A 288,358-nucleotide genomic window follows, 5' to 3' on the forward strand; every position below is an offset into this window, starting at 1 on the left:
TGACATCTCCCTCATTCTCCCCAGTATCAGTCACTGGGTTCACAGCCATTGGCCAAGATGTGAGGAACTTGTAGTTGTGAATTCATAATCAGGTGTGTTTAACACAAAAATAATTTAAAAAAGGATAGATGTGAGTGCTCCAGAGCTTTATTTTTTGCGGGTGGTGTTAAGATTACCTGACATGCTGTATAGACTGTATGTTTCTCTCTCCTTTAAATCTTAATCATTGCTACTGAGTATTACTGTGTGGTTCTGAGCATATCTGGTTTTGACAACAATTTCTAAACAAACTACTTTGGTAAGGAAAAAGTACAACCAGTATCTCTCTGTCTAATAGAAAGAATGTTTTAACTAACAGTAAGAAATTTACCAACAGAATTCCTCAAATCCTGAATTGCTAACCTGCAAACAGACAAGTACTGAGAATTGTGCAGAGGAACTTTAGAATTCTGCATCAGAACCCATGTTTTTTTATAAAAAGAAGAGACAAGAAGGAATGCCTGATACTGAATACTTAATACAGAATGCTTGATCCACAGTGAGCTTTTTCTGGAAAACTTACAAGACACCTCTCTATGCAGTAAGGCAATATATGCTACAGTACTGTATAAGCTGGGATATCAGTCACCAAGATTATAGGCCCTTAATCAGATGTTTCCATCCACCAAACCTTTACATTTAAACAAACCATTTACAGTATAACCAATAAAAAACAGAACCAAAAATACATTATAGAAACTAAAAGATGATTAATTGACCACTTTGTGGAACATGAACTAAACATTCAAATTAGAATCACAGCATTTACAGTTACTTGACTCTACAATAGCAACTCTTCTGATGACATCAACATCTGCCGAATGAGTCACTGTTGTGGAACAAATTCTTCCCGGCACACAAAAAGAACAAGAATTGATCTTTTTTACTGGGGGCTTTGGAACATCAAAGAATGAACAGTCTATTCCGACAACATGGTGGCAACACCCACAGACGTTTTGAATAACAAGTTTACTGCAATGCGGTTATATTTCTTTCTTAACAACTGCAGGGCTTTTGTTCCAAGAGTCCTGAAGCTGATGATTTTGTTAGCATAAGAAATTGTCCACTTCATACACTGTAGTTCAACTTATTGTATAAAATATCTGAATTAATGAGCTATGTACAGTACATTTCACAGCATTAGAAAGCATTAGAAAGCTGGGCCATATGTAATAGTCTTTTCATTGTCTATTCATGTCTCCAGACACATTAAAGGTCAGGAGCTGCCTGGCAGTTCTGCATAACTACAGGTCTTAATGTAGAGAATGCAACCTGGCTTCTCCGGGCACCTGTTCATTTGTGTCAGATGAAAACTAGACTTGTCACTCTGCCAGCGTGACAACTTATCACTCTGCGGGGTATGAGGCCACTGAAGACACTATGTTGCTTATTCACAGCAAATTGATTGAACCCACCGTTTTCATCAAAACAACCAGACTTGTTTTTCCGTTTACTTATATTTTGCTATGCTAAAAGAAATGTAGAAATCTATGAATGAATGAGAAATCTTTGGGGTTTTTTCTGTGATGTCTGTTTTACAGCTGGAATGCAAGATGAAATCACAAAACAGAATGATCCATCACGCACCCAGCAAAAAACCCCGGTCAGTTCACTATGACAAATGAAAGAAATAAACAATCACAAAATATGACCATTTCTATTTTGAAGAAGTACGTCTCTGCGTGGTGTTAGTACAGTTTTTTTAGACATCTAGGGCCATATTATACAGTATATGGCATATACAGTACTTTGTACCACCATCCATGCTCTCCTCTGTGTAGTGTAATCGTGTTTTATCTTGTGTATTCTTTTTATTTATTGTTGTTGTCATTCTGTAAAGCACTTTGAGAAGCCACCTTTAAAGGTGCTTTATAAAATAAAGTTTATTATTATATTGAATAAACATCCATGCTAGGTAAAAAAGGGGAAGATATTTTTGACACAACTAAGAACAAAGCATTTAGAACAGTAGTCCTGAATGAAAATCTTTTAAGTCTTGAACGCATGAGTCTCCTTAGTTAGAACTTAGTTAGAGGTATTTATTGAGAACGAAATGAATTCTGGTGTTGTATTCAGTTGGCTGTGTACTCTTGGCATCTGAGCTAGGGTTCATAAAAGCTTTGACAAAACAGCAAGAAATCCCCTTTCAGGCACCAGACAGGCACCAGACTGAAGCAGAGGAAACTGTTTCATCATATGAAAACAAAGATGATATTCATCAATAAGGAAACTAAGTAATAAAAAATGCACTTCTTTTTTCTTGATTCAAGCATGCCGACAAAAGCTCTTATATTCCTGTAGTAGTTGAATAGGCGTTTGCTGGTTATGTTCAATGTTTAAAACGGACAACAAAATGAATTTGTGAAGTAACTCATATGCTTTATGCAATGTAATTCTAAAATTAAACTTATCAATAACTATTTTTATAGTTTTATAATGTGTGGGTGAAATACCTTGATTTTCATAGACTTTTGTCAGCTTTTTCTTAAAATGCTTTTGAAAAAGGTTGCAGGCTTTTTGTATACATGGCTAAAGTTTCTGGGACATTAGAAATGACACAACAGAGCCCTTTTTTATAGAAATAAATAGAAACTGGCCATGGCTCACTGAACAAAGTATATTCCTTACATATAATTAAGACTATTTTTGGAAAATATGTACTTAAACGCTTTGATTAAAGGTGTTACAAAATTCTCTCCATGGGTATATCTTCCACAGAGCCCCCACATTTTAGATATCTTCAACTCTTTAACCAATATCAAAAGGACATATAAAACCATCAGAAGATAGAGGACTGCACAAAACAACATTACAAAGAAAATCGAATCCAGCCTTTTTAAAATCCCTTCATGAAATGTAGACATCCCAAAACCAGATTCAACTCAATTATATTGGGGAAAAATGGGATTTGTTAACTTCACAGGGAGTAACACGAGGGGCCAGTACAAACTTCGTTTGTCGACACGACACAAAAATGAAAGGAAAAGCTGCAATGAAAAGAATTTTAATGAGATTTTGATCATTGCTTCAAATGTAAAGTCCAGACCAAATAATGAAAGGCAAATACTGAAATAAAGAAGGATTATGCCAGTGACAAGGCATGCTTTGAGGGAATAAAAGAGTTCTTTTATTTTATTTTCAGAGATTTCAACCTTCAGGTGTACCAGGCCTTTTCCAGCTTTCATCTGCCTTGTTTTTTTTTTCCACCTTGAAGATTAAATCATTTTCTTCCTTAACCAGAAGTCATGGTGACAGCAACAGCTTGTATACTTTATTCCAGTACATTCCCACTTGTTTATCGCAACTGTGTGGGTTTAACCATAATTCCTGGTCAAAGCAGTGCAGCACCATACAAAACCTGATGTAAATAGATGACTAAAACACATTTTTGTAGCTGATTATCATTCAGACTCCTCAGACACATGGAGCTGTGGGTTTGTTTTCTCCTTCTCTAGTACTGTACTTTCCTCTTTGGGGATATTTCTCCATGTAATTCATTTATCTCTGAGCGGGCTTTTTCCCACAGCGAAAATAAAGACCTTTGGTGTACTTTACCAACACTATTTAGGGGATTGAAGCTAGGGCAACCTCTTTAATCTCAGTAGGTCACTATGGATACCAAGTAAGGTGAGGCATGTGTATTTAACCCAAAGGCCAAAAGCAAAGCTTTGCTTGGCACTAATTTGAGATTGCCACCTCTGGCACTAAGCACTGCAGCTGATCTTAATTGAGGAATGAAAGCAGATCTTGAGCAGTTTGTCACGTACATTTGTGTCTGCTACCTAGCAGTGGAGCTGACAGGATCTACAACCTGTTTTGTTGCTTTTTAATGAACAACTAACTCCCATGAGAGATCACACATGTTCCAAAAAACAACTTTCAAGTTTCAGCAGCTTTCTTTTTCATTTAGAAATTCGTGACAGGTGGCATTGGGGCATATCGAGCTGATGATGGGACTGAATTATTCAGACAGTGGCCTTGTGGGTAAAGTTTAATTCTACAAGTAGTTTTCTTTCACGGGCCAACACGTACCTGTAACCCATAAGGAAGTGACCTTGGTCTTCCAGTTAGGTATGAGAACACAACATCCTATTAATTAACAACAACATAGAAATATTGATGAACAAATTAATAATTAGTTAAATGAGTAAGTGTTTCCCATGCTATCTCTTCACAGTGAGCTTTATTTTTGTCATAAATTAAAACTGTTTTTGTTTTTCATTTAAACATTCATGTTTTTGGCAAAAACCTGGGATTTTGTAGAAAAAAAGCTGTTGAAAGGATTTAGTTATGAGGTTTAATGTTGCTTTTTTATTTTGCTTTTTTGTTTTTTTTTTCAAATTTGATGGCTGGTCAGAGTAAACACATTTGACTTTTGTTGTTCTAGATCTGTATGTCACTAGAAATACACTTCCCTTGCAGAAATTCTGTTTAGAAAGCTATTTTTATAAGGGCTACAGATGAGGATAAAATAAAATACAGCACTAAACTGTATTGCATATTAAATTGTTCATATACAGTAACTGTTTCTCATGAAAAATGCTTGAAAAATGAATTACTATAAAATATATTAAGTTTATATTTACTTTATATGTAAACAAGTAGTACCAGCATCCAAATTTAATAATTTTGCCTAGGTTTATCCTTGACATCCCTTGTCATCTTCTCTCCCCAAAAATATTTAGTTCTGTACACATAATAAAGACAGGGAAATAAAAGATAGCTTTTGAACCTTTTAAAGTAAGGAGACTCCTCATGTTTGAACTCGCAGCAATGTTCTCAACAATTATGGCAAAGAGTAAGGAGTGAAATTAACAGTATATGGTGAAAATGTGTAAAAATTCCTTACCTGGGGCAAAAGAGAAGACAAATGTTGGAGGCTGTATGTTAAATGGGCCTGCTATAAAGCAGTTTATTGTGTGAGGTGGCCATTTGAGAGCTCTAGTTTTGATTTTGCTTAAAGAGCTGCAGACCTCACTTCACTTGGGAAAGTGACTCTGCCTCACGCTTATCAAGAATTCGTTTTGTAGATTTTTGGTTCACCGATTCCATGATCGCCTGCCAGGGACAAACCCACTGGACACAATTCATGTGTAAGTGCAACGTACCGGATCCTTTTATCTTGAATAAGTTGTTTCATGTGACGCTTGTTTGACGCTTGGTCAAAACTGCCCAACACATCATCGGCAGTGCCTTACCATCCATCCAGGAAATATAAAACACCAGGAGTCTGAAAAAAGCCACCAAAATGATGTCTGACCCCACTCACCCCGGTCATAACTTGTTTGTTCCCCTACCATCTGGCAGAAGGTTCCGGTCACTCCAGTCGCACACAACTAGACTCCAAAATAGCTTCTTCCCCAGAGCTGTCAAGTTGGTGACGCCCCCACTCCCTTCCACCTTATTATGATCTCTCCTAACATCCTCCTGTACCCACAACCACTGTACTCCTACACCACCACACACACATGTAAGCCAAAATTGTACTGTCCCCTCGATAGCCCAGTAAAATTGTAACAGGCATAATAATATTTAATATTAATTAACCATACTACTTTTAACCACACTATTTTTTTGCACTGTTCCAAGAATTACCTTGCACTGTTTTTGTCCTGTTACATTTTCTCTGTTTGCGGAATTTTGCACAGTTTTCGATTACTTGATTACATGTTATTTATGTTATGTTATTACATGTTGTTACTATAATTGCTATTGTGTAACTGTCTATTGTCTCATCTTCTGTCCTATTTATATACTGCACCTGAGTGACTAATGAGAAACACTTTTCATTATACTATGCACCTGTGTAAGTTTAATGACAATAAAGTTGAATTGAATTGAATTGAATTGAATTGTTTCAATTCTACGCCGTTTTCCAAGAAATTGAGTTAAACCAGTGCCTCTTGGAAACTGTTGTGAAAAAAAAATGGGTCACTTGATTAGGGAAATTTGGCTAGTCCTCATAATACATCAATAACTTTTTCTTGTCTGTGTTTTGGGAAATTGGAGTAATAGCTAGTGTAGGCCTCAGCATGGATCAGAAGCAATTTGTGTTTTCCATAGACAGTGTATCAATAAAGATATTTTAATCCATGTGAAAGTAGGGCAAGCTTACGTGTTTGTGTTAGACACAAAGGAAAAGAAATGACCTAGTTCAGTATCTGGGTCACCAGGTGTACTCTTGTTACAGACGGATCCCTTTTTTTCGTCATCTTTTCCTTCTTCCTTTCTTTTCAGTGATTTGGCTCTATGCACTCTGCACGGTTGCCTTTATCTGATCAGGCCAATCTGCCCTCTTTTTCAGGACATCTGTGGAGGTAAAGATCAAAGGCTTTTCCTTTGACTTAATAAGCCTATATGCGGTTTATCCAGGATTACAACGTATATGGGTTAGCCGTGTTCAAATTTATTAGCAGAGTATTTTGGGGGGAAAATGTGGCAGTGTGTTTCTGAACAAAGGTAAGAAATTGCTGTCGCTCCTTGTAAATACAGGCAAGCTCCAATTCTTACTTGCTAACGAAGATCCTGCAAATTTAAGTATTAGTAAGCCTTTTTATGTATAGGTTTTTCATCTTCACTGCCTATTTCACAAAGAAACCACATTCCAGGACAAGCTCTATTCGTCTCATGTGTGTCCATACAGCAGAAATCCCCAGACCTTGTTCATATGGAAGATAATTTTTTGTTGTATACATTCGTCTCAAACAAAATTTGTACATTTTAACTTCTACAATACTATGTAGCCCTGGTAGAAATCACTTTGAAAACCATTTAAGAAGGCAGAATTAAGGTGTGGTTTTAACACCATCTGCACCAATATGCACAGTTTACATTTCGATAAAAAATTGTGGAAATGCTGTACTTAAATGTGCATGTACTTGTGGGTAGTAGATTGTGTAGGATAGATTTAATTACAGTGGAACACACCTGTTTTTGTTTCCTGTTCTCTGGATTTGTATTAGGACTTCCTTATTGTTGTAGCCGATTGAGTAAAAGCATTCCGTGAAACATAATTTTGAAACAAAACTTCTTTCACATTAACTTCCTTGTATACTGTGGTTTATGCAAACTCTTATCTATAGTACAGTAAATGTTTAAATCAGATTATTTCAATGCTATTCTACTAACACGCAATCAAGATACGGAGAAAACACAAACCAGGATATCCTTAAATACAGCAATCTGAAGAAAGCAGTAAAGTTGTCTTCTCACGTTTTAATTTAAACACAGATTTGAAAAATCAAGACTTCAATCTGTAACCCTGACTTGACAGTATGTAGTATATACTGTACACACACATTTATTTTGATAGCCTGGAAAACCTCCCGCTGATACTCTTTATTACGAACTATATTTGACTCCCTTCTTAAAATTAGTTTTTTTGAAATATAACAACATGTAGCACACTCACACAGTGGAAAGAAATCCATTGTAATATTTGCTGTTACAAACATTAAGATATTAACTATAGTTTTCCTAGCACAAACACTTCTGTGTCAAATTTTCTAAGTAATATCTGTGTTCTATTTTAGTTAGCTAGTTTTCCAGGGAAAATGGATCCTCTCATCCCATTTCAATAAGACCCTTTGACTCATTCAGCCTTTTCAATATTAATTTGAAATGTCTCCATGCAAACTTCAGGAGTGTTAACCAGAAGCATTTAGTCTTACCCAGGTGTTTTGTGGGATTTGCTCATACCAATTTTAAAAGTTATACATTTGTCAGATCTACAGTAGAATGTATATTGTTCTCTACTAAGAATCTTGGAAGTTGTCACTGCTATAACCTCGAGTATGTCACACGTTTTGAGATCTAACACAATGTAGCATTGTAGAACGAACACCTTTTATTTTCACTGTGACCTTGCTCCATTAAAAACACAAAAGACAGCTGCTAAATTTTACCAACTTTTATTCATATGTACCAGTAGTTCTTGGTACAAGAGAAGGACTGCAGAGTGTTAAAACGTTACAGTGTCTTAATGCTTTAAAAATACATGAAGCTGTGATACATGGAGAAAAAAAAAGAGCCTGGACATGAGTTGATGTTAAGCACTAGCAGATATCAAATTGCTTAGGCCACTGAAGTAGGATTTTTCTCTCTCACTCATCAACTCAAAATGTATTGGTCTCCTGCAGAAGTTGCACTCAGCGGAAGAGTGAGGTTTTATCTCCAAGCCAACCTCCTTCCAAGTTTTCACAAGTTTTTCTGATAGGAAAGAAAAAAAAGAACAAATCAGTTTTTGGCTTCTACACATGTATATACTAATCATGAAAACCATTTCACATGCATTTAATAAATCTGGAATCCCTTATGATCACTTCAAGAGTGGACACTTAAATGAACATACTGTGGTAAGTTATCTTCAAATAAATATTGAATAGATTTCTTTTCCCATTTGAAACATCTTACCAAGAAAGTAATTCATCATCTGGGGGGTGTGGTGAGGTGTAGGGGCAATTCGAAGGAGTTCTTCCCCGCGGGCAACAGTAGGGTAATTAATGGCCTGCACGTAGATGTTGTATCTGCTCATCATTATATCACAGACTTCGGTGTTCTTTGCCGCATCTGCCACCTGAAAAATATAAGAAAGAAAACAGGAAGAGAAAGAAATTATTTTTTATTTATTAGAAATATTTACTCTGTTTCATATACAACAGGCATACAATGGTTTTTCCAATGTGTCAAACGTTCTATAAATTATGCATTTTCTGATTTATTACCTTTAGGTTTCAACTCAACATCTGTTTTCACGGGGAAAACAATTATGATCAGTAACTGAAACAAGAAGTAGTGCATCCCATTTCCCGTCAGTCAGCGTACAATTAGTAACATGAAAGAGGTCTAATACAGAAACCCAGCAGCAAGTCATCATGTACCACAAGGCTGTATAAGGAAGAAAAGCACTTTCCAGGACTCACCCTGATCGGAATGATGTGACTTGGGCAATGAACCACAGGCAGACCAGCATCCATCAGCATCTGCCGGAGGAGCTTGACGTTTCTCTGGTGCCTCCGTCTCAAAGCCCTTCCTTCCTCGCTCTTCAGCACCTGAATGGATTCCTTGGCGCCAGCCAGCAGCATAGGGGGCAGGGATGTGGTGAAGATGAAGCCGGCGGCGTAGGAGCGCACAGTGTCCACCAGGGTTGCAGTGCTGGCTATGTAACCGCCCACACAGCCAAATGCTTTGCCTAAAAAATAAATAAAATCCTAAATAAATCCCTGCTTTAGAATTGACTTAGTTATGCCACATAAATGCCATAGCAGTTGACTCACAAAAGAACACATCTACAAGGGAAAAAGAAAAAGGTCTCCTTCTCCATTGAAAGTCAAACAAATCTAGAAACAACTTTCGAATAGGGTTTGCAAAGTATTCCAGATGTGAAAAACAAGACATCAGTTTAGAAAACCCCTATTCTGTCCAAAGCCTGAAAGATATTCCTAGCCCTAGAGCGGAATATTTGAAAAAACAATACTAATTAACATCCTAATATATTGTTTATAGATGGTTAGAACTAAATAATCCTTCCTTTGAAGACACTTCCAGATGCAACTGAAAGTCTATTATTACTTTTCCCACCATATGATGTCAGCAGCAAAATATCAAGTGTCTTTTCCATGTGTTCAATCATGGCACTAAATCTGAAACTGGTGACTCAGCCATTGACTATCGCTCTTCTTAGAAATGCTTTCTTAGCTGCACAGGAAACACATGCTAGAGCTACACTACCAGAAAGATGAATGGCATAACTGCAAACATAATTCTATTCTATGATGAGGAAGACTGAAACCAAAAATAATGCAAAAAAAGAAGAAATAGCATACTCAAATAAATATCTGTCTTTCCTTTTGAATTACGGTTAAAAAGATGGAGAAAGATCCACAGCACAGACAGCTTTGTTTTTTTTGCAATTCACAGTAAAATACGATTACAAATAGAACTTAATGAGAGAGTTAGTCTAATTAGAGACTGTTTGGAACTAAACACCAAATAACTACACTAACCTTTTTAACTGAGTGTTAGCAGGATACACAGAAAGAAATTTTAGAACGAATAATTTTCAGGTGATTATTTTGCATTATACAACAATTTGATATTAGAACAGTTATGTCTATTTCTAATCAATAAAAATAAAATGTACAACTGAAGTCTTTGGGAAAATTGGGTGTATGGGTTTCATATTTCTTTAATAGCAATATCTGCCTAAGAATTTCTCATCAATCTGTAATTACTAACATCCTAAACAAAACACAAACTGGTAAAAAGATTCTTTTACTTGCAAATGCAGAGTAATAAAATAGATATGGTCAGATAATCTTAACTCTTACATTAAGTCTGCCTATGTACATAATATTGTTAATCCAATGCATTAGCATGCATGTAGCTCCGTCTCCTAACTAGAGGATAGGTCTCTAGGGGCTGAAATAAAAACAGATTAGGACTGGGTTTCCTAGCAACAGGTTCGAAGCCTTTGTTGTCTTATAGTGTTACTGGCAAATTAGGAACCTAATATGGGCCCAGACCCACCTGTTTTTGAAAACAGATTTCTCATTCAATTACGCTATTCCTCTTTCTTCATTTAGTAATTTTTCCCCCCTAGAGGAAATTACAAAAAGTATATACTCAAAAACTGTGAATCTTTGCAGTTTTGGCGTTTTGTACAGCTAAGTGCTTACCAAGTGTTCCAGAGATGATGTCCATCTTATGCATGATCCCATCTCGGTCTCCTATTCCTCCACCTCGAGCTCCGTACAGCCCAACTGCATGTACCTCGTCAACAAATGTGATGGCCCCAAATTCATGGGCAACATCGCACATTTCCTCCAGTGGACACACAGCACCTGTAACATAAGATGAATTAAACTTTCATTTCCTTTTCTTCCACAACTATAATTACATTTCTAAACCTTAAGTGCTGTTAAAATGATAACATCTCTCAACTGGACTTACAATCCCCATTTAATTTTGCACAGAAACAAACTTCACCAAGTAAATCCTGCTCTGCACTTACGTTCTGAGCAACTGAACACAAGTGAATACTTGAAAGAAAAATGTTTCTGCTCACCATCCATTGAGTGGACCGTTTCAAAAGCCACAATCTTTGGAGTGGAGGGATCGGACTTCTTCAGCAGTTCTCGAAGATGATTAACGTCATTATGACGAAAGATAAATTTGGGAACTCCACTGTTTCTGATTCCCTGGATCATTGAAGCATGATTCCCAGCATCTGAGTAAATCTCACAGCCTGAAGACAAAAAAAAAAGGTTTAAGAACATCATATGTTTTATCAACCAGAAATTATTTATATTCGTTAAGCCCCAGATCATCATTGCACTGACATTACATTGCATACCTGGCAGCATTTTGGCCAATGTAAAAAGCGTTGAATCATTAGCCACAAAGCAAGAGGAGAAAAGCAGCGCTGCATCTTTGCCATGCAAATCTGCCAACTCATGCTCCAAATCTACATGAAATTTGCTCGTTCCAGAGATGTTACGGGTTCCTCCCGCTCCAGCGCCATGCTGCCGTAAAGTATCCCTGTGGATAAAAATATCCTTATTAGTGCTTTGCACTTTCATGTTTATCAGCAAATCTTAAGGACATGCATTCATCTTTCCTGACAAGATCTAGGAGCACTCACATGATGGAGCGAACAACACGGGGGTGCCGGCTCATGCCCAAGTAATCATTGCTGCACCACACAGAGACCTCTTTCTTCGAGGCCTGCAAACCGGAGTAATCATCCGCCATCGGAAAAGTCTCCGCTCTCCTATTCACCGTTTTGAACACCCGGTAAGTGTGATCGTTCTTCTTGGCCTCGATTTTCTTTTCAAAGAACTTGTCATAATGGAAAGCAGAAACTGCTGCGGGGGGGGGGGGGGGGACAGAAGAAAATGTTGTTAGGAAATGACTATCATGCACCTTTTGCAACATCTAACTTTTTAAAAGCAATATTTCAAAAGTTCTCTATATTTAACATCTGCAACAGCTGTTGAGTAACAATTAATGACAAAATTTCAGGGATGATCATGAAAGTCAAGAAGACAGATCAGACATATTGTGTGCCAAACAAGTATTACATTACGATCAACGATTCACTATCGGATAGTTTTGCTTACATTTGGGCATGTTATCCTGCAGGAGGTGGGAGACCCTGGTGGGACGTTGCTTCAGTAAATTCTTCAGGAGACTGCTCTGGTCCTCCCCATCCGCCTTGGTGATGTTGACCACAGTTGGGTTTACAGGGGATTCAGCCAACTCTGCACAGAAAAAAATACTTGTACGATTAAAATTAAAAACCCCAGTTGTCAGCACCAGGTACGTAGAACCGAAGCCAAAATACCGCCAAACAAAGGTCAGGCAAGTTATACTGCATTAGGCAGTCAATCAAGCAGATCTTTATTTAATTTCTGACTGCATTAAATACGCTGAGTATAAGTTAATAGAACAATACAAATCAGTGATGCGACTTGAACCCTCACCTTTCCGGACAGCATGCATCTCCTGCACATCCTCCTGCAGCTCCACGCTGGCCTGCCGGAACACACTGCTGTTCCCCTGCCCCATCTCGGCAGCAAGGAAAGGGCACTTGGAAGCAGCTGCCTGGCACGCTGGGGGCACAGGGTGGCCTGGAGGCAGACTGGGTTGCTTGGGAGGCTGCCCGGAGGCTAAATTTAAACACATGCAAATCTCACGTAAACAGCGCCGCAAAAAGCTTACATTCTAGATTTTACACTTACACGGTCCCCCGCTGGTTTACCACAGACATTCACATTTCCACTAAACAAACGCTGATAATCTAGTTATGTGAATGATCACTCACTTGTCAATTTCACTACATGTCATTTTCTATTTTTTTTCACCCCTTCACAACTGAGGTGTAACCAACTGGAATGCGTCACAGAATGATTTGTTTCAGCTTCAGCTTGCAAAAGAAACTGCCCTATGACCTTCAAATGCAATATAAATAACTTAAATGTGTTAATGTACACTGTAGTTTCACACACAAACACACTGCCACCAACATCAACTGCTCACCCGAATCTGTTGGAGTGGTTTCCTTGATCTCCTGGCATTTCGCAGCAGAAGTGGAAAGGGCACGAGCAAAAGGCCTAGATGCCAGATCCATCATCACAGGGCATTTCTGGGCATAGAAAACCAGGGACTTGCCAGCTTTCTGGAGGAACGTCTGCGGGACCCGCGACAGGAAGGGACAGCGGCGAATGATGGTGTCCATCTTGGATGCTCTCAATCTGAAATACCAAAAAAATAATTAACCACGGCCATCTCAGTCTAATTCGAGACCAGCAAAACAGAAAACTGCTACAGAACACGCAAGTAACCAGAGGTCAAACATTCCCCGCCACTGTGACCAGAACAGAGTCACACACTCTTCTATTAAACTTAGAGAAACTAATTCCCAAACCACACTGTAACATGTTCTACTAGCCTTCAAGAACCATAAACAACATCACTTCAGCTGCTGATCACAAGAACGGGATTTACGAAGCTTAACTGCTCCTTTTATAATTCCAGAAAGACAGTACATTTGTGTGTCAAATGCTAATGTAGATACTTCACATTTTATAAGAAACCTAAAATCGCATACATAATTAACATTTTCATTGCAAGTACAATTACTAGTCTTTAAAACACAGGATGCTTGACTCGAGCATTTAAGTCTGAAATTAATCATTTGTAAGACACATCAGTCAACCCATGCATCAAAATGTTCTTGATCTTCTGTAGGACCGCTGGACACCAGACATCTTTACTGTGCTCCACATACATCCATACATCCAAAAAGTAAGAAAAAAATCTTTTGACAGAGATCTACTAATTTTAAATAAAATATGCTGTAACAACAAAACGGCAAACTTTTAACAGATTAAATTATTGTGTCAGATAAAAGAAATATTCCAGAAACAGGATTTTGTCTTCCAAGAGATAGGCTTTCTGCATCGCTGTTCTACCTGAAGGTTTCCCATTCGTTTTTTAGAGAGCCCAACACAAACAGAGTACGGAACATGGCAATATCCAGGCTTCTGTCACAAATACAGAAAAACTGCAAAAGCAGTTAAATGGATGCAGTCCACCCTTGTATCAGCTGCTACTGACATTCCCATAACAACCACTGGACCTGACAGCTCGGAGGGACACCAGGATAGAGTATCTTAAAAACCCCAAAGGCTAAAATACAAAAAACAGATGCTTCAGGAAAAATCATACTACGTAATTTAAATTTTACATACCTGGGAAGGAACATTTTAATACTGCTGATGGCTTTTTGCTATTTTGCTAAAATATGTAAATGGTGCCACATCAGTCTGTTACTCAAGCTTTTAAACCCCCTAGGCAAAACTATGACAAAGCTCCACCTACTTAACTCTACGTAAGAAGCTTCTTGAGAAATCAACTGTTTCGACATACCTGAGATCAGAAAGTTTCTGGGAGGGACTATGAAAGCACGAAAGTACACCAAAAAGTATCAGATACAAAAACAATTACATAGTTGGACTACAACCACAATCCAGGACTACTTTAACAATATTTACATGATGTGACAAACTGTTTAAAAGAGAAAAAACAGGAAAGAACTTCTTAATTTAAAGGTAGAAAAAAATCTCAAGGAACGATTTTCCTATAAAAACTGCCTAAAACTCACTGCTAAAGGGGAAATTTAAGAAAACACCAACAATAACCATAGCTAGTTCACAGGCATTATTAAATATAAAACATATAAACTGATAGAGATTTTTAAGTCATATAGGTATACAACTATAGCAAATTTCACATCATCCAACAGGAAAAAGTATATGAAAAAAAAGACTTAACCTTTCTTTAATGAAAAAAGGATGTTCATGATAAGGAAGTGAAATTTTGGTTTATACCGAGCAAGGAAGTGCTCTGCTCCTTGTTGTGTACACCTTACATCCGTAGTGAAACCACAAACAAAAACAGTGTAATTTGCCACAGATTTTCACAAAAGTAATAGGCACTGTAATTACAGTATGGTGTATGGGTCTCTTGTGTGAGGGATATGGGTAAATTAAGGGCTTTATTATAATACCCAGGTATACCACACACTTATATCTGCACCTACATGAGCTGAAAACCACTGTTGCCACTGAGAGGGCACAAACTTCAAGATGCGCTCTCAGTCCTGCATATTCTAGTTCAATAAAGCGCAGTCTCTTTTTTAAAAACATAAATAAAGTAGGCTTGCGTATGGAAGGATCACCGTCATCTGACACCTCTGATCACAGAAAAAAAAGGGTCACGCACAACCATGTCCCTGGAGGTACGCCAAATTAATTCCTGGGGTACCTGAAAAACTGGACTGGGCAGGGCATGTCAGACCAATGACCATTACAGCAGTGGATTAGACACTGCTAACAAGCCACTCCTACACAGGTGTGAAGCTGAGAGAACAGTTGGTTAAAGAAATTCCTTTAATAACCTACATCTACAAATTCGAATGCGTTACGGGACAAGTTCACATAAGTAAAAAAGTGATAAATATATCCAAGTGGTATCTTTTAGATCTTTCAGATTATTCCAAAACTCCCTGTGTGCATCAGTCATGTCCAGTGACCAAGGGGGTCCCAGGTTCAAATCCGAGGTAGGAATGTACTGTTGTATGACTTGCCATACAAAGGACTAAATATAAACATTAAAAAACAAGACACACTGAACACCGAATATTCATACCTCTGGTGCTAAAAAAAACTATTTATGATGCCAGTGACCCCCTGTGATTTAACAAAACAGCATGCCGAATGGATACAACTGATGGATTTAATGATAAAATATTTACCCCCAAAAAAAACTATTTACAAACTAAGTACTCTTTAAAGAATAATTTAAGTAACCACATGTAAATAGTCTTGCAGCACATACGGACTATTAGCAAAATCCTTTTATTTTCTTAAATATTAATTCATTAATATTAAAAAGTCATAAACTACACATTTAAGACAAGCTACCAACGCGTTACATATATATATATATGAATAAATTACGAAGCAGGAAACAGAAGTTCATAATGGCCTTCAAGTCGGAAAAGAATACAGTACAGTACAGTACAGTACAGTAACTCCACATTAAATCTCACAAATCAAAACGCCTACCTTTCTTACCTCTGAGATCTTCAGGCTAAACTGTATGTCTTTTCCCGTGTGTCTATGACAATGAAAAACTTTTTTTTAAGGGTAGGAGGCTTGTTATTTTTAAGAGGCTGCACCGCCGGAAAAGATGATATCTGTTGCCCTGCACTGAGGACGAACGTAAGGGCACCGCTACGCATCCGGCTTTAAGGGATCTGCGCGATCGTCACTCTCGCGAGAGCGGCGAGCTCAGCTGCCGGCCCCCGCCTTGACCCACATTTCTGCGTCACTACGCAACCGCCTTCTCGAGCCGTGGGGCGAAGGGGGGTCTTTTTCAGTTCGGTTCGGAAAGACTACGTTTGTACCGTTAATATTGACAGCCGGTGTCTTAAACTCTCGCCTGTTCCGTCACAGCACGGTTGAAAGTAAAAGATAAATCCGTATAGAAAATTGTTGCCAGGGGTGGGGGGGGCTGGAGGCTTGTCGAGAAGACAGTGGCGTTTAATACCGACGGAAACTTCCTTTGAAACATTAATTTTAGGCAAAGATCGCCCTCTGGTGGTTGCAATGAAAATTTCCTACCAAATACGCTGTACGGTTTATTAAATTATATCTGCTATTTAGAATACGCTCATAAGAAAGTCTTAAAATACCTCGTTTGGTTGACTTATTGTACAGTTCTGTATTACTGGATTTACAGCCTGATGGTTAAGTTTCAAACTCATGTTCAGTGTTGTGAAGGTGTTTTTTTCCGTCTTTGTAACATCATGCTTAACATCCATATACACAGTTGTCCCAGTCTGTTGCAGGAAATCAAGTCTTATTTTGTTTTTCCAAGCTTTATTGGAATTCGGCGTTTGCTGGTGTATCCAAAAAAAAAAGTTTTTACAAGTTACAACATGTTAAGAACTCAGCTGCTCAGATTTTAACCAAAACTGTATTGCCCATTTTAGTTTCTGTCCAGTGACCCACTGTGAATTTCAGAATAAGATCAGAAATATTGCTGCTTGCTCTTTACTCCCTCTACACCTAGAGAGAGCAAGACACTCTTTATTATCCACAAAGGGCAATTAGTTTTACATAAAACACACACAAATGATGCACATAAATATGAGCAAGAGAATCATGAGCAAGGTTATGGTGGCAGGTCTAAATGAGAAACCTGAACCTGTTTGCTTTTTAAAATTGGGAAATCTGTATCTGCATTCTAAGGGGAGTAGTTATAATTCATTTTAAAAAATGGTGTGAAGGGTCTTCTAGGATAGAATTTGGTTTTCTCAAGTGTTGTAGTAACAGACGTGGGATAGGGCCGAAAGATCAACATCAATGACTTTCTGACATAGGTCTGAAAATACTCCCCAGTTTGTCCTTACTCCTCAGCAGATCATGGCAAATGTTAAAGCAGATTCAATAAAAGACTGATAATACATTATTAACAATGAATTATTAACCTTAAAATGTTTAAGTGTTCTCAAGGAAAAATAAACACGGTTACCCTTTTTTGAAAATATAATTGTTGTTTGTCTCAAAATTTAACCTGCAGTCTAGAACGGTTCCTAAAGAGTTATATTTATCCCCCATATCCACTGATTCACCCCTGATGCAGGTTTGAGTGGGGTCTGAGGGTTCTTCCTGAAATCAATAGCCATGTCTTTGTTTTCTACTGCAAATAGCTTTGTTCACACCAAGTGGCAAACTCATGTACAACTGGCCCATGGCCCCACTCATCTAGTTGCAACAAACTAACGGTAACAGAGTTATCTGCAAATGTAATTGCGTGTCTTGAGTGGTGGTAACTCATCCAATCACTTATATAGCGCTTTTTTGGTAATGGGGACTCCCCTCCACCACCACCAATGTGCAGCATCCACCTGGATGCTGCGACGGCAGCCATAGTGCGCCAGAACACTCACCACACATCAGCTCTCAGTGGGGAGGAGAGCAGAGTAATGAAGCCAATTCATAGAGGGGGAGTATTAGAAGGCCATGATTGGTAGGGGCTAATGGGAAATTTGGCCAGGATGCCAGGGTTACACCCGTACTCTTTTTGAGGAACGCACTGGGATTTTTAATAACCACAGAGAGTCAGGACCTTGGTTTTACGTCTCATCCAAAGGACAGTGCCTTTTTACAATATAGTGTCCCCATCGCTATATTGGGACATTAGGACCCACATAAACCGCAGGGTGAGTGCCCCCTACTGGCCCCACTAACACCTCTTCCAGCAGCAACCTTAGTTTTACCCAGGAGGTCTCCCATCCAGGTACTGACCAGGCTCACCTGATCAGGCTCACCTGACCTGCTTGGAGCTCATACCTGATCAGGCTCACACCTGCACATCCTTGGCGTGAGCCAGTGGAAAAATGTAGCTTTTGAGAAAAGGCATTACTGATTCTTACTCACTAAGTTCTTTCTGTAAAGAAATCAACAACTCAGATGGCAAGATTAAGATTAAGATCATAATGCTGAAAGTTAAAAAATGCTACAAATAGCAACCTAACAAGACCTCCAGTTCATCCTGTTGTTACTTAAATTATGTAAATGTAACAAAAAAGGGGAGCTGTGGGGCTTTTAGAGACAGACTTGGAAATATGTATTTCAGAATGATGGGTAAAGTCAACCTGAAAGCCAAGATTTCTTCCAAATGAAAACAGGAAATAATTTAGACAAGAATATGACATTTATAATGATACCATTCATGCAATAGGGGGCAGTGTGAAACAGCTACTTAAAAATAGACACAGCTACTTCGTTTTAGGAGCGCTTATTCTTAGGTTTCATAGAATTCCTACCTAGGAGGAAGGAGTTGGTTGTCTGTTGCGTCCACAAAGCACAGATAAAAATGTAAATATTAAGATTTTCCTCCCTGTAAAATGAAAAGTAAACTAGTCACAGACGTCTATCTCAATCTCGGGGTTCTTGTTATTTATTCCGAATCAGGACAATTATGCTGCATTCTACAGTACTTGTGTCTAGTTTTAGAATTTTGGATGAATATATTTTGATGTGTTTTTATATTTTATTTAACACCGAATAGACTAACAATAAAGCTGACGAAAGTTACAAAATCTCTTTGAAAAGTACAATGATTTCGGAGGTTGTGGTTATAACCAGCAGCTATATCACCCTGAAACAGCTATATCACAACTGGCCACCTACTGAAGCTCAGCAGGTGTGAGCCTGGTCAGTACCTGGACCTCCTGGGAAAGCTAAGGATGCTGGGGCCAGTAGGGGGCGCTCACCCTGCAGTCTGTGTAGGTCCTAATGCCCCAGTATAGTGGTGGGGACTATAGTGTTAAAAGTTGCTGGATGAGATGTAAAACTGAGGTCCTGTCTCTCTGTGGTCATTAGAAATCCCAGGGTGTTTCTCAAGAGGAAGTAGGGGTGTTACCCTGGAGTCCTGGCCTCCACCACTCAAGGAAGAGGCTTCATCACCCTGCTCTCCACTGAGAGCTGGTGTGTGGGGAGTGTGCTGGTGCACTATTGCTGCTGTCGTATCCAGGTGGGGCTGCACTTTGGTGGTGGTGGAGGGGAGTCTCCATTATCTGAAAAGCGCTATATAAGCCTAGATATAGGAGATAAGATCACTTTATTGGCCATATTAGAAATTTGTCTTTTTCATATACCCCAACTTGCTCTCCATGAGACACACAGACAGGGAGAGAAGCTTGGGGTCAGAGCGCAGGGTCAGACATTTATACGATGCCCTTGGAGCAGTTGGGGTTAAGGGTCTTGCTCGGGGGCCCAACGGAGTAGGATTCCTCTGCCGGCCGCAGGATACGAACCGGCAACCTTCCAGCCACAGGTCCTTACCCACAGACCCACTGCACCGCCCCTGTGAGGTTAATATTAACTTTGAAATGGTTAAAAAATAGAAATAGTAAAATAGCTAAATAATAAAAATAGTATACATACATTAATTAAACTATTTATATGGTTTGAGGTAACAACGAACAACGTTGCAATAAGGACTTAGTCGGATGGAGAATTGCTCTTCGACTGGGTACCTCCAGTTAAGCAGATGTCATTAGTTAACCAAATCATCACTTCTTTCTACACCAAAGACCCGCGTCAGTTTAACTGGGATCATGTTAGCTGGTGATTTGCTAGACTATGTAATTTAGAGCTTCGGACAAATAAAGAAAACGGAATGATCTAGTTCCTTTAAGTGAATAAATTACGCAGTGATTGATTAATGGCTTCAAAGGGTTCCTAAACCTTAAAGGTGTTTTAGGCCGATCCATATGACGACCATGATCTGCAGAATCATGGCTAGTAATCTCAGGGTATACAGTATACAGAACACACAGGAAGAAGCGGGCCAGTTCAGAAAAGGCGTGGGATTCCCCTTTAATAAAAAGGGAGGGCGTAGAAAATATCCTGTTACCATCGGACAGCAGTGCTTTAAGTAGGAATCTCGACAATGAGAAGAGACATGGCGGGGACTTCTTTAATTATTTTTATCACACTTGCTGTTTTTGTTCCTGGTGGTAAGTTTGAACAATCGCTGTGTCCTTTATCTCTCTCTTTTTTTTAAGATAATGCTGAAGAATCTACAGTTCTCCACCCCTTTCGGTCGATTCTGGCAGATAAGAAATCGTCTATGCGGTTTTGAATAGAAAAAAAAAAGTGTTGGAACCTTCACAGGCTTTCTACTGAGACACCCTGGTATTGACTGAGAACAAACGCGTTTTAATTAACATATAAAGAGATCCTTTTTTTCTTTGAATTTGTCCCTCAAGTCTTCCAAGGAAGTGAAAGTGAATCATGTGTTTCTAAAAGCCATCACGGCGGTCTTTAATTTGTCCACATAATATTTTTTGTGTGATTAGAATATTAAACTCTAGAACTTAACTGAGTTGTTTTTTAAGCTTTGCATTTCCTTGGATTCTCGTTTGGCTGCTATATTATATGTACATGTATATTATTTAAATGTGTACATGTGAGTGAATGGCAGCGTACTGAACGTATGGTCGGTGTGCAATACGGAATTAGAGCACATTAAATGCGTACAGTATGTGGTCAGTAAATATTTAAGTTACATTTGTATCTTCTTTTCATGAATACTATATTCAAACAATCTGTACCTCCCGTACGTAAATTTAGTACATGTATAGTAACCCAATTACTTTTTGATGTGCTTTTTTTTTTTACAAAGCGCCCTTCCAACCTATTCAGGGGGGCAGCGCTATTCTTGCCTCAATAACAAACGTAAGCAAGTTATATAGGCTGATATACAGCAATTCACAAACAGAAAACCACTATCATACCCATTACTGGGAATCTTTTGAGGGAAAAAAAGTCAGCAACTGTAACTGTTTACACCTTGAACATATGAATATGCCAATTTTGCTTTGGCTTATTTTATATTTTCGAAATCACTCTGAATAAAATAATGATGAGAGCAGTATTTGACAGCTGTATTGCAGAGTCCTATGATACTTCCCAGTCATTTTTAACGGTATTTTGTTTTAAAGGTGAGACGCTGAAACAATAGGTGTTTCCCACACCTAACAGTACTGTTAAATTGCTCTTTAAGTATTGTAAGCAAAGCCATAACACGAAAGCCTGGAGGGGTATAGGTAATTATATAACATTATAATATTTAAAGCTGAGGCTGTTTGAAACGTGTCAGATGTCCCTAATTGAACTGAGAGTCATATACGGTATATTGTTGTTAGCATAATCTCACTCCATACTGGCACCCTTGCGTAAACTATTGCGTTCAGATTGCTTCCGTAAAATGCTCAGCTGTAAAAATGGGTACTCATTGTTCTGCAGGAAAATAAAATAACACTAAATAATTTGACTTTAGAGATTCATCAGCATTAAATGTGTTGCATTCTCTGAACTTGTTTGCTTTCTTCTAACTGCCTAAAGAAGTTGCAGGGTATTCTTGCACAAAAATGTAATTTTAATAAATCAGATTTGAAGTGGAATATTCACGGTCTTCTCCCAGAATGACACTTCTTACCGAGATGATTGCTTGTTGGTCTTCGAAGTGTTTCCCAGACAAGTCATTTTTAACAGCACTCATATTTTGGAATGCTAGGAGTCTGCTTCCACAAGAATATAAAGCATGTCAAAATCTGCAACTGTGGTCCCTCAGCACACAAAAAGACATGGTTGGAAAGCTAAAAACATTGTTCAGCGCTTGACAAGGTCATCCTGAATATACTTGTGACTTAGAAGTGACCATTTTATAGTCTGGGGTTTGAGAAAAGATTAGATGCACAAGGTCTTATTTTTCTAAAAGACAACAAACTGCCTTAACCAAACCTTCAGGAAATAAACTGTGATTCCAAATGTTTTATCAATGGGCTCACAACACTCCCAGGTGAATACCCCTCTTCTGTGCTGCATATTAAGTTTAATGCCTAAGATTTATGTTTGTTTACTAGCATCCCAACCAGTCTGCCCTTTTGTGATATGTGTTGGTGCTAATGCTTATGTGTTTGTTTTCAGCCTTATCTGATGACTGTGAAAGTTACATTGACTCTTTGGGAAAGTTTCACGGAGAACAAAAATGTTCCTTCCTTCAATTCTGTTGTGGAAGTTGTGAAAATAGATATTGTTGTGGGAGGTTTACTGACAGACTGGATGAAGATGAGCAGAAATCATGCTTTATTAGGAGGTAAGCATTTTATGTACTCTTAATATTTTTCCGCCTTTTTGCATACTACTAGAACTATTTTTGATGTGATAATAAATTGATATGAGTAGGGACAAAATACATTGAAGAAACATTACAAAAACCCACTTGTGTGAAAGCTCAGTGGGGTTGTTAAATGTTTTCAAAAAGAGGCTGGATGAGATTCTGGGATCGCAGATAACTACCACATTGGCTAAATGGACTGAAGAGTCTCCTCTCGTTTGCCACTTTTGTTTTGTCTTTAGGAGGTGGGATGAAATGGGAAAATCTGGAGAAATTGAATATAGTGCCTGGGAGAGCATGCCAACTTCACACGCAAGGTGACCCAGTTTAGAATCAAACCTAGGAGCGTGAGTTGTACCCATCCAGATAATTCCATATATGTGATTTATGTTGCATAGGCAGATGACGCAGAGCTAAGATTTGCTGGATGAAATGGCTGATGACTTTCTCACAGAATAAATTTAAGTTTTTGCAGTACAGCCAGACACTGTAACTCGGCATGGACAGGATTCATGGTGAGCAGGCAAGATACATGCCTTGTGATCTAACATATCTACGAAGAACGGAAAGGCCTTTAATTACGTCTTGCATGTTTGGTTAGTAGTATCTTAGAAATTCATTCAGCCACTCCACGAAAGACTTTAAATAACACGGCATAGCAGTTAGTTCCCAATACCCACAACTGTGCAATGTACCTTTTGTTTGATGTTCAATCTAAATAGTCTTAAGTTTTTTCAGCTTTGAGTTTGATGCGTTTTTGTGTGGTGACTTGGTCAGTTCTGGTCTTGATTTTGAAAATGTGTCATTTGTTTTATCCTGACTTTCGACATTCCTTCTAGTCTGGGAATTATTCCAGTTCTCTTCTCAGAATTCCTGTTCTATCTTCTTTTTGTAAAATGGTGGCCAATTCTACATGATCTTACTCATGCATTGAATACTTTCAGTATTGCTCCTTTTAGCTCTGCAATTTCGGTGTGCGTCTTTGTATTGTTATGGAGGTTTCAGATATTAACTAATGTTGTCTAGATGAGAACCATCAGAAATTGTACTAAAGATCGTAGAAAGATTGCTTTCTTAGTAATGTTTCTTGCCAGGAAAGATTTTGTTTTTGTTCTTGTCATGCTAGCGTAATTTCCTGTGTGAAATGTGTATTGCAGGATGGTTGAATTGAATGTCAGCTGAAACACTGGAATATCAGACCTGCTGTAATAATGAAGCATGAATATTTCAGTGACGGAACATGAAAATTGTATTAGCTGTAACAAAACAAGCCAGTATTGCATATTTAAATTGACAAAGAGGCTTTCAAAAAGCACACAGCACTTATGTGGTGAAATGATCCAAAGGGCAGTTCTAGAAGATTTTGTTTCCTTTCTTGTGCCTGACTTGAGAACGCACCCTCTTGTAAAGGTATTTCTGAGTTACATTTTCCTTCCAAATAATTTTAACTTAAAAATCACATGTGAGGAATATCTATAATTTGGCTTCAGACAGGAAAAACAAAGCAGTATCAATTTGAAGTGTCATTGTGTTAGATTCCCCTTTAATACTGGTTTATCCAAAGCCTGACTTTAATATTGTCTTTCTGAATTCACTGAGCTAAATCAGGTGACTGGTCCATTGGATACAACGAATTGTATCTATAGACCATTTTTTCGTTTTGTTCCTGATGATCATCTGCTTGAAGTGAGTTTCCAGCCTAAGGTATCTATATACCTTCTTTTGTGGGGTTTTATAGGTTTGTAGGTTAAAGAGAATGTCTTGAATTTGAATGTGTTTGATACACCTTACAGAATGGAACTTTTTTTTTTTCCCAAGAAGCAGATTAAACTGCTGTGGCTCAAAGTGAGAAATGACTGCTAGGTATCAGTGTTTTTACTTTCTGGCTTGCAAAAGAAACCACAGGAAATATTGTATCTCTTCGAATCTGTAACATATGCTGTAACACGTTTTGTGACCAAAACATTTTAATAAGACAAAACAGTGAAATCACTCCCACCAATTTCAGTTCAGATTATTGGGCATGTTTTACTGCAATTTAGCTAAAATCACAATGGTAATTCTGTGATGCTAAATGAAGCAATGGAAGATTAGTGGCACACACTGTGCATCCACCAAATGACAGGCAGAAGCCAAAGTCGTTTTGAAATAAAGACTTCCTCATTTCAATACATCACAGTAGTTAGTTTGTTGGCCCACAGTGAAACTGATATTTACAGAGATCTGAAGTGAGAAAAAAAGCTTGATTCATGTTTACACAAGACCTTTGGTACCATGCAGGGACAAGGCTCAGCCTCCACTCTGATTTTGTCAAGTGCTTCAACAGTTTCGAATGATAAATATACTGTATATTGTTTCTACACGATATCAAAAAAAGTTTCGATTCAAGTCCGGCTGAGGAGTTGGATGATGATATTGCAGATTATTCGCTCCCAACAGTGAATGTGAATGTGAATGTGAATGTTGCGGCTTTGCGATTTATTTTTGGAGGTGGCCTGGTAATGGGGGGTGTTGCTTCCACAGTCCTGGGGAGGTTTCTGATCTCGAGCACCTGTCTCTGTGTAGAGTCTGTGTGGGTTTTCTATGGGGGCTCCGATTCATTCCCTCCTTCCGAAGGCACGTGGGCCAGGTTTGAGTCGCTGTTCGGAATTGTTCCTTTCTCTGATTGGAAACCCATCCGGGGAAAGAGCAGGCACGTGCTCGAGCCTTGGCGTGGTGCCCTATACTTTCTGGGATAGGCTCCAGCTTGCCTGCAACCTTCACCAGGATAAGCAGCTTTCTGATAATAGATGGATAACTTTTACTGATCACCTAGTTTGTGCTCAAAAAATTAATATTTGAAAACTGCAGCATCTTAATAAAACGCTTGCCGTGTGTGTGTGTGTGTGTTAGCAGCTTCATTGAAAAGAAAGTAGTTGCTTAGAGGGGAACTGCAACGCTATTTTTATATTTCGGGGTTAGAAAGAATCAGCATCGATGTGGTTTGAAAAGTACTCAATGAAAGTAAAATCTAGCCAGCAGCCATATCACCCTGCAACTCACATCTGGTAATCCACTGAAGCTCAGCAGGTGTGAGCCTGGTCAGTACCTGGATGGGAGACCTCCTGGGGAAAAACTAAGGTTGCTGCTGGAAGAGGTGTTAGTGGGTCCAGTAGGAGGCGCTCATCCTGTGGTCTCTGTGGGTCCTAATGTCCCAGTATAGTGACAGGGACACTATACTGTAAACAGGCGCTGTCCTTCGGATGAGACATAAAACTGAGGTCCTGACTCTCTGTGGTCATTAAAAATCCCAGGGCGTTTCTCAAAAAGAGTAGGGGTGTAACCCCAGCGTCCTGGCCACATTTCCCATTGGCCCTTACCAATCATGGCCTCCTAATAATCCCCCTCTATGAATTGGCTTCATTACTGTGCTCTCCTCCCCACTGATAGCTGGTGTGTGGTGAGCGTTCTGGCGCACTATGGTTGCCTTTACATCATCCAGGTGGGGGCTGCACATTGGTGGTGGTGGTGGTGGAGGGGATCCCCATTACCTGTAAAGCACTTTGAGTGGAGTGCTATATAAGTGTAAGCAATTAATATTACACAGTAACTTGAAAAAGCTGAAATTTACATCACAAAATAGATTACATTTCCAGGAAGGCACAGTGCTGTATTCTGTGATTCAAAACAAAATTGTAAACAGCATTGTTTACAATGCTCAAAACATTGAGCATTGTAAACAATAAGAATTATGAATTCATCTCTTTTAATCCAATAGAAATATTGCTCTCGATTTCGAGATGGTTTTGCTGACAAATACTGTACTACTTTTTAACTCTGCGTGCAAATCAGGTTGGAAGATTTCTGTGGTGAAATGTCTGCTTTCACAACCTGTACTTATTCACTCATACGTCACATTACATTAGTCATTACAGTAACTAGTGGGCAGGAAGGGCTGCATCACATGGTAACTCACACAGACTCTCGACAACATGGCGACTGTGCAGTACATTCTCAAAGTTCACGATTTTGTGCTTAATTTGAAATTAGAAAATTAGAAAAAATTAGTTTTCTGTAATGTCAATGAATTTATTTTGTTTACAAGATTTAATAACCAGTCTGAGAAATTGGGACTGCAGTTCCTCTTTGAGCCACACAAACATATCCATCTTTCTGCAAATGTTGATGATGCTAATAACAACAATGGTTTAAACACTTTTTTTGGTGGGGAAATGCACCAGTCTCATTAATTAACCTTTCTAGTGCGTCTTGGTCTTCTAGCAGCATTAAAAGCCTCTGTTCACTTCATTTCATGTTCATGCATATCTGACTTGGAGGCTGAATGAAGGACTGAAATAACTTCAAGCAAATATACAAATGAATTTATTTAGATAAAGTATAGCCTAAAAAAGAAATGTGATTACAAACTGGGTATAAACGTGCTTACTCAATTCAATAGCTATTATTTACTTACATTTAAAAGTAAATGTAAAACAGTGTAAAATATAAAACTCTCAGCTACTGTAAACACCTAAAAACAAAGTGCACATTATAAAGTAAAAAGTGATGTCAAAGTTGAAAGTGCATACCTAGAAATCAGTATTTAATGAATGTGACTAGTTTTAAATGGATATTCATAAATGATGGCTGCACCAGTTTTTACACTTTTGCATCAGCAAGCCTCTAAACCAGACTGACATTTATTTTCCATTTTTGTATAAAACAAGAACACTGGTTAATTTTTTTTGTTTTTGTATGATAATCATGTGTAGGAATGAGTGTGGTGTTGAAATTAAAAATGCAGTACTTGTATCAAAAAGCTGTTTTAATGGCTCTGCTTGTTTACGTTAGGTTCTGAACAGGAAATCAGCAAGGGGTGGAAACGTCACTGTTTATATGATAAACCAGTCTGAAGTCTGAACACTTTTATTATTAGCACCGTGTCTGTGGAGATATAAGAACAGTGCTGCTTCTCTATACTTATTAAGCTTACTAAAGAGAAGTAATGAATATTTTCTTAGTTTGTTTCGGCATTGTATGCTGAATGTTCCAGGTTTAGCTCTGAGTTTCATTTCCTGATTATTACAGACCTTAAAGCTCCTTGAGGCTGTAGACACACCCAAAGCTGAATTCCTCTTTCTCTGTCGATGTTTATTACTGGATGTTGTAACACTCAGTACTGTAACCTGTATTGAGAGAGAGAGCAAGCTTGATTTTGCTACATTTTTGTCAAATTATATGATTTGCCTTGGCTCATAAGGTTAGTAGAGTTCTGGTTTTTGCTCTTCCGGATGTCGGGCTGAATTGCTTTACCACTTTCATCCATCCATTTTCTAACTACGTTATCCGATACAGTGGGGGAGAAGGCTATCTTGGATGAGTCAACAGTTCAATGTAGGGCACGGGCAGACGCACACACACACACACACACACTCCCACCAGGGCCGGTGTTTCCACAAGCCAGTTAATCTACCAGTATGTCTTCGGTCTGTGGGAGGAAACAGGAGCACCTGGTGGAAATATGTGTGAACATAGGGAGCACATACAAAACCCCAGGAACTGAACTCGGGGTCTCAGCGCTGTGAGCCAGCAATGTTAACCACTGCGCCACCAATCCGCTCCCACCATTTTCAACAGAACCTCATTTTACAGAGCTACAAAAAATGGCTAATTTCATTTTTTTTTCTCAGAGTTAAAAAAAAAACATGTATTACATGAGCATCATCAGAATTTTTCATTGTGCCCCTTTATTATACTGCATTATACTGACAAACATCCATATGAAGACTCTTCAGATGTTCACAGTCAATTCACTGCAGGTCAAGTGCAGATGTTGGTTTGTGGATGATAAGAGGCTGTTTTTTTTTAACATAGTTAAGCATAGTTGTAAATTTGCTTATTAAGATTGAGTCTGTAATGTGTGGTATTTTATCTAATACCTTTCATCTCGGATAAGCATTACCTTCAAGTCACTAAGGTATGAAGATGATACAGTTGTCAATATTGCAACATATTTTGTGTACCTTCAATGCGGTACATGTCAGCAGTGAGTCTTACTGTACATTCTTGAGCTAGATATTTGGATGGTATTATTGACAACATACAAAACGGGACAAGCGGCTTTCGTGAAGAGTGAGGTAATTCTGATAGAGGCTTTTTTTTTCAGGAATAAGGCCTCAGAATCTTCCCTATGTTTGTATAATGCCTTGCTGGTGTCTTTTCTTACTGTGGAAAGAAAACTTAAGTTGGAAAGGCTTTGTGTTTGTCCGAAGAAAAGGTTTACAATTCAGTTACATTCTCGAGCCTGTCGTCATAGCCCTGTGTGATCAATTAAAGTGTGTGGGTCACTGCCTTTGTAACATAGAATCGATATTGTTTTTCACCTGCCATGCCTGTCGGGTTTCACAACTTTGGGTAGCGTGAGTTTAGGAGGGGATTTTCAGTCGTTTTCTCTGTAGTTAATTCACACTCGCTGTAATTGCCATGACGTTTTGAAACCGTAATAGAAACGGCGCGCGTATGTCATTGGAAACAGTCTTTGTAACTTCAATGTTTATACTCAATAGGATTTTCCATTTTTTTAAAAGATTTTGTCAATATGCACATGAAAAATGATCAAACAAAGGTGCTCCATCCAGATCTGGTCCCTGACTCTCATGTCTGTACACGAAATGGGGTGATGTAAATGGCTGGTACTCATTACCAAGCCCTCCTCCTGCCTCCCTCCCTCCACATGCTGCTACCTGAAGAGACTGCTCTGCCTAAACAAAGCTTTAGCTGCCAGACTGTTTCCTCTCTGCGGGTGCAGTGAAGCAGGAAGTAAGGCTTCTGTGGCAGCAGCTTTCTGCATAACGAACGCCTCAGGCCTCAAACGTGCGACTGTATTTTATACTGACAAAACACAGTCATTTCTAACACTAGAGAACGGTGTTCGGGTAAGTGAACCATATCTTTCTCCTCTAACTGCTGTCAGTTCCATCCGTAGTGTGTTTGCTGCTTAGTATTTTTTTACTGTGACAGAAAATTATTCTGAAATAGAAATGTAAAATTACTGTCTATTTATTAAGGTGGCAAAGAATTGTACACGACATTTCAACCACTGATCTGAGATGGACTGTGCGCACAATGTTATCTCGTGATCGCCTGGATTGGAGGTTTATTTGTGGAAATGGGGTTGAGACTGGTGTTCCATCCAGGCTGTACTCTGCCTTTGGCCTGTTGCTTGACGGGACTCTGATTTGAAAGACACAGAAAATGAATGGAAGGAAAAGGGGTTGAAGTGTTTTTCCATTCTTCCCCATAAAAAAAAAGCTTTGACTTATTTCTTCATATCAAAGTGATGCATTCTATTGAGTCTCAGTGTAACAGTGTAAAATACCAGATGAACCTGTTTAAATTACCAACAAATCCATTTTGTGCTCTTAAGGTCACTTACAACTGGGGTTTTGTATGCTAAATGGAGTTTATCAAAAATGTTTCAGAAGACGCTTAGATCTTAATCTCACTTATTTCCGCTCTTCTAGGTATGTAGACACTTCCCTTCATACACGCGTCTAGGTGTATAGACACGTTTATCTCCCACCACCCCATCCATACCATTGCAGCAGCTCCCTGGCTCATTCCTGACAAAAGTAAAGGGGGGTTCAGTCAACTTCATCCTAACTGTCGGGCTGCCAATTTCTCCTCTCTCCTGCTCGATCAAGAAAACACATGATGATCATTTCATTTGAAGAACGGTGAAAGTGGAGCACCATACTATACTGCTTGTGCTGAAAAACTGAAAGATGTTCTTTCTAGATGGCAAATTGCACTGGACTGAAGATGTATTTGCATGATGACATCCGTTTAGTGTTCTGCCATTGAGCACATTCTATTGGTCTGTGGTCATTTACCTCACCAAGAAATGACAAACGAACAAGCCTGTGGCTTAATAACTGTGAGAGGCTGGATGTTTTAGATGGGTTTATTCTGTTGTGGGTTATGTGGAAATATGAATACAAAAGCCCTTAAATTGTCACAGAGAGGATTTGAAATTAGAACAAAAAAGCCCTTTATTAAGGTCTCATCATGCGTACATTTTTCTGTCTTTTTAAAAAATAAATACATAAAAATGTATTTACAGGGTTGAGATTACTGACAACTGTTCTGTTATGGGGGGGTTAGTAGCAGCTGATGAAGGACCAGTAATTTTGGAAGGTGCTGTGGAATAGTGGTTAGGGTGCTGGGCTGTGAAGGAGTTCTGTGATGGGTTCAAATCAAGGTGATCTGAAGGTGCTGTACCTTTGTGCAAGATAGTTAAATACTTAGTGTTTCACTTAATAGCCTGCTATATAAATATAAATGGATACTATCTACATTAATGTTGCAATTTATTTTGTTTTCAGTTCATTTATCTGGTTAAATGAAAGATTAGATAAATATTAAGCATTGCAAGATGTGACTGATATAAAGCAAAAATCCATGTACTATACAGTGGGTGGATTCTATTTTTTTGTGGAAAAGGTACTCGACATAAAATCTCTGCCTTCTGCTGTTATGCAGATCAGGGTGCAAAGAGAAACGGAAGTTAACTTGTGGCTCTGTTTTCTAAAGCAGATTTACCTCATTAAATTTAATGAAATGATCAGTTGAGTGTTCAACTGAGGTTAATGCAGGCTTTAGGTCTTTTGTAAAGGTTGTACTAAAAATACAGTGGATGACCTGACTGGCATTATTATCCAAATTATCATGGAATTGTACACCCAGATAATTAACATGAATAATATTTCTCCATTTTCATCAATCTTCCTAATCTGGCCTAACACAAGGTTGCCCTACATCTTGGACAGCATGTCAATTTGGAAAGCTCATTCAAGAATATAATAAATATAAAATAAAAGGTTCTGATTCTTGTTTGAAAGATGGAACTTTTTAACAATCCCTATAGACATATCCACATACAGTAGCATATGGGATTCTAACCACAAGGATGTTACAGGAAGTCAGTCTGACGTTTCAAAAAACAGGATTTTTGTTATCCAAAGTGGAATGAAGACGGTTCCAAAACCTGCATTTAACTGTACTGTGGGCAGAGGAAGGCAAAGAGCTCTCTGGGAAGAGAAAAACCAGAACGTTCTTGTCACAGTATAGGCTTATCATTAAGTGCTGTAAATAAAACCCAAGTCCGTCTGTGATTTTGTAATCTAAGGTTATGTAATACCCATAGTACTCATGGACAACGTCTCAAAGTCCTTACCAATATGACTATAAAAAACGTTAAAAGGTCATTTTAAAAATGAATATAAATGATATACAACCCTAATAAAATCACACGGCAGAAGCCACGATATAAATGTTTGTTAATTTGCTTTCAAAGTACTGACAGCACTGCATTTTAAAATGCTGTCCCCTTTGAAGGTCTAACACCTACACTGTTTGGTTTTGTGGTGTGAAAGGCTGCATTTAGGAGGCTACAGTGAAAGTACCTCACAGCCCAGTGACTTAAATGTTTGGATAAGATTACGCTATCCACTCTGATAGGACTAAGACTAGAGTGAAGTGTTCATGAAATTTAGTTTGAGAGAAAACGGAGGTTATTAATCTCTGAACACATTACAGTTTAAGGGCAGATTTCGAAATTGCAGCTGGCAAAACATTTCAATAGTAACTTCTGGTTTATCCAGTTCTTACCATCACTCAAGTGCAGCAATAAAAAGCGAAACTGCTAAATTAAGGAGTAGTGGGCATTTACATTTTGTGAACTTTACAAAGTACATTGAGGTGAAGTACATTTGGGTTCACATTGATAGTTATACGATCTGGAAAAGGGGATCAAGCACAAATCCTTGATACATACTGCATGGTGGAATACATATTAAGTTAAATATTTTTTTAACCCAATTCTCTGAATGTTCAATTTTACATTGTTTGAAGATGCAGAACTTTCAATTGAGTAAACACAATGAGGTTTGAACCATTTCTGTAAAAATGAATTTTAATAATCTTATCTTGTAATCAGAGCAAAAGTACAGTAGAGTCGCGATTATCCAACCTAAACGGGGCCGATAGCATGTCGGATAATGCAGAAACTGAGTATACAAATCATAGATTAATGGAAGCGCAGTATAAGTATGAAATCTGGTTTATTAATCTACTGTAATACTAAAATAACAGAGTACGGAACTATTGTTAGTTATAATTTTAAAAAATGAGCGATTGGAATGAATGCTTCTTCTCTTAGTCTCGTCAGCGTCTTGGCAACATGACATCGTTAGCTGTTGCCTCCTCTTTGTTTTTCAACGTAAGCCAGTGCGCCTCCGCTGTGACTGATTCTTTCAGATCTGTCTAGTCCCAGTGCAGACCCAGCTTCATCATCCTCATCTTCACGGTCATAAAATCATATTAATCATATTTCCTTGAAAGTAACGCCTGGATGTTTAGAATGTTAATGTTGAGTCTGAGTGGTGCTCGAAAAATGTAAACAGATATTTTATATACACTGTGTGATACAGGAATATACAGTCAAATATAGGAAGTCTTTTTTTTAACTTATGATCTAAATGAGCAAGACGGGGCTGAAGGCCTAAGCCTCTATAGACCTAACCTTTTTCTGTACCATGTTCCAGTTCTTTTTTGACCTGTTTTTAAGCCTGAATTCAACCCAGGCAAATTGCAGGACACATGCCTTAAAATATTGTTGTGTGCTTTTCTTTTATACGGTGCGTAACATCAGGCTTTGTCACATCAATCCTATTTTTTTGCATGTTAATTTCACTTATCTTCAGTGCCAAAACAATATCTGTAAGGATGAAATTCCCTGAACTGGGAGTGTATTTATTTCATCTTAATTTTCAGCTCTCTTATAGTAACAGCACCAGTGTTTAAATGTCAGAAATATGGACAGGGATCCAATGAATGTAAATCAGAACATGGAGAATTAAGGATATGGTTATAGATGTAAGCCAGGGATACAAATGGAATTTAATTCTAGCATTCTTTCACACTTAGTATATATTGGGTTAAGTTTTCATATACAATCTGGGATGTCTTTAGTCTTTCAGACTAAAAGAAAACCTTTTCCTGTGTCTTGAACTTCAGCCTTCTTGGAACAAACATTTCCTTTCTGCAAAAATAAAACTTTGATTTGTCCAAATGGTATTCTGAATTGTGGGTTTATGGATTGCATCAGTTAATGCTAAACTTAAAAGCAATGCAGAGCTTCATAGGTAAATATTGCTTGAATGATTTTTGTAATAAAATGGATGGGATGTGGACATTTCCTCTTTCAGAGATATCCAAGGGAAATTTAAGCGTTTTGAGTATTTCTGAGATGCTGATCCCTTTTTTTAATTTTTGTCCTTATTTTTATGTTGTACAGTGGAATGGGAATATCAATTGCTATTGGAGTGACCATATTTATCATCTTCATCATTATCATAATTTCCTGCTGCACATGTTCCTGCTGCTGCCTGTACAAAATGTGCAGAAAACCCCCAAGACGTAAGTTGAGCTGTGCTTATATTGCTTTTATTTGGAAATAAAAAGACCGTCGTTTATAATGTGGCACCACCACACACGCTCACATTCCAGTTTTGGAATCTGATAGTGCAGTTTGGCTGGGATATACAGTAGGAGGGCTGTGGACTGCATGCTGAGTGTGAGTCTTGCAGTACCTTCAATGAGAGGTCACTCTGGCTGGATGAAAGATCCAGCTCTCCCTCACAATAGCAGATGCTAGAAAATCATCTTAGAGGTCACAGTTGTCCTGCAGGCTAAAAAAACTTGCACAGGCCTGTTGGCTCTTGGCCAGTCGTGCACCATAACTTGGGAGATCTGTCACAAGTCAGCTAATGTCACTAAAGCCGTTGACATTTGGATTGTAGTGCCCAGCATGTGCTCTGAATGAGCATATTTACTGTTTTGAGTCCCTCAGTCTCCCGTTTGGTTTTTATTATATTCTATTGCAAGTTTGCTGTACAGCTGCCTAATAAAATACACATAATTGCATTTCAGGTGGCTGAACTATGTAAATTAGCAACACATGCTTTGTGTCATTGCTACACCAGGGGAAGTGAGTGTGTGTGCTGTTGTAATATCAGCTATGTCATAACATATTATTTCTTGCCACTTTTACGCCAACTGTTTACATAGTCAGCAGTACAGTTTACTTCAAAGCAAGCACCCTCATATTCCCCGAACATGAAACAATATGAAGAAGACAAGAAACTGTAAAATGTAATATTTTACATTGAATTGCCACATTTAGTGCAATCAGAAATATTTTTTTAATCCAGGTGAAAGTGAAAAATGTATGATGTTCAATCTCTGCTTACCAGAGGCAGATAACAATGAATTGTGTTTAGAGAAAACCATATTGAGAGAATGTTTTATTCCATTTTCTTACTGAACGTGTTCCGTGAAAGTCCTTTCCATTTTCTAGGTCTGTAAGAGTTAAATGGGTGGCAGGATTTTAGAGTGAACCTGCTGAGAAATGTACACGGTGCCCCGAGTGCTGTGTAACTTGTTGGGGGCAGCACGCCAATGGAAATTATTTTAAATGCAAAGCAGATCAAGGGTTTCCACCCTGTCTGACTCACATTTTCCAAGGCAACCCACAAGGCTGAGCCCACGTCCACAGACACATCAGGAAAAGACAAAATGTGTTCATACTGTATCAGTCTGAAGCTACTGGATACCCCATTCAACTTTGATGCTGTACCATACAGAATTTAGAATTTTCTTGTGTGAACATGATGAAACAAGAGTGGAAAACCCCTTTTTTGGTTTTCAGGAATTAGACTTCTATGTGCCAAGCCTTAGACTTGTTCGTAATCATGGCAATTAAAATATCTCCTGGAGGAATATAGAAAACAGAAGGAATTCAGAAAATTCCAAACAAGGAATTTCTTATAAGGATTGCAACTAGAATGCCATTGTATACTGTAATGATTTCTTTTTGAAGAGGCCCAATCTCTAATGTACTGAAAAGATTGCTTGCTGAAAATGCTGCTTGAAATTTCACTTCTGTTTTATTTCTAAACACAACAGAAACTTTCTATATCACCCTGCAACTCACAACTGGCCCCCCACTGTAGCTAAGCAGGTGTGAGCTTGGTCAGTACCTGGATGGGAGATCTCCTGGGAAAGCTAAGGTTGCTGCTGGAAGTAAAATGATGGGGACACTATACTGTAAAAAGGCGCCGTCCTTAGGATGAGATGTAAAACTGAGGTCCTGACTCCATGAGGTCATTAAAAATCCCAGGGCGCCTCTCGAAAAGAGTAGGGGTGTTACCCTGGTGTCCTTTCCCCCTGGCCTTTATCAATCATGGCCTCCTAATAATCCCCATCTATGAATTGGCGTCATTACTCTATTCTCCTCCCCACTGATAGCTGATGTGTGGGCAGTGTACTGGAGCACTATGGCTGCCGTCGCGTCATCCAGGTGGGGCTGCACATTGGTGGAGGGTAGTCTCCATTACCTGTAAAGCGCTTTGAATGGAGTGTCCAGAAAAGCACTATGGAAGTGTATAAATATTATTTATTAAATCTCTGATTGCTGAATTAGAGATTTGGTTAGATGAAGCACAGAATTATTGAAACATTTCTTGATTTAAATCAAAATTGAAGAAATGCAAAATGGGAGTAGTTCTTAAAATGAAGAAAAACAAACGACAGTTTACAATGCCCTTCATACAGCTGGAACAGCCTACATGTCATCCATAATACAATGCTAGAGAATCAACTTATGAACAAAAAACTACTCGGCAACACTCAGAACTAATTTGGCCATATTTAACTGTATTATTTGACTTTTTCACGATCCAACATTCACTCCCATTACAGCAACCGTACAACCTGTCAGAACAATACCAGCAACAGGGGCTCCTTTGATAAGATATTGGGCTCTGTTTTCACAGCAATAGTGACGACCACTGCCACCACCACAGTCATGCAGATCCCCTACCCACAGCAGCCAGTGGCCCCTCAGACCTACCCTGGTCCACAGTACCCAGGCTACCAGCCTGTGCCTGTCCAGCCTGGATATGGGAGCCAGCCTTTGCCAACAGCTCCCTACCCAGGGCAGCAGTATGCGCCAACGTACCCGGCCTCCGGACCCCCCCCGCCTTACCAAGAGGCCGTGCCAGGTGAGTGCATCACGAGGACCTGAAGGACCAGCACCACTGCTGGCTACAGCAGAGGAATGTTGCTCTGTCGGTGTAAATCATTATTCACAGAGAGGTCTTTCCCCCAGACAAGAGCCTCGTGAAGCAGGAGCAACTACACTTGTGTTGTCGTCTTGCGGATGAATTTCTGATGTATGCATACGTTATGCGTGATGTGAACATATGTCTGCACAAACATGTCTACGACTTAGCAATTTCTGAGTTTCATTTAAAAACCCTGCATAACACTACTCTCTAATTAAGCCACAGTCCATAGCGATGTGAAATCCAATCCTTAAAATCACTGGGGCATGTTAAGACCTTTTCTTTCCGTTTCAAATTTTTGTCAGTATTGATTTTTGTTTGTTTTTTTTTCTTGTGCAGGACCGGCACCTTACCCTGCACAACCTGCTTATAGCCCCGCACACCCTCCAGTGTCTTATGACTGTGGCCAGCCTGCCTACCCTGCCCAGCCAGGGTACCCTGCCCAGCCAGACTACAACTCCAGCCAGCCAGCTTACAATCCTGCCTACATGGATCAACAAAAAACTGCATACTGAATGGGACACAGCTGGCAAGATCACAAAACATATTATACCTTTTCCACATTGACCTATCTGTCCTTGAATACACTGGGTCAATCGTCCGATTACACATGGTTACAAAATGTGGTAATGTTTTTTTAATCCGAAGCGTCAACTTTTTAAATGTGTTTCTCACTGCATCTCAGTTCTCCACTCTTGCAGGGTTCAGTTATTTCCAAAGGGAAATACTCAATGTCTCACCATACGCACGGGGAAAATGTGTAATAGGTTTAATTTCTACTTTTTTGTAAATATAATTCTGAGTCTGTTTCGATGATTAGAGTTCAAGTGGTTTTTGCTCTTATGTCAAAATTGATAAATCTCGAGGTTGATGTGTACCTAACTCTGAGTCTTCAAAATTATACTATTTTATTTTTATATTTTAGGTTTAGTTCAGTGTTGCAAGGTATGGCTGTCACAGCAGTCTTAAAGTAGTAAAACTGAAATGCCTTAGCAGTTACTTGAAGACTTGCTGGCGTTCTACTGTTCTGCAGAATGTGTTTTTTGTGCTACCATAGTGCTCCATGATGGTCAAGAAGAGAAGTGCAGTGCTTTTGAATTTAATGGCCTTTTACAGGCACCTTTCTTTGTATAGTCTCCTCAGGTTCTCAGCAATAAACCGAAGAATGTTAACCTTTACTTTACAAAGAAGTTATTTATATTTAAAGTTTTAAGTAAATGCAGGAAAAGCCATTTCCACAGTGTCCATTGAGAAAGGAAAAAAGAAACCGGGGATACCAGACCTCATTTCATCCTCTGTATGGGTTGTAAAAATATGCACATTCCACTTGGAGTTGTGCACTTCTTTTGCCTTTTCACAACAGTTATTCAAATATTCCATATGTTCTATACCTAAAATGCCTTTATTGTACATGAATGTGTTTTTTTCCAGTGTCTTGTATTTTTTCTAAAAAAAAAAATGCAGTTAGATGAGTTTGCTTCCTTTCTGAAGAGTTAACAATACACCTCACCCTGTTTTAGTAGTATCTTGTGAGAAGTATTTAAGGTGTTAGACAAAATACAAAGTACTAGATATGCATATGTTTTTGTGTGGAATAAACATCATTGTGATGATACCACTAACATTCCTTTGTGCACATCTGTTTTCAGCATTACACAAATAGTATTTACTTGGATTTCCACCTGTCAGGTAATGAATGATGTGAAACAGTGGGATTTTTATAGTGTCTTGTCATACTGCTTTGGAGAAGAAAAGTTTCCTATTGCAGTGCAATTTTATCAATTTCAGAATTGCAGGCTCCAAGTAATTATATTAACCATATTCATGAAAAGGGAACCTCTTAAATTGTAATTTAACTCAGCATCTGGCTGTGCAGAATTAATCAGAATAGCAATTAAACTGTCAATAATCATAGTAATTTCATTGGATATTAATCTGCATATAAACTTTTCATTGTAACCTTTGTGAAACTGCAAGGCTGTAAACTAATCTAGTATTTTCCAGAGCAAGTTTGACTTTGAATAACTTCGGCAAGATGCCTTGGGCCTACATTCTCAAGATAACGTATCATTTGGGTAACATATCTACTAGTTCAGAGTGTTTGCACTTTGCAATTGATAGATTAAACCACAGAGGTAGGACTTCTAAGTCCTTGTAAGTTCTAAAATGGAGTTTGTCCTGGTTCAAAATTAAGGTATAAGGATGTGTTATAAAGCACTGCTATTCTGCTCATTGTCACCTGAAATGAAATTGAGATTGTGTAACATTTCATTTCATGGTTTTAAAATATAATGGACTAGAACCTCTAAATCATGCATTTTTCCTCGTATTTAATATTCATGCAAGTGTTTAACAGAACTCCCAAGTCCATTTTCCAGGCAAAATTGCTAATTTTATTTAAGAATTAATAACATAATTCTCTAATTAAAAGGAGTATGAGTATACACAATAGATACATTTTTTAGACAGTGGGAACATAATCATGAAATGAAAGTGGCTTTAAATTTCACAGAAATTAATAGAAGAAATGCAATAGTTCTTAATCGGCAACAAATAAAAAGCTTGACAGGAATCAATAGGAAATGGTGCTTGTGTAAATGTTCAGAAAAAAAGTGTTGTCCTTTCTTTCATGAGAGATAAAATGCCATAGTAAATGCATCAGAGGGCTGATTTTCCAATAGGGAAAATTAGGCCTTTAATTTGTTACTTGAGGCAGTTTTTTTAAATCAAACTGTTAAATAAAATAAAAAAAACACGATATTTAGTCTTTGTCACTGAAAAGGAGTCAGTATTATGCCTTTAAAAAGTGAATTACAGTGTAAAAGGCTAATGAAGACAAACACGTATGCCCAAGACTGTGCATTTTATGTAACTTACACTCCTGCAAGCAAACAGCAAACTTGAAAACACCTATGAGTAGTAATGGTCGATATCCATATCTTCCACATCTGCCTCCGGACGACAGATTTCTTCTAAAGCCAATTCTATATGCCAAAAAAACAGGTATTAGAGAAATACAAACACTTAGAAAGAACATGTTTACTTGCTGGGGCACAGACATTTCTCAGGCTTGCCTAACTTTCTTCATCACTTAAGCATGGTTGTTGGGCCATAGTGGGGGTGTGAAAAACAGATTTAATTTCAGCAAAGATCAAAGACGAAAACACGTGACACATGCTTTTATTTTGTAAATTCGCAATAGATCATAATATCGCTGCTTCACATAAGAGAAATGTAGAAAAATGCTTAAAAGAGTACAATCCCGGAAATAACGAGCATCAGTATTCTTGCATATGAGAAGACCAGAACGAAGTACATTTTTCTATGCGTCACTGAACTGAGTTTAAATACGAAAGGGGCTTCCATTCTCTTGTTATTGCACAGATTTTTAAACACTGATCACTGAAAGCTGAAATCCAAAGCAGACAGCGCAGGACATTTCGGGACTCACCTTCGCTCCCCCACAGGCACGGGATCTTGCGGAAGGCATCCCGGACGGCTGGGATCACCTGGCCGTACATGTGCAGCACGTCCAGGCAGTGCTCGGCGAAGCCGGGGTCGTGCTGGGACAGCCAGTGCAGCAGCTGCAGGGCCTCCCTCAGCAGCGGGAGGGGCCCGGGCTGGGGCCACACACCCTGCTCCTCCCCGCACTCCTGCGCCCTCACCTGCAGCCACTGCCTGTGCAGGATCACCACTAGGGTGCGCACTATCTGCACAAACGCAGAAAAAGCTGTGCGTTGGCAATCTGAATTGATACACAGTAAGCCCGTAAATAAAAGCTTGAAAAGCCTTTTCCCTTGAGCTCAATTCAACTCTTCTGAGAGATGCTCTGCTCCCAATAACTTTCTACGGAGAAAGGTCAACCTTAAATATCTCAAATTCCACAACAGACCAAGTCATTCTCTAATTGCACTTCCAAGTGAAATTTAATCCATGGACGCTGCTCTTTCTTACCTCTTTATTGCACTGACACGACGATTTAAAAAGAGTAGCACTTGAGGAAGAACTCTGGGTGCACAGCTTTGTTAAGAGCCGGACAACCTGTGAAGAGAACCAAGCAATTTTCTGGAATTAGTTCTTACAATACTATGAAGAACATGCATTACTTTTTCTGAAGCTGAGAAAATATTCACACATTCACACAAAAAATCAATTCCTACACTACAAGTACTATACTGGAATCCTCCATGATCAAAATAGAAACAATATTATTCACAGTCATGTTTCTTCTACAATGCAGACGAGGGGCAGGTTACATCACCTCCAAATCCAGCTGAGTTCCACAATTGTCAGTCACCAGTCTATCAGGTCTGGGAGTTATATATGTGTATAATCTGAAGAAAGGACATTCATCTATAAAGAAAAAAGTTACTTCAACTTTCATTTTTTGTATAGTCTTAATTTTATTTACCTGCATTCATAATTGTCCATCAACAAGGAAAGAATGCATTTTTGGGATCACTCATAATGCTGTAATAATTAATAATTGAATCACACTTATAAAAATATTATATGCAAGTATTGTATAGCTACAAAATACAATGACATGATGTTTCTTAACTGCATTGTTTTCATTAAAATTATTTTTGACCTATTGCGAGAATGCCACGAAACAGATCTTTGATAATATACGTACATAACTTGCCTCCGACAAGGACAAAGAATAAAAATCACTCAGATCACTCATTTCACCTGTTTTCATTCTTTTACAACAGTTTCTACACGGCTCAAGGTTTAAACAAAAATAAATTTGGTCAAATCCTCATGCAATCTCAGTGTATGTTAAAAATGTCTGCTGTTTACTGTTTTTAAACAGGCTGCCGCCAACATCATGCAATTAAAGACAGAGGATGCTGATCTGAGAAATGTGAAGAATGAATATTTCTGAAGGAGACTGAACAGGAGAAATATCCTGCAAATGAGATAATGCTAGCAATCACAAGGAAAATGGACAAAAAAACAATAAAGCCATCGAACACAGTTATAAAAATAATGTGAAAAGGCATGACACTGGACCAGTAGCTTCTGATGTAAGATCTAAATTACTATGGAAAATCTTCTTAAAACAAGGCATCTCACCTAAGTGTGAACAGAGCAGAGCAGCCATATCCTGATTGCTAGCAGTACGAGCCAGTAGACTGACAGTCAGGCAAACGATTTGATATGAGGTTTCTCGCGATAGGCAACCCATCAAATACTGGCTGCTGAGGAAACACTTGAACCTGTGTTAGAAAAAGATTAACTATAGATTTCCAATTCTGCTCTAAAACTGAAGCAAATGCTTAGAGAACAAACAGAAAGAACATTAAGGTACTGAAAAACTTCATCAATAAAAATCATCCTTTCATTTGTATTGAGCTACTGAACTACTGACGAGGTTAAACGAACAAAGCCAGGACTATCATTTTCATTCAGATTTCACTAATTCTACAAATAATCAGTATCAGCACAAGTATCACACATCATTATCCCATACACACACCAATCTTCCACCAAATTTCGCAAAATCACAAAAGTTCTCCAATTCTCACCTTATCAGTAGTGATTCAGGAGCCCTTTCAGCCAGCATATTCAAGGTTGTCAAACTGCTGATTAACACAGTCTCTCTCTGACAGGCAGCCTTTGTGAAAACAGGGTCAGCCAGAAGGAGCAGCCTGCTGAACAAAGGGTGAGGTTCTTCCACTGCGTCTATGACATGAGGCGCTGCTTCGTCAACTTTTGAAGGTCCTGGATTGTTTTGGTCAAGAACAAACGCAGCTGGTTTCGATTTATCGGCTTCCAAATCACTTTCTTTCGTCCACATCTTATTCTGATGTGAAAGCAAAGTCTGAATCACTTCCCTGCTCTGGGACACTAAATGGTACAGAGCTTTCAGGGCAGCAAGAGCAAAGTCTTCAAGGTTCACTAGGGACTCTTCTGTACCAGAGCTCATACTGCCTTTGGGAGAGGATCCACTTCGAGGGCTCTTCCCAGACTTTTCCACATTCTTCAGTGCCTGGCAAAACATGCCAATGTGATAGTCCAATAGCGGTAAAAGGTGCCCTGCGCCAGAGTTTCTTCTGTCTGTGTCTAGCTGCCAGACACCATCAGAGTTGTGGTCAAGAGCTAGCATATGAAGTCCAGAAATGGCAAGGCTCTGCGCTTTACTAAAGCTGTTGTGAGGTCTGCGGATGGCTTTAGTCTCTGCTGAAGGATCACAGGACTTGGGAGATGATGCTCTAGAAAAATGAGGGGAAAAGGCTATAATGAACTTGGCTCCATGTCAATATGTACAAACAGCTAAAAGGTGTAGAGGTGGAAAGAGAGAACAACGTTCAATGCATCGGACAAAGACACTTACGAACTGAAGAATTTGTGCTGAAATAGCGAGTCGGGGCTGATGCACAGCAGATGACAGAGTCCTAGAGTGCTGGGACAAAGAGGGCACTGTAGCAGGAGGTTCAGCAGGATGGATCCTTCACAACAAAAAAAATATTATTTTAAACCTGACACTGTAGATGTCTTCAATCCACACGGTCTTGAATTCACTTTATCAAGAGTCAAGAAAAAATAATAATAATCATGGCTTGAAAATAAATAACCTCAGATATATAATGACACTCCCAAAATCTATTACAGACACACCACATAAAAAAACACTGCTGTGTTATTTATTGTCACTTCCAGCTCAATTTACCTTGAAATTGAACGGGCTCAGATAGACAGGAAGTGTGTTGATGTACATCATCCTTGATGCTTCTTTTCATGTCAGTGCAAAGTGCTTTTTCATCTGCATGGGAGATACAGCAAAGAGAACTGAGACTTTGGAATAACAGTCAGATTTAGGTAAGTCATTGATACAAGAAGTCTTGATACAACTACAAAGACTAATCCTCTTTTCTTTAGAGTAAACCATTCAAATCAAAGTCATTCAGCTTCCTGGAATATATAGTGGATAAAAGATAGAAGAAATAAAAGGGCTTCAATTACTTTCTTGTTTTACCAAGTATGTGTTAAAAAAAGCAAATAGAATAATACCTTCCTTGAAAGAAGAACCTTGGCTGACCTTCTGGACTTTAACAGGCGAGTGCTTTACAGGCAGTTCAGCAGAGAAGACCTCCTTTGAGAGGAAAGAATTCCGGCCGATTACAGGAGAGGCAGTTCTTTCCTGCTGCAGAATTCCAGAAGAACATCGTCGGGGGCTGTAAACATCCCACTAGTTAATAATCAGACCTGTCAAATGCTGCACGTACAGTACCTTTAAGCAAACGAGTAATCTACAAAGTCACTTCCCCCCCAAAAAGTAACAGGACTTCTCACTGTCTTCAGGATTGAAGGTTTAGAGCACTGTTACACCAATGTCTGCTTCGTCATTAGCCCATTTGTCCACCGTAGTGACTTTGAACATGGCTGCCTTGCGCAAATGTGATCAAACCAGAGGTGTACAGCATCAAAGGGGCACAGCAGGGGCAGAAATCCACTGTCAAGTCACAGAGGTTTAAGAACCCCATGCCATGAGACAGATACCGGAGTGAGTGTAGTGAAACGTCTTCAATAACCATAATACAAGCAACCGGGGTGTGCAAATACTTTCCTGCACTGAATCATTCCTATCTCAGAAGTATGAAATTTGCTAACACAGAATAAAATCTCACCACTAAAGGCATTCCACCCGTTTCCATGGGTGCCTGACACAACATGGTCCATAGGCAGATGGGTCCCACAAAATGTGCACCCTCAGCGCACTGAAGCAGCTCACAGACATTCAGAGATTTACAAAGACAGGGTTCTCCTGGCTGCATCTGACATGATACCAGACAGAGGTTCAGGCTGCACATTCTTGTTGTACCTAGAAATTTGCACAGCATTGCAAGTTGGAGGTGCTAGATTACACACTTCACTGACTTGCCTGGCACCCAGTGATTTCCCACCTATCTAGATCAGAACCTGTCCAATTGACAACAGGAAAGAGTAACACTAAAGACATAGCCAGGAACTGAAATTTGACTCTAGGAACCTCAATTCAAATGGACACAAATGGGTGGCACATAGGATGCATGCAAGAACAGGTCTGAAGTCCATGTGGGAGACTTTTGTGCACAATGGCCCTAGTGTTGGTCTAGCTTATAATTACAGTACGTAAAGTACTAATAAATGAGCCCTGGTACATTATTTACTGAAATAACTCCGTGTATGTTTAATGAATTTGTTGGAGGAAAAAAAAGAGAAAATGCTTTTTTTTCTGATAGAACTCAAACAAAAATAAGATTTATCTTATTTTCAAATCTCATTTCTGGGTCTTCTATACGTGATAATTAAGACTGAAAAACGACCTATATTTGTTACAGATCAAAGAATAAATTCTGAAACAAAACATACCTAAGTTTAGAAACAGATGGAAAAGTGAGTTTATTCCCCCGGTCACAGCTCTGCAGTTTGATTTTCATTTCATTCATCTCTGCTTCTTTAAAGTGTAGTTCTGACTGCAAGGACTGCACCTGTTCGACGAGAAAGAAAAACTGTCAAGATCCCACCAGGAAAGTATGTAACTGATGTGCTTTCAGATGTGACTGTACCCCTAAACCAATAGACCAGAAGAAGCCTCTCATTTACAAAGACAACATGGAGAGTACCCAGTAATAGAGTGTGGTGTTTTCCTCCAGCAATTTATAAAAGCACCCTGCTCACTGTTTCAAAAGTACCATCTCATCAGGCATATGAGCCATACATACAGATTCCCAGTTACAAGTCCAGAGCTTTAGGCACTACTCCACTCCTCTGCTGGACACATCCCAAAGATTCTCAGTGTTTCGAAGGGAGGAGAGTAAACCCCAGCTTAGGTACAGTAAATGGCCTTCTCTCGCAGTGCTAATGTAGTTACTGCTAGCCTACAGATGCCCAGCAAGTTGCAAGCATTGCTGCTGTCCAGAGAGGGCCCTGGCAAATGAACACCCAACTTACTCCTATCAACTGAGTGGATTTTCCCAAGCACCTGTGAACAACGGACAGTGGTGCTGCTTGCAGAATCCCACCCACGGCCAATTAGCGAAAGGAGGAAGATTCCAATTAGTCATCTAATTAATCTCAGTTAATGAGACTGAGATGAATGAGAGGAATTAATCTCAACACGTAGTCTGCCTGAGCGCTTTTACTCTTTGAGCCACATGGAAACCCTACCCTTTGAGCATTTTAGCTTTAAAAGATCCAACAGTGTCCAAGAATAACCAGCTGAGACTTAGAAAACAGACAATATGTGGAAAATGAACTGGCAACGTGCAACTCAACACTACATAAAAATGGCAGAGAACCTGCCTTTCAGACCCCACTTTGCTCAAGTCTCACAGTGATTCTAACCAATGTGATTGCAGAAGAATAATAATAATTCCTTACACTTATACAGTGTTTTTCTGGACACTCCACTCAAAGCACTTTACAGGTAATGGGGAACCCCACTATCACCACCAATGTGCAGCATCCACCTGGATGACGTGATGGCACCCATGGTGCGCCAGAATGCTCCCCACATACCAGCTCTCAGTGGGGAGGAGAACAGATGCAAAATGTATAGAGCTGACCTTCTTTGCCAGCTCCTTCTCCTTTTCACTCTGGATGTTGGCTCTTTCTTTCTCCAAGAGGAGCTGGGCTTTTTTCTGCTTGTCCCGCTCCTGCTCTGTGTGCTGCAGAGAGTCCCGCAGCACTCGGATCTCCCCGTTCTTCATCAGCAGCTGAGACTCAGCTTCCTTCAGCTGACAGGGAGGGGAGGGAGGAAGAAAAGAGATATCGCTCGTTAGACCTTTTTCCGAGTTAACCACACGACTTTGGTAAGTCAAGCTGAGATTTCTTTATTGCAATAAAGAAAGGAGGACAGACTTAACAGATTAACCTTGTGTCTCACTCACTTTCGTACAACTCAACACGTGCAGACATTTAGTAAATATAAAATACCAAAAGAACAAAAACAATACATGTAAACGAGTATTTCTACAACACATTGTAATATTTATAACATTGATAGATATCATTTGAAATCATGAACATCCAAAGTTACATTTCAAACAGTCAATGGGTGCAGAGAACTAGTAGTGCAGAAACGTATGAGTACTATAAACACGAAAAAGGGTAATACAATAATTTAACATGAAACCAACATAACCAATGAGTCATGAAATATCAAAAGGGCATTATTTTAATAAAGGTTCATGAAACGCACATTTGTAACCATGTGAGAAGTGCAAAACAGATGACACTGAAAATTGATTCATTTACTATCCATGCAGTTTGTGGGAAATATGGACTTCAACAGCCAAACTGACCAAAATTCTCCATGACACTAGACAGAATCCCTATCCCAACTCAAGGAGTGGGTAACGATATCTAATAGAATACTTGTAACTTGTAACTAAGGTGTTTCATAATACTGAAGCTAATTTGTAAATTAATTTGAGATTTTTTTTAATTGAGCATAAAGTGCCAAAACTATCACAGCTGTACTAAGAAGAAGGCTTTAAGACATTCTAATTTTTCAAAAACCATTTTATTAATTTAGTGCAAGCTCACCTTTTTCTTAAGCTCTTCATGTTGAGCTTCAAATGCCTCGTAGAATGCTTCTCTGCCTCTCCTGAATTGTTCTCCATTTCCTGTCAGGAAATCCCAAACCCACAGTCTTTTTTATAATTAAATGAGCGAGCAGCAGGAGTGGTTCTTTTGCAAAGAGTCACTGGTTTACACTTACTAAATGAAACAGGGGAGTTAATGTCACAATCGTATACATTGCACAATAAAGAATTATGTTCAAAACACAGCTAGAAATGCTGCTTATAGTTTTCCACTTTCTTGCATTACAAGTCATTTTATACAAGATGACATGTATGCACTCTAATGTGTTATGAACAACATTTTAAAAGCATACCGCAGGTTTCCTTGGTTGTGGATCTGTCAGAGGTGCCCAGCTTGCTCAGCCCAGCATTGCTGCCCACATGATAACTGTTGCCAATAGCAAAGGTAGTTCTGACCTCTGCTGTTGGCCTGCTTTGCGTGGCCACGCAAGAATCCACATCCACTTCAGGTTTGTTCGCTTCTACAGGCTCAGTAAATGCCTGGGATACAATAGTATCAATCTCATCCAGATCATCTTGTGTAAAGTCATCTTCCTCTCCGAAGCAATCGGCCACGTTCTCATCTGCTCCCTTATGGCGCTTCAGAGGAGGGCACTCCATGCCATGGTCTCCGGGTGAACGTCGTCCAGTGACGGCAGAAAGCCCCGCTACCGAAGCACCCAATTTGTCTTGAGCAACACTGATATTTCTCCTGTTGGCATAAATATTGTAGGCAGACATCCTGACAATCAGTACTCTGGAAGATCAGAAAAGAATAAAGAAAATATTAAAACTAAATAACAGACCTCACAATAAGTAAAGATCTTCTTCTCCGATTAAACCTGCACTAGAGCTTTTAACCCTGGTGTTTACTGTATGCCCACTGTATATGTGGATCCGGACCGTAATGTATGAATGGCGGAAAGAAGAAAAAACATATTTTCTGGTCGGGTAAGGACCGAATACCTTCGAATATTAATAAAACCGAAAGCACTTAAGGCAAAAGCATGTTTAGAAAAAAAAAGTTTGTAAAACTCGAAATATTAATTTCCGTGACAAACCGGGGAGGTTACACCGAAAACCGAAAGCAAATGAGATGTTTAAAATCCTCTTAAGAAAAGAAGGGTGAACACATCGGGTTTATCTTAACGTTTAACAAGATGCTTATCATTCGTAAATGGACAATTATAAAAAATAAAAAGTAAAGCTATATATTAAATATTTAATATATTATATTAAATATATATATTAAAAAGTGGGAATGACTGAACTACTGATCACACATTTTTAACTCAAGCAAAACTTCGCTAACTTTATGGGAGAAACAGAAAATAAAGTCTCTGAAATAAAACTGAATACGTCCTGAAAACAAACCTGATATTAAATCACACAATTCCATTGCGTAGTGCCACTTAAATTATACAATTCTCATATTCAGACTGCAAAAGCAGACCCGAACTAACACATCCTCCTCTCATTCTACATACTTTACAATATTGATTTCTGCACTCTAGACGTCTCATGTACCACAGCCAATCATATCGCAGGTTCTAACAATAACTGTGAAATAAGACGCGATTGTATTGGAGAATAAGGCAGTTGCTGTCTACGGAAAGCGAATAGGACAAACTTTGTTTCCGCCGTTGGAGCGGAAGTTCTCTTCAACAAAACAGAACAGGGCATAGTAGGATAGCTACAGAGCGTATTTTGTGTGTGTTTTTATTGAAGTCTTTGCAATCACACATTTTGCCCTTACAGTTGTGGAGACCAGGTGTTAAATATTTCCCTAATGTTTTCCTTCCAGTTTTAACTGACCTCGGTAGTTGTTCTTGAATAATTAAACGTGTTTCCTTTATGTTAAATATTAAAGAACAGTAGTCTTCTGTAGCTTTGGTATTCTTGTGCTTGTGCACTTTAGCAAAATTATTTTGCCTCGGTCACTCGCATGCCAAGCTAGGAAGGATACATGCTTTATTTTCTATTTCGTTGTCCGTGAAACTCCACGTGGTTTCTCCCCCTTTTTTTAGAAAGGGACTCGGTTCGTAGAAAACCTTTTGTTAAAATCACCATGAATAATTACCAGTAGCCACATCAATACGCCTAGTTTGGGCAGCTTTAATAATATAGTACTCTATTTTTTTAAATTATCTTAAAGTAGTGCTGTTGTACATACTACAAAACAATGAAAGAATAACAAGTGAATTCCAAAAAACGGGGGCAAGTTATTAGTTTAACTGTAACTTCCCTCTGCTAAAAAAAAAAATATTTAAAATGTTCTCTGATTACTCTGGTATTCATTTGAAGGAGTTAGAAAGGCTGGGTATAAGGGTCAAGAAGAGGTTTATTCTATGCTGAAAGCAAAAACTAGAAAAAAAAATTCCGCCGTGGAAAAGGCTTTTTTTTTTCAAGGTTACGTGTTTAGACTTTCTGCTTTTTAATGCAGTTAACCACTGCTTATTTGCGTTAGTTGTTTGGCTTTCATTTGAATAACGTCTGCTCTCTGATCTTCCGTTTTATTCACTTGCTAAAATGGTTACAGGTCTCCCCGACCTGCGACGTCCAGCTACTGCCTTCTTTGTGCGAGCCTTCGGGCTTGTTTGTGTACGTGCAGGAGCCGAGCTGGGCTTTGTGACGTCACCCCCAACCTCACAATGCAATTGGCTGCAACGGAGCTGTGACGCGCAACAATGTTTACCAGCTGAGTAAGTGGGCAGTTTTGCTGGTAGAGGAGAGATTAACTTGGTTAGCGGGGGTGGAAGAGACTGTGTTAAATTAGAACAAAAAAAAATCGATAAGTAGGCAGTTGTTTCAAATTAAAATACCTTATATTTCATCTATATACTTACACTTGACGAACGGACACGTTTAAACGATTTTTGACCGGAGTTTTTTCCCCTTTTTTGTACAAAGGGAAAGTATTGCTTAGCGTCAGACAGGCCCAGCCTTATTGTTCAGTTTGCTTTCCGTCTTCCCAAAATAATCGCTTAAAATTCCGACTTTTTTTCGGTGGATTGATCACTATTCGGTCACTAAAGCCTTCTCTCGCATTGTAACAAAGCGATTTTTGTCTGCTGGGAGGTGCAAACACGGGTTGTTTTTCTGGTTTTCGACGGCTCATGAGAAAATTACCCACTCGATAAAATGAAAACTGAGATCTCCACAGCTGCGAAGTTTATCACCAGGTTGCTGAGGACAACTGGTTTCCTGTCCGAAGACCAACTCCAACGTTTTAGTCAGTCTCTGGAAGAAGCCTTAGGAGGTGAGCACAGCTTTATAAACTCTTTAACTTTTTAAAAAATATTTGAATCTTTCGGTTTTAACGCCGCCTTTTGATTATATCTTCTCCATCGTTGTCTCCTAAGACCTGATTTATGGCTTGTCGGGACTTGAAAGTCCCGTCATTAGAAAGGGTCTATGAACTGTGAATCTGGGCTACAAATGATCAGTGGCGAGGACGTTAGTCTGCATTAAGTGGACACCGACTAGACTTCGTTTCTCAAAGAGACAGATGTGAATACAACCATACTATTATGTGAGCATTTCTTACTTTTGTCACAGAAAAAACCGACCCAGAAAGTGTAAAAGGAATTCGACGTCGGTATATTTCTCTTTTTTTTATGTACGCGGTGGTTTGTTTTTAAATGCTAGTTTGAAAGTTCAACCGTTTTTTTTTCTTCTGTTGCTCCCGCAGAACATTACAAACAACACTGGTTCCCACAGGCTCCCTGCAGGGGCTCGGGGTACCGGTGCATCCGGATCAACCACAAGATGGATCCTTTGATAGGAAAAGCCGCCAGCACCATCGGACTCAGCCGGGAGCAGCTCTTCACGCTGTTGCCCAGTGAACTGACACTGTGGGTCGACCCGTACGAGGTTTCCTATCGTATAGGAGAGGATGGGTCCATTTGTGTCCTGTACGAGTCCACGCCACCCGCCATTGTGAATCCCAGTGTGGTGGACAGGAACAGTTGTAAGGAAGAACTCAGGTTTGGAAGGTCTAGCCCTTCCAAGTCGTACAATATGATGACCGTTTCAAGCTAAGCTTTACATACGAAGCTGTTTTTGTACAGTCCTGTATGTATTTTGCCGTCATTTGATAATGTAATTGTTGTTCCTCTTCTTTCTTTAGACATTAAAGTTAAGTATAACTGCCAAAACTATTTGTTTATTGTGGCCAAGGGCTATTGTACAAAATGAGCTGCATTGTAATGTTCCTGGATTGTATGATGTAAATTACATGTACAGTCATGTGGCGGTGTTTTACAGATTTATATTTTAAAACAAATCCTTGGGTATTTGTAATAAAACTCCCATATTTGAGCAGTGCTCTGGATTGGCAGCCTTTTCATTTTTTTGTGCTTTGTTACCAGTGGATGATTTAGGGCTTTAGTAGAGAAAAGGCTTCAAGGTTTTGTACAATGACACAGGGGAACACACTAATCATGTCTTAAGCACACATGTTTTTTTTTTAAACATTGATTCCATCTTTTCAAGCAATTATTTTTGGACCATTCACTATAAAGGGCAGGTTTTGTATAAAAGATTAGTTAAAATTAATTGGAATGCAGTTTCCTATGCAAACTTATAATTAACCTGGCTTTTTGGCTTCCGAAAAACACAGAACACAAGACTTAGAAGGTCAGAAGTGGCAGTGGCTACTTGTGTAATTTCTCTTTCTACATTAGTTTCCTGCGAATAACTTTACACTAATAAAGATGAAAATTCATGTGGAAGTCATAGAAATTGTACACACAGAATGTTAAGGGCAATTTCTTCCCATGTAAATTCCTGTCCATGCAGTACTACTGTTTTCTGTTCCACCTGGTTAGGGAAGTGTGACTGGAAGTATTTGTGATTATGAGGCAGACTGCTACTTGGAATTACATTTCTCAAGTCTTAAATTAAATATAAAAGGTTTTGATTAAACCTGAAATGGTCTTTTCAGTTTGGAAGTACAGTAAGATGGTATTACTATATTTGGACTCATGGGATGAGATGGTACATTTTTTACTTTGAATTCCACTGTTTTCAAGCACGTTTCAAGCAACATGAGATCTATATAGGCTGAAAATCTTATCAGATAGTGTGCTGCTTATATTAGTATATGACACAAGATGCCAGCTGGGAGAAACTCAAGATAATGGGATCAGGTGGTGTACGTTTTATCCTTTTCCTGAGATTTTAAAAAGAAATCAGCAGGTTCGGAGGCCTCTTAAGAAAAAAGAAGCCCCCAAAATGAATGTTTACTTTCATCCAACATCCTTACTTTGATCTATACAAGAGCCCCTTTATATAGGCTCCTTGTTAAGAAAATTAACCAGTTAAACCAACCTAGATGATCCAAGAAAAAAGCATTGATTAAATGATGAACGATCATGATACTTGAAAGTGACATTTTATAATCCATTTTTATCAAAGCAAAAATGATTAAATCAACAGGAAAAGGAACTGTTGGAGTAATAATAACAAACTTTATTTTATATAGCGCCTTTAAATGTGGCTTCTCAAAGCACTTTACAGGATGACAACAATAAATAAGAAGAATACACAAGATAAAACTCAATTACAACATATAAAGGAGACCGTGGATGGTGGTACTAAGAAAAGCAGAGGGGTGAAGAATGGAACCAGTTAAGTAAAGGCTTTTCTGAAGAAGAGGGTTTTGAGTCTGGTTTTGCTCAGATATATAACTCTGTTTTTATTTTTGTAATTTTCTCAGAGTAAGAGTAAGATAACACAAATATCACACAATACTGGGGATTACTGGACAGTCCCACTGGGTAGTTTTAAGGGCCATAGGTCATGTCTTGTTTTAGATCATTCACAAAAAAGTTTTTCCAGATTCACACATTTGTACTTTGTACATTACATGAAAAACAACTGCATTCTTTTCTATCTTCAAAAAAGACCTGCCTGAATGACTTTCTAACTAGAACTCAGTTGATATCTGTCTTATACAAAATGTACATAAGAAAAACTATCGTGTACACAAATGGTCTGCCGTCTGTGCTGCCACCAATGTAACCACACGATTTGGTAGTCAAAATTATGTTGTTGTTTCTTACAAAAGGAAGGAATGCATTCAATATCATAAGAGGATGTCAGGTCTTAAAAGCTTGCTGAACAGACTTAAAGGACTTCAACAACTGCAGATTCATTTGAATTGTGAATGAATAGCGCAAGAATAAGACGTATTTATCTGAGCTGGAATTTCCCAGTCGTGGTTCTCATTGCATCATTTCATAAGCTTTTCTGGATCCTATGTTTGTAAAATCCAGTAGGCTGTACTACCTAGAAGCAGCTAGTTTGTTAGCTTATTTGTTCAATCAAGAGGACATCCAATGCGTTTGAGATCACATGCTAAGCTCATTGTGCTCTAAATAAAAAAGAGACATGAGAAAAATTGATTTAAATCGCTAGAGCATGAACAAAAACATCTAACGTCGTTGCAACAGTACAGTGAAAAACAAAAAAGGCAAAAATGGCCGGACACATTTACAACCAGAAAGGGGTCATCGCAGCAGCACAGAAATTCTGAAACAAAAGAAAGACACCTGTTAGACGAAGAAGGTAGCAAGAGTTCACGTTAAATTACAGCAATAAAATACAAAGGAGTTCTCCTCAAACTCAGACGAAACAAAAGAAAAAAAAAGCAAGCTCTTCTGTCGAGGCATTTCAAGATATCTTAAAATTGCTTAGAGAGGTCTCTAGATGATGATTCGGCTTGCCATATTAAAACATCCTTTCATTCTCTGATATCACTGATTTTACTCCTGGAGAAGGACTGTGTCTTCCGATGAGCCTTTTTCGGAAGCGACGGGTGAAAGGCGGGACTGCACTCTGGGCTGGCCAGCCCGTCGATCTGTCCTACACGCAGGAGCAATTCAGAGACTTTAATTACCCTTAAGCCAGCATGGCTTTGGAACATGGAGAAATCAGAACCCCAGGAGAAAAAAAAAACGTGGACAGGAGGAGAACATGCAGGCTTCACACATACAGCGGAGCCATGTCAAACGTTACGTTTTTAAATGGTTAATGTCCATTCTGATGAATGTGGATAAACGGAATATAATATAACAAAAGTCGAACCTGAATATTGCGCAGATCAGTCTTTCTTATAACTCCCCGTTTGCTGTGTTGTTACAAAAATATGTTTTTTTTTTATTTTTTTGGTTTATTTATGCATAATAGAATAACAAAAAATCCAATAAAAACAAGAGTGCATGTAACATTTCAAGACAAAAAGATCGTCAGGGGTACATATTACAACATCAATTCAAGTTTAAAAAAGATTAAACAAATTCAATAAAAACAATGTCCGCACCGCTTTCATATTTTTGCACTTCGAAATAGTCTGCAAATACTCCCTTACATCCATTTTAAAATGCTCAAACAAAGGGTTCTTCCCAGACCACTTCATTTTATGTATATAATAACGTGTCATTATATATATTTTTTTATTAAACATATAGAATTTACAGATACAAATACAACAAGAGGATCAGAATCATGTACAATAGAAAAAAACGCAGCAGAAAAAAGCATTTAACTACCAGAGGTAATTAAGTAATTATGTGGTCAAATTGTATATTTTACACGTATCATATTTTCCTTGCTTTAATATTTCTCAATTATTTATAAAATGTAGTTTCAACATGCATGCATTTCCTGTAAAAAATAAAACAGCACACAGTTTTTTACAACATTTCGAGTACCTCTGGCATTCATGAAAAAGACATACACAAAAGCAAATAACTAACTCTAAGACTTTCTAAACTATTGAGTTTTTCGAAGAACCAGAACTATAACAGTCCTTAATACTTAACTGCACCATTCCAAACTAACACTAAATAAACACTAGTATATACTGCTATAACAAATAAAACCAAACATAATTATTAACTGAGCAGTCACTGGGAGCGAATCTCCTTCCCATCTACAAAGGCCCTCGCTTCCAGAAAGTAGGCTCTCCTCCCCTCTCTTCTGGCAGCTTCAACCTGGGGCCAATAACGTGCCATTATAAATGTTACAAAAATATGTCACTCGCAGCCCAACTCTGGCACCTCCCCCTGGTCAGGTGAATATAACAAATTTATGACGTCAATCCATTCATTTTGGCCTGACACATTAAGGCAGGATTTCCTGGATCAAGAGTCGGTTCACCGTTAGATTGACTGGAGGGACGACCAATAAGAACCAAGCAGCGTGAAGTTCCTAGGCTATTATCTTTGATCAGCCAATCAGATGCATGTTTACAAGTCCGTCGACGAATAGGAAGAGAGAGGGTGGGATATCCTTGACTAAAGCGGTAGTGCTCGTAGCGGTTAGTCGGTGTGTGTCACAGTGAAAGAAATCGTTTCTCCTCCATCTGTGTGGATGGTGTGTTGAACTGGATTTGCGAAGCAATCTAATTAGACCAATTCTGGTAACACGTTCAGGGAAGGTTGTTATGGAAGTTGATAAAATGGACGAGAATGAATGGAAATACCACGGTGAGGGAAACAAGAGCTTGGTCATTTCCCATGTTCAGGTGAGTGGTGTGTTGCACGCCATTCTTTAAGGGAAACTTTTTGTTTTGGGAGAATTCAGAAATAAATCAAAGCTCATTTTTCACCAGCAGCTTTAAAAACCAGACGTTTTAGCATCTTGGTCTGTTATATTGCGTGTACTCTGAAAAACACTTTAATGTTGTTTTTTTTTTAAATGAAATCGCGTTTCTGGAGCATGTCACTAATTCTGAAGGAAATAAAGAGAAGTTCAAGCCACGAAGTTCGTGACTATTTTCGAAACGTCCTTGCTAGATATGAAACATCCAGCTTACAGTCAAGCAGAGCCAGGGTCAGATCTTGCTTTGCCTTTGTTATTTTTTAGTTGCTGTTTATTTCTGTTCCCATCTGGATAGACAGTAGACCAGGCAGTGCCCCGCAGCCTGACTCGGGGGGAGGAGCGGTACGAACCTTCGCGTTAAAATGGGCGAAAGTGATCTTTTCATCAGATCCCGGCCTTTCTGAACAAAAGGACGGCTTTTGAAAGTCATCTTTAAAAAAAAACAACAACAGACCTTTTACTTTTCTGCAATCGGTTTGTAGTTTATAGTCGGGTGTGCAGTAGATGCGATCTTAAAAAGAAAAAGTTTATCGGATGTATTCCGTTTAGTCGGCCTAAGCAGAGTACTGATACTCATTACTTGCATACTCGCTATATTAAAGCTTTTAGTTCCCCCTAAACGTATCTGATGCGTTTAAGACCTGTTTTTCTAAGCCAGACTTTTTTTTCCCTGAATGGAATTTCCAAGGATGTTGGCGTTGCCTCCTTCAGACTCAGTAGTACTAAAGGGATCCTGGCTCCGCAGGCACTTGGGTTTTTTTTTCCTTCTTATTTATTTGCTTAGCAGGTACTTTTATCCGTGGTGACACAAGCACTGCAGTGCGTGGATAAACAAAATATCCTAATGTCGTAAAGAAACTACAGCGAATTGCAAATCGAAATGATCAGAAAGATGACCTTGCAGGTCGGACAGGTGCGTTGCAGTGGAGAAAGTGCCAGGTGAGAGGAGAGAGAAGAGCGATCATTTCGACATTGCAGAGTAAAGTGCACTGCCTGTACTGGACAGAAGTGTAGTGTGAAGACACCGTGTGTAGGCTAATTTTTTCCTTTGTGTTTAAGAAGCAGGCTACCTGTTGTGTAGCAGTGAAGTAGGAGTCTGAGAAATCTATGACGGCTCACGGTTTTTGAGGTTTGCATTTTTAGTAATCAAGCTATGTAATAATTTAAATATTGTCCTTCCAAATATGCTGTTTTCTAACAAATTGTTTTATTCTTTATAAGGAATCAAAGGGGATTGGTTGTTCCTTGCAGAGGTATATAAAGAGGAAGCCATTTGTGTGAACTTCAGAGCTGAGCTTTGAGAACAAAACTTTCTCCCTGCTCTGCTCTCTTAATGAACTTATTTCAAACAAAAGATTTTGACTAAGGTGTGGCTGTGACCTTTACTTGCCAGCATTCCTTGACTCAGTTAAATAATGGTCAACTCATGCTACAACCCAAAGCTCCTCCAATGATATCAGAAAGTCACCTTCCCTGAGTGCTTTCAAATCCAGACTCAAAACCTTGTTCTTCAGAAGGGCTTTCATGTAATTTGCATCTTACACTGCACTCAAAACCTTTTTCTTTTTTATTGCACTAACCTATCTAACTTATCTGATTGTACTCTAACTTATCGAGATTTATCTCCTTTCATGTTTATTTCTTACTGTAAAGCCCTTTGAGAAGCTACTTTTAAAGGCGCTGTATAGAATATAGCAGTAATAAGAAGAAGAGCCAACGAGAAATGGAAAATGTCAACAGATTTGGTAGCTAAAAGAAAGCCTTTATTTTGTATTCCTCTTTTCTTTAATCTTTCTTGTGCTTTCATGCAGAAAATTCTGCACCTGCAAAATCATCTGTTCCTGGGTTTTACTGTCTGTTGTGATCATACCAAGCTCAGCAGGCTTCACAATTAGCCATGGGCATAAGATAGTCGTAAAAAAGAGAGGATACAGGAATATTTCATTTGTCTTGTGACAAGATGAGTGGACCATAATTTTGTCACATGGCCGAGGAGAATGTGAGAAGTGGATCAGATGGTAAAGTTGTTTGCACAGGTTTGGCCTGTGTGGTGCACGTTCTGGCCTGGGCCATGTCAAGTAGCCAGCTGTGAGCAGAATTGTACCTGAAGTAAGGTCATGCCACGCCCTTCTGGATCCTGATAAGACAGTGACTTCTTCTGGGATTTCGAAGATAAGCTCGCCCATACCCCTTACCCTGCTGGGTCTTTCCCTTCCTCGTTGCAGTTTCTTTCAAACTGCGAGCTTGAGTGCGAGTTCTCCCACCACTGCCAGCTCTTGAACAGCGGTGTGCAGTGTGCCACATGGTGAGGGCTGAGTTGCTCTGATGGGCAGGCTGGGCAGAGGAGACTGCGTGCTCTTTCTCCTCCTCCCCAGGTGGGCACAGCTGCCCGACTGCTACAGACAGCTCTGAAGTGGGTTTGTATATATTGTGAAAAGAGGGTGCAAGCGTTTGTAGGGAATAGAAGTCTTAAAAAAAAAAATCCACTGTTTATACAGTAATGAGATGTGCATATGAATGCAATGCCTTTTAACATGCAGCAGCTCACGAAAAAAAGAATGTTGATTATTCAGATATATTGATCATTTTATTTGGTTGCTACCAATTTATTGTTCTGTCATGCTTCTTCTGGTGTGTAACACCAGACATCATGTTCGTTACCTTGAATACAGGTATCTGTTGGACACAGTAAGTCAGTAGCTGAATAATATACACAGTTACCATCTCCACCCAGGGATCAGCTGACCCCTTTTTTCAGTTCTGAGAAAAGAGCTTGTGATGCTGATAAAATACTGTGGGAGGTACACGTTCCCGTCTAACTGCTCAAAAAATCACTGTGGTTCCTAGTTGTTTATGTCCACATTTGAGATAAAACTGTGTTTTTGGAAGCCCACACCCACCCAAAAATGCGGTTCTGGTGAGACATGCTTATTGCTTAACTTTTTTCTGAATCTAAAATTTCCAAATGTGGTAGAAAGTCATTATATTCCTCCTGTGAGAATAGTTTCCTTTCCTTTTTTCTTTCTTTTATGTAGCCTAGAAAGTAAAACATTCACGTTTTCCAGAATAAAAGGACTTATAGTTTTAAAAGTATGTAAAATCAAGTTTTGTTAATAGGTTCAATTTAGTTACATAAGCCAGTAAGAAAATGGAAGAAGTGGACAAAGGGTTTATTAGAAGCATCTTCCCAACAATGCAGCCTAAATTTACAATTAGTATAAAAATGCAAGTAATAGTTACAGTAAGAAGCAGAACTTTAGTTTTTAAGTTTTGGGGAAAATGTTTGGTCATCCATGTTTGTAAACTTCCTGATCATTGACCTGTTCAATTTGAAGATTGTTGCACGTGTAAACTCAAGAGATTTTCAGAAAAAAGTAAACGGTTTAGTCTCGCATGCTTTCAAGTGGTATAGCAATATCATAATAGGATCTGCAGTTTTCAGCCTATAGGACACGATGTATATCTAATCAAAGAGTAGCACAACTTCAGGTCTCTGACATTGCTATGTCTGTCTGCTGCAGAATTGAAGTTTCTGTAATCTTTAACATTTTAAAGTGACAGCTACTGTTGTCTTTAATCTGTAGCTTAAGCAATTACAAAATATAATGTAAACATAAAAAGGCGTTCTACAATTCTACAAACTTGGGAATCTTTATTTATTTATTTATGTATTAATTATATATATATATTAGTCGTTAGTCTGAATTAGTAATACCTTGGCCAGAGCAGACGTGAGCTTTGTGCCTCCTGCTGATCTTCAGCTCTGATCTTTTAAAGTCTTTCGGATCGAACAAAAAGGGGAAATGCAAAAGGAAACATCTGGTTGCAAAAACGTAAGTAAGGTTGCTCAGAAGGGAGGCCTTTTGATCCATGCAGCCTGATTGGTAACTCGCAGCTACCTGATCCGACGAGCTCATCCATCTGTGTTGTGGAACGAACCAGGGTATCATCTTGAAAAGCTTGGGCTTGTGTTCTGTACTTTGGGCAAAGTCCCTCTCGTTCTAGGGTTAGAAATACAATGACCCTTCTGCAGGTTTACGTACAGAAACCTTCTGAGTTTTACTTTCTGGATTTAGTCAAGTTTGCCTGTGTTCCTGGTGCTCTGGGGGGGCCGATCTGAAGACCTCACTAAGCCCTCCAGTTGATAGCAGAGGTGGGTGGTGTCTACAAAGGGCAGGCTGACGATTGGGTGTGCAGGTAGATTCTCCCAGGGTTATGAACAGCTCTATAAACAGTAACACAGAAGTAGTTTATACAGAGACTTTATAAAAGCCCATATAGGTACACCAATCTGGAAAAAAGGCACCAACATGTTTATAAAACTACAAATGTCTTACTCTTAGCATCTTCGCCATGCTTGTGTTGAATATATATTATTCAGAAAGAAGGATTCTTCAAAAAGCAATATTTTAACTTTAAGGCAGTTTGCATGCTGTTCTGGAAATGCCCACAATGTGACCTATGTGATCTGAAGCACTTCTGATATGCCTTGCGTTGTGCCCACCTCATCCCTGTTGTATAGCAATACTATAAAACCGAATTAACCAAAGGAGGCAGAAAGTCCAAACTCTTTGTACAACAGACTGCTTTCCCATCTAGGCAAGAGAATATGTATGCATTGAAGACTATACATGCAACACATCAATGTGTGCATAAAGGTGTATAAGTGTATAAATAAATGGCCAGTTTTTGTCCTTGAGTGAAACAAAGCTCTAGTAATATTTCCATTGTTTAGGTTAACTTTTAAAAGTTTTTTTTTTTACTAGAATTAAGCAATGTTGTATAAACCAAGGAATAGTAATGTCCATCCCAGAGACAGCCATTTCCTTCTCGGAAAACATCAGAGCAGACCTTGCTGAACTGCACTCATTTGTTTATGGTAAAAGCAGTAGCCCCTATTGTATAACTGTCATGCTTAAGTGTTCTTAAAGGATTCTTAAGTTTTGTTAATCGGATTACTCTTGAACTTTAATTTTTTAATAAAGAAACTTATTGTTTATTGCATTTTGTATGGAATGCACCTGGTATGGAAGAGTTTTAATATACCATTTTTTTTCCACATTTTATTTGTTTTAAGTGGAAAACGTCATAGATCGGAACGTTTTGAAAATCTGTAAAGCGTAGTTTAGGGTTAATGTATAACCTTGTGTGGTATATGACTGTCAAGTCCATGACATCCCGTCCCAAAAACCTGATTCCCTTATAAAAGGTGATATGCAATTTTGTAGATTTTAAATAATGTAAATCTTGATCTTCTTTTTCAGCACTCTCAGGTTCTACGTTTTTTAAAGTATCCTGCCGAAGAAATTGAAAACCCGCGCCAGGTATGAATCATTTGGATGAGAAAATGCAAATGTGTGGGAGTTGTCTTTTGGTATCCTCTTAATGAGATATTAAATTAAGGTCCTGACGACTTGGTCGTTAAAGAAGCAATGACATTGTTGGTAAGGGTAGGTGTCCCGGCTAAATTCAGGTTTGGGTTTGTGCAGTCTGGCCTTCTTAATTTCCCCCTTTTTTTCCGTTAGTTCCGTTAAGTTAATTTCCTCTGCTGGTGTACATTGGGTGCCACGCGTTGCACAGATGAATTCTGCATTGCAGTGGCAGAGGATATGGGTCACTTTTTATATGTGAAACCCTTTGCAAATCTCACAAACTTTGATAAATAAACAGTTGGCAGTTACAAATTATGTGGGTATTACATGAATAAATCAAAACTTTTTAAAAAGATGAAGTTTCCGATGCATATGTACGTGACATTTTAACAAACCTTTCACCTTCATTTGCAGCTAGCAAGTCAAAGAACAGGCTTGTTATCGTTGACACAGCTGCGGCCCACATTTCCATTTTCAAATATTGTTTATGCAGGAAAATAAGAGAGAATGACCAGTAGATTTCTCTTATGTTTTTTTTTTGTTTGATGTGAAACTTGCTAATAATAAAACAAAAGCAACATGTTGCTCTGCTGCCAGACTGCTAGGCCCACCTGTGTTGAATCACATGATTTTTACATGGAAGGATTTCTCATATCTGACTATCGTAAATGTCGGCTCTGACAGACTCTTGCCTTAACACCACTTAAGCATAATGTTGGCACTTGGCTTTGGCACAGGAAGTCCAGAAAAACAGGTTAAATGCCATTGCATTTTCATTGCTGTGTTTACAATGTATACATGAATAAGCGTACTTCATTTGTTTATAGCCCCGGAGAATTTCTATAATTTATTTACAGTCAACTAAAAAAACAACTTCAGTAGTGTTTACGTTTTTTTCCCCTAAAACCTTCAAGCCTGCTGCAACTTAAAATTTGTGATTACTGCAAACTTAGGTCCATCTCATGTCTTGAGAGCTGAAAAATGGGGTGATGGGGTGTTCAGTTTTTTGCTATGTAAAAACCCTCAATTTCAAGCAAGAGAAGATGTCCATGGGCATATTTTCTTTTGGCAAACTGATGCATCTGACACCTGTTAACAGAGAGGCATAAGGGTGAGAAAATTAGAACCTTAACAATAGTATTCTTAAGTAGAATATTTAAATATATTGAATCTTGAGTGTTGCATTTCTGAAGTGCGTCAGTATATTACCCTCTGAAGATTTCAACAAAAATATTTAGGTTACAGTCAGGCAAACTGGAACAACATGTTTTTTTAAAAAGTGAGATGTTAGGCTTGGAAATGTCCCTGTTATTTTCTTGGAAGCAAATTTCTGTGTTATAATTTTTTGCTTTTTTTGCTCTCTTGACATTTTCCTTTGAGCTATTCTGAACAGTCATGAATGCTCATTGTCATTGGCACGCTGGCACAAAATAATAGGCTCAAATTTCTTTGTGGTCTTTCAGAAAATGGTAAGCTAATTTTGATTTAGTTAGAAGCTCTAGTAATTAGTGGATCTACAAGAGCTATAAAATACGCTGAAGTCGGGAAAAGTGAACAGACTTTCATTTTACTGACTTCAGAACAATTTTAGCAGACTTTGTGGTAAAACATCTTAGTAAGGATCAGGGGGAGAAAGCACAGGCGGCGAGCTATTTTGGGGGTCCTCGATCTTTTGTCTTATGTTAATCATTACATCTGTGTTAACAGGAAAACAACTTAACACATGAGTGATTATCCATTCTGAATTCAGCCTAGTTAAAATGGCGTCTGAGACAACCAAAAATGATGTAGCCTCCTGGCTTCTTACACAAGTTAAAGAACACACTCCTATTAGAAGTGCATTTGTTCTTTTTCAGACATCAGAAGAAGCTTTTCAGCAAATACAGAACATTGTGGACTTTAGTAAAAATGTTATGAAGCCCTTCCTTGGAGAAAAATATGTTCACCATGGAGTAAGATGTCTTTTTTTTCTTTTATTAAATTGCTGTTCTCATGTTTTTTAAGTGTGGAACAGGGCTAGATTGATTTCCATTCTAGCTGTTTGTTCTCCAGTATTTTCTTAATCTCGCTAACAATTCTTAAGCGGATTTCCTAGACAGCTGGGGAGGGGCAGATCCAGTCCTAAAGCTGAAAAAAGCATTAAAAGTTACAATGTTTGTTTTGCAGGAAGCTGTTAAACTACCTTTGGACTTTGTTAGGCAGCTTTCTTCAAAGGTTCAACAGAAAAGACCAGGTAAGTTCTGAACATTTATTGGGAAACATTGTTGCTTTCATATTTAATAAAGTTCTTAACTGAAGTTCTGGAGGCATAACGACAGCTAAGTCAGTCTTTTTTCCAGCTGGTCTAAATTTAATTATTCCCGACCATCATTTTTCTCTAAAAGTTATGTATCATAAGCAAACCCCTTTTTTCTTGTTTTGCCTGATGTATCCCCCCTCCACCCATCTCCACCTTTACTGTTACCCCTTAGTTAACTCCTCACTCTGCAAGTGGGTCCTGTCTCCGTTGCCCTATAGCCAGGGGGCTGGTCCTCAGTCAAGCAGGTGAATCTAAATCTCACTACACATAAATATGCACATGTGTCTGATTCTTGTGGGTCATTATCGTTCCTTTAGTATGTTGAAACCTCTTTCATTGCAGATTCAGTTCATGGGTTTTGACTCATTGTGTGGGTGTAGCAGTCTTGGTGACACTTTGTGTAGTGCGACATGCACATTATAAGACAGCTGCCTGCCCAGGAGTCAGAAGACTTTCAATTTGTAACTTTCAACTGCTGAATGGATGTTAATTGGTAGTTAATTTGTTTCAATTAAGATTGTCAAGAATAGAAATATCTCCATGAACACCTAGCATCAACTAACATGGTATGTTAATTTCATGTAAATAAAAGTCGAGTAAAATAAGAATAGAAAATGGCACTATAATGTGCTATATTATTATGTATGTACCAAAGCACAGATGATGCATAATTTCCAATTTCTTACAGAATCCCGCTGTGACAAGATGATGGACACATTTAGTGGATATGCTTTGTGCCTACCAAATCTAACTAAACTGCCTGATTGCCACTTCAGTGAAAACAGGTCTCCACTTTGTATAGAAATAAAGGTAAGATTGTCACATTTATTTTGTGTTCATTCAAGGATGTAGATAATTTGTTACTTGTTCAAGTTAATGAGCAATTTAGAAACTGAGCTGTTTGGGGCATTTTCTATGCTTAGTTTCCAACACTACCAAGGACTAAAATACAGGTTAAACGTGCTCTGGGATTAGAGATCAGCCTGACCTAAAAACTCGGCCTGAGGGACTGGTGAGGCAAACCACTCAGCAGCCCTGATGTCAAACTGAAAAGGTTGCTTTGTTTTTTTAATGAGCAGTTTAGCAGTGGTAATTAGCACTGATAAGCTGATAAGTTTAAAAGAATGTTACATGATTAAAAATACACACTAAAACTGGTAATTCCAAGCTTTGCCTAACGATAATAAAGTGTCAAAAGATACCAAAACCACCTGCAGATTTAGAAGGCCACATGATCGCAGCAGGGCTCACTGTGGGTGAAAGGGTTTGTTCTACTTTCAAAAGTCAGACATTTAAACTGAAATTTGGAGCAAATGCATTTCAACTAAAAAGCTAAAAGGGATTAAAACATTGTAAGAAAATCATTTATATAGACTACCTCTATCATATGGACTACCTAAACCAAAAAAAATGACATGTTTTAAATGGTTTAAATTTGAAACTGAAGGATGATGGAATTCTCCGTTGAAGGATCCTTAAAATAAAAAGCAAATTTAGCAACCTCTGCTAAATTGGTAATGGGTTAATGGGTAACTGAAGCAAGCAATGATATGGAATGTGCTGTCGATAACTGCATTGTTTTCATTTGCAGCCCAAATGTGGATTTCTGCCATTTTCAAGGCATGTCACTAAGGAGATCAAACACAAGGTGTGTCGGTTCTGTATGCATCAGCACTTGAAGGTAATTAAACTTGTTTGGAAATTGTCCCAAAAAATTGAAAGCCTCTTTCTGGTATATATATAATGTGCACGATGAAACCAAGTAAAACTGCAGGCGTCTTCTCAGTTACAAAGCTATGGAGACCCTACAGGGAAATGACAGTCTTGGGACATCTAAAAATATAATCTTTGTCTTTTCTTCCTCTTCTGTTTGTGTTCTGAATCACTTGGGAACTTTTTCAGCTACTGGAGCTCAGGTTTCAATTATTAGAAGTCTGTAACGATGTGACTTTGTTAAATTGTTTAGCCAAAAACGCAGACACCTCGCATCCACACTCACATCGCAGCTAGATTCTTCTAACTGTGAGACTGAAATTAATTTTTTTCTCTTGTGACATTCAGTTTTTATTTGTAAGCTTACAAACAAAACACCGGAAAACGATACCGTTCAAGGAATTAAAGAAAAGAGAAGTAGCCACTTAATATTTTTCAGGTGACCAATCTGCTAAGACATTTAGGGCAGCAGTCTTTGTCTAAACTTGGACATAAGCTGGAACAGATTTGAAATCTGTCTCATCTTAAAACATAAACTTTACACTTTGGTAACAAAAAAGTACATCTTAACCTACATTTTAAATTTAATAAATCTGTGTGTTACATCACGTACAACAGCAGGTCATACCTCTGCTTTTTGCAACAAAACACTACTGTGCATGTTTTTAGCAAGCCTTTTCTAGTGTCAGAATTAAACAAAAAAAACTTTCACTCACTGTCGTACAATTCTGAATTGTTAGTGGCTTTTGCAGTTTCTCTGTTTGCTGTGGTATTAGTGATAAGTTAAAAATATTGATGTTTTTAATTCTTATTAAATGATGGATATCGACCTGCGACGTCGTTGTCAAAACCCACCACAATAAATGACATTGAATTCAGAATGGGGAAGACAGGAGAAAGGTGCACAGTATTGATGCACAAACCAAATGAATGAGGTCATGGCAATACTAGAGAACTTGGCTGCAGACTGAAAGTGTTTGTGCAGTGTCATGTGTTTGTGGGTGCTGATCACTGTTTGCTTGACGCCTTAGGGCATGGATCTGTCTCATGCTTTCAACACTTAATATAAACTTGACTGCTGTGTTATTTAAGTTGGTTTTCTTTTGCACAGCTAGCCAATGGAAAATGGAAGCGGCTAAGCAAATACTGTCCTCTTGATCTGTTCTCAGGGTGAGTATCGATGGACTCCTAACATCTTCACCCTTTGTCATGAGAGCAAAAGCCTCCTGGAGTGTTTAAAAAGAGTATCTTGATGGGGATTTGATGCGACAGCTATGCAATTCCAAGTTCAAAGCCCTAACTGTTGTACCACACATCACTGTGTCACAACTTCACCTGGAAACCCTGGCAAATGAGGTTTTAGAGAAAATATGTCAGTATGTAGAATGTGTAAAGTGCAGGTTCTTATTTGTGTGAATGTTTTTGTAAATTTTTCTAATTATACAGACTTCCAACCTTATCATTTGGCTTTAGGAATAGCTGTTTTTAATTGAGCTCAAAATTTAGTCTTTTTTTCTTGTTCATTAAAAAAAAAGTTGAGTACGGGTTGTTGTACTGACAAATTGTGACTTGATGCTGTCTGGTGCATCAGTGAGCGAGGAGACTAGTGGGCCTGTCTAGATTGTTTTTTTTTTTTCTTTAATTGCTATTGATCCGATCTCATGTTATTACTTTAAAAGAAGCCAGGGTATTATCTTCAACTGCACAACATTTTCCACTCTCCCATTACCCTTTGTGTGGAGGTGTTCCCTGTAGTCGTAGGTTTACCTGGACTTTCTCCATGGCTTGCACGTGTTGATCTGTGTCTGGCCAGTTAACGTGTCAGAATGTATACACTGTATACATTATATGCACACTAACATAAAATATCGCTTGATACTTATGGAGGTGTAACACTTAGTGTCACACAGTTTATAGTACAGTTATACCCGGAAACATGTTTTTGAATCATTTCAACCACAGAACCCTATTTATCAGTGATGCTTTTTTAGGAACAAACAGCGAATGTACTTTGCAATAAAACATTTGCTGGAAGAGGCACAGAACAACCTAAAGATCTTCAAGGTATGTAAGCTTTATAATATGTCTAATCAATCATTGTCACTTGCTTTAAAAATTGACAAGATTCAGGAAAGCTCTAATGTTTCCTATTGTCCCCTAATCTTATGAAGATAGGCATTTGTATTTGACACACAAGTTTGTTTTGTACATTATTTCATATGTAAGTCACCGTGCAACATTATCTAACCTTGCCTCTGTGAATTGATTAGCGATTTTGTACAATTATGGTGAAAACTGAAGCAGACCACATTGCTCTTCACCTTGACCTTTAGAACCACAATACAGTTATGTTCTCAATTTCTGCAGAATAGGGGGTGATTATTTGGGTGACCGGAAGAAGAGATTTTTAAATTAATCTGGATCTTACAAAACCAGGTTTTATGTTGATGGCTTATTTTAAAATGGTATTACAAACATTTGGCTTTCAAAGTAACTTTGACCACAGGATTTTTATTAATTTATTATAAGATTCTTTTATTGTAGTTTCTGACCAAGGTGCTCTGCAGCACTTTTGCTTTTAGAAACATTTCTTAATCTATAGTCTCATAGGGTGGGACGAATAATTCTGAAGTGCAGGTCGTTGAATTCCCTTATTTCTTTTTTGCTCTCGGCATGTCGTGCGTGGTGCAGAATGGAGAGCTCATATATAGCTGTAAGGATGACAAGGATCATCTCCAGGATTTGAATGAACTCGCCCAGCACTTGAAACCCTACTTCTATCCTGCCAATGGTCTCATCAATGGCCATCAGTCCACGAAGGCGATTGTCAGTGAGCTCATACAGGTCATCACAGCGGTGCTGCTGAGTAGCTCAGACTCCTGCCGGACAGGAGACAACAGGAAGGTGCATTCTTCAGAGGGAAGGGGTTGCTGTGAGGCCAGCCTTCTGCACAGAGACATGCACAGAAAAGGTAATTAAAGCTTCATAATCAGATCACTGGACTCTAAAGGATCAGTGCTTAGTCCCAAGTCTATATGTATCAGCCGCACCCTGGATTTATTTTAACTCTAGTTCTGCATGGTGATGAGACAGTTATGGCTCTGCCATTAATACTCCAGCTTTTTTAAAATATATTTGCCATCTAATGAATTGAAAGCTGAATTTCAGGATTGCATGGAGTTTGTTTTTTTCTAAAAATGTAACCGTTTGCATCGTAGGCAATACTTGCTTACCTAAGGACTGCGTTCTTTCAAAAATACTGCAAGCTCAAATGTTGGACAACCTGGACATTGAAGGACTTTACCCCTTGTACAAACGGGTGGAACAGTACTTGGAGGAATTTCCTAAGGAAAGGTATTCTTCAGGAAAAAATGGAATGATTCAGGTTTTATGACAGTTGTCATAATAAAAATCTAAAAATCTGGTTAGAAGTTGAAAATCTTTTGTGTTCATGTGACGGCGATGAGCCATATTAGCCACAAGGTGGGGTAAAAGCACAATTGAATCATTGAATTCCATGTATTTCAAGGAACTTTAAAACAATCGTATCCCCTTTTTAAAAGGTGAATATTACAATTCTAGTTGTTATAGAGCATTTAATATCTTGAATTTAGAGTAAAAATGTGTAATTGTGTAACTAAAAATGTATATTGATCTGGATTATGTATGAACCAATTAAATTATATTTAAAGTATTTTTGTATTTAAAAACGTTTTAAAAACGGCTTCTTTCTCTTCAGGAGCAGATTACAGATTGATGGGCCCTATGATGAAAGTTTCCTTGAAAAGGTCAGGAATTGTCCTTCTGAAGATGATGGAACAGTTGAATATGCAGTTGGAAAGGTAAGACTCAACACTTCTCTTTGTTTCATTCCGAGTGTGTCTCCACTTTTTGACTATGCCTGGCATGTTCAGGAAAGGAATTCTGCATACTTTTTCTGATCTTATACTTACAGCTATCATAGTATTGGTTAAAAGAAAAACTGTAGTTCTCCAGAATCAGAATCTTTACAGCTTCTTTTACAGTTTCTGGACTCCAACATCCTGTGCATCAGGAACCATATGTAAAATAATTGCATTTACAAGTGCCCCCTCTTCAGGTCTTCATATTGTACCTTTCACTTTAAAAAGCTTTGACAATCAGTACTACCTGCTGTACTCTTTCTTTACATGGCAGTTTGGCTGTAGTGTATGTAAGCTCTGACAGGCACTTTACAAAGTAGTTCATTTAGAACCGACTTAATTAGCAGAATAGTAGAATCCACCCATTTCCTTTCTTCTGCAGGTCCATCAGTACAGAGTAGCAATGACTGCCAAAGATTGCTCTATCATGATAGCACTTGCACCTTGTGGAGAAGATGAACTGTAAGTTAAGAGGTTAACATATTTCTGTTGTATTCTGTATTTATACCTCAATGTTAGAAAAGTTAATAGTTTACAATCCTAAACGTGAAGGGGTAAATTGACAGAACGTTTTTTTTTTATTTAATATAAAATTCATTAATATACAAATAATACAGTCTCCCTAAAATTCAAATCATAAGAATAAGAATGTTGGCAAAATTATTTATCCTTTCAGTACTGTGGTAGGTTTCTTAACTAATCTAAGTTTGTAACTGGCACCGCCATTATAACTATTTTTTATCTTTCGTTTATATTTCTAACTTCCCCTTCAGACTGGAGCCCAGCCTGGAGATTCAGCCGTCAAAGACCAGGTTTGCTTATGCGGTATCCATCCTGGATTTGGACCCTAAACCTTACGAGAACATCCCACAACAATATAAGCTCGACACAAAAATAGTCAACTACTATCTAAAGAGTACACAGGCCAGAGAAGACCCGTCAGCACAGAATCTCCTTCTGGACAGCGAGGCCTGCACGCTCCTGTTTCACCCAGTGTGAATGCCATCAAGTGTTTCTGCACTTCCTATCCAAGCACTATATGAAGTGAGCAAGGGTTGCAAAGGTGTACCTTTTTTTTGGATGCTGTGTGCCATAGTAGAATGCTGTTGGCATTGGGTTGTAAATGGCGCGGCTGCGGTGAGTTGCCTGTAGTTAATGTGAGTCCTACAGGGTACCCGAGAGCCCTGGACCGAGAGTATGGGTGTGTAATTGTGCCATCTGGTTACTGAACTGTGCTGAATATTTTATAGCGTGCATTTGTATCAAGGCTTGTACAGACTGAAGGTTTTTGGCGCTTAGTGTCACCACTAAAGAAGTTAAAGCAAAATCGAAAGTCCATAACGGTAACAAAAATGAGAAAAGCACAGTAGGCAGTATAAAAAAAATCATTGTAGGGAAATAAGAGTGTAGTTATGAGAGGTTCTAAATTACTATCTCTCCACTACCATTTTTAACAGCAATAATAGAATGTGCTGAGAATTCCAATATACTTGGACATCATTCAGTGTTTTTACGGTTGTACAATGACCAATTGAAGCCACTGTTAAGAGTATTCAAATGACTGGAAGGAGAAAGATGGGCATTCCAAATGTGTGATGAAGTGCAAAATGTACTACATAAGATGAATGCATAATTTACATTGACAGTTCAGTCCCTTGCCAGAAAAGTCGTCTTTTGGTGCCTAATAATTCTATTCTTCAGAGCATTCTTGAGTTCACCTCCCAGTTTATCTGTAAATTGAGACAAATGTATTTTACAAATTCATATATAAAATATTGCAGTGTTTAAATGATTTTAAAACTGCTGAAGTATAACAGACAATCCTGCAGTCTGTTATAGCAGTATAGAATTGGGTGGAAAGAAAATCAACATCAGTATTAGTACAGTCAGTACACACCGTCCCATTTCAAATTTGAGTTATTTTTCCAGATTGACTAGCTGGAAATCGATATTCATATATATCCATTGATCCAAAAGTACAAAGACTGTTTGATTTCCTTTGCTTTAACAATCATATTTCAAAAAATTAATTTCTTCGATTGATCAAAGAAACAGAGAGAGATGGTAAACTGACTTCTAACAGCAAGTTTCCTCTGCTGAAGTTGTACCTAAACTCCTATAGAGCCTATAACTTAATAAAGAATAACCTACATTTATTCTTAGTGGTGAAAAAATAACCAGTAGGCTCAGAAAGATGCATGGGACCTTTTTAAGTCTGCAAATAATCAACCTCAGGGCCTTGATACGATTGCCATTAAGCTGTGCTTATTTTAGCACTTTTTTTTTTCTAGTGGCAAAAACATTTTAAAAAAATCCTCAAGTTGTGCTGCTAATTTTAGTATCTGCCTCCACTTCATTGTGCCACTATGGATAGTGTCTTGTCAGCTGAAAGAAACCTAGTTATTTATTTGTGATATAATTAAAAGCAGTTAAAACAGAATGGTCATTCAGCTAATTTAATACTCACAGGTTTGTAGCCCTATTGTTTGAGAGCTACATCACTGTAAAAAGTGATTTGAATGGTTTAGTAGAAGTAGTTATCTCAATACCAGTGTTAAGTGAAGTGTGTCTACATTACACCAACGTTGACTGTTTACAACACATGCTTGGACATCAGATTTGGAATTTGAGGTCAGCTCCTGAGCTGTTTAAATTTGCGGGGACATCATTATTTTGCCAAGTTCACTGAGTTTCTCCTTTGCAAGGTGTCAAAGCGTTATTCTGCTTTGCAGAGTTCAGACTAGATGCATGTGAATCAAAAGGATTTAACATGGGGCTGAGCGGTGTCTCATGTGAATGAGCCCTCATGAGGGGTTGAGGTTGAATCCTGTACAGTCCAAAGAGAGTAGGTGAGAATGGTAGCTTCAAAGTGTTTTACAACAATATTGTTATAGTAAAACCACATTTACAGTTGGCAAATCCAACTCTACTGTGAGGGAGGTGTATAAAAAGAAATGATTGGTGATTCCATATTTAAAAAGAAACATTTTACTTAAGCAGCAATATGTTACATTAAAAACACAATTCAGTACATTTGCCTATAAAATCTTATAGATGGGAATTTACTGTACAAAAAAGTGTATAGGTTCTCTTTTTAAACCCGTCCTTAATATTTAAAGGGTAACATCATTCTTCATTTTGTTTCTGCTAGACCAAGACCTGCATTTAAAACAAAGTCAAACTAAAAGTAAAAATGGATAATTGCTTTGTGAGAATTATTTTTTAAATGTTACCTAATATTTAAACCAAAGTTCTTTTAGTAGGTGGTCCAGTATGTTAATAACAATGGCTACAACAATTAATTTCTTACCAAAGGACAAGTTATGCAGATTTAGTTTAAATCTTCTAAGACCATTAGTCTCGTGGTACTGAATCCAGCTGACTTACACAGTTACACAGTTGCAGACAACAGTGTTGACGCCCTTCATTTGAAACTGTTATCCCAATTATTTAGAAATGTAAAAGTAAAGGCTTATTAAAATTGTACATGTTAATTTTAATGCAGCTTTTGCAAAGTTTGACTACAGATTTATCCACTTGAGTGTTGATAAAAATTACAGGTGAAGTAACTCGTTTTCAGACAGGGGGTGCCAATACACAAGTCTGCAACTCCACTGATCTCTGTTCAGACTAAAGGCATTAAACAGAACATTGTTTGGAATACTATTGGGTGCCAATACTATTGTGTATAAGCATGTAGAACTAAACCCATTGAGAAAACATTTATAGACGTAATTATATCTGTGTCAGCTGGTATCCAACAATTTTAAATGTCTGGAAGCTAATGGTAACAGAGTTCTACTGTATTTTTCTAGGGAGCTGTGAAAAAAGAAAACTGCTTGTTTTCTGTTAACTTGAATTATCGCTTTTGAAGCAGGAATATAACACTCATTCTTTTCCGAAAGAACACAAATAGAACCACTCTGGTACCTTTAATACAAAAAAAAAAAAACAGTGAGGTGTAAAAGATAATTCAGAGTTGTGGTCTTTACGTTAATGATTTTTGGCATTTTATATTTAAATACTATTTATTTTTCAGGGCATATATACCATGGAGGCATATGTACATAAGGCATTACATTTGACAAATATTTCTTGATGGGGATTGTACAGAGGTGTTTATATTGAATAAAATAATAAAATGAGAGCATGTGCTGTTACTTAACTAGAAATATATTTTGACCTTATGACCCATTTTTTTTAGAGCTGCCATGAAATCCTAGTCTGTACACATTGATTTTATTAAACCTTCAATTGCAGCTTCGACTCCAAGTAAGCACAGCAGGCTTTGAAAACTGTGGGGTGCATTTTCTGCTACCTTCTCCTTGTCCAGTTTCAGAGCTGAGAAGAAGGAAAAATGAGTTTTCATTAATAAATACCAGATAACTTCATTATTGTTGTTCACTATATTTATTACATTGCAAATTAAATTACACCCATTGCTGTTTTAACCTGTTAGAAATGACATTTTTCTAACTATATTTAAGATAAGCATTCACCACTTTTTAATTAAAAAGTTATTGGTAAAGCTAAGAATTGCACATAATTTGTAATACTAAGTACATAACGAAGTTAGAAACCCATAAAATGATTTGATGTAATGCCACTTCAATCATGTAAAAGAAAATGCGCAAATAGACCTTACCTTGTTCTGGTATTTTGGTCAAAAGATTTATCTTGGGAGTAACAACTCCTTCTTCATTCACTTCAACAGTCCAAACAATATTTAACCTGCATCTGTTAAATAAGAGTCCTCAACAGGTCAGTTGAGGAAATAAACCTTTCCACTGATATTCAGGGCTGTCAAAATGTATTTTAAGCTATCCACACATACAAAGTACTTGGAATAATTTAGGAATTTCATTTCTGGAACTAAAACTAATTGATAAGAACATGATTCAATTCACCAAGGTTAATCCATATTAACTGTAGGATAGATTCTTGTATGGCATGCCTCTGGTAATTTAGCTCAAGGTTTTAATGCAGTACATTAAACCTTAGACTTGAGAAATGTTATAAACAGATGAAGTTCAGTACATGTTTTGTGCTAGTACAGCCAGGATCTGTAATTCAAAAATGATCTTGATAAACTAGAAGAATGGCCTTTGCCATCACACATTTAGAATAACACTGTAACGGGAAAAAAGCTGACTGAAAATAACACAAAAACTGGCATCGCACCTGCCTTTGGCAGAGTTTAAGAGAGAATGGCCATTCTTACCCTGGTAGTTTTGGATTCTCAATCGCCATTAGCTTGGATCTGCAGCCTTCAGGAAGACTGACCATACTGGGGTATTTATCCTGTCATTTAAAAGCAAGAAAATGCATTTACAAGTTTGTTTAGAAGAAAAAAGGTCCAACTGTTTTCTGTTTCAGGAATTAGTCAAAGGTTGTCTTTGTTTGAAAGCATCCTCCCAGTGTACGTGCGGTGTAAGACCATTTCCATGGTAAAGGAGTCTAGTCTGGCCTTGACTGTGTAACTGTGCTCTGGCAGGGGTGTCGAGGGCCAGAGTGCAAGAGAGTGATTTAAACTGCTGAAATGGTGCGCAAGAAAGGTGACTCTATCCGATTTTATAAACGGCAATATACCTGTAAACCACATCAGCGTATTAGTAAAATTATAAATAATACAATTACTAATTAGCAGGGATTATGGAGATTTGTGTGTCACTTCTGCAAAAGGATAACATAACTTCTAGTTCACATAATGGCAGAAGAAAATAATGCCAACATTAAAAGAGGAAGTCCTAGAAACACTAACAGGCTCTCTGTAAATTCTTTAGTTAAATGTCATTAGCATGAGCAAGCTTGCCTTGAATACTTCTGCATAAACGTTCTCCTAGTTTTATAAGAGAATATCCAAGTCCCCTGTAGAAAACGATTCCTGTATCAGAAAGCTACACAAACACAGCGTTCAAGACAGCGGTTATTCATGTTTATAATTGTGTCTGTTCTACTGATTATAAGGTTAACACAAGTCAAGCACCAGAGTTCGACCACATTTTTGTTAGATGAAATTCTGCTTTCCTACTTGGAAAAAGAAATGTTTATATATTTAAATGTTTTTACACTGAATTCCAGTTTAAGAGCGCCTATTTCTTACCCTTCCAAGTTTAGAAAACATAAATGAATGGGAACAGCTTCTGCAGAAATGCAGAATTATTTTAGAACTGCTCATAGGAAGAGCTCAAGAACAGTTTACAAAAACATGCTGTACACATCATAAGACCTACCATTTAACAATGATAATACAGACTAATTAATTGGTCTTAGGACAAGGGGTTATGGTGCAAATTAGATATACTTTATGCAGTTAGCATTGGGATAAAAAAGTGGTTCATCAGTGGAAGCTTGAAATCTTAACAAATCTTCACAAAATAGTTAAATCAGAAATTCTGTAAAGATTTAGTGAATACAGCTTGCCAGGAGGAATGTATCCATCCATTTTCTGACTGCTTCTTCCAATGCAGGGCTGTGGGAGAGTCAAATCTATCCCAACAGGTAGTGAGCGCAAGGCAGGGTACATGGGACGCCAGTCCATCACAGGACAGACACAAACACAGACAGGAAAACACTCACACCAGGGCCAGTATTCCTAGAAACCAGTTAACCTCCCGGTGTGTCTTTGGAGCGTGGGAGGAAACCCGTATGAACACAGGGAGAACATACAAACTCCACACAGATAGCAGGTCTGGAACTGAACCCAGGGCCCCAGTGCTGCGAGGCACCAATGCTGACCACTGTGCCGCCCCACCAGGAGGGATCCGGGGAAGGTTTCTATGTCAGGGTAAAGCTTGCATGTAGACACACACCAACACTATGTGCATTACTTAAAACCACACACAAAAGTACAGTAAGGTGTGATTCAAATGCTCAGTGATGTCATTTTATGTATAAACGTTACACTCCTTAATGAATTGGAGAAAAGGATCTCAGTGTCCTACAAATCCTTATAATCCTCTCTCCAAACTGCCTAGTCAGCAAGCAAGCTTGAAAAGGATGTAAAACCACAGTGTGTCAAAATCAAAATCAGAAGGATAAAAAAAGATGTTACACATAAAAGCCAAAAATGATGTTTAACAGCATCCAACAAGTTTGTCACTTTTTAAAAAACATTCGCTCATCAGGGCTTCCTTCATCTCCTTTTATCCACTTGTTGGTTTATCAGAGATTTATAATTTTCTTTCTTTTCTGCTGATTATTTCTTTGCAATGTGTTAGGGTCTGTGGGCAAATCAAGAATACTGGCGCCATGATGGTCACCCCAGGAACATGTAGTGTGGGGAGACACAGACTGCCAAATGTCTCCCAGAAGTTTAAAACTTCCATTCTGACTTCCTGGCCAAGAACCATAAATTAAACTTGTGGGAAGATTGTTGGTGGATTAGCTGGAATGCTCCAGAAAGCACTGAAACCAGTAACTAGGCAATATAAAATTAATTAAAATAATCCATCAGCCATGAGCTCCCATGTAAATTCTATCAGTGCTGGAGAGAACAATTCGGTCATCATTGCAAATGAATAACACTTAAGAGCTTTTGTTGTACACTACATCTACTAACCGTGCTCATTAACATAAACCATCAAATTAACAGGAGTAATGGGAGATGGAAAAGACATGAGGGCTGGATTATTTTTCGATTTTACAATAAATTCTACAAATGCTGAGACCAGAACTCCCTACAGAAATTGCAAAGAAATCATCTATCTCGCCTTCACCTTGCTGTCTGGTAATTTGTATCGCTGGGATTTTTCTGTGCCATTTCAAAATTGAGCTTTACTGATGTAAGGATTGATTATATCAATTCCTGCACTAGCTGCAAGGGCTGTTACATATCAGCAATCTTAACCTGACTACTAAGACTTTCATTCAACTTCTGTGTAAAATTACAGCCTTACTGGGAGAAAGCTTTTTGTATTTTGACAATCAGTCTGTAAGCACAAAAAGGTGTTATTGGTATGAATGGAAAAATACATGAACATATGATATCTGTATTTAACAGGGTTCGACTGAAGTGGATATTTTTTTTCAGAAAAGGACTGGGGGGTGGAAATACCAAATACCACTTCTGAAGTTCCTTCCCACCCCTCGTTTAACACCTTGATCAATTACATCTAACAATTACTGGACAACATCGTTTACATTTTTTGTTCACTAAACTAAAAAAAAAAGGCTGCTACAAATTCTGCTTACTTTACAGAAACACATCCAATGTGGTTTGCTGTGTAAAATGGAAGTTTGTTGCCCAGAACATTTTTTCCCCCTCAAAGGTTTTTGATCTCCATTTTATTTGCGGTTTCTGGAGTCTACCAAGTTCATTTTCTTTTAAAGTCTCATAAAAAACCCAGTCAAATAGAACTGATACTGTACCTAGCACTGCACACCTAACAGTGAGTACTTGTGACTGGAACGTTAACAGTGTCTGGAAACGCAGTTAATAGGCACTGAGGCCTGCGTAGCGCTTCTTTCAACCCAAAGCCTGACAACAAAGTGATGCTTTTAATCAGCTGCAAAAATTACAGAGCACACCTGAGACCAGTGAAAAAAAACACAACTTCAGTTTTCTTTTTTCTCATCAGTTTGTTTTTTTTTTTGCACAGCAACCCAGCCTAGAATCACAACCAGGGTCTTTCTGTCTTGACTCTGTATTCACATGGGGAAAATAAGGACATGGCAAGACTGCAGGAACTGGCGAGGGCTGCTGTCCCATCAGGAATTCAAAAGCACTTCAGCCAGTTGCAATCCCATTCTCCAGCAAATCCTGAACCATTCCTTGGGGAATCGCAGTTATGGTCTGCTAGTGATGTAACTCATTGTCTGGATCACAGAGTGATCACCTTTCCCGAGTGAATCATTCAATAAGAATCCCCATGTCTGAAGGCTTTTTTTGTTACAGTTTTTATCCTGAGGAGAGAGGATACTTGGGAGAACTGTAAAAGACAGCACTCTAGGTCTTTACAGGAGGTTTGTGTTAGAGTTCCCAAGTGGAGGAAATCCCTAAAGAACCCCTGACAGATTGATGGACCTTTTTATTTCATGAAACCACTGACCTTTAAGGTCTTTCTCCGTTCATGCTCACCTTGTTTCCTTTACGATACAGAAGAGCAACACAAGCTTTCTTAGTTCCAGATGTGATAAGGAAGCTTCCTGCTGAAAAATCTAAGATGACTAGGTTTTACTTTCCTCAGAATCAAAGGAAAATCCTCACTCACACAGGCTTGAAAACTCCTCCAGAATAAAGAACATCAGCCCTTTGATTTAACCGTTCAGAAAAATACAGCCCTTCAGGTCTAGGTTGTGGCAGAGTTCATTAGAACACCTGCTACCAGACCAAAATTATAGTCAGAGATTCCTAGTATTGAAGAAGGATCAAAAACAGCGCCAGGGTGTGTGACGCTATGCTAGCAGTTGAATCTCTCAGCCACTGTGTATTCAGGAATTGTTACAGGAGTGTACTTGGGCAACAAAGGTAAGGAGTTCAGCTACCATAGCAGGAGATGGTTGCAAGTTAAGGAATCCAAATACCACAGCAGGATTCAAAATGATTTCACTTTAGTGCACTGTTTCGAAGCCCATGTCTGTACACCTGTCATGTAACAGTGCTGCAGCCCCAAGCCTGCAGCTGTGGAGGAGAGCAGACACCTGCGTCTCATTGTTCTTACTGGTTTGCCAGCCAAGGACAATAAGCCACAGGTGTGCCAGCCCTCCTCTACAGCTGCAGCCCCTGGCAGCCACAGTCGGCCTTCGACTCTAATTGCACAGCCCTGCCTGAACCTACCAAACACAGGATATTCAGGTGCAGTTTGAAAGCATTTCTTTACACAATATCTGAAGGAATTCTTCAAGACCAGATGTACAGAAATGATGCTGAATGGAAAACCACTAACATTTGGTTTTACAAATCACACAGTTCATCTCCAAACCTGGCCAGAGCCTTTCTTTTCAAGCATTATTATTTCAGAAAACTACAATCTATTCATGGAAGATGAAGCATGTTCTAAGAAAGTATTAATCAATACTCTCAGGTGGCTTTATCCTTAGCAAATAATCAAGGTGACATATGCGTCAGAAATATCTGCTGTGTGGTTGTTTACAAAATAGTTTTTTTTTTTTACTTCTCATTTAAAGAAGTAGAGCAGCAGGTAGATCTGTAACTTGCCTGGAGTCATGCACAGGGAGTCAGTACCAAAGCTGGAAACGTCTTTGTACTTTCCTACTGACCTTTACACAATACTGCAGGTTTTTTTATTAAAGTTCCCTGTACATCATATGCAAAGCTGAAGGCTGTATTGTCTTTGTATAATGGATGTTCATATTAAGTCACTAAAGGCATTTTTTATTTCCATCACGTCATGGGACACACATACAGATGACTCTGCTCTTAATTTACCCTGCCATTCAGACTATTGCCATAAGCTGTTGTACCATTTTAAGTTAAAGCTGAGTTGTTTAAAATGAGTTTTTCAATGCTCATACCAGTGCAAGTTAACAATACTATTTTTCTATTTTTTGCCTAAGCCGCATAGAAGAAAACCAGATCTCACATTATCCAGTAGAAATAAATTTAGCACATTTTTCCACAGTCAATGTATTTCTTGGCAGAAGCAGGCTGTGGCTCGCAAGCCTATTTCCTAAATGAGATTCCACTGACAGAATGTACCTGACCCCGGTTCTCACTTCATAATGGAAGCATAAAGTCTGCTTCAGAATTAGTCTGTAAATCCACAGATTATACACTAAAAATAGAACTACACAGAACCAAATGTCTTTTCAACACCACTCAAAGGTAGAAATAACTTAAACCTTGCACGATGTGATATTTTGTTATTTTGCATTGTTAAAGCTTGTATGTGAAAGGATGTGCTAATTTCCCTTTGAAGGATAAGCAAACGCAAAAGCCCATAATGTAATGCTGAAGTTACATTCACCTAATACTTTAAAAACTTGTGCCTAATGACTGTAGTTTTCAACGAACAATCATCTTCCTTTCCCTGAATACGTGTGCCTTAGTTTCTGCTTTGTCCCAGCCTTTGGAATGGTGATCCTGTGTGGAAATGAAACATCACCTAGTCTCAGCTGTCCAAGTCAAATCTTGGATGGCAGCTTTCTGTCTCCCTAAAATCCTTTAAAATACTGAACAAAACTGTTCTTTCAGTAAACGTGGTAAATCTGATAGAGGTAAATGTGCCATCAGTAAAATAAAACAACCTGTGAAGCACTAATACATATATTTACTCTGATGTACTAAAAACCTAACAGCTTTTCCTGATATTTTGAAAAAAAAGTTTCTAAGGGAGAAGAAATTACGGCTACAAACTTCTATTGTCAAACTTTTCCGTTTTGAAAAAGCATTACAATGCTTCATTAATTTCAATGAGGAAACAAAAAAAAACATTCTCAGGCGAGAATGTCTTTAAAACCCTGACATCTGGAGTAATTTGCTTTTTTGGTAAAAGCTTATTAAAATAAACAAGAAGTATCACGTTGAGTTCTGGATCGGAATCTGATTTTCAAGCTACAAAGTGAGCCCAGCATAAGGTTACATCCAAAATGGAAAATTACTCTCATGAAGATGGTATTCCATTCAGTGCACTGTGATAAAGCATGAGCACGAAAAGAGGGGAAACCACTAGGTTTTGGATCAAAACAATGGAATAATATACACTTAAGCCATAAATCATGTATAAATATACCTAATGTGTAAATATATGAGGGTAAGTGGGTATGTAATGTGATTTATCCACCAGACATGCCACACAATTGTGGGATGAATGTTTTACTTTTCAGCTCTGTCTCCCTGAGCGTTCACACGGTTGTGTCATGGATTGACAAGGCTTTGGATGCCCTGGTAATAAGACGATGCTGGTTGGTTGCTGAGACATTCCTGCACTGCCACTTGAACCTTAATTCCGTCACCAAGCCAGCGCAATGAGAATCTGAGAGAGCTCCTCGATCGACTGCAGCAAGGCCCTCGCTGGGTATGGGAGCACTTGGCTGTCTGTTGCCTCCAAGATATAAAAAGATTACAAACGAGAGGTCACAGGGCTCACAATCAGTGTGCAATAAGAAACACCACTGATTCACACTGATGGGTGTTTTTTTGCACACTGCTTGTGCTGAGTTTTATCTAAGATGGGTTGTATTTAACCTTGTTGCCATTATTGTGTGTCTAAGTTGTTGCTTCCTTAATGCCTTTGAATTGGAGCACACAGTACATGCAAATAAGCATTATATTGCTCTTGTGTGTATGACAAATAAACTGAACTCTGAACTCTGCTTGCTAGTAGTTAATTGATCCAACAGTCTCATCCAGCTGTTTCTTCAAAGAGGCTTGGACGTCAGCCTTGAAAAATAGCTGATTCCAGAGTTTCCTTCTTCCTTGTGGTAGCAGCCATGTGGATGCGAAGGAAGCTCTCAGATGCAGGAATCTGACTGGTGACAGTGAGGCTTGGCAATCGGCTCACTTCGTTTTACAACAGGCGACACTGATAACCTTGAGGTGCTTGTGGATGCGCAAGGGGACAATCCTGCAGAATTACAATCTTCCCCACCACTGAACTCCATTTAAGGGATGATTCTCCAATTCATTTGACTGTGGCAACTGTGCATGCATATGTAAAGGTATTATACATGAACATATTGAAGGACCTTATACTGCATGTGTGTTATTGTTACCTCCCAATGGGAAGATAAGGCAGAACTGCAGTAATAGGACATGTTACCACTGCACGTAAAATTTCACTTTACCACTGACTAAAGGGTATCCATTAGAGATTTAGAGGACAGTACTTCCTCTTCTATTACTACTGCCAAAACATATAGCACCACCACTATAAAAGGTTCTGTAATATAAACTAAATAATTTCCCTAAAAATATTACAAACTCAACAGATGTTCGACTCCTCAATGTAAGAGTGCAAGTATTTGACCTGTGGAAAATTTAATTGTTCAACTTTAAAAAAACAACAACCATTGGCCAAGTACAATTCATGTTAAAAAGTCAAAATGACTTCGCTCTGACTTTTTTTCTGGGTGAGGGAGAAATGTTTTGTCCCAAGACTTAAACTGGAACCATGTGATGCTCAAGAAATCACAGCTTCAAACAAATAAAAATGACTGGTGAAATAAATCACATCACAGCTGCTGCTGTGAATGGTGCGCACGTATCATGTTCTAATAATATAATACTGAAACTAACACTATAATCAAGAAAGGCTTGTAATTTGTAACATACCTTATTTTGGAAATGTACTATTTATATTACAATGGGAGTATACACTATATTTGCCTACCAGTGCATTCATTATTCATAGAATACTTCATCCAAGATGTCTTTAGATGTATAAGCAAAATGAATAATAATGCACTGGGCCTACTAATTTAAAACTGCTATATACAATCAAATGTGTTTCCTGTTCCTTTATTTTATAAACATGTGTCTTCATTCAAAACGCTTGGCAAGAGAATAGATTTTTCCCATACATACAAAACTAATAATAGGGGAATTTACAAGTTCTTTGTCTTTTATGCAATTTTGAAAGCAATAAAAGAAGGTACAGTTTTCATTCAATGCTTTGACAGTGACCTGTTACTCGTTACTCGAAACTGAACAAAGGAAGTGAACAGAGCTTTATATATATATAGCTCACATGCCATTAAGAATTGACTTGGTGGCAGTTTTTGCTCAGTGACGTTTCATTAAACAAGTCAGAAGTAACATTGCCTCAGTTTTGATATTCTTATTAATGAAGGATTAAAGCTGAGTGGGTACTTTGACGTAATGGACACTCTTGTCATGCTACTGCAGAGTTATAGGCTCATAAATATGTGAACGGTTGAAATAATACTCTGAGGTGTCATAATATCTTGATGTCTGGAAACATTTTTTTTATGAGCACATATTTAAGCCTGGGCAAAAGATGAGGAGAAAACCGAAAATACACAAGAATCCCTCAAATCCAAACAGACATAATAAATAAAATCACATATTTGTACAACATACAAGACAATGATATCATAGATTTGAACTGCAATGTAATCCTATCCGTTCCCTTGACTAAACCATGCAGATTATTAGAGTGGCACTGGTAATTCATTAAAAAAAACACTACACTAAAACTAAAGGATAGGATACAGAAAGGGTGTTTTGCTCTTCATGGAATGATGAAAAAAGACTTCAATTCTACATTGATCTTAGATGTTTCTGATTTAGTTTGAAAGAAAGCCTGAAATGTATTCAATTTACATGTTGTATTGTGATAGCTTCATTCAGTGCAAGGGCCTCTTTCAAACAAACATTATACTAAGACTTAAAAGTACAGGATTAAAAAATGCACGTCACTCCCTAAGATACAAAACTTAAAACTATCTTGTTTTGGTTTATTTTTCTAGCAATTTATGCTTTCAAAAGCCATGTATTTATGATTTGAAGGCGAAATTTAATCCCATTATACCACATTTTTGTTGTGGTCAAACTATTTTCCTCTTGATCTGCACAGCAGTCTTTGCTGTAAGATGGTTTTCATCTTCACTGGCTCACTTCTAAATTCTATGTGACACTTAATAAGGCTCATAACTGACATAAACTAATTGTGAAATTTGTGAAAAAAACAACAATGCTGCAATAAACTGTTAATTTAAAAAAGGCATAACCAATTTAGTCTGTTTACTGTATGCTCATTAATCTTTAGGAAACATCTGTGTAGTGTTAACTATGCTTTATATTCTGAGACTTCTGATACAAATTCCTTATTATTTCTGTGCACAATACATAATTTGTTGCATAACGTCTCTCAGGTTTTCAATAAATGTTTAAAATGTTTACCACATCTTGTAGTTGGTAACAGTCTCACTGATTAAAAGATATCTTACATATCTAAGGTCCACCAGAAAGCAACAGGCCAAGCGACAGCACTTTTATTTTTTTCTAGCACAGAGTACTTTTTCTCAGTTAACAGACACCATATAGCTGTTAAAGTACACAGAAAATAAAGCATGAAATGTTACCAAATAGTGAAGAGTTAGATATTTGTTAAATTAATATATAAATTTACAGTGAAGCCTAAGGTATATCCAAAGTAATTTAGGACAAAAATAAGGTTTGGGATTTTTTAGATTAAACTATAATCTGTGTGTCTGCAGTAAATGCCAGATACTGTACCTGACCATTATTTACCACTATACTTCAAATGTCTAGGACATGAACAATAGGTCTCTGCATGACACAGCTTTCCTTTAAAGTGGTTATCAAGGTAGCAGACTATGTAGTTTGAGTTAAAGAACTATTTATCATTTTGTTCTAACTGCTGCTTTTTGTCTTCTGTGAGAGTTTACAATGTTGGGGGCATTGTCAAAGGCCTCAGCTGCACACATTTTTTTCTTTCAGTGTGAAATATTCTTATTTCAAACCACAAACTGGTTTAACACAGATTATCTTATTTGATGGACATCCAGCATTTTATTAGTGCCTTTTGAATGAGGCCAGAAGAATCATAGCCAAGGTCAGTGGTAATCTATTAAGCAAAATGAGATCAAATGGCATAATTTTACTTGCTGGTGAATAGGTATTCCTTACCCTTTATGGATTTAAACTGGTTTGACAAAAATAACTTTGACATATGTTTTAACAGGTTACAGGTATGCAAGACTCCCTACAGTTTTGAATAATAGTATTCACTCACCTCAATGTTACATAACCAACCAAGAAGGATATGGAAAGAAAACAGAATGACTGCTCATATTATTTTAGCCAGGGTGAGTGCTTGAAACCTGTCAGATATATATAAATACTGTGATATGATGTTTTGCTTGCAGGAAAATTACCCGAAGCAAGGATCTACCTGACTTTTTATTTATAATTAATAGTTCAGTAGATACTATATTCATGTACAGATATTTCCCCCCTGAGGATGAATAAAGTACTTTGAATTGAATTAAATTGAACTGAATATTCAATATGGGCAATAAAGTTTGAATGACTTCTCATTTTTTCTATATATCCATACATACTATGTTTGTATTGGAACTATTGATATATTAGGACTTATTTGCTGACACAAAATACTACAAACCAAAGAGGTAAAATATATGGCTGGAAACATACCAAGGAAAGATCTGAACATATAACCTGCGTGATCATGCATGCTACATGCATATACAGCATAATCAGTATGGTATTCTATGTACAGTACAATTTCAACTTTCTAAAAACAGGGGAACAGCAATCTTCTGTTAATGAAATCTAGACAGTTGCCTCTCTTTTGAGTATAAACAATAACTTCTTTGGAAGAACGCACACTGCATGCCACGAAGCAGTTGTTCACGGGAACCTATCAGTGAAAGAAAAAATACACTAAATATTTTGTCTTTTCAAATCTGTTACTCTCAGTAACACAACAGAACACCGATCAGTCTTCACATTTAAAATCACCGTTATGATAGTGGTATGAGTGTGCTGGGAAATAAATACATTCTGATTGGCAAGAATTCTAAATTGTGTCTTTCTGTATAAGCCTCACATTTTACAAATATATATAAAAGAAAAAAAAACAGATCAAAAGAGTCTTAATTTTAAAAAGTCATATTTTTACAAGAGAAACTGATCCATAGTTTTTATATGCCTGGGCTAGCTATCCCTTTGACTGTGACTTCATTCTAAGACCAGACAGACCACTTGACAATATCTTCATTTGACAAGAGGGACTTTTTATGCGTGCAGTTCTTATAATGAAAAATGAAAAGGTTGCCAAGACCTCTCCTGCCTACAGTTTCATGGCATTGTTCAAGGCTCACCTCAAAGCTGCACATTTCAGCTGTTTTCTTCAAAACAGAGAACAGCTGCTGAAGTCAACAAAGATCACCTCCACTTTTAACATTGTCACACATTAAGTTAGCATTATTTTTATAGATCATTATTTTTTAATCCATTGCAGCAACAGATGCAAGGATATCCCATAAAAATCTATCTTAAAGAACTCAGGCCAGCTGTGCAGCTTCCAAAGCAGACTTAATTTATAAAAAGGTTTAACAACACACCAGCTCATCATACACCTGATTAAAGGCTACATTCATCACAGAAATCAATTCTATAGTAATTTACTGGCTAGATTGTGTATTTAAGCAAGAGCAATTAAGCCTTTAACTATTGGCCATTGTCATAGACAATACACAAAGATATACAGATTGACAAACTGTTTACCTCTTTGCTCTACCAATACAATGAACTAGTTTTTCAATAATTTTAATTACTAATATTTTGCATGCCAGCATGTCTTATATTTAGGTCTAAAGCAACAAGCAGCTGTGAATTCCAGGTTAATGAGTCATGTGAGCCAAAGTCAAAGCCCTTTACTAGATAAGTGATCAAAGTCTGTATTGTGCCTAAGGCAAGTCATTGCACACTGTATAGGAAGAGAACAATGATTTTAGTTACACCTATTCATTATAATCACCAGTCTGGAATTCCGTAATGCTGATTTTAATTACTTGCTTTGATTATATTGAGCTGTTTTGCTTAAAACTACTGAGGGTATTATTTCTAAAATCTCCTCTTAGGCAACAGCGTCAAGTCACCTTTTCTCAAAAGATAAATCGTTTTATTGCCTTGGTAAACATTCTCAGTCGTAGCTTAAACCAGCATGTGCTTGTTTATTTCGTATTTTGTTTTGATGACAATGTCTTCTGAATAACCCATTCAGAAACATTCCAGATTATCTGGGGCTGGGTTCCAGAGTCTTCATTCAAAGAATGGCCAGGAATCAGGTGCAGAAATAACTTTTAATAAGGTGACATGATGGCATCTAAGAGCAAATTGTGAGCTAAAGGAGGATACTGAAATGGATCAATGCAAAGGTCAACATTGCACCACTTTTCATGTCCAGATATGCTGCTGTCTAAATAAAATATTTAAAGATGAGACAGGAAAAAGAAAAATATTTATTTTGCGCTAATGGCATTCTTCGTGACTTGTAATTAACCTCCTGCATGACTGGACAACAGAATTCTCGTTTTAATACTCAGCAGCAGTCAACAATATATTGCTCAAAATTAGTAAATTATCAAAATTAAAACGACATATTCACAATAATCCACACCGTGCAGCAGAGATAATCCAAAGAAATTCCGCTGAAATTGTTTTTTTTTCTCATTTTCACTACTGTGTAACAAAAAATCATTTTCTTTTCATTCCCGCATGTTATCAGAGTAGATACTCAACATTTAAAAATTCAAACTGCTGCTTTCGTACTGTATATAAACACCCCAATATAAAAGAAGAGAGGTGACTTCTGTTAACATTACTCTTAGAAACAGGTTGAAGAATGTTTTTAGAAAATCACATACTTAGCCCTCATTGTTTAAAGCATTTCCATGAGGCACACTACGTTATTTTACAATCACGGGGGCGAAACATGAACAGTGAGGAGTTAAAGATCATGACTGGAACACGAAAGAGGAACAAGTTCAGACATACAGCCTGTGCACAAAGTCTGTCTAGAGTTTTGAAATCTGGCACTCACATTGTTCTTAATACACAAGCCTTACTTTACCAAAGACCTCGTTTCTTAAAGAGACTGAAATTTAATGTAAAGGGAGCCATTAACTCAGAAATTTTAAGTTTCCTATTGCAATATATCACAGTTTTTTTCATACAACAATATGTATGAAACGATTTTGAAGAATCAACTGATTATTATTAGTATTTTTTGCTGAATCCAGCAAATGTTTTTACACATTAAAAATATATCCAATGAGATTTGAACTTACAATCTTAGTGTCAAATATTATTATTAGTAATATCAGAAGTTTGAGTTTCATGTTATGTTATGGTAGTTTCAGATTTACAATTTGTATTATATCAGATGCTGAAATCAGCAAATTCTTCTGGAAATACTATCTCCTACAAAGACACAACTGTTGGGTGTATTCCAAAATAATGTCATTAACAGCATTTTATAAGTAATCCTGCTGCGTTTTGCTTCCTTCAGGCAACATGCGTTTTCAATTAATTAAGTTTCATCAGTCCAACTGAGGCCACATTTACAGAGCTTAAATGCCATAAAAGGAGAAATTTATATCCTATATTTTTTATAACTTCATTCCTTCACTGGTTGAAAACCTTATTAGTGGTACTTTGCTTAACTCTTTTATTTTGCTTGTGCATTCACTGCTATTCACTGCTAAATAACACTGTTATTTGACATGTAAAATACAATAGAGTGGCAAACACCAGTCAAAACATTTTCTGAAAAGACTTGTCTTCAGGAAGTATACAGGGGAAGATAATTATTGTTGCACAATGTCTGAACATATATATATATTGTACTTGGTGCTACAATACGTGTCCAGGCATATGCATTGTCAAAATATTTCCTTTTGTTTGCTTTGACAGTTTTTTCAGAAACTTCATTTGCAGAATCAACCTAAGCAAACAAAAGAAAAAAATACATGGTCTAGCAGAACAACTCTGTATAAGAGCTATGAAAAGAAATGACAGGATAATGTAGCATATATAATGTAGGTCTTTAACCATAACACTGACATTTATTCCTCTATACACATTTCTGAATTGAAGACTATGTCTCTCTTCCTGATAACTGTTTATGAAAGCCCTCATGTTATTTCCTGTGCATGAATAAGACGCGCAGCAGAAAGAGAAATTGTTCCCTGCTGCCTTTGTATTTCAAAAGACTGCTGCTTGTCAAGGCACATCTTATATTTTTAACCATAAAGCCTGATTCTATTAATTGACAATAACTGCCTTTGCAGACACCACACTATCTCAGCCCATTTTCAGCACAATGAAGAACACTCAAACCTTTAATCAAAAGATGAAAGCAGAATAACAGTTCCTGCTTGCAAATCTTTCGAAATTCTGTCATGGGTTTTTCCCTGTCACAGAGCAATCAGATGTACTGTAAACCACATGTGTTGAGGTCTTCTGGTGATCAATTTGCAATGAAGAAAATTTTTTGGACCCTTCCTGATCTGTCTGAATACCTCTGGAATACAGCTGTGAGAAAATGAAACATCTGTCAGGATAATTTAGACGTCATAAGGTCAAAAATATGTCTACATGATTACCTTGTTCAGATATCCTAGCAAATTTCTCCTTCAGAATATAAGACCCATGGAAATTGTACAAGTTTGGGTGAATGCTATCAGTTGCACTATGCTTGTTCTTATTAGTTACCTGTTCATCTCTTCATGGCTTTTAATGAGTAATCCTTACAACTCAAGTTTTACAGTATTAAGTAGAAGATGATGATTATAATAGAGAACTACACTCTTTGGCTACAAGGCCTCGTACAGAAACAGATGCCCATCAATGCATTTAACTGCTTTCAAAGACAAGCACAATAAGCGTATGATCAGTACTTTACTGCTCCTTTCTATGACAGTCCTGTAAGATGTGATATTAACAGCTGTACAGTGAACACTAGAATCCACACTTGTGGTCTTAGATGTGTCTGGAAGATATAAAAAGTGTCTAGGAATGCCTACCGATGACAATGATTAAGTAGCCTGAGAATGAATTTACAACAGTCCTGCCCTCAATATGTCAACAGTCTGTTAATGACTGTTTTTCGATTGTGGAGAAAAGCAGGTGCATTACAGGCAAAGAAAATGGAAAGCTAAAAATTATACACATTACTTAAATCTCACAATGCAACATTTCTTTCAATAACCAATATAGCTCTCAGTTTTAACCTAATACATGTGAAAGCTATCTGGTAAAAACTAGGCATTATCTAAACTAAAAACACAGACTTCATGAATAAATGTATTACTTGAACTAATTTTTCCAAAAGGTTAGGCACACTTAGATTCAGTACTTAGCTTGGAAAAAAACAAAAGAGTTGTTAAGTTTATAAACACAAACTGGGTGGTATTTTAATGAAACCTGGATGTCAGTCAAAAAGACTGTTTGCGTACTATACATAAAAAAGCAGAGAAATGCTGACAAGGCAGGGAGGACGTCAATTCTGAAACTCAATAAATTTGAACTGTTTACTTCTGTTGATACTCCCAGTTACTAACAACAGTTTTGTCATAAAATGTGCTTAAAATGTCCATCAAAGCCAAAACTATGAGGAAGGAAGCGTGGAAAGAAATGTTAACAGATTTTTAAAGAGTACAATACTGATTATTAGAAAAAGTTTATTTTTCTTCCTTTTTATTTCTGCTGGACAGTCATAAGCCAAATTGATCTGCATATAATAGAAGAATATGGGGACACAATTCCAACTAAAAAGGAAGTGTATTCAGACCCATGAACAGAAGGATCTATTTTTTATACTTTTATTTCATCTAGGAAAGTGAACGGAGATAGACTGCTCGATTACAATGACGACCAGGTGATACATTCATGAATCAGGGCATTCACTGGTGTAGTCTGTATCTTGGTCAAGAGTTTAACAGCAGCCTCTCACCTAGATAGAGCCCTAACTACTACTTTTAAAGTGTGGCGAGTATCTGGATACTCACGTTGTTGAAGCTGATTACCGAGGAATGTTCAAGACAGGCCTGGATAAGATCCTCTGAACATTTAATTACTCAAATACACAGGCAGGATGAGTCAGAATGACCTTCAGTCATCTATGACCTTCTTATGATCCTATGAGCAATTTCCAGCTGAAGATTCTTTTTAAATCAAATGTGAATCGATTCACTAAGTGTCACTCTGATACCCTCGACACTTTAAAAGTAGTGGCTAGAGGCGTAGTAGTGGCTCCAGACCAAGGGGACCATGGGCTCATATCCCAGGTGAGAGGATGCTACAGTACTGAATTTGTATTCAAACACAAGTGACAAACAGTTTCTTCAGAAAATAATGAGTGTTATAGCGAAATTTTAAAAAAATAAAAGTCTTAATAAAGTGAGATGCATTACATTCTGATAAACTGACTGTGGTGTGCTTTAAACATTGTATTTAAATTTAGTTAAAGTACACCATCTAATATGGTATTGTCATTCCAGAAAACCCATATCTAATAACCACGTTTACAGTGTGCAGGAACAGGAGCCCATGTAACACAGTGAGGACTGTGATAGCCCAGTACCTATGTACTGATGTAAACAGATTAAAATTCTGTTCTCATGATTGAGCAGCCTTGAAAAACAGAAAGAGTACTTAATGGGATACATACAGTAAACTGTTTCCATATTTCCAACATTACCAAACAGTAAATTCTCCCGAGAATGTATGAGTGTGGCAAGTTGCTGGAACAAAAATAAAAAAAATAATAACCCAGAAACAATTTGAAGTAAAAACTCTGAAGGCTTAAATTAATAGCATGAACACGTTTCAGTTCATTGAAACGCAAAGACTGCATGAGATGATCTAAGACTTCAAAAAGAAAGAAATGAAAAGCTGTCTAATAATAATTACAGAAATAATTTTCCACACTAGTATAACTAATCTAAAACTGCAATTTTGCCAGCATGTGGAAATTTAAAAAATATGGTACTGAGTACATAAATGTGGCACTGAGACAGACTTCTCCACTCTACCATAAGCGGTTAGTTCCATGTTAAAAAGTAAAAAATAGACAAAACTCAATGTTCTGACTGTGGAGATTTCTTCAAGTGAGGGAAGAAGACTGCAAAGCTGATTTTTCTTCCTCTTCTTTTCTACTTATCAGCGTGGACATCACCTCTCAGCTCACATGCAGACTCAGCTCCCTTCTCTGACCTGTTCTTCCTCGTGCCTAACACCTGGCCGAACAGTAGTCTAAAGAAAATCACAAAGGCTGAAAAGGGTGTTCGACCCATACTGCTCATTTGATAGCTTAGTAGTTAAGTGAATTTAAAATTTTATCCATCCATCTGTTAAAACACCCCCATGTTCTTTTATAAGAACATAAGTGTAAGAACACATTTCTGTTGGGAGAGCAGAAATGTTTCTCATCTGGAAATGTTAGTCTTACTCATACAATAGTCTTCTGCAGGGCTGAATGATTTGAGAAAGGGAAATCTCTTGTTTGTGTGGTCGATCTCACACACACACAAGCCAGTAATACAAGCCAGTTTTAAACCATCTTCAAAATTTGAAAAGAATTACTCTGTGGATATTTCCCCCACACAACAGAACAACAAAAGGGTATTGTAAAAAGCTCATTATATTTAGACATGGTTTTGTCTCAAAGATTTGTAAAGTTTCTTCAGTTGTAAAAAAAAACCCACAAATGGTTCATGCAATTTTTCTGTGATATATCATTAGATGAAATGACTCTCTCAAGCGAAAAACAACCTTAATCTAAAACATGAAAATCTGAAGGAAACCACAAATATCTATTAATGATTAAGCATTAGTTAAAAACATGGAATTGGTTGGGCATTTGAGAAAAAGGCAATTCAAAATCTGGCTTTTTATTCTTTTTATTTTCAATAAACACTCCAAATTTGATCTGGCTTGCTTTGGTTTATTTTTTTCCTTGAAGGCTGTGAACATTGATGATGTGAAATGGTACAAGTTGAAAAGTGAATCACACCAATGGCCCTTCAGTGATCTCTCATGTTTATAATTAGTGTTTGTGTTTATGAAAACAACATGCAGGAGTGCTCAAGGACATTTGTTAATTAGTCAGATGGCTGGAAAACATCAGGCTACTTGATTTCTTTGCACCACAAAACTATGCAGTATCTAAATGTTCACTGAAAACAATACTGTACCCTCCCACTAAAATTAGAGAGTAGGCAGGGCTTTGATAATGCTCGAGTAGCCTACAGGCATAATTGAGCTCTGTGTTTTTAAGCAATGTGTTCCACATATGATCTCCCGTCCTATAGAACTACAGTAGTACGTCCCAAGGACAAAAATACTTTGCTGTTAAACTCCCTGGTCCTTTCTCAAAATCTGGAGTTTCAAATTCATGCCCTTCAGCCTGTTAAGAAGACTAAAGGTGGCACTTCTTAAGCTGGTTGCTGCACCCAGCACATGTGCTGCCTTGTAATTATGGCACAGAAAATCACAAACTGCACATTCTTATATATCCCACAACATTATCCCACAGTTGACCTCCTAAGATTGTGCTGGGTTTTGCGCAGAAACTTCAAAGTTTTGTACGGGAAAGCCTGTGCTCATAGACTGCAGTCCCATCTGCTTTACACATTTATCACCACTGAAGCAGAGCAGACGTGCGCTTTTTTCAAGCGGCTGGCAATCCCAGGAAGCTCGGGGAGAAAAGAAACATTTGGCCTTACAAACTGACTGCGAACCTCTGGTAACGTACTCTGTCCTTTTTTTTCTCGTAACAAAAATCCTTAATTTTCATTTGCTTAACTTTGATCCGGCTGCAAAAGAAGCTGTACGTCGGTGTCACATTTCAGGGTATAATTATCCTTTTCGTGAAATTTTGCTTTATGTGCTGTTTTTTCCATCTGCATTTACTAAAGTGTGGTCACATTAAGTTCTTTGTATATGAAAAAAAGATAACCAAACAGAATGAGGCACTTTATAGAATATAAAGGCTGTGTAACAGCTCTTTTTTTTTTGCAGAAACTGAATCGGTTTTTGGATTTGGTAAACAAGCCCGCAGTGCACTGTTACTGGTGAAGTCTGATTCTCTGTTCGTGAGGCTTTTGTTTTGACAGATTTAGTCCCATGAGGAGGAACGATGGGGGGGGGGGGGGCGGGGGGGGCGACAGATTCAGCACACCTGGATTTCATCTCTCCACCCCCCAAAAAACACTCGTGGAGAAAGGAAAAGCCAACAAAGTCTAATGTTTCTCAGGTCACATACTGTAGGAACTGTTTTCACTCCTTTGTCAGTATGATCTTTTTTCCATTACATTTTTCCACTTGAACCTTGTCATCCTAAGGACCAGCTGAATTGAAATTCTTGCCTTTCTTTTTTTTTTCCCCTTTCCTTTTAGAGTGTGTGCTTTTCTCAGTTTTCTTGGTTGCGGTCCCTGAGCTGATTTTTTGTCAACTGCAAGGTTCATACCCCCCCCAGGCCCAGGAGTATTCCGTAGACATCAGTGAGGAGTCATCTAACTTGTCTGAACGTCCCTTCTCGCTGCTCTCAAAGATAAACATGTCAGAGTGATACTGTACTACTGTACTTGTGGAAGCATTTCAAGGCACCAAGCTGCTTCAACAATTAGATTGCATTTCAAGGTAATTTGGGATTATTTGCTGTTTAAACTATATTGCTAACATTCTGCATGTCTTTTTATGGTGGGGGTGTGTTTGTGTGTGTGTGAGAGAGAGATCAAGTTCCACAAACATTTAATGTGTGACTGTAGGAACTGCATTAGATAAACTACAAGTTTTGGCACATAGCAGAAAATGCTTGCTTTGGCTGAGACCACAGAGAAACAATTCACGGTTCTGAGAAATGAAAAAGGCGTTTCCATGTATAGATTTTCTTCTGTTAAAGCTTATAATTAGCAATATTGTAATTAGGCCATTTAGAGCTTTCTGAGTTATTTTGATCTTTATTCTCCAATGCACAAAGGGGTTTCAAAGAGGACAGAAAGTTGGGGGTAAAATCATTTATATGGTCAAGATAATTACAGTGCACATGATAGGTGTCAGGTTTGACACATTTTTCGAGCACAAACATTGAAGAAACTGTAAGTAACTAAAGAAGACCAAAAGGGAATGACATAATAATCAGAGAAAGGGCAAACCAAAGAGAAATAGAAATGGTAAGAACTGTCAAGATGCAAGTGCTTTTAAATAAGTCACCGTTCTGTTCTTCACAGCGCCTTTACTACACAAATAGTAACAAAGTAGCTGAAAGGGCTGAAAAAATATTCTAGGGATGGAGTAAATTAATCACCATAATTACATCTCAGGGACAAACACAGCACAAAAAAGAACTGAAAATTACAGGCAAGGCTAATTTCGGCCATTATACTTTGTTACTTAATGTATCATAAAGGGAGAAGATCAGTATGAAACATCTTCCCCTGTCACCCATAAAACCTTTCATCACATGTACCACAAACTGAATAAGTAAACTAGGTAAGTAATGTTCTATATAGTAGAAAAATCATTTAGGGGAACCTTTTCTTCACATCAAAACATGGCTAACTTTATTAATAACTCCAGTAAAAGAAAAAATACAAATACTTTTAATATTACATGAGTTACCAAGTTATGAGACATTTTGCTTTATATCAGGGAGAAGAAAAACATGCACCATGTTTCTGTTCACCATAAGCAGGGTGATGTATTAAGTGGAGTACTGCAGGAATGTGTATTAGGACCACTTGTGTTCTTAATTTATATCAATGACCTAGACTCAGCAGAGAGTCAGTAAACTAGTCAAGTTTGCCGGTGATACCATACTAGGAGGATTAGCTAACACTGTAGAAGCAACAAATAAAATTTAAAAGCATTTTGGTAAAACTCATGACTGTGCAAATGCAGCACCTGACAGACAATGTACAGTATAATGAAAACAAGTGCAGGGTATTGCACGCAGGTACTGTAGTAAAACCATACATTTTAAATAGAAAGTAGGAATAGTTAAGTTCCTTGTGGCTACCTATGAAAAAGATTTTTATGTTGACACATCATTTACATATTCTAGACAACACATAGAAGCAATTAATAAGGAAAAATGCTAGGATATTTAGTTAAAATTGTATAATTGAAATAATGCATCAATAAGACCGCATTTAGAATACTGTGTACAATTTTGGTCACAACATTATAGAAAAGATATTGTTGGTCTTGAATCTGTTCAGAGAAGTGTAATTAGATACATTCTGGGCCTTAGGGGAACTTATTACACTGACAGACCAAAGGAACTGAACCTTTTCAGACTTGATAAGGAAAGACAATGAGGGGACCTGATATAAGCATTCAAAGACCTCAAAAGCTTTCACAGAGTCAACTCAGCAGATCCCTTCACAATGAACAATGTGACACAAGCCAGCACATGGTGGAAGCATGTTTAAAAATCAGAAAAAGGAGGCACTTCTTTACTCGCAGTGTTGTGGGAGTTTGGAACAAGCTGCCCAGCCATGCTGTTTGCAGACAATGCCCTAGAAAACAAGGTTTCTTTCAGGAGACCTCTGGATGAGATCCTCTGATCCATTAACTAGTAACTACAGGACAGTCTAGATGGCCTCCTCTCAATTGTAGCTTTTCTTATGTTCTAAAACTGACACAGCCTGCTCCATAATGGATGGGATATTATGTTGTTGTACGTATGGTGGGGAACCAATCTGTGCACTCGGCATACTCCCAAGCCTTGAATCCTCGCCTTCCCAGTGTAAAACTCGCAGACAAAAGATTAGTGAGGTACCGAGGGGAGCTGGAACGCCTTTAATGCTCAAGGGGGTTATATCACTGTAAAAAGGCCTGATACATATGTTGTCATTTCTCTTACAATAGCTTAATATTATAATTAACTCTGTAGGAATTCAATAAACAGTATGAATATGGGCAGACAGGGATATCCATTCAAACTCTCTTGTTCACACAATATAATAAAATCCCAAACTAAGCATTACTGGTTATTTAGGTTGCTCACAGTCTCACCTACCCTGTATTTATGACAAACCTTTGTAAAAGGAATGCATGAGCCGTAATAGCGTGAAAGCAGTTTTCATGCCGTTTTTTAGAAATCCCAGGGTTGAAATGTAGTGTTACTGGGGACTATGATCAGGGTCATTCATTGTTCAGGCAAGTATTCTGAAGTATGACTGGAAATGTGCAGTGGACATTAAGACAGAGAAACAGCTTCAAATTACTTTTTAAAGAAGATTGCCAATTTCATTTTTATTTGGTCAGTTTTCATGCATTCACTCTTCACTGCAAAAAGACAAAAACACTTCAGCTATAAAGAGGATGAGGTGTAAAGCTAGCTGGATGTATTAAAAATGCCGGCATCTTAAAAACATATTAAGTTTCTTCTGCAACTGCTGAAACTCTTGGATTTCTATAAAAGTACGTACATGTGGGTACACCAAAGCAAGTGGAACTGGGGTGTTCAAGTGCTTCAGATAACACACACCAGACAGAGTGAACTAAACTGTATCTGGTGTGACTAATCACACACAAATAAGCAGAATGAAAGAAGGGTAAGCAAGTTAGTGTGGGTGCTGACTTTGACTTTATACGTGCAAAAAGGTGGAATGAGAATTCATAAGACTGTTCCATCTCCTGCAGAAATGTGTAGCGATTGGATGGAGAGCTAATTAATATTCGTTCCTGATTGCAACAGTTGGTTTTAACTCTTACCCTAATCTAAATGGTGATGATTCTAAGATGTATATACCGTGTATGACTTTATATTTATCAGTGCTATCTGTATCATTGCAGTCCTCAATGTTTTACAGTCATTTTTTTATTAAAAAAAACATTTGAACAGTGAAACAATCACTGTTTTAGAACTATTTTTAGACACGAGTGCCTTCCAGTTACCATGTAAGTCACATGAAAAGGGATGCACTCTGATGGTGAACCATGGAATAAACTTAAATGATCAGTGTAGCTTTATTTAGTTCTTACTGGCACCATGAACAAGCCCCTTTCAAGTTGCAGAATCATCACACAGTATAAAACAAAACCAAGTGAGTACTTATACTTCTTCTCTTTCCTAATACAGCAGAGACAAAATGGTACAATGAGAGAATACTGTGAGCCAAAACAAATAATTACTTTAAAGAATGTGGTGTCTTTAAAATAAATTTTGTTATACAGACAAAGGAAGCATTTTAAGATAATGCAGTGAGCTGTCAAACTCTATTACAAGCCTGTAGGGGATTAAGATCAATGTAGAGACATGGTGGCAACACTTTACCTTGCTATTTAATTTCTGAGACTTGTTATTAAGGAACGTTTTGTAGTAACTGCGCATTAAGACAGGAGTATATCTAGGATTTTGCACAGAAGAAAACCCTTTTTCTCCTCGGTCTTTCTAGAGTTTGCAGGCTCTACGTAACATCACCCCCGATATGCAGCCTAAGACAATCCTTACACTGATGCTGCTCTTCATCCTGAGCCTCAGTCTTGCTCAGGAAGCAGGCAGCCCTCTGAGGAAAGAAAAAAAGAGGAGAGGAGGCCAACGACAAGGCAGGAACAAGCAGCTAAGGCAAAAGACCTCTGATGCGCCTGTCCGGCTGGGAAATGTTCCTGTGACCAATGCAGATGACAGCTCACCAATATTCATTCAGTCTTACAAGAGTGTTGATGAATTTGAGTCAAACTACAACATCTTACCAGGTTAGTAAATGCATTTGATATGTGCAAAACCTTTGTATTTATTACATATACATGTGGTTAATTTACTTCATTTCTGTTATATTCTTGTTCATATTTACTGAAAGAAAATGTGTATATGTACCAAATATGCTAAAAGTACAACAGGTATGACATTATAGAAATCTGAGATTTTTGCCAAGAAATCTTTTCAATTATTTTCCCCTAGGACAACAATGAACTAGTCTTCATTAGAGAAATGTAACATTCTTTCACTACATCATGAGGCCACACACTAAGATCTAAGCTTTCTCATGAAACTGTCATTACTGAAAAAATGTATTACAAAAAGTAACCTAAAAGTAAACATTTCTCACCCTTTATGCCTTAGCTCATCCTACATCCTACACCGTGATCAAGTGAAAAATCTATCTCCAGACACGTTTAATGTGATTACATTTCTCAAGTCACATTCTTCAACTATAATTTCAACAAAGTTTTTCAGCAGAGAGACATGCAATGGTGACAGTAATAAAGTAAAAGGAAATACTCAAAGCTCAAAACTGTGGGGTAACATTTTAATGTGGAAGATGTGTCAAAGGATTCATTCTTGCAGATAAGAGAAATATATAAATCAGTATCCGATGAGGGAAGAGGTAGTTAGTCTATAAGCTTTTACCATGTTGGATTTGTGGTAAGCAGCACAGGCTAGCACACCTACCACAGACACCATGTTTGCAAACAGCCACAATTCAGCCGCTAAAGCTTCTTCTCCGCTGACAAAGTAACATTACATAAGAACTGGCACCACATCTTAAGTGGAATTTAGGAAGTTAGTCAACTTTCCTGATACAGAAACATTTTATTTTATAACAAGCGGTACAAGACGAACTGCTGCAAAGCTACTTTGGTTGTGTAACAAGATATGTTTCAGAATACTTTCATATAAATTCTTTTGGTTTCCTGAAACATAATTTAATCTATTTGTTGTAGAGTTATGGAAAATGCTGGTCTTATAAAAGGAAGGTTAAAGACAAACCAGAAAAGGCAAAAGAGTTTTTCACGCAAAAGCGCAGAGAACTGCTGCAGAATTCAGCTGACTCTGTGCTTGTTCATGGCCAGCACATTGTATAGTTAGTTAAAGGTTGCTTTATGAGTGCCATAATCATTAAGCCATCTTTTGTGGGATTTGTTTCTGCTGTTTACCACTATTATTACAACCATGTGTGGAGGCAGACGGGGAGCTAAATACAAACTTTTCCTTCAGTTAATCAACACCTCCCTTGCTTTTCAGCAATAGTCTTGGCCAGTAGGATAAAAAATAAAACGTTATGTACAAATCAAATGTTTTACTGACAGATCACAGTTAAAAACATTACTGTGTAAATGTTATTAGTTTTATATGAAAAAAACAGGACAAAAAAACTACTGAAAGAAATATCTTGATTCCTACTACTTGGTTACTACTATGCATAGTAGTTACATTAGTAAATTGCAGGGAGAAGTTAAATCCAAACAGTGCTTTTGATATACAGTACTAGTGGGCAGATCGCTAAAAATAAGAATTGAAGAGGGGCGCCTGGTATTCCTTGGTTTCACTCCAAGCTTAAATCTCACTAATAGTTCAGACGTTGTATTCTGTTAGGTAACAGATACTCTACAGTCTGAATAATCATTGAGCCCATGTGCTATTAAAGCACACACCTCCAACATTAAGGAGATCAACAAGAATGTAGAAATTACTCAAGGAGTTTGTATCTAAAGCTCACTGTAAATACACATACTGCAGCTGATGTTTTAAGTAACTATGTAAGTGCTATCTACTCAAATTGGTAATAGCTGTTAATTGAAGATTCACTACAATTGAATAACTTTTAAGGAAAACTATTTGCTGAATAATTCCAAAGAATATACTTTATCCTTCCAATTAAGTATATTTGTGTGTATTTAAGATCTAAACCTGTGATTTCAAGAATATTACATAATGCTATACTAAAGCAATGTATTTAAGGTAAACCAAATTATTCGAAAGTAAGAATCTTTCGATAAATGCTTTAAAGATGGAGCAGCATGGTGGTACAGTGGTGAGCATTGCTGCATCATAGTGCTGGGCCCTGGGCTCAAGTCCAGGCTTGGGGTGCTATCTGCGTGATGTATGTTCGCCCCGAGTTCACATGGGTTTCCTCCCACAGTCCCAAAACATACTGGTAGGTTACACAGGCTTCTGGGGAAACTGGCCCTAGTGTGTTCGTGTCTGTATGTGTTCCGTGATGGACTGGGGGTCTGTCCAGGGTGTACCCTGCCTTGCGCCTGTTACTTGCTGTTGCTCCAGCTCCACCGTGACACTGAATTGGAAGAAGCAGTTAGTAAATGAATGGATGGATGCTTGAAATGTTCATGAATAAAAATTCATGATTATTACAAACTAGGGAAACTCTGGGCTTCTTATTTTCTGCTAAGTAACCTAATTATCAGATGACAGTTTTATATTTCCATTTCCATCCTATTTTACTTAAAGCTGCATGTTTCTTTCCAGTCCCTTGCCTGATATAATTCTGTCAAGACCGTGTATCTGTGCATTGGCCGTCCTTCAGCCTGTACTCATTCCTGCTTTGACAAGTAACACGTTCTGTCTGGTTTTCCACAGGAAAGAAAGGACAATGCACGTACCATGGCATCACCATGTTTGAAAATGCCGTCTGGTCTCCCAAGCCCTGCATCACCTGCATGTGTTCAAATGGGAACATTGCCTGTGATGAAGTGAAGTGCACGCCCCTCTCCTGCCCCATCACTGTGAAGCCCACAGGAGAATGCTGCCCTGTCTGCACTGACATTGGTATCTGCCCTCACCGCCTTCACCCCCCACTGCTGAGCAGTTCAGACAGACTTTCATCCACTGCAGACAGGAAAAAACAGAAACTGGAAAAATTCGGAAAGCCTTTTCCCACTATCTCTAGCAATAAGTCAGTCGCAGACTGTTTAGCAGAAGTGTTTGACAGAAATAGGAGTAGATGAAGTTTCTGGTTTCCTCATCATCTGTGATATCTTGTAGTCTGGACCTCATAGTTTAATAATTTTTAATGGCTGTGGTAAAAAATACTTAAGAGAAGACTACATCACCACCAGAGAATGTTATAAAGTCTATGTTACAGATGCCTGACACTGTTAAAGTTTAACGCGCAATACCTTGCTAACCTTGCCGAGTTTAATCCTTAGAGATCACAATTCAAATTAAATTCAAATTTTCCTGGTACAAAAGGAATTTTTAATTTTGAGAAGTAATTGACTTGACCCATCTTTGGTTAATCCATATACTGTACAGCCTTATTAGCCTGTAAGAGAATGCATTCTTATACTGTACCATCAGGACCTGAATCAAAGATTTTCAGCTCTTGATCTAGACAAGATTCTCTCCTGGGTGAAAGCATTTCTAAAGTAAAAGCACTTACACTGCCTGATAAACAATGTTACATCTCATTACAGCATAAAACAAGAATTGTTTTCACCCAGATCTTAATATAAAAAATGTGTATGTGAAATTAAAAACACCCTTAGTAAGGCATGATATATTAAGCTTTTGGGAACATCAAACATAAATATGTTTTTCATGTTCCTGGAGCATGCTTTATGCTTAAGACTAAAAATATCTGCTTCAATGAAAATATCTACTTCCACATTCTCCTGTTTTTTCACATGTAAATCTACCTATAGAGAAAACACCATGAAGATAAGCATCAATCTTCTGCTAATGGATCAAGAATAATGGGACACTGTAGTATCCCACTGTTTTCCTCTAGGTTACGTTTACCACAGGCTTGTAAAATGACCTGGCTGCGACATTTTCAAAGCACAAACTATAAAAGATTCTCTGTACTTGTCATTACTTTCCTCTCCTATATCCAAAAGTAGATCTCATGCAAACCTGTGATTTATTTAAAAATAAAAATCCGATTTCTTCATACGATACAAGGATATTCCCCATAAATCAAACACAAGACCCGCTGCACAGGTTACATCATCTGCAACATGTGGAAAACTGCAAAGATACACCTCTTAATACCACATCCTGCTCCATACAGCTTCTGCTTATTGTTCTGGCTGGCTTAAAGACCCTATTCTAGTGTTAGCTTCAGATTAAAAAAAAGGACCAGTTTTTGAGACCTAGTAGTGGTTGCGACTTAAGGAAGACTTCAGCTGATTTTGGCTGCAGCCGTCGGGTTTGAGCTCCAGTTCCTTGCTGGGGTTTCCTAAAACCACATGTTATTACTATCTTGTAATGGTAAGCTGTCAAATCTACATTGTAGTCCTCCAGAAAATTCAAAACAGGGAGTTAGTGTTTCAAGCTTTTCAATTCTGACTGCGATTCACAGAAAATACCTGCATCGCATGCTTCTCGCACTCATTCATTTACTGAGTCCCTAATTCGCTAACCCTTCATCCACCCATCCATCATCAGAAAGAGGTTCACTCCTGCTAGTGGTTTTGACAACCATGATTCTACCCTAGAAGCATACAGCACGCCCATTACAACTAAACAGTCTATCTTTGGAAAGTGGGTGTATAGCACGCCGGGATATTTAATAACATTGCCCTACTAACACTATCTGACATCTCAGATTACCAAAGACTCTCATTCAACCCAAGATTTTAGTTTCATTTGCTTCAGTTTCGGTTAATCGGCTCATATAGTCTGTATAAGCTGCGAAACTGGTATCAAGCAAATAGCATCTGCAGGATTATAATAAGATAATAATAAGACCATTACACAGAACGTTTTAAGTATTGTCTTAACATTTTGGGGGGAAAAAGCATTTTAAATAAGCACATTTTTCCATTTACCAATTTAATTTTTTGAAAAACTGATTATCTGTCTAACAGACACCCTTATTTCCCATTTTTTAGAAGGAAGTCCCAATAACAGAAAGTTAAAGATAGTTAAAAAGATTTTATTTTGTAAAGTCTAGGAAAGGCAAGGCACACAAATAGGTGCTTTGGTCCAAAGCACCAAAAACCCTTAGAAAATTATTGCTTAATTCCCCATTTTAGATTCATTGTGTGTGAATCCGTAGACAACAGCTATGCTCAAGCTTCCATTAGTGCTACACAGCTAAAACAGCACTAACAGATTATTTTTTAAGAACCAAAGGATATCTATATAAGAAGCAGTGGAATTGATAGTCCATCAATGATGGTGCTGACTGCAGCCCTTTCTTCAAAACCATAGCATCATGTTCCTAAAGCTGTAATTTAAGATCAGTACTGCTCTATCAGTACTGTACAAATAATATAATATAGATAGAAAAGAAAATTGAAAAGGTATACAATATATAATTTAGTAATACTATCTGCTAATGTTTAGGGAAGATTTGAATACAATCCCACCCTTGAGAGCATCATCAAACTAACTCATTTATCTGCACATTAACCTCTTGTTGTTTTCCTGTGGTAAAGGTGTGTATTTAACTCAGTTTCAACCAAAGCACTGTTTCCTTTAAGGCACTGTTATGAAGAACTAATCGGGGTTACAATTGGCTGAACTCAAAAGTAAAAAAAAAGTAAAAGTAAGCTGACGTCTTCAGAATTTTGCAGAAATTTCCAAACACAAGTCGTTTGGGATTTTTTTTTTATTATCCATGTATCATCTTGGATAACAAATAGTGGGAATCGTTGAACAACTGTTTCCCAATCTAAAGCCCTCGTTTGCTTAAACGGAACACTGCTACTGTCTGGTTTTTGTCTCTCACTGTATGGGCCACCTCTCTCATTGTCTTTGTCTCTCCCTTGGTCCCCATGTGTTCCATCTCATCCTCTCACACCTCATTCTCCATCACGGTCACCCTAACATTATGTGTTGAACGCTGCCACAGTCCCTGACACCCCTGAACTTTCTGGCGATTCCTCAGAACCCAATGACCCCAGCGAACTGGGGCCAGGGCCGCCTCACGCCCACGCCGACATCGAGGAGCGGCGCAAGGAGGAGGATGAGGAGCAGCTGAAGGAGGAGGAAGAGGAGCGACGGGAGGAGGAGGAGCGGCTGCGCAAGAAGGACGAGGAGCGGAAGAAGAGGAGGAAGCAGAAGAAGCTGGAGGAGGAGAGGCAGCGGCAGCTCTTCGAGGAGCGCCGCCGCGAGGAAGAGGAGCTGCGGGAGAAGGTGGAAGAGGAGGAGGGGGAGAGGCGCAGAGAGAGGGTGGAGGAAGAGCAGCAGCGGCGGCAGGAGGAAGAGGACAGGCGGAGGCAAGAGCAGGAGGAGGAGAGGGAAAGGTATCGGAGGCTTCAGGAGGAGAGGAGGCAGGAGGAGGAGAGGAGGAGGAGGATCGAGGAAGATTGGAGGGAGCTGGAAGAAGACAGGGAGGACTCCCGAGAGGAAGAGGAGGAAGACGAAGACGATTTAAGAGGCGACGTCTTCAGAATGCTGCCCCGCGTTCCTAAGCCGGAGGGCGTCCCACCCCTTCGACCTCCAGCCCCAGAGAACATCCCCCCTTACAGTACTCTGCCAGTGGGCTGCATGATCTCTGACGTAACACTGAGCTGCAACAACGCCAAGCTCACTGGCATACCACCCCTGTCTGTCAGGGGCCTCAAGAGCCTGAATCTCGAAGGTAAGGCAACATAGAAACCCTTTCTCTTAGAAATGCATGAAAACACCGAATGATTCACTACATTCCCTTGAAACGTTCTTGTAATCACTATGAACAATGCACAATTTCTTACCTAAAATTCAAAACCCTGCACACAGGGTTTACAGCATTATTTCTGAAAAGTCAAGCTTATTAATATTCTGATCTTTCATTAATCTGCACAGTATAAGCATTCAATAATCCCCCAAACATGTATAAGACAGAGGATTCGTTTTTTTAAATTTTAAGCTAAAAGAAAAAGTAGTCATAAAGATATATCCAAAGTACAGAAATCCAAATGGAAAATAACGTCTTGAAAAAATTAAAGGAAGCAATGACAGTGATAATAAGAAGTAGGAAAATACATATAAATACATAAGATACTAGGAAGCGTACTGTATATCATAAATATATTTCCACCCGTTATTTATTCCTTAGCACTGACATCGATGTACTTCTCTTCAAACATGCCCCTAAGCTGAAAGATCTAAAAATCAGTTTATGAAAGAAACATGCAGTTACTGTATGTCGCCATTGAAAGGTCTAGCATGTCTTTTGACTGTAATCCTATATAAAAAGTCCCATCACGTCTACCACTGAGAGCGAATCCAACGGAAAGTACATGAGTTTAACACTACCCTGTAATGCTTCTTTATACAACGAAGGTGTTTGGACTGGAAACATTTTACTGTGCACATAATTTCCATGGAAAAGTATGCATAACTACAGTAGTCATAATAAGTGTGTTACCAATGTATTTTAATTGAGAAAATCAGGCAGTTAAATGCATCCTGACCGCAGGACAGAATTCATAAAACATATTTTATTCCTAAGTACAGTTCCACATTCACATTACAGAATGGTTGTTGGTCTAGTGTTAAGCATTTTTCCCCAAACCGCCCTCTCCCACCTGCGAAAATTCTAGGTCCCATGTCCTAAATTACATTTTACATATTGTCACTCTTCAATTTAGTGTCTTAAATCACAAGGACAAAAGCGAGTAAACAGAACAACCACTAAACAGATTTTAAGTTTTCTTTTGTCTCAATTTTGTTTTGAGCAAAATGAAAAGATTGTAATTACACAACAATAATACCAGGATCGCAGTTCGACACAATGAGTGAACAGTGGATCTCACAAGAAGATCAGCAAGAAACAAATGTAAGAAAGAAACAAAAATCAGTTTTTAAAGCAAAAAGGTCTCTGCACAAGCTGAGGCACTTCTTGATACTCTACAATGTAACTTCGCAGTTCACCTCTCTGCAAGAATAATATCTACAAGTGAATGCAATCATGTGAGATTTTGAGGGCTCAATCTCTACCCTGCCTTTCAACATTGATTTCTTTGGCTGCAGTATGACCTGCCCACAAAAGATGTCCAACTTTAAAGCTAGCAGTGATCAGTTAACATCACAGAGCAGTCTGGGGCTCACTGGTGTGGTCACAACAGTTAGATCACAGAGTATACCATAGATATCCCCAGTATATACTGTAGGTAAGTAAGTGTCAGTGAGTCAGGACACATCTGTGACAGAGAAGGCTAGGAGTAATCCCCATGAGGAACTGTCTATATGGTGTTGTGCACTTTTGAGCTGGTGTGTTCAATTTTACTAAGAAACAAACACGGTCTGAGTCTATAATCTTTACGTAAGTATAACCACTACAGTATTTATACATATGTAAGAATAAAGTTATACAGTCCAGATCTCTTGAAGAATATTAAGAAACAATCAGGTTAACCAGTGGGTGAGAAGACAGGACAGAACAGTGACAGTGACAAAACAGCTTTGTTGTCAGCTAAATACAAACTCATAATGAAACTGAGCAGTCATGACTTTATACATTGTTAGGGCATTACATCCTCTTTAAATCAATACCAAACCTTTTTTTTAAATTGCAGTATGTCTTATGTAACAGAGTGCAGAGGACATCCAGCCATTATATAAAGTTTAAATATTTTTACTTGTAAATTACAGCTTCTGTAATCTATGCTTTTTGAACGTCTTATAATTTTGAAGCTCGGTTTCGGAGGATCTTAATAAGAAAATACCCATGTCCATGCCAGAGCACTGCCAAATGGCTTGCAGCACAAACCACATTACTGGTACCTCGATGACTGCAACCTCCAGCCCTCTGACTGGTGTGGGACTCCATGGGAGGGGAACATGTATCAGAAATAACCACTGCCTGCAAGAGTCAAAGGGCTGGAGTCCAGAGTCAGAGAAGCACATGGGCTTGTGCTGTCGTTTTCTAGAATGGCAGTGGGCCAAGACCTCTTAATTTTTTACAGATATACTTAATCGGTTAAAAATGTTTGTTCTGCAGATTTCAAATCTGCATATCACTGAACATATGAAGGGTCCACATCAGCACAATACAAATGTGGAGTAACAAGAAAACATCGCCAGCTTGAGTTTTTGTCATACAATAATTATAAAAACATTGTAATCTTAATTTTCATAATCTACTGTATTCTACCGTATGGCATTACTTTACCTTCTGAATAACTAGCTTGAATGGGTCTTATCTTTTGTCTGCAGGGAATGCTATCACTACGATTCCAGCAGAGGCATTTAATGGAATTCCCAACTTGGAATGGATTGATCTTAGCAAAAACAAAATCACAACTGCTGGCATTCATCCCCAAGCTTTTAAAGTAAGGAATGCAGGGTACTGTCTGCTTCTGTACATGTTGACTTATTAGGTACAAAAAAACGTCTTAATAGTAATAGCCATTAATAGCAGTGAGTTAATAGAAAACATGCACACTTCCACGAAATTTTTTTTTTTAACTAGATCAAGAAAGCCTGCAAGCCTGCAAGAAAGTGCCAGAAATGATTTTTTAAACTACTCTAAATAAATGTTACACACTACTGTTTCCAAATGAAGTGATTTAGTCTGAATTTAACTGTAAAAGTGGCTCAATCAGTTTCAGCAGTATTGTTATCTAATATTCCTTTGCAGCCTCCACATGTTGACGCAGCAACCAACTGGAACTTGTTTTTCAATAGCTGCATAACATATTATTATACATCTATACTAATATATTTTTTCCCGTAAACCCTTTTGTTGTAAGAATATATATTATTTTAACTGCATGAACAGGAGTTGCACATTTGGGGTTTGTTGTTGTATCCTAAAATAAGGGAGGGATCTAAACCTACCTTTAAGTTGTATTCTTATCTCTTTGCAAAAGTTTTTGAGAGGCAAGAGCAGTCTATTTAAATAAAAGAAATATTGTTTTTTTTCTATAGAAGGGTTGGCAATGGAGAAAAAACTAAGAATGGGCCAAGCCAACTCTCAGCAGTCCTGCTCTTCTATGTTTGAAATTTTACTCCAAAATTGCTTTTATGTTCCTCATAAATAAAGAGTAATCTTTTTTCGAACTTGTCTGAAGACCACACTGATGCGTTTGTCACATTCCGTATTTTACTTCTTGGCTCCTACCATTTTATGTCACAACCCATTCATTTGAAAATGAATTTCGTAAAATTAATTTAATTGGACTGAGTTGACAAGTATCTGAAAGAACAGAATAGCACAAAATAACGAAGCTCAAATTTAGAAGTTACTTATTACTTGGTCAAATTTCCAGAAACTGCATGTGTGTGCTCTCTTAAAATAAGGAAAACTTCAAATGGAAGTTAAGAAGACTATATTAAACAGAAGGCATTCACATGAGTGTGACATGATTTTGCCAGATATTTTCAGACATAATCCTTTCTTTGAAAACTCTGGAGTCGAGGCGTGGTGAGTCCTTTTGTTTTGATCGGCATTCAGAATCTGTCTGGAATTAAGTTATGCAACAAAACTTGTGCATTTTTACAAAACGTCTTTCTGTTTTAAACTTGAGAACAATGTAATTCTTTCAAACGTGTAAGCCCGAAACCTGTGGAAATGTAAAAAAAAAACCCAACAAAATAAATTTCATGAGAATCATTCAACTAAAATATCAATACTATTTAAAAAATGTTCAGCTTTTATTTTCAGTTCATTTCTTGATAGACCACATTTTAAAATGAAACAGAGAATTCTCTTGTGTTGTGAAGACACATTTTATGAATTATCCTATAGACTCAGCTTAAAAAAAAGATAAGTTTTGTGTTTTTGAGAGCATATTATGAACTCTCTTTTATGTCCTCTAAATGTTTCCATATCTACAACAAGGATGAACAAATCCAGCTTTTGAAGGCAGGGCCTCTGCAGGGTTCACAGGTATTTTCAATTGGTAAATGACTGAGACTTAAGAAGATGGGTGATTAATAACAGAATTTAAAATGAAAACCATGAGAAATGGAGCTGGTCAAACATGAAATCAAAGCACTAAGGTTACCAGTTACTATGACACAAAAAATCTGTTTCATATATGACTGTGGACCTGCTTTATTTAACAGTATTTTTTAATAAAATGTTTTTTTCTATATTGTTTTTTTTAAAAAGAACCTAAAAAATTTAAAGCGGCTCAACATGGATGGAAACCTTCTTGATCAAATCCCCTCTGATCTTCCGTCCACTTTGGAAGAGTTCAAAATCAATGAGAATAACCTTCAAAGTATGGATGAAGACAGTCTTCAAGGTAATTTCCAAAGAAACACGGTCATTGCATAACTGAATTATTCAGTAGAGCTATAACATTGTAAAGATAAAGCAATAACATTCTATAAAAAAAGAATTTCAGCTGCTAATTAGGAATTACAACAATCAATATAAAAATTCTTAAAACGTGGACAGCAGATGAATAATGTATTTATAATTAAAGGATTTAGACTTTTAAATAAAGTACATACTTTATATGAGACTATGTCGTTACTTGTAAATCAAGGGCCCCCTTCATTAAATGCTTCTTTACTTTCCTGCTAATAGAATAAACATTCATTTTCTGACAGATCTAAGCAACTTGATCACCTTGGAGCTGGAAGGAAATATGCTTAGTGAAGGAAATGTCAGTCCCTTGGCCTTCAAACCTCTAAAACGACTCTCTTACTTGAGGCTTGGTAGAAACCATTTCCGTACAGTTCCTCAGGGCCTCCCTGCATCTATAGAGGTGAGATTTGCCAAAGATAACACAGCTTTTGAGTGACGAGCCGAAGATGAAAGATTCCACTGAACGACTATCAATAAACCAGAGTTGTCGCTGAATAGAAACTAAACTGAAAAAAAAAGATCTAAAGAAAATATCATAGATAAAGCAAAAGGGGGTTAAAATAACAATCCAGAGTCCATTCAAAAAGAGATATTATATCTGGACCCTACACAAAGACATTTACAAATGGCCAGCAGCCATTTCACCCTGCAACTCACAACTAGCAGCCCACTGAAGCTAAGCAGGTGTGAGCCCGGTCAGTACCTGGATGGGAGACCTCCTGGGAAAAACTAAGGTTGCTGCTGGAAGAGGTGTTAGTGGGGCCAGCAGGGGGTGCTCACCCTGCGGTCCATGTGGGTCCTAATGCCCCAGTATAGTGATGGGGACACTATACTGTAAACAGGCGCCGTCCTTCGGATGAGACGTAAAACCGAGGTCCTGACTCTCTGTGGTCATTAAAAATCCCAGGGCGTTTCTCGAAAAGAGTAGGGGTGTAACCCCGGCGTCCTAGCCAAATTTCCCATTGGCCCTTACCAATCATGGCCTCCTAATTATCCCCATCTATGAATTGGCTTCATTGCTCTGCTCTCCTCCCCGCTGATAGCTGATGTGTGGTGAGCGTTCTGGTGCACTATGGCTGCCGTCGCATCATCCAGGTGGATGCTGCACATTGGTGGTGGTGGAGGGGAGTCCCCATTACCTGTAAAGCGCTTTGAGTGGAGTGTCCAGAAAAGCGCTATATAAGTGTAAGCAAGTATTATTATAATTTATTTAAAATGCTGAAGAAAATAAGAATGGAGTTGTTGCTGTTTTTTATTGGCAATGAAATTTACCTGTGGGAAGCAACTCAAACCATAGTGTGCCTTGGTTATAATTATGGTTGACCACACTGCTCATAATCTTCCAACACACAGTGCTTTAAAATACACCATATGACAGAGTACTGGATTTTTGTTTGGAACAAAGGCTCTAACATGTGAATGTTTTTTAGGAACTTTACATTGAAAACAATCTAATTGAAGAAATATCGGAAACAGCTTTCAATCACACCAAAAACCTTAATATTGTTGTGTTAAGACACAACAAAATAGACGAGTCAAGGATAGCACGTCTTGCCTGGATTAACCTTGAGTAAGTACCTCTGGCTTCAAAACATTTTTTCTTATTCTTCATAACACTCCAACAGAACTGCACTTTCTTGTTCCATGATATAAACCACAGTTTTCAACTTTAATGGAGTTTTGAGGTAAATGTGATTTGGCCCCTGTAGTGACAGAGATTTTGCAGAGCTCTCTTTTATTTTTTGGTGTGGTAATTCATACAATGTGCTTCTTCCATCCAGTACTTTAAATGTCTACATTCTTTTGTAAGACTGTATTTTGCCAAGCTTTAACTTAAAAAAACCTCAGTATGAGCTTTATCCACTGGGAAATACACTGTCTTCTTTAAGTTTAAAGACTTTCATATTTGATAGATTTTTAAGTTTTGACTGTTTTTTTTTTCATTTATAGTACACAAAAATCAAGATCTTTAACAGTATTACTATACAGTTTGACTTACCGTATACGTTTTACAAGCCAACCTTACAGTATATCAAAAGTATATTAACTGCTGAGACTCTAATGTCCCATTTTCTCTTTTCTAAAAAGGAACCTGGAATCCATAGACCTGTCCCATAACAAGCTTTACCATGTTCCATCGTTCCTACCAAAATCTCTGATACACCTGGTTCTGGTGGGCAATCAGATTGAGAGAATTCCTGGATATGTGTTTGCTCACATGAAGCCTGGTCTTGAGTACTTATATCTCTCTTTCAACAAGCTTGATAACGAAGGGATTGACCCAGTGTCCTTTTTCGGGGCCTACCACTCACTGGTAGAACTGTTTTTGGATCACAATCAGATGACAGCTGTGCCACCCGGAATAAATGAGATGAGATCGCTGCTTTCTCTAAGGCTGAACGACAACAAAATAAGGTAAAAGCGACAGTTTTACAACTTTGCATGAGGTCCAAAAGAAAACAAGTCAGATATTTTTAGAATACCTTTCTCTCCATATGCAGAAAAAATAGCTTTGCCTTACAAAAACATTTTTTTGGCCCAAGCAAGAGCTACAAAGTCTTTATTTGTGTTCAGGCATTTATAAAAGAATCCTGATGTGACTGTGGATGGGATTCTCAAGCAGCATACATGCCAGGCCAGGGTACAGAAAAACAATATTTGAAGAATACCAAATACGTTCTAAAATGTTATCAAAAGAATACGTTTACATTAAGTAAATTTTTATAGATTACAAAGAAAAAGGAAGAGATTTTTTAATTACAAGGTCTGTAGTCTTGTCTCTAATGATGGAACTGTGAAATTTGATCTTTCTTAAATTCTACAGGCATTTTGAACCTGAAGCCATCTGTGACCCTCTGAACATTGAAGACTTGAATATTGTGACTCTGCGCATGGACAACAATCTTATTGACACCAGAAACATTTCGCCTACTGCTTTTTCTTGCATCAGGTCTTATTCCAGTGTTGTTCTGAAACCGCAGAAGATTAAGTAACACGTTCTTTTAGTGTTATGATAGTACAGTCTAAAGAAGGCAAAAGAAGTTCAACTGATTTACCAGACAACTACAACTTGCAGCAAAAACTAAGAAACACAGATGGTAATCGGTTCATTCCTGTCTTGCTTTCTGGATATCAAGTAGTGCTCTGGGTCCACTGGTGATTTTTTTTTGAAGCAATTGTGAATGACACAATATTATCAAGAAGAAATTAAGTAGGCTTTTTTTTTTACTGAAAGTAAAAGTAAAGTGGCAGTAGTACAGGTCATAACAGCTGCTGATAGTTGACTCTCAATACAACCTTTCATTGTCATTGTCCTGAAAGCAGAGATAGCTCAATGTCCAAAAGTTATAATAATACAACCCCAAAGAAGTGGTTTTGATTAATTTATTAAAAGAAGATACCGTGGCTCGAAGAAGTAATGGATTTGGTCACCACCTATATATTAAAGCTCCAAATGCTTAATGATGCAGAAATTCCGCAATTAGAAAATAGTTTTAGGAATTAAATGTCTGATGTAACTTTAACTCTGAAATCGGAAGGACATTTGTGAAAATCAAATGAAAGAGGATAACAGAAGTGTTTAGTCAAAATCAACAAATCCCAGATAAACATAAAGAAATGTGTGTTGAAAAAATAAATGTAAAAACACACCTATAGAAGAGGCATACCACAATATTCAACATGTGAAGATAATAACTTACTGTATTAAACATAGTTACATGGTGTTTACTTCAAAAGGAACTATGTGCCAATATTAGAGAGAAGTGTATGAAAAAAAAATCAACAGAATAGTTCACTGCGAAGAAGAAAGATGTCAATGCTCATCATAATACAAAGTGTTACTATAAATGGAAACAATAATGACAGAATAAGAAACTCATTCATAGGGTGTTCATGAAAGCAAAACCAGCTATGAAGTATGAAGTATACATAAAATTGCTGTGGCCAATCTACGAATTTAGACATTCTAAAAAATGTCTAATTGGGTTTTATGTATATTACTTCTGTCAAGGTATAACTATACCACAATGATGAGTGCAAACATTGTCGAGTTTTCTACGGTCACTTTCCTTGACTCAATTTATGTGAAAAGTGTGATTAAAAGTTTCATTGACAGTTCTGTTTCCAACATTGTGGAGCCATCATAGTAATGTAATTTGCACCTTTCCTATAATTTATATCAGTACTGTACATACAGTACATATATCAGTAACAGAAATTAAATAAGGAAGGAAGCACCCAAACAACAAGACATGATTAGACTTTGCCAACATGTACTGTATAGTAATATGCCCACAGTCTGTTGCCATTAAAGGTCCATTCACTCATTTGGCTCAAAATTATTCATGCAAATTATTTTCTCAGATGGAAAATTTAAGATTGCATGCTCTGTTCTAACCCCTAAAAATGTCTAGGCTGTAAGACAACATTTTGGAGATTGTAGACATAATCTAGAGCTGTTGGTCAAACATATTTTTAGATCAAACGTATGACATTCTGGGTGAAACAGGATATGTTGGAGTTGAATGTTATCCCAGTCAGCTGGAAAGTTGTGAAGGAGTTTCTTTATGCAGTGAGATTAGAAGCTTCTGAATAACCATTCCACTCACCTGATCCAAACCCAACAGTGGCTAAAAGCCAAACACACAGCAAAAAACAAACAAGGATCGAAAAAACGTATTGAGAAAGTGTCTGATAGTGTTTTCTGCCCTCCTCAGTACAGGACGTACAATGAGATAATGTGAAATAAAGACCTGTAATAAAACTCTAAACATGCCAGTGAACCATTTAATACATCTGACATCCTCATTTCATAATGTGTTTTTTTTTATCAGAATTGAAAAAAATGATGATTATACAATTATATTTTAAAATAAAACTGGGTGCAATCCACTTTCACGTTTCTTGAAACTGTAGCTCACTCTCACCAGCAAACATTATTTTATTAAACTTCACAGAAATACACTATTATTTTTATCATTGCTTTTTATTAAAGCCATGTATGTTTTTGGTGTTACAGGCTATTTTATTACGTTCTTATCGCTAATATGTAAACTTATGTGTATTTGTTTTTATCACCTGTCCTATGCTTGTCCTAGGGTTCTAAAATTATAGGGGGTGAGGGTCAATTTTTAATATAAAATGTCTAATTAAATTGCACATTTTAAAAACTATATTAAAAATCATTTATGACTTTAATCAAAGTTTGTCTCATTTAAGCCATGTATTTTGACAGGATGCCATTCTAACAGACTCCACACTAGAATGAAAAATCTTCCAACACTGAGGTAATGGGTTTTTAGAGCATTTCTGTGTACAGAGTAGTTCTGGAACAGTAGATGTGTAGAGATCGAATCTATGACAATTACAGTATTTATTATTTTACTTTAAAACAATTAATTTTATTTTCATTTCCAAGCAAATGGGGCTTGACCATACCTTGACCAGAGAGAAAAATGTAACAGTGGCTCTCCCGTCAACAGAAGGCTTAAAGCTCCATTGGTCTACATACTGTACAGCGCATTATAATGTACTTACAGCATTCAATGTACCATGCTATGACATTTTTAATGATTTCCTCAAATTCCACAAGACTATATTTCATCCTCACCAAAAAACTGCAGATTGCTACCAAGGAATGCCTTTGAGGTAACACTGAAAGACCACAAGCACCAACTTCTTATTGTAAAGATGAAGCCTTTTACCATAGCATAAAGCAGATGGTTTCCAAGTTTAAGGTTGGCTCACAAAACATAAATTTAAGGTCAGTCATAAGACTACAAATAATGAAGGAGGAATGAAAATTAAACCAAAATTATGGTTGAGTCATCACAGATTTTTCCTACATCATAAAATGCAATGTTAACATTTACTGTTTTCTACATAAAACCTTTCTCAAATTACTGTAGATTGATAATCTTGATGACTATGACTATAGGATATCTGTATTTTGTTTACTGCAGACTTGACTTGCTGCTGAACAGTTGACTGTTGATCTTAAGATTTTTCCTAAAATTCAAATATTTGGTTTTCTATGGTCTAGAAAACCACTTTCAGCTGAAATAACCATGATACTCATTTAAAGAAGTACTGTGAGCTAAGGAAAAAAAGATCAAATGAAATTCACACTGTCATCCTCAAAAGTGAAATAAATTATTATGGTGGAAACATAATATATCCCCCCTACTAAAGAAGGTAAACACGGCAGCTAGTTTCAGTATTAGACATGTTTTTTTTAATATTTTCCAGACATAGCAAGTTATTATAAAGTTAATACGGCACTCTGAAATGAACGTCCAGCATTAGACACACATTTATTGGTTCAAGGTATGTTTCTTTTAAGTCAGCTCCAAAAATAATCTTAAGAAAGTGTTTGAAACACGCTGGCAAAAATCACATGTAGTATGCAGAAAATTTAATGTCCTGAGAATTAATCAAAGTTCTAAACATTTGACTTCAGACAGACTAAATAAGAAACAAAATCAGAGGCACGCATGAAAGAAAATAGTTTGTTTATACAAGACAAGCTAACTTATGGAAAGCGGGGACACGCATTTATAGAGAACAGGAGGCACTTCTTAACACAAAGGGTTGTTGGAGTCTGGCACAACCTGATGTGTAGTCAAAGCTGACAAAATCTTTCCTTTCAAAAGCAGCTAAATGAAATTTTTGTATCAATTAACTACTCCAAACCTAACAAGCTAAATTAGTCCAATAGCCTTTTCTTTTCAAACCATACTGTATGTTCTTACATTCTTAAGCAGTACCTCTGAAAACATCATTAATAGTGGCATGCAGTATTGTGAATTTTAACATGAGTACCAAAGGAACAAAAAATCACAGTTTTATTTCATATTACAGCCTATATAGTAGCTCTTTTACAAAAAGGAGTTTGGACAACAAAGGAAATGAGAATCCTGTTCTTGTGATTTATTAAGTTTGGAAAAGGAAATGCAGATTAAAGAAACAATGGATGTAAATTTCAGTTTTGCGATCAACAACATGAACAACATGGAAAATTAAATACAGAAATTAATACAGAACTGAGGTGATATTTAGCTAATCTGAGAAGCAACGGCAGACAAACAGAAACAATGCAGCTAAGAACTACCCCCATGAAAATTACTCCACAATGTTGAGATAGTTATAATACCTGTGAGCTGCTGTAGATTTAACAAGCAAATAGAAGGAAGTTGTACTGCTGCAGGCAGAGCGTCCTAAACAAAACGTCTGCCACAATAAAAAATCAAACCACATGGAAGAAGACTATTTTTCAAAATCAAGGAGGAAAAACATAACTTGGAGTACTTGCTATGAATTCCATATCAATTTGCCATGGGATTGTTTAAAGGTCATTACACAACAGTTTGCAATGTAAAATATACAGTAGATGTACTTCAAATGTATAACTAGGATGCATCTATTATTTCCTGCAGCAAGAGCAACCTCCAACCTAGATTACTAAATTACTCCCATTCTCTCTATTCCCATTTTATACTTACTATACAGTAACAATATTGCTTACATTTTGGGATATCACTGAACATTTCATTTCCAATACCAAGAAATGGTATTCTCTATCGTGATTGTAGGACATGAAGCAGCGCATATTTCAGAGCATTACTTATTATACCTGCAAAGCACAGGAAAAAAAAGTATATACTGTATTTCAACTTTTTTTTTAATTTGCTTTGTTTAGATATTGCATCTACTCACTGTATAGTCCAGCTTTTTACACAGAACAGTCCATTAAATGTATTTAAAGGAAAATATTATGCCAGATGAATAAAATAACTTAAGAAAATGGTCTTCATTTCTGGAACGTATACCCAAACCTAATAATTTCTGGAACACTGACCTAGGCCATAATTACAGCGCAAAACTTTTATTAAAACAATATTTCTTGCCTTAGCTAGTATCTCACAGAATCAAATGTAAATGAATAGTCATAAAAAATAACACCACATGATGGGAATTTGAGCTTGTTTGGTACACAGTCAAAGCATCCTCAGGACTACTGGTGCTAAATAATGACATACACATTTTTCCATTTTAGCAAGGAGTGCTTTAGTTGAAATGCCTATAGAACAACAATGACAACAGAGTTACAGGTATGCTTATTGAGCATTATTACAATAGTGTTTACCTTTGGCAATGGCTTTTTAACACCTGGAAAATCCAGATGGCATAGCAGACATTATACCCATGGCACAAGCTCTTTCACTTAGCAAACTGTCGGATACTAAAAGCCCCCATCAGACTTACCAAGCTCTTGTGCTCCAGCTGGGCACCAACATTAGTTTTCCATGTGATGCTGAAACTATGGAAAACTTTCAGTGTAACTTTAGCTTAAGACAAGATCAAATGTTCTTGTCAGAATCAATCTCATACCACCTGAAACAGCTCTTGGCTAACATAACATACAGCATGAAGTCTTTCAAGAATACCAATTTAGTAAGCATTCCAATTTCACAGAAAAGAAACACGTTAACATTTATTCAGAATGAAGTGCAGCTACTGTACATTTTGCAAATGGGAAGAAATACTCTCACTTTATTATAATCACTGAATAATGAACAGGATTTTGTGACAAAAGAAACTTTCTATTTCACAATTGTGTACACTAAGCGTATTGAAAGTAATTTAAATGTCTCTTAATGAAAAATCAGCCATTGTTTTGTAGTGGATCAATCATTTTTTAATGACGGTTTTACCACATTTGCCCATTTACTTTAATTCAAATGCCAATATTTATCATACAATATACAGTAACATGTAAATAATGCTGCAGCACATACATTTGAAGCAGCTACGCCTAGATATCTATGGGTTTAGTTCCTTCGTGGCTCTAAAATTAATAGAACCTATTTTTAAAAGAATCTGTAAATATCTTTCAATGTCATCTCTGTAATAGTATCTGAGGAGCCGGGGGAGGAAATCCCATACAAGATAAAATAAACCTTTAAGACATCTAGTGACACACCACACTTAGCTATTTCCACCTCTGATCGAAGTGCAAATGATTATCAAGTCACTGGAGCTAATGTCGAACAAGGTAGGTCACAGATTTTCTCAGAGAAAGGCACATGAATGAATAGAAGAAAAGGATTTCATCGAGGACAGTTTTGATGGATTCAACATAATGAAAGAAAGATTTGAAAATAACCATTTCTCAACAGATTAAGTTTAAATGGGTTTATTGTCTGGAAATATAAATGCTTGTTGTGATTCATCACGCAGGATAGAAAAAACAAGTGCTGGGACTGAGAGGGGTGTTTCACAGCTGTAGACTTATAGTTCAAGTCTGAACAGCAGGAGTGACTAAAGTTCAGTTTTCCTAGCCTGACACTAACATACTCAAAGAACTGTTAAATAGATTAACAGTTTAGTAAGCATCGCTTACAGCAGTGACAAACATCAGCCAGCATGAAAAATGTACTGTTCTGTAATAGCAGCCGTGAAATGCAGTGATTGGTGTCTAAAAATGTACTCGGCATGCAATAAAGCTCTTTGAAAACAGGTAAAAAGTTTTAGAAGTCTAATGAGAGGAAATTGCACATGGGGAGATGCTATTGGATATGCTGAATAAAATTAAATCACCATGCATGTGATTTTTTTTAATGGCTTTGTGCAGCTGGTCACTGTTAAATACAAAAATATGTATTTTCTTGCTGTACAGCTCCAGTAGTCAAGTCAGCCTAATTTTCTAAAATGTTTGAAGTCGTGCTGGAAAGGATTTAAAACATCTTAATCTGTTGGTCTTTTTTTAAAAAAAAACAAACTTAGTGGCATTATGTAACTCAATTTCTAAACCTCTTTAAAATTGTGTTCACATCCAGGTAGAACCTTTAGAAATGGCAGAAAGGCACTGATTTATCACACTGTGTGAGCCTTTAGATCATGTAAAACCTCAGGAGGCGTTATCCAAGATATAAGCTAACAACTCTGGCCTTGGTTCAAGAAATGATGAAAAACATATGACCGGTAACAAAGCGTCTTCAATATTTGTGTTGAATACTAAGATGTGATGATCTGTGAGAGCTCTTTATTTAAGCATAACTCCCAGTGCCAGGAGGAGCTTTTTCTTTCATTCTGGGATTTTGTTTTCATGTATTACCTTTTTTGAAAAAAAAAAACACAACATCAACTTTAATCCTGATTGGACCTATTATGAAGTAAATCTGGGTTTTCATATTTCTCCCTCAAGATTTTTGGGAATTACTGGGCAAAAACAAGGATTGATCAGAATTTTCTAAGGTATGTTATTTTGTCTATTTCTGTAAGAGAGGAATAATTTAACAGGTGATGTGCATTTAGCAGTGTAATACAAAGTTTTTAATCCCAAACTGGCTAATTTTAACAATCAATATCATCATTAAATGCACAGGTAACAGCTTGAATGTCTTGCATTTCTAAAGCTGGTTTAAAGAAGAAATGTATTTGCTTTGATAGTGAAGTTCAATCATTTCATTTCAGTTCAATGCATTTAAATTATGTGTTTTTACAACATTTAACTGCAGTTGTTTAAGTGGAAATAACTTCTAAAGTAGAACTGCTGAACATCTCTTGTCGACACATAAAAACCAATGTGCTCATTAAGGGAAACTGCAATTTGTCCACAGCAACTGTACAAACCAGGTAATTTCACAAGCGATGATTTGTTTTCTAGGTACAATTATTCCCACTGACAGTACAAAACAGAATTTATTATTGTAAGGCTTTTTTTTCTGAACTACTACTTTCTGTTTCTTTGGGACCCTATTTGTTTATAGAAATCATTCAATGTTCTTCAGTCAAAATGTCTTTAGGGTTCGCAGAGCAAAACCTGAAAACAATGATCTTGGATGAATAGGGGGTTTATTTTGCAATATTTAACAATGGGTGCTTGCATAATTAAATTACATGTTGCATTTGCACATAATACATAGACTATATACTATGATGCTGCTGACAAACCTCAGAAGATTTCACATGTAATGATTCATATGATTTCTATTTGCAATCACAACCAATAATGTGTTCATAAAACCTATGAATGCACCTCATGTTCAGATAAGTATGTTAAAACCAATTCTTTGTCTTGGATAATACAATGAATACATTTATTAAATATTATATACAATATATAAATAAAGAATATGTATATACATACAGTTATTACACATGCACACATGTATGTGCTGTATATATATGAAGTAAAAGAGCATGTACAATTAATCCATTAATTAAATTTAATGGAGGAAATACCATATTTTTAAATTAATGTTGCAGCATATTTCCATAAAAGATTAATGTACTGTGATTAATATTAAATCCAAAAAATCTTACCTGCTGATGGCGAATAAAACCAGAAAATAATATGTTATAGCTTAGCTTTAATGCTACAGGAATGTGAGAACATGGACAAAATGAAACCACAGGGAAGTGTCCCATGAACGATGAAATGATTCCAACAGGTCATGTTTCAGTTACACAGGACATTTTTGTGTTTCACTATCAGTAAAAGTGTTATGTGGTCTTCTTTTTTTTTCCATTGCAGAGACCTGCTGCAGTTTAAGGGATCTGCTTCTCACCATGAGGGGCTTGCTACTGCTCTCCCTCCTGGCACTGTGCTTTGCCACACCCTATAGACCCCTAAATCTGAAGAAATTCTTGAAGGCACCCGAGCTCATGCTGGATTATGAAGAGGATGGTAACAACAGCCTGCCAATTTTTAACAGAAGGAACAGAGCAGTGACCCCCTCAGGATTTCCCTACTCAATCTGCCCCTTCGGATGCCAGTGCACACTCAGGGTGGTCCAGTGCTCTGATCTGGGTAAAAGCACACTCTCCCCCTCGTTAATATCTATAACAGGTTCCAATGCAATGTAAGCCTATGGTTTTAACTGCTGGGAAATGGAACAACTACAGTATATAGTGTGATCACTCGTGTCTTACTAAAGGAGAAATTGATTGTGTACACCATAGGGCGTATGCAGATCTGATATGCTTCTATGAAAATGAACATTGGTTTAAAAAAATATTTATCTGTTCACTGCTTCTTTCTGTCTTTAATACCTTAAAGAGTAGTTTAGGCAACCTGCATAAGACTATATTTACATACATCTTCCATATTGAAGTATGCAAAAGACATCTGTTTAATATTAGAATGCACAAAAACAGGACTGATTTCAATTGCTTCAATGTGAGTCAGATGAGTACTTCGATGCAAGTTAGCATGAAAAATTGCTATTTTATTCTATTCACCCACTTTGGGATCACCAACTGGGCTTGTACGTCTCAGCTCAAAACACTGACCCCTGTGCCTATAGGAAAGGAAAAGGAAATTTAGACAGGCTCTTCAGACCCACCTGCCCATCAACTCATTTATCTTTTGACACAGCGAGACGTACAGGAGGGTCAGTACTGGTTGGAAGAGAGGTGCGTTCTTCACTGATGCCATCATCAGGCAGCTGTTTGCCCCCAAAAGTAGGACAACTAATCCTGACCCTATCCCCAGTCAGACAGCGAGCCGACTCTGAGCTGCTGTTTGAGGAATCTTGGTCACAGTCAGCTAGTGACATGTCCTGTCCTGAGTGAGTGAGAGACCTTACCGTTAAGCCAAGCTGGATGAGTTAATTGTGTTTGAAACTTTGCAGTGAAATGGAAATTTAGATTATAGAGTAATCAACTACTTGAGAAAAATGCATGGGATACATAATTACAATCATCTAGCTAATGTGTTGGAGTCCTTGGACTTGAGATCAAAAACATGCAAGCCTGAAAAACAAATACAGCTGTTAGCAAACAAATCTAAGTAATTGTTTCAGTCTGCTATGTTTTAAATAAATTGAACATCACTGTTCTAGTCCATTATATATTTGTAGAAAGGAATTTAAATTAATAAGAAATGTTTCCGATGCTCAGCCTCCATAAACCTATACTTCTGCGACCAACAAAAGCGCTGGATGAATTAAATGTTATAATGGAAATATTACATATTCTGCATATCTTTCTCCTGACTCTAGACAACCATTTTAATGTCATCTAAACTGCAAGAGACAAAAGGGGGATCAAATCTACACGATTTTGAATTTACCAAGGTCTGCAGTGAAAAAATACCAACGTCCTTTTTTTTTAACCAACAGGTTTGCAATCAGTACCGAATGACATCTCCACAGATACACTGATGATTGATCTTCAGAACAACAAAATAACTGAAATCAAGGAGAATGACTTCAAGGGAATGAATAAGTTATACGTAAGATTAATTATTCTACATTTCTAGTAAACTTGGTACATTTTCCACTCGACACTAAACTGTGCAAACAAAGGATGATATTTTGATGGCATCATCTCGCTGCAATGACACTAAGATTCCAATTTAAGACAAGGTCTAGGCTACATGAACCAACTTGCTTTCTGAAAGTCTGGATGACACTCCTTTCTCTTGGGTTACATACAATGTACTTGACTCATTTGCAGGTTTTGACACATATTGCTATCTCACCTTACAATGTTTTTTTTTTAAAAAGGAAACATGGTGACAAGTTTTGTATCCTGGAAACAAAGGTGTTTTTTTGGCACATAGTTTAAGAATGTGCACAAAAGTGTCATAGCCTGAATCTAATAACAGTGTTAATCCTCTTCCTTCCGCATTGTGTGTTGTTATCAAGGTGCGTGGCTACTAGCTTTCTGTGACGAATATCTAAAGCACATATTGTAGTGCACCCAAATGTGCTGATGGAAATGGATATTACTCTTCAGAAAATGTGCTAAAACCCTCTAGTTCTAATACATAAAGGTTTAAATCCCTTTTCTCAGAGTCCAACACTGGCCAGAAATGTGTGTGTAATTTTCCAGCTGTTATTTGTTCAGAAAGAAAATATATCTAACTCTATTTTCATATTGCAATTAAATGTTTTTATTTGGCAGCTACGTCTGAAGCAGGCTCCAAATGAGCAAGACACATACTCTCACTCTCTATGCAGTCCTAGATTCCCCCTCAATAAACAATTTTATCCAGAAAACAATAGTTGTCATAACAAGAAAATTCTTAAAAACCACTTAAATGGGTTTTGCAAAGGGCTGTACTGGTTACATTGTGGTTAAATTAATTACAAACAAATAGTAAGCATCAGAAACAAAGCCTGTATGCATGGAGCACAGATGCTTGTTTTCCATCTATTTGGCTTAAACACTGCAAAATTAAATACTTACAACAAACAGTGATTTGTACTTGAGGCAAGGGAATGGGAAAAAAATTGTCATAAGGTTTTCTATTGGCCAGATGTTAGAGGGGTCAAATGCTGCCCTTAACAACGCCAGTTTCTGTTTCATCATCAGCCTGCTTCAGCTGGTAACACAGTAGTTTTTTGTCACCAGCTTGCATCTGAAGGGAAATTTTTGATCATGTTTTCAGACGATACAGTAGATTATAAAAGATGCTGTTTTTCCATGTCTAAGCACCTCCAGCACCAATGGCTACTTTCATTAATTTGACCTCTAGTTTTGCAGCTGTTGAGTCATGGGGTATAAGAATTTCTGAAATAAATATTCTGAAATGAATAAAGCATACTTTAATTATGCAGGGTATGAGCAGATGCTTTTACAAATGGTAAGCAACTATCGGGTTGCAGAACCAGCCAAACATAAATAACTATCAATGGGAGAAAGCAGTGGTTCTGTTGTTTAACACAATAAATCTGAACAAAATAACCTGGTAATGTGAACTCACTTGGTTCAATTTATGACTTATAATCTGTGATGTAATTTCTGAAGTATGTCTGCAAAAGTAATTTTGCGTTAAAGTGTAGATGATATTCAACAACAAAGAGCACTGCCATCAAAACACAGATTTGCTATATGAGTCTTAAAATAACAGCTGTCATATATAATAAACGACAGACTTCTGAAAACCATATGTGCTACTGTGTAGCGCACGCCAGCTATGATAGAGTGAATACCTCAGCTTTAAAAAAAAAGGAAAGGGTTTTTTCTGATTAAATGATTGAACCTGTAATTACATTTCCACAGCCTAAACCTGGCCTTTTTTTGTAACAATGCAGGTCTTTTACTACTTTAATGACAATTACACTGTATTTTGATTGTAAGGACATGCAGCAGAGCCACACTAAACTGTAAATCAAAGCTAAATTCCCTTGACTTCACTTTAAGTTCTGTGCATTAAAGAAAAGGGGAACTTAAAGCTGTTATCAACCATATACGTTGTAGTTCTTCAAAATGTGCATTAAAGCTTGGCCCATGAACAGATGCAACTTACATTTAGTTTTGAGCATGAGCCATAACTAAACATACACAGGAGTGGGTGGAGGGCTGAGATCTCACAGTATTTATATCACAGCTTATAAAACAAGAAGCCTCTTTCATTCACAGTCCTATCATTGAATTGTAATTGACTTTAAGAACATCCAGTAGTTGCCCTTATGTTATAAGCATTGCTTCTTATCACATAAATCAAAATGAGTCTTCAGTATTTAGATGGAGAATTCCTTAATGCATCTACTATGCATAACTATGCAACATAAAATGGAAGACATGTCTATATTTAACTTAGAATCAAGGACATTTAGGATGGAAAATGCCCCTTTCAAACCAAACTATTTTTTTTAATTTCCCAACTAGTATCTTTTTGTTGTTTTACATCATGCATTCCCCAGTTTTATGTTATTAGTTACCACTTGTCCCAGTATCAATTACTGAAACTCTTAGTCTTGTTTACATGCAGACTTTTTATTTTTCATTCTAGGCACTATTTCTGCTCAACAACAAAATAACAAAGATTCATCCGAAGGCCTTCCGCAGCATGACAAACTTACAGCTGCTGTACCTCTCCCATAACCTGTTGCCGCAAGTTCCTGCCAACTTGCCCAAAAATATTCTGGAACTGAGAATCCACGATAACAAGATCAGGAAAGTCCAAAGAGATGCATTCAAAGGGATGAGGTCCTTGCATGTTTTAGGTATGTCTTTCAAAAACAGATATAAGCTTGAACATACATTAAAAACCATCAAAAATGTTTATATAGTGTAAACCTTCATAACCCAGTGAACTGTGTGTCTTATGCATTCAACAAGAAGTACAGAACATCAGGATTCTGTACTATTACCATTAAGTCTGGAAATAACAATATCTTGCAAATAATTTGCTCAAGTTCAGTATTTGCAACAAATCAAAATGCCACCTTAACCATTCTTGTGGTGCATAATTCACTATGTTAAAAAAAAAGCTTTTTAATTTTCTTTGTTCTCTCTCATCTAACTTTTAGAAATGAGTGCAAACCCACTTGAAAACAGCGGAATTGAAATAGGAGCGTTTGAAGGCATGTCTGTACTTTTTTTAAGAATTGCGGAAGCGAGGCTCACCGCAGTTCCGAAAGGTAAGGTCAACAAACAATACACTCCAGTTCAAAAACAAACAAATCCACATCCTGTTAATATTGTGTTGTTTCAGGCTCACAGGGGGATTGTGGAGTTCATACTCATTCTGACTCAGTTTTGCAGTACAACGCCACTGTTAGGAACTATACTGTTCGCCTACTCATTTGACTCAGCAATCCTGTGGCCAAATTCATTCCTCTTTCTCATAATGATTAGGCTTTTCAGTAGCAAAAGTCAGATACAAATTCCAGATACTACACACAGATCATCAGATTATAATCATTACTAAACTCCCTTATGCTGGAGATACACAAGTGCTTTGTACTTGTCACTTTTACCTACCAACAAAGAATGCATTTTTAAGCAATTGTAAGATATGCACTAAGCAACTGCTGAGTCATTAGCAAAATTATTAAAATGTTAAGGTCAACAATGACTCAACAATGAGTCAGTGAGCTGGAGGCAAGCTGTTGAAGCTAACAGCCTGGTATCCTCAAAGACGTGGCAGAGCAGTTTGCTGTCAGTCAGTAAGCCAGCAGAAATCAAGTGAGCATGATCTGCCTCATGCATGGACCAGAGAGCATCCAGAGACCAGAATAAGGTACAGTGCTTATCACAGCTGGTTTCTGAGCTTCATTGTCACATTCGCTGGTGATTTCTATTACATTTATTTCAGTTCTTTCAATTTGCAAAATAGCTGGTCCTTTTAATTTATTTATCCATAATAAATTCCTAATTTTGGAAAGAAAAAGAATTCTCTAAAAAGACTGCCTTTTAATAGCTGCCTTATTTAATGAAACACAACAATTAAGAAGTGCAACATCATTGGATGAACACACTGCCATTTGAACTAGTATATGTAGAGTAGGTACTGTATATATTCTAAAAACATCAGACTGTTAGCTAATCAGACAAAGTCAGTTTTGACCTCAATCAGAGATGCCAAGCTAATGTGGCAGAAAATACTGTTTGTGTACACTACCTCTGATCTTATGTAGAGATCTACAAGACAACTTTAACTTTAAAGTCAAGTGTGGAGTTCATGTGTGGCTCCACCTGTCAAGACACTCGCTGTCACTCGGGATCCTGTGACACACAACTAAATGAGGGACAGTCAGAGTGGATTGGCTGGAGAGCTGATGAATCCTCAAATTGCCCTGGGGTTGTCGCTTGCTAGGCAATGAGAGCCACATCACTCCTGCAGTCCGTGCACATTCTGCTGTTGGTGCTCTGGGGCTCACAATATCAGAGTAAGGTGTATGGTCCTTTACCTAACTCAGGTGAGGCCAAGAGTTACAGAGGTATCACTGAGTTAATTAGGCATCACATCATCATTGTACAGGCATTAACAGGGTAGGGATAAGAAAGTCAAGACTTTCTCAGCTCCCAGCAAAACTGTGACTCTTGCTATTTTCAGTGACGTAGGTGATAGAAGTACCACTCCACTCTTAGGAGCGCGTCTGCTCTTCCTCACTCTCCCCATGCAGTACCAGGGTTGCTGCTGCGAGACAAGACATAAACTACATAAGATTATGTTTTAAAAAACCAACTTGTGATTGACTAAATGCAAACGCTCATGTATATGGTAAAAAAAAGCAGTCAGGTATTAGGGCGTAATCCTGACGTCACACGTCACACAGCAGGACCTTTGCGATTTAAAGTTATCCGTTCACATATTACGATTTGCAAAGGAATTACTGAAAATGAAATGTGTTGCTGTTTCGGTCGGATTTGTTTAAATCTTTTCTAAATGTTTTTTTTCAAGATCTCCCTTCTTCGCTCTCTGAGCTTCACTTAGATTACAACAAGATTGGGAAAGTGGAAGTGGAAGATTTTATTCGGTACAAAAATCTGCAAAGGTACAATAATATACAGTATTTACCTAATATACTCTACATGCCTACACTGGGATGTTTAAGCTATTACAAACTTAATTCTGCCAAACAGGCTTTTACAGCCCTTACCCTAGAGGACACCTTTATTTTCATTTCAACTGAGCTCTTGGAAAAAAGTAAAAAAACCCTGCTATGGAAAACTGGTAGTCCCTCCAGGACCAGGTTATTGCTGATTAAAGCTAAATGTATTCTTTAAAGGAAATAAATGGTTTAAAATTATTTATATGACATATGTGTTGTATGATAAAGATTGAAACTGAACTGCTCTGCATTACAGGCTGGGACTTGGATATAACCAAATTAAAACCATAGAAAACGGAAGTTTAGCCAGTCTTCCCAATATTAGAGAACTTCACCTGGATAACAACAAACTCAAGAAGGTTCCTCCAGGTTTGGCATCACTGAAGTATTTACAGGTAAGTATAAGCAAAAAAGAACTTCTATAAACATGGAAAGTTGTCTTCATCTGATAAACCAAAAATTGTATTTTTAACTATAGATAGGGGAGTTAGTAAGTTAAGTCATTAGGACAATAAGGATTCCTTCTGTCTTATCTCTCCTGTTTATTTCTATAAACAAGCCATTTTTCCATTATACTGGAGCTCAGCTTTGAATGTTGTTCAAATATCCAAATCTGCTCAAGATGTACAATGTCAAGTAGCCTTTTAATGATCTGATCAGTCTGGGTCCCAGAAGTCTTTTTACCTAAATGAAGACAAAGTTGCCCAAAGTAGTCGCCACAAAGCACAAAGAATATTCTCCTTCTACGACGACTGTTATTAATAGATATTATTAGTATTTGCTGAAAGTGGCATTTTTAAGCAAATTAATTACAACAGCGCTGCTCTAGCTCAGTTTGAAAGTAACTGAACTTTAAAGGTTCCTGAAAACAGATTGCTGTTCACAATAACATGTAAATAATGAATTTCCCAAGTCAGGGGTAATAAAGGTCTTCTAATCTAAATCCTACTTTTCTTTTTTCCCCCACACAGGTGGTATATCTACATGCCAACAATATAACCAGCGTGAGCGTCAATGACTTCTGTCCCTCAGGAAGTAATGTGAAGAAGACTCCATACTCTGGGATCAGCCTCTTTGCCAATCCCGTGAAATACTGGGAGGTGCAGCCGGCCACTTTCCGCTGCATGTCCAGTCGAATGGGAGTTCACCTCGGAAATTTCAGGAGAAGGAAGTGAAGTCCTGCTTCCATGAATGCCTAACCTTTAAAACCGGAAAATGGAATTGAAGCTGAAGAGGTCTCATTACTTGAAGTTCAACCGAACTAAACAAGCTGGAGTCTGCAGTGCAGACAGACGTACATCACCCAGAAAGAAATTGTGTTTCTGTTCAAGGAGAAATGCGGGTGCCGTTTGTTTTGATACCCCAGTTTTTCATTGCTGGCAAAACACAATTTACAATAAGTAAGAGGAACAGATAAGAAAGGTAAAGACCTTTCAAGAATAATCACTTCTATAGTCTAAGAAATCAGAAATGTAGATTCTCTAAAAATCCTTTTTTGTTGTAAATGCAAGCACTTTTCAACATAAAAAGAGATCAGACGTTGGACAAGAGTTAAAATTTGAATGTCCTATTTACTAAACTCTTCTTAATACAGTGCCACTTTGTAGCATTCTTATTATGGGCATTTTTTTTCTTCTTTTCAAAAAACTTTTGCTGAACAGGTAGAGACGGAGAAATCAGTAATTGCTATTGGAAAGAAAAGGAATCAAAGTAAAAGACCACATCAACCCCTGCCTATGATTTTACGTTGTCTGATGCTCAGCTACCAGCACTCTATTTACAACTTCTGCAGTCATTTACTATAGAACATTTAGGATGTAATAATAATTGATTTTAGGGTTTTTAGTTTTACAGATCTTCTAAATGGAAAAATGCATATATACACACATCAAGTTAAACTTTTCACCTTTTTTTGGGGAAAAAAAGACATCCAGTCTTTCTTTAATCTTTACTATAAATCCAAAAACCACTCTGCAGCACCCTCTGGTGCTAAAATGAAAACGATTCTGTCTGTGCACTAAAATGAAAACAACACCGCACCAATTTGCCTAACAAAGAAAATCCTCCAGTAACTGCTCTTTGACTAAATTAGTACTATTGCAAAAGTCCTGTTTCTGTCTTTAAAAATAGACATCACGAACATGCACAAAGCAGTAATTTCATAAACATTCATAAAACTGAGATGAAGTAGCAACCTAAAAACAAGGTTTGTGTACTTTTTTAAAATGTCATTTCTCGCCATTTATCATTTCAGACAACCTAATCCCATAACTAGTATAATTTAAAGCTGAGCTTTAAAAACAAAGTTGGCAGACGTCTTTGTGACATACCACTATTGTAAGGTTTATTGTTAGCACCCTCGTTTTTGGTTTAGACAAGAAATTTAATTTTGCATGCTTCCGTTATATAACATGTAACTAAGAACATTCTGTTCCCCTTTAATTTTGTTAACTTAGATTTATGGTGCTTAATTATGAACGACTTATAATTGATCAAGTTATTTTAATGAAATGTTGTCAAGTACACTTTCATTTTTAGCATACTCCACTGTATAGAATACTGTATATTTATTATTCAGTTCGAATAAACAGTACAGTTTCCAAAAAAAAATACTGAAATGTTTTCTAGATTATTTATGTTCATTTGACTTAGACCTCTTTATGATTATTATTCTCAAAGTGTTTACATACAGTCCAATATTAAATACTGATTAAATACTGCACAATATTAATATTACGGTTTCTAGGTTTGTTATACAGTATACTGATTTACCAGCAGGTGGGGCTTTTGTTTTACAAGCAGGCGAAGAGCCATTTTAATGCGGTGTGAGGACAGCTGTGCCACTGGAGGGAGCAATCTGCACATACATGTGTAATAGTATTTGCAATGTTGTTTACTTTATTTAGAAAGGATACTTTTCCTTTTACTATATAATTGCAGACAGCATGATTGAATAATAAAGGCAGCATGTATACTACAGAACATAGGAGGTGGCGGGGTTGGGCTGTCATCAGAAGGTGATTTTCAACAAGAGAACAGAGGTACTTAGTATTCCAAACATTTGTCTAGACTTTCACATGAGCTGTGGTTATGCAGAAACCGAAAGCCTTTGGAATGACAAAGATATAAAGGAGGTCTGATGATGCAGCCTTGCACCAGAAACAGTTGTGCCATATAAAAAACATCAAAGCCAATGCCCATTTTATTAAGTATTGTGCAGGGGTTAAGTTCTGGATTTTTAAACACAGTGTGAAAGCATAGAGTTAAATATTCACCATTTATGACAAAACAGTTTCAAATGAAACAGCTGTCTGTGTCTAAAAGAAGTTTTCTCACAGTAACTACTCTGCAATTTAGAGTGCAAGATAGCTCACTTTTTACTCCACTTTCTTCCCAGCTTCTAACCAGGTGTTTCACTTTTACAAGGTGTTCAGGTATTCTGCAGACTCTTCAAACCATTCCTCCTTTCAAGATAACAATCTCAAATCTTATTAACAGCCAGGTGCCCTGGATATTCACCATTCATTTCATGAGACAACATGTAAGCAAATTCCCCTTGCATTTAAGTGTAATCTCGAGTATTGCTTCTTCAAGTTGCTAGAGCATTCCCATGAAAACTCCTTTTTGTGGAGTGCTTTTAATGCAGGCATAAGGCATTTTAAGGACAAAAAATAACTACGACAAAATAAAAGCATCTGTACCATACTTGATTAGAAACCCTTTATCATATGTAAGCAAATTCCTTGCTTTTCATTTTAATCAGAACCGTTAGCCTGAGCCAGTTATTAAAATCAACACTATGGGTAAAAAACAAAACAAAAAAAGATTTCCCTGGTTTTGGCAGGTTAGTGCTTTGTCTCTATTAAAAAAAAGGGTCACAATCCATCTGTTTTACTCTCTTAATCACAAATTGGACGGACTTGCTATTTGAGAAAGAGGCTGCAAGAAGGAAACATATGGAACGAATCTGCAGGTTGGCCTGAACTCATTCTGCCACGTTTCACATACCGACGTCTCTTCGAAACTCAGAAACAGGTTTAAAAACATTTACCTTCACACCACCAAGACAGCATAATTCAGTCAAAGAAGCACCTGGTTTTACAAAGGATCCCAATAAAGGCAAAGGATGTTTAAAATGGATTTTTTTGCCATTTCTGATTACATGGCTAATGGATATTACTTCCTAGAAACCACAAATGTACAGTACACAATGAAAGATTTGGAGGGGCAATACACATAAGATTAATTGTAATTCTGATGGATCTGAGCTGATTATTACTCAGATTTTAGACAATGCCAAAAGTGGCTCTCTACAATGTTTAGAATGTTTCAGCCCTGAATACAACTCTTAATTTCTCATTATCCCTTTAAGGAGAATTTAAAAATGTTGGAATCATGGCATTAATTTGTTGTCCATTCCCCTCTTTTTCTTGAAAAGAAGATGGGAACTAGAAAAGAAGCAGACCTACCACAAACCACCCCAAATATATCCATAAGCAAACTTACACCCTATTTTTATTACTACTACCATGAAAGACATCGAATCTAACTAATTAAAATTACTATTCTAAAGCAGGTACCATTTTATCCTTAACACCCAGCCTGTCCTTTGAGCCTTTAAGCTTCATCAAATCTTCCTCAGCATAAAATTAACTTAAAGAGACTGAAAGAAAGCCTCAACTGCCCTGGGCCATGAAACTACTCATAGACATGTGTCAGCATTCACAGTGATCTTCTTGGGGTTCCCCAAAAGGCTATTTGGGGTCCCTCATCATTTCCTGATTTGGATACTGTTTTCACACAGTCAAGATCAAGACAGTTCTAAATGCAAAAAAAAAACATTTTAATTTTAATAAAACATGGATAAGTATTTAACAACTCTTTAATGTATTTCTAGCCATTCCTCACAGCTCCGTGAAGTTGTCCCCCCTACAGACAGCACAAACGAAATGAAACCCACCGCAATCGTTAGTGCTGTGTTTGTGCCGTTGAAAGTAGAGTTTGTGCTACTTTTTTTCCGAGATATAGCGCCTTGTTTTTTCGGGGTCGTGGCGTCACTCAGTCCCCCTACAATGTCGCAGGGAAACCAGATCGGTCTCATTCGTTAGTGCTACGTTTGTGCCGTTGAAAGTAACTTCCCAGCTTCTTTCTTTCCCGACCAGACAGACTCGGAAAACAAATTGCCCCCCATTATTTTCATCACAATCAGGAGTTCAAGTACCGAGTTTGTTGGTATCTGTAAACATCGTTGTAGATAGTCACATGATTACCCGAAATAACAAGGCGCTATATCTCGGAAACGAAAGCAGCACAAACACAGCACTAACGATTGCGGTGAGTTTCGTCGTTTGTGCTGTTCGACAGGCAGGTGGGCAACTTCATGAAGCAGGACAAGCAAACATGTCTGGGTCATTACATTGCAGACTGCAGAAGACTCGACTTCACCTGAGGATCCAACACACAGGCACCCACACCTGTGTCTTCAGAGCGCAGGTGTGCCCTTACGCTGTGACGTACAAAACAGCAAAGTCACGACCTCCAGATCTTTCAGTTGTGAACTTTTGATCAGTTGACCCCAGACTTTGCAGCCTTCACACGAATAAAGAGTCTTACATTTAGGGAGGAGCTACTATGTTAGTTCATTGGGTTAGGTGTTTTCTTTCCATTTTTAACCATGTTCTCGAAAATGTATTGCTTGTGTACTCCTTTGATTGGTGAAGAGACACCGGTTTCCAAATTACCGCTGGTACAACACGAGAGCCCATATTCACATTTTTACGTATTAGTTTCCAGATCGATATAATTTAACAATAAAAAACAGAATTGAAAGCACGAGCATAATAATATAATGATCATACACTTTACATTTCTATTCATTTTTGAAGTACAAAGCAGAAGGTGTTTCCCCTACCTTAAATATACGATTAAAAATTGTTCCAATCCCATGCATTCATTACATAAAGCAGCGGAGACAGCTATATTGCAAATAAAAATGTATTGTTTTCGAAGAGTACGGTACACTGTGAATCAATAACGACGTTAAAAAAACAAGCCGATGGTGTTATTTTGCAAATAAGTAAAGCACTTTAAAAATAGATTCTCATTGACGGTAAACAAGCCGATCCACCTGCAGCTGCTGGCTTGAACAGCTCTCAGACCCGTGATTGGCTAAACCCCCGAACAGCTCGGGCCGCGATTGGGTGAAGAATGAGAATCGACACTCTGATTGGGTAAAGCGCCACAGCGGAAGTTCTGTGTGTACAGTGTGTGCTGTATGAGCACGCTTGATATATACAGTAACACACCCATTGGTTTCCAATACTGATCAATCTAAGAGAAGTCGCACTGAGGTGAAAACTGAATAGCAGACAAAGAATGTCATGGCATCCACAGCGCGTTCACGACTCCGATAGCATGTGCGCGGATCACGAACACATCGTGATACCCATTGCGACTGGCGCATCACTGTCATGGTGCCACTGTCGCGACATTAAGTCCATATATTTCGATATAAAATACCCCGACAAAACGCCCCCGCCCCCCAATGTCGCGACATGGAGCCCGCATATCGCAATATGGCGTACCCCCGACAAAACGCCCACCCCCATGTCGGGACACGAAGCCCCGTATATCGCGATATGACATACCCCGGCAAAAATGCCCTGCCCCATGTCGCGACATGAAAGCCCCTATATCGCGACATGACAAAAACTGCCCGCTCATGTCGCGACATGAAGCCCGTATATCGCGATATGACATACCTCGGCAAAAGCGCCCTGCCCCATGTCGCGACATGAAAGCCCCTATATCGCGATATGACGAAAACTGCCACGCCCATGTCGCGACATGAAAGCCCCATATCACGATATGACAAAAACTGCCACGCCCATGTCGCGACATGAAGCCCATATATCGCGATATGACATGCCCCCGACAAAATGCCCCGCCCCCCTGTCGCGATATGGAGTCCATATGTTGCGATAGGACATACCCTGACTGGATATGCTCACCCCATGTCGCAAACACAAAGTCCATATATCGCGACACGTCCTATCTGGGTATATCATGTCCTGATATGAGACCTTTGTTGCGACAGTGGTGCCAGGGTGGCATGGAAGCAAGGCGCCAGTCGTGATATACACTGCCGCGATATACATGGGGTCCCTATCATGACATGCTGCGGAGGTCTTGTCACGATGGTATCCCACAGTTACGCGTTTGGCAACAGCGTGTCGCGATAGGGAAAGAGAAGGAAAACGTGCCGTATAAAATAAAAACCATAGATCTTTCAATCAGGGTGATTTTACATACATTACAACCAGAGGTTTATGTCATAGATGGTTAACTTGTTGGCATGCATCATGTCTTAGTATTATTCACATCTAAGGAGGCTCATATGTTTATGGATATTGATTGTCTTTAAAATGTTATGGGTACGAGCTGAACTGTAACAGAGCGCTTGAACTCGGCATGGTCACATGATCACCGGAAAAACAAGGTGCTATATTTTGGAAACAAAAGCAGCACAAACGTTACTTTCAACCGCACAAACGAGCAAAAGCATAGCACTAATGAATGAGGTGGGTTTCATCATTTGTGCTGTCTGTAGGGGAGCAACTTCACGGAGCGTTTACCTTGCCTTTAAATTTTCAGAGGACTTTCAGCATAACATACGAGAAGAACGCGCACGCACGTATGGGTTTCAGAGGTTGGAGTAAATGCATCGCCCCAAGGGTAATATCGAGTGAGGCACCATGAGAATAAAAACTACGAAGGTATTAAAATATTAAGTTCTGAAGATCTTGTTTGATCCTTCATGATGCTTTTAAACTTGTATGAAACCCACGAAATTATTCTATTTTTAATTTCGATGCCAAAAGACATCTAATTTGGAAATTCGTGACTCCCACAAGACTTAACACTGAATTGTTATAGTCGCATTACAGTACTAACCAAATCATCGTACCTTTAATTGCAAGAATGGTCTGCTAATAAAAGCGTCAAATACATGCTTTGGATGTATTTTAGCTCTGTAAACATCTTTCACTTAAAAATACTGCAGAGGCGACCTGAATAGTTATCTGTAAAATGCACACTCGCATCTATCCGTCAATATTATCTTAATGTTACTCATGCAGTCCAAAACTTGTAATTTGTTTACAGGAGAAATTTTAGAACCTCTTCGTGCTTAACTCCTACAGGTCGAGCATGTATCGAGCTGCTACAAGCAAACGCGTGCACTGGGAAGCTGGGAAGCAGCTGGGGAGTTACTTTCAACGGCACAAACCGGCACAAACACAGCACCAACGAATGAGGTGGGTTTCATCGTTTGTGCTGTCTGGGGGGGGGGGGGGGGGCAACTTCACGGAGCTATTCTTCACCTGTGCAATATCCATCCTAAACTGGAGGAGATGTATTACTAATGACAGGAATTATCTTCTATTAGCTTTAAGGTTTCATACTATTACATATACAAATGCATGCACAAAGAATAGACAAAATACAAAACGCACAAGAAAATTATTACACTGAAAAATCTTAGAACAGGAGTCATCCTGGGAGAAGAGTAGGCACCACTGTTCCAGTTACAGAGGTATAGCTGCAGGGCAATGTCATTTTTAATGAATTTGTTAGAAGTTACAAGTTAGAAAGTTAGAAATTAACACAAAGACATATGTAAGAACTTAAGCTTTCAGTTTTTCCATTCCAAAGACTTGAAACAAAATAGTCATTGAGAATTCACAGACATTAAAGATGTTGATACCTGGGTGGAAATCTGTTAACAAACGAATACTTTTTAATACCAGGTTCCCTGACAAATTCACTTGTAGCAGGCATTCTCACATCTGGCTCATCGTAGCCTTGCTTTAGATTTAATCATAATCACCAAGGGGCTGTATGGACTACTATCAGTGATAGAGCAATCTGATAGTTTTGCAGAAATGTCTATTTCAAACCACTGAACCACAACACCAAAGCAATATTATTGTGTAAAATCCAACATGAAAGAAAAAGAACCAAATTGATGACCATTGACAACTTAAACCCTAGAATCCCTAAAATGAGATCCTGCTGTGCTTTCCTTTTTTTGGACTTGTTCAGTAAACAGTGCTGGATGTCAACACAACTGGATGTGATAAACCTTGAATCATGTTTTGTCATTTATTTTTTTTTAAATCCAGTCTTTTAAATCCAGTTTTTGCAGCAAACCGTATATAATAAACTTACGTAAAATAAACAATAAAAAGTGAAGTAAATACCTTATAATTAATAACAAAATATAAAATTAACAAGTATAGAGCTAAGCATCACCAAAATTACACACAAACCAAAGAATAAATACTGTATCATTATCATATTAATTTCACAAGTCTCTTCAATGACATCTATGGAAATTATAATTTATTTCCAATTCTTAATTTAATATTTTTAACAGGGATGCAGCAAACCTTTACATCAAATAACAGAATTAACCTTATTACTATATAATTATCACTAGAAAACTTATATTTTTTTGCACCTTGGGAAACATTGTTAAAATCTACCATCTATGTACAAAAAATGTTGCTATTTTTGGGTTCTCCCATAGACTGTATATAAGACATCCAGGCATCCAAGTTCACAATATGTTCAGCAGTCTCAATTCTGTTCAAACACATTTCATCTTGATAAATGCGAGTTACGCCCAGATCCGAGAGTAGTACTCTTAAACTTAAAAGATGTAAATATCAGGTGCATTTTATCACTGAAATATAATTTATTTTAAGGTACAAAATTACTTTACAGCGTTGACACATCCAACTATTTTGATTAATGAGTTGTTTTGTGAATTAGGCATTACGTATGTTTTTTTTTAACAACTCTAAGACTGAGACTGCTTTAAAGAAGGTTCAGGCTTTCAGGGGAAAACTATGTTAAGACAGGAAAATTAAGTAAAAAGTACTTACATTCTTACAGTTTCATTTCTGAAAGATTCTGACAGGTTGAAGAACAAAAGTCAGGTTTTGCCAAGTTTTTTCTGATTTACTTAAAGATGCAAAAAAATACTTTTAAAACCAGTGCTTGGGAAACGAAGGATGAACCTCATGTACAATACAGTAGCTAAAAAACTGGTGAAAGAGCTCAAGGAGCCAAAAGGTTGAGTCATAAAAAGTTAAGTATAGATACACAGTTTGCAGATTTCCAAATGGCAATTTTACAGCACCTCAGAATGATTTAAAATGTCTAGAGAAACTTTATGAAAACACAATGTTAAGCATGTTTGAACTAATGTAGAATAAGTTACGAAAGATACTGTTTTGAGATCTTCCATAGTACCATTTGCAGACCTTGTGAACCACTACTAACACTGCACAAAGCTGCAGGTGATTTTAAGTCAATACATGTTAGGATACTCAGTCTTCATTTCTTCTAGAGTTTTTTAATGGTAACTGATACAGTAAGAGCCAATGAGAGTGGAGCTGTTGCCTGAAGATAACAGCTTCAAAGCCTGACTGTTTGAACTGAAAGTGATGGAAGAGGACTGTGTCCATCTTCCCGCAGCTGCTAAGGTTCTGCTGCTTTTGTTCCAGAATCATCCTGAAACCAGTTTCATCACACATCTGTTTTGGAGGATGTAGGCCTACTTAGGTGTGTTGGTCTCTTTGTCTTCAGTATTACTCAGCTGACAATGTGTTATAGTGCAAGGTGCACCCTACAGTACAATGAGGAAATAATTTATAATTGCCAATTAGAAATCTTTGAGGTTTGTAGTCCACTGATGTAAAATACATTACTAAGCTGCATGCCCTAAATTGTAATAACATGGTAGCTTCTTTTATAGCAAAAGATGAAGCTTTTAAGAAAGCAAAAATGGTGATTACACACATGAAGGTAGAATTTATCTTGCTAATGATGATTTTCTGCCTTGAAAAAGCACAAAACAAGAGATTTTTAAATGGAAAAGAAAAAATAAGCAGTATATCAGAGCGGAAACAGCCTTACAAATGCAACAATGGGACATAGTCCAACATTCTGTTTCTAATGACAACTCTCAATCAAGCACATAAAGAGTCATGGTACAGTACCTCCAAAAAATGAAATACTCAGATCAGCTTGGGCCCTCCACCCATCCTTCCCCTGAGAAATCCAAAGCAAAAAAAACAACTAACCAAAGAAGCTTTAATGATTTTCATAAGGCTCCATTTACCCTTGTTTTCACTGCAAGAAAGGCATGACCATCTAGCTTGTCTCATATAGCCAAACGAAACACAATACAAAACTTACTCAAGATGTTCCATGTGCACCTTTTCTAAGTTTGGAACAATAAAATGACATTGTCTTGTACAACTTTTTAGCATAAGATTCAATTCACAATACTTTTAAGAACTGTTTCTTTCATAGAAACAGTAATAACTTTCATATTTGAAAAAGTGAGCTGTTTTGGCTAAAAAAATGGCAAAACCTAATCTATGCTGTTTAATGAATGAGACACATTAAAAAGTGCACATGTATGCATACATACTGCAGTACCATTCAAAAGCTGGGAACAGCTATACAAAATGTTTACAGACTGACCGGTTTAATCCTTTTTTCCCCCACTGTAATCACTAGAATCATTAATATATTTGCATCTCTGAAGAGATTAGAGTGTCCTCTTTTGTAATAAACTATAGTCACTGGTGTCCAAGTGTGATAGTTGTCTAACATGTTAAACTTTTACTATCAAGTCTGTAAAACTGGAAGAGTTTGTGTGCTTCCCAACACATCAATATGAAAACATTAATCTCTTACTCTTTCTTACAAGAGTAAACTTTTCACAGCATGAACTTTTAAATATTTACTGCACCCACTACAATTAATCAGGCAACACAAATACCCACCACAAATGTAATGTCTTTATAACATTAGGAGGAGAGAGCTGCCATCAAAGTAATGAGGCATCTTTCTTAAAAATGTTTAATACATTTTTTGAAGAGAAGACTTATGTTCAAGTAAAGACAATCTTATCCAGGAACAATTTTTTTTTAGTCTTTCTTTGTGTTGTTTCTAAGCTTTTAAAGTACTTTGAATAAGACAGTAACTGTTAAGAGAAATCAACATATTTAATATGCAAGTACTTCATGCTCAATTGTAAGGGAAGGAATGGACCCACTCTTAGACAATTTAGCTCATGTCATATATTATTAAAAAGTAAAGCTGTGTAAGTTGCAAAGAAAGTACTGTATCTAAAGATTATAGAAAAGAACAACATAGCTCTGTCAAATAGGCACTTTATAGCACATTGTATTTTATATATTTCGCATAGATTAGCAACATATTCCAAAACATTGTACTCAATATGGCAGACGTATTCAACCATTTAGACTGGCAACATCTGTATGCTACAGATGAATCAAGCAAGTGATCTATGTAATGAAGAGAACACAGGTCCTTGGAGACAAAATAATACTTGGATTTTAGTCCTTAACGATTTCTAGGTTACTTAATGTGACAAGTCACCTGTTTAATTGACCACAGTGGACTTGTTCTGGATCTTTAGAAACTGGGGTTTTAATGAAGCTGCTGAACTGGGTCTCTCCAGAACCATGATTGGAGCTCTCTGGAATAATGATTTTGCATTTCAGAGAAACCTTACATGTTTCGGGTCCAGCTCAACATGAACTGAATGAGAAACAACTGCAGAGTTCCCTGCAAGTGGCTTAACGTCTAAATGAGTGCTTGATTTCATAAAGAGTTTCTGGGGATCTGGGGAAAAATTAATTACTCTAATTATTCTAATTACTCTAATTATTAATTAGAAAAAAAAACAAATTTTGTAACACAGGGAGACAGAGGGAGTCTCATGCTTGGTATGCAAAGCATAAAAGAAACATTTTCTTTTTCTTTAAGAAGGGTTTAGGAAAACAGAAATCAATACTAATCCTAAGATTCTAAGAAACTGCATCCTAGAATTTGGGCCTCCCTTTTCCACAGTGAATCTGACATCATGCGACTATTCCTCCAGACAGACATTAATTAATTACAGAAACCTCATTTCCTTCATTCTGACAAAATTAAAAAGCTATTCAGAGTCTAGATCATTAAACGCACACCAGAAAAAAAACTTTGGAATAAAATGATACTGTTATGAAATGAAACAATGTGAGATCATACAAAAAAATGATATTTTATTTTTCCATGAGCTGAAGGGCACCATGATTCAAGATTCCTACTGCAGCGCATTAAAAAAGGTGTATAACTTAGCACCCACATCACATATGGAGGCAAAAAGTGAGTGTATTTCATAAAAGACAAACAATGGGGTCTTTTACTTATGAGCAGTTTTGTTTCATTCAAGTAGCTTTCTTAAGTATCATTACATTAGAAGTGTCCATTCTTCCTTTATCAGAAAGTCACTGATGCCATTGCGGAATGAGTAGACTTGCATCAATGAAAGCACAGGGCACAAAGTGGGACTGTAAGCACATTGTTGCTCTCTCCCTGCACAAGACACTAGCCCACAGGAAAAAAGAACATTTAGACTAGCCAATCAATGTCTTCGGGAGATGGGAAGAAAGTGTAGCCAGGTGAATACCTGTATGAACACAAGGGGAACATACAAACTCCATACAGACAGACACATGAGGCCAGAATCAACCTAGGACCCTGGGCACTTTGAGGCAACAGCACTAACCATCATGCTTCCATGCTCAACCCACAAAATCACTATACAAACTATTAAATAACTGCTAGGACGAACTACTAGTCTCTCCTTTCCCAGTAGTCCAGTTCACATTCCTGGAACACAGGTTATATTTTTGAACTAGAGAGGTATAAACATTGTTCAGGAAAATATACAATAAATAACAAAGAACTTTTATACAATTAATTGACATGCCCTTAGCTTTGACTTGACAGCTCATGCTTAAGAGTTTAGATTATTAAAAACAACTGATCCTCAATCCATTATAGAGGAAAGGTTGTCAGCTTTCAGTTCTAAATTCATATTTGATTTTGTAACTGGGAAAATAAGACAAACATTTTGAAAAGCGTAGTACACCCAATAAACAGTGGGTTATCCAGTGTAACTGGGCCTCAGATGTCTTGAGACATAAAAAATGGAATGCAGGGTGTAGCTTTTCCAAGGATTTAATGACACTGACAAAACAGTGTGATAATATGGAAGCTTTTGTCAGGGCAGGGCAAAGAACAGCACGACATCTGAGTCATAAAAGTCAGTCTAGTAACCCTGGAGAACAGCCCAAGTATTAATAAACAAGCAATAAAACAAAAGTGTAAAAAAGGGGAGGAAGTAGTTAATTGCATTCAATATATAATTTAGTTCACAGTAACAGATTGCAACTGCTTTTTATTTTTGAAAGTTACATAAATGATGATGGTTATTATTAGATTTATTATTATTAAACAGATGGCACCTGAGATAAAAATCATCCAGTCTGCTGGTCACATGAGGACATGATTAGAAATGGCAGTAATCGGGCTATTCACCAAAAGTCCTGGGTTTTGAAGGTTTTGAAGGGGTAAAATGGCAGAACTCCTGTTAAACTTCTAACAGAGCAACTATTCTGCTGGAGAACAAAAAAAACACTTTGTTAACAGTCCACACAAGTCCTGGAAATCCAAAGTCAACAAAACAAAAACTACTTGAAGCTAAGAGAATTGCAGAGACATGACCTCAAGAAAAGGCAGCAGTGTTTCTTGACAGCAGCATCATCACCTTGTAGGCTGATCTCATCAGATCTCAGAAGCCAAACAAGGCTGGCCCTGGTCAGTACTGGCATGGGAGACGTGTAATGGAAGCTACACTGCTGCTGTTGGAGGTGGACACTCCACTCAAAGCGCTTTACAGGTAATGGGGACTCCCCTCCACCACCACCAATGTGCAGCCCCACATGGATGATGCGATGGCAGCCATAGTGCGCCAGTACGCTCACCACACACCAGCTATCAGTGGGGAGGAGAACAGAATGCCAATTCATAGATGGGGATTATTAGGAGGCCATGATTGGTAAGGGCCAATGGGAAATTTGGCCAGGACACCGGGGTTACACATCTACTCTTTTCAAGAAAAACCCTGGGATTTTTAATGACCACAGGGAGTCAGGACCTTGGTTTTACGTTTCATCCGAAGGACGGCACGATTTTATAGTATAGTGTCCCCATCACTATACTGGGGCATTAAGACCCACACAGACCGCAGGGTGAGCGCCCCCTACTGGCCCACTAACACCTCTTCCAGCAGCAACCTTAGCTTTCCCAGGAGGTCTTCCATCCAGGTACTGACCAGGCTCACACCTGCTGAGCTTCAGTGGGCTGCCAGGTGTGAGTTGCAGGGTGACATGGCTGCTAAAGGTGTTGTTGCTGGGCTACCAGGTTGGACTCTTCCCTCTGGACCAGAATTTCCAAACGCAATGCGCTGGTATGGAAGGAGGGGCAGGAGGGGCCAAACAATAGGTTTGGGTAGCTACTCTACCTAAAGGTTCCTGTTAATTTAACTGGTGGAGTAGTTTACTCACCTGATCTACAGTGTTCTGAGGCTGCAGGCACTTAAATGCTTCCTTTTATCACCTTGGTGGGGGCTACACTTCAGAGGTGGAAGAAGTGGGAACACATCTGCATGTAAAGTGCTTTGCAATCCTTTGGGATAAAAAGTGCTTTTATGGTGGAATTCTTATTCGTTAATAATCAGCTACCAGTGAAGTTGTCACCAGGAACCATCTAGCATATTCACAGCCGCTGGTGCAATGGAAAAGCAGCAAGATGTAGTTCTGGGACATTGGCTGGGTACTAACGTGGTCCTTTTCAGCAAAGGAAATGTTTCTTAAACACCTGCACTGCACAACTGCAAAATATAACACCACTGTCTGTCAGTAACTGGGGTGCATTTCACACTGTTGGACAGACATGACAACTCTTGTGGGCTATTCTTGACAAATTGTTGACTGGTCTGGTAAACACAATTCCTAAGGACTCCCCTAACAAAGACTTAAATTGTATAGATGAGGATTTGTCATCTCACCAATATGGGAAAATGTAGCATCAGAATGTACTTAGCCCAGTCACCAATTTTATATGTTGTTCCAGAATTTAAAAAAATGTTTCTTAAGGCTTAGTCTCTAATGTCGACTCAGAAATATCACACTGTACTGCTTCATTCTAAGCACTATGATCGCAACTGTTCCTGCGTTTATTGAAAGTCTGCGTCTTATTACAAAAAAATTCAGCCACAAGATCCCAAATACTTCTCATTAGATCTTCTTTTTTTGACACCTCACAAGTGCTCACTGAAATTTGGAGGGAGACCAATTAGGCACTCTAAGCTGCTCTTTGCTGACGAAGTCACGTAAACATTTCTAATGAGACCCACCAGAGTGCATGCTTGCAACCATAAACTTACAAAAAACACCCACAGGAACTTAAGGTTTGACAAAACAGTCACTGAAAGACACCAAGGCCATAACAATACCAAATCACAAAGCACATCTTGTATCGTTTAAATGTCTATTGATCCCTTATGTTTAGTCTTGAAGGAAACTTGTACTTCACCTCAACCCAAGAAAAGAAAAAAGATGAAACCACAAGACTTGACTGAGGTCACTGAGCACATGGACCTGTTTGCTTCCAAAATAATTTGCTCTATGGAGAGACGGTTTTTAATCTAGTCCAAAGGCATTTAAGCAGCAGTACGAAGCACTTGAAGTACAGCAGATTCCAGACGGAGAGCAGTGGCTTCAATCATTTAACCTTAAGGGATCAGACACAGTTCTGGGAATCTGGCTTCAATTTAAAGGAATCGGGTGCTCTTCACCCAGAGAACCAAGAAAAATATCTATCAGGTATGATATTAAAATTTGCTTTGAATGAAAACTACAGAATCATTGATGTAACTGCTAAAAAAAAATCAGAATCAGATGTGTGGATAAATACGTATTTAACTGTTTTAATGTTTATTTTAAATTTTAAAAAGAGGTAGATGGATGTGAATTGCATCTATAAGTGATTTGAAAATGATTACTACTGAATAAATTCAACTTCTTACATTATAGTCATAAACACGTTTGCAAGCAATTAATTGAAAACAAATAATAATGGCACCCCTGTTTATTCAATGATTAAACATTTTGTCAATGTTAATTTTAACTATAGTACTTTCATTGATACTGTTAAGACTTAGATTTGAGCAATTGAAATGTCTTACATTAACAGGGTGTCAGAAGTGATCTGGAACTGCATAAGTGGTGAAAATATCAAATGTTTTATTGTAGAATTAATCTTTTGTTAAAATTAATGTTTCATCACCTGTCTGTTTGGACAATTGAAAACAACATTTGTTGGCCACTACAATTTGCAATATAAGATGCAATTGCAGGGATAGTAGGAAATAAAGATTTTATAGGACAGTAAAGTCATCCATGTGTGTATAACTGGAATACAAACAATAAAGTTAGAATTACTATTATTCTATTTTATGGTGCATTTTCTCTTGCTTATGTAAATGCCATAAATTATATACTATGCTTGAGAACAGATTCATGTCCTGGGAGTATCTACGTATGCATAATTACATACAAAAAATACAATAGTCCTGTTGGCAAAATCTTCTGATTAATTCTTGATTTTTTTATATTTACTGTTGTGTGCTTTAGGCTGTAAAATATTTTAGTACAAAAACAAGATGAAACAAACTCATCAAAATCAAAGATCAATATAAATATGAATTGAAAAAAATCATTTTAATTCTGACATCATCACTTCTCTGACAAGTAATGGTCCATCCATTGCAGTGCACAGGCGAGCAGCACTAAGAAGCTTTATTGCCAAGAATCTGCATGTAGTTTTCTTCAATAACGAGAAGCAAAAGTGTTCCATGAAGGAACTGCAAATTCAGCAAACTTACAGTTCAACAAACAAGTCAGTTACTGATTTGTCTAACTCCAGTTTATGGTTCAACAGTATGCCTCTACATATCCAAAAGTGACTTCATTTTGTCTGATTTTAATTTATCAAATTCAGATGAGACAGTTTTACCAAATATGTTCTGCCTATTATTAAACAGCATATTATATATATATTTATTAATGTAATTCCTTCCTTACTACTAAGGTATAAGGGAAAGATGACCTATTGATGAGGTGAATTGCTCCATCTGAAAAGGAAAATGCATCATGCAATAAAAGAATTAGTTTTTTTTAACTATAACACTACATAGAAAACCCCAGAAATCTATCTGTGGGCAAGAAGTAAACTACCCCTTCTGTGACATTTAAAATCCAAAAAGTCACCCTATGATCTGTACCATACTTTGACCAGAAACAGTGTTCTAGTGTCTGAGCAGAAGTTTTCCAGACATCCAAGAAGAAAACACATTATGCCAACAGAAACCTGCTTTTTGTAAAATGTAGTAAAATGGTGTGCAACCTAAGACAAAACTGTGAAAACAGGCATCGTTCTGAAATGCTTTCTTTATAAAAGACTGTTTCAATATAAAAAGAGCCTTTTTTCCAGAAGACCCTTGTAAACCTGGGCAGCAGTGAGATTACAATGACAAAAGCCACTTTGCAATGAACTCATTCCCAGAGACATTCAACAATTCAAGAGATATTCTGGCAATAAAAATGTCTCTGAGTTACAGCTGGAAATCAAAAACATGTACTGTACACAGAGCCATGGTGCCACGGACCACCTGGCTGGTGGCAGACATCAATCATCTTGACAATAAGCTTCCAGGCATTTCAGATCAATATATCAAACACATGTTCTTTCTAAAAAAATAGAAGAGACCACCTACAAGAAAACCGTATATTTTAAATTACACTGTCACGATAACGATAATCAGATTTTTTTTTTTTCAAACAAGATGGAGAGGAGTCTCAGAACTCCCACAAGGTCTAAAAAATGTTCAATAGCAGCTCTAGCCCCTGGCAGTGGTGCAGCAAGGATCAGGTTACAAAGAGACACTGGGAAATTAATAATGGGCCACGTTTCAAGCCTGTCATTAATGGTAGCTATAACAAAACAATTTGCTTGTCTAATATCATTTTTACAAAAGCAGCTTAGCATTTAATTCACTAAAGTATGTATAATTTGGGGCTGGACTTTCAGAATGGTCCAATTTACAACAGAGTATTTGGGTTCCAATTCTGAAAACTACCCCTGTGACTGCACCCCTGGTTGCTGGGCTGTATGTAGAAACACAATGATCTGTATCAATCCACTTTTTCAATGGGCCATCTTTTTTCAACACCTAACTCTTTCAATGGGTATTGCTACAGAAGTTTTAAAATGTGTTTTTCCCTCCTTAGAAGCTATACAAATGTGAGACGTCAGCCTCACACACACACACACACACACACACACACACACACACACATTTATCACTAAACACATTACATGTATATTACATAACAATGTATATATCTCACTATTCACCTGATGAAGGAGTAATCTGCTGTGGCCACAATCTGTGTGGAGAACTGTCTATGCTCAGATTAAAGTAAAATTCACACTTCACTATTCTAGGGTTTGTCTAAACCTACAGGACCTACTGGAGCTCTGTGTTTCTAGCTGTCCTCTCAGTCTTAATTCAGATAAAATTGTGCTAAAAATACCAACACCTAGGATGCTTAATGTTTTTTCCTGTCTATGAAATTAAGTTCCTATCTAAAAAAAAAATTTAATTCACATAAATATTTTTGTTGACACACAGTGTTCCAGGTTTTTGATGTTTATCAATATCTCCCTAATAAAATGCAATTAACAGTCATTGAGTCTTCACTAGATTGAAATGTAGCAAATCTTATTTTTTTAGTTACAGTATAGGGTGTGGTAACATTATTATCCATAATTCTTTCAAATATTATAGTTTTAAACACTGCTTATTTCCACTTTGAAGGAAAAAATAGTTCACTAACTGGTGATAGTAAACAAGCAAAAATGCTTTTAAAAGGACAAAAGCACAATGTTTATTATAAAGTAAGGTCAGTGCAGGTATGAATAATGACATACATTAAGCAGCCTAAACTGGATTTCCAGAAGAGCCATGCTAACAGTTATTATAAATATATATATTTTTTTTTTACAGGTGAGGCAGGCATAACTGAGCCATGGGCAATCAAAATCAATTGCTAGTAATCATCCTTCTCTTTGGTATGGAAGTTATGTGTCAGGATTATATTGACAACTACAGCCCTATATATGACTATGATGTTGAACCAACAAAGCAACCAACTGACGTACAAATTCCTTCCCCAACTACTACTGACTATGCTGATCCATACATGTATTACCCATATGAGTGTGCCAGGGAATGTTTTTGCCCACCTTCCTATCCGTTTGCAATGTACTGTGACAATCGGAAGCTGAAAAGCATTCCCAGTATTCCTCGTCACATCCGTCACCTATATATTCAGTTCAATGACATCGAAGCTGTGAACGCAAAATCCTTCACAAATGCGACATCTCTTAGAGAAATTAACTTGAGCCACAACAAGATAAAGTCCTCTATGGTGGACCGTGGTGTTTTTTTCCAAATAAAACAACTGCTACAACTTCACTTAGAGTACAATAATCTGGAAGACATTCCAGCCCCTTTACCAAACAGTCTTCACAGACTCTTTCTTGGGTTCAACAAGATCTCTAAGTTGTCAGCAGATGCCCTGCAAGACCTGACGAATCTCACAATACTTGATCTCTGCAACAACAAGCTCATAGATGCTGCCGTTAAAGGAAAAATCCTGACTCGTATGAAAAGGCTCATGCAAATTAACTTGTGCAACAACAAGCTGAAATCCATGCCATCTGACCTGCCAAGTTCTTTACTGCAACTGTCGTTGGAGAACAACTCCATCTCTTCTATCCCTGAAGGGTACTTCAAGAAAACTCCAAATCTCATATCCCTTAGGATATCGTTCAACAAACTCAAGAATGTTCCCTACAAAGTATTCAACATGTCAGATCTGATGGAGCTAAACCTTGGTCACAACCAACTGTCTAAAGCCTTCTTTATCCCACGAGTCCTGGAGCACCTATACCTCAATCATAATGAGTTTGTTGGTAGGTTCTGTTTTGCAGACATTTTGATTTTGCTTTTGTTCTGGGCATTTAGTTAAATCTTAATATTAAATGGTGCATTTATTCTGCATGGTGCATTCATAGGTTCTCCAACAAATATACAGTACATATGCTTAGTCATTCTGTTAAATATGTTTTTGAAGGTCAACTTTCTAAACTTAAAAAAACATTCAGTAATGTATTTCATCTAGCAAATTCTGTAAAATATAAATCACAATATAGTCGTCCTGCTCAAATGCTGTTTTTTTTTACTAAATATCTATTAATGAAAAACTTTTCTTTCTGTTTTACAGATCTGAATGTTTCCCTTTTGTGTCCTACAATTGATCTATTAAGACCCAATCTGCTTACCTACATTCGCATTGATCAGAACAGGCTGAAAGGCCCAATAAACTACTACATCTACCAGTGCTTCCCACGCATTCAGAATATCTTCTATGGTGAACAACAGGTCATTGAAAACTACCTCCCACCTCCAGTATTCCAACCAGGGCGCCCCCGTTTAAGAGGAAATATACCTGCTGAGCCCGAATCAGTACTAGTTGAAGAGTATCCAAATGAAAACTGAAAGAACTGCTATATTTATTCATAATGCTAAGAAGTAAAATTGGTACTCAAAAATACAGTGGTTTTATCTTTGTACTCAGATCAGTTAAGTATTCACCCCTATCCAGTTCTTTACAGTTTCAGAAGAAGGCTTGTGACTGTCCTTGAATTCTCCTTGTTTGATCAGACACATTGTTTGATCAGACATTATTAACAATGTATGTATGACAAGTAATGCAAAGAAGGAGAACTGAACAATTTCTAGGTTATCTACAAAAACTATCTTGCATATTAGGCTTGAATGTGTTGGCTGAATAGTTAATGCATGATATATATATTTAGTTCTGATTAGTTTTGTTTATGAATAATGTAGGCATGAATAATTGACTGGTACACAAGTCAAAAAATGTCCTCTTCTCTGCATGTTAGGCTTCTATCAGTTGAAAAATGAAAATGAGTTAACCAGCTGTTCCCTTTTTTATTTAACCTGGAAAAATAGAGATGATTTTCCAAGTACAAAGATTCAGGATTAATTCTACTCTCAACTGTTTGTTTTTATACATACTGTAGATGAATACTTGACTTTTTCATGCTTTGTGGACCTTAACAAGCCAGTGTACATAATAAAACAATTAAAATATCTTGGCAGCATTCCATGGAACAGTGGTTTAATAGCAATCAACACTAAATGTATTTTGAAATCTGAAATGTATAAAAACAGTAAACAAAGGTTACTGGAATATTTAATATGTTGTGATTGTGACACAAAAGAATCCTACTATCAACATTTAAATATAAGTTTCTACAATTGCATAAGTGACTAAGAAATCTCATCCTGGTTTATTTTTCATGTTTGTTCTCAAGAAGACCATGGTCCGACTTTGAATTTTGAATGCTTTGGAAAGACTTCCAATCTTCTCCATTCAAGATTAAAAAGATTTTAGTTTTTTTAGTCTGTCAGAGTAGGATACACATTTGAAAGACAGAATAAATATTGTCACTCTTCGCAGGACTGAATACAAAGCAGCAATACAATTTTTCAACATGGTAAACTACTGTTCATGTATAGTACTCTAAGAGAAAAGAGGACATTGTACAATTTTGAAACAACGTCCCTTTATTTTAATTCAACGCATTAAAACTATCCAGATATTGCTAACTTTGTAATGCTTACCCACAATTTTGAAGATGCACTCAGATAGTCTTTTCCACTAGTAGCGACATCAAGCTCGGTGTTGCCCATATGTAACACTCTGTACTTGTCTACATTAAATGTCACATGTCAGGTATTTGCCCTTCTTGAATTTTGTCTAAATCTTTTTGAGTACTCCACAAATTCTATCACCACAAATTATGTATTCACTTTGTATATTACCTTGAATGCCTACCTCCTTATTTTGGAAGATTATCATAAGCCTTTTAAAATTTAAATACACCACATCATATACTCTGTCCATTTTCTTCTGTACATCTATGTCACTATACCAAACTCAGTGGACTTCATTAGTTTAACTGGATGCTGTTCTTCATTGATAATTTAATAACTCGGGTGCCTTTAGCAGAATGTTACCCTCTCTACTAATTTGTTATCTACTGTATCATATCATGTTCTAGTTCTTTTAAAAACTATTTTCTTCAGCCTGACTTCGGGAACCTAAGTAGAACCTTTGAAGAATTTAATAATACATGCTTAACACTTTACATGGGAAATACACGTTAGGCCTACAGTATATATAATAACCCGATTATCCTTTAGTCATTATGCCACAGATCTAGTTGTTTCCAACTGTCAAATACAATCAGTTTTGCTTTTTTTAACTTGGAGCACAAATTGAAACCAACAAGATTCCAAAAAAACTGGAGGAAAGAAGTTCAAACTTTAAATTGCATTTGCATTTTAATTTTATTATAGCCTTAATCCTCTGATTTTTTTTTTTTGCCTCCTTCAAGCTTATGGCTTTGTATATTAGCACAGATGCTCAGTTTCTTTCTGGACCTCAGGCTTGGAGAAAAGATGCCTGGTGCTGTAATGAGGAAGGCTCACAGTGATGCAGTGGAGCTCAGTGCTTTTTTGTAAAATCAGGAGTCAGCTGTATAGACTTCCAGATCTCCAGCTGCAGAAGTTCCCCTCAAGGCACAGAACCGGGTGATGTGTGTGGGGAGGAGGGGGAGAAGCTGCTTTAACCCTTTTTGAGACGCCTATCCTAAACTACTGCAACTCAATACGTGCAACAGTATGTGACTTCATGTTCTGGGCACTGTCCAAAGTTTAATAGTGGCAACTTCAAGCATCCAGCCTTAACAGTCTCATTTGTGAAGATGGATCTTCTTTTAAACATCCCAATTTAATAATTCATACTATACCTATTTTACTCTTTCACCATAAAATACATTGTGCCCATATCTTCCATACAGATTCGTATAGTACAACCCTTCACATTCCTGTTTATTTATGATTCAACCTAAATCACTCCATTTAAACTGATTATGTAATGCTACACTTTTCCTGCACCTAAAATTCTATTTTTTATCTTTCATGCTGTGTGTATCTGTAATATATTTCCTAAACTTTGCTTTAAGTTGTATCCTACATGCAGAAACACAAATCATGGCTTTAACCAAGTAACACCTTACTAAAAAGTTTATAAACTGTATATGATTGAAAATAATAAAAAGCTCCACAGGATGCATGCAAGGGGAATCAATCATTTAAAAACAAAATGCTCAAAGCGTATGTGAATTTACATCTGTTGTGGGTAACTAATTAAAAACAGTGCAATTCCACTTAAATTAGTCTATTTTACTTTTTTGGGTCAAAAGAGAAAATAGTCCTCTCAGTCAGAAGATAACAATTATCAAACCAGAAGGATATAAGAAATATTAAATTATTTATATTTTATTTTGAATATGAAAACATTTACACAAAGTGCGTGTTCTTTTGTGATATCATTAGCTCCTGAACATTTGGTAAATTAGCAAAGGTGTTGAAGGGATTTGAATGTGTTGAGGCCACAGGTAGTTTTGTACACTGGAATTTTTCCACATACTTCCCACAAATACTTCCATGTGGTTCCCATTTTGAATTAAAGATGCTAATCTTTGCTGTTTTTTCTAAATTGACCCAGAGGAATGTTAAAGTGAGGGATGGTGGGGAGATGACCACAGAGGTGTGAGGGTCAGTCCGCTCAGTTCAACACCAAGGGAAAGTCCCGTGGTAAGTACTTACAGTAATTATCAGGGTTCAGGACTTCTGAAACCTACTATATGCTGAGCAGTTCAAGTGAAATCCTTCTGTTTAATCTATCACACACTACAGGTCACTCCTTGAGAGACTGAATTCCATGGCTTCAGGCCAAAGCATGGCTGAGGAGTACAGTATGGAAAATAGTTCAAACCTTTTAACAAAAATAAACAATGGCAGGGTATGTTAGATAGATTCCAGTCTTTGATTACAGATAAAATACCATTTCCACAAATCAATTGCATTTTAACAAGCAGCTTGTTGTATTCCTGAATCAACATTTTTTCCCCAACTTCAGCATGCCAAAATATCAATATCTCCAGTACTGATAACCACTACAGTACTAGAGAGATGCTACGACTTTAAAATGACTATAAAATTTGCTGTTAAAAGTAGTAATTTAATTAACTAAAGTACAATCATCTATTTTACTCTTGGGACAGTATTATGCATATTTGGCCAAAGATATTGCTGGACAAGATTCAAATTCCACAGATCAGCAATTTCAAGTTTCAGTGAAACACAATATGCAATTTTCACACAGGTAATGAATAAAAAAATATTTCCATAAATGTCATTAACCTATTGTTACATTATACCTCTTTTGTGGCAATGAAGAAAAATACTAGTTGTTCAGACATCAGCTATGCCACAATACTTACTCCTCATCTTTTTAACAATTTATGCATCCAAGGTGGATGGAATGTGTCCAAACTTCCATTGCTCCAGTGGCAGATCTCAACTCTGCCTTGGAGAGAAGTTTCACGGGTGAGAATGTAGATTCTCTCCTCTTCCAAATACCAAAATCTAGAACGACGTAGGTTAATAAAATCGTGGGTGGTTCTGTAATGTTATCCAAAGAGTAACCCTGTTCTAACTCTTCTAACTCAGCATCCATGAAATGTACTGAAATGCTTGAAACATAATAACAATACTGTTTCACAGCTGTGGTTATTTCCATTACATAATGGAAAAATGACAGTGGAAGAGAGGTTTTTTTTTGCATCCCTCCATTTAATGGACATTTTTCAAAGAAAAAAAAATCAAAACATTTATCATCTACCTTCAAAATGTTATTACATGTAAATATTGTTTGTTTAAGAAAGTGTCAAATCATAAAAGGATTGAATTTTGTCAAGTAAAGCAATATTTGTCTTATTAGTCTCATCAGCATTGATCGTCCCAGATTACATCTTAATCTTAATTGAACTTTAAAAAATACATATAGTGTCTTGACTTACATAGTGGTATCTGTAGTTTGTAGAAAACGTATGTTTTCAAACGTTAATGTTTTGGGATCTCGAGTCATTTTGAAGTCTGACAGTTGAGCGGTGGATTTCTTATTTTATTATTTTATGTAGCTAATTGTGCTGGTTTTGAAAAAGTAATTAAACAAAACACAAACACTTTCATAACACTGTACAGTGAACATTCCCGTTCACTATACAGTGAATATTCATCTCTCATATTTAATATGAAAAGTGCTTGGTTCAAATATATTATAATACATACCATCTTATGCAGAATGAATTTCCAAGAGGAACCATAGAAGACATGAATGCTTCTATTTAAAACTTGGCACTTTTTCTCAGGAATAATGTCTTCAACTCATTACTTTCTTTGGCTCTGACTTTAAAAAACATTTTGCTAAAAAGCCTTATCTGCAATTCTTTAAAAAGCTCCTTTTGAACTTACAGTACGTATCCTCCCATGTTCTTCTGCTTACTATTTCCTCCTTCATCATTCTCTTATAAATTGCTTGTTGTATGGCTCAAAATAATTTCACAATTGTACTTAGCATGAGCCAGGCTTCCATTTTTCCCATACACTTCCATTTTTGTATATAGCTGTGCAAGAGCACAGCAATTCAGCATTAGCGCTTTCTAAGAACCCTGAAGGTAACAGATGGTATTATCATACCTGTCACTTCAATTATTAGCACACCGTTCATTAACATAGCTCTCTGTCACAAAGATGTATGTACAATAATCCAAGACACTGTACAGAACAAGGACACAATGTTATATCGAAAATACACAGATGAGTGTGCAGAATGGGAATGACACAATTCTCCACACACTCACACGCGATTAAAAAAAATGTCTCAAGTCCACAATATAATAATGCAGGTGCAAAACAGTAATAGTAACTTTTACACCAGCTTTAACACAAAGTCTCAGTTTTCTTGATGTACAAAAGCACATTAAAGAAAAAAATCCCATGTTATACATCAACACAATAACAGAACATCATACATCATACATCATACCCTTCACATGTAACTTTAGCTTTTTTTGTCCATACCCAGATACACCTTTTGGCATGGATTAGCGAATATTAATGTTATCTCTGTATGGAATAATTTGGCTACAAATACATTTAGATATTTTCTGTTTGACCTTACTCCAGGATTTGTGTTTTAAAAGTGTTTCATAAAGATTTAGTGAAACGTCCAAATAAAGTTTTTTTTATTTTATTCCCTCAACCACCATTCTCAAGAAAGAAATACTAGCTGGTCTGGAGTTAGCTGCAATGTCTTGAATAACTGACATGATATAATGCCTTAAAGGTCACAGGCGCTACAAAGACACACATATTGGGTTATGCTAAGACTATGCACAGCGGTGAGAAACAAGTTAGTCTGTTATAAGATTTAATAGGTACTTTCTATACTAGCTGTTAAGTAATCCATCAACCCAGAAGCATTTGAACTGTGTTCTTCTAAGAGTATAACATCAAATGAATATACAATGTTAAAGCATGTTGGTACACACCCAGTCAAGCAAAGATATTCCCTTTTGAATGTCATGTACAGATAGAAATCTCCAAAGTGAAATAAAGAAATATGTATATATCTCTGGGGCTAACGCCTAGTGTGATTGTTGTGATGAATATCTAAAACCGGAGGTTATATATTAAATATACTTTATAGATTTAGAAAATATTCATACAGTTAAAAATCACCCTGACACAAAAATGCACTATAGCAAATTAGCACAGTAAAAACATTCTCCGGGATCTGGCTCAGTGCCTAGGACAGTAAACATTTACAAGCTCATATAATTGCTGGCACACCTTTAATATTACTTATACACTATTACATTCCACTTGTTTCCATTCCTCAAATGTTAATTTTTGGGCCCCTTTCCTCTTTTCTGGGGTGCAAGGAAGGGGCCATGTATCAGTCACATGTTTTTTTATGCTGGGTAGAGAGATGTATTGTATCACCAAAATATGTGCAAGGGCTGTTTTGTTTTTAACATATATTAATGACTTAACATACAAAAAACAATGGCTGTTATGTTAACACAACAATAATCCAAGACATACGCATTGCACAAGAAGATCTAAAAAGTAAAAAAAACAAAACAATGCTTAATACTTGTAAAAGGTCAAATTCAAACCAATAATACAATGATTTCATATTTCTTAGCTAGCAAATTAATTTGCTCTACCTTTAGCATTAGGATTTTTTGTAAATACTGTACATACTGTATATGTGCTGTCTGAAATACTAAGGTGCAGTAAACATTAAAAAACGCACATGCAGTTTCGTCACAAACATCCATCTTTCCATTTTCTAACTGCTTATCCAATACAGGGTTGCAGGGGGGGTCGCGCCAATTCCAGGAAGCAATAGGTGTAAGGCAGGATACACACTGGGCAGGACACCAGTCCACTGCAGGGCACACACGGACACGCACACACTCACAGCAGGGCCATTTTTCCCAGAAGCCACTAAACCTATGTTACAAAGGAACAAGTAATAGGTTTATTCCATGCTGAAAAAAAGAAGTATGGAATAAACCTATTACTTGTTCCTTTGCAGTCTACGCACGCTGACGCAGTTACCCACCTAAACCTATGTTAGATGTCTTTGGATTGTGGGAGGAAACCCACAGGAGCACGGGGAGAACATACAAACTCAACCAAGATAGCACACAATTTCATCACAAACGGTGATTTGAAAACGATTTGAAGATCTTAAAAAAGAAAATGTTTTTGACATTTTAAATGTTAAATCTGTGACATTGTTTACAGCAATGGAGAGATCCTGCCATTCTCTAAACATTCATTTCCTGCTGAGATCTGAAACAGAAAAACAGCACATGTTCCCAAGATGATCCAGAGAAAAAGAAAAAATGTTAGCTTCTTAAAATCACATTTCTCTTTAGCATCCTAAATCTTCTATTGAAACCCTAAAATATGATCATTCTGAGCTGGAAGAACTGAACATTCCACAGGGAAAGAGAAGTTATTAATTAATTGCCTTAAGAATGCCCTGCTGAATGGCAGTTTGGAAACACATGTTTGATGCTTATATTTTTGTTGGATTTTGTCGGAATTATAATGGATAAAATATGAAGCATATAAAAGTTAAACAGTAATACAGTTCGTACTGTGGATAAAATGCGAAGAAAAATATCAGAATGAAAAAAAACTAAGGATTAAAGTAGCTGAAACAATTTTGTGGGAACAGAATGATTCAACAATACATACTTTAAACTGTCAATATTCTCAGCTTTGTTAGTACCTCTAACACGAATCACTAATTTGATTCTGCTGCCTCTAGTGAGTTGAATGTGTCCAATGGAATGTAAATTAAAACACCAAATATCATCATAATGATGCTGAACATGACATTTATAATATGCACAGTGGACAACCTGGGGAGTAAAGTGTTGATGATTCATATCTGTTCTGTAGCCCATTTATATCACATCTCTTCTATAACCACAAACACCTGCTTCCAATGAAAAATCGGCCAAGAGGCTCAAACAATTTCCATAGGCAGTACCAAGGCCAAGAAGAAAAACAATAAAAGAATAAGAAGAAAACTCGAGGAAGAATCACCAAAAGAAGGGATCCCTGACTGAAATTCTGGTTACTGAGGCAAGCTTCACGACCAGTTTGGAGGTTCAGAAAGAGTCCAGACATGGGCCGGAAAAGGGCAATGAATGCACCCCAGAACTACTGAAAAGAGGCTAGGTCAGATGTGCTGTTCCTTCTAGCTTTGTTTACTTCATGTTATTCGTTCGGTCAGATTAGAAAAGTGTAATAAAAGGTAATGAAGCTGAAAATGACTTTTCCAAATCGGGTGTGGACAGGGAAAAAGCCATCATCCTTCATTGCGGAAAACAAAGTCGTTATACTCTCTGCCCGTCTTTCTCTTGGCTTGTACGAGCCTCCTATTAACAAGCATGTTACGATCATCGATCACATGGTCTGTTCCGGAATACTGAAAGCCAAAGAAACGCACTTAAGCATGTGAAAGGCACAATGCTGAAAGAGCAATTAGCCGACGCCCCCTGCCAACGTGAGCAGGTCGCACACGAGGCTAGAAAACTATTTGATTCTGTTGAAAGGTTTTTCTATCATGACGACAAGCAAAGCCTGCCAAGGTCCTATAAAAGCCCTTATAGAGACATACAGTTAAAGGAAATTATTACAGTAGTAATACTGTTTTTCCTGAGGCTGATGAGCCTGCCAATGGCTGACATTACATGAACGAGAAACTGGGACCACCTCAAGAACAACATGCTTTTATTCATCCTGTTGGCACTGGGTTACTCCATGGATGATGTTTTTGATGACAGGATTGTACCACCTTTCCTGCAGAAAGAAACCACCTCACAACTCTGTTTCATTTAAACAATTTTATTGCTATTATACAATTTGATTTTTTAAAATAATCAACACCACCTCTCTGTATTTGTAAACAGTTCAATTTATTTTATTACTTTTTAATCCCAAATAAATTGCAGACATAATGCATGACTCACAATGCAGTGACTACATAATTCTTTAGTGACATTATTTTTATGTGGTTTGTATTCAAAGGAAAGAGATTAAGTTATGTAGAGAACTGCACTCAGAGTTTATATTAAAGGATTAGAAGTACAAGCCTGGAAAGTCTTACTATGCTTTCTCACATTAAAAATGAGAGGTGTAGAATCCACAGACTGTCTGGACTATTGTTAATAAATTTAGTCCTGATCACCTAATAAACATTTTTTAAAGCAGCAGTTAGAGACAAATAAAATTAAAAAACAATTAACACATAAAATTTTGTAACACAGTAAAAGCCAGGTTTCAGTAATATACAAGTTATACTGGTATAGTTGTGGGATGCTGTAGGCAAACATTAACCAATAAAATGTGTTGCAGATACTTTCATTGTAGAATTAGAAACATACATCCTCAGACTTATTTTAAAGGATTTGATTAAAGAAGTTAACACACTTTAATTAAAAGTCCTGCTTCAGTAGAGACACTTTACTTGTTTATACCAATCCTGATATTACTGTAACTTGCAAGTTGAATAAATTAAACCAGATGCAAAACGATTCTGATTCAAAAGCATAGTCAACAACAAGTAAGACAGTCCACCATGCTTATAATTTTCCTCATTATCCTAATTTAATTAAAGTACTGTAAAAATACAGGTGATGCTATCTTCTTTCTAACTTGTTGTTTAAATTATGTTGATGCTGCAGATTTTCTATCACTGCAAAATAAGAAAAAACACTTTAAAATGTTTTAAGGAAAAAGTAAATAACTTTTTCTTTCTTGTGGAATGTACAGGGTTAAAGTCTGTTCCATAAACTCATGCTTAAGAATCCCCTGGCAGCTATTCATGAAGGCTTTAAATACAGATTTGACAGATCACATTTTACTCCCAGGCACAAAGAAAATACCCACAGCACTACTTCATTTTCAACAACATTTAGCAAGTGCTAGTGCCCTCAGACAAGATGAGCAAGCTAAAACCACTATTATTTTCTTTAATACTTGTACTTTGGGTAGTCTTAGCAGCAGTTACAGCAATTACCTTGGATTCAGAACACCGTAACAATGAGAAGGATATATTTCGCACTCCTGACGACTTTTTGACGGCTTTGGAAGCAAAGGTACAGTTATTTAATTTGTTTTTTTAAATCGTCTTCTGACAATGAATATTTTCTGTTGTGGACAATGCAAACAAGCTGACGTCTTATGCTTTTCTGCTTAAGGGATCAGCTCTGTTTCAACACTATCGGTTAAAATCTTCAGTGATTGTGGATGCCTTAAATAAATTCAGAATCTCCTAGATTAATCATTTTAATGTTCGTGTTATTTGATTTGCAAAATAACTGTAAAGCTAAGCTATGAATGCCACTATTCAACAATTTAACTCACTGTATTAAGATGTACAATATTATTAAATTATTTTTTTTCTTTATACCAGCTTTGCTACTTTATTTCCACTATTGGAAAGTCAAGTGCACAGCATCAGCTACTGTCAATAAAGCCACATAGACACACAACTTGCCAGGAATGATGCTGCAGTGCATGAGATCAGTTGCAATCTTAAAAAATTTGTTGCCGTCACTGTGAATTCGGTACATAAGATAGTCTTCATAAAAACAGTGGGAAGTCCAAAGTATGTGCAATATCTGGTGAAATATTCTACTTAAGTATATTAAATGTATTATTTTATTTCTCCAGTGCCACAAGGAATTAAATATAAATCATTTGAAACTAAGCATATGTAAGTCAAATATTTTGCCTGGGTACTTACCAATTTTTTTTTTCAATGAAAAAAATATGGGTGGTTGCTAAGACGTGTGCTAAAAGCAACTGTGTTTTCAATATAAAACATGTGCTGCTTGTTTCACTGGGAAACATTTCACAATGGAAAGATCTTGAAGGCCAGGTCCAGGTTCTACTTGAATGACACAGCAAAAGGAAATGTTTGCCTGATTGTGATTTGATTTGCCCAGTTTATCATGAATGGAAACTGCTTTTCACCATTTCAACTCACAACTGAGGAAAGACAACTTGAATTCAAGTGTTTTCTGTTGTCACTTCCTAAACTAATCATCTTCGTACCATTCTAAGTCATCAATGGACAATGTCGAGCTTTCGATCCCTTGTCGACCTACAGTCGACCAATCAAGGACATTTCCACCTGCATAGCTAAACGTTCATCATCATAATCTTTCTCCCCGATATCCCTGATGCAAATTCTGCAGTCTCTATTTTTAGACCTATAGATGCAGTATGGTTTGTTGGTAGCTGGTGGAAGAACATGTTTAGTCAGGAAAATCTTGCCCTTACAGAATGGCACCAAAGACACTGATGAAAATAAATCTTACTGGTGATACAGATACAGACTTAAACAGACTCCCAACCTTACTGTATGTTCAGGGTATGTTTCCTTATTGTGCAAACTGGCAAAAAATGAGAGGGGTGAATACTTTCAAAAAATGCAAAATCGAATTTGTCTAATGCAAGGCAACAGAATAATTTACACATTGTTTGGATAAAATCCACAGTTTTTGTCTGAAGGGAATCAATTCGGGGGAATAATTTAAAGGCAGGATTTTGACAACTCAAGTTGAGGATGGACCAAATATGTTTAAATGGAGTTATATCCAGTCATTGTCCAGGAATTCTAATGGCCATTTAAGAGTTGCTTTTACTGTAGGTTGTGATCTAAGAAGCTAAATATTTACAGCTGACAATCTTTAAACATGCGATTTCCACCCAGTATGTATAGAATATACTGTGGAATAACAATAGAATACCATTGCCAGCTTGCAAAATTTGGTAGCATATAGCAATTTCAGATAGCAGCAGTGCTGGTGCAATGTCTTGGAAGCAAGGAACTTGGAACATTAAGGCATTTCTTCACAGCTCTGTGTACAAGTGTTCTCTTTATTTGCAGATTTAGATTTTGTTTAGACTTAGATTGCACTACCCCCAGTTGCCAGAGATTGGTACAAATTAATATTTGGTCATCAAAGCAAAAAAAACGGCTATGTAAGCAATACTAATTTTTAAACAGACCAAAACACAGTACAGTAAGAACTACCGTATAATCCATTAGTACGCTACCACTGCCAGAATCAATGATGGACCAAGCAAACCAATTTAGCCTATATTATTAACCAGTCACATGCTCAAATAGCTCAACATCATTTGATCATAATGTGGAGCAGTTACACTGTCAGCAAAAACTAAAAAGAAAAACATGAAATGTTGACCACACAAGTATTCAGAACCGTGAAACTCAGTAATCCATGGAAGGACCTTTGGCAGCAATTATAGCCACAACTCTTTCTGCATTACTCTTTACCAAATTGCACACTGGCTTGGTGCAACTGTTGCCCATTCTTCTTGGCAGGTTTGCTCAAGCTCTTTCAATATTCTTTGGAATCACTTATGGACAGCAGCTATCAAGTTGTTCCACAGATTCTCAATAGCATTCAAATCAGGACTTAGACTTGGCCACTTTAGTACATTGACTTTCTTTTTCTTAAGTCTCACCAGTATACCTTTGACTGTGCCCTTCAGAGTATTCCTATGCTGAAAGGTGAATTTTTTAGGTCTATGGCAAACAGCATCAGGTTTTCCTCTTGGATCTGCCTGTACTTTGCTGCATAAGTTTTCCTCTCAGTCTTGACAAGCGTCTCAATCCCTACTGATGAGAAGTAGCCTGATAGCATAATGTTGGCATGATCATTCTTGACACTATGGATGGTGTTGACTGGGTGATGATATGTGTCATTTGCACTAGAAGTTAATATTTTGCATTTAGACCTAGATGTCTCCAGTTTTGTCTGATCTGACCACAAACACATTTTGCCCTTTTTGGCAGTGTCAATGAAATAGTTTATTACTACCTTCATGCAGGAATTGAGGTGTTGTTTTCCAGTAATGGCTTCCTTCCTGCCATTCTGGCATAAAGGCCAGCTTTAACTCTTGGACCTATTCTCCGATCTTAGCCATTAAACCATGAGATGGCTTTTTCCAAGTTGCTGTTGGCATTACAGTGACATCTTAGTTTTCAAAGCTGAATCTTTGCTTGAAATTCATTTCCTGAATGGAAGACCCTTACAGAGACACATAAATTATTTTTGTTTTATGCTTAGAATGTGTGGAGAAGGCACCAAAAGACTGTTTTTAGGTCAGTGAAAAGATAGTCTATGTCACTGCTCTGTCATCTGTTGAGAGCAAGATGGCCCTCTTCTTTGATTATCATATCTGTGTGTTCAAAGAAGGCTAATGAGGCCCATTTATGATAGGCATACTTTACTGCTGTTTTGGCCTTGCTGCTGTGTTCTCATGTAAAATGGGTGGGCTTGGGAGTTTATTCTGGTCCCAGCATACAGTTTCTGCTCTTCCCAACTTCCATCTTCTGCTGTCTCCTTATGCATCCTGAATTTAGAGTAATTTCTCTTTCTCTTAAGCACAAGACATGTCTGAGCTCAGAGAAAAAGACTGGTGCCCCATACCCATCAATGAAAAGGACAGTGAGGGCATCATAACTCTATTATAATCTGACCCATCACAGGACATAAAGACACACCATTCTTATCTGGAACTTAGTCAAATATGACACGAAGGTTTCATCTCCCTGATTTCTTATTGGTGTTATTTGAAAATAAAAACAACTGCTTAAAGACAAAATTGGGCAAAGTAATCCCAAAATTCACCCCTGGCTGCATTCTAGCAGTTGTACACCAGTGCTTGGGACACTATGAGTACAGTCAGGTAGGGACATGACCCAGCCAGAAATCCAAGGCATACAGGGATTTCTGTACCTGTATAGATCTAGGAGCTCAAGCTGTACTTAAAGAGACCATCTTTACTAGCTGAACCACTCAAGTGCCCAATTTACGTACATTAACAAAGGTAGTAAAGCAACTTGTTCTAAACTGTGCTACTTTCAGAGCAACCTGGACAAAACCAGAAGCAATTAAGTCTGTTAATGTCCCTGAGATTTTCAAAAGTATACATGGCGAAATAAAGTCTTTCACACAAAACTGTGTTGGAAATACAATTGTCAACACTTCAATCTTTTAAAAGATCTTTCCCAGAACCTTTTTACATCTAAGAGGTGATCTGCTGATGTTTCTTTGGGTAGAATAAATGGATTTGTGGACATGTGAATTGAGTGAGAATTTTTTCATATTTGTTTAATTTTGTTCTCTCTACCTTGTTATGGACTGAAATTGTAAAAATAAAATAATTCTTGGACAAATGGTTGTTTCCAAAAACTGTAAACACTGGCTATCACTGGAATTTTTCCTTCTTTTTGTACTTTTATGATTTTTCTAATTTGTTTCTATCAAATATTTAATCTACAGAAACAGGAGACTATTATAGATTACGAGGATCTTACTCCTGCAGATACAGAACCTGCTGAAAATGAAGTTCCTGTACTTCCAACTCCCAAAGAAGCAGCTGGTAAACAAAACAAATTCATTCAAAGCATCTAATTCATACTAATAACCAACTGAAATTACACATACTGTAGTACACACTTTCAATTAACTGGATTTGAAACGCATATATCTCAAGTGACTTCCACTCCATTATCAACCACTAACAACCTTACTTAGCTTCTCAGATCTGATGAGATCAGGCCACAAGGTGATAATACTGCTGTCACAGGTACACCTAATAAGTACCTATGACATTAGCATGAAGATGTTGAACCCATCTTTCAGATTACATACAATTCACCACAATTAAATATTAGCAACATCTAGACTCAGCGAAAACAAAATTGGCACAATGTTTGTTCAATGCCATGATTACACTGCAATATGCTTTTTTTTGTTGGTTTAATCTCACTAGTGTTTGTTTACTCTTTTAACCAGTTTAATTAAAAACTTAAATAGCTATGTGTACTGCTGTAAAGTTTGTGTACCAAACCATTGGAGATGAAAATTCAGCAAACCATTACAGACAGCGTTTTGAACCTAGACTAGGGCTTTTTGAGAGTAAACAGGTTAGACTCTTGTTTTCTGGTACTTTCATCTTTAGAGCAATTCTGAGATGATTTTCATCATAATACGGACATGTTATTAAGTATAAATTTCAACCACTTACCTCCAAACCTCCAAATCATTTCAGAGCTCCCCACTTGCCTCCTGTGTGTCTGCCTGAGTGGCTCAGTTTACTGCGAGGAGGTGGTACCAGTAATCACTGCTGTTCCAGCTTTGCCAAAGGAGACAGCCTATCTGTATGCCCGTTACAACAAGATTGCAAAGATAGCTCAAAAAGATTTCAGTGAAATCCGTAAGTATTTACCGGCTCTCTTTCAGTTCCACTTCTATAACCTTATAAAGAACACAACCCATTTGCACATTCTAAATAGATTTAACAGCTGAATTAAAACTTAAATGACGCCAAAATGGGGAAAAGTTACAGAAGTGTCAAAAAATTAAGGTTAACATACTATATATACTGTATAGCACACTTTTAGAAGTACACTTGGTTCCTGACTCTCTCATGTAAGGATAGGGATTGAAAATGTTTTAAAGGTAATACATGATGTAAAAATCTAATTTGCTCTTTCTTTTGCTGCAGGGTAGGGCTACCAGACGTGTAATGTTAGTAAATTATTTGTTCAATTGTTTTGAATTCCATTGTTTAATCTTTACCAACACCAAAAATAGGCAGTGACTGTTTGTGTAGTTTTGAGTCAAGAGACTTATATTCAAACAAATATAATATATACATATTTGGCATTTCCCACTACCCTTGTGTTTGATTCAATGGCTCGGTAAGGGGTTGAAATTAATTAAGTTAAGAAATGAAGTTGCCGATGTTTTTTCTACTCTTTGATTGGGTAAGTTTAACAATGCATCAGCTTTTTCGCAGAGCAATATATAATAATTCACAACACAGCCGTAAGGTGACAAGCCTACATTTAAAGTTCTCTGCACATATATTTATGTCTTTCACAGTTAACTTATCTGCCCTGTGCAATTCACTTTCTTCTCTGTAATCAAAGCTGAATAAGATTTTTACTTTGGTTTGCTCTTTGAAAAAGATCATCAAAGCATGAATTACTGTAAATCCAAATAAACAGTACTAGTGTGAAGGTATACAATCAGGCTGTGAAGTGGCCATTTAAACATGATTATAGCAGCAGCCAAAGTATAACAAAATGTGTTCTTAATTGCAGCCACTCTCAGAAGAATTGACCTGACTGGGAATGCTATATCCGAGATTGAAGAAGGGGCTTTCTCAAAGCTCCCACAGCTGGAAGAACTTTCCCTTGCTGAAAACAGACTGGTCAAGCTCCCTACCCTACCAACAAAACTGACATTATTTAATGCAAATCACAACAGGCTCAGGACCAGGGGTGTAAAAGCTAATGCCTTCAGGGTATGTACAGTACGCATGCAATCTGTATTCCATGCCAATGATAGGGCAAAGTTACACTGCAGCCACTCTTGACAGTGCAGAGATCAGAGGTGGGGAGTCTAGCAGTTTTCCACATTGTGAACAAGCAGGGATCAAACACAGAACTGGGTGTCCCTGACACCATACTCAAACCATCAATGTCACCTGGTCTTTATGGGTCATGTATATACAAAATACTGTATATGTTAATATATTCCACATTGGCAACATGTTTTCATCAAAATGAAGCAGATCAATTTTTGAAAGGTTAATGCGAAACTCCGAGATGAATACTGGAACCAATGAACTTCACTGCCAACCAGAACGTCAAAACATAAGCCTCCCTAGCAAAACCATTGTTTTTTATACTATTCAGCACTGAATTGACCTCACCTTGTATACTCTGCAGGTCAGAGTAAGGCAATGCCACACGTAGAATTTTCTCCAACCACCTACCTACACCCACACAAAATGTAACTATTGGTCTAAACCTAAAAGAAAGAACTAACACCCATTTTTCCATCCATCCATTTTCTAACAACATTATTTAATACACGGTCATGAAGGGGCTGGAGCCTATCCTGGCAAGCAACAGGCACAAGGCAGGATACCCTCTGGACAGGATGCCAGTCCATCACAAAGCTGACAGACACTAACACACACACGCACACCACAGCTAGTTTTCTCAAAAGCCAATTAATTTACCAGTAAGCCTTTGGACTGTGGGAGGAAACAGGAGCACATGGAGGAAACCCACACAAACACGAGGAGAACACACAAACTCCGCAAACCCCAGCAATTGAACCCACGGCCCCAGCTTTGCTGTAATTCAGTAAAGCTAACCACTGAAGAACCACGATGTCCCATCTATTTTTCCCTCACAATAACATTACCAATTACAAATCATTCACTTAGACATCAATTTACTAGATTGCCTAAGAACGCACCACTCACTAGCAGAATTTACATTCTGTGAAACTGGATTCATATGGCAAAGACTTTGCAAAGATGAAAGCATCCTATCTAACGGAACAACACATAATGCTTATCTACCACGTGGACTGATAGAAAATAAATATTTTTGCTTTCTTTCCAGAAACTGGTCAATCTCTCATATTTGTACCTGGCCAATAACGAGCTGGAGGCCGTTCCACCTCATCTTCCTGAAAGTCTGCGTGTTCTGCACTTGCAGGTTAGTTGATCTCCAGCAATCCAGTTGCGGGACTCCTAATGCACCTTCTGTCAGCCCAATATTTTACTTTTCTGCCACTGCCACCCCCCAAACCTTGCTTTTCTTTTCCTCCGTAGAACAACAACATCACTGCAATCACAGACGAGACCTTCTGCAAAGGCAACAACACCCGCTACATCCGCACAAACATGGACGAAATTCGGCTGGAGGGCAACCCCATTATCCTTGGCAAATACCCCAACAGCTTCACCTGCCTGAAGTCGCTCCCCATGGGGAGCTACTTCTGACACGGCTCCGCAGAGACGGAAAAGCCAAAGAGTTTCAACACCTAGATTTCCAAAAGTGAATTTTGCTGTAGAGGGCAACATGAGAAAGGGGTCTCACTCCTGTTGTAAATAACTCCACAAGCAAATCACGTGCCTGCTTATTCAGTGTTGTTGCACACAAACTAGCCTAAAATCTGTCCGGCATTTTTAGTCTTTGATAGGATTACTATTATGTATTTCTGGCTTGTGCCAGCTTTCCTTTAATGTTAAAATAAAACTCTTCACTTTTTCCCCAAAATGTTCTCGAAATTCCTAAAACCTTGAGCAGCAAACTAACATCAAATCAATAGTAAGCCACTGCATTCATTTTTAATTACAGGTTCTTGGGATAAAATGTAAATATATAATCATTTATTGCTTTCTTTCTACATTAGTTCATCACTATGTGATCTCATAGAAACTTTATAGTTGAGTTGTCTGGTATATCAGCTCTTTTTATATTTGAACAAATAGATATTAATACCAGTTCCAAAAACCTTCATGCTGTTATTTAATGTATAGTTATAGGGCACTAACAGGTAATAGCTCAGCTAGTAGAATATGCTAATAATGTGTAATCAATATTGTACAATAATGTAACTATCACTGAAAATTAATTATTAATTATGTGCAACACCAAAAGAAGCACACCATGTAAAGTTTGTAAGACACATGCCCAGATTAAATCAAAACTTTGATCTACCTGCCAGTCGTAAATTGCACAACCAATACTTGATTGTAAATATCCATAAGATACACGAGAGCCTTTAAGGAAGCTGAATGCCACCACAATGCCACAGAATTTGGAATCTGTGTTTGGCAGGTAGATCAAAGTTTATATTTAATCCTAAGTGTACTTTTTCAATAAGTATTTTAATAAAAGAAACTCAATGTTTACATTACGACTATTTGCAATGGATATCATATTGACTGAGTGTGTGATTACTTGCCTCTTGTGAAAGCACTGTACATTTGTGACCAATGATCATTACAGACAACAATTCCATTATGCATTACAAAACATCAGAGAATCAAGTCTGCACAGTCTTTTAATTCAGAATATTTTTCAAATATTTAACTGGAGCACAAAAATTAACACAGATGAACAAATATTCCTTGACCAATTCCAAGTTGGCACCTAGTGTCAGCACATAATCCAAGTAAATAACAGAATTGTGGTCACATTACATTTGTTGTCTGACTGTCCTTATATCATTACTATCCTTTGACAGAATGTTCCTATCTTTAGATTAAGCCAATTTTTATTCTGATTATTAAACTCCATCAAATGGAACACAAAAATTACCATGCCTAGAATGTTGGAGATAATCAGCACTGAGTTTAATCTTTTTTCCTGTGAATGACCGCACAACTACTCTTTCAACTCATTTATAAAAAAAGTAAGTATTTTTAAAGCCATTAAACTGTACTGATCAATGTGAAATAAACACAATATACAGTCATTCAAACTTTCTGCAATCATTCCTTTATGAACAAAACAACACAACAAATAACATCTATAATCACTGTACCCTGTCCTTGAGAATGTCCAGATGTAAGCTTGGTTAGTGCAACCTGTTCAATGTAACTGCTCTACATTCTATATTGTGAAAAGTATAGAGTTCAATTATCACAATGTTACTGTACGTTAGAATAAAACACAATGAACTGTGTACAATTGTGATTTCTAAGTCATAAAACAGGACATTATTGCGCTGGAATCAGTTTAAAGAGGGGAAACAGGGTTCACTGCTGTCTTAAAGGATGACAGACAAAATCAATTTAAAAATACTAAACATTTTTAGTTCTCCACGGTGGAAATAACAGGGGGCCTCCCGACACAAGTTATTAAAATCCTGCGAGGTACTGATAATGTGAACTTCTACTGCAAGACCCATCATGATCCTAGGACCTGAAGACACAAATGGAAACTAGGAAGCTTTAGCGGTGCATGTTGGGCTGAAATCAAGAGGTACTTTCTTACAGAAAGGACTTTGCAGCACACTGTCCTCCCTGGGATTCTTCAATATGCATCTGGATAATCTCCTTGGACTGATAAATGAAAGCAACCCAATGAGCAAGATGGAGTGAATGGTCTCTTCTCATTTCTAACCTTTATGTGTTTTGACTAAATAGTTCACGTTTGTTCTCTTGCAAAGTACTGTACAATCCTGTGTTAATCTTGCTGTCTGCAATTAAAAAGAAACAGAAAACAACAAACAAAAAAAACAAACAAAAGCACTGAACATAAAAAATACCTTCCCACAGTCTCCTTGCAAAATTAAGTTTTCAGCATTGTATTCTGGACTTTATTTTTTAACCTTATGTCTAAGTCGAGTTTTCTGGCAAAGCACTTGGAAGAATTTATTTAACCTAAACACAAACCATAAAACAAATCAATGTTCACACGTATGTAAGCAAGTCTCCAGAATTACTGAGACATACACCAACATTTCCACTAATGATAATAAACATTATGCTATATATCTGCTTGTACAGAAATGTATCTCAAAGTTGACTACAATAAAAATTAAGTATTAGAATCAGACAAAATGAATCAATATGCAAAGCAGATCCAAGTAGGTCCTGAGACGAAACATGAAACTAGACAGGCTGATTTTCATCATTCATAGTTCACAGTTTTGTTGAGGAGATGAGCAAGAGGAGAGGGCGAGAGAGGACTGTTAGGGGTGTAATTAATCAAGGGACAATATATATATATAAAGGGAACACATTCTTCTCAGGATCTTAAAATTCAAGACTAATATCATGAAATCCATACAGAATTCAGCATTAATCTGGTACAGGAATTCAAAACAGGTGCTACAAGTTTGCCAGCACAAGAAATTCTCAGATCTTAGCTGCTGAGTTTGTCAGGTGATCTTTGACAACCTGGCAGGTAGTGCACTGCTGTAGTCAATCCTGGACAACACAAACTTATCAACTAGTTTCTCAGGAAGAGGAACAGAATACAACTGACCAATGTTCTTAAGATGAAAGAACAGCACGTCAATGACACGCACCCCAAAAGCTAGATTAGGGTCAAATCTAAGTCAACAACCCAATATTTCGCGTTGTAGCACACATATGATTTCAGTAACAAGGATAGCCAGGCTTTAGATAGTTTAATTTTGTACACTGGTAGGTCACCCTCTATCTTTTAATGACAATTTCTTCTGAATACACTGATGAAAAGCCTAATCTTGATGAGTTTGAATATCCTAAAAAGCACACAATACATATTGTAGTCTTAGTTTTAATATTTAATTACACAACAATGCTCAATATACAGTAGGTACGAAAAAATAAATGATTAATGCTATACTAATGATTACAAAAACAAGCATGCTAAAATGATCTATTTAAATGCTTAAATGTGCTTGACAGGATATTGAGTGAAAAAGGGCTCTAGCATCCACCTAGATATTACATGTTCCTTTTCATTATTAGTCTTTGTGCAGTGCCAGGAGTCAAGCCTTTTTCATGATGCTTAAGCCTGACGTACTGTATGTCGACAAATTAAAAACTTGAGACACTTTCTAATGGCATGTAGTTTCTTTGATTAACAGATATATGCCCTTTTCTGAACGCACTGTGTACTTATTTACCACAAATAGTTTTTGAAGAAAAATGAATAGAATCTAGTTTACTTTTACATAAAAGACCACATTTGACATCTTGAAATATAGTATCAGGCTATAAATATACAAGACATTTAATATTAAACAGTGCAGAGTTAAAACACCACCTTCACACTGAAATTCACACTGAATATTGCCTTGCAAAATAAAAAAAATACAAATATTTACACTGAACTCGGATATTACAAGATTGTGCAGGAATGGAAAGAAATCTATGACTTTTATAAGATCTGGCATTCAAACTTTGAAATGAATTGTGTTTCCCTGTTCCTTTAGTGTTTGGCTAGGTCAACGGCCTTCACTTCACTTTCCAAGTGCCACAAATCAAACTGAAAACAAAGTCTAAAAACAAGTTGTATTATTCACAAAAATGATAAATATTTGCATCTGAAGAAATGCAACCAATTTATAAATGATTAGCGGAGATATGGACAGCCAGTTCTCCATGAGTGTTTGTCTAGACTCACATACCAGACGGATAATGGACTTTAACAGGTTTTGGTCAGAACACTATATAGCTTACAAAAACAACTTCTATGAACAATGTGATACCTAATTTTCCTCAAAAGGTCAGTCAAGAGGACTGAAATATGTGACCCCATTAAACCATCTGTGTATTTTTTATATATATATCTTTTGCCGATAGCAGCCAAACCAACATTATGAAACACAGGGCAAATGTGTACTGTATGTCCTGTTTTAAAGTAAATTTTATGTGAAATAGCCAGTTCCCAGATGGTGAATTCAGATTTTTTTATACTTCTAGTCTGATCAAAGCAGTGTGGCAGTTTTACATGGTGAGTAATCATATAACCACCTAGATCCAGTTTATAGAATATTAACTGATGGATTTCTCTGGTGTTTACTTCTAACTCTGTTATGCAACAGATTTTGGAAACTATGAACCAGATCACATAAGGTTCACCCATGACCCATTATGAGTTAGAGTAGCATCATGGTTAGCTGCTTACTGTCTGACAAGGGCTTCATATATCTACAACAGAGCCAGTATCAAAGTGACGAGTGGGTTTCAGTCTTAAATCTACAGGCCTGCATCAACTGTTGACTGCCCTGGTACCGGCTATCTCAGTGAGAAAACTGAATTCACTGCATCATGGTCATCTTCATAGAAATTCATCGTAAAACATTTTAAAGTTACCAACATTCTCCTAGTGAATGGTTTTTAGAGATTATGTGACAAAATATGAACTATACAGAAAAAAACGTGTTGTAAAACAGATTTTGGATGGATGGAGAAAACTTAATTTAGATCAATAAAAAATACTCAATTTATGTTTCGCTTGTGATTAATTACACAAAAAACAAGTGTAAAAAATATCATAAACTTCCGAGATAAACTTCTAGTAACACATACAGTAGAAAAAATGAATTCCAGCTGATGAGCATATCCATTTCATACTAGTAAGAATGCAATGTATCCCACACTACTGCCCTATAAACCAAAACATTAGCTTCAGAAAAAAAGATCAGCTTTGTTCCCTGAGATGAAGTGTCAGAATCACTAACAGTTTGCAGAAATCCACAAAATTTTTAAATGGCAAGAAGAGCTTTTGAGACTTTCCAAGACCAATCAACTGATATGTCCAGTATTTAATCTCTCCTTCCTTACATTTATGTCAAAGCAACATCTGTCAAAGAAATAATTTGCAAGTTTGCATGTAAAAAGCATAACTAACAACAGATCTATAAATCTTTAAATCTATTCCTTCTGTAAAACAAAAAAAAACATTTGCTTCTGCTTGAAAACATATGTATATGAAGCGATGTTTGCTATTTTAAATGTTATATTCCCACATAACTTGTGTTGAAAATGCATTTGGAAATTAAATCTTACCTTGAAGTATAAAAATGTTTTTTTTCTGTGCTCGCACCATTCTGAGAACTGTCTTAGGGTCCTGAAGAAAAGTAAAAGGCTGTTGTCATCCTCCACTCTTAGAAAAAAAAAGACAAAATCTGATCAATAAATTTATTTTCTAAATGTAATTCACTGGCAAAATCCTCTTTTACAACATGAGGGAAGCACTAACTGATCACTAGAAATGATCAGGTCTGAGATTATTGGGAGTTTCATTACAACTTTAAGACCATAGGCTGTGCTCTATGACCCACACATCACAAGTTCGAGCCTGGGTCATGTCACTAGCCCACGGTGAACAAGGCTCTGCACAGCTGGCAGAGTGTACCCAGGGTGGAAGGGGCGTTAGTCTACCACGGTCTTCTGGGCCCGACTGGCACTGGCACTAACTCTCCAGTTGGGCACTGTGGAGCCTGCACTGTGCTAATGGATGAATGACTCCAAAAGGTAGGCATGTCAGGGCAGCCTGTCTTCAGGTCCTCATTCTGTCCACACGGATGCCAAGCCTTGATGCAGACCGCAATTCCAATTTTAAAAAAACCACTCAAATACAGAGACGACAATTCTTTTTGAAGAATTTGAGTCCATACGCAGGTACCACAGAAGTCTCTTTTTTTCCCATTTACATATGAATTTAAAGTGGCTACTGCAAGGCTGCAAGGCTATTTTTAATTTCAGGATTAGAAAGAATCAGCATACTCTATATGACTGCATTTCAAACCACAATAACAAGAAAATGTACACAGTAACTTAAATTTACTTAACTCAAATTTACATCATAAAACAGACGAAATTTCCAGAACCATATTCTGTGATTCAGAGAGAGACAAGAAAACATCCGGCCCTGCGACTTTGTGAACAAGCAGACTCGTGAACACATCTCTTTCATTCCAATAGAAATATTGCTCTCGACTTCAAGACAGTTTTGCCGATAAATGGGACTTACTTATTAACTCTATATGCTGATCATGTTGGAAACATTCTGCACTAAAATATCTCCTGAACAGACCATACGTATTCACTCATACATCACATTAGATTAGTTATTATAGTGACAAGTGAACAAGAAGAGCAGAATCACATCACAGTTCGTGGGAACTCTTGCTCTCACCTGTGGTGAGACCAGGGATTTGCGACATGGAGTCTCACAGCACTTTCACAAAGTTCACAGATTTGTGCTTAATTCAGAATTCGTCATTTTTTTCTATACCTTCAATGAATTTGCTTTGTTACCAAAATGTAATAACCGGTCTGAGAAATTGGGACTGCAGTTCCCCTTTAAATTATTATATGTTGCAAATTATGGAACATGCCGTAATACATCTGCAAAACAAAAGGTCATAAACAAAAACAATTCCTAACATGTTATATACGAAAATCTAACAACCCGAATAACTCTAAACAATTGCGTTGTGTGAAACTAAATGAAGTGTGATGATAGAATTGACATTCGAGATCTTTCCATATCATTTTACTGATGGCACAGAATGGAGATGAATTTTTCATAGTCTGTAAGGACAAAAGCACATTGAATCAAAGATAGCAAAATGAAAATCCACCACACAATACTGTATACAGTGATCTGCACATTTTTTAGTTCAAATATTAATGTTATCAACATGTGAAAAAAGGAAACAATTCTTACATTCTTTATGCAATTGTACAACTGAACTATGACTCTGTATCCCCAGCAAGTGAGTTTTCTATTTGATTAATCTTAAGGTCCAAAATAAAGTCGGACAATAAAACACATCAGAAAGTCCCTTCAACAAGGCCTTGACTATGTCATCAACAGCATGTCAGTCCTTCACTGTCAACCTAACAGCACCATGGATCCAAGCAAAAGAGTTCCTTTTCCATGAAAATATTATCAAGACTGGTCAGGATCCCATAATGAAGGGTGGGGGGAATTTGAGGCTCACAATACAGATCCATCAGGATTTTACCTGCAGTTACTCCTTTCAACCTGGTCTATGTTTGCTGCTGCTGAGTTGTCATCTAACAGAGATAACAGGTGAGAACAAGGAATGTCGCTGTTCACGATAAACCGCAAAGAATCTGAAACCTGCTTCGCCAGGATATAAAAGAACTGCATCAGAGCGTGTGAACCACCATAAACTAAAGGTCCAAGATCCTGAATTCTTCATCTGCTAAACATTTAGGAAGCTCAAGGTAGCGCCATAATCCCAGAGGCGGTTGTCCCAAAGCAGAACGTTTAAAATGAGAAGGAAAAAAACATCACAACCCTCAAAAAGTTGAAACCCGACTGACAGCTCAAGACTGGCTCATGCCACTAGCCAGTTACTGACAGGGTAGGCAGGGGCTTTTATCGGCTAGGAGTCCTTTCATCTTTTGGTGAAACAGCAGCTCCTGCAGTGGCATCATGGAGAGAAGTGTCAGTCCTCCAATCAGAACTAACTCTCCTACGGGCTTCCAAATTACCTCCTCTCATTTATAATCTTATGTTGTGGTAAACAACTGGGTGAGTATATAATTAAAAGAATAACTGCTTCCAAACCCAAGAAAAAAACCCCACAATACTACAGCACTGCAGCCCACTTCAACTGCTGCTAGAGAACAGTGAGTATGAATGTTAAGAGGGAAATATAACTTCAGGAATTTAACATATTTATAAAACACTATTTTTTGAATAATACTGGGGTTTTTACTATAATTATGGGAAGGGATCAGGTGATAGATGTCCCAAGGTCCCTTAAACAAGTGGACATCATCATTAGAACTGGGTTTAAAATCATTAAGCCTATTTTGAATTAAAAAAACTATTTTCCTTGACCAGGCATAAAAATACACAGTGACTACCCAAGATTGTGTAAGAATCATTATCTCCAGTATTTTTCCCTTTCATATGTGCCAGGATAAAGACTTAGACCAGACAATATAATCCAGATGTGTTTCAGGGGCTGCAAGTGAGTTACATAAAAATGAAGCTCAAGGATTCTTTTTCCAAAACAATCTGGTTATGAAACTAAGGCAATAAAAAGGTTAATTTCTGAAAGACTTGCTCATAGGCGTCATCATCTTTATTTCTGAGGCATCAGATGTTCAAAGGTTCCAAACAGACTTCATAGTTCCAAAAACAATTGAAGCGCACCCATTTTTAAATGATGTATTATTAACAGGAATAAACACTTTGACTTGCAAGTGAGAAATCAGTATTACTAACAGCATGTTTGACACATAGCCCCATCAAAAAACAACATAACTATTAGGTCTGTTTCATCATCTAAAATAGTCCAAGTTGCTAAAAACTAAAACTGTGTTCACTTGCTATATGCAGTTCAACTCAATCACTCATTAACTTTAAAAACGTCAATACAGTAATAAATACAATTGCATATTGAAATTATAGGAAATGAAACGAATGAGATATGTAAAAAGAGGAAAAAATTCTCAAATGTGAATTTATGAAACCTTACACTGCTGAAAGAGCCAGCACTACTAGATGTGTCTTAATGGATTATTTTTTTCAGTCAGTCCCAGTGGCACGAAAACAATGGGTTTCATTATACAGTCTTCAGTGGGAGTCTGCAGGATAGGAAGTTGCTTTTCTCTTCTTTCCAGCAATGAAGAATTCGAGAATGTAGTTCCCTGAGCCCCAGACAGGCCATATGGATGATTTTATGCTTGGACTGCCAGTTGTTGACATTTTAAAATACTTTCTATAGTAAAAAGAACATTTAAACATTGACCAGCTTCACCAATAACCATAACTCTGAAATGTGACTCTGTTGTTCCTTATTAGCATTTGATTTAAGACTTGCCTTTGTATGCAATAAAAGCAACACGAAACTACAAAATACTACAGGGCTAAAAGTATATTTATTTAGGTGGGGGACAACTTTTTCCACAATTCCACCATTTTCCAGTGTGAAAAAGAACAGCATTAAGGAATGCAAATCTAAACTTTTAAACTCACTTTACCAGAAGTACAGTATTTTTGAAAAGATGAGACATTACACACATTTCATGAACATTTTTATACAATAATAAAGTTGTCAATTTTCTTTCACTTCTATATGATTAGAATGAGTAAATACTGCAGTGACAGAATTTTGAAAATACAGACTGTTTAATTCTTAAAAAAAACCTTTCAGTTTCAAATCTACTAATGAAAAAATAAATATAATAATAATAATATTTTCAACCTTATTTTTTTCAGTTTTATCTCCATTCTTTCAGTTACAAAAAAATATTAAAAAACACTAAGGGCTCGCAAAACTAGTTACTTTCTCTTTACAAATGCCGTAATCGTTAAATACCAAATCTTTATTAAAAAATCCCAAATCCAACCCAAATCTCAAACCAGACGTTTCAAGGTCTTACACGCAATGCTTCCAAATTCCAGAAAGTATGGCTCATAAGCTTTTTCTTGCTCGTTTCTAGAAATGAGTTAAAAGAATACTCATATATGCAATACGGCCAAGAAAAACATAACAATTTGCAGCCACAATGCACAATTTCAGATTTCCAGGCCTCCTAAAACTGGAGAATCAGTATTCTGTTTTGTATTTAGGAAAATGAGATCCCATTTCTACTCTAACATTAGTCTTTCTAAGACTTATTTTTAGTAAGCAAGGTTTAGTTTGAATATTTTAACTCACCTGGAAATAAATGCACTCATATCATTAAACTCACTGCCATCCACGACAATGCTGAGACCAGTAACGATTCTACTGCTAGTGGCATCCTGTTAAATGTAAAATGAACAGCGTGTTAAGAAAACATCTATTTTTGAATGATCTATTATAATGACAATATTGACCTGAGACTCACATGTGAGTTTATTTTATTGTACAAAACAATGTATTGAATATGATGGCACATTGTGTATTTTAACAAAAGACTAATGGGTAACAGTTTCATTAGAGAATTATCGAAACTATAGAAGATGGCAGTCAGAAAAAACACCTAATGTTTAGACATACTAAAAACATGAATTAAACAATCTCTTTTTCTAAAGAAAACGTAAGTGCTGAAACCTTGCACTGGAAGTTATTCTGTGTCATGGAAAAGGGAGAAAAAATGTTTGACATTAGATTTATATATTGCTCTCTTCTGCATGAAATACTAGATGTTTTCTATTACAAACATACTGTACAGGTTTGAAGAGCCAATAGGCATTGTCTAGTAGTCTATAACAAAATTGGTTAGATATTTGCTGCCACCTGGAGTTTAGTCATCAAAAGTGCATTTGCAAGGCATTAAAATTAAAGAAAGTAATGTCTCATTTCATTTTACATCAGAGAAGTAAATGCTCAGCTTTCTACAAATGTCAGGCATTATGTTTCCTGTAAAAAACTGCATGAATCATTGGAAAAAAATTAAATCCTAACATTTTGTTTCAGAACATATCAGAAACATTCTGCATCACGTTTATCGTTTTGCATCAAAGTGCAGGCACAGAAATGATTTTTTTTGTGAGTTCTAAACTGGAATGAGTTTCATCTAGTACACAGGGCCTGTTTAATTAGTTAGACAATGCCACATGAGAAAAGGACACTAATCGCTCTTAATTGTTCAACGCTACTGAAGAGAGCTGTGGTTAACATTAAGAGGTATTATAAAGAGGATCAAGGAGGATTTTCTTACCTGAACATCTGTCAGCACAAATTCAACTTGAAAAGCCAAGACACTGCAATGACCTGAAATTCTGTACTGCTGTATAACTTTCTTCTCACCTATGGAGTAACAAAAACAAAAGCATAGGAACTCCATCATAATTTCCTGTAAGTAAATACAGTGTGAATGTACAGTATATGCAACATATGTGTCAGATTTTAAATCTGATATAACTAAATACCACTAGTATCACTGATAGTGATAAACTTATTTTCCTCAACTGTTTTTCAAAGCAGATATTCAGATTTCTTAGCCCTGGACTGGTCTAAAAATACTAATCATACAATCTAATAATGACAAAAAAAAATGTCAAACCAAATGGTAGAAAGGTTTAAAAGAGTTTTAAGGCACTTTTATACAGTATCTATATTTCTCAAAGTCCAATTGTGTTAATTATGTTTTTGGAGTTTTTTTTCTCTAATTATGTACTGTATCTATCTGCTCACTTTTTTCCAGTGTCTTCACTGCACACTCAGTCAGCACAAGACGGTTTATTCTGGACTGGCGAAGAAGGTCCTCTTCCAGACACTCAAGCTCATCCTTCAGATTTGCAATTGTCTCAGGTTTCTTTTCCCCTTGTCTCTCGTCTCTGTTATCTTTCATGGACCCTCTGGAATCAGCACAGTAAATATGTTATTCAGTACTACTGTAATTCACAAACGTTGATATCCAAAATAACTTCATAAATAAACATCAATACTCCAATAGAAGAACACATACAAGAGAGGAAATTCATGAAATAAGAAAAGAGGAATGCAATTGTGATAAAAATCCAAATTTTATACTTTGTACTGCAGGATTTGATCAGATTCGCAGGATAAAAATTATTAATAATTTCAGTTTTAAAAATATTTTCCTAACTAGCCACATCATTGTAGAAAAGCAATTCCAAAGCCTTTTATAAAATCACTGTTTTATGGGAAGGCGCCACAGGAACTGAATCCACCGACAGTACACAGTATTGTAGTAAGACGTGATTTAGTTTAGGAACCTACAAAGCCTTTGTAATGTTTCCTCCGATGCGTAACGCAAATTCTCTTTCGTTGCTTTCCTGTTGCTCCTGTAATATAGCAATTTCTTCTTCTAGACATTTGATTTCAGCTTCGTAGTTTTGCTCAGGATCATTTTCCATTGTTGTCCTTCAGAGTGCCCTGTAAAAGTGCAATAATCCGACATTACAGAAGTTCACAAGAAAACAAAAAGTCCTATAACTAATGATTGAGGAAGTCAAAATCAAGCATTTTGTTGCAGCCGACACCTAGGAAAGAACAACTTGAAAATTTTCTACAGATCTGAATGGAGGAATTGTAGTCTTTCCAATTGTATTAATCAGTAGACACACACGACTTATGTTTTTATTTCTTTCTTAAGCAGTTTTATGTGCATCAAATTTACTGCGCTACAGAACAGTGATTACTTCTAAAGCGGGTAACAAATCACGTTGATACACTTAATATTGTCCACATAATATTCAGATTATACTAATATTCAGAGCAAACACTGTGCTTTGATAAAGACTGCTGCTGGGAATCGTAATTAAAAAATGACCACAGTACAAGGACTCGCTGGAACTTGAAAACGATAACTGAAATCATGCGTTACGTTTTCACGAACTTGAAAAAATGCAGGAGACAGACAAGTGGATTGGAGTTAAGTTTCTTTTCAAAGTACTGGATAGAGCAAATATACAGCACGTACTATGTATCTGTTCCCCCTGTTATTTTGTTTTTCTGTTTTGTATATCACTGATTGCACCGCACCTGGGTTGCACTGCAATTGACTTGGCGATCAAATGCGACGTTTCCGTGCACTTTATTTCCACTCTATTTCTAAGATAAAAAAGGGGGAAAAAACTACCTTAGCACACGATAAGGGTAAAGCACGAATAAAGGCATAGCACGAATTAATACAGACACATACCAGACAAACACCGGAGCTTCTCTCCTCTTTTCAAAACAACTGACAGCTCGCGCCAGAAGTAGATTCTACCACTAACAGATTCAGGGGGGGAGTGATACCAAATCAATTAATCTTTTTCTGAACACAGAGGACTCCGTGTTTTTTAAGAAAAACGCGTCCGATATTTTTTTTTAAATTCTGTTCCGTTATATATTGTTAATTGCCATTAAAAGATAAAACGCAGCACTGAACGATAACTAAACCTGAGCTCAGCTCTCCCGTTTAGTGGAACATCGTGAGCTTAGCCTGCTCGAAGTTTCTATCATTATTATGAAGTATTTTTACGACATAATTGTTTACTTTTATGCTACACCCCATTACGGAATTTAAAATGAGAAAATTATAATATTAATAATAATAATAATATCTCAGGGAATTATCCAGTAATTTGTCTATAAACCTAATTACTACAACAGCGGAACTCTGTATCCCCTTCTCTAAACTGAGAGGGAAGGATTTTTCGTGAACACAATGTGGATCCTTAGTGGACATGTGTGACCAGTTTCATTGACAAAAATGAGTAAAATTTGCTATACGGTACTTTTGAGAGGTATCTCTTTTAATTTTTAATTTGCGATCTTACTGGTTGGTTGGTTTAAAAATTATTTTCATTGTTAGCCTAACTGTCAAGTTTAGGAATCAAATGAATTTTAACACTTTAACACGATTGCTTGTTGGCAAGCATTTACAAATTACTGTAACGGGATTTTGCCGTGTAAAATAAACTTGTTCAATCAATTTATTTAGAATTTTTAAGTAAATTTTCATATGCAGGAATAAAAGTTTGTCATTTAATTTTAAGGAATGCAAAACCGTGTACATGAATTTTCTGAAGTTATGTTTTTATTGAGAATAGTTATATGAAGCTTATTTCAGTTGTTTCAAGTGCTAGTTGTTAATGCAGCAAGCTGAAGTATGCCTTCTTTTTTACAGAATCGTCGAAGCAGACCATTCATTTTTAAAAGTAAAATTCAGCAATGGATCAAGGCAAAGTTATGAGGCGTTTGTATGTGGGTGGCTTAAACCATACTATTTCTCAGTCGGAGCTGAAGCAAAGGTTCGGAAAGTTTGGTGATGTGTTGGATGTGGATATTGTAACAAGGAAAGACGAAGAAGGTAAAAGCACCTTACACATTAGCTCTTTAAGGAATGGCTTCAGTATATAATTTTTACTTCCACTGTTTACGTGTTTCTCGGGAAGTGCTGTCACATGGAATTCTTATGCTTAGGTGTCCAACTGAGTAGCAAAACTCTTTCTTTTTGCTCTATACTGTATGTAAACTGGCTTTACATCTAGGTTGTCATACACTGTGATAACTTCCAAATTAATATTGATACAATGAAAACAGCTGTTATGTAAAATGATAGACACAGACATGTTCCTTTACCCTTTACTCGCCTTTAATAAACTAAAGAATTCCTTTTTTATGATTAAAAAAAAACGTCCTCAAGTAAATTAAACACATTTGATACATATTTGCTGGCATTAAAACAGTTTGCATACTCACAAAAAAAAAGGATCTGTGCCTGTGGCTGGAAGGTTGCAGATTCGTATCCCGCGGCCAGCAGAGGAATCCTACTCCGTTGGGCCCCTGAGCAAGGCCCTTAACACCAACTCCAGGGGCATCGTATAAATGGCTGACCCTGCGCTCTGACCCCAAGCTTCTCTCCCTGTCTGTGTGTCTCATGGAGAGCAAGCTGGGGTCTGCGAAAAGACAAATTCCTAATGCAAGAAATTGTATATGGCCAATAAAGTGATTTTTCTTAAGGAATTTGAGAAACTAAAGAAAAATGGTTAGTTTAAGATTGTAAATTAACTTTCTAAACTTTATTTTATGTCTTTCATTTTTAAGGAACACCTGTAAAGACCTTTGGATATCTCAACATTACAATTTCAGAAAAAGAACTCAGCAAATGTAAGTTTTTATTTTCCCTAAACCTGTAGTAGGATTATGCTGTAAATATTCAAAAGTTCAGAACTTCCAAAGAATAGATTGGTACTTACCATAGGCATGTGAAGACAAATTAATTGCCCATATAAACAGCACGTTGCCAGACAATTGAGAGACAATTAAAAAAAAACTTATAAACAAAATCATTTGCTCAGGGAGCTCTGTCTAGATCATGCTGTGTTATGCTATATAAAACGATGAATACAACAGATTGAGTACTACAGAGATCTGCCTTTACACATTAATATCCATGTGGATTCCAGTATACTCATTCCTAATATACTAATAACTTGACAGCTGTGGTATATATTAATTATTTTTCTCTTTTTTTTCCTGTAGGTATGTCCTTGTTGAACAAAACAAAATGGAAAGGTGGAACACTACAAATTGAATTGGCCAAAGAAAGCTTCTTACACAAGTAAGCCTTGTAATAACTGTTAATAACTTGTAATAACTTTTAAGACAGTCTTAAGAAAAAGGCAATGAAGCCATATTTTACATTTGGGATATTGTATTATTTTGCTTAGATTATACCCATTTTAAGGTGTTAATGGCTAATATGCAAAAGTGATTAAATGGGATATTTTGTATTTTGGGGCATTTTTCTCCATTTTTGAAGAAGTTCTGGATTTAACTGTAATTATTCCTGGGATGTTGTCACAGATTGGCTCAAGAAAGGCAGCAGGCAGCCCAAAAGAAGCAAACTCCAAAGACTGAACGCAGACCTCCTTTTCTCGACTCTCTGAAGAAAGTTGGAGTGGACAATTTTCACATGAAAGCAGCTGTACCAGGGACAGAGGTTCCAGGCCATAAGGTATTTGCCTTTTAATAACACTGGTTGCCTAAGAAGAAATCCAGTCATTACCTATTGGCGAAGTGCCCACATCTCTGCTCTTCTATTACATCTTGTTACGTCACTAAGCCCTACCCTTCTCCAACAAGGATAGGTTGATATGGCAGCTCATATCAGCCTTCTTTTTCGGGAACAAGGCACATGGTAATAACCTAGCATTCCCATTCAGGGAAAATAGGATCCACATGAACTGAGCTGTATCCACAGCATTTTGCCCACATGACCAGAAAAGGGTGGAGGTTGTAGTGTTCGTAAAATACTTCGGCAGTGGCCATGATCCATCTACCCGGTTAGTGATTAATGAGTGCTGTGCCTACAGTATGTTCTATCCCTTGAAGTACACACATCCCGAAGGGCTGTTTGTGTGGCCTGACTTTGCAAAGTAGATGGAGACACTACTGGATCTCAGACTTTAGAGACAGAAGGGAGAGATGAGACTCCAGATTCAATCCAGAAATCTCTCGGATCCCTCTGTGCCCAGAAAAGCTCGAGGAGCTGCCTTACTCAGCCCGTCAATCATAATCCAGCCCAAGGCACCAGAGGCTGAGTGGGTGCCAGGGTGCAAGTTTGTTCCATACTTTGCTGCAAAGTGAAAGGCATGGAGGCTAAAGTTACCTGCCCTCCAGACAGCGACTCCCTCACTCACGAGGAAGTCCTCTCATTGAAACCACTAAGCCAACCTTACGGGAGATTGAGGAGTCTCGCTCACATTAGAATAAGAGGAAAGTGGAGGTGTATTTAACATGAAGCAAGGGTAGCTTGTAAAAGTCTCGCCAACATCCAAAACAAGCTTCCGAAATATTTCTGGTGTTCTGAAACGTTGGGTCAAAGGAACAAAGTATATAACCTGTTGAACCGATGAGTTACTTGTAGTTTCCTTCCTGCTTAGTGAAGAAAAGGGGGTAAAGACTGAGAAGGAGGAAGAGAGACCTGACATCCCAAAGAAGGGGTGAAAAATGGGTCTTGACAAGGTTGTTTTTCTCTGAAGAAGGCTTGTGAAGTCTAAAGTCATGCTATATGGGCAGTAATGAGGCAGAAAAGTAGTAATACTAAATATTGCTTACACTTGTATAGCACTTTTCAAGGACACTCCACTCAAAGTGCTTTACAGGTAATGGGAACTCCCCTCCACCACCACCAATGTGCAGCCCCACCTGGATGATGCAACAGCAGCCATAGTGCACCAGAATGCTCACCACACATCAGCTTTCAGAGGGAAGGAGAGCAGAGGAATGAAGGCAATTCATAGATGGTGCCTTTTTACAGTATAGTGTCCCCGTCACTCTACTGGGGCATTAGGACCCACACAGACTGCAGGGTGAGCGCCCCTTACTGGCCCCACTCACACCTCTTCAGCAGTCTTAGTTTTTCCTAGGAGGTCTCCCATCCAGGTACTGACCAGACTCGCACCTGCTGAGCTTCAGTGATACAGCGGCTGCTGATGTTCTTCTGTGTCAACCCAGCCTTGTAGGAGAGGAGTATGGCTGTGTGGCATGGCAGGGTCAAACTGGATATCCTTGACACACATACTCAGAGGAGAAGTAGTGATGAGTGCACCTCACAAAGAAGTAATGACTGCTCTTCATCTGAAAAGGAGCTGCTGTGTTCTACTGTTTTAAGTCCACATGTAAGAATAGCCACTAGGGGATGCTGTTGCTGGGTTTGTCCTGTTCTAATAAATTAAACATTTTGTAAGTTAATACATTGTTTTTTTTAATTCATTTTTATGGGAGTTGTGTTTAACATCTCTATAAAAATAAAACGGTGCTTTAATATTGGGTACATCAGAAAAACATTGCAAAAAATAGAGTATGTTGTTGCCCAATTTACTTAAAAGAACAAGTCAAATATGACAGTCATATAAAATTATTTAAATTTCCATTTTCACCTTTTTTAGTATAATATTTGTGACGTTAATGATCATGCATTCATACTTAGCTCTTTTGAGCTGTACCAATGTGAACACATCAAGTTAATAAAATATTGGATATAGTCCTTACTTGTTATTTTTCTTTCAACACTATTTTTTTATTGCACTCAACTGCACAAACAGTATGTGGCTGTTGTTGAGTGAACATATAACATATAGTCTTAGTATATAGGCATAGTACAGTACATTTCTGTACAAAAAATACTAAATACTTCCATCTTTGTTTTGTTTTTTTTCTTAGAACTGGGTTGTGAGCAAATTTGGCCGAGTTCTTCCTGTCCTTAATATGAAGAATCAAGGCAAAAACAAAATATCCTTTGTACTGCATTCGTTCAGGTCCGTTGTACAGTAACAAATCGAGCTAAAACTAAAATGGACGAAACAAAAACATGGGCGTGCTGTCAGTTGGATCAGGAGTTCACATAATGTGTGAACAGGATTCTAGAAGAAATGTTTGCCAAAATAATTTAAAGACTAGTACAATATTGTATTTGATTGATCCAATTGGAAAGGCAAATCTTAAGCAGCTAAAACACTGAAATTTAAAAATGTACCAAATCTTTGGTTTTAAAATAAAATTTTGTTCTTGAATTTCAACTAGTTGCTTTATTAAAAAGTGGATACTTTAAAATGTAAAAAAACATCTGAAAGAATATGAACATTTTCATCTCATTTTTAAGTTGCGTACTTATTATAAAATATAAAATGTTATCAAATTTAGATGATGAAAATCTGCTCTCTGTTAAGAAATGCCTCATTTTATTGTACCTTAATTCAGTTCCACATAGTTAAATATGACCCTTCAAAGAACTGCCACAACATCAAGAAATTAGAGCAGGCAATTGATTTTGATAACTTCACCCCAGTCTCAAAACTGACTTGGGAATTGACAGGAGGAGATGATGACATCAGTAAGAAAAGGAGGGGGGAGTTTCCTCTTCCAAAGTCCCATCCAAAGAAAATGATGAAGCCTGCTTCATTCAGTTCTGGCAAAGAGTTTGCTGACTCTGATTTGGAAGTTATCTGTAACTCTCAGGATCACAGACTCTCAGGGAATGTAAATAACAAACAGGTGAATTCTCCTAAAGTAAACCAAGATGCCAAACCTCTCTTAAAACCGTGCTCGAAAGAAGAAAACTTCATTGGTAAAAAGCATTCTGCAGCTTTGAAGGCCCAAAGCAAATCAATGAACTTGTTTGACAGTGATGTAGATTCAGAGGATGAAATAAGGAAGTTGGTTGTGCAAGAGGATATTCGAAACACAAGTCTGGTTGAAGAAGATGTGGATAACTTAGAGGTAGTTGAAGGTGACTTTGTTTTAAAACCTAACTTTCGTCAGTTACAGCATCCGGTGAAGGATGGAAGCAAAGCAAAGGCTGTAAACACTTCTGGGCAATGTGACAGCGAAAATGAGTATGATTCAGCAGACACTGATGAAATTCTTACCTCCAGCAAAACTGCTGCAAAGAGTCAAAAACGTTTAGAGACCTCCAGTATCAAAACTGGGGTGCCAGATAGCTTATCAGTAACTGCCCAGAAGCATCCCCCATCCTCAAAAATCCCATCATCAAAAAGAACTAAAACAACCCAGTCTGACAATACAGTAACGTCTCATTTTCCTCCCAGTTCAACTGAATCTATCTCTAGTAACGAAGGATCAGACCAGAGCTGTGATTCTGAATATGAGTCCATGATGGCTAACTGTTGCAGATTGGAGCTGTCTTTGGCAGACCTGGAGAAGATTGCAAATGAGTCTTCAAGAGATGTGGAAGAAGAAATCGAGGATCGTCAGGAATCGGATGTTGAAGCGAAGGCTACAGGTGGATCAGATCTTCATATTAATTCTAAGAAAAAGACTCCAATAAAATCGTCAGCAAGGAGGGGCATTAGCCCTGAAGATATTTTAGCATCTCTTTTGAATGAAAGCAGCAGTGAAGATGAATATGATGGTAAGAAGAAGAAAAAGCAGAAATCCCCATTGAATCTGCCTGTTTTTAAAGGTACAAAGACTCTAGAAGAAGCAGGCATGGAATCTGGTGTCTGTCAAAAAAGAAAACAAGAGGAAGGCCATTTGGGAGCAGAGTCTTTAAAAAAGAAGAAAATTACTGAAGCCCAGAAGGATAAATGGAAGACTGCTACTTTAGAAGATGAGGTGCAGATGACCAATTCCAAACCCCCGCCATTTAAGGGAGTCCAACATTTTCTACCCAAGAGTGAAAAAACAGACTCCACTGCTCTTGCTCAAAACATGGAAGAATGTGAAACCGAGGAATCGGACTTCGATTCCAGTGACTCCGATGGGGAAGACACCATAACAAAACCAAATGCTTCCACAGAGGAATTAAAGGGGGCCGGGTCCCCAGTTAGCAGCAGGGCTCAGCCGACTCCTTCTCGAGCCTGGGAGGGCAGTAGCAGCTCCTCAAGCTCCAGCACTAGTGCCTCTGGGGAAGAGAGCAGCGCAGAAGAAAACGACATGGGCAAGGAAAAAGCAAGACATTCACAAAATACGACTACAGAGCCGACTCGGCAGTCACGCGAGAATTTAGCTTCATTAACACATCCAATCCGAAGTACTGAGAAGGCAGACACTGTGGTGTCTATAAAGGTAGACTCTAAAGCTTCTCGGTTCTCCAGTTCGGAGAATGCTCTGAAACAACAGCAGGACAACGAGAAGCGTCTGGCAGCTCTGCAGCAAAGGCAGAAAGAGGCAGAGCAACAGAAGAGGCTCATTCAAGGAGCTTTGTCTAAACTGGTAGGTACTTTTAATTTCTTGCAAGAATGCATTGGGTGGTATTTGAATTTAAGGTTTTTAGCAATAGTCTATGATGTTGTAGTGTGGTTAACAAAAAAATGTAGGGCAGTATCGCTCCATGTTTTGCATTTCAGCAATTTGTGCTGGTATTTTTAAGCCACTGGTAAATTGAGCTCACTGGCACAGGTTTTGATGCAAAACCTTTGCCTCAAAGCGGATTCCTGAAGCTGTTGAACATCCAGAAGTCAATGGGAGTCAGGTCAGGACAGTATTGTAGGTGATTTGACCTCTTCTTGAGTGGAGTTCACTTTTCCATAGCAATCTAAAAATTACAAAGTTCAGCAGCTTCCACAGAAGAATTTCAACCAGTAACTGAAGGATTGGGGACAAACTAAGCCTGTACCCGGCCAGTAGTACTTGAATTAGCAGCTAGAGGTCCCCAGTACTAACTTTTGGAACACACCTCATACAAGCAGAACCTCAAAAGTTTTAATTTTTCCTATACTTTCTTCTTTTCAAAGGACACTTCTGAAACTAGCAAAGGCAAGCACATTGTGTTCGAGTCAGAGGAAGAGAGTGATGAGGAAGCCAAAGAGACCACATTGAGAAAGAGCCTTTTTGCGGAAAGTGAGGATTCACATGGAGGGAATTCCAGCGAAGAAGAAGATCCGGGGATTAAGACGAATTCTGACCCCACTGCAAAAGTCAAAGTACAGTACAGTACATAATTTGTGTAGGCTTCTATTACTCTTACGACTCCAAAAATTGCCAGCTCCTAATAACGAGAACATTCAGTATGTTCCCTACCTGATGGTGGGGCTTCAAACAGTAGGAGCAAAAACTGTGATAAAGTATTAATCATGACTAAAATCAGGGTGAAGAAGCGCTAATAGCACTCACAAAAAAACCTGCACTTTTGCTCTTGTTTTGAACACTTTATTTGACTGTTTTAAGGTAACACATTTTTTTATTTACAGGAATTTAAAAAACAAGTAGCAGGCAAGCTGTTTGAGAACAGTGAGGATGAGGCCAGCAGCGAAGATGACAATGATGACCGATTTCAGATCAAGCCTCAGTTTGAAGGCAAAGCCGGACAAAAGGTATTGCACAGTTCCCAGCCTTGGTATTCATGTTGAGCATAAGCACTTAATTGACGATTTTGGAAGAATGTGAGCAGAGTAGTATGTATTCAAGATAACCTTACTATATGTTTGTCAGTGGTTCTTCAGGTTTTCCACACATGTAGTGTTGAAAAATGCCAATTGCCTTATGTGGAAATACAGTACAATATAGACCTTGAAACTATTCAGCATTTTCATCCTTTTTTGCGTTTGGTAAGCTGACATTCTGACTGTTTTATCCTGCAGCTCATGGCATTGCAGTCAAGATTCGGCACAGACGAGAGATTCCGTATGGACACGAGATTTCTTGAAAGCGATGAACAATCGGATGATTCAGGTCAGGAATGAATATTATTGCCGCAAAATATTTCTTAAGTTTGTGTTTAGTAGGATTTATTGGTAGTAGTTACAGACTAAAATGTACTGGGTTTTATTCTACAGGTATGTAATAACCTTTGTATTAGTGTGTTTGTATGTATTGCAAATTAGGTTTTCTTCTGCATTTCTAATACACTCTTAAGTAAGCGTTTCTGTGTGAATCTTCTTCTCAGAAGAGGCGAAGAGTGGTGAGGAAGATGAGCTTGAGGAGGAGAAGAGAAAGAATATGGAAATCCTGCAGAATCTTCTGAACATCAACATCCACACTCCTGAAACCGTCAAAGAAAACGCAAAAAAGAAAACCTTCAGGCAAGGATTTCAATCAACAAAAATTCTGAAACTGAGCATCTTAGATTCTCATACACAAATCAAAAGTAAATTTTGGTGTTAACTTGTCCGTATTTCTACGCAGTTTACATATGAAGCGATATATAATTTCTTTGTATTTAATATGACATGCTTTTTTACGTCACTGTTTATGAGTTTTAAAAATAAATGACTTCCCCTTTTTCTTGGGACTTAAGTATTTTGCACCTTATGGTAAAATAAGTTTAAGTAACCTTAAACATCAAGTTTTAAGAAAGTCCAGGACTGACAGATCTTTAGAAATTGCGTTTTGTGTTCCAGACTATTTATTCAGACCTCATTTTGTCATGAAACAAATTTTGTCGCTGATTGTTGTTCCTGGCACAGGCCCGCTCACAATTGCTTTAGCTACTGGAGGTGCGTCGTACATTTTGTTCTTAGTCTGCATCGCTTTTTGACGACCATTTTCCCTTCTGTGTCCAGAGATGTTAACGCGCTGCACTACGATCCCACGAAAGAGGAGCACGCTGCTTTGGAAACAAAGGCGGAGAATCCCCAGAAAGAAAGGTACAGACAGGGGTTTCGGAATAGAGCTTTCGGTCAGTTACAGTCATTGGCTTTGCCTGATGACGGCACCTGTAGACTGGGAGTCGGAAGTACAGTATAATATGAAATGTAGGGGTGCTCTGAACCTGCACTTTTGCTTATGAGAAGTTCAGTCATTGTTTCACGTTGTCTTCCTGACTTGCTGCAGCAAGGCCACGAGGCGGAAGAAACGGGAGGAGGCGGAGAAGCTCCCCGAAGTGTCCAAGGAGATTTATTACAAAGTGGCCGTGGATTTGAAGGAAGTGTTCGGCCCCCAGAATGAAAAGGGAGAAGAAAAGCGAGAAGTTGGGTGGGATAAAGAGGAGGATGAAACTACCGCTGTGGACAACTCGTCAGGCCACATTTTTAATTTCTCATCCAGCAGTGGTGCAGGGAAGGAGGAGTCTACAGGGTTCACATTTTCTTTTTTTGGAGATGACACAGTGAATGAACCCAGCGTGAAGGAAGGTAAGATGCATAGTGCACAGTTAACTCATGAAACAGCTTGTCATCATCTGTAAATCTGAGTAAGATTTGGGATTTGCTGTCTTTGCTGGTGAATAATACAGCTGTTATTGTTTCAGTTATGGGGTCTTCTGGTCTTTATGCTGTCAGAGGTTTTAATTCATTTGGAAACAAGTACAGTTTAGTTCCACGCTGAACAGTAAAAAGTATTTTAGCTGTGGAGTCGTCTTCCACCCAATCCCACTTTGCTTTTTACTTTTCACCATGGGAATAACATTTACTTGTTTGCACCTAACGCAATGTTGTCATTAGAATCTACAGCCTTTAATTGAAGACGAAAGAGTCAAGAATTGAGATTCAACAAATCCAAGGATAGAGACCTTAGCATTCCTGTTTCCAAACCTTACATTTTCATAGCAACAGGATTAAGATTTGTTGAGATAAAAATTCTGAAATAAGATCATTTGATATTGCCTCAAGTGGTACCACTTCACAGTTGAAATTAATACATTTTGTTTGCCCCTTGACATGAGAAGGATTAGCGGAGATTGCTTGTAGGCTACTTTTTTCCATTGTAGTAAACAGTGAAAGTAAAAATGAGTAGCAAATGCGCTGAGGCACTAAAGTGAATCAAACTATAGGTCTTTAAGATCATCTCCAAACTTTTACAGGTGATTATAAAATTGAGCTGTTGAAGTCTGCAAAGGTCCCCTGGCAAGAGGACCCACGATTCCAGGAGAGCAGCTCTGAGGAAGAAGACGAAGGAGAAACAGGAGAGAAGACCGTTCCTGATGTCACAAAAGAGTAAGACTTCGTTCCTCGTCCTTTTTCTCACAATTTTATTCACTTAACCTCCGCTTCTTTGCTGAATGGAAAAATAACTTGATACAAATAACTTGTATTTGTTGCTTTTCAGAGAGCCCTTTCCAGCAAAGAAGACCAATCTTTTCTTTTTCTTCAAAGAGGATGAGAGATTGAAAGGTATGTGCAGCTATGTAGTATCCTCTGCCGTATCCCTGAAACCATTAGACTCAATGTCTGTTTAGTAACAATTGGTCAAACAGCGGTCATCTGTTTAAACAATCCTGTATCTGTACATGAACAGTTTTTTTACTTTTTTTCCCTGTTTAGAGGGTCCTAAAACGTTCTGCAGGTCTGTAAAGCTCGAGCAGGGAAGGGAGCAGTGGGAAGCAGACCGTGGAGCATTAATTGAGGTAAACGATCTCAACTCGCAGGCTTCCTCAGTCCTGTACCTAGGAGCTGACAAATGAAACTGAACTCGAAAGCTCAAATTCTCCGATTCTCTTCAAGCATTAACTCAACCTAAAACAAAAGTCAAAAAGACATTAGTCACAGCTTGAAATTCTCAACAGAAAGTTACTTGGTTGAAGAATTTCTGTTAAACAACCTGCAATCAGGATAGTCTTTTCTTTGTGTTAAAGAGAAAATGGCACTGCATGTACCATCAACCCGAAGGTTTGCATCTGAAACTGCTCTCTAATCTCTGAACTGTTACCTGTAGAATAATTCTTATATACCGTATTCATCACAATATTGAAATGCAGGATTATTTTACTAAAAAGTATGTGGATCATAGTCAGTACAGTATTTTTCACTTGCTAGTCCTATAAGGTGTTTTTTTTTATTCTTGTATCATTTGATCTGTCTTACCTGGGATTTTTTTTTTCTTAGATCGGGGGTGATGTGATTTGTGACATCTAAAAGTAATTAAAAGGGTGCAGAAAACTGCACCGGAATCCATTAAAAAATTAAATTGGATCAGTAACGGCAGCTGTTTGTCTTTATTATCGTCTTTCCCCTCGTACACAAATGTATCAGAAGTGGAGTTCTGTCTTTTGTGTATCCATATAGAGTTTGGTAGACTTTCTTAATAGGGATTTTCAAAAGACTGTAAATAACTTGGATTTCGCACTCTTTATTCAGGTGATGTGATCACATAATGGAAAAGGGCAAGCTCATCATGCCATGCGTTCTTCAGTTGTTAGACATTGTTAATAGACCCAGTTAGATCATGCTGTGTTAATACTGTTTGTGCATTTTTGTTTTTAAAGGAGTACAAGAAGAGACACAAAGATGCGAAGCGGATAGTCAAAGTCCAACAGGCAGCCCGAAGAAATCTAGGGGTCTCGTCTACTAAGTAACGGTCCCCTTGTTAGGCTTTGAATTTACTGAGTTACCAAGCTGTTTCTTGTGAAATTCGTTGAAATAACAATTTACAGTTCTCGGAACTGTTAAAGTCAGAAGGTGAAGTTTTTTTTTACAAACTGATTCCATGTATTTTGCATATTCCCCTCTGAGTTTGTTAAAATTATTGTAAATAAATGTTCTTTGGAAGTTTACTTCCTGGATGTTCAATTTGTGCTTTTGTTTCTGCCAGGCTTGTAATATACGTAAACAATTTCATCATGAAGGTTGAACCCAGAGCCTGCAATATTCGGTGTTCTGCCCTTATATTTTGATAAAGCATAATAAAAATAGTTTAGATTTTTTGCCGCTAGAGTGCGCTGTTTTCAAAGTATACAGTACGGCTCTGTTTTATCAATCTTCAAAAACATTTTGCCTTGAAAGGGGAAGAGTGGGAGTACCTGATTTCTAAGACCACATTCTAATTGTTGACTTCTTTTGATACGGTTTATCACAATCAACAGTGCATTGAAGGAAACTGGGTGTATCTTCACAGAGATGTTGACAAAAGCAGCCTTTCTGAAATGTTTCCTCTTGCTGCTGACCTAAACCTTCTGTCATTTTAAATCGTTTATTTTCTTTACCCGTTTGTGTGAAATGTCGTGGTGCTTTTGTTTGGGCACATACGTTTTATGGCGTGGCCAGACATCACACTTGACATTTTCTGACTTGAACAATTCTGCATGATTAAAATCTTTACTGAAAAAATGATCTAAAGGAAAAGACTTATAAAACATGTTTTGTTTATTGTATAATGCTACATCTAATTGCACATGTAGTCTCTATACATGTGTATGCACAGTGTATTGTGCGGCTTGTGTATAGGAGTGTGGAAATACAGGTCTGTATGTGTAATGCAGTATTTGTGCACTAGTTAATTAGTTGAATGTAGTGTACTCAGTGTTGCTTAGTTAATAAGTCTCTTTATGCATGTAAAAATGCTTGTGCATATTTGTAGGACAACATTTTTAGATATTTTTAACTATGATGTTTCATTTAAACTGTTCAATCCAGATGCATTATTCATTCTAGTGATAACTTGATTCGGCGAAGGGAACCTGTTCAGAATTTGAAATTCCAGGCACTGCCTTCCTTTAAACAAATGTAACATCATCCGTATGTGTTTGTAAATCTTTCCTAATCTAAATAGATACTTGAAGATACTTGAAATGCAGCAGATGATGGGGCCTTTAGCAGGGACCAATGAACTTCAATGGAGCCCTTGAATAATGTGTGAATTTAAACAAGCTTTCTGCTTCGAGATTACATGCAGTTTGTTTAGCTGATGAGTGCACAGAGTCCTTTGTGATTACATGCTCTGTGTTATCTGTATCAGTGCTGACAACTATAGTCTAACAACGGATAGGTACTAATCCAAAAGGGGCTGCAGGACATATTTAACATTAACCTGAAAATGTTAACAAATGTTCTGAGATGTACATACTGTAAACCAGAGGATAGACTATATACTAACCAGCAGTGGCGACAACTCTGTTTGATCTTTAAATCAAGTAACATCCTGTATATATGAACAGTTGTGTATGATACCTCTTAGATGTACCATTCCTCAACTTAATATTTACATTTCTCGCCTCAGTATAAATACCTGTGCATTGCTTGACTGAAATATTTATCTTCAAATGTGCTTTCTGTGTTGCTCTTTTTAAAAATCAGGGAGAGAAGGCACTTATCTTTCCCTAGGGCTGTGTGATAGTTTTCTTTTAAAAAATTAGTCCTGTATATGCATGTTTTCATTTTCTTTTTTTAGTGGAGAACCATAGAGCACGTGAGATGTGTGACAAATTCGGCCCCAAACATGAACTCGACAGCACAGTGTGAAAACAAAGGTAGAGAGAGTGAGCATAAAGATTCATTTCAACACAATCTGTCCTGGATCTCTTCCCTTCATGGCGGTTGTTCTGAATAGCAGGACGCTGTGGTTTCCTATTTCATCCTCACTGACATCATTGCCATCTGACAGAGTGTCTAATGTCAGCAGCAGGGCAGAGACAGCTGCACTCTGCAGAGGAGCAGTGTAATGCACATGCATGGTTGTCTGCCATCTTGCAGTGAGGTTGTACAGCAAATCAATGTCAACACACAAGTCCGGGGTATTACACACAATACCCACAATAATACTTCAGTCATTAAAAAAAATACATTGACAGGTAAAGATCATTTGCAGTTTAATTGCTATTTACAATAAGGGGATTGTATTCCAAATTATTTTAGGGAGTGAAAGTGGATTAAAGGTATTTTTAAGTTTTTAGAACAGTTTAATAAAGCACCTTCCATGTCAAAACAAAGCTCTTTACAGCAAAATGTATACATTAAAACACATTCAGCTTAAAATCTAAAAAAAAACAAACTTAAAAGACATTCACTAAACAGAACATAACAATAGTTATAAAAAGGATAGAGCCATTTGGATCATACAGCATTTTTAGTTAAAGCCAAACTAAGCAAGTGTAAATGAGATTTAAAAGTATATTTCTACTGACAGGACAGAAGAACGTTCCACAGTACAATCTCCCAGAGGTCCTCACTTCGTGTTGGGGACAGGCAAAAGAGAAGAATCTACAGACCACAGTGAGAAAGTGTATAAGGAGAAAGCGATTTGCTCATCTAATGAGCTACTCAAGGCCTTGAAAGAAAGTATCGATATTGCACATACAGTGCTTAGGATTTCACAAGGAACCTATGCAAGCAACCTAAAACAGGAATAATATGCTCAAAAGGATTTACTTAGAACATGGACAGCTCAGTGTGGAACATAAAGCAACTGGTAAAGAACATACACCAGCAAGTAAGACAGCAGAAAAGCCAATTTTTCTTTTAAATAACATACGTGAGCACTTTGTTATTTTAGGTGCTTAAAGTAGTTTGGGTTTCTGTGTCTTTTAATGCTTTAAAGTTAGTACTGCATTTCTGTGACGTAAAAACATTTAGCTATTGAGGGGACAGAAGAGGAATCCAAAACACAAAGGTGTGAATGTGATATGTATGTAGGCCTATATATTTTCAACAAGTCTTCCTTCCTGCGTCTGCATTCTGGCTTACCCCGTGAAATGTAATGTTTAAAGCTACTGTGTGCTGAGGTATTGACCTGAACCATATACTTGCATAACTGGATTTCAGTTTGTGCACTGCAATGGACTGGGGACAGCCTTCATGACAGGCTCCAAAACAAAGCCCTCAGAAATTAGCATACTAAATTAATTAACAGACAACATTAGCATGTTCATCATATGGGTAACAACAAACAAAATCACAAGAAATACTCAAAATAATTAACACATCATTCAAAGTATTCCAGATGATTGTGTTTCATATATTAATATGGATTTGGCAAAGATTGACTATTAATTTATTATAGAGGCAACTTTAACAACCCATCATGTCTCAAAGTCCCTCCTAATCTGTTTTTTTAGTTAGAACCAGTTTTGCCAATCTTCCAGTTTTAAAGCATTATCTTGCAAGCCAAAGTAACTTTTCGAAAACAAAAAAGACAACTCGATCAGACCGCCAATTTGAGATGAGTGATTGGAGATTGTTTTAGTTCGTTGTTTTACATTTTTCATTATCGTCATTACCCCCCACACACAGTTGACAGAATTCAGAATGAAAATAAAACACATTAGAACACATTCAAAAAGTAACAGTAAGATGGAGAGGAAAATATACAGAATGCAAAAAGAAAAGGTCAGATTCCTATGTGGGTTTAAGTCAGTAGTCTAAAAGAAGGGAGCAGTGATCTGCACAGGCCTGAGAGAATCACATGTGGCTGTTGAATTCAGCTTGCAGTTAGTCTGTTTTCTACTTGGTTACCTGTTACTAAGGACAGGGCCTTAGTATACCATGTGATTCAAATGACTTCTGTTAGAAACAGGATACAGCAGAGAAACCCTGGATTGTAACCAGAACAATTCCCCATCCCCCCTCCCACAGAACCACACATTAAGCTGTCTTATGCCTTCTTGCAGAGGACATAGCACCTCTAGCATACTTTTATCTGTCTGATTCAGCTCTCACAAGGGGAATTGCTTTCTGCCTGCCTCTCATAAACTGATGAAAACAGTATCTCCAGAGGGAAAAAGCCTGTGTTTACTGTCTAGACACAAAAGACAATTGCTACTGTAGCTCTAGTTCAGTAGCACGTGACTTGTATCCATATTGCAAAATGCAACAAGTATATATGTAATCTAATCATGTAGGAATATTATAGAATTTGGTATCTGCAGTTGGGAAAGGAGCATTTGGCCTTGAAGTGATCCACGATGAATGTGTTTCACTTCTGCTTTGCTGTTGATGTTTTGAGATCAGAAATGCAATTGTATTTCCTGGGTTGCTTCTAGAATTTTTGTTGATATGTCTTTGTCTTTCATATGCTTGGGTTATTAATTCCTTGCCGTGACGTTATGTGGCACAACAAGCGCTGGAATAGTTGTCTTTGCTCATAATTCAGAAACAGTGAAAGATCTATTTGTCTTAGCAATGTCCCTATATCCAGACAATGATCACAATTACTAACAAAAACGATGCAACAACAAGCCGCAAAATTACCAAATAATCTCTTTGTGAAAACAGAATGTAACAAGAAACATAGCTGGAAACAAAAGCTCCAATGTAAAGTTTGCACAAAATATACTGTATATGTATGTAATTAATCATCAATCTGCAAAAATTTAGTTGTGGTAACTGAAAGAATTTACAGAGATTCAGGGCTGAACTCATGGGGAAAGGGAGTATAGGAAGTGAAGAGATCTCTAATATATACTCGTAGCTGAAGCAGTGTGGATGAGAAAGTTGTGCTGTATGGTGGATGTATTTGAGAAACGTCTCTTTTAACAGTAAGAGTCTCTGTTTTCCAGCCTCTTGGCTTCTCTTTTTTGATTCTTAACTAGCTTTGATAATAAAATTACTTGTTTAATAATTGTATTAATTAATAGCAATTTAATAATAATATTATGTTTTTAATAATAGCATTAATAATACACACACATAATCACAGACAGTTACTCTTGTCGCTGAGTTCCAACATGGGAACAAAGAGCTCCATAACTTGGAGGATCTTTTTATGAACAAAATCTCTCTGAGGTCCTATGTTTTTATTACTATTATTCTTTTTTGTGAGTCTGACATAGATCTAGTTCAACAGCTATAATATTACATTTAGGTACTTCAGTGAGATAATTATGTGAGGAGCAGGGAAGTGTATTGTTTGTATTGGTGAACCAAGCATCCATTCTGATTGACCACAGTCACATGCTGGGGGGGGGGTTAAATTTTCCATTTGAGTATCAATTATCTGTATCTGCCATAGATGTTGTGGATGAGGCTAAGTAAAAGGACCATAGCATTTTAATCCAGCCAAAAAGATGATCTTAGCGTTTCACCGAGGCATTTACAACAGTGAAACACAGGAGAAACAGGACGTACCAGTATTATGTTCCCTGTGGTCAGTAGCTCAGCCTTAAACAAATGTCAAACAGGAATTCATGCAAAACACTGAGGAGTATAGAAGCTCAAAGTGGCTATTACCACTTTAGTAAGAGGATAACTTGATCTAAAGTAGCTTACAAGGGCTATGAAGCTACAGTACTTTACATGCAGGCACTGGAAAGAGACAGGAATGGAAAATTCCAATGTTAGAATCTTTTCTGTGTATTTGTGTTCATACATCCATTAAAGAAAATATTAACAATAAATTAGAACATAAGTCATTTTAAACACATTTTGCAATAAACCTAATTCCTCTAAACATATATTCTTCTGGAGAAATTACGAACAGTAGTACAAATTTCTGCCCATGTTTTATGTATATTTCTACTGTTATACTGTACCTTTATTATGACCCCTCTCTTAGACATTTTCTACTGGTAAAAGCATGTGACTTTTTTTCCTACATGTCATCTTTGTCAAGTCTGCACACTGCTAGAACAGTTAACTCCACCCCAGGAGGATCTCAAAATCAAAACTATTCCCCCCTGTCTCTGCAAAACGTGCTTGCAAATGTATCTGTCCATGGGAGTTTGTATTTGAACAAGCGCTCAAATTACACAGGGTCAGCATTTTAACACTGCTGAAATTTAAGGCCTGTCACCAACTGCCCTACATAAGCTGTCTTGCGCTTTTGATTGGATACAGGGCCTGGGGAGGCGGACTCTTAAGAGAGTGCCTTTGCATTGTGGGTGTGTGACAGCTCAGCCAAACACAGCCACAGCGAGTGAAAGGGCTTCAGCCAGATTTGCTCTGCCTTCCCTTTATTTCATTAATCCAACTCGAGGCTTCTTCAGTGTGCGTGGGGGATGGGCTAGGACCCCATTCACCATCAGTACTGCAGCCCCATTTGTTTCTGTAAAAGAGGGGGAAGGAAAACTTTTCTGCAATGTCGTTGAACAAATCCATGACTACAACCACACAAACGCTGTTTTTTTTTCCACACAGCTCTTTCACCCCGTACAGTAGTCCTGTCGACACGGGAAAAGAGCGCTGCAACTTTCTAAACTGCTTTCCTAACGCAGCGCAATCCCATCAGGAGCAGGAGGGCCGTTAGCAGTAATAGCAATGAGACTGTTAACACCACATCCATGATTGAACCCTGAATGTACCTTCATCAGCTTTTAATTCCTTTCCTTCACGTCCACTTTCAGGCACGTCTTTGCTCTGTCTGTCTTCCTGTAATAGATGTAAAATGCAGACATTCTGTAATCTGGAATATAATAATATACAGTGTGTGTGGTAGATTACGTTCTGCCTTCACATTTTACCCACCCCCTGCTGTGCTGTCGCCTTCTTGCTCTCACTCTCGTTTTCTCATTTCCTAGCTTGCCCTCTCCAGCTCTCCACAGGGAACTTTCCTCTCTTGGTTTCCTTCTATTATGCTTTTATTTGGTCTGTTGGCGTTGATTTCTTGAAACTTTTTCGAGATTTACTACAATGAAGAAAGAGGAACAGATCTCGTAAAAAAAAATGCAGATCCAGATGTGGAAACTTTTAGCAACAGTCTCAGAAGACAAAACAGCAGCGATGCAACATGTTAGGCTAATATATCTGGAAAAACCCTGGGATTACCCACAGCATTTCAACTGATGGAATTTTATTGTCCTTCCAGCTTACAGTTTTCAGACATGAAAGCACTGATCTGTTGGCTGGGAGTGGAAAGGCTAATAAACCTGTAATAAAGAAAGTACAGAATTTTGGCCTTAGAAATAAACAGAAGGGTTTTTACACACTTTCCAGCTCAGGAAATGATAACTACAGTAAGCCTATGGAGTCTTTCAGATCGATTGATCGATTTTTGCAGAGACTTTATTTTGTAGTGATGATTTTGTTCAGATTGTCATGAATTCTGATAATTCTTCAGATAGAATTAAGATCAGTCAAGAATTCTTGAGCAATTCACCTTTTCACTTTAGAATTTGTAATAATTGTAATTGGATACAATTCTTTCTCTGTTTTGACTTGGTGATGTTGCTCCAAAGAACATTTCTGTGTATAAACAAAACTCAGAACTAAACACTGATCACATTCCTATAGTCACCAAACCACAAAACACACAGTGCATTATTTACAGCTTGTTGAAAAGGAAACAGCCCCCTAATTACAACATTACCACTTCCTGTGCACACTGCTTTGAATGAAATTTACCATGCTTAAATTTGCTTATACATTTAATTTAAGTTACGCTTAACTCAGTCTCTACTCAGGATTTTGAAGTGGTATAAAAAAGTTGTGACAAAGTACATTTTTCTGTTTCTTCACATGAATTACTGCTGGCCTTTTCACATTTACAGTACATGACTTTGCAAGAAGTATCAGGAAAAAAAATGGGCAAATTCTAGTATCCTCTCCAAGACAGGGAAGTTTTGTGAGACATAAGCAGACAGAGTTCTCTCATTTTCTTTTTCGAGGTAGCGTCTAAACTGGTAATTAAGCATTTTGTTGGAGATAAACCTACATAGAACTACCGTGTCATTTATGTAGGTGCTTTTGAGAGAAAAATATTATTTTCTTCATAGATAGGAACAAGATTAATACAATTGCCATCCATTTTTCTTTCCCACGTGTTTTTATTCTTGATCATGTAGACTAGGGTTTAACTTAAACAAGACTAAACTCTGTTCTTTTGTGCAACAAAAAAAGGAAAAGCACTTCCAATAAAGCTGAGAGTTTAGTAATGGATAATGTCAACACAGTTAAGCACAAAGCATGCCACACTGATCTCTTCAGCCAAGACAGCATCATACAGTATAAACAAAAAGGCTTGTATGATATTGGCAACAGAAGCTTATCTGTTAACTTTTAATGTGTTAGGTAGATCATGATCTGGCTAAGAGGCTCATTCATTTTTCTTCAGTGGTGACAGAGATCGCCTGCCTTTACTTTGAGGGAATCATCTCCTTGTCTGCTCGGCAACACAGAGTCTGCACAAATACAGGAAGTGCTTTTTCTCAGTAATGTTTTTCTCAGTAAGTTAGCAATTGATTATTTTTCAAACAACAGAAAAGGAATTGACCTGATACACGACCTTACCAGATACTCTAAAAGACAACATTACCGGCCGTATCATGTTATGTACAGGATGCATTTAAGGTAATTATTATAATCTTCAATCCACATGTATTTCTACAGGCGCATAGAGCAGGGTGTATACGTACCTTTTTACTGTACATTCTGGAAGTAACAACATTTAAAAAAAAAATGGGAGTGTTGTACGATCCATGGAAGCACAGTGGTTAGCACTGTTGCCTTGCAGCATTGGGGTCCTGGGTTCAATTTCAGACCTGAGCTGCTACCTGGGGGGTTTGTATGTTCTCCCTGTGTTTGCATGGGTTTCTTCCCACTGTCTGAAAACACACTTCTAGGTTAATTCACAGGCTTCTGGGAAAAGTGGTGCTACATGTGAGTGTGTTTGTATGCCCATGCTGCCCTGTGCCTGTGGCTTGCTGGGATAGGCTCCTTCTTTCCTCTTTCATAATATGTCAGTCGACTACTTGGTTGTTTAAGATATCACGGTAGTGTTTATAAATGAAGGGTCTTAAAGGCTTACCTTGAACTTTATCAGATGAACACACCAATTTACTTTAAAAAAAACAGATCAATTTTATAAGTCATACAGAGCACACAAAGCTGTCATACTGTATATCATTAACAATAATGTAATTCTGCGTGTGATGTGCTTGGGTTGCCATGCTAATATGTCCTTAATGTAGACGTAATGGTCTTCGTGCCAAAGCACTAGGCGCACAGTTAGTCTTCTATTAAGGTCTTCTTTCAGAAGAACTAAAATTTAATTAAAAAACATTTCTGAAGATGATCGTTACAGCAAGATACTTAACCAAAAAAGAATGTGCAAAGGCTCATATGACAACCTCAGCTGTGGCTAGAATATTTTCATCATTTTGGGATTGGTATTGCATCGGTGAACAAGTCCTGTCATGTGCAACCACCTCTTAAGGCATTGTTCACATAGTCTGTTTAATACGTCTTCATAGTCTGTTTAATACGAATTCAATGTTTAGATACACGGGGACAGACTAATTGTACCCCTGATGAAGTGAGGGAAACCATCTAGGAAGCACCCTGGAGCCCCCTCCTTTCCCCCAGATACGCAAGCTTCACACAATGAGTCTTTCAGAGCACTGTTTGCAGACACAGATTCAGAGGCACTAGCGCTCGAGCCAAAGACTTTAAAATTGACGAAATTGTGAACCAGAGCAAACCGCAACGATTGAATAACAGGTTGGCCCAAATGCAACGTGAAAAACTCACCACCCACGCAGAAATGTTTTGTCAGAACACATCACTCTGGCATACACTGATCCTACGCTAATGCGAAAAGTTCTTGATAGACACTAAGCAAATACCTCGATACCTACTGCAGCAGAGAAGGCTGCCCACTGGTTTACAAATGGCCTCTTTCACTGCATGTACAGGAGGTGTTGTATTTCATTCAATAATTCTCAAACCTACATCGCTGGTGGAACTGAGAGTTCTGAATCAAAAAATATGAAAGAATATTTAATACAGTTTTAAATAAAAACATGTTTAGTCAACAAATTTGCACTTCTTTTATTTTCTGCAAAAACAGACAGCAAGTGGCACACATTAACTTCATCAAGCATTGATGTTTTCCATACTGTACCTGCGCATTTCCAAATATTTTACATTAGCAGTTTTCAAGGTGAAGCATTCCTGATGGGCAGTAATATAAGAAGGTTGCAGATGATTTGTTAAAAACTGGCTATTTGAACCATCATGCATTTTTGGTTACGAGAAGTTTATTGATCTGAGCGACTCGTTCTTGTCTTGAAGGTTGCCAAGGAATTAACTTCCGGAGCTTAGCTTGGCAGCTTGTTCCACACATAACACATAGAATTCAGAAAGAAAGTTTGGCAAATTGTGCTGCTTAATTTTGTGAAATGTCAGATTTATGATCACATATGCCCAATCAAATCCTGAGAGTTTCTAGAACAATGCAATTAGTTTAAGAATTAAGGGAGATTTCACCACCAGTATTTTTTTTAATGTCTTTTAATGTTGTAAGTCACAGTGTGATCTAGAACATTAATATAATAGCCACAAAATATGATTGCATGATATTAATATTATGAATGCAAAGATTAAACCTATATGTTTCTTTTTTTCTTTTTACTGTGAGTATTAAGGCGTTGCTAAAATTGATATTCTTGCTTATTTATTGCAAAGCCATTTAGTGAAAATGCATCTTCAATATTTAGATTTTAAGGATTTTTCACAGAAATCATGCAGAGTTTTTGTGTTGGACTGAAAGCAGTCGGTATACAGTACAAAGGAAAAAAAATTGTGCATTTGTGGCTTCTGAAGGAAAAAAGAGCCATGTTTATTTACTGGCGCCAGAATTTCATCTGCTGGCACTGTAAGAATTACGCCAATGGTCGAATCCAACATTATTATACTAGATTTGCATTGTTGGCTCCAAATGTGTAATCCACCCTTTAAAATACTGAGCATGTAACAGTGTTTTATGATAAAACATTACTTTAGTCCAATTATAATTTCCGATAAAATTATATGTTGTAAAAACAAGTGGGAGGTGATGAGTGTTTATCATAATTATGAATTTGCAATTATAGTTATTGTATGGTATCAAGTTTTTTCAGAACACAGCATTACCAAAATGTAATCATACCCATTTAATCTCAGCTATCCATCCATTTTCTGTAACCCATTTATCCTTAGCAAGTCGCAGTGAGTCAGAGTCAAACCAAGCAGACGCAAGGGTAGAAGTGGGTCTATACTCTGGAAACCTAAAACACGAATATATATTTTGTGTGTATCTTGCATAAATGTGAATTTAAATAATAGTTGATTTTCATTGGTTTTGGGTCCATTCATTGCTTTGTCAATTAAAAATACAGATGACTTGTGTAGGGTGACAAGGTGCCACAGTGGTTTGCATTGCTGTGTTGCAGCACTGGGCCCTGGGTGCTGTCTGTGTGGAGTTTGTATGTTCTCCCTGTGTTTGTGTAGGTTTCCTCAAGGTGCTCTGGTGTCCTCCCACAGTCCTTACTGGTAGGTTAGTTAGCTTCTGGTGTGTTTGTGTCTCTGTGTGCTCTGTGATGGACTGTGTCCCATCCAGTCTGCACCCTGTCTTATACCCATTGCTTGCTGCGATAGACTCTGGCTCCCCCACAACCCTGAACTGGAAGAAATTGAAATGAAAGCTCTGTGATTCTGCTTTAAGATATGGTGGGCCTTGTAATAAAAGTCATCTTGCTGTGACAGCTACAACTGTCATAGCACTCTGCTACTAATGGTTAATTTCATTTTCATCAAATCCTCTACAGGGCGATAACACTGCAGGTAGCCTAAATGTAATTTTATATACATTTAAGTAATTTTAATAAATGGTATTGGTTGCTCTTTCACGGTTATCTGCAAGAGAAGACATTTGTAGTTATAGGATTAATAAAATAACCCAGACCTCTGAGAGCCTTTCATTCATTTCTAAGAACATAGCTCCTTTTATGTGACCGTTCTGTATTTAACTAGCAAAGCACCTCACAAAAATGTATGTTAACACATGCTTAGTTCAATATGTACTCTGGAGAGGGAGAATTTTCCCCAGATGAAGAGGCTTTCTGATAGTGGGTATTAAATAGGATGACTTAATTGTTCACCTCAGTGAATTTCAGCTTCATGAATTAACTAGGGGATTAATTACCTACTCTTTAACCACTCAATAACCTACCCATAATAAACTTAAATAAATCTTTAGGCAAGCAGCAACTAAGTAAACCAAATTAATCTTAACACCTCCTCCCTGTATCTTGGAAGAGGCACCACAGTAAACTGCTGATATGGAAGTGCTTAGGCCTCTAACTCTGCAGATCTGTTTATTTTTCCAACAGGACCCTTCTTAAATGGTGCACTTTGTAGACATTATCAGAGTCCTTAAAAAGAGGGGTGGTGTTCTATGAGAATACCTTGTGAGCAAGGATGCTTTATCAGAAGCCCTTCTTCATGCAGTCTACTGTATATTACAGGACTGCAGGAAACCATGTCATTCTTCAAGTGTTGCAAGATTAGCATCTCTAGTGTTAATAGAGACAAAAACTTATTTTTTTTCTGCCTACCAGAAGTCTTTCATAGCTAAAAACTGCTTTTCTAAGAGGGATATTTTCAAATCTTTTTAAATCTTTTCAAATGTGAAGATAGTGAATAATATATTTCACATGTACGGCTTTTTGATTTCGCTAAAGCCATGCCTTGCTTTTTAATTTGATAACGGCAGAACAGGGTGCGCTATTACAGTAAAAGACGTTTGCTCGCTATTTCCCTTTTTTATGTCCTCTTTATCGATCATAAAAAGCATTTGGTACGTCTCCATAGTCTACAGAGACAAAAGTTTTTAATTTTTTTCCCATAGCTGATCCGAGTTCTACAATCGATTTTCTTCGCACGTAACGTACTTATTCATAAAGTATTGAACCTGCTAGTTTAAGAGGGTGTGTGCTAGATCTCACTTGCCAACGTGAAGCAGGCATGTTTTATTTCTTTAAAACTCACCCGCTACGCTTAAGTCAGCTAAAAAGACTAAAAAAAAAAAATTAAAGTCTTTCACTTATTATTGCTCAACGATCAATACGTGATCTTTTAAAAGAAGGCATATGAAACACCGGTCATTTCAAAGAAATGGAAAACAGTTACAAAATGGCTACATTTTAAAAAAAGGAATAACACTTCAAAAAACAACGGACTCAGGACAATGGACGTTATCACTTTTATTCGAATAAAGTTTCGGCACAGTTTTTACAATTGCATTGGCATCAGGTAGCAGTGGGTTAAAAAAAAAATGCAAAGAAAAGTCCGACCCTTTCAGAAGTCCGACACCGATTGGCTGTTTGGGAGGACTCCCACTTAATACACCCTCCTTGTCTGGACACAACACAACAAACTCCGGATAACAAACATTTGGCAAAACAGTCCGAATTAACCAACTTGGTTACAACGACAAAATAAATACCTTTTGGTTTCGGTACATTACAAAAAGGTCGTGGTAAACGGCACGTTTGACAACATGAACAGGACACGTTGCCACCAGCCCCCAGCTCAGCAGGCATCCCTAGGAAACCGCGTTAAAGAACTCGATGAAATCCTTCTGCATGAAGTCCTCACTCTGCAGCACGTCGTCCTCGGAAGGGAAATACTGCATGCTCTCTTCCTGGTGAATGTCACCAAAGCCGAAGAACGGACGCTGCTGGCGCTTGGCCAGCTGCCGGGGAGACAACCCGGCAGAAGGTGGCGGCGACAGGTCCGGGCTGTCCATCAGCGCGCCCCTGGCGTTCTCCAGCACGCCCAGATAGGAGTCCATGTCCGTGAAGTCCATCTCGCAATCGGACCCGCTGTCCGTGCCGACCGAGTCGGACCGCATGTGCAGCAGCTGGTACTTCTCGTGCATTAAGAACTGGTTAGTGTTCCGGGGGGCCCTCATGCCCGGCGCCCTGTTGCCCTTCACGTTGACTGGGCGTAACGACACCGCGCCCGGGGGCCAGGAGGCTGGCCGACCCTTCCTGCGGTAGCGCTGGGGGTGCCCGGGCGCCCTGCCCCTCTTCCCCTGGTAACTCGGCCTCCTCCCGCTCTTGTGCCAGCGATGCCTGCCGCTTGCTCTCCTGGAGGAGTCGTCCCCGTGCTTCGCTTGACTTTTCTCGGCGTGGCTGTCGGCCCGGCCGCCCAACACCCGCCACTGGCACATCAGGCCCTTCCCGCACATGTTCCCCTCTTCGAAAAACATAACCTGCCGTCTCCTCCTTCACATAGTCTTCACAGCTGCGGGCAGCTGTCTGGAAACAAAGAATCGGTTTCTCTGTTTATCTTCCTCTCTGTGCTTAACCACACCGCTATTCCCTGTTAAGTCTACCTTTTCACGATTTTTTCTGATTTTATCTTTACCACGGGCTTTTGACAGTACATAGCCTGGTGGTATACCTGTCTTGCAGACAGCTTGACCCGCTCCCGGCTGTCTATTAAGGTTGACAGTCACACCTCTTTTTTTCCCTTTCTAATTGTTAGCTCTTTCTTCCCCTTAAAAGATTTGTCCAAAGTCAAGGGTTTAATGTTTGGAATGTTTACCAGACCACACGTGAAACAACCTAAGTTGTTTTCAGTAGTTGTTACTATTAAAATTCATACATGTTCTCTCCCACTAGCGCCACAGCCACTCACTCTAAGTAACAGTTAACAACCTTCGCTGTGGGCCCCAGACGTTGGTATTTATGGACGTGGATCAGCTCAAATCAACGTGGACCGAGGGGGAGGTAGGTTTTTATTTTAACTAATTCATAGACATCCCTGATTATTTAAATAGTAACAAACACATAATATTGAATATGATATCATATTTTCTGAAATTATGAACACTTTTGTTTTAGTTCTGTATACTGAAGCATGATTTCGCAAAAAACATTAACATTTCTTCCCCATTTAGGCGTGGTTTAGCTTGTTGCGGTTAAAACGCTTGGAAGAGCTTAACGCAAATCTTATTTTCTTTGCGTAACTGTCAGGACGCAGTGTGAAAGAGCTTTGCAGGAAAAGCGTAAAATAGTTCAAGAATAGTGTAACAAACCTTACAGAGAAAATAACATCAGGATGAAACCTATTTTCTACACAGGCAGGGGGTGTGACACTGTGTTTTTTATACGTACAGAATTTACACGCGGAAGTCCCAGCATTTCTGTAAACAGTTTTCTGTGCTCACCACTAATTGTTGAATGTTTTAAAACTGCAGCGTTACTATGTCGTTGCTTATACAGAAAGTAAAATATTTTTACAGTGGCGCTTTCCTAATTAAAAATGGTCCATTCCGGGAATTATTATCGTATTAGAGACTTAAGCTAAACTGCCAGGATATGTATACTTTAATACTATTTTAAGCACGAAAACTGGAGAGCAAAAAAGCACGTATACTCTGTTATTTCCCATAGTGTGCTATATAGCATGCATTTCCACCGTCTGAAGTATTTTGTTAAAAGTGCTAATTTATTAAAATGGAGATGAATTGTAAGTGGGAAGTGGGGCAGTTTTATAGAAAGTAAGTTTTACGAGTTGAATGTTAAATGCGGTACAGATTAATTCATAAAAAAATGTCTCATGTTTGATTCGTGGGATAATGATACTGTTGACTTTTAAAATTATCCGTCCGATCATTTTTATGATCAACAATAACTACTGGGGGGCTGAACAGTGTTTTGTCTATTGCGTACGTGCAAAACATGTGCGTCTCGCCCGAGTTTTCTCGGACATATGGTACAGTACATCACTAACTGATCAAGACTCGGCCTACCCTGAGGGGAATGGATTTTTTTTTTCACCATTTACATTTTTTTGACCTGGTCCGAGATTACTTTGGTGTTGTTTAATAGAAAATATATATACCTTAAGGATTGGTCAGCCCAATACAGACTTTTCGAGGCTTCTCCACAACTTTATTATGAAATATATATACTCTTGGAAATAAAAACAAAGCACTAACTTACTCTCACTTTTTAAAAAGTACCTCTTTCAGAGAGCAGACTCCAATAGCTAAGGAACAGTTTACATTTTTCACGTATCAAGTGTAACATGGTCTTAAAGTGTCGTTTTGTAAACTAAAAATGTGTGTTCGTTCAACATTTGTATTCAATTTGTGGGTGTGATCACAATGAAGCTGGTCATTTAATTTTGCGTGTCACTTTGAGCAGCTGTTACGCATCCGAGCTATACTGAGATCCAGGGCTTCAGTGATGGGATTTTAGTCTGTTTTCCTGTGTGTTTGCATTTTTATTCCGTGTGCTAAGTAATGCCTGTTTTGTTTCCGTGTTAAGTGTGCGGTCAATCGTGCTGCTACATGTGAGCCTCCCAGAGACTGAACCACGGAGTGCGGCCTCGCCGTCTTTCTCACGTTTCAGTTCAAGTGCATTCTAAGACTTGACCACTTTAGTCATAACTGATTTTATTGCGTTTTGACTCTTGTGGGATGCATACCGATATATACGTCATAATACCTGTCCTGCGGTTTTACATCGACAAGCATAATCTGTTAAGACGTTTGCACTTTGCTCAAATGTGAAGTGATATTAATAAGACTATTATGTAATTGTTAAAAATGTGGGTGGAGAACAAAGAATGTCTTTATTCTATGCCATACAACATTTATCTGTCAGTTTCCCGGGAAGAGATCATTTTAGTCTCAAACAGAGATGGGCACTGACAAATTCAACCCAATGACTTCTTCAGACCCAGTAATGAAATATGAACCAGAGAATAGAAGTGGAAACTACTGGGAAGTGCAGTTCAAACTGAAAACAGGAAGCTTTTTTTTTTACAAAAGGTTGTAGGGTTTGTGGGTGTGTGGAACAAACTACTCAGCCATGGCGTTGAAGCTGATCACCAGACTTCTTTAAAAAAAAATGGCCGCTTGCAAATGAATGAGCTACATGAGCATCTCATCCCATTTGTAACCTTTCTTATGTCCTTATGAAAATATAGGCTTAAGGCCACACCGTAACAAAAAAATTTAATTGTAAGGAACTTTGTAGAGTAGTGACATGTCTTTATAAATACCTAGGCACCCATAGTGTGAAAGTGTTATTTCATATGCAATATACTATACACGTATTTTCCTACCAAAATAAATTTTATCACCCGAAGAAGGCTCCACAGCCGAAACGCTGTGTTTTCTTTCTTCTCTTTTCAGCACGGAATAAACCTATTGTTCCCTTACATTTTATCACATGCTCATAAAAATAGTTTACGATTGTTGTAACAGATTGGAGAAGAAAGAAATATGTGGATTAATTGGAGGGTCTCTAATTCACACATTCAGAGCTTTTTACTTCAGATGATAAGGTATTGTGGAACAAATTGCACAACTAGTTGTAATTAATATATAAAAATATAGCCGAGATGAGCTAACATCTCATAAAACAGTACCTAGCATTAAACAAATAAAATCTACAACACCTACTGCCCGTCATTTCTGAATATGACTGCAGAATTTATGCTTCACAAGCATGTTTCTTCATAAGGTGTATTACTGCTGTTAAAGTCCCTCCTTTTTTCTGAAAAATATTATCTGTGTAAAATATCTCCTTCACTCATATTACTTGATTCATTTGCCAATTAAAAGAGCTTCTGTACAATTTTACATAACTAATACACCATAAATAATGAACCATAAATATATTCGTAAAAATAAAAATGGCCTCCTGTTTTGGGGCTGCAGAAGTTCTTTACAGTAAATAAAAACTTGTGTATATTGTGTATACACTTTCTTAGGACAGCTCAAAGAGCTAACAAATACCTGAGAGGTTCCTTTCTGGAGCAAAGTCCGACCAAATATGTGCCTTTTTCTTAAACAGTCAAATAAATTAAAACAACTAAAGAAACACTACAACAGTGAAAATAAAACACGTCCGAGTGCTGTACAGAAGTTATAAGGAGTTTTATTCTAAAACAAGATGCCTGTTTTTCATGTTTTGTATGATGTATTTATGCATGTATGAACATGCCCAACATGAACCTAACATAATCTATGCACATAGTACTTTCAGTATGTATATACCTACAGTTTTGCTAGCTGAATCTTAAGGAATGTTTACTAAACTTGAAACACATCTCAAAGAGAATAAGAGCTTCATTGCCTGTAGTCTGCATTATCAATGCATCTTTCAAGTACTGTATCATCCACCACTGTTACTTGCTTCTCACCCATGTCTGGATACATTCTTTGATTAGGTTGTAAGTGACTCTGTGGCTAAGGGCCTGTGGCTGGCAGGTTTCCAGTTCGTATCCTGTGGCCGGCAGAGGAATCCTACTCTGTTGGGCCCCTGAGCAAGTCCCTTAACCCCAACCGCCCCAAGGGCGCCATATAAATGGCTGACCCTGCGCTGTGACCCCAAGCTTCTCTCCCTGTCTGTGTGTCTCATGGAGAGTAAGCTGGGGTATGCGAAAAGACAAATTCATAATACAAGAAATTGTATATGGCCAATAAAGTGATCTTATCTTATAAATACAACACAAGTTGATTTGTGTGTGCTACAGGGTCGAGGACAGCAGGAGATTTTATGAGAGGCTGGTTCACTGTTCGTGGGTTTAATAATTAAAGACCGCTGTCCGTGATGGTTGTAGTTTCTTAAATGGCAAATGGACAGAACAATCTTCCAAAATGTTTGTGTTTAAATCCCTGTGAAATAGTAATTGTAGCCATGGTCTGTTGTTTTAAGAACGCAGGAAAGGCTTGACAACATGAGGCCATTCAACCCCACCCAGCTCGTTCGGTTACTTCATGCTAACCTGAGGATTACACCCAGCTATCTCTAAAAGGCGATTATTTGAAAAGATAAGTCAGAGAATTAAATTATTAGATATTCATTAAATAGAGCATATTCATCACAGCAATAAAAGTCAGCTTCAAAATCCAATGAAAACGCCTTTATTTTTAGAGGCTGATCAGCGCTGTTCTAGAAAGATTCCTCTACTACGGTGAAGACATTTTTTACATCATTTTAATAATATGCTGCGCCACCTTGTGGGGATAAAAAGTCATAAATCTACTTGTGTACAGCTTTACAGGTAATTGGTAGCTTTGCTTTTAAATGTGATTTTCGGTTTTTCCTGACGAATTCTTTACACCAGAGGATATTCATATAATTTGTAAGGTGTGGCGAAGTTTACTTTTGGTAATAGGTTGTTAATAAAATAATTAATTTAATATTAATATATATATTATTTGCGTGTCTTCAGGAAAATCATATATTGGGTGTTATTCTATTAATTATTTTCATAATATTTAGTGCACATTGTTTTGTCCAACTCGTTTTGCCATGTTTACATGAGATTTTCTCGCGCAGATATAAACTATTATGCGATTTAAAATGTCTCATTAACGGTAGCCATCTTGACAACTCAAAACAGAGCTCCCCAAATTAGATCACTTAAATTAAAATGGTGTACAAAATAACATACCAGTTCCTAAATTTCTATTTCTGTCTCCCACAGTCCTTCGGGCGACGTCGGGCGGAAGTAGAATACTTGTGACCTCATGACGTAGCCTCATTTCCTTTCATGCTTTCTTCCAGTTGCATCATTTTTCAGGAACCGGTTGTCGTTGCTTTTCTGGGTGACATACAGTGCATGTGAGTTTTTTTTTCTCTTTTCACAATAAAACTCCTGACATTCCTGGAAGTGTTTTGTGATACGGCGTTGACTTAATTTAAGAAACCTCTTGATGTTTGTTTCTAGTTTTGTGTGAAATGCATGGACAGACTGTTACTGCAACTCAGCTACAGTATGAATGGTTTGTCAGCATGTCATAATTTATAAAGCAAGACCTTGATTGATGAAAGGTAGTTTAAAAGATGTCGTGTTGTGGAAACAAATTTTAAGAAGTTCTTCAGGCAAAAAAAATCATTTTTTTCTTTTTAAAGACGTGGTTGAGGGAAAAAAAGGCTATATTTTTAAAGACATAAAATACAGGTGAAATACGTTCGCAAGAGTGAGTGATCAATGAGATTTGCATATGCAAGAAAATGAATCTGGAAATTCGTAATTTCTGTGATTCATTTTCCTCTGTTGAAAATTGGTGCTTGTGTACGAGGCGAGGAGGATTTGGCGTTTGGAGATAGAGACGCTGGGTAGCAGGGCTTTTGGGTTGGAGTTCTGTTATTAGTCGTTGTTTTTTCAGCTCAGCGGGTTGCAGTTGTTTTCTTCATGGGCTGGGCTTGTTGAAGTCTTGCAGTCGTAAGGGAGACACCTGCGAACCCTGAACCCTTTCCTCGAGTCAAGAAGGAAAAACTAACACCGGTCTCCTGAGATGCACAGACCCTTCTCCAGTCCCGAGTGATCCTCAAGTGCTTACACGAAACCGATCAGCCCTGCTGGGAGAATAGGGTGTTGCTTAAGTTAATAACGTTGCAGTTCTCTTAATTATGGGATCTAGTTCTTTTTATAACTTGTCGTTGCAAAACAAGTATTTCAGGGTAGAAAGATATGGGGGGCACAAGTGCCAGACACCGGAAAGTCACTTTCTTTTTAGTGTGCAGCATTTTCATTTGCACTTTTAGAATTACACTTGGTAACAACTGTTCTGCGTCCTTCCAAATTTATTAAAAGGGTCAGTCATGGTCTGTTACACTACCTTTTGCATTAAATTACAACAGAGCACTTGACAGAATTGTTATTATCAATAAGCAAACAAATGAGCATAATGGATCTGTATTGCATTTTATTTTGTTTGCATTCTTTATCTTTATGTATTTTAACTTTTATTAAATAATGTTTATGCAATGGCTATCCAGCTGTGTTCTGTAATAAATCAAAGCTTAGTCTCTCTTGTGTAATCCAGAGCTAAAATGATGTTATGTGTTCTCAGGCAGGATGGTTGAGGCAGTCCCAGAATCCATTCATTTTCCCTCTGAAGAGGAACATATCCTTCAACTGTGGAAAGATAAGGACTGTTTTCAGGAGTGCCTCAAGCAGTCAAAGAACAGACCAAAGTAAGTACAGTGCCACTACAGCATAGTGGAAATAAATGAAAAGCTTTTATTGATTTATTATCCTTACACAAATGGGTGACATTTAACTGTTTTCTTTTCCAGTGTGTGTTGAATCAGAGCCTCTGATGCTCTGCTTTACGTCACTTGGATTGCTGTCACAGTGCTTTAAAGCTGTGGTTCTCAAACGGCTTAGATTGCATCTTAATCTAATGTGCTGTACCCATCAAGGATGGGCGTAGTCTTGGTATATGCCCATAACTCTTAGAGCAATATTGCAAGGTCTACATGCCAGAAAGCAGGGGAGATACGTTACTGCATGTCATATTTTAAAGGTGCTTGATATCCATAAATATGAGTACACCTGCTTAGAGTGAAGTTGTATAATCCATAATACACAACAGAAATAACTGGTCAAATTCTGGTCTACTTGCTGTGTTGTCAAACTACCTTGATAAACAATGAGCTGTTCTCTACAAATTGGAGGTGAGATTTATTTTGAGATGTCAGGCTTATATCTTTGGCGTTTACCTACAGTCCAAACTCCTGCTTCATGTACCCTCCAGAGTTATTAAAAATAGAAAACATTGAACAAAGAATAGTTTCAGATGTGAGTATGGCGAAATATGTTTTCTTGATTTTTCATGATAAATTTCGAAGGTTTTGATAATCAACACAGAGGTTGTTTACGTAACTAAAATGTCAGAACACACGTTTGTTTCTCCAGTTACTGATGGGAAGGCCGTGTAGTCTTGCTACACGTTCTGACACTCTTATGGACACAAAGCTGTTGCATCCGTTTATCAAAGATATCCTCTTAAAACATTCTCATTATGTCATGTCAATTTACTTTAGGCTCACGCATCTTTAAAAGTGTGCGAAGTATGAAAATATTGAGGACATTTCTCTGTTTAGTATTGGGTTAATGATTGCTTTGTGTCCCACTGATACAGTCCCTTATTGTTTCTTGGTCGCAGAGTGTCCCAGTCAAGGAGGATACCAGCACAAGCAGCCAGCTTTAGCTTTTAGATCATTTAAAAAAAAAGGGCAATAAAATATACAAAATTCAAAAAATGTGAATGGATGTGCAGTCTGAGCCTGTGAAATGTAATTCTTGTCGAACTTACAGATTTACTTTCTATGATGGGCCTCCATTTGCCACTGGACTCCCGCATTATGGACACATTTTAGCAGGCACTATTAAGGACATTGTGACCAGATTTGCACACCAGAGTGGATTTCAAGTGGAAAGGAGATTTGGGTGGGACTGTCATGGGTTGCCTGTGGTAAGAAGACTTTCATATGTGCATGTACAGTATACAGTATTTTCTTTAATGTGACAGTGAAATGATAAAAATCTATTATTTTTTAATAATATTTAATCATGTGGTATTGTAATGGTCTCAAACCACCGTGATGTCGGGTGAGCAAGACACGTAAGTCAGCTTGTGCTATAAAATTGTGATTTTATTATAGAACAATAACAAACGCAATAAGGTGTAGTTTAAACATAAAATACTACATTTCCTCCAAGGAGCAGGATTGGACCTTTCTGGTCTAACAGGAAAGTTTGATTTCCGTGATTTTCTGGTCCACTATGCTATGAATATAGTGGTAGTGAAATTCTTTGAACTCGTTTTGTCTGCAACCTGACCTGGGCCATTAAATGATGCTAACCACAGCTCTAATAGACTCTGGGTGTAATAGAACTCAAAATACAGCTTTTCATGGAGCAGAAATGAAGATGCCTGGTTTCTCTTTGGTCTTCCCACAGACATTATTTTGCATCCTGTGCGACTTTTGCCTTGCTGTTAGTTTTACTCTGTGTTGTCCCAAAAAATCAGCTTTTAGCCGTTACAGTTGTGGGGGTAAGATGTTTTTAATTCTCCCATGATTTTGGTTCTTGCTGAACTCAGTCCGTGCGTGTTGTTTTTTAGGAATATGAGATAGATAAAACGTTGGGAATCAAGGGACCAGAAGATGTTGCCAAGATGGGGATTGCAGAGTACAATAAACAGTGTCGGGGCATTGTGATGAGATATGCAAATGAATGGGAAGTAAGTATGTTTTTATTCTTTGCTTACTTAATAATAGCTTTCTTTGCTTATGTAGAGGGTGTATTAGAATTTATATAGTTTTGGCAAATTCACTGGAGGTTTTGCATGCTTTTATTTTTATTTTACATATACAAGTATTTTACAATACTTTTTGTGTGATTGAACCACTCAGCTGGCAATGATGTGTTTACATACAGTAACTGCATACATTGGTTTTGTGGTGAAGTTGGAGACAGGTCTTTTCTACACGTTCCAAGTAAGAAGTTGCATCAAATGTAATGTTTACATTTACATGCACACTTGACATGCGTTATTTTATTTTAGGTAGCGTGCTGTTATGTGGCTTATTAAGACACATATTTGAGCACCATGTACCCAGAGTGATAGATATGAGTGTAGTTTTGCACAGAAATGAGAGGAGTATTTTAAAATATTTTTCATTGTGTATAAATGTATAATGCCGATGCTCACTAAAACTGTTCCTTTGCTTCTGTACATCACTGTACATCAGGCGTCTGTAAGAAGAATGGGACGCTGGATTGATTTTAAAAATGATTACAAGACTCTGTATCCCTGGTTCATGGAAACTGTTTGGTAAGTGGACCATCTCCTTGAATTATGGGTGCCCATTGTCATTTGAATTAATTTTGTTATTGGCTCAGTTTTGACAGGGTTCATAGTTTTTTTTTAGATAGGCCCAGCATTTACTGTAACATTGATTATCAATTAAGAAAGCTCACAGTGTGTGTATTTGAGGTGGTTATGGAAAAACAAAGCAATTGTTTAGCCTGTCTTAGTTATGTGCAAGTGAATAATGTAAAACCAGAACTTATCAGATTCGAACATACTGCAGTTTTCAGTCCAGGTGTTGCTGTGCCTTTAATTGATTTCTTTAAACTTGTCCAATTGTGTAAGAATAGTGTGTTGGTAACTGCTTTCTTAATTTATAACCTAATGACATTAACTGGTGCCTATATAGTGATGTTATTAACTAATACAGTAATTATGAAGTTTTAATTTGTTCACTATTAACAACGTTTAATATCTGATATCTAGTTTCTACAGTTTGGAAAAATGTTAAATTAGTCCTATAAAAGAAACCTACATATATGTGTTGTTCCATTTTCAGCAAATTCACACACAATTTGTGGTGCATTCCATTTAAAATATTAAGAATGGGAGTTTACAAGCTTGAGTTGGTTGTAATTACAGATTTCTGGATTTTGTAAAGAAAATTAGAAGACACTTGTTTGAATTGAAAAAAAAATGCCTTGTATTAATATCCAACTGTGGTGTTGTATTTTGTAATAATAGTGGAAAAAGAGCCAATGCATTGGGAAAGCTCTTTCCTAGATGGGTATATTGTAAAATAGTCTAACATTCTCATGATTGCATTGAAGGAAAAAGTCTGTTAGTGTGAAGGTAACTATTGATGGGTATTACTCAAATTTAGTGGTTCAGGTGGGTAGCTCCGTCAGCATGCGTAGGCCGTAAAGGAACAAGTAATAAGTTTACTCCGTGCTGAAAATAGAAGAAAGAAAACACAACGTTGTTTTCAGGATGGAATAAGCCTATTGTTCCATTACTTAAATTTATCTGTCCCTTGTAATGTTTGAAAACCAGGAATGTAAGTGTGATCATTTTGTGATCATACTAGATCCCAGTTTTCAAGTTAATCTAGGAAATTGGCATGTCGAAAATAATAAATATTTAGTGAATACCACACGTTTTTTTGATAAGGTGTGTCATGTGGAATGTATGTCTTTGATGATCAGATTAATTTTGGTATTCCAGATATTATGGAAATCAACTAAATCAAGTTTTTTAAGACAATGAAGATGGACCCAATTGATCAATATGTTAGGTATTCTGCCGTGCTAGATCTAATTTTTTGTGAGCTTTTAAGTTGTCAGATGGGTGTACTAAGCAAACATAGTGTAGAAATATGGCAGAAACAAATGAGTAGAAATTCCAAACAAATTGAAAAACTTCATTTTAATTTACAGTATATTGGAATAACCAAATAATGTTTTGTGCACGTCACTTGATTTATTGTTGCCCTCTTTACTTGGAAGTACCATATTTAAGTCTGCTGCAGTTGGGTTACCACGGCAGATGTGTAACTCTCCTGTGAAAATCCCACATTTCATATGCATCATGGGGTTCTCTTTCAGGTGGGTCTTCAAGCAATTGTATGACAAAGGACTGGTGTACAGGGGAGTGAAGGTCATGCCCTTTTCAACTGCATGCAACACGCCCCTGTCCAACTTTGAGTCACATCAGAATTACAAGGTACAGCAAGCCAATTTCGTGTTTTCTCTTGTTGATCAGAGTGCATGACAACCCACACGGGATGTACTTTTGTAACAGAAACTGTCTACAACTGTCCGTCTCCTTACATATAAAGCCCTATTCACACCGGGCATGATGCAAATACAAGCAGAGAGTTCAGTAGTACAATCTGCACTTTTAAACAATAAATCTCACCTTGCACGATGAGGCGTGGCTGCACTGACCCTGAACTTACGCAGGGGTGATGCGAAACAAAATGCAATTCGCTTCCACTTTCCCACATTCTTCACATTGCTGTGAGGCAACACAGTTTTGTCACCTACAAGACATTTTTCAGAACTTTGGTAAGATCTGGTTCCATTTAGCTTTCGAAAGTACCATTTCTCAATTTTGTACTACACAACTATAGGTGTAAGTATTTAGCATTGTCATCTCACAACTGTATGCACGAGAAAACAACAGTGCTTTTTACCCAAGTGCTGCAAAACACTTGGATTTAATAAATTAACAAGTGTTGCTGCTGTATTTAGAACACTTTGAAAACCTAGTTCTATACTTATAATCCTCTAGGTTTAATGATCATTTCCATAGTCTTGCTGTGCAAGTAGTAGAAGGTATGACTGAGTGATTTAAAATAATTTGCTTTAGTGTAATCACCTTTCGTATAGATGAGTACTACATCAGCAGCTTTCTAGTCAATGGGTTCTGTGCCGATGTCGAGTGACTGCTGGTAGAACTTTTTTAAAGGCCCATGGATGATGAGAGCAGCATACTGTAGCATGAGGTGAAACTTTTTTTAATTCAGTAGCCCCAGTTGAGAATGATGCCCTAATATGAAAAATATTATTTTCGTAAATATAGTATTTTCGCTCCTTGTGAACTTCCTTTTCATTGTATCTGTATTGCTTCCAGTAGGAATAGTAGATATTACTGCAAATGTATCATTATATTCCATGAAAACTGTATTGCACTTGGAGTAAATAAGCCTTGATAAAGATGGTTGGGCTTAGTGCTCTAAAGCTACCTGCTTCTCCTTCTCTGCTTCTCTCTTGAATCCAGTTATTTGCACTGTCGCAATATTTTTCCTTTTAGGATGTCCAAGATCCTTCAGTAACTGTCAACTTCCCGCTGGAAGAAGATGAAAGTGTTTCTCTAATTGCCTGGACAACCACCCCTTGGACACTGCCCAGTAATCTTGCCCTTTGTGTGAACCCAGAGTTAACATATGTCAAAATAAAAGGTAATTTTGCAACACTGCAGCAACAGTTTGAAGGAAACTGAGCTGTTACATGCTGTATATTTAAAAATGTTTTTTTTTTGTTCTATTCAGATTAATCTCACAGTACAGATGCATTACATGCTCAGTCTGTACATGATTAGTCATGCTTATGTATATTATAATCTGTACATATTCTGCATCTTGAATTGGTGTCCCTTCTGGGATCATTGCTATTTTATACCAATACACTTGACCCATGGATTTACATCAATCGAGGATCTGGCTGGCTCGAATCATAAAACTCCAGCCTCGTAACATACATGAGTCTGGCATGAGACTGAAGCATGTAATGTGTATGGTTACACATACAAACATTTTATTAATCACACAACCAGAACAAAAGACGTTTATAGTTTCCTGTTATAGTTGCTACATGCAGTGCAAGATTGTTTATAAATCTGAGTGAAGGATCTGTATTGTTGCGTGCACAGGAAATGTGCTCAGTTATACCCATTTCATGTAAAATGTGAGATCGTATAGTTGTTGTAATGTGTTCTATTCTGTTTACTCTCATTTCAGTAGTTACGGCAAACTTGAATCAATTTTCATAGAAGCATATATACAGTAACTGGCATTAGAATATTTACCAGGATGTGTCTTTAATTCCAGTTTTGAATTTACAGTCTTTAACAGAGTAAACCTAAGATAAAAAGTTAATTTGATTTGTTTGGGTGACTTCTGTGAATTCCATGATTCGAACCAACCAGATCCTTAATTGATATACAGTATATCCATGGGTCAGGTGTGTTGGTACAAAACATCACCGATCCCAGACGTGACAACAGCTCAAAATGTAGAATATGTACAGATGAACAGGTAAAGGTTTATTCCATGCTGAAAGGAAAAGAACAGTGTTTCGGCTGTGGAGCCTACTACAATATACATAAACACGAGTAATCATTTACTCTGAGCATGTAATACATCTGTATTGTAAGATGAATGTTCTGTGAATATTTTTACAGAGGCACAGAAAATGATGCTTCACTTTAGGTTATTTTGTTCTGCAGTTTTACTGCAACAAGTCAAGTCAGCAACAAATGTCAGTCTAGATCAAGCTGATGCAGCATCAGTCAGAAGTCTACTTTGAATGAGTCATTTTTGAATTATCATGTGTTTGAAAGGCAGATATATCTTAAAATATATACAAAACTGCAAAATTGTTGTTCAGAACAACAGGTGAGGAATGATGAGATAATTAATATGGAACAATAATGAGAAATGCGCCAACACTGAACTACCAGAAACAAGCAGTTTCACAGGCTTTATGTACACTATTTTTGTGTTTAGTTGGCCGGGCACTGTCTCCCCCATGTACATGGTTATGTGACATTGGGTGGCTTGTTTTTCGAATGTAAAAGCAACTCAAGCAATCTGACTCCAACCTGGCTAGCCTCGGGCGGCTTGGGCATTTCACTGAGCAAGGAGGCGTTTGATTAGTCTAACAGGGAGTTATGAAACAGTCTTAAGCTGTAAAGGTGCTCAAGTGGAAGTTGAGTCCTGTCTTACAGACATGATTGATTTAATTAACTGGGTGGTGCGTGAGTAGCCTAAGGTGTCCTAGGCTGGCTGCTTCACAGTGACCCCCCCCCTCACTGGCACTTACTGTGCGTCTGCGACCTTCAGGGACGGATGCTCTGCTCCTGTTAAGAGCTGTATTTCCTGTAATGCACCATGGAGCTCACAGCTTGTTAAAGGGTGGGGGGGCCTGACAGCAGGTGGCAGTAGAGAGCAATTTCAGCCTTTTTTTTTTTATTCCCTTGTGCTCGTACAGTGGGCATAGTGGCATGCTACGATATTCCACTGTGGGTGATTTGGAATTATGGATACAAAGGAAATACTTGCAGATCCCTAACAGTCAGGAAACATGTGAGAAGCATTAGGCTTTAATTATATTGGAATTGCAATAATTACTGTAGAAATTATTTTAGGGATGTGGTTGCATGTGCTTCTTTGAGATAATAAAAAGTCATTCATTTTTGCAGCAACATGGCAGAATAAAACTATTTAAAATCCTGCAAGTGAAATGCACTCTCAGTAGCCTGTATGTATGCATCTATGAATGAATCTTCAAATAATTTTCGGTACCTAATTTTATCCTTTCAGTTGTGTGTTTACTTGTACAAATTGGGGAGACAGGTGACACGCTAGATCCATTTTGACAGTGGGCAAACCAGCTTTATTCTACAGAGTAAATTGGCTAAGAAACACTGTTTTTATTTATAGAATACAATGAAAACATAAAATAATGCATCTGTATCTGGTTTGTGAACGATTGAATGGCAACCATTTAAAATATCCAGTCTAACCATGTATGTACAGTATTTATCTCACTTGTACGATAATTGATTGTTCAAAACAGTCGCTACAAAAGGCCAGTATAACATGACACCCAAGTCAAGGTGGTATTGTGAGTATCTTTCTCCCTGAAAGCTGAGGCTCAGTTGTTGACCTGGTTTTATTAGTGACATGATCTGTATTTACCAGTAGGTGGGGCTGTTAAGCTGTACAGTCTCAATCCCCGGACTGGCATACTGCAGGGAGAGAGAACCAGAATACAAATGCAGATTGTGCTAGTGTTGTGCATTGCTCCTATCAGTGCACATCACTTGGCAGTCAAAGAATTAAAGTAATGTATCTGCAGAATGCGAGGAAGTAAAAATATATATTTACACTACCTTACCTTACTGTTAAAGAAATATTATTGGAATTATGATTCACATGTGGGCTTATTTTTATCCCCTGCTCCTTAATTTAGTTCTGTTGAATATGCCCCCTCATGTTTTAAGTGGCACAAGCAATGCTTCTAGCTATTTTTGTATATTAGTCAATTTTAAAGAAAAAGTTCCCCTTTTCTGTGGTGCTGCATATAAACATCGTGCCCAGATAAATGTCATCTTCCTTCTGTTGTTGGGCATTAAGTTTTACTTTTGTTTAGGAAGAAAAAAAATACTTTATGATCGGATATAGGAGGTTAGCCAAATAAAAGATTGAACTGCCTGGGATAACTAATGGGCTCATTATAAAGAAACAATTGGCAAACTGCCTGCTGTCTAAATGCAAGATTGTTCTGAATGTCCAAGGTTTTGAACAGATGGCGTTCTTTGGGTTGTATAATTCTTACCTTATCTTCCTCTGGCAATTGCACTGTTTTGTAATGATTTCAATTGGCCTAATCTTTTAATTTTTTTTTTTAATTTCAGATCACGCTACAGAAAAGGCTTACATCATGATGGAAGCCAGGCTAGGAGCGCAATACAAGTCTGAGAGTGAATACACCGTTCTCGAGAAGTGAGTGCATGTAGTCTTCTTAAAAACCCTCAAGGTCTTGTACTTGGGAAGAAATATTTTTTTCTGTGGATTGTGAATTAGGCCAGCTGTTTAAAGAAGGATAAACAGAAAATTGACTAGTTATTGTGTTACTGTGGAGTTCGGTATCACCATATTAAAAGTCCTGTCTTTGCCCTGGGAGTGTGGTGGCTGGCATTGGGTTAATGGCTTCCATTCTGGGTGGAGGTACATGTTCTCCCCATTTTCTTGAGTTTCCTCTCAGTGCTTGGCTTTGCTTCACCCTTCCAAAGACGTGACCGGGACTGATGTCCTGTCTGGGGGTGCGGTCCCACCTTGTGCTCTGTGTCTGCTGGGTGAGGCTTTGGCAGGTTCCAAGCCTTTATTGCAGGGGTTTAAAACCATGGGGTATACGGACTGGATTCGACCTGCTCAGTGCAGGTCAAAGCCAGTTGCAGTCGGAGCCTCTGCCGAGATGTAAGTCATGCCTTATCTCTGGTGCCTAGCCCACATACCAGGCAGCACCTTGGTGATATGACTGTAATGGACTCGTATACACAAAGCACTTCCTGTGGTTCTCTCCCAATGTCCTCTTGCTGGGTATCTTGTGCCATAGCCCCCAAAACCTTGTTTTAAATATATTTCCACATAGTCGTACTTGTGTCCTTAGGTTTCTGCATTTCGCTGGTTGGCCTTATAGCCTTCTCTGTTCAAGACGGAAAGGGTTCAGTTCTTTCAGCCTGTCAATCAAGGACATTCCCTTAAACCCATGAATATGCACCTAGATGGGTTCCCCAGCAGCAATATCTTTTCAGTAGTGTAGCGACCAAACCTGCACACAGTCTATATGGGAGTGAAGACATTGCTTTGGAAGTCTATATGGGAGAGGTGACATTGCTTTGGAAGATGGATGGATATAATACTTTGACAATTAGAAATGTTTATACCATACTTGCTTCTGACGTCCATTTTAAAAAAATGGAGATAAGTTGTTTGAACCTGGGTAAACTAATGGATGGATTACGTTTCAGCTTGGTAATTAACCAATTTGTAGCTTTGCCTTAGCGCTAATGTACATTTGTGACAGACATAAGCGCTGCTGTTTATTGGAGTGATGTTATTATTTTGCATCACTTTTATTCCTCTTGTTTGCTTTTAAAATACCCCGTTGCAATATTATTTTGCAAGGTGCTTAGCATTGTCACCTTATTTTTTATTATGGCATGAAAATAAAAGTTAAAGAAAATGTTGTGTTATATAGATGTTTTTAATTTATAACCAAATTAAAACCATTTTTATTTTTTGTTTATTTCAGCTGTAATCTCAGCTGTTTACTTCAGCTGTAATAGTTGGAAATTCAAATCAATTTTTTTTGCATATTCAGAACTTCTGTAATAAACAACCATAATTTTCCTTCGGTCATGCTAAAATATGTGTCTTTAGGAGTGAAAATGTTTCGTATCGGTGAATAAACAAAGCATGAGCAGCAAAGTAACCAAGTTATCAAATCTGCATTATAAGAGAATGACGTGAGACAGAACTCATTACACAGCCCAGTGACTTGGCTGTAGCTCTGGAGAGATGTGTGGGCAACATGTTAATGTCCCATTGCAATGAATGTTCACCAGGCACAGTGCTGGAATGAGGTCGATTTCTGGATACCTTATCCAGAATGGGGGGGCACATTTTTCAGTTCATATTTGCTAATGCAGTGCAGTAAAACTCTTAGCTGTGACCTTGTTAAAATGTGTGTGTATGTTGTTACAGGTTCCCTGGCAAAGCCTTGAAAGGCAAAAAGTACAAACCACTCTTTGACTATTTTATAAAGGTGCGTATACCCATGGCAGGTGTCTTTCTGTGTGTTTCATAGTGATCTGAAATACAGAAATGATTAAGACTCGGTCAATCGGTAAAGGAAGATCAGAAAGTTTATTTCCTCCAGAAGAAGGTTTTGCATCAGTCTCGCTTGGCAATCACCTGTGAAAGTCATCGGGTCTGATAAGTGTGAAACTGAGAATTTGCCTCATTTGACCCGTAAACAAGGTTGCGGCTAACTAATATTTTTAGTCACTTTTTGATAATAATGGCATGTTCTTGGTTAGCAAGTTATTGATTTCAGATGTTTCAGAACATAAACCCCACAGCACCAAAGAGAACCATTTCCCTCACCACACATGATCTCCAAGGTTCACACCATAGTATCCCAGTAATCGTACTCTTAAACCCATAACCGTGAATTTTGAAAAGTCCCATAAAAATAATGCTGAAAGGATCCAGTGATATCAGTGAAGAGAATGTAGTGTTTCCTAACAGAGTGCCAGTATAGTTTTAACTTTGGTGTTACCTGATCACAACAAGATCTGTTTCTGCTGCTCTGAAAGACCAAGGCTGGAGTTATTTAACAAGAGTACTAGGTGTGAGCAAGGAGAAGCCTTGTCCAGAATAGTAAACAGAGACTACAAATAATATTTATAGAATGTATTAATGTTTAATGGTTCATTTTCTCTTCTTAGTGCAGAGACAATGGTGCCTTCAGTGTGGTGTTGGATAACTATGTCAAAGAAGAAGAAGGTACAGGTGTTGTTCATCAGGCTCCTTATTTTGGGGCTGTAAGTAAAAGTCTTCTACTCTTCCTGCCTAAGCGTGTATGTTTTTTCAGTTCCAGGGTTAAATAAAGTATGCCCTGTATTGCTTACTTATTGTCAATTACAGAATTCTTACAGCAAAATCCATGTTAGCTGAATTTCTGAAGTCAGATTTGTAAACGTTGTACTTCTCCATATGGTGCAAAGTATGTGAAAATAATAGTTTTTAGGTCTGTGCCTTAACAGAGGGCAATTGTGGGTGATTTTATAGTTACAAAGATACACAACCACAAAACCATTGACAGGGGAGGGGGGGAGGGTGTAGTTTAATGCCCTAATTTTCTCAGGCTTTTACCTCTTTTCCTCTTGCGCACCAAGTGCTGGTGCCAAACCACTCAGTGAGCCTGTCTGGTGTCTGGTGTCTCTCTTCAGTGCTGCTACCCCAACTGTGGCACATGGCATCATACAGGGCATATGACAGAAGCAACAGCACAAGTCATTAACCCCAGTATTACAGGGCAGTGGTACTGCTGGATGTCCTATCATTTTTGTACAAAGGTACAGAGCCATGGAGAGGAATATGCTCACAAGAGCAGCTATAATTTTGTTGTGTGGGCGACCACACTTACCCAAGAGAGGCTTTGATTGCATTATAGATTTTTGTGTCTCTTGATGGATCCTATTAAAATCTTGTCCTACATTTCTGAGGGAGAAATGTGTCCTCCTACACAGCTGAATTATCTTCACCTATGTGCCTAGAAGCTGTGATATTTTGATGTGTCTGCCAAAGAAGAGAGAGAACCCATAGTGCTGTATTTCTTTTCAGTTACAAAAGACTTGAGGGAGTCAGTAGAAAGGATGTCAACAAGGCTTGAGTTTGATAGAAGTCTGAGTATTGCAGTATATGGTCACGTACCTTTTTTTATAGACCATACAGGTTACAAACTGTTGTCTTTGTTGTCCATTTATTAAATCTTGTTAGATCTTGTACTAATAAAACATGTATATAGGTATATAACTGTATATAGGTTTTGCTATTTTTCATATACAATTGAAAAGATTTATAAGAGATGCCTTTTTTATGGTTGCCACAAGGATATAATCTATAAAAAGCAGACATTTCATTTCCTTGAGAAGGTGAAGTTTTCTAAGATCTATATACTAACATTGGCACACTGGAGCTTTTTTCTATTTTCCTACAGGTAAGGTAGAGAAACCATTAAGTTAGGCCAAAAAAATGGAAAAGACTTCAATAGAGAAAATAATAATAGCCCTTTTTTAAAAGACAAATGAGAAAGGCAACTGGAATTTATGGGCAAGGGTAAAAATTAAATAAACCACATCCTTTAAACTTAACTCAGAAGTGATTGCTCAAAGAACTCTAACCAACTTAAATAAATTAGTTTCTTTGATCAAGATTTAAAAAGGAGGAGAAGCCTGAAATCAAAGGAAATGTAGTTTGATTTTAGATAACTGTTGCATTTGCATTTCTTGTTTGGAATTACTGACTGAATGGTTTGAGCAGGATTTTGTGACTGCTACTTTGTCACCACAGGATGACTACAGAGTTTGCATGGATTACAAAATAATCCAAAAAGATTCTACCCCAGTCTGTCCAGTCGATGCATCAGGCTGTTTTACTGCCGAAGTGAAAGAGTTTGCTGGACAGTATGTTAAGGTAGGTTCATGACATGATTTTAAACTTGCAAATCCATCACAAAACTGTCTTACAGAACTGTAAAGTGTAATGTTTTTACCCTGATTTTTTCCACTAAAATCTGCCACAAACTAAGCTGTTCAATATGCTGAGTATAAATGAAAAGAAAAAGCATTGTTGCTGTTTGAAGTTCTTCAATGTTTATGCTATTGCACAGACATTGTTACCTCACAGCATGTAGCCATGCATTTCTGCTGAAACATAACACTCTACTGCAGTCCCATGTGAGCATCTTCGAGGAAAAGCTGCTGTTTTAATGGGAAGCTGAGCCAGGGGCTCTCAGCACAGCAGTAGGGTGAATTTGGTAGTGTTCCTGTTGCTGTCAGCCTGAGGCAGCATGGAGCTCCCAGGATGCAGAAAACACATTAAATAGCTTCCAGTGGGACACTCTATATATGCTATCAGTCCATAACAGGAAGTGACAAGTGTGGTACCGACTTCGGTACATTGAGCATATTTGTATTATGTAACATTTTCTATTGCTAGGCTCCGTTGGAAACTTTGTTCAAAACCATCTTATACATCCTGGCAATAGAAATAGAAAATAAGTCCAGGTGCATGCATTTTATGATTGCTTTGTTAATCTTTACCCGGTTATAATATTTTATTCTAAGGTTGCTCCAGTTTTAACGTTCACTCTGTGTATCTTAAGATGCTGGGGATCATTAGGTTTTTTGCAGCATTGTTCTGTATTGAAGTAATTACAGTTATTTCTTGATGGTTTTTTTCTTTGAGAGTCTTAAGTGCCAACATTTTGTGAAAGCTTCATTTATAAGGCATCTCAAACGGTGGGTGTTTCTTTTTCACTAATGGAACTCTACAGCAATCGTACAAGGCATACTTCACACTGTGAAAACAGCGGTAAAACACTTACATCATTTGCCCTTAGAGACTACATGTTCAGTGCTTTAAGCGTAAGTTATTTGTTGCCTTGGCACCACCTTCAAGTCAAAGGTAACCTGACTTTTTCAGGCCTGTTCATTAAAAGAAATAACAGAAATCATGTATGCAGAAGACAAATTAGAGCAGACCTTGTCTGCTGCTCATCCAGATTTGCTTTGAAAGACGGCAGAATCATAGTACAGAGTAACTAAAGCAACCTGTTAATCCTTTCTAGGTTCCCATTAACAAGCATAGTTCTTTCACCGTTTCACTGTTTCAACAAGACATTTTCAAAAGACTAGATCTTATGCTATTTTGTGCCATGTGTCCTGTGTGCCCATGTGCAAAGAATCAGATCCAACAGGAAATATGGTCCAGCTAGCAGACTCGGCAGCCTACAGTTGCAAGAAGAATGGCACAATCAAATGACAAGTTTGAAAGGTTCTGTAAAAGCCATAGATTGTAGATATAAGTTTTCATGTTTTTCTGCGCAGGGTATATCAAAAGACATAGAGAACAGAATGGATGGAAGCTGGCAGGCAGTGTCTCATGATATAATATCAATTGTCATATTTCTGGTGTTTTTATTTGGTCAAATAGATCCAAGTGTTTAAGATAATACATATTTATTATTGTCCCACCGTAAGATCTGCACAAAGACACGAAAAATGTCATCAAAACATGGGAGCTGCCTCATTTCAGCTCTTCCTTGTGCTCCAGCCCTTTTAGAACACCCTTTCTCTGTGCTCTTCCTCAAACGTGTCCTTCCAGGTCACCCACGCTCCACACTCTTCCTCATGCTCCAGTGACATTTTGCCAGTGTACTGCATCAGTGATCCCTTTCCCCCTCTGCTTTATATCTGAAAGGAAATGATTTCTCAACACATCCAACTGAGGCAACTGTTTTTCATGTAATTCTCTGTCACTTCGATGACCACAGTTTGATGCACTGACGTCACATCAAACATAGCAAAATTAGGTGGAATTTCCGATTGTGCCTGTTCATAACTTAAAAAAAACACCTTTTCTTTTGTTCTCTGTAGGATGCAGACAAACACATTATCAAATTGTTGAAAGAAAAGGGCCGTTTGGTGAATGCCAGCACGTTCAAGCATAACTATCCATTCTGCTGGAGGTAAGTGTTAAGCAAACCACTTGACCTCCCTATTAGGATTGTAATGACTACATCAATAGTGAAAATATGCATGCTTGATGTTATTTATTCTTAACTAGTTTCATGTTTGGATTCACTGCATTGACAGGAATAAACATTCTGATTCAAGGTCTTTTGTGGATTATTGATGTGAAACCAAAGCAAGGAGAGCAGTATCCTATGAACCAGGGCTTGGTTGTATTTATGAATCTGAATTGGGAAAAAAAATCAAATTAAAGACTGCCCTTCAGTAAAATCTACCTCTTTGAAATGTGTTCATAGCTTGTCGTTCTGGTCTTTCCAGTTTAAATGAGGCACTTCGTCTGCTGTAAGCATCTCCGGTCATTTTAAAAAAATGACCCCTTTGTCTTGTTGGCCTTGAATCTGCACCCCTGACTTAAACCTGATTACAGACTTAGGTCATCATATTCTGATTTTTTTTTCAAATGTTCTTTAAAGTGCGCGGGATAAATGGTGTTGAGTCACAGAAATATGATTAGAACTCGGTCTTTATGTGGGTAAAGTGTGGGAATGACAAGTTGCTGATGTTGAAAAGGGAGTCTCTAAAGACATTTGCTCAAAAGCCCGTCAAGACATGGCTCGATTGAGCGTCGGTAGGCGATTTTGACCGAGATTCCCCAAATAGGGAGCCACCATGTCTCCTCAGCTCCTGGTGAAACAGCGACTCTTGTGACTGTCTGGGCACTCACAAGAGAGACACGGCACACTTTCCACCTGGTTCTCCCTCTTCTATAAGGCTCGGTGGAGCCTGCATCACCTTTGCAGTGTTGAGTGTGTATAAAAAAGTAATTGGCAATCCATAATTAAAAAAAAAGTTAGAGTTAAATTGAGTTCCCCTTTTGGCCTAATTGTGCCGTACATTAGGAACGTTCTGAACATAATCGCTGTGTGTGATGATGAGTGGGAAATCAATGGAATGGCAGAAGTTGGGCAAGGTGAGGTAACCTTTCTGTTACTGCCGTGATTTAAATGTTTTACCGTATCTCGGGAGAGCACTCTTTATTTACTTCATGTGAATAGAGGATATTGCTTCCTCCAGTAGACACCGAATGTCCCTGGAGTCCCATTACTTTCTGACCTTGAAAATTGAATGCAGTATTGGCAGTGTAAAGTCAGGGGGGGAAAAAAAACAAGAGCTGACACAAGACTGCTTTTCATCCCTGTCACTTGTTTGCATATCATGTCAATATCTTTTCTGCTCCCTCAGCACTCGCCTGGGTCAAAAGACTGAATCTGAAAGGTTGTGGCGTCTTGCTCGTCCAGCACAAACTGCTGATGAGAAGGTTTAATAAATGATTCAGGCTGACTGTTAGGTCAGTTTTGTTGGCAGTTTTTTCCATCACTTAGGTGTAGGTATAGGAAGGTCATTGTGACTGGATGATCCTATAATACATAGGCTCATTGAAACACTCTAAACATGCTTCTTATTTTCATTCTTTTTTTAATGTATATCATGCTGCCTTATTTTCTAGTTTTACAGTTCATACAGCCTTTCCTAGCCTTTTCTGTTACTTTGTCATGTAGAAGAATCTGATCAAGAATCTGTCGTCAGATGATTACTGTCCCCAGGAGCCATTTGTTTTTATGTACAACTTGCAAATTCGGTGCTTTCTCCTTTTTTTTTCTGGTTGGTCAGATCTGAAATTACTCTTAGCTGAGTGTGTTTCAAGCCTTTTGTTCCTTCTCCTGGAAAACATTTTATTTTGTTGGTCTGTGGCTTTTTAATAAGCAGGACAATGAATGCCATCTTCCTTTTGAGTCCTTTGGCTCAAATTGAAATAATTTGATTATTAGAGTGTTCGTTCCAGTTACTTCTGTAGTGGTTTAAGGAATTTGCACTGGAAGATACCGATGGCATGTTTAATATGATTTTTAATAGAAAAGAACCAACTGTAGACTGGCTGAATGTGCAACTCGAAATTCTTAGGCTTTTTTGTGCAGTTTTCAGTTTTTCTGTGTTTTTAAAGTTTGTATCTGTCTGCCCTTGTGCGTGTGTGTACGAATGTCCAAAGCAACTTCTTTTAATTTGGGGTTCAAAATACATGCTTCACCGTTGACTGTTCCGGAACAGTTGTTTGTAATGGCTTTTGTATTTTAATTTGTTAGTTTGGGGAAGAATTGGCAGGTCTGCACATAGTTGGTTACTTCCGTTAGTTTACTCCTAAATGTCAATGTAGTGATTAGACAGCCGCAGAAAGTTTAAACTGTTAGTATTCATTGCATTTTTTTTTTAAATTGAGGCCTTTGTTTGCTTTCAGTTATTCTGAAATTGTACACAGGTTGAAAACAGCTGTAGCTGGAAATTAGCCCAAGCATTTTCTCTTCCTGTTGGCAATGAGCTACATTTTCCTATCCTTTTCAACGGTGTCTTCTGGACTGTTGGAAGCATATATGAAAATACTTCTGAATTTTTACTTTATTTTAGCATCATGGAATGAAGCTCCAAGCCGTAGCTTTTCAGTGCAGTATTTCAGTGTGAAAGCCTCACTCTGCCAGCAGATGGCACTGATGACGCCAGATTAATGACGTTTAGTGCTGGTTTTAGACAAATGAATGTTGATGCCCTGACATTTCTTTTCAATACTGCTGGATGAAGGACTTGAAACTAGTCCAGATCTTAGCTGGCTTGAAAAACTCCCTGTTTCCTCTAGAAGAGGCATAACCTTTAATTCTCCTTGAAATGTGACATCACTAGAGCTGTCCTGGGATTGCCCTTTGTGCATTTGAAAATTACCTTTCGCTTATTACTTCTGTGATGAATTGCTAGGACTTCTCTGAGGCAGAGTTGGTGTTTTTATTTATTTTTGCTGTTAATATGGGAATGCTGTGAATGGTACCTAAACTTGGACACTACACTACACTTAAATCATAAAAAGCCAGTAGGTTTTTGAAATAGTTTCAAGAGAACATCCAGACTTGAGTTAATCTTATGTAAAGGAGCTTACTTTGTATGCAAAGCAATAGCTACACTCTCATCAATAACTGAGATTTAATTATAATGGAAGGGAAAAAAAATCTTGCCTGTGTTTAGTTTAATTTGTCCAAATTAGAATGGATTTTCATAAGAGAAAACTGTGTGAAATGTATGTATTCACAGCATAAGTAAGGAATGCATTACCGTGAAGACATGCATTTCCAATTGAGCTCATAATATCAATAGTAATGTTCTTTGCTTTAGCGGTTGCCGTTAATTTATTTTTCTTTAAAAAACTTGTTTGGATGAAGAGTATGTGGTATACTATGTGCACAGCTGTCTGTTGTGCTTGTGAGAGTTCATGACAATGCTTTGCGTGCTTAAGATTTTCATGTTAAAGCCTTTCATAATCGGTAGGATTTTGTGTGCTGTTATAAATTCCACTATTTTCACATTGCAGCATTTCCTTCGTTTATTTTGTTGTTGTTTTTTTGGATTAACAGATCAGACACCCCGCTTATTTACAAAGCGGTACCAAGCTGGTTCGTGGGAGTGGAGCACATGGTGGATAAGCTGCTGGAGAACAACAGCCAGTGCTACTGGTAAAGCATGTCTTCTCTCTCCCTGTTGTCTGTCTCTTTCCTTTCCTTGCCTTCTCCTGTAATGTCACTCGTGAAATAGTTCATCTCGCAAAACTAACAATCCTCATGATGATGGAGTAGTGCGGTCTGATCTCTTGGTCTTGTCAGGTCCTTACTGCTTCACTGCAGAACAAGGGTTCGCAGCCAGTGGTGGTGGGGTTAGAGGTGGCCGATTGAACCCTAGCTATTTCAGTCTCCCCATCCTGCAGAATCCAGGGACAGAAAGTCCTATTCTAAAATAATCCATAAATACACACTGATTTATATAGCGCACATGCTCTTTATTATTTTATTATACACTTTTTTGGTTCCGAATCTCAGGCATAAATGGTTGAGTCACTCCCACTCGATGTAATCCATTTATAAATCATAACTTCTCAGGATAGCGTGGGTGGAAAGTAAGCGTTAGGAACACAGACGTGATTGCTGTCAGCATAGTGCACAGTTTTGCAGACATGATGCTTTTATAGGGATTCAGAGTTTCTTCACAGAATAATTGGTTTGGTCTTGAAACTGGGGATGGGGGCTTACGTGTCATTTACAAGCATCATAGGTGTGCTAACTTTGTGTATTGCACATTTTTGACTTGTGTACAATGAGATGTGTTTCTGGCATAAATGTTTTTCAAGGACAGCTTCCTATTCTTATAGAGGAGCTACAAGAAATTAATCTTAATTAGGAGGTAGATGTGTTTTTGTTATTTTCAAATATTATTTTGAAAATGTAAGTGATTGTTGAAATGATTTTTTATCCCATATTCTTTTGTTTAAAGTGGGCAGGTTCACTTATTTATACCTCTAGCTCTTGCATTTAGTTCTGTGCCTTACTGTGTGTTAATCTTATGTATAGTCTGTTTTCATCAGTGTGTTGTGCAAGTTAGTCCCCAGCTTGGTGCAGTGCATAGATGTACTCAGGCTTCGTTCAGACTTGTCCCCTGAGGGTCCTGAGTGATCCAGGAGAAATGAGGTGTGTGTCTATTACACTTTCAGATGCAACAAAGCTAAGAAGCCTTTTGTGTAAGCTTTAGACTCAGAGGATGTTTGAATGAATCCCCAGATAGACTTGTCTCAGATTGGGCATGTTACCTTGGTGCTCCAAATTAGTCTCTAATTTAGTCAGCCTTTTCTTGCTTGAATGTGATTGAAGCAGGCATTTTACACTCAGGTCTTAATAGTGTACTTTTTTATTACTTTAAAAGTGCTGTAGTGATTTGTATAGTGTTCATGATTGACTGCTACTGTATCCTGAATCCCAGGCAGCTACACTCTGTAACTAAGCTAATTTATTCTTAGATTACCCCCCATTAAATCTTGTGGGCCAGTTTTCAGCTTTTAGAAATTTCAGATGATTGCTAAACATCTTATTTACCAAGTGGGTGGTCCTGCGAGGGTGTTGAGGAACATTACTTGTTAATTGCCTTTTTTAGTATTTTATACGTAGCATAAAGCAATAGCATATTAATAGAAATTTTCTTGGCAACAGCAGTTTTTACTTTGTGCTCCCCATACATTCCTGTCTGGCACTGCAGGGCATTTTTTCTAGTAGGAAATCTATAGCTTGTGAAAACCAATCATCAAATGAAATGTAGGTTTTGCTGGGAGGCGACAATTAAGCTGGAAGCAAGAATGAAAAAGGAGAATCTTTAGCCTTTATGTCAGACACACAGATCTTTGAATTGAGGGTTCTGTTTTGTCGCTTCATTTTTCCTCCTATGAAATGGATAAACAGATTAACTACTGTGACTCACTTTTAATTGAGCCGTCAGGCAACACAGCTTTAGAACAGTTCTATCACGGCTTTCACTTATTATGAAAACATATATATATGAAATATCCAAACACATTTAGCACGTGACAGCAAAATAAACTGTAAAATCTAAATATAGTGTGGAAAGACAAATCATTAAATTGATATATTGGTTGCTTAAATAGAAATGCCTTCTTCACAAATGGGAATTGATGAACTCATTGCTGGCCTGGTGGAACCTCGCTGTGATTTGTACTGTGCCGGTCTCTTGGGGCACTATTGTGTTCCAAAAAAAAAAAGGGAATCTGAGGAAAATAGAAAAAATATAAGCAAAATGCCTTGGAGGTAGCTGTAACCTTTGCAGTCCAACTTATTAAAAGAGGCTGTGTGTTTTATTTTTAGTGAGAGAAATGGCAAGAAATAGAGGGGGAAAAGGCAATAATTTCCAGCTCGTAGATGTCAAATTTAATATGAGGAAACTTGCAGATAATTACTAAAATTATGTGCAGCAGGGCTCTGATTATTTAAGGGAATAGTTCTGAACGCTTATTAAAATGTTCTACATATCTGGCTTCACACGAACAGGTGCATTTCAAGAAGAAGAGGGTGCATGAATGTTCTCTGCTTTCCTCCTGCCTTGGAAGAATATGCTGATTAAGTTAATAGGAATTGTCCTGCGATGTTTTGGCACAAAGTCCGGGGTGTAGTCCACCTTTGTGCCTTATGCTTCTGAGATTGCCACCTCCTCTAGCGGGAATAAGCAGTTTTCTGACCATGGATGAACAGATAGAATATATCAATCCTAAAGGCATGAGTGCAAGTGGGGGTATATAGTGCAGGTTAGTCCTTCTTTCTCTTTTATGGCTTGGAGCTCTTGTCCAAGAATTTTCTCCCAGTAAATATTCTCTTTTTAAACCTATCCTCAAACTAAAACATAACCGTTATAATACTTCCTAACAAGTTAGTCAAAGTAGAAATTCTGGTAAACAAGCCCCCCTTTAAGCACTTGATATTACACTATAGGTTTTGGGTGGGATGTCTCTGTGGAGCTCCTTGGGGTTCCTGCGCCCCTGCATGGCAACAGGCCGACACCCTTCAATCGAGATGAACAGTGCCGCATGAGCCAGCGCACACAAATGGCACCTGATTTGATGGTGCCTTACAGAACCGAGAACACAAGGCAAAATGGGGAAAAGCTGCCCAGCCGCCTTATCGAAGCCGGTGCTTTGGCTTCTTTCAAGAAGTAGTTGGATGAGATCCGTGGATCAATTGGCACCTCACTACCAAACGTGCTAGCTCGTCCGATTGGCCTCCTCTAGTCAGTAGCTGTTCTTGTGTTCTTAACCACTGGTCTAGATGCAACCTGTTTGACTCAGAGGTATGGTGATCACTGTGGCTTGCCTGGATGTGATATAGACTTGGCCTGTGGTTTGCCACGTAGGCAGTAAAATCTGTCCTCTAGTGAACATGGACAGCATGTAGACTTACATGGTGAGCAGGTGAATGGCTGAACAGTGCACTGTGAAGATTTCTGACACAGGGGATGAGGGCTGAGCATGCCTACAGTATCTGCTGATGCACTGAGGCAGATTGACAGGTGACACATCTGAAGCTAGAATATTAAAAATAATTCAGTTGGTGATTCCAAATGGAAAGTACAACACAATGCCTGCATGTAATTTATGGAGCTGTTGAATAGAAGCAAACATGTATTGGTGCTAGCGAACGGCATGTCATTGATTAATTCAATACATAAACTGCACTTTTCAAAAAGCGATTTATGGTGTGAAGGAGATTCCTGACCTTATTAAACAAATGCGAAGAAGGTGGCTTGTGATTTGATGTGTCACCTGCCATCGAACACAGGTTAGAAGTGTGTTTTTGAAACTGTGACTGAACTGATATAGATTTATTTCTTTGGTGGACCCATTTGAAAATGGCATTAATCTAGTGAATGTAGACTTCAGTCAGAGCCTGCCTTATACTCATGGAACCTTGTCTTTTACCATCAGACTTTTATTAACACAAATTATGTGCACTCGACACAAAATATTTTATTGAATGTTAATATGTGCCAAGTGGAAGAAGTAGTATGAAAAATATATTGTTTGTTTAAAAAAATCGGATAAATATGGGTCCAAGTTATAAATGGCTAGATAAGATCAACAATTATTGCTTCTTTATTTTATGTGCAGACATAAACACAAAAATCTGCCGAAGTAATACTTAAATTTTGGAAAGTTGCTTTAGAAAGGAGTAATTTTAGCACAAGAAAAAAGCGCATGAACACGTAGGTCCTGCTAAACCAGGATGGTCTTAAGGGACTGTTGGAAGAGTTGTGTCAATAGCGTTTGAATAATTTCTTTGATCCAGAGAGCTCAATAGCTGATCTGAAACACTTCTGCCTCATCTATGCTAAAACTATTTTGTCATGTTTTTTTCTGCTGCCCGAGACACATTCTTGACTTTGTTTAGTGGAACACCAGAGTGAAATACTTGCTTAGTACATCTGCCTTTTCCATTCAACACTTCACACTTTTCCATTGTCATCCCAGGTAAATTGTGCTTCATCCTGGATGCTTCTTTTGCTGTTGTAGTTCTGATCGCAATATTCCCTTCCTCTCTTTGACTTTCTGATGTCCCTTTTAATGTGAGTTCTTTGTACTTTCAACTGGTTCCTGTTATGTTTAATTGTTTTGAAAAGTGCTTTCTTCTCCCATATAATTTTCCAAATTGATATGTTGAGCCATTCAGGAAACTGTTGCTTAGCTTTTGTTAACTCTTGAGATAACTCTTCTTTGCTTCTCGCAGAATTTCTTTAAACTGTTACCATCCATCTTCCACTTACTGTATATCTATCCTGTCCCCTTCTATTTCTCTTAAGCTCTTTCTCGTTCCTTCGGAGTCTGCTTTCCTGAAATTGCAAAGGTTTTGACTTTGGCTCAGCCTGTACAGTTTTGCTTTGATGTGAACCATATTATTAAATGATCACATAATCACAACTAATAGTACTGGTTTTATTTTTGCACCCCGATACTGTCTTGGCACAAACACTCATTCAAGTGAGAAACGACACTGTCACTGAGATTCTATATTTCTGCATTTGTCGTTGTGCATGCAAATCCTGAAATCTCAGCTGTGAGTTCAGATCTCATTGCTTTTGTAGGTGTATAGCCACCGTATGTGTATAAGATGGCTGTTTGTACTTTATGTAACCACGTTTATATTCTATATAGAAAATGCAAGTTAACTGTAAAATAAGCTAATAAAGAGTTTAGCTTTATTGCAGCGTAGGTATGGAAAGACCTTACAGTTTAATTTACTTCCATGTTTGAAGCTGATGTGTTTAATGAACCCAAGACTCATGTGGGCAAGTGCTCCTGGCTATCCACTCTGTGTTCTTGATTCAAGAGGCTGACCTATCACTATTTTCCTGAACAGATGTGTGGTGTAATAAAAGAATATTACATAATCTTTCTTGCATAACACTGCATTCCTGCCAGAACCATGTTTGAAGTTTTTTTCATCTCAGCGAGTGGAACTCGACTTCCTAAACGTGTAGCCCCTCACCACTCTGGAAGACTAACTCTTTCTTTCTTTTTCTGTGCCCTTGATTTCAGGGTTCCCGAGTTTGTGAGGGAAAAGCGGTTTGGTAACTGGTTGAAGGAAGCACGTGATTGGGCAATTTCCAGAAACCGATACTGGGGAACCCCAATTCCTTTGTGGGTCAGCGATGACTTTGAAGAGGTCAGTTGGGGGTGCAACCTGGTTAAAATGCTTTTGATTAAAAAAAATTGTTGAAATTTTTGAACTCATTTAAACTTTTTATAGAATATTGTAAAATATCAAGTATTTGTTAAAGTGGTATTATGGTTTATTTGCTTATTGGCTGACTGAAAAAGTTTACTTTACAGTGATATTAAGTAGAGCAGTAGTTTTTTCACAGTATTTTACAAGTAAATGATGCTTATGTATTGGATTCATCTAATGAGTGTTACAAGCAGAAAATCATTATAAAGAGCACACTGCGTTATAGGGAAAGCTTTGGGAATTCGATTTCCAGTAGTTTTCATTAAGAGAGTCCCGTGAAACCCGTTTGCTAAGTAATTTTAATTTTTTAACACCAATTCCCATCTTTAGAAACAAAAAAGTTAACATAGCAGGTTAACAAACTATTGCCAAGGACAAGAATTTGTAATGCTGCAACAAAGATTGGTTATGTATTGGAATATAAATTCAGATTGAGATTAAATTGTTTTCTTAGACCCTGTGTGGCCTGTTCAGTGCCAAAGCCAAATAGCATCATTATCCTGGGCTTCCTGTTTCTTTGTTCTTTATTTTCCAGGGCTTTGTTTTCTTGTAATAACTTGTGCCATAGATTGTAGCGTCTCTCAAAATACACTAAAAATAAGGGCCACTGAAGAATTTGATTAATTTTGTCATCAGTTACCCCCAATTATAATCGCCACTCTTTAAAAGTATGTGAAATGCCAGTTGAAATTCTCATGCGAACTTGGAAAGCCCAAAATCTTACATTTTTAACCCCTCACAAGCAGAACTACCCTTTTCACTCGCTGTGCCCTAAACATTTCTTTGCTCAGTTCAGTATATTTCAAAGGGAAAGCACGCAGATCTTAAATTTACACGTTTAAAAACTTGACGAAGTTCAGAACATTGCATCACTCCCACGAGTATACGAACTACATCCTCTTTAAGGGAAAGAGCCATTGGAGACGGTAACCTAATTTATATTATCTTAAAATTAGGTTGTTTCACATTTTGAAAAATGAAATGAGCCTCTGAATAAAAGAAGGACAGTGACCTGCTTCCCGAAAATAGCATAATGACTATTTCCCATCCCAGATCTCTGGAGTGCATCTGATTCCCTGAGCCTTGTGCAGGGCAAGAATGTAGTTTTCCAGTTCTCCTTGCTGTCACTCTCTTATATAGGTCATGTGCCTGACCCTTTAAAGGAAATTAAAACCTAGCACTTGCTTTAACAGAATGAAATAAAGCATGCAGTGTGCAAAAAGGGTTCTGCTTTTTTTCAGCTTTATTTAAAATCCTGTCTGCATTCTTTGATTTTCTATTGAAGAAATACAATGAGCACTGCAAGCCTCTTAAAAACAATAAAGTATATATATATAGTTTTAACAATTCTAATCTGTTACTTCCATCAGTACTTATTCTGAAATTCCTCTTCTTGTCATAGCAGATATAAGATTTCTAATGTAGACTTATCTTTTCTAGTAGACAGTGTTGGGGCGTGTTTGTGTCTAATCACTGAGTAAGTTATGCTGTACCATTTTTCATCTTGTTCTTGAAAGGATACTGCTTAACATTTTTTACCATCAACACCTCAAACCCAAAATATTTTAATATGTGTAATGAAACGGAATATTGTTTTTTTTTTCAGACAGCTTTGATATGGAGTGTAGTTGGCCAGCTTAAGTAAAACAATCCTTTTAGTTAAATTAAATGATGCAATGGAAGCACTTTACTAATTCTTCCGGACAGATTATTTTAAGATGTTTTTTGCTCTTTACAGGTGGTTTGTGTGGGGTCAGTGGCTGACTTGGAGGAGCTAACAGGAACAAAAGTAACAGATCTTCACCGAGAAAGGTGAGATATCTGTACGCTGCTTTGATTAATCTGTTTCCTCCTGTGGGCCTATGAAACTTTGATAAGCAGCTTCTTTACCCAATAGGAGCACTTCTGATGTGTAAAGCACCCCTAATCAATCAAATTAGAACCAGAAGTCATAAAATTCAGGGAATAGCTGATTTTTGTTGTCTGCAATACTCAGTACTGTGCTGTAGGTTGTAATACCATGACTCATTGTATTTAAGTACCAGAATACTGCTTATAAAGTGTGACCCTGGGCCGTGTCTCCTGCTAATGATTAAAAAAGCTACACAATTTTTAATATCTAGTGATGTTTAACTTGCAATCCAGCCTGCGGCTGGAACAGCAAATGTTATGAAGGATAGACAGTCATGCTGAAAGCTTTTATACGTTCTCATTAACTGTAAACAATCCAGCTATGCTATTTGGAGAGGATTGAATTTCTGTTTTATCTCTTTAGGCAGAATGTTTTTTTGTGATTAGTTTTGCTCCAGCAAATAAAAAAAACTTGAATTTGGCAAGTCATAGAACGTACAGCTGCTACTCCTCTTTTCTGTATCTTTAATCCATCTCTATTGTGTCTTGGCTTTTTATCCCGAATCTTTAATCCATCCCTACTGTGTCTTGGATTTTTTTTTTTACTCTGTAACGCCTGAAGTGAATCGGATTCAGTATTTCATGCCCCGTGTGCACTCTCTCGCTACAGCATCGATCACCTGACCATCCCGTCCCGCTGTGGGAAGGGGGAGCTGCGGAGGGTGCCGGAGGTGTTTGACTGCTGGTTCGAGAGTGGGAGCATGCCTTACGCGCAAGTCCACTATCCCTTCAAGAACCGAAAAGAGTTTGAGGATGCCTTCCCAGCTGACTTCATCGCTGAGGGCATCGACCAGACGAGAGGATGGTAAAACATGAAGCACAGAGAGTAAAAAGCAGAGGCTGCATTTGCTGTGAAATGTCACACTGTTGCCTTTGTTTTAAAACTGCGGCTGTAAATTCCGGACCTATCAGGAAATTGAGTCTCGGGGGCTTAGAAGTATGAATCTGTTGGTAGCGTTTAACTTGCACGTATCCATGACTGTCCATCTCATCCATGATGAGAAATCCCAATTTAAGATTAAAGAGCACTGATTGTTCACACGTTTTCTTTATCGTGGTAAGAGGAGTTAGAGCAACTTCATTGATTTATGAATTATGATTTCAAATGGTTGAAAGGGAGAGGAAATAAGAGTGAAATGCTTCACCACAGGTTAACGGTGTTTTGAGATTATCCCATTTTTTTCCTGTGAAAATTTTTTTTTAATAGAAATACCAAAATCACCAAATATTTTGGTTTTTTTTGTTAGAAAACATTTCTTGACTGCATTTTTAATCTATGATATGGTATGTCTATAACCCCTAATTTCTGTGAGTGAAAAGTTCACATTTTCTTTTCTTCTGTTAGACGAATCAACACTGACATTTCTGGCTTCATTTTGTTGCAGGTTTTATACACTACTAGTGCTGTCAACAGCTCTCTTTGGTAAACCTCCATTCAAGAATGTGATAGTAAATGGACTGGTTCTGGCAAGGTTAGTTTGTTTTTTCCCTTTTTTTCCTGCGTTATGTTTTAGAACTCACAGTAAAGTTTGCATTGGTCATAATGGCGTGGTTGTCGACAATTATAAATCTCTTAATAAACTGCAGCTCTGCAAGGTTTATTTTGGTGTTTATACTAGAAACGTGTTAAATCTTTCAGCTGACATATTGTAATTGTAAAATAGTTAAAGCAGCTGACAAGATGCACTGTGAGTGCAGAGTAGATCAAACACTTAAGTATTGATCTCCCACAGTTCTAGACTTGACATAAAACATGTCACTTTGTTTTATGGGACCTTTTGGGCTGTCAGTGATGATTAAGAGATGAAAAATAAGCATCTTGGCATTGTGTATTACCTGCGTGACTAGATGGAGGTACAGAGGGTGTAAGAACTATAAGACACAGTAGGCAGGAGAATGGTTGACAAAGGTTTGCCCTGGACACACGAGATATACAGTACTGCCTTAGCTGTGTTAAGAGTGTGTCAGACATGGCTTCTTTGTCTTCATGCAGACTGAGGTCTGTGTAGTGGGAAGAGACCAAGCCTTTGTGAAAGACTGCAGTCTGTTGTGCAGTGGTGACTGCCACACCATATGTTAAAATATGTGGAAACTAGGAAAGATTCCAGTTTTCCAGGGTAACTATGTAGGAGGAGGATGAAATATGTGAAGTTAGTATGTGTTTGTTTTTGATTGTCAAGTGGACAAGCCACCAGATACCTCAAAGAAGATGTGAGTCTAGCTAGGCATTTATTTGTGTTGGTTTAGTTGTAAATGTGGGTTGATAGCTAAATGAAAGCACCTTCTGTGAAAACATTTTGATTCTCCCTCTGTAACTCCACCATTGTCAATCTTTCTTCCAACTAGAGGATGAGTCAAAAGGCAGTGGCGATCATATTTCCTACTGTCGCGCTCTTTAACCATGAAGTTAATAATCTTCATTTTCTTCTCGTAGTGATGGACAGAAGATGAGCAAGCGCAAGAAGAATTATCCAGATCCTGTTGAAATTGTGAAGAACTATGGAGCAGACGCATTACGGTTAGCGTTATTCTGTTTGTGCATATCTTTTTTAAACGCATTTTTATGGTTGTTAAAAATCTCATTAGGTCGGAGCCATGTAAAATAGGTTAGCAGACGCAGAACTTGAAATGTAGTGGAATTAATAAGAAGTAATCCTACCTGTTTTAAATGTGAATCATAGCTCAGTTCATGAGTGTACTGAAAATCCATTTTCTTCAGTGCAAAATCTAAATTGTTCATGTAGTTTAGCCTCTCAGTTAGGAGATTATTCCTTTTAGGTTGATTAGGGTTTAGAGCAAATAAAACTGTGTTTTTAATGAGGTGAGGTGTTATGTTGTTGGAGAGATGTCTGTGACCACAGTCTTATTTTGTTTGCAGTAATGACCACTGAATTCCTTCTGTCTTTTTAGCTGAGCTTCAAAGCATTTAATAGTATCTATGGAAAGTGGTAAACTAAAATATACAACCAGTTTGGCAATTAATTTTAATGGCCTGAGGTACCACTGAGATAAATTGGCTGCACAAAAGGGAAAATTGCTGCATTATTGTGTTATTAATGCAAAAGTATTGACTGGGAAGATAAGATGGTGTCTAAGAAACAGGAATGTGATAATTGTTAATATCCTTAATCTGCATCAGAGCAATTAATAGTTACTTCTTTATACAAAGTCCAATGATGCAGAAATGATTGGAATCGGCATTCTTTTTTAATTGCATTCTTTGGCCATCTTGCTGTGTACTTCTGCTATGCTAGTGATTACCCCAGTGCTTGTGAATCAAGAAATCGTGACATTAAGAATGTCTTCCCAAGCCAGACAGCTAGTAGTGATCTTGTTCACAAAAGCTTAAAGACTTTGTGTGTTTGCTTGCCGAATGTCTTGTTGAAACCTAGTACACGGGGTTATAGAACACTCCAAAAAACAGCGTTAATGAATGCTTATCTTGCATATTATGCAATACAGTTTATATAAAAAATTGTCAATTTGAAGTGTAGAGGTACCTAGTGTCCTGCGGGGTTCAGGAATGTGAAACCCATCATAATGTGTCAATCTTGAGGCTGTGGTGGGCTTGTGTGGCACTTAAAACTAATGAAGTATTGAAAGTTCCAATTAATGTCCAGAAGTTTAGGTCTCTGAGAGAAAAACAGCATGGCTGTAAAAAGACTTTTAAAATCATTTTTGTTTTAATTATGGATGGATGTGGTCTATTTTCAAACAGAGAAGGCTTCTAAAAAATGCTAACTCCCAGTTTAGACTGAATTATTCCAAAAGTCAATTGCAACTGCATGTTGTTCAGTATTGTCCTGTTACCACTAATGATCGCTCATTATCCTCTGAAAGAAAAATATTCATTTGCAGGGAGCAAAATTATACACTACGACAGCAGATACATATTTGATAAATTGTGGGAGTTTCAGTTAATTTCCTAGCACATCTGTGGCCACTAAATTGGATTGGTGCTTTGGTATGAATTTGTCTGGTGTTTGTTCATTTGGATTACATTTTATAGAAAGTCACTGCTGGAAAAAGTACTTATTCTAAATTGCCGTACTGACCATTAGTGTGGTGCTGTAAGAATTGATCATATAGTTTTTCCTCAAAAGAGAAAAAAAATCAATGCTAGGAATAATGGAAATTAACAAATACCTTGTATCTCCTTTTGACACGGTGTTTTGAACTTTAATTTCTGAAATTCCTCCATTTTTGTATATCTGGGGAGAATGTTTTACTCAAAGCTTTTCTTTTACAGTCCTTTGAATAAATTATGAGAAGAATGCAGGAAAGTGCATTAAGATTTTATAGCTGTATGGACAACATGTACTAAAGATTCAATCTAAAAGTTTCTGTCTTTTGTTTTATAAAAGGAGTGTTACATTTAGCACTTTCATGAAAGGTGTAGGTATTGGAGCTTATCAAGAATAAGGACATCTTTTAATTTTCATAGATAGTGTTTTATAGTGTCCAAATATGATTGATTTATATTATAAATATAAAATCAGTGTAACCTCAGGAAACATTGCTGTTATGTAGCAGTTGCATATGTTTAGCAGTATGTATATTTGCAGTAGTTTAAAGTTCTTTAATTTTTTCTGCTAGATTTTCAGCCAGTGTATCTTTTTAGTGCAAATGACTTAAGTGTAGTGCAGATGATGTATATTCTACAAAATGTAATTTGTCATCTTTGATGTTTTAGCATTCATTGGGACAATCTCAATATCATTTAATATGCAAATTTCAGTACTTTTTTTCCCCCGTTTGCTTTACTTGTCTGTCTGAGAGCAGTACGGGTTTGGTTATAATTTCAGCGTGACTAAAATTTAATACACGTATTACATAAGCAAATTTGAATTTCATCACATCTTGACCTAAGCATTTTATGTTTAAATTAACACAAAACGCTGTTCTGTTCTGGAATTTAGGGTTTTTTGTGCTGGAAACCTAAAAACATCCAAGACACTCATGTTTAAGTCAAGGAATGACTGTGTGACCTCATTCAAAATAATACAAGATGTGAGTGAGTGGAAGAATTTATTTCCTTTAATATTTTCTTCAAGGCTGTACCTGATAAATTCCCCAGTGGTGCGTGCAGAAAATCTTCGCTTCAAAGAGGAAGGAGTGAGAGATGTGCTGAAAGATGTCTTTCTTCCCTGGTACAATGCGTACCGCTTCTTGGTTCAGAATGTTCAGAGGTTACACAAGGTACATGAAAACTCCACCCCCCACTTTTTGACATGTAAATGTGCTAGAAATGTTTAATACAGAACACATGTGAAAAGATCACACTTTAACTTAAGGAGCAGATAGTGTTTTTGCTTTGTGGTTACTTGAAGCTGCTGTTATTGCAGAGTTTTTTTTAATAGAAACAACAGAGTAACTTCTGATAGTCTTCCTCCTTTTTTCCTGGTGATATTATATGGGCGAAATGTGCTTTTCCTATATTTAAACAAATAAATTGGTGTTTTGTGTGCCATTTTTGTAATAAATATCTTATTTTGCCTTGTTTTAAATGGTGCCAGACGGCATTCCAGTATCTTTTTGCTTCATGTTGTAGGAGGAGGAAATCCACTTCCTGTACAATGAAAGCACAGCCAAGGAAAGTGACAATATCATGGACAAGTGGCTTCTGTCATTCACACAGTCTCTCATCCAGTTCTTCAAGGCTGAAATGGCTGGTATGAATCAGTGCTGAGTTTGTCGAGGACTACTAGAAAGCTTTCACAGATAATGTGTTAAGAAGAAGAAGTAAAAAAATGCCGCTCTTCTTTAATTTTCCAGTTATTACTCTTTTTCCTTAGAATTTTTTATTCTAAATTTATGATTCTGATTAATGGGCTATATAACTGTTTTTAAATATTTTTAACTGAAAAAATGTTTGCAGGGTTTAACATTAACAGCAAAAGTTGCACTTGACATCGTAAACCCCAGTGATGTGTTTGTTTTACTTATGTCTGCTCCACCTTTTTTTTTGCAAAGTGAAGTGCGCGAAAATAATTTGTCAAATCATTCATTATATTTAGTTTATTTGGCAGTCTGTGAAAGAAAAATATTATAAGTGCTTTCAGCTTTCCTAGCTTCATGCCTAATGTGCAAGGAGAAAATTAATTCAAGATTCCTCTTTCTAGCTTATAGATTGTACACTGTTGTACCAAAGCTGGTCAAGTTTGTCGACATGCTTACCAACTGGTATGTGAGAACAAACCGCAGACGACTGAAGGTAAGCTTTTTAAACGCATCTGAAATCTTTACATTTTAGCAAAGGAAACCTGTTTAAAGTAGAGACACTTTCCATTTGCTGATTTCTTAAACAAATTAGGGTAACACCAGAAATAGTTTTCAGAGATCGATATCCACAATAGCTTTAAGCACAGTTTAAATGGTAGATTTTTTTAAAATTGGTTACAATACTGTCTTCATACAGAATTTAAGGTATGAGCCTGAGCTTTAAAAAAACAATTTATTTTGTTGTTTTGCTGGTTGGCAGGGGGAGAGTGGGACAGAGGACTGTGTGTGGGCTCTTGAAACCTTGTTCAGCGTTCTCTTCTCCATGTGCAGGCTAATGGTGAGTTAGTTATACATGTTCATGTAATTCACTACTTATCAATTTTTGTTGCTTAAATGTATAAAATGCATTTTTTTCTGCTACAGCTGAATCATTGCGTATTTGAACATATTTGAATGTTTCTTGTGCACTCATTAATGGGTGTATTTAATAGCTAGTGTGTTTAGTAATCGTTTAACCATATTTTCTGTCAAATCCTTGTCACCTGGCTTTCCCACTGAATGTTTTTTTCACCTGTGCCGAGGTGAAGGGAAGAACGTGATTGATTTTGAAGTTTGTGAATTTCGCTTGTTTTGAGTTAGTGTTGCAAACAGGCTGGGGGAGTAGATTATTAAGAATGCAGCTGTGGATTTGAGACTGATTGATTGCGATAAAGGAAAGGACAACTGTGCCATTAGATTTGTGATTCTGCAGGCTCCCTTCACTCCATTTATTACTGAGATGATGTATCAGAACCTGAGACACTTGATCGATCCAGCCTCCGTTGAGGAAAAGGACACTGGCAGCATTCACTACCTTATGCTTCCTCAAGTCAGGTAAGTCTAATATGTGCCTTAAGCGAAATACCACCACTGTGTCAGTCAGGCTTACTTGAGGTTTATCAGTGATGATGTTGGGACTTACTGTGACATTTTATCAAACAGTTGAGCAAACAGTTTCTCTTTGCAAAGAAATATTGAAAACTTTGGAGAGAACTGAATTGGTTTGAGCAGAGTACAGTACGTGACTGTGGTCAGCGGGCATTTTAAGCTCTTTAATTTCTATGCCGTAGTCTAAAAGGTAAGAAAAATAGAATTGGTATTTATTGTCAAATAAAGTATCATCTAAAACATCTCTAACTCTTGTTTTTTTGTGCTTTTGTGTGAATATTGTATTGTATTATATTGTATTATTTTCTGAACATTGAGTTGATTCAGTATAATTTTTGGAGTGCGATGCTTCATGCACACATTTCAAGTAAATCTTTAAATAATATTGACAAAGCTTAGGTTTGAGATTAAAATAGCCATTTTATCACACAGTTACAGTAATTTCAATATTTAAATCACTCCAAAAGTAATTAATTCAGGATAGCTTTTTTGTTGCATCAAGATTTGTTTGTAATTTTGCAGTATACATAGATATCAAAAGAAAAAAACACCCTTTTATAAAATCAGTCAAAATCTATTAGGGTAATGAAATTAAGTTGTAATAAAAATGGCCCTTGATTATTGAATGTAATCAGTCACATTTCCATTTTTTCTACTCTGTGGTTTCCCTGAGGAAGTTTGATAGCTTTTCCTCCTATTTTTTAACTTGACTGAAGTAGTCCTTAGTCTTTTAGTTTAGAAATATATCCACACCAAGTAAAGTTATCAAGTATAAGAAAGCTGGTTATTCCCTTTAAACATACAGAAACATTTTGATCATGGGGTTATACGGCATTAAACCAAAATGTTAGTAGATCTTTTTCATATTTTTTTTTCCTTTTCAATAAGCTGTTAGAGTGCTAATGCAAGTATTTTTAAGTTACAGGTGCAGTCCCACATCAGTATTACAGTAGTTTCTCTTGTACTCAAACTTTTTGAAGGAGGCTTTTAGCAGTGTGGTTACAGTTTCACAAATTCGTGCAGTTCTCTAAGCATTTAAGCAGCTGGTCATATTTAGCAATTTTTTTCATACTCTGATGATATGGTTGAAGGTGACCTATGTCATGCGTATCAGAAATGAACTGATTAATTGACTGGAACTTCTTGATATTGAATGTCAAAGCTTAAAATTGTTTAGTTATTGCATACCTTGCAGTACCTTGAGCATTACAAATACAGCCCTTTGCAGAAGCTGAACTGAATTACTGGGATCTCAGTGGAACAGTCACAGTTGTGGACATTACAAGTTGTTGAGTTAATTTGTTTTCCTGGTGGTGCAGAGAGGCTTTGATCCATAAATATAATCAAGAAACCGATTTGATTTATTGAAAAGTGAAGCCAACAGAGGTGCAGCTTAATTTATATAAGATATATTATTCCATTATTATAAACCTGAGAGGAATAAAAGCAAAATCTAAAAATATATGGCTAGCGTTGTGAGAAATAGGTAATAAATCTCTGGTTGTTCTTTAATGATAGTACTGCATACTTGATTTAGTATAAAAATAACGGAATTCTCAAATTCCTTTTTTTCTGCCCTGTGGCATTATTATTGTTGTTAGGTTTTGGAAGCCTTTGTGAGTATATCCTTTAAATTCCTGCTTTTGGAATGTACATTAGGCTGCAGTTCAATTAGTCAGTTTGAGATGCATTTACAAGCCCTTTTTGCACAGCTTTTAGCTTAATGGTTGATCTGCATCATCTCTTCGTCACATTTTTGTGTTCTTTTGACACAAAAAGAAGTTCTATTAAGCTCCAGAGGTCATACTGTACTAAGCAGACATATGCTAGTAATTTATTTGGTGGTCACAGGATGTCTGCATGCTAAAAGTAAAAGCTTTCTCCAGATAATCCCACCTATTGCTATTGCTGCCTGTTGAACAATATTATATTGTAGCAATAGTGTTTATTTTGGTGCCTCAGAAAGGGACAGCTGTAGAGGGGACAACAGTTTGCCAAACATTTTAAAGACACATTAATTTAGAGTTAAATTAGATTCACATAATAGTATTTAGAGTAACTACTGTTTCAAGTATACTGTTTAAACAACTTGGTATACTGAGAGTGCAGTGAGCAACTTTTTTCAGAGTCTGATCAGTGTGATTTGTGTCTTAGAATTAGGAGATAGGGGGTCAGTCTTCATAAAAACTCAGCTAGCTTACGTTTATCTCATTTTTTTCCAGAGTTGTTAAATTGCGGTGAACTAAAATGGCAATAGATTTTACCCCCTTTCTCCAGAAACAGCTCCATTCTTTCCAGAGCTCTATATAACTTATCGGGTTTTTCTGGTTTTATATATAAATGCAGTACATTCTTGTTTTCTACTTTTTGCATTGTTAAAATGAATTTATTGTCATCATGTGCACTAGTATAGGGGATGCAAATTACTTTTAATAACTCCATAATATTCAGAATATTACCATTATTAAAAATGGTGTTAACCTGGTAGGGGCAGACTTCTGCTCATGATAAAATACATACTTTTAACAAAAGGTAAGTTAAGTAAAGCTATTATTTGGTAATTGTATTAGAGATGTGATACTTTAAAAAAACCTCTCAGCAGTTTGTAAGTTCTAAATACCAAATGATATTTAATATGATTCTCATAAAACATGTATTAAGCATTTACTATTAACAAATTACTTACTCTGTTATGTGTTGAATGTTAGTATGAACCCACGCGCATATGTTGCACCTAAAGCCAAGGAGTTGTTCTCATAAATGTTGAAATTGTAAATTCATAATTTCACATTAAGAACGTTGACATGATTTCTGGCCCATGAAGTGCAATTTGTTGTTGCTGTTCAGAAAAGTGCTTCATCTGTATCTGTTTGTGTCTCCTGAGTCAGTGTGTCCCCTCTCCTTCTGTTACAGAGAGTCTTTGATTGATAAGCGCATTGAGAGTGCTGTGTCTCAGATGCAGTCCGTCATTGAGCTGGGTCGTGTCATAAGGGACAGGAAGACCCTTCCGGTGAAGGTAGGCTATGGTTTGAAATCTGTTGCTTTGAATAGAAACTTTGTGCTGTTCCAGCTGGAGTTGTTGGTGCTGGTATAATTGTGTAATGTTACAGTAAAACCTTCATGAGAAAACATTAAGTAGAGTGGTATTGCATTATGTACATTGATTGGAGGAGTGTACTTTATCTTTGGTATTCTCTAGTTTAGACATTGCATAATTACCTTTTAACATTCTTCTTCTGTATATTTTTTTCTCTTCCACTGTGATGGTAGACATCCTTGGAAATGGTTTATTTAGCTGTGTGTTAGTGCACTGTAATTTTTTTGCATGTTAACTGTATGCCTGTGCTATAACTATAGTCTTAAGAAATAAGAAATTTAGACTTTTTTTTAATATTGTATTTTATCTGAGGAGCTCCTAAAATAAAATTTTCCTTTAAAATCCTTCTAGTTTACTTAATTTTGTATACAGGTTTCCATTGATTTGCTGATGAAAGTATTCAACTGGTTTGTATTGCATAGATAACCGGATTGAATTTCTCACAAAGGAAAAACATAATGTTCTTGAATTTCATTAGTAGCGAACTCCATATGTTTTTTTTGTTAAGGCATGGCATTTTGTAATGAAAGATTTTCCCAAGCTTGTTGTACTGTTAAAATGAAAGTTAGAATTTTCCAGATAAGGTTTTGCTAGAAGAAAAAAAATAGGCATTTCACTTCCTATAAATAGCTGCGACTTTTATTTTATTGCTTCTTTGTTTAAAGACTTTTATTTTATTGCTTCTTTGTTTAAAGTCTTTTATTGCTTCTTTGGCATTTTAGTATCCTCTGAAGGAAGTGGTAGTCATACACCAGGATCCTGAAGCTCTGAAAGACATCCAGGCTTTGCAGAAATATATTTTGGAGGTGAGTTTTTAAAATTGTTTTAACCTAAAAACAATCTAAAATAGAGTTTTGGCCTGTGTGAAGTACCAATAAATGAAATGTTAGTTTGTAACAAAAGCTACATCTTTATTCTGTTATTGGGTATTGTTTGGAAGATGTACAAAGATACTTTAAAGTGTCTGGGACAAAGCTGCCATGTATGGCTGTAATGGCGAAAAGTAAGGCTGAGCTGTTTTGCTGTCTGGCTCTGGTCATATAAATGACAAGAGACAAAAGTTCTTCCAGAGAAGATGCAGAGGCCAGTCCAGCTGAACTCATGACGAAACAGTATGTTAGGAGGACTGGTTCAAAAGAATTGATTACGTAGGTGCATATGATATGGGCGAATGGGCATTTCTCTGAACATGTACAAGCAATCTAAAAAAAGCTGCAGATGGTGGAATACTGTTTTTCCAAGTCTTTCACAGGAGTGAATGGCATACAGTAGCAACACTTTGCAAAGGTTTTAATGTTAGTTTATTTTCCAAGTAATCGTACCTCTCCTTGTGCCATAAAGCTATAAAACGTGATTCACTGTGGTGTTTACTTGTCCAAATACAAAGTTTAGCTAAGAGTTTTAGCTGAATGGCCTGTGAGGGGTTTCTCTGAAGACTGAATTGTGTTAAACTACGTTAGCATGTAGTACAGTCTTGTAGGTTTTTAAATAACATATGGAATATTTCACAATACAATATAATGTAATCCCTGCTAAGGACAGCTTTTACTTTAGTCCAAAGTTGACCAAGAACCTTCTCTGTTAAAATAAATGTCAAAAACCATTACCCAGCTGTTAAAAATAAGTTTGTAATTAAATTATTTGGAAATCAAATGTTACCTGATATACGTTTTATTTTTTGTGACTAAATCTCATTGCTACTTGAGCATAATTATGCTGCATGTGGCCGATTTTAGAAGAAATTTAGAAGAAATCAGTTATTATAAACACTTTTAACGAAATTTTAACAGTATTTAAAAAAATGGTATAGCCAGGATTAAATAAGTGGGGCATATACCATACAACAAAAAATCCAGTGATCTTTAAATTTATTATTACTCTCAATATTACATTTATGTCAGCACTGGAAGTCTAGGAGGTTTTTTGAAACGTGTATTGTGAATTGTGAATGGAAACTGATGTGTATTTGAAACTCATAAAGTTTTAGATTTATTGTTATGTGAAACTAAACTTAAATCTTTTTTTGTGTCTTCTGTATTATCTACTAAAATTCTGTAAAAATGGAATATAAGACCTTTTCGTTTTGAAAACAACTGGTTAGGAGAACATGTAGCACTATTTGTTTTATTGTGGTGAAGGAACTATGCTGCTTCCCACTGAATTATTTTATCCATATCAGTGTTCCCTCCATGGAATCTCATACCCATTTCTATACACTGAGTGAGCCGAGGCGTTAGTTATCTTAGAAAAAACGTCTTATTGGGGTTGCCAAGAGATAGGATTGTAGTGCATATTTTAAAGAAAATATAACATTTGGTTTCAGTGAGGGTTTTCAACAAAGTAATAAAGTAATTTAAAGAAACCAACAAATTGAAACATTGTCTTTTATGTTTGATGCGGTGATGGAAAATTGTACATTTAATGTTTCCTCTCGAATCTGCCATTTTGTAACCTTTTTTTAGTCTTTCATAATTTAAATTTATGCTGCTTTCTTTAATACAGGCATGTTGAGCCCTGTATATGGTTGTCTTGTACAGATGAACTTCTCAAGTGCACTTTTGGTCATCCTGCTGTCTTTTGTTATATAGCCAATGAAATGGATGAAGGACAGGGAAGGCGTGACACGTAGCTAAATATAGATCTAGCAGAGCTATGTCAGTTATCTACTGGCAGAAGACTCCTGGTCGGAAGGAATCCTTGCAGCATTGTGATTAATTGTTGCCGTCTTTCAGCAGGGTATTTAGAGGGCATTGGCACATGCGATTGAAAAAAGAAAATGTTTCCGTTCTGGTATAAATGCGATTAGTTGCTCAACCACAACGATTGATGTCAAGGGGTGGTATGCACACTGTGGTTTAATTATGTTACCATACAGAGAGAGACACCATACAAGATGCCATTACTTTGGAATTACAGGAGGGTTGTAACAATGTAATTTGGTTTTACTAAAGTCATTGGAACAAATTAATGTGCAGATGGCTTTTAAAAAATGCTGTACCTTCATATTAATGGTGCTGTATCCAGTGATATTCTGTGGTGGATTTGCTTATATTGGCAGGCTAGAGATCCAGTAAGGAATACTTTTTTTAACCCAGTTCAGCGATTTGAGATTTTGCTGTTTTATTTTCAGGAGTTAAAGAATTGCTAGTGTATCTGATCATGGATTTTATATCAGAAATTACAGAAGCATCGGATACGGTTCTGAGAATTAATAAGTCTGCAGTGATACAAAATGCACTGAAAAGCCTATTGAGATTTTACTGGACAGTCATTCTTATTAATATGATAACTTATGCGTGAAGTGTGTTGTGTTAGGCAGAACTAGGTTAAGAGTAGATGCTTTTTGCTGTCAGGAGAATGTGCCTTAAATACTGCAAGAACTGCTTTTCATAGACCATGGATTAGTTCTAGACAAAAATGCTGTTTTAGCTTTATCATATCCTGAAAGTTATAAGCTGGATGTGCCTGCATGATAATTTTGCAAGCAAGCTATTTTGTGGTTTGGCCTCATTAGTTTTCATATTTTATTTAAACCACATTGACAGTTCTGAAATCAGTCTTAGAAAAAACCCAAACCTTGTTTGTTTGAAATAGCTTCTCCTAAAGACCTGTGCTAGACTACAGGGAATTTCTAGATAATTTCCTAAAAATGTACTGTAAATTGCTATTCATAGACCCATATGTAAATATCCCTCCATAGATTTGAAGAGACAGACATGCATTCTGTCATGCATCTGTAGAAAGGGATTTAAATGAGAAGAAACACTGTATTACAGAACAGACCTGTGTCTGTTTTCAATAGTGGCTTTGTCACAAAGGTTCCTGAACTCTCATAGCACAAGGAAACTCACTTTAGGCAGGGCATGATTTAGGACTTCACAGAATGTTCCAGTGGTGAGTGGGTGATGTTTTTTTTGTCCCCAATGTGTCATCTACTAGTAATATTAATTATTCTAGGATGCATTACTGTAAAGTGTGGGGGGGGGGGAGGCGTCTCTCACTTATATTTATTTTTATAATTCTTTGTCCTCTAGGAACTGAATGTTCGCCACCTTACCCTCTCTACCGACAAAGACAAATACGGCATCAGATTGAGGGCAGAGCCGGATCACATGGTTCTTGGCAAGCGCCTGAAGGGAGCCTTTAAATCTGTCGCAACATCCATCAAAGAGCTAAAGAGTGAACAACTGGAGGTGTTCCAGAAGACAGGTGCGTTGCTCTTGCTATAGTGGACTTCTGGAAACGGTTTTATTGTGGTCCTTTCTGCTGCCCGGTTTGTTGTGTAAATGTTTACCCCATGATGGTTTGTATTGCAGCCCTTGATTTTACATATTTCTGTTGGAAAGGCCCGCTCACACAACATCAGTTTCGTTGAAAAATATATTTTCTCTGGGCGAGCTATGACGTATTTGTCTGAGAAAACAAGGATGTTTCAGTGCAGATTTAGTAAATGGTCAAATGGTACAGCACCAAGATGCACCTTGAGAGGGTTCGTTTTCTTCTACTAAATGAGACTGAGGATATTGCTGGTACAGAAAAACATAATAGTTGTAAAAGTAGGTGATAATCTTTTATACTACCCATGTCTCACCGATCATTGAGATAGTAGACTGCAAGCATTAGTGAGAATGCTGATAAAAGTACAGTTTTTACCCTAGGATGACAGAAAGTAGGTCTTAGAGAAGTCTTTGATAATCTGAAACTATTGCTCTACTCTAGCTTGAATGGGAAGGATGTGTTTTAAGTTTTATTTACAAATTAGACACAGTGGGTTTTTAGAAAATGTAGAACGCTTACATAAGTATGCCACTTGTCTGAATTCTGTGATGGATACATCACAGATACATAGAGGATTTTGTATTTGTATAGACAAAATGTATGTGGAAAAAGTAGGTGATCTCCATTTAATATTGAGTTTCTTAATGTACTCGAGCCTGTGAAAATATGATTGCTGGTCTGTTTTTATCAAGTGGGCTAAGAATTGAAATGAATTTTGTCTTGTTATTTGGCTCTTCTTCCAAGGAGAATAATTTTTTGTTCCCACTGGAAGATATGGTTGTACATTAACAAGTATTTAAAACAGATACCTGTCTGATATATTCCTTTGACAGTAATAATAAGCACCAGATCCCAGCCTGCCTTGTTAGCAATGTTAATTGCTTTAATTAGTGTCATCTTCATTACTGCAATAATGTTTTTTTTTCAGACCAATGATCAGATTTTAAGTTGTATGCAACCACTGCAATCTAAGATTTTAGATATTGCCAGTACTCCTGTTGGGGGAAAACAATAAAATGGTTATTGACTTTTTGAGCTATTATCATTTTAGAATATGAGCTGTTTTCCTTTAGTTTCTGGGTAATGTTCATGAGAATGGACAATATACTTTATCTGGAAATAACTCAGTCATGTCATCAATATATTTAATTGGCAAATTACACATTAGCTCTTTGTGATGTTAAACAGAACTTTTCTTAGTCTTCAATTAATAGTGGATAATAAGAAGACCAAACTTATTTATTTTTTAATAAGAAGGCCTCAACTTGCAGTTTTATGGACCTTATTGAACAGGTCATCATTAAAAGGATGCACACATGTGCTCTGTATGATTTCACCTGGTTATTTAAGGAGTTGATTGGTTGGTTTCATCGCTGTGCTTGTTTCAGGATCTATTGTGGTGGACGGGCATGAACTTCATGCGGAGGACCTGCGTCTCATGTACACCTTTGACCCGGTCTCAGAAACGCATGCGCAGTATGAAGCTCATTCAGATGCACAGGTACAGACCTGGAAGTTGCAGTATCCTGAATTAAATCAAATGAAACGCATCCTGAATTAGAACTGTGGCCCACAAGTCTGATTTAGTTATAACACAAGTGCTCATTAAAGAAAAACACAACAAAATAATGCTTATTACGATGTAGCATTTCTAGATGCATGTTTTATGGATAAAAGACATGCATATGGGGTGGATTATAGATTTTGTTTTATGGAAAAATGTTTTGAGAAGGAAATCTGCAGTGCTTTGCTGCAGACTGTTCTTGAATTCAGATTTTGAATTTGTTTCAGCATGAAGTGTGCTACATTGGAAACTAGCAGTCCATGCATCTGTAGTGATGCCACCACATTCATGTTGAGCTGTCCTAATAGACCTCCCTTGGTTAATTTGGCTCTCATTTCCTCCACCTCCCAAAAGGAGTAGTTTCTCAATTACAGTCGACAAAAACAGACATTTTTACCTTTTATTCAAAATAGAATAAAACCTAAAAATAAAAATAAAACACCTCAGTGTGAAATTGGAATTCTGTCAGAGGGAGAAGACCAGGTGTCATGAAATCAGCACAGATTAATGATCAGTCCAGCAAGTGAGCTCAACTCACTGGAGCAGGAAATGAAGGTAGATCTTACCCTGCCAACCATATGGCTGGCATCTGATCAGAAGGCTTGATTGACAGAAAGTGGTCAGAGAGAAGCCTGTAGCTCTGACGGGATGAACTGTGAAGGGAGATTAAAATTTCTTAGAAAAGGCCACGAGATTTAATACATACAGTATCCGTATTCATGAAAAAACAAAAAAGAAAGATTTCTCTTAATGCCAGAACACAATGTCCACCTCATACCCAAAAATGTCTCCTAATTCTTTTAAATGAACATTTCCTTTCTAGGATCAAGACTGAACATTCTTAAAACTACAATGCATCTTGCAAAACCGCTCTGAATTACAGTGTATAAATGCAGTTTTAGTTACTTGGTATCTTAGTTGGATGGGGTTGGGGGAGCACACAATATATTACATTTTTAACTGGTTACTCCCAGATGTAGACCTTGGGTACACTTCCATGATCAAACGTGCTTGTTTGATGAACCGTTATCAAATCCTCATGTTGCAGCTTTTATTAGACTGAACTGTATTATTGTGCTTTCCTTTTTGACATATAAATTCAGTATTCTTGACATGTGCTGTAATTCAGACCAGTTTTGCAAAACCCGTCTGAATTTATTGCTTGAGGTAACACAGGTTGCCTGTACTCCCAGGTTTTGGTTCTGCTTGACGTTACCCCGGACCAGTCTATGGTGGACGAAGGTGTGGCCCGGGAAGTCATCAATCGGATTCAGAAACTTCGCAAAAAGGTTGGGTTTGCGGACCTTGTTTTCCGTAGGTCTGAAAAGTGTTGCCTGCTTTAAACTAAAACATCTGTGGAGGTCATTCTAAAGAAGGTGAATTTCCAGTGTAGAATTTGTCTCCTTAAGAGGAAAGGAAAATGATCACACGTAACTTTGCTTCTTAACAGTCTTCCAGGAAAAAAGGTGGATGACTTCAGTGTCACGTACTGTAGTCTGCAGACTTTTACAGAAGTTTGTGACTTCAAAGTATGGGGCAGGCAATAAGTCATTTTTCTTCTAGTTGCTACTTTGCTAATGTTTAGATAGCTAAGATCATTAATTTTTCCAAGCTTCTGGCTGCTTTTTTGTTGGAAAGCTTTCCATTCAGCTTTAAACAACTTTTTTCTTCTCAGGTTACCAGCAAATAAGAAATGCATTGAAGGACTGTGCAATTGTAATTCAACATCCCATAAGCTACATTGCAAGAAATTTTAATTCTGACCTTCAGGTGTACCGGGATTTAAACTGTAATAAGGATTTCTTTAATAACTTGGTCCCTTAATAAACAAACATTTTCCATTCAGAATTTGGGCCCCACTTGTCCCGAGGAGAGTTTGGCAGCTAGCCAACCTGAATTCCTTTGTAATTGAAAATCAAGGAATTTTCCATCTAACCACTGCTTGAAACTGCGAGAGAGTAGTAGTAGTGGATGGGAAGCATTTTGGTGTCTTAAATAGATTATACCTTATTTCACAAGTTCTTTTAAATAATTCAGTTCTCTCTTAGAAAAGCACACATTTAACTATGTAAAATTTTATTTGCTCTCATCTCTGCCTTTAGTTAGTCACTGAACACATTAAGAAAAGATCGGTATGGTTAGAAAGTGTCACTGTTAGGTCTGTTCAAGCTGTAATTGGCAAAAATGAATTTGGATTTACTTGTTACACTATAGAAGTAGAATAATGTAGTTCAGTCCTCTGTGATTTGGAAGGCACACAAATCAGTTCTGCCTGAGGAAATTCAATGTATGTTTCAGCGAAATCTTTCAACTGTATCTTGTTTTTTTTCTGTTTAAGGGTCACCTGGTTCCCTCTGATGACATAGTTGTTTACTACAACTCCCAGCCTGCCAGTGAATACTTGGAGAAAGTTATCCAGGCTCACACTGAATTTATACTAGCAACCATCAAAGCTCCTTTGAAAGCCTATCCTGTTCCTAAGAATGCAAGTGTAATTGTTCAGGAGAAAACCCAGGTACCCCAAATTGGTTGTTCTCTGTTGTGTTCTTCATCTAATGATGACTATTTTTCTGAGATACCAAAGTTATTCCAAGATGCCTGACACAAAAGGCATTATGTTTGCATTTTGGTTCATTTATAGTGGGGTGATGTGCTTTCTTTGTGAATTCCTAGCTGAAGGGATCTGATCTGGATCTGACTATTGTGAAGGGAGCTGCAGCTGGTCACATTCCTCTTTCAGGACCTGCATGTGCCTATGTCAACTTAAAAATGAAGCTTGACAACAAAGAGCAAGGTAAGGCTTGCCGCCTTCTTGGCTTGAAACACATTTGCACTCCACATTGCAAGTGCTTTTCTTAGGCAGAATAAATCAAGTGCACACGCTTTCATTCCACCACTGCTGGCAAAGTCTGTACATTAAAGTGTTTGAAATCCCCACCTTACATATTTAAAAATAATTCTGCATGTAAATGTTCTTTTACATTTAGAAGATTTATATTCTGTGTTCTGCAAAGCTTGCATTTTATTTAGGACACAAAAGGCATTTTTAGCGTGGTTTTGTACTCAGAAAATGTATGTGAGTGCATTTGGATTTGGAAAAATGCAGAACAGAGCTTTATATTCTTGCCCTTGACTTGCAGTTGGTGTCGTTCTGCTGGAGAATCCTAAAGGAGACAACAAGCTGAGTTTAGAGAGGCTGAAGGCTGTGTGCTCCAGTGTTTTTGGCCTTCCGAGCACACAGTGGGCTGTGTACAATGGCAAGACAGGTGAGCGATCCAAGTCAGTATAAGTCAAAGGAAGGGCAAAGATTCAGGTGTTCTAGTCAGTTAAAATAAGCCAAAGTTTTAATTTTGAAAGATAATTTATCTATTTTTTTTTCCTGTAGGTCTTAAATTTTATACCTTTAGTATAAATGTTTGGGAAAAATATGGGCATTCTTTTAATGAAGATTATTTTTTAATATTTCATTTATGGCACTGTTTCTTAATTGTTTATTTGTTAGCGAACTGCAGTAATGTGTTATTTGCTATTTCATAGTTCAGCAGTACTTAATTTACAGTTAATTTCAATAGCTTTAGTTTTTTTGGTTTTACATTAAGGGAAACTTCTGTTTATTTCTGAATGGAAATTCAGAAAGGACAGAGTTTCATTAATTGTTTCTGTGGCTGCTTCTACTGTTTAATTCCAGTCTTGCATAATATTTTATTCACATTACACCTTTAATTACAAATTTATATTACCAAGTATAATATTACCACCTTTTGGGCAGTGTGTAATGACAGTCATGTGATATTTTATTGCAGTGTAAAATGACACTGTATAATGTAGGAGTCAAATACCAGAGTTATTCATAGAACGTTTTTTAAGTTTTAAGCTGCACTTGGAAAAACTGTGTCTTGGATATTAATTTCAACAGACTTGGGAAAGTCGGCCCTGTATTTAATGTTCTTTTCTTGAACATTTTTTAGTGATTTATTTCTAAAGCTAAAGTGGGTCAAAATATCCTTCTAAATATTATATTAATTGGTATTAATGAACTATTTGCCTTACAATTTAATGTGTGTAGATGGCACTTTACATTTATGGTGGTGTTTCATGGTATCCTGTGAGGTTTGAAATGAATTTGTACCAGGTAAATCCATGCTTTCTCTAAATATGAACATACACAATACAAATCTGCAAATCTTTCTTCAATGTTAAAGGCCTTTGGGAGCTTAGATTATTTTTTTTATTTGATAAGACTTAACAGACATCTAATGTTTCTGTTGACATTTTTATTTCCAAGGCTCTTAGCCTTTAGAGTTGAATCTAATCCTATTTACAGGAATGTTGTAACTCTGTAATCATACAACAAATATATATTGCAGTGTGCGCGGTCTTGGAAAGTCCGCAGTCCAGTAGGTCTTATGTCACCCTTTATCTAAAATTAGGATCATTCGTGAGATATTGATCAATTGTAATGAGCTCAATTAAGATAACTTTGATCATCTGTAGCTGTCATATCCATATTATTTCTAAATTGAACAGATCACTTCCAATTTAACAGTTTTTCCAAATTTTAGAAATTGATGTCTTATTAAACATTCTAGGTCGGGGCTCATTGGCAGAGTTAGAGATGCCTGCTTTAGGGTAACATTTAGTGGCATGTTATGAATTGAAACAGCATTATTTTATATCTGGTGCAATAAATTAAAGTTCATTGTGTACAACTATACATCGCTGTATGTCACTATATAACTTTCATCCTTTTGTACAGCATGTGCTGCTGGAGCTCAGTCATTTAAGCTGTCACGAAAAGATAGTGTCAGATAGCTGTTAACTTGATTGATTAATTGAAGGACTGACTAACAAGCAGCTATATGAATTGAACAATAATTGTGCTTCTTTTTACTGATTTTTTTTCCCCACTATTTCTCTGAAGTATTTTTGGCTTATATGACCAGAAAATGAGAAATAATAGTTTTGCTTTTAATTAATCTTTCCTTTGAAAATAAATTGAGCAGACGGTTAATGCGAGATATGCCACAGGCTTATAGCAAAAGCTTCAGGTGAATAGATTTTATCTGGCGATGTCCCAAAGTAAAGTGAGGCTCCGATAAAATATGATTGATGGTCTCAAAATAAGCAGGCTGTGGGCAAACATTTTGACAAATGGCTATGAAATGTCTGGTTCAGACCAGCGTTTTGAAGTGTGATAGCGAACATCTTGGTAATAATGAAGTTTTCAGATTATCATAAGAATTGTGTGAATTTGCAGGTTCTATGGTTTTAGAAGCACGATTAAGAAATTTAGACAGTTGTGTTTTTTCCTGATCATTTACCCTTTTCCATCATCTAAATTCCTTTGGTTGAAGTGTGGTTCAGTCAACTGTAAATATTCTGTAATGCCCAGGCTGCGGGGTCCAGAGCAGATGTACTGTACAAGAGCAGTGGCTGGTTTGTTACCCAGGGTATCTGTTCTTCTGATACAGGTCAAGTAGCTTTTCCTGCACTGTAACTGCTGTGTGCCCTAAAAGTCTGCGCAGGCTTTTCCTGATGAGGGATGAGCAGACACCAGAAGTGACTGCGGCAGTAGTCATCTCAGAGCTGCAGATGGCAGATTCCACATCTGAATGCACACTAAAATTAAAGAGATGTGGGACCTGGCAAATCGCGCAGACTGTGGCACGAGAAATTGAGAGACCCGAAAGCCTTTCGACATGAGAAATGCATTATATTTACAAATCTATGTTTTTTTCAAAATTATATCTATATATCTTAAAGCTGTAGAAGGTGATGTTCCTAGAATAGTGTTGATACTGGTGTCCGGTACAGGTAAATGGTGGAAGGTAGCTTTGTATAGTTGTACTCAGTGGAGAGTGTTCCATTGTAGGGCTGGTGTCCCTCAAGAAGCTCTAAATCCCAGTGTAGCGTCTATTCCAAGGCATTCCTTTCAAACCCTTGAGTTCTTTCTGTGTTCTTTTTACACTTAAAAAATTGTTTACGATGTGTCGAGTATGTGTATGGGTTTCATCTTATGTGAATCTGGATCCCAGTGTATAGGACTCTAATTGACAGTGCGCAGATCTCATTTTCTTTTTTCAGTTAGATCTTATTTAGTGTGATTTATATTTATACTGGATGTTCCCATTTTTATTCCTTGTAAAGGAATTACTGCCTATTATTTTTAAATATAAAAAATTCCCACCTTAAACATCGCTGTACTACATTATGCCCATTAAAATGTTTTGAGGATCAGTCAAGTTTTTCTAGTAATTATTTAGGCCTTAAATAAAAAAACAACTTCATGATAATCCTCATCTCTTGCGAGATCTTATACTTGAACTGTATATCTCCTGATTGAGAAACTGTTGTGAATGTTGTTTGATAGCTTTTAACACTTTTAGAATGTGCGTCTTGGAGTGGAAATTTCACTGAATGCTTGTTTGTAATTTCTTGTCCTTCGACAGTTTGAGAAACACAGGAATCATTGACTATTTCATTTTTATTTGCCTCTTTGAAGGAAAAAATTTCACATTATTTTTTTGCACATTTGATGACCAAACCAGTCTGCTGTCCGAAACATGAGTTAGGAAGATAATGTGCGTTTGATGTTTTCTCGTGTTTTTTTTAGAACTGAGCAGCAAGACAGACCTGCTGGCTTTGAACAAAAAGACTCTGACTGTGACATCGGGAGCAGCTCCCACAGAAGACCCCAGTTCTGAGACAGTGCTCTGCCCCTACATTAACCTGCAGCTGCTCAACGCAAAGCCACAAGGTCAGTTCACCTTCAATGCAAAGGCCCATTAACGAAGGAGCGGTTATGGTAATTATTTTAAAATCACAGAGGTACTGTAAAAGGTTTGCGGTTGCTACTGCTGAGGGGGAGGATGGTGTTTTTCCACTCAAACTGCCAACTTTGAATTGAGAGTTTTCAGAACGGAATGATGGAGGATGTCTCGACCACCATATTGTCGGTATCAGTAGGCCTGTGACCTTTTTTGTTTTCTGGAGGGTCCATTAAAGACAAAGTAGACAGAAAGCAAAAGCCCACACACAGTTCAGTTCAGGAAATGTGAAATACGTAGAATCATAGTGGGGAGTGAGGGAAGAACCGATGGTTGCGACAGTGCAGAAATTCAAGACTAGACTGGCATAGCTTCTCAATAGGCACAAATCAAAAATGATGTCGCATGACAAAATTCAGGATTGTATTTTTAAGTTGTTTTTCGTACTGCTATGGGCAGAGAATTCCTTTCTTGAAGACCCTGGCGATGAGTGATGAGTTTGGATAAAAAGGTGAGATGGAAGCATTAACAGCTGCCATGCCCAGCTGCAGTATGTATAAATAGTGAGGACGTTCTGATGACCTCCACTTTACAGCCATGCTATTATTGCACCCACTAAGTGGGTCCTAGGCAATCTGTATCTAGCTTATGTACTGTACTACTAGAGGTGCACAGTAAAACCGGTATCCCAGTAAACCGTGGTTCTTTAGTCACGCAGTAAGTACCGTGGTACGTTTTAGACCATACTGGTACGTTCCGTAATTTCCGGCAGTTTTCAGCTTACAGCTTACAGCTTTGTTACTTACCATGAAAGTTGCCTTTTTATATATTTACTATGTTATGCAGATTCATAAAATAACTAGAATATTTTTTTCTTGAGCAGTATGACTACAGATCCTGTAGTGTAATTTACCAGATTGCCTTAAGCACTGTACTGATTGTTGAAATTTATAAAGATGAGAAGAAGATGTCAAGTAGTTGACCTAAATACTCAAGGATATGTAGACGTGCTCTACTTGTAGTTACTTGTAGTGCCCTGCAGTTAGTATCCTTTTTAGTCTTTTGCAATGGTTAGCATTCTGGACCCTGAATGTTCAGACTTCAAGCCACATTGCACCTTACGTTTTCAGCTGATCCAGATGGCCCCCTCTCTTTTGTAAAACACTCTTCTGCTCTTCTAGAATGCCAGAATGGAGAAGTGGGAACTCTGCTGTTGGCTAACCCCTCTGGCCAGAATGGGCTTACATACGCAGGGCTCCTGCAGGAAGCGGCAAAAGTGTTTGGTCTGCGAAGCCGAAGACTCGAGCTGTATCTTGACGAGGCCCTGAGCGAAGGTAAGGCCTTTCAGCCCCAATGACTATAAAGGGTTACCTTTTAACGCATAGTGGAGGTCTATGGAAGAAGACAATGGACTTACCACTTTTCCTAGAACACTTTAAGTATGTGTGTAGCAGCTTTCACATTCTGTTAGAGTTTACTTAAGCTTCAGTAGGGAGAGAACTTCTAGTTAATGAGCTGTAGCGAGCTCCTTTGTTCCATCACTCTTCTTCTGTCACGGCAAAGCAGAGGGGTATTTACTGCCATTGTAATCTTGAGCTTTGTTTTTTAATCACGGAATGGGACAATGGGTGCAAGTAATGGATCTTGGGACCCTTGTTGAACAAGTTTCAATCTTTACCAGTTACCACTGACTTGCATTTTTACAGTCTTTATGAAGAATTAGCATTTTTAAACATGCTTGCAATGTTAAACTGAATTATGCCTATTGTTTTAGACGGTAAAATCTTTTATTATGGAAATAGTAATAAAAAATAAAGAATCTGATGCCTCCATCGTGCGTATCGCACACCCCAAAAATGGAGCAGGATCGTTTTTTCCCCTTCTGAGTAAACTTTGGAAGAGAATCGTTTGCGATGTTTGTATATTTGATTTGATTATAATTAAAACTATTAACATGACCAATGGCCCTTGCTTAAATTTGAGCTTATTGGAATATTTGTTTATAGTATTAAAAGAGATGTGGAGCATTTTGCTCTGACTTGGTAGTTCACTGAATTTGTAAAGGACTTAATGTGAAGACTGATTACTTAAGATTTTTTTCTCCAATATCCATATGCAAATATGTTAGAAATTAAATGTATCCGTGAAGTTTTAGTCATCAGTTTATGATACATATTAATCTTTTAATTAGAATAAAGGCCATGAAAATGCAAGAACATAGATAATGTGGGTTTTTAGGGCATTAACAAGTGATGGACAGTTACAAAATTAGTTTTTTTAGGGATCACAATCACCACAGGAAAGCACCTAGCTTATTATAGGCATGATGTGAAAAATGTTTTTGGTCAATTTTAGTTTCGTATTTGGTTCTTTAGCTGAAAGCTTGGAAGTTTTTTTTTATTGCCAAACCTTGTTTATTGTTCCTTTTCTGCATTCCTCAGCTTATATAATTCTCTCAATAAAAGTTTAAAAAAAAACAGCCAAAGAGTAAAAAAGTAGAAAAATCTCTTACGATCTTAATGGCTGTTTACATTTTGTTCATCAGATGCTTTTGGCAAAAACAATTTGATACTTTATGTAATTTAAAGATGGTATGGTTGCCTGTTGTTTTTTCCTTTCAGTAAAAAAATCCATGTTTACCAAATTTTGTGTATTCAAGGTTAAGAAAGAAAATTAAAAGAGCTGAACATATGCAAGCGAACAAAAAAATTGGTTCCAGATTCTTTGATATATACTGAGTATCTGGACAAAACACTAAGGCAGTGCCTTATTGACAATGATCTATTAGTGCTTATAACTTGTAAGCACTTGAATAAAGGTTCTAAAGTTGTCCAGAGTATTTGTTTTTTTGTATACTTGAACACACGAAAGTAGGTCACATCCCTCAGGCACCTAGAGCTCTCCAGTCTGACATCTGAAACAATGAATCAGGGCTATGATGCAGAAATATTACAGATACATTGCTGGAAAAGTTCTCTATTCATTTCAGGGTCTGTTCTTGAACGATGGCAGGTTTTTATTATCCAGTGCAGTTGACGTGCTGCAGATATTTCTGGTTATTTATGGTGTTTCTTGAAGAATTGCAGTTTTATTTTCAACAGTGGTGGCTACAGTTATTTGTGAAGTCTTACAACCTAGTATTATCTGTATTTGATCTACATTTAACATTTCGAAGCTGAATTCTTCAATTCGCCATAATCCGTTGAATTTTCTTAATTTGGAGAGTCTTGTCAATAACATTGACATCATACTATGACATCATAGTGTGAGATATTGATCGTTTTAATCCGTGTTTTATTTCGGTATTTTTGACAATCCCAGTTTGTCGAAAGATGCCATAAAGATATATAAAATATTTAGAAAGTGCATCATCCTACAAGGTTTTTTTACAAATAATAATTTGTAGAGAACTTGACAAGACATTTGAGAGAGTTTCCTTTTACAGATTTTGTGTATCTAACATTGGCAAAAGCATCTTTATTTCTTATTATGCACACATAATAAAATGCATCTTTATATATATATTTCAGAGATCACAGAACAGACCTCAGTGAAGACACTGAACATGAAGACGGTGTTTGTAAGAGTTTTACCTACTACAGCAGAAGCATAAATGTTTTTAAGAATTGAAATGGTATTCACTATTGAAATTGTAGATCCCAGATCTAAGTATTGTACCACAAATTGGTTGGTTTAGTCCAGGGTTTCCCAAAACTGGTCATGGGAATCCATCAAAGCTGTGAGGTTTTGTTCCAGCTGAGCTCTTTACTTAAGTGATCTAGCTGTTTGATTGAAATTCTTGTCATTGTTTTTTTATGCAAAACTGTTAGTTACTCACAAAATGTAACGGGTATCCTTAAGCATGTTTATGAGCTAAAAACTGAGTTCATATCAATCCTATTATCAGATCAATTAAGCATTTATTAAGTTAGTGAGAGCTCAGCTAGAATGACAGCCAGCCTGAACTATGGATGCGAAGGAGGGTTGGGAATTGTTGACTTTGTCCGCATGCAGAACTTTTGCAATATGCATTTCCTTTATTGTTTCACTTCTAAAGTTCTATGTAATAAAAGGTAGTAAAATAATACAGTACATGTGAGGTCAGATACCCTCCTGTATTTTCATTGAGTGGTAAATTTTTACAAGGATTGTTTTTTTTATTCAGAAAGGATGTTTGTGCTCTATTCTTTGTATGTTTTTCCTCAGAGGGCTGTCTCAATATCATATTCCTGCATAGAATGGCTTTCGATATCAGGAGTTCAAAAAACAGAACTTCCCTCTAGAAAGATTCCAGTTTGGGGAATTTTATCATCCAGAAAAGCAGTTGGCATTTTTCTCTTTTGGAAGCATTTTGACCTCATACAGCCTCTGCGCATGTCCAAGTCAAGGTCATTCTCCCTTTCAGAGATATAAAGGATAAAGGAAATGCTCTGTGCTGTCACACTGTTAATTCAGAAAAAATGTTTTTTCAGTGATTTGTGTTGGGAGTTAAATGACATCATTCTTAGCCTTGCTTGCAAACTAACTGTAATTTTATCATTCATAATCTCCTAAATTGTGTAACTCTTGGCATTAGGTCCCTGCTGTGGATTGGGGAGTTAACGAAACAGGAGCAGTTGTTTTAGGTTCTGTGGTACCTTTTCATCAAAGATGCTGTATCTACATAAATTGGCAAAATGGGAGCTTTTGCCATATTGGCGATGGGAATAATTTGGTGCAGAGGTATGCATAATAAAATGGCTTAAAAAAATGTTGTTCCTGTGTTTTCTTCATATGCAGTACAAGTCAGAACTACTGTCTTCATTCTCATATTCACCTGGTTTGGCAGTTGATCTGTTAACAAAGTGTGAGTTAATGATTGATTAGACAGACACCTTTGATCTTTAATTTTCAAGAGCTTCACCCATTTGTAAATCCGTCAAGTCACATCATGTGGTCCATATTAATCACAGCTAAATATAAAGAGCTGTGTTTCAATGGGCGTGCACCAGAGAAGATTTAACATGCAGTTAGATGAAAGCTCAGAGATGAACAGCTCGTTCAGCAGTTCACTTCTGTTACAGATGATGGTGCTGTTGCTGAAAGGCAGTTGTGTAACTCAGATTCCTCACGAGGAAAGACCTTTTATGTATAACAATACAAATTCAACATTTCATTTTGGGAAAGCATGCATGATTTTGATGAGTCTTTGGAGATTTATTGCATTCATATCATGTACATTTCTACTGACCCAACATTGCGTATTGTAAATTTCAGTCAATTCCAAAGGGAAATCTTTTAGCTATGTTTGTCAAACCATAAGTGTGATGTACTTGAATCCTAGATTGTTTGTTGTAAGTACTGTAGAGCTTGCCTCAGAAATGTTTGTTTATGCTAATGTTAAACAAAACCGAACTGTTAAGGGTAGTGGTTACAAAGACATACAGGGCTGGAGCATGTTCCCATTTAAAAATACTAAGCTATGCATTTATTTGTATATTCCTCATTCATATTCATTTTATTTTCTTTTAATGTCCTTTGTGTTTTGTGTGATATTTTAAATATTGTAATTGATGTAGATAAGTTGGTAAAGTGAATTTGTTAATAATCCAACAATTTCACTTCACATTTGAGGATCACTTCATCATAGTCCCTTTGTGCATTCACACTCAGTCATTGCTAAAAAATAAATAAGTTATTTTGCAGCTAGCATTAAAAGCTTTTTAATCCTGTTTTTTTAAGCTTCTGGTGGACATAAGTGTACTATTTGTTGGAGACTAGGCAAAATTAATGAGGTGAGAAAGCTTGAAGATGGTCAACATTCAAACCTCTCTCTACATCTCACAGGTGATTGATAACCTACTAATATTTTATTTGGCTGATGGCTTTTATCCAAAGCAGCTACATTTTATACAGCTGGGTGATTTACTAGCGCAATATGGATGAAGTGCCATGCTCATTTACAAGCGCCTTCCAGTTACAAGTCCAGAGCCCTAGCCTCTACTCCATAACCCTGGGCAGCGATATGTGGCTGCTGTAGTTGTGTACATCTTTGATGTGTTTCAAGGTATCTTTCAGTTTATTAGGTTATGAAAATGATGGAAAAAGACAATACTTTATTTTTCACTGACAATACTTTAGAAAAAAAGTGTACACAGAAAATATAAACTTAAAGTAGTAGTTCAATGAACCTATAAACCCACAACAAAGAGGATTGACTAACTGGTTTGTGGAACATGCTATACAAAGCATTCCGATACCAAAGCATTTGCAGTTGCCTGGCACTTAAAATCTCACTGTACTAAAGACACCACCACCTATGGAAATTGTCATGGAACAGAAACGCCCTGCAAATGAAGAATGAGAACTGATCTTCAAACTGGAGACATTGGGGCCTTTCAGAATGAACTTTCTTCTCTGGCATCACACCGGCCCCATCCACAGAAGTTTTGAAAAACCCGTCTGCTGCCCTGTGGTTATATTTCTTCTAAACAACTGAAGAAAGTGTTTTGTCTGGAAAAAACCCTGGAACAAATGGCTTTTTAATCACTTACAAAGAGGTTTATGTTTAAGAGACCCGTCTCACCCACCACTGAGGTGAACCACGCTCCTGGGTGACCCATGGCAGCCATTTTGCCCCCCATTACACAGCAGTTCAGATGAAGATGAAGAAGTGGGAAATTACCTCTTGAATTAAAGAGGAACTTCATGTAGGCTAGACTGTGCAAATACAGTGTGTAATTAAGCTAGGAAATGGGCGTTAAGATCCCTACACTTGAGAACACTGCCATGGAATTTTTATTGGCCAAGTCACTTGGAAATATCTAGAATTATATTAATATATATTATTTTATTCTACGCATTTCATGTCTTAGCTATAAGACATCATCTCATACAGTATAGAGTCCCCTGTGACCATATTGAGGTATCCGCTTATAAATTGTGGTCGAGGATGAACAGTGTAGCCCACTGCTCCACCAGTGCTACAGACAGTAACAGCCTCATTTCTTTTGGAGGTCTCCCATCTCGGTACCGATCAGGCCCACCTTTGCTTATTTTCTGTGATCTGACAAAATCAGGCTACATAGTGGTAATACAATGTAGCAGCTAAAGATCTTCCCATCATTTCTTAGTCACATAAGTGTTCAATGTCTGACTAGTTACAGGTTTCACTTGTGAGGGGTATGATATTTATGGCAATGTAGCACATCTGTTGCTTGTCACAATGTGTTATGTAAAAGTATATAATAGTCTGTGGACGTGATCCATCATGACTGGCTATAGCACCTTGAGCTCTGCTATCAGTGGTGTTTTCTGCCAACCTTGCTATTCCAAGGAAAAGCCCCAGAGATAGTCTTGATGGATGTGGTCATCCCACTGTTGTGTGGAGGAAAATGTTTGCACGAACACCCACTGTCTTAGCTCTTGTGTACAGGCTAGGACAATCTGCTTGATGCTGAAATGTTCCATTGCGTGTTATGAGGTTAAGATGAAGAATGAGACCTAATCTGCTTTTTTGAAAAGACTTCAGCTCTAGAAAAAGTTCCACATAAAACCACCTCCTGGATATAGCAGAAATTCAATCCGAATCCAAAGTAAACATTTTTCCATCTTCAATGAATGTTCCCCTTGGTGTACTTAGTGCAATATTTGGACTTTCTTTAGGAATGTTTACTCTAAACATTGTACAAACATTTTTCCTTTAATTTCAGTTTTGTTTAACATTCCAGCAAAATATACATTAATATGCATTTAGAAAATATTTATAAATAATATGATCTTGTCTATAACTTGTTTAAACCAATAACAAATGGCTAACTATAGTGTAGAGTGCGTTAACAGTTTAAATAAAAAATAAGGAGTTATATATTTTATTAGAATGAATATGTAGGGAATGCACACTAGCTGGCCTGTTCATTTGTAACATTTGTTTTTATCGCTCACATGCTCATATGTCCTATAACTGTGCTCTTAACAACTGGATTGTTTTTTAGCTTGTTGACTAAATTGATAAAACCCCTGAACATGGTGAAACTGTCTGACTGAAAAGGAAAAAAAAGTGCCTTGCAGGAATATGTATTTTGTCGGTCTGTCAACACAAAAAATAAGACGCTGCATCTTTAAACATTTAGGGCTTACGGTAAGGACTTTGTCAATGAAAACCAGACCGAGTGCCCCTTTTTTAAGGTCTTTCTTTTTTTCCCAGGCCTTGCTTGTGTGGTACGTAATGGAAAAATCTTAGTCAGTTAAAAGTAGTTTCAGCTTCTCTTGCCCTCTCCGGCAGGATCTTTTACAAACTCAACACTCTTCATAGGAACACATAGCAACAGAAAATAGGTAAGAAGGCATTTGGTATAGGGTTCTAAAGACGTAAGAATTATCCCTTGTATATATGCTTTCTTAGAGCCCCTGTCCCAGATTTACAAAGGGATTTAAAAGAAAAATAAAAGTTACATTCTTGCGCATTTAAATCATTATTTTCTGTGTTAAGAGCGCAGTTAAATAAGCTGAAAGTTTATATAAAAACACACTGATCGCTGGATGATGCGAAATAAACATTCATGCTGCACCTGGACCAGTAATGCAGAAATGGACTAGATTTATTCTAAGATCTTGTCAGGTTATAACATTTAACGTTATAATTTAGAATCGAGAATGCAAACTGTTGAATTAGTTATATTTTTAAGAGTTGTTGCTTTCGTACAGGTTCTTAATACTACAGCAGTTATGACTATGCTACCAGTTGAACTGTTGATAACGTCAGTCATTCCTGGTTGCAGGATCTTGGAATAATGTCCTTAAGGCGCTCTTTCAAAACAGTTGTTTACTGTTAAAAATACTTCCGTGCGTTAAATTTAAGATTTAATGACAGAACCCCACGTCTCCTTTACTTCATGTTTAACAATGCAGACATTTTAACCCCAATATTTGTTTAAATGATCGCTACACACCTGCCTTTGATATACAGACAGGTATGTCACCTGTCGAAAATTTTTATAATGAGATAAAAAAAAAGATTTTGCATTGTATTCGCAATCTGTAGTGTCTAGGGGGCCCTACAGGTAGAAACCAAGTCATGGTCTTTTAAGTTTCTTGGTTGATCCGTCTGGGGAGTCACTGTGGACTTGCAGCAAGCTGAAAACGGATCTGTTTAATTCCGTGCGTTTAATAAAGCGCCCCTGGAGTGGAGTCGCTCTTCTGCGGCTTAGCAACAGCATCCCTCCTCTGACGGGATCACTTCTCTTTTGTGCCGTGCTCAGCAAACGCAGGTAAGACGACGTTTATTATCATAAGACACATTAGCACCGGCGTTGAAATCAGCATTTCATTTGGCGTTTCATATTACAGATATGATTGAGCAGCGCCATATTCTAGTATTCTGTGAAAATGTCATGTGCATGACCTTGCGGTGGTGCATTTCTCAAAATGTGCTGTGCATGTTAAAATATCCCGTTTTTTTATATTTTAGGTTGAGGTTCAGCAACTTTTTTTCCATCATGTGACTTATGAAAAATATGTGATTGACCTGTTTGCGTTTGTCACTTATGCCTTAAATGAATGTAAGTTTTAGTTTTAACTGGCATAGATTTTTAATATATATTCCTACGTTTTTTTACATCTTATTACTAACATTATGTTCGCTAGAACATTAAGTCGTAGCCTACTGGTACGGTGACAGGAATCTATTAAAAAAAGTAGCTTATCCTTTTATTCACACTAAGGTCACTGAGATACTCTATGTTACTGCAAAGAAACTGCTTTGGAAAAAGTTTTAATTTGGTGAATTTTAGTATGTCTAGCCTAAGAACACAGTGTTGAGATCATTATTTTACATTAGAGATTTTTTTTTAATTTTTGTAGTTGGATATTATGTGAAAATACAAAATTATCCAGCAGAAGGTCAGATATATAAACCCCTTCAAGGTACGAAGAGATTCAAAGCTTGAATATGTTAGTGAAAAAATATCCTAAAACAGTGTTTTTAAGACCTACAGTAAGTCTGTACATTTGTTAAGACTATTTTAAAACCTAGTGCTTTTAAAGGAATAAGAACTGAGATGCACTCTGGAATTTTCATATAATTGAAAGTGGAAACTGACCTTCTCAAGATTAACTCTTATTCAACAAATGATACAGTACAAAATAAGTTTTCAATTGGCTTTATGTTCCTTGGGAATTGCTTTTCAAAGGATTGTTAATCACCTTCATTTTCAATGATAAAAATGCATTTTTACTTAAACCATATTTTTGATGATGAGTAGATGGGCTGAAGTGGGTTTATTATCTTTAAACACCTTCCCAAAACATAAGAAGATCTATTTATGATGTTAGCTTTAATTTAAGCCATAAACCAGGCTTCTACCGTCTAAACTTCTGGAGATATTACAAAATGTTTGAGAAGAAATCATACCAGGCAGAAACTGACTCTTTTTCTAGAGGCAAGAAAGTGTTAATTCATTGATAATTTCATTATTCATGAATTATACTCTTATTGTCTATGAATTGATTTACCCACACTGTGGCCAAAAACGGCATCTCTGGTGGTATTTATTAATTTGATATTTAATTTGTAAAGCTTCACTCCAGCTTTTCAGCCTTTCACCTGAAATTAGGAATTCCAGAAGTGGTAAAGTGTGAGGGGGATATACTGTAAAGTGTATGTTCCTCTCTTCCATATTCACTATTCACCAAAGTCATCTGTTCTTTCTTAAAAGATGGTTTTGGTCACTGCTGCCAAAGTTTGGTAGAGTGAAGTACAGTGCTTCAGTCTTGACTTTATGGGATCTAGCCTTCACAGGAAATGATGTGGTGCAGTAAACCTAACAGAAAATAAAAATTAAAGGAAAGTAAAGTGTAACAGGGTGTGCATGATCCAGACACGGAAGTGATGTCTCCCCCTCTGAAATCTAGACGGTGAAGAACTCTGTCGCAGCAGAGGAGGGATCTACTAGCCTGGTGGAGCTATCCACTGTCCGGGGAGTGGTGCTACTGTATCATGTGTGTGCTCAGATCAAATCAAGGCACAGACAGGGAGCACAGCATGGGTTGTATAAGCAGAGTTCTCCAGATGATTGTGACTGAGGTTCAAAACCATTCATTTCCTGAGTTCATAACTGCCTATAAGTCGCACTGGATAAGGAGGTCTGCTCAGCAAATCTAAAATAATAGTGTAATACTTCAAGGCACATTTTTGTCCATGAGGGAAGACATACAGTATACTGTAGGTTGAGATGTAGACATTAGACTGACTTGAAGCCAGGCCAGTGTCAGGGCCCTCAGAAAAAGCATGGGGTAAAAAACTAATTTGTGTAAGAGGTCCAAAAAACATGCACTCTTCAAAATCCTGATTGTAATGAGAACAGAAGAAAGTCCAGAGTTAAGAAAAGCCATGTGATCTACAGTACCTGTTTACTTAGGTGAAGTAAACCAGACAGACTTTGGTCAGGTCTGGTATTCCTTAAGAGAAGAGTACAACTCCCTAAAAAATCTGTAAAGGTTGTTTTTAAGCCTAGTCCTTTTAAAGGAATGTGAACCGTGATACATCCTATAATTTGCGTAGCTTTGAACGTGGAAACTGACCTTCTCAATAATAAATCTGTGTCAACAAAAGATACAGTAGAAATTAAGCTTTCTCTTGGTTTTATGTTCTGTCGGAGTTCCTTTTCAAGGGATTGTGAATCACTTAGCTTTTCAATTTGTAATAATTGAAGAATACAGCTCCCAAAAAATGAAATAGAGAAGAAAGACGTCTTGGAATCTACACTATGCCTAGACAGATTGCCATTTCTCCAGGTATGGTAATTAATGGTCAATGGGGGATGCAAAAAGAATTAAACCAGGCTGACATTGCCAGACTGGTGCAAATCATAAAAAGAGGTGATTGCACTTTTGGCAGCACAGTCCTGCCAGCCTATGAACTATATCAGTAGCTTTGCAGTATGTGTTAGGATACAGGGGGATTGAGGTACAGAGAGGCATAACAAATTGCTAACATATAAGATGTTTAAATTTGTAATGTGAAAGCAAACACACAAGCTAAAGCCAAATAAATTAAATAAATCATACTGTGGTGAATGAAATTGCAATTGCTTTCTACCAAAGCAGAGGTGACTCGCTTTCATTTCCGTTTTGGTTATGGTTCAAAAGTTTTACAACCTAGTGTAACAACCGTGCGTTGTTTCTTAATATTTAAATTTTAAAATTGAAATGTTTGACATAGCTTGTGAATGGACTTAAACTGCAGAATGATGTTGCTCTCCGAAAAGAAGTGTATAAAAATAACAGAACATTATGGAGTGGGATCAGGGCGAATGTGTTTCGGGATCATTCTAAGACACGGGTGGAATATTAGGAGAAACAGTCCTACACAGAATGAGCTTAAACAAATATATCAGTGGGCTGTATTTGGGAAGTTTTTTACACAGATCACATATGTGCATGAACTTTTTACCTGTCCATAAACCAGTACATAAGCTGTCGATTTAATGATCAATGATTTCAAAATACACAGGGCCTTCAAAAGATTCCACATATTGCTGCAAACTAATGCATTTTACCTTTCGTTTGTTTGTTAGTTAAAATTATATTATAGAGCACATTGTTTTTAACAGTTTGCTAATATTAATCTCTTTTAATTATTTCTGTTATGTACTGTAACTTAGAGTATTTAGTGACGATGCACACAAAATAGGTATTTGATACAGCCTAAAACAAGGTAATTGTACTTCTAGCAAATCCAGGTGTGCAGTTGTACATGTTTTACCATATGTGTTATGTACATACTGTATAGTGAACAATCTATCAGTACTGAAGGTTTAGTGCACACAGTAAGTAAACACAAACATTAGTGCTTCATTTATACATTTATTCCTTTCCCTTTTTCCTTCTGGTTATAATGTAGACATACACTGAACACAAAATAAGAATTGCAATAGCTCAGCGTATGGAAGATGCTGTAGTTGTGGAAAGTTCTACTGTCTACTTAAAGGGTCTCTGATGTAGGTAAGTCTTTACGAAGTGCTGTTCCATAAGCGCTCTACTTTATGTAGTCACAGAACCAGAACTTATGACTGCCTGTGCTTGTATATGTCTCTTTATTGGTTTGGGATAGCCTGAGTTAAGCCAGTGAACCCTGGAGTGGAAATGAGGCATAGTAGTACCCCATGTCATTAATGATCCAAGCAAATAATGCTGTTTCTAAACACAACCAAAGTTTTTCCCATTAAAAAATGAAAGAATTACTTTTACATTGCATTCAAGTTATTTTTTTCCCCTGTTGGCCATATCTGTTTCTGAGGGTTCTCAAAATGTTTTCAGCTAAACTTTTGTTTGGTACAGTAAATAACTACAAAAACGTCACCTATCAACCTCTATGATCAGAAGGCTGGAATTTTCCAAGAATGTGTCCAGAATTTAGCAAATGCAAATAGTCTGAAGCACAAATAATCCCTTTACTCATCTGTAGTCCTGGAATTCCTGATTTCTTCATTTCAAAATTCATTCAATTACTTCTGTGCTGTTCTTGTCCTGGGCTCATGTTCCTGTTATGTCTCTTGATAACTGTCTTGGCATAAAAAAAGATGGAAATTAGGGTTGCATCTGTGGATCTGTCTGGTGAGTGTTAGTAATGAGATGAGACTGTGTTTATTAATCTGTCACGGCCTAGGGCACACTTAACACCTGTCAAAGCAGAAGTGTTGAAGGTGTATCTTCTGCAGTGGTTGGCAGAACTGGACGTTTCTCTATGGCTCTATAAAGCAAGGTTGAATTGACCGGGTCTGGGTGGCCAATATGTCCAGGTTTATGATAATTCTTTGTACAGAATATGAAGTAAAAACAAGTCGTTTATTCATTGGTTCCATATTACTGTTGCATGAATTGTTAAACGAGGTGTTCACCTTATTTGACACAGAAGCCGTAACAGCAGTTCATATGAATGCTTTATTTAAAGAATCTCTCAAGGGATTAGTTCAAACATAATTCACTGCAGTGCCTTTCTAGAGCAAATTGTGAAATGCCAGCTATGAGACCTGCTCTGAAATTGGTAATGCAAGGGAAGAAACAACTTATAACAAGGTCTTTTATCAAAATGAGAACGGTTTGCAAATTAAAGCAAGGGCACTGTCATGATATTTAACCAGTGATTAGCCTATCATTTCTAAAGAAATCTGTTTATGTGATTGATTGCTGTCTTTTTTTTGTGTAAAAAAATAATGTGTATTAATGAAATGCATATAATTTTTGTCCTAGAACAAAAACACTTCTTTTATGGCAAAACAGTTTTTTATTTAGGAGCAACCTCTCTTGTTTGTCACCCATTGTTTTTATCACTTAATTGCCTTCCTAGTAAAAAATGTCATAATGAATATTAAACAAAGGCAATGAAAAGGCCCATGTGAACATTTAATACTCATGTAATGTAATCAAAATGTCAAACCACAAACTGAAGTGAATCAGAAACATTCTACATGGTTTGTACACAAGCAAAGTTAAAATTCGCAATGATAAACTTGTCTACTTTATTTTTTTCCATCAAGTGTCCTAAAGACTGGCCAAGACTGATCATGGAGAAGAGTACAGAATTCACAGTTTGATCTCATACTTTGTTTCGGTTCTAGAAAAACTACATAAAAACATCTTACTGTTTTTCATTTAGAATTGGTTGGTTTCTGGCAGCTATGTACAGTAACAAAAAAGGACATTGTCTAGAAACAGTTCTAACACAGTATGTGCACCATGTTAGTGCTTGACTTCAGCAGATGATAACAGTGGAAATAATAAAAATGATTTAAAATCGTGAAATTCATTGACAAGGTCCAGGTCAGATGACTGCTTCAGGACTCACAGTGAAATCGGACCCTAGAACAGAAGTGGGAGCTAAGTAAGTCTGCTACACCTGAAATCACAACGTAAGTCATTGCGCCAGGATTTGTGGGGGTGTGTAACCAACTGCGCAGCCATGCTGTTGAAGCTGATTCACTGGGATTCATCTAGACAGTGGCATGATAACATCCTCAAGCAGACAAATGCACAAGATGGGCTCGATTGCTTCCTCTCATTTCTAACTTGTGAAAGAGGTTAAAAGGGGCTTGTATGGAACCGAAAAAAAACCCCAACTCCCGCATGGTGCTTGCAACAAAGCACCTAAAGTAATTCAGCAAACACATAGTAAATGGTTTTGTTGCCAGACAAGACAGGTATTTGAACTTTTTGGTCTGAATGAAAAGTGTTCAGTCTGGTGCAAACCCAACATAGAGCATCATTCAGTTCATGCCTTCCAGCATCATGTTATAGGTGGGTAGCTGCGTCAGCTTGCGTAGACTGCAAAGGAACAAGTAATAGGTTTCCATGCTAAAAAGAGAAGAAAGAAAACACAACATTTCAGCTGTGGAGCCTTCTTCAGGTGTTCTGCTCTCACCAGCAGGGACTGGGAAGCTTGTCAAGACTGAGGGGAATATAGATGCAAAGTACCAGCAGATCTTAGAGGAAAACCAGCTTCACACCTAAGACTGGGTCAAAAACTTACATTTACCAAGGAGAAAGACTCAGGGACCCAAAGTCAAAATTGTTCCATACAATGTGGCACACATTGTAGAAATATGGACTGCTTTCACACGTTGTCTAGAAGATGAAAATGATCAATTAAATAAATAGATGTTAATTGTGGATTCTTTGTAATGTTTTATTCATAGAGTTTAAATCGTTTTTTATCATGTGTTTTTTGTGAACTCGTATTACTTTCCTCCCTCATTTAACCCTCTAGTTCATAATCCTAGATTTCACTTAGCACTTTCAATCCTGTCAGGCATGTATATACCTTGTTGTTAAATGAAATGAACCTTCATGACCATGGGAACATAACACATGGTCATAATAGAAATATTACCACAGAAAGGTCTAATAGAAATCTTGAGGTTTATGATATTTATACAAAATTCGGAAATTTATGAGCTTTAATAATCACTCCTCATACAGTCTTCGTCTATTCAGCCTCAGAGATGCAGGTCGATAACCCATAACAAATTCCATTTCAGCACTAGGGCTTGGGTGTGGGCAGTCTTGGCAAAAGATGTGCAGAGGTGTGATTGATTATTTAATGACTGATGTGGCACATGGAATATTGAACACTTAATTTAAATAAAAGACATTAAGAATAAAAGGCCATAGAGTAGGCCTGTAATAGCTTACTGTACAGTATGTGCCCATTTAAAAAAGTGCTAGCTCATCCTGCCATTGATCGTTAAGTAAGTCAACTCAAACATCTGTATGTAGGACAGAGTTGGAGAAAGCTTATATAAAGCAAAGGTGTGTTACCCTGCACCCAGAGCACTGTAGTGGGTTCTAATTTTCACTCCAATTGAGCTTTGATTATCATCCAATACCTGGATTATATATATTTGGAACAAGTCAAGGTTTATTCGATGCTGAAAAGAGAAGAAAAGAAGCATGACACTTTGGCTGTGGAGCCTTCTTCTACTGTACCTAATTGAACTACCTCAATATTTGGAAATACATTTTCAGATTTTCATTTTTTTCTCTCATTTTTTGTTGACATGCTGAAAGTACTAAAGTAGGAGTGTCGCGCATCTCATTCTGCTTGTTTCTACGTAATGTAAACCTCTTGAAGTTAAGCTTTGTTCTTCACAGGTTAAATATGACTGGAACCATAGAAATGAATTAGGAAATCATCTCAGCAGAGGCCTGCTGGTGCTCTGTTTAAAACCTGAGGTTTATAATGAATTCTTTATTAATTATATCAGCAGTGGAGGAAACTTCATTGTGTTAACATCGCAAACTACAGTAGGTTCTTAGATGTCATGATTTTGTTTTCAAGGAAAAGGCTGCTTGTTCCGTACACACATGCTAACACTCAAGAGGCCTGGCAGCTTGGCGGAGCTTTCTTAATGTTAATAGCTTCCAGAGCTCTGGTATGCCATGCCAGCACTAAAAACAAAATGTCAAGAAGCTCTTTTTTCAATTAGCTAAAGAACTTGTAATACTCTGTTCCTAACGTACGTTTTGTTGTGAGGATTAATTCTAGCTGAAAATAAATCTTTTAAGAATTCAACAAAAAGGGAAAGGCAGCCTTTAGTCCTTTATATTAGTGTTAGCATCTAAAAAAAGTTGTTTTATTTCCCTAAAGTAATCAACTTATTCTACCAACCTGCCCATGTATGCAGCTCATGATTCTGATTCAGGTGCAGAGTTCTGAACCCGCCAAAGGTTGAGATATTATTCAGTTAATAACTGTGGATCAAAGAATGCAGAAACTATAACTCCTGACTGTGTTGTTTACTAAAGAAGAAAATGAGTGAGATGGTAAGGAGTTATACAATAAGGAATGGTGTGCTTTAATCTACCCAAATTTGCTTAAGGAAGTAAGATCAGGATTCCTCAAACTTTTTATACGGTTAATTATCTCAAAGGGAGGCACAATTTATATGTATGATAGTATTTAAGAGGAATGGGTTCACATGAGGACTGAACTTAACTCTTTCAATATCTACAATTTGTTTTTTTGTATTGATGGGCATATTTAGGTCCAATTAGAAGAACAGTACATCCTATAATGGCTAGTAGGGCTTCATTCTAAGCAATATACAGTATATCTTAAGAGCAGAAAATATCTTTTTGATGATGGCCATGTAATTTCTTCAGTCTTTATTATGTCACCTTTATTGTCTCTTCTAAAATTCTACAAAACATAAATAGCTCTGTGATTTTCTATACTTTCTAGAGTAGAAAAAAGAAAACAAATTGTGTGGTTTCTGAGCATGTTTTAATAAATTGAGTGTGAAGTTGGAATGTAGTAAATTTGTTTGAAAAGAAACATAGTTTTAACAATATTTCCTGTTTTTTTAAAAGATAATCTGGTGAAAGCATTTTAAGAAGCATCCGTTAAGTTAATTAAAGTTCATTCCACAGAGTTTCAAATCTTTGCTTTCACAGCCTTATGCACTATTAATCCAAAAATACTTGGAAAGAGTGAAAATCAATGTTTCCTTCAAATGGTCCCAAACATCATCTTCAAGGGGTGAAAACTGCGATGTGTCAAGTCTTTCAATATCAAAGTCACTGCATAGTAAAGCTAAATGTAACAAACAGGAGATAAAAAAGCTCAAAGGTACCCACACATATTCCTTTACTCTTTGACCTTTGTCTCTTATGCTGTGGAGAATGACGTTCACCCCTTTGATTGAAGCATTCGGCTCCTGTTTGTTATTTTTTCATCGGAATGTAGCCTCCTCATGTTGATTTTCACAATGCATGAGCATCATGCTTGATTGTAATTAATTATGAATTGTGATATTTTTGTTTAGTTTTTCCACAGCTGCAGAAGTATAATCAGGTTTTCTTTGTTGCTTACAAAGAACAAATCCTCACTAATTAAAAATTAATCCCAGGCCCAGTTAAAAGTAGCAATACGTTGGTAAAGACACATTATCCTGTATGTATAGGGGTGCTATAAGCAGAGTGATTATTTTCCATAAATACACTTTGTCCTCATGTCAGAGAAATGGAACCAATCACCTACATTTCTTGTTCAGAGACTTAACATTCCTGACATGCCTCTTTAACTTGCAGTATAATGGCTGAGTTGCATTTATAGGTTATTAACTTATTTTGACCAGGCATGGGTATGACTGTGTCATTCTGAAACTCACAACACTGCTTATATTAAAGGTAGCAGGTGCCGTTTTCATCCAGTATTAAAACAACTACAGCTTTGCAATCCTAACCATGTGCATATACATATCTAAGGTATGTTAAAAGGAGTTGCTGAGGAAACATATTTTAATATTATGAAATTATATAGAATTGAGATTTGTAAAATAGAAGTCTATGGGGAGCTTTCTTTTTGGATGTTCAGCTTGTAATTGAATTTAAAAGGCCCAGTAATAGTGCCCAGTAGATTTTTACATAATATCAATAGTGACCAGTAAATTAAATCCTAAAGATTCACGAATTTTAAAATAATAAAGCCCAATTACTTTATATGTCTGGAAAAAGTTAGAAGGTCTGCTCTTTATAAGAAAGAGAAACAAATATCAAACCAATGTCATAAGGGGCAAAATGCAAAATTAAATTGTTGTGGATGGTTATGTTTCAACAATATTTGATTATTCTTCAGTAACATTTATTTAGTGTTTTGATCTGCTTAGATAAAGGTCTAATTCAGATTAAAATATTGACCTCCATATGTTACTTAAATTAATATTGCTCCACAGAGCTTGTTCAGTTTTGCAAAGTTTATACAAACTTTCATGGACTGTATCTCACTCTTTAACCTTTCAGACTTTTAGGCTGAAGAAGCTGATGACAAACGACCCTCCAAAAATAGATGTAAGATATAAAAAATCTTTTTAAAAGTAGTCTTTTTTACTTTTAAGGTTACATGCAGGACACATAAACCAGTATGTGTGAACTGTTCCATTAAAATGTGGATTGCAAAATTTATTTTCCATTTAGTTGAGTAGCAACAGTTGCTAAGATATCAAAATTTGTATAGAAAATGTTCAGTCACATGCTAATCAAAACAAAATGCCATTCTAGGTCTTCAAAACACAGGGCAAAATCAGATCTAGGAGAGCTGGTGTATATAGTATAAACCAATCTCAGCTGTTCTTTCAGTATCTTTTTATGTTTTTTTTGAAGGGAATATAAATGACAGATCTTCAAATTATATCTATAAAAATAATGCTTTGATGGTAATAAAATTAGTCATTCTTTCACATGTGACCTACTTTTCAGCTGTAGCACTGTGTAATGAAGTTGATACATTAGTGCCATTGAAAAGAATAGATGATATCCAGTTCTGGGCAAATGGTGCTGAAGTATAGAAAACCTACCTTTTCGAAGCTTTTCACCATGTGAATGTTTTCTATATCTGCCAGGTGTTTTTATAAGATGAAATGTGTACATGGTGCAGTCCTGGCAGTTGTTGACCTTCTATCAGTCAAGTTGTGCTTAACTGGAAAGAACCTGCTCTACTTACTCAGATATTCTGTTTCTGAAATGTGTTAATTTTTCTCAGATAAGAAAATAAACTCCTTCTGGTTATATTGAAATAGATCAGATTTGATTTGACTGCAGATTTGGCAGGACTATAGTTGGTCAAACTGTTTTTTGTTTGGCCTTATTTTCTCAGAGCAAAATCTTTAATAAAAAATATGTTCAGGTTTGTCAAGTTTGTACCCTAGTCATGAGACAGCAAAGTGACTAAAGTGAGTAGTCCCACTGCGTGCTTGCTATGCAGTTTCATTCTGGTCCAACTGAATTAATGTATGCTTAAGTCAATGCAGTTTCTTTTGTTTTCGTGACAGGATGAAGAATGATCAATCATTGATTTGTTTGTGCATTTCTATAGTTTGTTGTCCATCAGTGACCTTGGAACCTGTAGAAGAGATATCATAGTACCTCAATTAATGTTCTAAATTCTGGAGGGCCCTGAAAATGTCCTTTCTTTTCGTATCAAACCTTCCTCCACCTTCTTCTTCCAAATAACAAAATTCTAAATTAAGCTGGGCACATCATGAGCTATTTCCTTCTCGGGTTTCATCTTCATTCCATTAGCTAATGGCTTAAAGGATTAAGTTGTGTGGCAAGATTAAACACAAATACCTTCCATACTAAACAAAATACGGGCAAGTTTTGTGTAGCGTTGTCTAAATGAAATGAAAAGTCAAACTTAGAAAAACAAAGTCCAATATTTAACGTAGTATTTTTTATTCTGTTATAAAGTGAAATGATGACTAATGTAGTGGTCAGTCTTAGCTCAAGATACTGTATTTGCAAATTTCTTATGTAATGTACTGGCGCAGTTCAGCTCTAATCAGACTCTGTAGGGTCCTTCATTTTTTTATGTGCTTTGCAGCACTAGTATGTTATATGAATATGATAACCATTGAAAAATAAATTTTTGTTTTATTCAGTAGGGACATGTAATAACTGTTGTGAAATAACGAGAGCTCCTTAACAAAAATGAATTGGCTATTGAAAAAATGCATTATATAAAAATATTCAATCAGTTTCTACTGTAAACAACATAATACTACAGTATATGTTTTCTCATAATAATGCAAAAAATATTTTGGTGGTATTATTTGTTTTCAAATCAGGTTTGAAAATTATTATACATTAAGAACTTGACACATCACAGGTACAGTACGTGACACTGACAATCCAAACTGGTGCACTCACAGAATTACTTTCGTACGAAGCAAGGCAGCTAAAATGCTGGCTAACGTTTAGACACTTTTTACTCTGATACCACTTCAGAAAAAAAGTCTTTTGGTCTCAGAAACAATAGCAGTGCCTAGAACCTGCTGTAACATCCCTCTGTAGTGCTCCATCCATGTCAAAGGAGAACATTCAAGCTGGAAACTCTCCACCTGTGCTCTCAGTTACAAGAAACTGCCTTTCATAGATTGAAACTGGTCAGTGTGCAGTACTTTGAAGCCTGGCAAGTGAAAGTGGACAGCTACAGAGGGAGATGAAAAGAGGAGAAACATACAGAGGAACAGCACCAGACACTCCAGGCTTTCCATCAACGCACTTCACTAAATGACTAGGAGTTCATTAATGCCTCTGGACTGAAGTGACTATTTAATTATTGAGTATTGAGTACAGTATACCGTAAAGGGAAAACCTCCCGTATTCCTTCCTAAAAGCACCAGCTTCTCCTAGTCAGGTTGCAAATTTAAGAAATCTATAGTGCTGTCTTTGTTTTGCATACAGTTTTTGTTTGAGACAGAAATCTAGCAAGCAAAAGCAACTGATCACCAATTGGGAAGGCTGTTTATTATGTTGTCTGTTGTGGGTATGACATCTTTGGTTACAAACCTTGACTGGCTGTAGCATCACATTTTACTGTTGTGGTCTTCGCATCAAAATTTGGTTGGTTGCTGCACTTATTAAATTCTAACTACCCAAGTGAAACTGCTTGATTCAAGTCTTAATTCACTGTCATGGTAGATTTAATAAGGCCATTGCAAACTAATGAATAGCAATTTCAGCAGATCATATTGTTTTGGCAAAGTAACGCTTATCAGAAGGCTGGTGTTGCCTTAGTGTGGGGGGATTGTTAATTCAATTGTTAATTGTTAATTTGAAGCAACACTTAAATATCAGAGTCTTGAAAATGACATCTAAGAGAGAGATTAGATAACATTGTGAATTGTGAGTGTTGTTCTTGACAATAGTTTACTTCTTAACCTTAGTCATAATTAGATGTGTTCCCAGTATAATCAATAAGTAGCAATTTATTAATGCATTGCCTTACTACAAAAAATGATTATTGTTTCATTATTTCAAGCCATTGCGACATTATGTTGTATGCTTTTTCATTGGAGCAAGTGTTCAATGAAGCACTTGGTGAAATGTGTACCAACAAATATGATCAATTAATCAATATGCACAGCGGACTGTATATCACAGAAATAGCTAGGTTTTCATTTAGTAAGCCTGCTGAGCAGTGTTTATTCAGATGTTCTTTTACAGAGCATCTCTCAGATTGAATTCACCTCCTGCTGATGAGCTGTGGTAAAAATATATTATTATTGTTGTTTTTGGATATTATGGTTAAGTTTCTGTACTCCCTACTTCAACATGTTATCGATGTCATACAAATATTTAAAATACCTTGGGCTTGTGTTACATGTAACCGCAGGCTGAGTATTATTTAAACGCTAGCATGAAATAATAAACATAATCTATTTTGCAGTTCCCTATTTTTCTTGTATTATGAGTTATAAAAACATCCATCCACTTTATCCAGTACATGAGGGAGCTGGTAATGGGCTCAAGGTGGGATACACCCTAGAAGAGATGCCTGTCCTTCACAGAGCACACACAGACACAAACATGCAAACACTCACACCAGGACCAGTCTTCTCATAAGCCAGTACACCTACAGTACCAGTATCTCCTGTCTTTGGACTCTTTCAGTATTTTTCAATTATTTATGGCACAGTTGTTTTCTGTAGCAAAGTGTAAACTGTTTTTATTTAGTTGAGAACAGTACTAATATACTTCAAACATATATAAGCCGGGACAGTGATGCAGAATGCAGTATGATCAGCTGTCCCAATTTACATTTGCTGAAACTGTCTGTCTGACATGCTGTACTAGAGATGCTTTCTAGTTCCAAATATTCACGTTCAGGTGTTATTTTGGGCCAATTTCCATTCCTCTTCATTAATTAAAAATACTTCAAACCTGACTTCAGCAAATCAATAATTTACTTTGATGTCTTCCAAGAACACTGCTTAGTGGAGTCCTGTACATGTGATACAATACCTCAAAGGTTTGCGTATGTTATATGAGGTTGAGGAATGAGTTCACCGAGCCTGTATCACATGGCCTGATCACTGGATGGATGACTCCCACCAGTAATTAGTCTTTTTAAGAAGGGTCAGGCTTTAGCATTAATCTTTAATTATTTTCATCTGAGGATTCACTTGTCCAGTGACCCATTTTCCTATTTTCTTGCTAAAGAAAAGGTATGCTATACCTTAACGTGTATTAATAAAATCTGGATTTGAAGGTTCCACATCAGACAGTAAGGAGCATTTGCCTTTAAAATGAGTTCCTTTGTATTTCTGTTTTTGGTTGTACTGTACACATGCTCCTAAAAAGCACAGGGTTATGAGTACTAAGACTTTATGAACTACTGTAGGTACTTGTGTGTTCTCATATTACATCCTAGGATCAAATTGACAATCCTTCAGAAGGTCACCACTCAGCCTTTAATTACCTATTGATTACCGGGTCACTTGAGACTTCTTTTTATAAAGCACTTTGACAGTGGTCCTTCTGGTATTTCCTACCCTTTTATATATTTACGTAAATTGTATTATTTATATAATGGAACAAGTAATAGGTTTATTCCATGCTGAACAGAGAAGAAAGGAAACACAACATTTTGACTGTGGAGCCTTCCTCAGGTGTGAGGAACCCGAAGAAGGCTCCACAGCCGAAACGTTGTGTTTCCTTTCTTCTCTTTTCAGTATGGAATAAACCTTTACTTGTTCCTTTGCAGCCTACGCATGCTGACAAAGCTACCCACCTGAATTATTTATATAACTATAGCAATTTTGTCATGCTTATCACTGCACTCAAGATTGATTCTATTACTGCAATATTGTTGCTAATAGATTTAAGACCTGTCATTCTAATTTGAGGTTGAGTTTTTGAATACCTGAAACTTCTAAAAATAGAATAGGCCTACTCAGATACCTAATTATTTGAAGTTCCAACCCCTAGCAATCCTGTGTCTTTAGAACATTTTCATCAGTATAGCGGTCAAACCATGTAATGGACTAATTACCTTGTAATGTACTATTATATGGTATTTTGTAGACTCATTACAATAGTAAATTAGGTTAAAAACAAGGTGAACTTGGCATCGGTGATCCCCAAGATACTTTTTTTTTGTTCTTCTTCAGCTTATGTCAAGAAAAATTGGAATAGTCATGATTTGGAAGGCATGTGAATTCTTAACTGTATCATTCCAAAGTTGTGTCATCGTAAAAGAATTAACTGCACCAGAGGGAAAACCAGATCTAATAAAATCCCACATTTATTCTGGCACGTGGTAGGACTCGCTGCTGTAGGCCATCAGAATGTTGCTGTTTTCATGAAATACATAAATAAAAAAGGGCAGAAAGGATATCAGTCTGATCACTCAGCTGGATAATTTGTTCCCCACGTGTTTGTTTCATGCTGTGACTTTGCTTAGGCTGGATCGACTCCTGTGAACCAGGGCAGTTTTCCAGTGCGACGTGCTTGTCAGTCCTCAGAAAGCCAGAAGTGATAGCCTTGTCTTGCACATTCTGTCTGCTCAGGCTGTTTTATTAATGCAAAATTGTCCCCAAATCTGCCATCAA

The 288,358-nt window shown here is 37.3% G+C and overlaps 13 protein-coding genes across 24 annotated transcripts; 9 read left to right on the forward strand and 4 right to left on the reverse strand.

Moving 5' to 3' along the window:
* Window positions 1–7,933: 7,933 nt before the first annotated feature.
* alas1 (5'-aminolevulinate synthase 1) lies at window positions 7,934–16,376 on the reverse strand. Of its 4 annotated transcripts, none has more exons than XM_088916611.1 (11): window positions 16,179–16,376; window positions 13,078–13,292; window positions 12,522–12,707; window positions 12,159–12,299; window positions 11,681–11,903; window positions 11,393–11,577; window positions 11,105–11,284; window positions 10,716–10,880; window positions 8,961–9,229; window positions 8,452–8,614; window positions 7,934–8,247 (listed from the first exon to the last, which is right to left on the reverse strand). In XM_088916611.1, the coding sequence occupies exons 2-11, from the start codon at window positions 13,274–13,276 to the stop codon at window positions 8,087–8,089; spliced, it is 1,872 nt and encodes a 623-aa protein (XP_088772737.1). In that variant the 5' UTR covers window positions 13,277–13,292; window positions 16,179–16,376; the 3' UTR covers window positions 7,934–8,086. The 4 variants fall into 4 exon arrangements, with proteins under 4 accessions (XP_088772737.1, XP_088772738.1, XP_088772740.1 ...); XM_088916612.1 differs by having other exon boundaries at window positions 16,170–16,336; XM_088916614.1 differs by having other exon boundaries at window positions 11,681–11,900; window positions 16,170–16,333.
* A 4,107-nt stretch (window positions 16,377–20,483) lies between these two features.
* Window positions 20,484–38,587, forward strand: shisa10.1 (shisa family member 10, tandem duplicate 1). Of its 2 annotated transcripts, XM_088916616.1 has the most exons (6): window positions 20,484–20,635; window positions 22,611–22,779; window positions 23,043–23,117; window positions 34,136–34,257; window positions 36,675–36,902; window positions 37,305–38,587. In XM_088916616.1, exons 1-6 carry the CDS (start codon window positions 20,569–20,571, stop codon window positions 37,478–37,480), a joined length of 837 nt encoding a protein of 278 aa, XP_088772742.1. In that variant the 5' UTR covers window positions 20,484–20,568; the 3' UTR covers window positions 37,481–38,587. The 2 variants fall into 2 exon arrangements, with proteins under 2 accessions (XP_088772742.1, XP_088772743.1); XM_088916617.1 differs by lacking the exon at window positions 23,043–23,117 and having other exon boundaries at window positions 20,506–20,635.
* Window positions 37,243–49,034, reverse strand: atrip (ATR interacting protein). The gene is made up of 14 exons (XM_088916615.1): window positions 48,914–49,034; window positions 47,854–48,296; window positions 47,502–47,581; window positions 46,520–46,690; window positions 45,324–45,442; window positions 43,983–44,146; window positions 43,642–43,734; window positions 43,306–43,420; window positions 42,497–43,183; window positions 42,045–42,187; window positions 41,227–41,318; window positions 40,920–41,006; window positions 40,417–40,675; window positions 37,243–39,949 (listed from the first exon to the last, which is right to left on the reverse strand). The coding sequence occupies exons 2-14, from the start codon at window positions 48,278–48,280 to the stop codon at window positions 39,876–39,878; spliced, it is 2,511 nt and encodes an 836-aa protein (XP_088772741.1). The 5' UTR covers window positions 48,281–48,296; window positions 48,914–49,034; the 3' UTR covers window positions 37,243–39,875.
* Window positions 49,035–50,256: 1,222 nt separating this feature from the next.
* On the forward strand, window positions 50,257–51,864 carry LOC148835392 (protein BTG1). The gene is made up of 2 exons (XM_088917313.1): window positions 50,257–50,798; window positions 51,231–51,864. Exons 1-2 carry the CDS (start codon window positions 50,681–50,683, stop codon window positions 51,578–51,580), a joined length of 468 nt encoding a protein of 155 aa, XP_088773439.1. The 5' UTR covers window positions 50,257–50,680; the 3' UTR covers window positions 51,581–51,864.
* Window positions 51,865–55,841: 3,977 nt separating this feature from the next.
* ippk (inositol 1,3,4,5,6-pentakisphosphate 2-kinase) lies at window positions 55,842–73,579 on the forward strand. Of its 3 annotated transcripts, none has more exons than XM_088916619.1 (13): window positions 55,842–56,069; window positions 61,411–61,470; window positions 63,375–63,470; window positions 63,685–63,751; window positions 64,506–64,627; window positions 65,409–65,498; window positions 66,642–66,700; window positions 67,522–67,594; window positions 68,222–68,501; window positions 68,749–68,884; window positions 69,270–69,372; window positions 69,815–69,894; window positions 70,206–73,579. In XM_088916619.1, the coding sequence occupies exons 1-13, from the start codon at window positions 55,989–55,991 to the stop codon at window positions 70,429–70,431; spliced, it is 1,473 nt and encodes a 490-aa protein (XP_088772745.1). In that variant the 5' UTR covers window positions 55,842–55,988; the 3' UTR covers window positions 70,432–73,579. The 3 variants fall into 3 exon arrangements, with proteins under 3 accessions (XP_088772745.1, XP_088772746.1, XP_088772747.1); XM_088916620.1 differs by having other exon boundaries at window positions 55,870–56,031; XM_088916621.1 differs by lacking the exon at window positions 63,375–63,470 and having other exon boundaries at window positions 55,884–56,069.
* cenpp (centromere protein P) lies at window positions 72,405–180,779 on the reverse strand. The gene is made up of 9 exons (XM_088916623.1): window positions 180,745–180,779; window positions 179,820–179,975; window positions 179,271–179,434; window positions 178,795–178,883; window positions 177,807–177,892; window positions 173,164–173,260; window positions 74,654–74,733; window positions 74,078–74,169; window positions 72,405–73,773 (listed from the first exon to the last, which is right to left on the reverse strand). The coding sequence occupies exons 2-9, from the start codon at window positions 179,954–179,956 to the stop codon at window positions 73,652–73,654; spliced, it is 867 nt and encodes a 288-aa protein (XP_088772749.1). The 5' UTR covers window positions 179,957–179,975; window positions 180,745–180,779; the 3' UTR covers window positions 72,405–73,651.
* Window positions 93,483–115,050, forward strand: ecm2 (extracellular matrix protein 2, female organ and adipocyte specific). Of its 2 annotated transcripts, none has more exons than XM_088917308.1 (11): window positions 93,483–93,653; window positions 94,306–94,549; window positions 98,314–98,614; window positions 101,238–101,426; window positions 104,458–105,189; window positions 107,748–107,863; window positions 109,648–109,783; window positions 110,094–110,251; window positions 111,282–111,421; window positions 111,940–112,266; window positions 112,676–115,050. In XM_088917308.1, the coding sequence occupies exons 3-11, from the start codon at window positions 98,347–98,349 to the stop codon at window positions 112,842–112,844; spliced, it is 2,235 nt and encodes a 744-aa protein (XP_088773434.1). In that variant the 5' UTR covers window positions 93,483–93,653; window positions 94,306–94,549; window positions 98,314–98,346; the 3' UTR covers window positions 112,845–115,050. The 2 variants fall into 2 exon arrangements, with proteins under 2 accessions (XP_088773434.1, XP_088773435.1); XM_088917309.1 differs by having other exon boundaries at window positions 104,494–105,189.
* On the forward strand, window positions 119,881–130,757 carry aspn (asporin (LRR class 1)). The gene is made up of 8 exons (XM_088917310.1): window positions 119,881–120,108; window positions 121,391–121,666; window positions 122,979–123,091; window positions 125,600–125,813; window positions 126,120–126,230; window positions 127,997–128,090; window positions 128,404–128,542; window positions 129,119–130,757. Exons 2-8 carry the CDS (start codon window positions 121,426–121,428, stop codon window positions 129,320–129,322), a joined length of 1,116 nt encoding a protein of 371 aa, XP_088773436.1. The 5' UTR covers window positions 119,881–120,108; window positions 121,391–121,425; the 3' UTR covers window positions 129,323–130,757.
* On the forward strand, window positions 144,884–150,395 carry omd (osteomodulin). Its single transcript, XM_088917359.1, has 3 exons — window positions 144,884–144,964; window positions 148,210–149,180; window positions 149,492–150,395. Exons 2-3 carry the CDS (start codon window positions 148,232–148,234, stop codon window positions 149,764–149,766), a joined length of 1,224 nt encoding a protein of 407 aa, XP_088773485.1. The 5' UTR covers window positions 144,884–144,964; window positions 148,210–148,231; the 3' UTR covers window positions 149,767–150,395.
* ogna (osteoglycin, paralog a) lies at window positions 159,637–168,565 on the forward strand. The gene is made up of 6 exons (XM_088916622.1): window positions 159,637–159,896; window positions 164,121–164,220; window positions 164,893–165,057; window positions 165,950–166,152; window positions 167,267–167,362; window positions 167,479–168,565. Exons 1-6 carry the CDS (start codon window positions 159,741–159,743, stop codon window positions 167,647–167,649), a joined length of 891 nt encoding a protein of 296 aa, XP_088772748.1. The 5' UTR covers window positions 159,637–159,740; the 3' UTR covers window positions 167,650–168,565.
* A 478-nt stretch (window positions 180,780–181,257) lies between the features above and the next one.
* On the forward strand, window positions 181,258–193,735 carry nol8 (nucleolar protein 8). Its single transcript, XM_088915160.1, has 17 exons — window positions 181,258–181,333; window positions 181,717–181,899; window positions 182,637–182,699; window positions 183,075–183,153; window positions 183,399–183,549; window positions 185,760–185,828; window positions 186,303–188,270; window positions 188,792–188,980; window positions 189,248–189,370; window positions 189,638–189,728; window positions 189,943–190,078; window positions 190,559–190,642; window positions 190,830–191,128; window positions 191,797–191,929; window positions 192,042–192,106; window positions 192,257–192,339; window positions 193,198–193,735. The coding sequence occupies exons 2-17, from the start codon at window positions 181,761–181,763 to the stop codon at window positions 193,285–193,287; spliced, it is 3,762 nt and encodes a 1,253-aa protein (XP_088771286.1). The 5' UTR covers window positions 181,258–181,333; window positions 181,717–181,760; the 3' UTR covers window positions 193,288–193,735.
* Window positions 193,736–206,583: 12,848 nt separating this feature from the next.
* On the reverse strand, window positions 206,584–208,062 carry LOC148835400 (uncharacterized). Its single transcript, XM_088916840.1, has one exon. The coding sequence runs from the start codon at window positions 207,606–207,608 to the stop codon at window positions 206,940–206,942; it is 669 nt and encodes a 222-aa protein (XP_088772966.1). The 5' UTR covers window positions 207,609–208,062; the 3' UTR covers window positions 206,584–206,939.
* Window positions 208,063–208,113: 51 nt separating this feature from the next.
* On the forward strand, window positions 208,114–268,242 carry iars1 (isoleucyl-tRNA synthetase 1). 5 transcript variants are annotated; one of them, XM_088915875.1, is made up of 35 exons: window positions 208,114–208,131; window positions 212,932–212,988; window positions 214,224–214,347; window positions 215,474–215,630; window positions 216,282–216,401; window positions 216,913–216,995; window positions 218,576–218,693; window positions 219,786–219,933; window positions 223,173–223,260; window positions 225,025–225,085; window positions 225,771–225,866; window positions 227,398–227,520; window positions 229,485–229,576; window positions 233,033–233,131; window positions 238,537–238,663; window positions 240,465–240,538; window positions 241,248–241,442; window positions 242,023–242,109; window positions 243,072–243,155; window positions 245,692–245,836; window positions 246,189–246,309; window positions 246,760–246,851; window positions 247,119–247,196; window positions 247,611–247,732; window positions 250,700–250,802; window positions 251,606–251,689; window positions 254,918–255,092; window positions 256,550–256,662; window positions 257,919–258,014; window positions 259,064–259,240; window positions 259,399–259,519; window positions 259,866–259,991; window positions 263,339–263,482; window positions 264,674–264,826; window positions 267,023–268,242. In XM_088915875.1, the coding sequence occupies exons 3-35, from the start codon at window positions 214,229–214,231 to the stop codon at window positions 267,103–267,105; spliced, it is 3,804 nt and encodes a 1,267-aa protein (XP_088772001.1). In that variant the 5' UTR covers window positions 208,114–208,131; window positions 212,932–212,988; window positions 214,224–214,228; the 3' UTR covers window positions 267,106–268,242. The 5 variants fall into 5 exon arrangements, with proteins under 5 accessions (XP_088772001.1, XP_088771998.1, XP_088771997.1 ...); XM_088915872.1 differs by lacking the exon at window positions 208,114–208,131 and adding an exon at window positions 213,537–213,753 and having other exon boundaries at window positions 212,947–212,988; XM_088915871.1 differs by lacking the exons at window positions 208,114–208,131; window positions 212,932–212,988 and adding an exon at window positions 212,991–213,965.
* Window positions 268,243–288,358: the final 20,116 nt, after the last annotated feature.

The sequence above is a fragment of the Atractosteus spatula genome, chromosome 5 (assembly GCF_055471065.1).
Source record: "Atractosteus spatula isolate fAtrSpa1 chromosome 5, fAtrSpa1.hap1, whole genome shotgun sequence".
NCBI lineage: Eukaryota > Metazoa > Chordata > Actinopteri > Semionotiformes > Lepisosteidae > Atractosteus > Atractosteus spatula.

What these genes read in the sequence shown, in the direction of transcription:
- atrip (XM_088916615.1), bottom strand. Translation starts at nt 48,280, where the DNA reads ATGTCTGCCTACAATATTTATGCCAACAGGAGAAATATCAGTGTTGCT. An exon ending in ATGAAGAGCTTAAGAAAAAG is followed by an intron (nt 46,691 to 47,501) that starts GTGAGCTTGCAC and finishes CCTCCCTGTCAG; the next exon opens with CTGAAGGAAGCTGAGTCTCA. An exon ending in TCTGCTCTGTTCACACTTAG is followed by an intron (nt 41,319 to 42,044) that starts GTGAGATGCCTT and finishes TTTTCTTTATAG; the next exon opens with ATGAATGTCCTTTCTTCAGA.
- omd (XM_088917359.1), top strand. Translation starts at nt 148,232, where the DNA reads ATGGGCAATCAAAATCAATTGCTAGTAATCATCCTTCTCTTTGGTATG. An exon ending in CAATCATAATGAGTTTGTTG is followed by an intron (nt 149,181 to 149,491) that starts GTAGGTTCTGTT and finishes TCTGTTTTACAG; the next exon opens with ATCTGAATGTTTCCCTTTTG.
- LOC148835400 (XM_088916840.1), bottom strand. Translation starts at nt 207,608, where the DNA reads ATGTTTTTCGAAGAGGGGAACATGTGCGGGAAGGGCCTGATGTGCCAG.
- shisa10.1 (XM_088916616.1), top strand. Translation starts at nt 20,569, where the DNA reads ATGAGAAGAGACATGGCGGGGACTTCTTTAATTATTTTTATCACACTT. An exon ending in AAATCATGCTTTATTAGGAG is followed by an intron (nt 22,780 to 23,042) that starts GTAAGCATTTTA and finishes TTTTGTCTTTAG; the next exon opens with GAGGTGGGATGAAATGGGAA. An exon ending in TTACCAAGAGGCCGTGCCAG is followed by an intron (nt 36,903 to 37,304) that starts GTGAGTGCATCA and finishes TTTCTTGTGCAG; the next exon opens with GACCGGCACCTTACCCTGCA.
- aspn (XM_088917310.1), top strand. Translation starts at nt 121,426, where the DNA reads ATGAGGGGCTTGCTACTGCTCTCCCTCCTGGCACTGTGCTTTGCCACA. An exon ending in GCTCACCGCAGTTCCGAAAG is followed by an intron (nt 126,231 to 127,996) that starts GTAAGGTCAACA and finishes TTTTTTTTCAAG; the next exon opens with ATCTCCCTTCTTCGCTCTCT. An exon ending in CGGTACAAAAATCTGCAAAG is followed by an intron (nt 128,091 to 128,403) that starts GTACAATAATAT and finishes TCTGCATTACAG; the next exon opens with GCTGGGACTTGGATATAACC.
- ippk (XM_088916619.1), top strand. Translation starts at nt 55,989, where the DNA reads ATGGAAGTTGATAAAATGGACGAGAATGAATGGAAATACCACGGTGAG. An exon ending in CACTTTGTATAGAAATAAAG is followed by an intron (nt 64,628 to 65,408) that starts GTAAGATTGTCA and finishes TTTCATTTGCAG; the next exon opens with CCCAAATGTGGATTTCTGCC. An exon ending in ACAACCTAAAGATCTTCAAG is followed by an intron (nt 67,595 to 68,221) that starts GTATGTAAGCTT and finishes TGCGTGGTGCAG; the next exon opens with AATGGAGAGCTCATATATAG.
- cenpp (XM_088916623.1), bottom strand. Translation starts at nt 179,956, where the DNA reads ATGGAAAATGATCCTGAGCAAAACTACGAAGCTGAAATCAAATGTCTA. An exon ending in GGAAACATTACAAAGGCTTT is followed by an intron (nt 179,435 to 179,819) that starts GTAGGTTCCTAA and finishes TGCTGATTCCAG; the next exon opens with AGGGTCCATGAAAGATAACA. An exon ending in GACCAAAATACCAGAACAAG is followed by an intron (nt 73,774 to 74,077) that starts GTAAGGTCTATT and finishes CCTTCTTCTCAG; the next exon opens with CTCTGAAACTGGACAAGGAG.
- nol8 (XM_088915160.1), top strand. Translation starts at nt 181,761, where the DNA reads ATGGATCAAGGCAAAGTTATGAGGCGTTTGTATGTGGGTGGCTTAAAC. An exon ending in ACCCCACTGCAAAAGTCAAA is followed by an intron (nt 188,981 to 189,247) that starts GTACAGTACAGT and finishes TTTTATTTACAG; the next exon opens with GAATTTAAAAAACAAGTAGC. An exon ending in GTTCCTGATGTCACAAAAGA is followed by an intron (nt 191,930 to 192,041) that starts GTAAGACTTCGT and finishes GTTGCTTTTCAG; the next exon opens with AGAGCCCTTTCCAGCAAAGA.
- ogna (XM_088916622.1), top strand. Translation starts at nt 159,741, where the DNA reads ATGAGCAAGCTAAAACCACTATTATTTTCTTTAATACTTGTACTTTGG. An exon ending in TAAAAGCTAATGCCTTCAGG is followed by an intron (nt 166,153 to 167,266) that starts GTATGTACAGTA and finishes CTTTCTTTCCAG; the next exon opens with AAACTGGTCAATCTCTCATA. An exon ending in TGCGTGTTCTGCACTTGCAG is followed by an intron (nt 167,363 to 167,478) that starts GTTAGTTGATCT and finishes TTTCCTCCGTAG; the next exon opens with AACAACAACATCACTGCAAT.
- iars1 (XM_088915870.1), top strand. Translation starts at nt 213,110, where the DNA reads ATGGACAGACTGTTACTGCAACTCAGCTACAGTATGAATG. An exon ending in ACTGTCATGGGTTGCCTGTG is followed by an intron (nt 215,631 to 216,281) that starts GTAAGAAGACTT and finishes GTTGTTTTTTAG; the next exon opens with GAATATGAGATAGATAAAAC. An exon ending in AGGCTCCTTATTTTGGGGCT is followed by an intron (nt 225,867 to 227,397) that starts GTAAGTAAAAGT and finishes TTGTCACCACAG; the next exon opens with GATGACTACAGAGTTTGCAT.
- ecm2 (XM_088917308.1), top strand. Translation starts at nt 98,347, where the DNA reads ATGCAGCCTAAGACAATCCTTACACTGATGCTGCTCTTCATCCTGAGC. An exon ending in AAACTACAACATCTTACCAG is followed by an intron (nt 98,615 to 101,237) that starts GTTAGTAAATGC and finishes GGTTTTCCACAG; the next exon opens with GAAAGAAAGGACAATGCACG. An exon ending in CAAGAGCCTGAATCTCGAAG is followed by an intron (nt 105,190 to 107,747) that starts GTAAGGCAACAT and finishes TTTTGTCTGCAG; the next exon opens with GGAATGCTATCACTACGATT.
- alas1 (XM_088916611.1), bottom strand. Translation starts at nt 13,276, where the DNA reads ATGGACACCATCATTCGCCGCTGTCCCTTCCTGTCGCGGGTCCCGCAG. An exon ending in AACCACTCCAACAGATTCGG is followed by an intron (nt 12,708 to 13,077) that starts GTGAGCAGTTGA and finishes GTTTAAATTTAG; the next exon opens with CCTCCGGGCAGCCTCCCAAG. An exon ending in GATGCATGCTGTCCGGAAAG is followed by an intron (nt 12,300 to 12,521) that starts GTGAGGGTTCAA and finishes TTTTCTGTGCAG; the next exon opens with AGTTGGCTGAATCCCCTGTA.
- LOC148835392 (XM_088917313.1), top strand. Translation starts at nt 50,681, where the DNA reads ATGAAAACTGAGATCTCCACAGCTGCGAAGTTTATCACCAGGTTGCTG. An exon ending in TCTGGAAGAAGCCTTAGGAG is followed by an intron (nt 50,799 to 51,230) that starts GTGAGCACAGCT and finishes TTGCTCCCGCAG; the next exon opens with AACATTACAAACAACACTGG.